The sequence below is a fragment of the Falco biarmicus genome, chromosome 3, assembly GCF_023638135.1.
Source record: "Falco biarmicus isolate bFalBia1 chromosome 3, bFalBia1.pri, whole genome shotgun sequence".
Lineage (NCBI taxonomy): Eukaryota > Metazoa > Chordata > Aves > Falconiformes > Falconidae > Falco > Falco biarmicus.
In genome coordinates, this window is record NC_079290.1 from 114,429,095 (window position 1) to 114,677,934 (window position 248,840).

The 248,840-nt window shown below is 51.8% G+C and overlaps 10 protein-coding genes, 1 long non-coding RNA gene and 5 other non-coding genes across 65 annotated transcripts; 12 read left to right on the top strand and 4 right to left on the bottom strand.

The window, feature by feature from the left end:
- Window positions 1–1,136: 1,136 nt before the first annotated feature.
- TMEM200B (transmembrane protein 200B) lies at window positions 1,137–10,292 on the top strand. 3 transcript variants are annotated; one of them, XM_056333473.1, is made up of 2 exons: window positions 1,137–1,317; window positions 8,636–10,292. In XM_056333473.1, the coding sequence occupies exon 2, from the start codon at window positions 8,659–8,661 to the stop codon at window positions 9,943–9,945; it is 1,287 nt and encodes a 428-aa protein (XP_056189448.1). In that variant the 5' UTR covers window positions 1,137–1,317; window positions 8,636–8,658; the 3' UTR covers window positions 9,946–10,292. The 3 variants fall into 3 exon arrangements, with proteins under 3 accessions (XP_056189448.1, XP_056189449.1, XP_056189447.1); XM_056333474.1 differs by lacking the exon at window positions 1,137–1,317 and adding an exon at window positions 1,341–1,865; XM_056333472.1 differs by lacking the exon at window positions 1,137–1,317 and adding an exon at window positions 2,091–4,171.
- A 9,029-nt stretch (window positions 10,293–19,321) lies between these two features.
- On the bottom strand, window positions 19,322–115,275 carry EPB41 (erythrocyte membrane protein band 4.1). 40 transcript variants are annotated; one of them, XM_056333427.1, is made up of 25 exons: window positions 115,149–115,275; window positions 70,138–70,589; window positions 67,560–67,790; window positions 65,011–65,115; window positions 62,173–62,215; window positions 60,161–60,236; window positions 59,439–59,657; window positions 57,168–57,255; window positions 56,474–56,626; window positions 55,424–55,521; window positions 54,903–55,075; window positions 52,792–52,908; window positions 51,337–51,465; window positions 50,126–50,230; window positions 48,371–48,582; window positions 46,511–46,567; window positions 46,352–46,396; window positions 45,431–45,493; window positions 42,292–42,471; window positions 28,403–28,849; window positions 27,075–27,203; window positions 25,328–25,429; window positions 24,770–24,850; window positions 23,797–23,904; window positions 19,322–22,895 (listed from the first exon to the last, which is right to left on the bottom strand). In XM_056333427.1, the coding sequence occupies exons 3-24, from the start codon at window positions 67,611–67,613 to the stop codon at window positions 23,806–23,808; spliced, it is 2,775 nt and encodes a 924-aa protein (XP_056189402.1). In that variant the 5' UTR covers window positions 67,614–67,790; window positions 70,138–70,589; window positions 115,149–115,275; the 3' UTR covers window positions 19,322–22,895; window positions 23,797–23,805. The 40 variants fall into 40 exon arrangements, with proteins under 40 accessions (XP_056189402.1, XP_056189376.1, XP_056189374.1 ...); XM_056333401.1 differs by lacking the exon at window positions 115,149–115,275 and adding an exon at window positions 105,837–105,980 and having other exon boundaries at window positions 70,138–70,606; XM_056333399.1 differs by lacking the exon at window positions 115,149–115,275 and adding an exon at window positions 96,100–96,234 and having other exon boundaries at window positions 70,138–70,606.
- Window positions 115,276–116,507: 1,232 nt separating this feature from the next.
- LOC130146047 (CCN family member 2-like) lies at window positions 116,508–160,336 on the bottom strand. Of its 2 annotated transcripts, XM_056331690.1 has the most exons (17): window positions 160,320–160,336; window positions 159,140–159,246; window positions 158,498–158,651; window positions 157,912–158,021; window positions 149,409–149,747; window positions 148,325–148,536; window positions 137,899–138,125; window positions 135,303–135,508; window positions 135,118–135,180; window positions 132,732–133,021; window positions 132,515–132,563; window positions 131,726–131,793; window positions 129,659–131,074; window positions 123,965–124,178; window positions 119,606–119,857; window positions 118,990–119,198; window positions 116,508–118,793 (listed from the first exon to the last, which is right to left on the bottom strand). In XM_056331690.1, exons 13-17 carry the CDS (start codon window positions 129,716–129,718, stop codon window positions 118,482–118,484), a joined length of 1,047 nt encoding a protein of 348 aa, XP_056187665.1. In that variant the 5' UTR covers window positions 129,719–131,074; window positions 131,726–131,793; window positions 132,515–132,563; window positions 132,732–133,021; window positions 135,118–135,180; window positions 135,303–135,508; window positions 137,899–138,125; window positions 148,325–148,536; window positions 149,409–149,747; window positions 157,912–158,021; window positions 158,498–158,651; window positions 159,140–159,246; window positions 160,320–160,336; the 3' UTR covers window positions 116,508–118,481. The 2 variants fall into 2 exon arrangements, with proteins under 2 accessions (XP_056187665.1, XP_056187666.1); XM_056331691.1 differs by lacking the exons at window positions 137,899–138,125; window positions 148,325–148,536; window positions 149,409–149,747; ... (2 more) ...; window positions 159,140–159,246; window positions 160,320–160,336 and adding an exon at window positions 136,001–136,019 and having other exon boundaries at window positions 132,756–133,021.
- Window positions 160,337–160,484: 148 nt separating this feature from the next.
- TRNAU1AP (tRNA selenocysteine 1 associated protein 1) lies at window positions 160,485–176,610 on the top strand. 3 transcript variants are annotated; one of them, XR_008820917.1, is made up of 10 exons: window positions 160,485–160,690; window positions 163,870–163,967; window positions 164,770–164,869; window positions 167,198–167,250; window positions 167,840–167,971; window positions 171,083–171,202; window positions 172,634–172,796; window positions 173,377–173,410; window positions 174,756–174,922; window positions 175,180–175,316. XR_008820917.1 is itself a non-coding variant. In XM_056332588.1 (10 exons), the coding sequence occupies exons 3-10, from the start codon at window positions 163,882–163,884 to the stop codon at window positions 175,314–175,316; spliced, it is 825 nt and encodes a 274-aa protein (XP_056188563.1). In that variant the 5' UTR covers window positions 160,487–160,690; window positions 163,680–163,756; window positions 163,870–163,881; the 3' UTR covers window positions 175,317–176,610. The 3 variants fall into 3 exon arrangements, 2 of the variants coding, with proteins under 2 accessions (XP_056188563.1, XP_056188562.1); XM_056332588.1 differs by lacking the exon at window positions 174,756–174,922 and adding an exon at window positions 163,680–163,756 and having other exon boundaries at window positions 160,487–160,690; window positions 175,180–176,610; XM_056332587.1 differs by lacking the exon at window positions 174,756–174,922 and having other exon boundaries at window positions 160,487–160,690; window positions 175,180–176,610.
- A 4,268-nt stretch (window positions 176,611–180,878) lies between these two features.
- LOC130146760 (uncharacterized) lies at window positions 180,879–183,476 on the top strand. Of its 2 annotated transcripts, none has more exons than XR_008821003.1 (5): window positions 180,879–181,087; window positions 181,444–181,514; window positions 182,181–182,239; window positions 182,603–182,864; window positions 183,168–183,476. It is a non-coding gene; the product is annotated as an uncharacterized LOC130146760 (long non-coding RNA). The 2 variants fall into 2 exon arrangements; XR_008821004.1 differs by having other exon boundaries at window positions 180,892–181,087; window positions 182,603–182,736.
- LOC130147100 (small nucleolar RNA SNORA16B/SNORA16A family) lies at window positions 181,132–181,276 on the top strand. The gene has a single exon (XR_008821118.1). It is a non-coding gene; the product is annotated as a small nucleolar RNA SNORA16B/SNORA16A family (small nucleolar RNA).
- On the top strand, window positions 181,946–182,076 carry LOC130147104 (small nucleolar RNA SNORA44). The gene has a single exon (XR_008821123.1). It is a non-coding gene; the product is annotated as a small nucleolar RNA SNORA44 (small nucleolar RNA).
- LOC130147105 (small nucleolar RNA SNORA61) lies at window positions 182,278–182,395 on the top strand. Its single transcript, XR_008821124.1, has one exon. It is a non-coding gene; the product is annotated as a small nucleolar RNA SNORA61 (small nucleolar RNA).
- Window positions 182,976–183,046, top strand: LOC130147113 (small nucleolar RNA SNORD99). The gene has a single exon (XR_008821134.1). It is a non-coding gene; the product is annotated as a small nucleolar RNA SNORD99 (small nucleolar RNA).
- Window positions 183,477–184,528: 1,052 nt separating the features above from the next.
- On the top strand, window positions 184,529–186,157 carry RAB42 (RAB42, member RAS oncogene family). Its single transcript, XM_056331539.1, has 2 exons — window positions 184,529–184,794; window positions 185,546–186,157. Exons 1-2 carry the CDS (start codon window positions 184,529–184,531, stop codon window positions 185,958–185,960), a joined length of 681 nt encoding a protein of 226 aa, XP_056187514.1. The 3' UTR covers window positions 185,961–186,157.
- A 138-nt stretch (window positions 186,158–186,295) lies between these two features.
- Window positions 186,296–188,227, top strand: LOC130146126 (ras-related protein Rab-39B-like). The gene is made up of 2 exons (XM_056331931.1): window positions 186,296–186,753; window positions 187,681–188,227. Exons 1-2 carry the CDS (start codon window positions 186,311–186,313, stop codon window positions 188,111–188,113), a joined length of 876 nt encoding a protein of 291 aa, XP_056187906.1. The 5' UTR covers window positions 186,296–186,310; the 3' UTR covers window positions 188,114–188,227.
- A 939-nt stretch (window positions 188,228–189,166) lies between these two features.
- TAF12 (TATA-box binding protein associated factor 12) lies at window positions 189,167–196,615 on the bottom strand. Of its 3 annotated transcripts, XM_056331472.1 has the most exons (7): window positions 196,494–196,603; window positions 195,037–195,183; window positions 192,941–193,192; window positions 191,740–191,817; window positions 191,320–191,434; window positions 190,786–190,874; window positions 189,167–189,640 (listed from the first exon to the last, which is right to left on the bottom strand). In XM_056331472.1, the coding sequence occupies exons 2-7, from the start codon at window positions 195,103–195,105 to the stop codon at window positions 189,605–189,607; spliced, it is 639 nt and encodes a 212-aa protein (XP_056187447.1). In that variant the 5' UTR covers window positions 195,106–195,183; window positions 196,494–196,603; the 3' UTR covers window positions 189,167–189,604. The 3 variants fall into 3 exon arrangements, with proteins under 3 accessions (XP_056187447.1, XP_056187449.1, XP_056187448.1); XM_056331474.1 differs by lacking the exon at window positions 195,037–195,183 and having other exon boundaries at window positions 196,494–196,615; XM_056331473.1 differs by lacking the exons at window positions 195,037–195,183; window positions 196,494–196,603 and adding an exon at window positions 193,455–195,021.
- Window positions 196,616–196,735: 120 nt separating this feature from the next.
- LOC130145915 (discoidin, CUB and LCCL domain-containing protein 1-like) lies at window positions 196,736–207,095 on the bottom strand. Its single transcript, XM_056331468.1, has 15 exons — window positions 206,871–207,095; window positions 204,150–204,371; window positions 201,491–201,628; window positions 201,038–201,089; window positions 200,760–200,832; window positions 200,458–200,591; window positions 200,291–200,328; window positions 199,978–200,172; window positions 199,154–199,275; window positions 198,894–199,062; window positions 198,706–198,798; window positions 198,412–198,502; window positions 198,173–198,210; window positions 197,899–198,021; window positions 196,736–197,372 (listed from the first exon to the last, which is right to left on the bottom strand). Exons 1-15 carry the CDS (start codon window positions 206,968–206,970, stop codon window positions 197,092–197,094), a joined length of 1,869 nt encoding a protein of 622 aa, XP_056187443.1. The 5' UTR covers window positions 206,971–207,095; the 3' UTR covers window positions 196,736–197,091.
- Window positions 196,926–197,055, top strand: LOC130147111 (U11 spliceosomal RNA). Its single transcript, XR_008821131.1, has one exon. It is a non-coding gene; the product is annotated as a U11 spliceosomal RNA (small nuclear RNA).
- A 290-nt stretch (window positions 207,096–207,385) lies between the features above and the next one.
- GMEB1 (glucocorticoid modulatory element binding protein 1) lies at window positions 207,386–219,395 on the top strand. Of its 2 annotated transcripts, none has more exons than XM_056331470.1 (10): window positions 207,386–207,565; window positions 209,202–209,367; window positions 210,433–210,515; window positions 211,484–211,608; window positions 212,530–212,633; window positions 213,071–213,225; window positions 214,462–214,590; window positions 215,316–215,453; window positions 216,584–216,706; window positions 217,789–219,395. In XM_056331470.1, the coding sequence occupies exons 2-10, from the start codon at window positions 209,240–209,242 to the stop codon at window positions 218,493–218,495; spliced, it is 1,692 nt and encodes a 563-aa protein (XP_056187445.1). In that variant the 5' UTR covers window positions 207,386–207,565; window positions 209,202–209,239; the 3' UTR covers window positions 218,496–219,395. The 2 variants fall into 2 exon arrangements, with proteins under 2 accessions (XP_056187445.1, XP_056187446.1); XM_056331471.1 differs by lacking the exon at window positions 207,386–207,565 and adding an exon at window positions 210,622–210,742 and having other exon boundaries at window positions 209,316–209,367.
- A 1,195-nt stretch (window positions 219,396–220,590) lies between these two features.
- YTHDF2 (YTH N6-methyladenosine RNA binding protein F2) lies at window positions 220,591–242,681 on the top strand. Of its 2 annotated transcripts, none has more exons than XM_056332232.1 (5): window positions 220,591–220,907; window positions 221,167–221,191; window positions 221,586–221,665; window positions 225,871–227,451; window positions 231,840–232,669. In XM_056332232.1, exons 1-5 carry the CDS (start codon window positions 220,881–220,883, stop codon window positions 232,050–232,052), a joined length of 1,926 nt encoding a protein of 641 aa, XP_056188207.1. In that variant the 5' UTR covers window positions 220,591–220,880; the 3' UTR covers window positions 232,053–232,669. The 2 variants fall into 2 exon arrangements, with proteins under 2 accessions (XP_056188207.1, XP_056188206.1); XM_056332231.1 differs by lacking the exon at window positions 231,840–232,669 and adding an exon at window positions 241,738–242,681 and having other exon boundaries at window positions 220,594–220,907.
- Window positions 242,682–248,840: the final 6,159 nt, after the last annotated feature.

A 248,840-nucleotide genomic window follows, 5' to 3' on the forward strand; every position in this document is an offset into this window, starting at 1 on the left:
CATCCTATGCCTCACTCTTGAGCTTCACCCCCAAATCCCTCTCCCAGGCAGTGCTCCCTGCCACAGAGCTGGGCTCTGCATCTGCTTACAGACCCCGGGGTGCTGGTGGCCAAGTCACGCAGGGAATCACAGAGCTGTGTTTTGTGGCTCCCTGGGGACAGCTGGGGTCTGGTTTGATGCTCTGAGATTTACCACAAGTATGGGGAAGGGAGGGAACGCAAGCTGGGTACATGTTTAATTAAAGGCTGATAAACAGCCTCTCTGCCTTGCAAAGCATCAGTGGCTGGGGGGTGTAAGGAGGCCAAACCTCCTCAGCACTTACCAGTGCATGGTGTGGTGGTGGTGGTGGTGTGTGAACACCTTGGCGAAGCTGAGGTCACTTGTGTCGGTGCATTCTGATGCGCTACCGGTGGGACACTGCCCGCTGCCCTGAGAGGAGGGGGATGCGGGGATAGAGATGTGGGGATGGAGATGAGGGGATACCATAAGTACCACGATCTTTGGGGCTGAACATGTGGGGATGGAGAAGAGGGGGTGCCATAGGTACCCCGATCCTTGGGGCCGCCGTGCTGGGGGCCAGCTCCTTGCAGAGGGTCTCCTCCCTGTGCCTGCCCGAGGAGAAGGTGCCTCTGGAACCTGCTTGGACCCCATGTGCCGGGGGGCTGCACCAAACGCCCCAGGCTGCCTGAGTTAACTCGGGTGACGCTGTCACCACAGCTGCCGAGCTCTCCCGTGCTCTCCCAGCTGAAGGGGGAAACTACGGCAGGCTGGCCTGGCTGGGAGGAATGGGATCTGCTGGTGCATCGCAGGGCGCGGGCCGGGGCCTGGGCGGTGGGGCCGGGGGAAGGGACTCCGGGGCTCCGAGCATCCCCTCGGGTACCGGCGGGTCCCATCCTGCGCGGGGGGCTGGGGACGCTGCTGGGCCTGGGGCCGGCGGCAGGGGGATCCCCAGCGATCCCCGCAAAGCGATCGCAACTTTCCCACGGCCGGGAAGCGGTTGCCGGCCCCGCAGCCCCGGCGGGACGGGGGATGGGGGGTCCCGTGCCTCGTCCCCCGCCCCTTCCCCGCCAGCGCCGCGCTCCGCCCCCCCGCGGGGCCGCGGCCGGGGCCGGGGCGGAGACCCGGGGCCGGGCGGAACCCGCCGCCCCCCCGCCCCGCACCCAGACGGCCCCGGCGGCGGCGAGGGCGAGCCGGGAGCCGGGAGCCGCCCCCCGCCCCCGCCGCCCCCCGCAGCTCCATGGCCCCGGCCGCGGCGGCGGAGCCCAGCGCCCGCCACCCCCGGGGGAGCGGCCCCGGCGGGAGGCGCACGGCTCGGCGGTGAGTGCGGGGGTCCCGGGCTTGGGGGGAGCACACGGGCACGGCCGTACACCCACAGCATCCCCGGGGGCAGCGACCCCGCGCGGGATGCGCAGCGGGCACCCACGGGCACCCAGCGGGGTCCCGCGCCCCCCGCCCCCGCAGGCACAGCGGGACCCGCACGCCCGGCCGGCCGCGGGCACACGCGTGGCGGCGTGCACGGGGCGCGCGCACACGCGTGTGCAAGCCCACCACGGGCACACGCACCCACGCGGGGCCGGCGGCCGGGACCCGGGCAGCAGCCGGCTGGACTACCCGATTCCCAGATCTGGGAGCCCACGATTTTGCGGTTCCCCCAGTCTCCTCGCTGAGGGTCGAGGCGAGGAGTGGGCACGCAGCAAGTCCCCACGCAGGATTTGATGTGGACGCTCGAGAGAAGTGGGTGGAAATTATCCCGGTAGCTCCTGGAGTGGGATCAAGAGGGTCTTTCGACACAGGGGACTCAGCTTTGCGGCTTGGAGGGAGGGGAGCGACCGAAGGCAGCCCCCCTGCTCCCGTCTCGCCTCCAGGTGGGTTCTGATTCCTCCTCACGAAGCAGGGGAGACAGGGCTCTGGCAGGGTGAAGAGCCCGGAGATGGGGGGGGTTAAAATGCTGGAGGCAAGAGGAATCCGGGCGGCGGGGAACACGCTGGGAACTTCATTGCTCCGGCAGAGCGGGATGGGGGTCCCGGGGGTGGGAGGGATGGGTGATACAGCTTTGTACCCGCTGGATAACTTGGGCCATGCCTGGGAGCAGGGAGGACTTGGCAGCCCCCCCGGAGTCCCCTCCCTCCCTCCACGCTGGCAGGGATTTTTCAAAGGAGCAGCAGGGAAGGTGCCAAATTCAGAAAGAGTTTGGTCCTAATTCCCTGGAAATCCCAGCCTACAGAATTCTTTCCCCTCTCCTTCCTTTTCTCTTGGCCATGAGGATTTGCAAGGTGCTTGGCCGCAGCCTGCATCTCCAGGTGCCCTGCCATCCTGCACCGCTTCCCACAAGCAGGAATTCTCCCAGGAAAACCCTCTGAGCTCCCCACACCTCTCCCTCCTCCAACCAAGCAAAAAGCTGCCATTAGAAATCCACTCTCTGTTTAAATTTAGATGCCTGCATTATCTTGAATTTGGATTTATTAATTATTTGCATCTGGTTCATATCAAAAAAAGTTGAGCAATGCAGATGTCCTGATTTCGGCATCAGCTTGGAGGAGAAACACAAAATTTGCCGGCTTTTCTATTGTCTCCTTAAACAATGGCCCATCAGAAGCAGCCAGGAATTACGATCCCCTTCGCAGGGGTCTGACATGAGTTAAGCTTCCATCCAACTTGCATGATCTCCTCGCTATGGGTGACTGCGGCTCATTTCCCAGCCATAGAGATTAGTCTAATTAGCAGAGCAAATCTGGGTAAGGCAAGCTCTTGTAATTAGTAATCAGTTGGATGTTTCCACGCACTTTCTTTGCCTGCGGGGTAGAGAGGAGTTTAGCAGATGGCCCCATTTTGGGTGCAGGGAGGACTTCGGAGAAGTCAAGGTGAATGGAGCTGGAGCTACTGGTGGCACTGGTGGCCTGGCCCTCCTCACTCCCGGGCGTTGCTGCATCCCATTTGCCCATCGGGACCTTCTTGCCTGTGGGAGTCCATCAAGCACAGGGTGGGAGGCAAGGGGACAGACCCCTCTGTGTCCCCAAACCACCCCGGCACCATCTTTCCCCGTAGCCTGCTGTCCTGGATCAGACTCCAAGTGACAGTGGTGGCCCTGGTGACTCCTGGCTGCTGCCTGGGATGTGTGACCTGAAGGTGGGAAGCCCCCAGCCTTTGGGGGGGCGGGCAGGGGGCTCTCACACCTGGGGTCTTCTGTGCCGCAACAAGGGGAAAATAGATGGCAAGCCCAGTTAAAACCAGGCGTGGGACCCCCAGCCCAGGACCAGAAGGTGGTTCCCACTGGGAAAGGGGATAAGGGGAAATGAAAAAAGCCCAACTCAGCCTGGAGAGAAGGCTCAGGGGGGACCTGATCGCTCCACGACTCCCTGAAAGGTGGCCGTAGCAAGGGGGGGTCGGTCTCTTCTCCCAGGTGACAAGTGACAGGACAAGAGGAAACGGCCTCAAGTTGTGCCAGGGGAGAGTTAGATTGGAACTGGGGAAAATTCTTCCCTGAAGGGTTGTCAAGCACTGGAACAGGCTGCCCAGGGACGTGGTGGGGTCACCATCCCTGGGGGTGTTTAGAAACCATGTCGGGGTGGTGCTTAGGGACATGGGTTAGTGGTGGGCTCGGCAGTGCTGGGGTAACGGACTCGATGGTCTCAAAGGTCTTTTCCATCCTACAGGATTCTGTGATTCTAATCCTTCCCACGCCGTGATAATTGGCGTTACTGGGTTTATGGGTAAGCTTCTGTGAGGGAACTTAATGATTATGATTGATTAACGGGTCTCCCCAGCGGAAGCTGAAGCTGGAGAGACAGATTTTGTCACTGCGTTGTGGACATGCTCGTTCTGGGGTCATGGCAGGGAGGTTTTATGCCTCAGGACCGAGCCCGGAGGAGGCTTTGCAGCTTCAGACTGGGAACCGGTGGGTTCTGGGATGGTGACAGGGTTTTCTGCTGGGAGAGACCCAGAAATATGTCTGGCAGCTGTTTATCTTGTTTCTTCTCTCTGGGCACCTTTAATGTGTAGCCGAGGGGGGAAATTTGATGTGGACTGAGAAAAATAGGAGAGGAGGAGGCACCACGTAGGCGAGGACGTGGGGCCTCAAACCAGCCTGAGCATCCAGGATGCTGGATGCACCACGCAGCAGGACCGATGCTGCTCCCCGCTGGCTTCGCCTCTCCTCCCGCCGGGATGGGAGGTAAGATGGGGAGCGGGGAGCCAGTGCCTGGGGGCTGCTCCGTGCCGGGGGCGGTGTTGGAGGTTAGGCTGAAAGGAGTTATTTTTAAGCGTTGCATCTCAGCGCAGACTGTCATTACCGTGCTCCGTTCCTTCCCTGGGGGTGGGGTAGCCAGGGAGGGCTCTCGCAGCGCGCCTCGGCACGTCCTCGTGCCCATAAGGTCTTGGCTGCCTGGGTCCCCCTTCCCTGTGGAGGGAGGATGTGGGGGAGCTCAGCTACCACAGACTGGCATCACGGGCTCCCTTGGGGGCTTGGATGAGGCAGAGGGGGCTGTGCTGTGCCTCGGCGCTTTGAGGGTCTTGCCCATCACCGCGGCCTTTAACCATGCTGCGGGCTTTGCTGGCTGATTTGGCCACAGATTTCAAAATCGGTTTATTCCCAAAATCAGGAGAGCGGCTTTAAAGTCGCAATATTTTAGGAAAAGAAAAGGAAAAAAGAGGTGCTCTCTGTCAGGTATTTCTGGAGCGTCTGTTACAGCCTGGGCTGCTCCCTGTACCAGCTCCCCAGGTGATGCTCTGTGGGTGTGACGTGCAGCAGACCCATGGGATGGGGTCCTGGGTGCAGGGTGGGATCGTGCCCCAAGGATGGGCAACGCAGCCTGGAGCGGGGCAGGACGGCAACAGGAATGCTTTCCCTGGGGAGTCGCTGGGTTTTAAATCTCGGCTGGCATGGTGGAATCTGTCCTGCACTGAAGCCCTTTCCAAGTGTGAGCCAAGTGCGCTCCTGGAAAGATAACTGGCAAGGGGGATAAAGCTGCAAGGGGAGGGCAACTGCCCTCGGGGCTGCCTGCGCTTGGCTCTTTTCCATGCGGCGTTTTTGCAGCTCTCCGACGCATCACTGAGCTGGCTGGCATCTCCTGCAGCGTGGCACAGGGGTGACACTGCCAGGCACCAGCACAGCCCCTCACCCCTTGGCCGGAGAGAGATTTTGAGGCCAAATCTGCTTTTTGATAGCCTGTGGCGTGTTGCAAATTCAAGCTGGCAATCTGTTCATGGCGGGGGCAGAGCATCCCCGGGGCACCCAAGGGATGCGGGGACCCGCATCCTTCCCAGGTTCCGCTTTACTCCCAGTCCCAGCTCTGCTGGTGTCGGATGCGTTGGGTTTTAGTGTCAAATTTTAGGAGCATCTGTCTGAGAAGGTGGCGGGAGAGGATTGGGGTGGGAGGGTGGAGCCAGCAATATGCCTTCATGATGGGGGGGATTAGAGAAATATTTGCGTTTATTTTAATGCCAGGCTTATTGTGGGGATTGGAAGCTTAACCTGGCAGCGGAGCAGCCCTCATCTCGCTCTGTAACGCTGACGGCGTTGACATTTCTATACCGTCATTCCTCCCCACCAGGAACCGAAACCTCAAAACTGGAGGCGTTGGGTCCGGGTGAACCACGGCTGCCTCCAGGCTGGAGGGGGGTGGCTGGGGGCCCCGAGCCACCGCCTGTCCCTGCCAAGGGACCCGGCTGTCCCCCTGCCCAGCAGCACCCATGGGACACCCAGCCCTGCCCTCCGGCTGAGCTGTGTCTAGCGCTGCTGCTCCAACATTGAATTAATCCATTCGCATGAGTGTCGATGCCTGCGAGTTGCAGAATTGGATGGCAGCGCTGGGGTTTTTTGTTGTTTTTTTATTATTTTATTTTATTATTTTTTATTTTAAAGAGCTTATATAACCTTGGGGATTCTATTAATAAAAATAATGGTTTTGAACTCCGGGAACAACCAGCCCCGGCGATGAGCAATTAAATGCTCCAACTTCAGAAAGCAGACAGCTATCGGGCAGGCGGCGAGGAGATAAGGGGGAGGCGCTCAGGGCAGGAATAGTGGCAGGATGCTGGGGAGGGGGCAGGGGGGATCCCCTGCCTGAGGGCAGACTGCAGCATCTGCCTGTCCCTCCTGCCCTGCATCTCCATCCCTGTGCCCAGGGAAAAGGAGAGGAGTGGGGAATGGGGCTGCTTCAGACCCAGCCGGGGGTGGTGCAGGGTGGATGGGCACCCTCTCCTCCTCTGCACCCATTTTTAAGCACCCCAGCTCCCACCGCGTAACACAGGGATGAATCCAGTACAAAAAGGTGGGAAGAGCAGCCTGGTGTGGCACAAGAGAGCATCACCTGGACCCAAGGCAAATGCTCCAGGTGGGACCGGGGGGATGCTCCTGCTCCCCACTGGCATTGGCTTTGGCTCCATGGGGGCTCGGGGGGGGTTAAAGGAGATAACCACAGAACTGGGTTTAAAGAGGCGCGGGGCCAAAAATAGGAGGTGGCTGGTGTGTGCGATCAGTGTGGCTTTTGGGGCCATGAGCCCTGCGGGGTCCACATTCAGGGGGATCAATATCAAACCACCTTTGCTCCGCTCTTGTGGTTTAGGAGGTCTTACTTTTTTTAATCCCTAAGTAGCCAGGAAGGCATTTGAAGCATTTGATATAAAATTATGAGAGGCTGAATCTAAGCTGGTAATTAGAGAAAGCTGGGACATAACCTAAGTCAGGGCATTTGGAGACGAAAAAGACCCCACAGTCTCAGGGACATGTGTGAGTGCCTTGGTTGTTTCCCTTTAATACCAAAATATTTAAAACCTCATTTTTCCATCCAGGGTGAACATTGCATTGGGTTTATTGTGTTTCCTCCTTTGCAGTGCAGGTTTATGGGCTTGTTTCACCTTTAACGCCCCAGTCAGCAGTGGGCTGTAGGTTTGGGTTGTTTTGTTTGGGACTTTTATTTCCTTTAAATCTCCCTTATTCAAATTGTCACAGCTTGGCAGCCTTGTGCCAGGAACACGCTGTCATCCTGAAACTCATATCTTTAATTCCTTCCCTCTGATGCTAATAACACCTTAAGATGATTAAGACCAGGCAAAAAACCTTGGTATCTGATGTTTCTGCCATTGGTGATGCTGGCTGTTGGCTCTTGGTGCTTCATTCACCTCACCCAGTAAAATCAGAGCGGTCACCCTCCTCCTACGGGGGTGTTTCTCCTTGCATTTAGTTTCTAGCTTTTAATTGCTGAATATCAATGCAACCGGGCTGCTGTGCTATCCGAATGCTTTCCTTTCGCAATTCAAGATGCCACGGCATGGTGACCCCCCTCCCGCAGCATCCCTTGGCCGGGGGCCACCCTGCCGCGCTCCCTGCTCAGGCCGGTGGCACATTGCCGGCCGGGGGCTGGGAACAGCGCGGGCAGCGCTCCCACCCTGGCCCCCAGCAGCGCCGGCAGTGCCAGGAGATGCGGGCAAGGGCACAGACACGCCGTCCTGCCCGGGTGCACAGCCACAGCCCACATGACCGGCCATCGCTGGGCGCACGGCAGCGAGCAGCCGGGCTGCGCTGACACAGATGCCTGTCAACATGATGTTATTTATTTTTTTTAAAGATGTTTTTGGTCTGGAACATGTTCAGAGTGTGTTGTAGCTTCCCCGTGTCACGGGGCACCTCTTACTCTGTGCGTGACAGTGCCAGCCCAGCTGATGCTTCCCCATCGGGCTGGTCACCAGCTGGTTTTGGAGGCAACTTTGACACCTTCTTGCTCATCTGAGAAGCAAGGAACTGGATAAAATGAGAAACCGTGCGCTCTGGAAGGCCCTGTAAATCCCTGGATGTGGAGCTTTATCTTGGTGTGTGTGAGGGCAGGACCCTGTGGATGCGCCGAGCAGGTCAGCTTCCCCCTGAAGCAGGCGACAGCAGCGGATCGGGAAAAACGCCTCTTTCAGCTTAAATCCTGTCTGGGTGCTGGGTTGGTGAGTCCCGCGGTCTGACAAGCAGCTTGAGGACGATGGGATGTTGGTTTCGGTTTTTAGTCGTGTTTGGGTAGCGAGCGGGGCAAATGGGGGAGCTGCATCGCTTGCAGGGCCCTGGCGGGTGTGGGTTTGTCAGACCTTTAGTCTGGGTTTTCACATGTAGCTGTGCCTCAGTTTCCCTGGCCAACAAATGCACGGCCCCTTCCCTTGCTGTGGTCCAGCCGAGCTGGCTGGTGGCACCTTTTGCAGTTGTAGGACTCGGTGACCCAGGACAGGTCATTTGGGCCGCCAATGGCAGCGGTGTCTGTGCCAGAGCAGCACGTGGCACAGTGGGGTTCTGGCTGTCCTCACTGCCTGGCGCAGCCCAGGCGTCTGGAGGCTTTGGCAGCGCGGTGGGAGCGAGCTCAGCCCTCCACCGCTCTGGGGTGGGGAGGAGTAACCAGAGGAAAGCAGGCAGGTGGGGGAGGAGGGCAAAGCTGCCGGTCCTTGACATGGTGCAGCCTGTGGGCTTGGGGTCCCCTGTGCTCCCAGCATCCCTGTGCCTGCCATGTTCCTGGCATCCCCATGCTCCCAGTGTCCCTGTGGTCCCCGTGCTCCTGGCATCGTCTTGCTCCCAGTGTCCCTGTGGTCCCCGTGCTCCTGGCACCCCGGGCACGCAGACCCTCCAGCGATGCTTCTTCACCTTTTTCTCCTCCCCACCCCACAGGAGGAGCGGTCAAGCCAGAGACAATGACTGCCGAGAGCACCAAAACCAATGGACCCATGCGGGAGCCAGAGGCCGGGGGGGACAAGCCGGCGGTGCCCCCAGCTCCGCCGCGGCGCCGGGGACGCAGGCTGAGGCGCAAGTCACCGCCAGAGGTCCCGGTGAAAGGGCAGCTCCGCATGCGCTCACCATCGGGAGCCTTCGTTATGGTGGGCATCTCAGTGGTCCTGGTGGGCATGACCATCGCTGTGGTGGGCTACTGGCCCCACCGGGGACCCGGGGGCATGGGGGCCAGCGCGGGAAATGCCAGTATGACAGGGGACATGAGGAGAGAGGTGGCCACTGGGCGCCACGTGCCCCACAGTGAGAAGCTCAAGCTGATTGGCCCCGTCATCATGGGCATCGGGCTCTTCATCTTCATCTGCGCCAACACCATGCTGTACGAGAACCGGGACATGGAGACCCGCAGGCTGATGCAGAAGGGGCTCTACTGCATGGCGGCGGGGCTGCCAGAGGCGGCCAGCCCCGAGGCCGGGCACTGCTCACCCGTCCCCAAGGCCAATGCCGAGTGTGTGGAGGGCTGCTACCAGGTGGACCTGTCCTGCCAGCCCTGCCCCGGCAGCAAGTGGTCCGACTGCTACGGCCCCAACAGGCTCCAGACCATGGCTGAGTTCCTCCAGCACCCGGCAGCATCCCCCGCCACCTCCCTCCTTAGCCTCCGCTCCGGTGCCTCTGCCGAGGCCAACCTCAGCCTCTCGTGCCGCGCCGGAGCTGAGTCCCTTCTCTCCTCGGCAGTTGGCACCTTGGCATTGCCCGTCATCAAGCTCAACAACCGCTTGCTGGACGCAGCGGCGCGGGGGGCTGGCAAGAGGGCAGAGGGGGGCCCTGCCGAGCCCCCCCTCGAAGCACCGTGGCTCTCCTGGGCTCCGCTCTCCAGCAGTAGCAGCGTTGTGCCCCGCAGACAGGACCGTGGTGGTGGTGGTGGTGGCCACGTTGTCATCAATGTGGATGGTGGCCGTGCCGGCACGGAGCCGGCAGCAGCGGAGCTCAGCCCCGATGTGCAGCTCCACGCTCCGGGACACTCCAAGTCGCTGGACCTCGGCCAGCCGAGGGTGCTGCTGGTGGCCCCCATCAAGGACCGTAAGAACCGGAGCTGGCCCCGGCTGGACCACATCAGCCTGGTGGGTTACGCCAAACTGGAAAGTACTGGCGAGTCCTCGGACCAGCTGCTGGAGCCCAGCGAGCCCCCGAGCCGGGGCAAGCCCCGACCCAGCTCCTGGGCGGTGGGGATGGAGCAGGGCGTGCGGGTCTGAACATCCCCAGCACCCTCGGGGACCGTGATGTCGCAGTCCCTCATCCTGGCCTTCAGCACTCACCAGCGACCCCAAATCCCCACGGCCAGGAGGGGTTCGGGGGCAGCGTTTCTAAGCAGATGCCAAGAGAGCGGTCCCAAGGCACTGCTCCCAGGGGAGGACTCGCCTGGGGTGGGATGTCCTCTCCCAGCTGCCTCTCGATGGCTTCCCGGTAGATGCCCTTGGCCTTACAAGCCCTTCTCCTGGTGGCTTTTCTGGAGGAGCCCTTGCTTTGAGACCCAACACAAACTGCAGGATGGGGACATGGTGGGGGGTGAGGTCCCACCAGCCCCCGCAGCACTTTATTTCAGCGGGGTTGGGGTGGGGGGGTGTTTTGGGGGGTGGGGTTCCCTTGCCCAGCCTCAACCCACCGGAAAATTTGCTTGACCAGAGCACGTAAGCCCAGCAGGGCTATTAAATGTTACCTTGATGCCATGTGGTCCTGCCTTGCCTCGTCATCTTGCCTGCGGGATGCTCGGAGGAGGCAGCACGCCTGCAGCAGCCTGTCCCAGAAGGTCTCCAAGACCTTGCTGCCCCCACCCAGGCTCATCTGGAGAGAGTAAGGATGCTCTATAACCAGCTGCTGAATATTTGCAGGATAAGGTGATAAACTCAAGGTTTGGGGGTTGGTTTTTGCAGAGTAGGGATGTACAAGGTGCCCGGGGGAGCTTCAGGCAGCAAGGCGGCGAAATTACGATGGAGTCACTGGGATGCGGCAGTTCCCGAAGCCCGCCTGTGGGTCAGGGTTCCTTTGAGCTGTTTTCTGGTGGTGTGAAGGATGCAGGTACCACAAAGAAGGCAGCGATGGGGCAGAGAGGCAGGCGTGAGTGTCGATGCTGGTTTTGCCAAGCCCTGTTGGGTGCTGTCGCATTGTTTGGTGCCCTTTGGATGCAGAACAGGAGCTGCACGGGATGAGGCCAGAGGGTCAGCCTCGGCACCGGGGTGGTGCGATCCCTGGCGAGAAGGTAGCACAGAACCAAAACTCTCCAAAACCCCCGGCATAGCAGAGAAATGCAGTAGGAAAATGTGGATAAACTGAAAGGTGAAGTAGAGAAAGAGGTTGGCTCTGCTGGGTGAGGCCGTGCTGTGGGGTGCAGCTCACATCCCATCTCGGAGACAGCTCCGGGCTCGGCAGCCTGGAGAAGGGAAGCATTGCCTGCCCCATTTTCTTGCAAATGAGGAATTTGCAATGCTCCAGCATTTCTTTCCCAATCCTTTCCCAGGGCCTTTGCTGTATTTACCCCTGGGAAGGTGTGGGCTGGTCACTCCTTTGGTGCCCAGCCCCAATTCCTGTTGATTCCCACTGGTGCGTGGCTGTGGTGTCCCTCCGATGTCCCCCAGGGGTGAAGCCCCCCAGGGAGGGCTCAGGGGGACAGGGAGGGCGAGGAGGTGTCAGGTCCTACCATCCACGGCACGGCCACAAGGCAGCAATGATGGGGCCTGGTTAAACTAAAAAATTGGAGGAATATCCTTCAGCTTTGTATTTTTAAGGCAGGGGCTGGCGAGTCCCAGCTGTGCCACCGGCTCATGCGGACACCGGGAAAATCTTCCACCAGGCTGTCCTCCCTCAACCCTGGCAGGAATGATGCTGGGGTTTGACCTGGTGCTTCTCTCCAGAAAAAAAACTTTTTTTTTTTTTTAACACCAAGTCCATCTCTGGCTCTGGTGGAGGCTCAGGCGCTGGGGGCGGGGTGGGTGTTGGGCACCCACTGCCGGCCTGCGCTGAGCCTCGGGTGGCTGCTGAGGGCACCGAGGTGGGAGCATCCCCACAGCCCCTCTGTGGTGGGGTACCACTTGGGCAGACAGCTACATCTTTCCAAACCATCTTTTTTCTTCTTTATGTGTTTCTTTCCCCCCATCTCTGGAGAGATGTCACCTACTAAAAAGCAGAGAAAGATTATTTTTTTTGCAGCAGCAGCAGTTTTCCCTTGCCAAAGCATCCAGCACCAGCATCTTGCCAGGCATCCAAGGACCACCCCTGATGCTGCTTTCCTCATCTCCGGGATGCCATAGGGTACCGACAGATGGATCGGAGCGAAGAGGCAAGGATGGCTCTGTTCTCTGGTGATGCAGGAGGCTTCAAAACGTGACGTTGCAGCTTAGATGGGATCTCTGCCTTTTGCCTTCCCAAAACCAGAGCCCACTGTGGTGCGTGTAAATGGCTGAAATGTGTTTTATTTCTTTAGGATTTTTTTATTCCTATGTCTGCTTCTCCTTCCCTCCAGTCTGAAGTGAGCACGGAGCCTTGGACCTTGCAAACCTTGGGGACAGGATCCTTCTCCAGACCAAAACATCCCTGCAGAATGGCTTGGAAACTGCCTTTTCTGGCAAAAATATATTGCCAGCACTATATATTTTATATATATAATATATATATTATATATATAAAAAATATATAAGCATTCCTAGCAGCTCAGAGACTGATGTCTGGGGCTGGCGGGGGGGGGGGCACCCCTGGCCAGGGCTTTTGTCACCCAGTTTTGTCCCTCCATGGGTCTGGTGCCAGGGACGGGGCTGCGGGAGCCGGGGAGGGTTGTGCTGGCGCCGCTGTTGGCTCTCACCTGGCTTTCATCGCCTTCCACGTTGCCACCAGCCTCAGCACCGGAGCTGGGAAAAGGCAGATTAAAGCCCGCAAGAAACAACCCCCCACACACACATTCAGTTTAGAGAAGTCAGGGTTCCCACAACATCCCATCCCCCCCACCTTTGAAAACTCACATGTTTTGTTTTAATTTTTATTATTTTTCATTTTAATGTCTATTTTGCCTTTCAAGCAGGAGCGATACCTGCTTCAAGTTCTGTTGCCTGGGGCACATCCAGCCCCATCTCCACCTTCCCCTGTGCCCCTCCGCCTAGCTCCCACCCTGTCCCATGCGAGACAACCCCCCCCAAGGGCTGCTGAACCCCTCTTTTCCCAAAAAGCAACCCCTACACCCTGCAGTGGTGGGTTTTTTTCCAGCTTTACAAGAAAAGGCTGTCTCTGTTTCCCGTGCAAACTCTCCCAAAGAAGTTGGGTACCAGCATCTCCCATTGCAGGGGAGCCGAGATGCAGCCAGCAGCTGCAGTCTGGGGGTCAGTAGCCCCCCCGAGGTTTCACCGGGAGCGATACCAGCCCATAGCTCAGCTATTTTTTTGGCTGCTTAATCTCAAAATTATTTTTGAGCACTGGTTCAATGCAATAAACAGCAACAACAAAGTTACCAGCAGGGTCTGCCCCCAAGCAGCATCCCAGGAGACCTGCCGGGAGGTTGTTTTTATCTGAAAATAACTTTTCATTTGGGCTTAACCAGCTGCAGCCAGAGCTAACGCCGGGCCCTGGGCCACGCTTTGGGAACTGGCAGCAAGGAACTGGAGCCTGAAATGCTGCGGAGAGCTGCACAGAAGCTATTTCAGGGCTGGGGGCTTTTGTTTTAATTTTCTCCCTTTGTTTTCTGGCTGGGGCTCAGCCTGACTATGGGAAGCGGCTGCAACCCAACATGGCAAACAGTGAGGGAGGAGAGGGGAACCTGCCTTCTGTGTCTCCTGCCTGGACCACACGCCTGCTCCAGCATCCTCCTCTTGCCCAACTCAGCAGCATCCTCCAGGGAGGCATTTCTGAGCCATGTAGGGATCATTTAAAAATGCAAAGCTGCTTGATTAATTAACCTGGCAAGTGAGAAGACCCATGCTCTCTCTGGGGGAAAGCATCATCTGTGCATCCCTCACCTTCAGCTCTGCCTATGGACATGGTTTCAAGAGTGCATGTGGGTTTTTTAACAGTGCCGGTTTCAACAAATGGGTGCTGTGGATTCTGTCACCCCTACGCTGTCCCTCCAGTGTGCTGGGAATAAAACTGGGCAGGAATAGATCTGGGTTCAAAGCAGAAATTTAAAAATAAAGCAGGAAAATCCACCCTGGATCTCTCCGTTGACCCCACTTGGCTGCAGAGCTGTGAAGTTAAAGCATCCTGGAAGGGCTCGAGCCCTCACACTGTGCAGTTTATGCAGGATGGTGCTGGATGGTGTCTTCTCATCCTGCCCAGGGACTGGCTCTATAAACTATGGATTAAAACCCAGCCATTACCACCCACTGCCGTATCCCCACCCCAGGAGGTGCCTCCTGCAGGAGATTCTTACTGAGAGAAGGGGCATTTCACCAAGAACACCAGCAAAAGAAGATAGTGGGGTTGTCCCCAGTGCTGACACATCCAAGGCTGACCGTGGGGTGGCCCTTGGGCCACTGTGGCAGAGGATGCAGGCAGAAGAGGCAAGGGACCCACTAATTGCAATTACCCCCCACCAAGGGACCTCTAGGCTGGCAGGTAGCTATGGGACAGCCATAGTTTGGGCCAAAAATAGACAAAAGGTGGGAAATGGGTTGGGGGAAACCACTGCCATAGGCCGTGTGTGGGAGAGGGGCTCTGGGGAGGGTGCGGACCCCACCAACGCTGTAAGAGGGTCTCCCGTGCCCAGGACCACCCCAGCCAGTACCGGTGGGGCTCCAGGTTTGCTGCTGGGACATCTCTGTGCCTAGGGTGGGGGTGGGGGGGTGTGTGTGGGGGGAGGGAGGCCGTTAACAACAGCCCTTTGGCCACTTCTTTAACAGGGCACCTGCATGGAGCCGGAGGCAGGGACTGTGCAGAATGGGGCAGGGTTGGAGCTGGCCCAAGAAACATCCCCCAAAGGGGAAAAAAGTGGGGGACAGGGAGAGAAGGGCTGGAGCAGCCACGTGGAGAAGCAGCAGATCCCCACTGTGAAGGATCCAGACCCCAAGCTCAGAGCACAACAGCTACCGCCACACTCAGCCAGATCAGCCACAGCTGGGGGACGGTCGCTCCCACCACACACCTGATGCTGCTCAGCCCTCCAGGTCCCACCAAGCTGCCAGCCCTCAGGCTCGGTTGCAGCCCTTCCTCCTCCTTCTCCTCCTCTCTCCGCAGCAAGGGAAGCCACAGCCATGAGTCTGCTTGGCCAGTAAGTCCGTCCTTAAGATTTAAAGTCTAGGCGAAGGGAAGCACTCTGCTAGCAGCCGTGCACTTGCAGTACAGCCAGGGAATGCAAATGCTGGTGCATTATTTCGGGTGAGTGTTCTCTGCTATAAATCTCTTTGCTGAGGCGCTGGGAAGATGAAGTGTCAGGGCTTTCCAGGCTGGGGCTGTTGCAATATGTGATGAGCAATAGTGCGGCGCTTCGCACCTGAAGTTTAAAGATGAGGACCCCTAAGTGGGGGAGATGGGGTGTGGATGCGCTCTCTGGGGCTGTAATGCCTTGTGGCCTTTTGGTGAGGTATATAGGGTGCTGCTTTTGGATGCTTTATTTAAAAAAAGGGAAATAAGTGAGATGCACAGTGCATTTCTGCATTAATGAGCTGGCACCAAACCAAGGGCATCCATCTTGGTGCTTCCTGGCACATAAGAGAGCCAGGCCAGGGCTGGAGCTGGTGTGGGTTTGGGGGTGGTTGCTTGATCTATTTTTTTTGCTTCATTTTTTGGCTCTTGTGGGTCTGGGGGTGTCCTGCATAGGCTCTCTGGCACCCCAGGCTCTGTACGTTTCTCCTGGCTTCAGAAACAGGCTGAGCAGTGTGGGGCTGATCCCTGGGGGCTGGTTCTGGGTGGGATGGGGCGAGCCGAGCTCCAAAGCCAGAGTCCTCCATCCACTGTTATCAGCATCCATACAATGTGTGCTGTCCCAACAGCCGAGTGCCGGAGTGTGGCCGGAGCTGGAGCTCAAATCTGGGGCTTTGGCTTGGAGCCCATCAGGGAGCGCTGGGGGCAAACCAGGGGAAGGAAAGAATCTGTGGATAAAGTGCTGTGTCTGGCATGCAAGGGGTTAACTGGGGCTTGGGGCATTTAAGGGCTGGGAATTTGGGCTTTGGGAGCCCATTCCTGCTCCTGCAAAACTGTCTCGTCTAGAGAAGCTCGGTAGGATGCGTGTGTTGGGGCAGTGGCGGAGAGCTTGTGCCGTGAAGGTTTCCTGCTGCGGAGGCAGAGCAGCGTGTGGGGCAGGAACATCCAAAAGTCACCGCGTGTGGCTCCGTGGGGACGTGCTGCTCTGGAGCCTGGGCCAGCCGTCGCCTCCCACGGTGGGCAGGATGGCAGGAGCCCTGCTGCTGCCTTTGGGGGACGAGAGGTAGCAGATCTGCTCCCGTGGCACTGAATGCCGCAGCCACCCGAGATGGCCCTGGGTGCCGGTGCTGCACCCACCGCGTGGGTTTGCACCCACCGGCACAACTGGTCCCTGCTGCTGCCCTGACCCCAGGGCTCTGCACGTTCCCCTGCTCACCAGGGTCAGTGGGACACATCCAGCCAGCGTGTCCTGCTCGACAGGATGGCCAGACTCTGGCCATGGAGCTGCTGCTGTCCCGCTCCGGGGGTTCGGAGGGGTAGGCAAGGTGGTGATGGAGCAGGGATGCCACTTCAGGTCTGTGGTGTTTTGAGAAGGCCAGTGTGGAGCAACTGGGGTGCACTGGGGTGTCATCCCGCCTGTTGATTCGGTGTTCCAGCCTCCCAGGGGCTGGCGAGGTCCCAGGGTGCTTGGCAGAGCAATAGGGATGCTCTGCTCGCCCCAGCCGATGTGGGGGGCTGCTCCTGGGGGAGCACTGAGCCCTTAGAGCCAGGGGGGAGTGAGGAGCTGCTGGCATCCCGCAGCGGGGCTTACCTGGGGGGTCAGGGACAAAACAGGTGAACCCAGTGCCACTGACCCGGCTGCTGCGGGACAGGAGGTTGCTCCCTGCCCCTGGCTTTGACTTTCCCCCCTGCGCCTCAGTTTTCCCAGTTATGGAGCTCAGGGTCGAGCTCAGTGTGTCCTACCTGGCTCACTGCGAATGCAGTTCCTCCCTTTCAACCCTGTTTTTCCCAGATCCTAAACCACCCTGGGCTCTCCCGTCTAGAAGGGATGGAGTCAACCCCGCTGCCTGCCTGGCTCCCGCAGCGGTTCCCCTCTGGGCCCTGAGAGCAGCCCTGACCCTGGGGCACCGCTGACCCGCCGGGAACACGACTGGCTGCCCGAGCCCCCGAAATGAGAGGAATGACCTAAAAATAGCCCGAGCTGGAACAAGCTGGTGTTTGAATGGGAACTTTCTCCTCCCAGTGTGATGGACTCCTTCGGGTCCTGGGTCAGGGTCTGGGATGGAGACATTGGGGAAGGACCAGGGATGGAGATGGGTGATGAAGGGAAAGGGCTTTTGTGGCTCCTTCCCAAAGGGTGAGATCTCTCAGACGGAGCCGTTGCCTTTGGTGTGGGATCTCGGGGCTGGAGCTGGCATGGGGCCACCCAGGAGCCCGGGCTCAGGCCCCCCAGGGAGCCTGTGTGCTGCTGCTGCTGCCTTCTGCTGCTGTTGGGACAAGGGGGTTGGGGTGGTTTGGTGTTTTTTTTTATTTTCATGTCTCTAGATTGCCATGGTGTTTGTTTACCTAATATTTTCCCTTGTTTGTAACCAGGCAAAATGCTGCAGGGCTCTAGGCTTGGCAGACTTTGCAGTTTGGGAGGGGGGGAAACTGAGGCACGGGGCTAAAGGGGAGCAATAGGGCTCAGACCCTGCGCCACTCTGGCTGGGGAGGGGGGTAAGGGCACCCTGTGCTTGGGACACCCAGCCCGGGGAGGCTGTAAGCAGTGGGGGCTTTAAGGAGAAGCCTTTCCAGTCGTGGTGGTCTCCTGGCTGATGGCCCCAGGGCTCGGCAGCAGAGCAAAGGGTCATGGCTGAGCATCGGTGGTTGGTGTTTGCTGTCCCAGCGCTTGTCCCCTGGGGAAATGAGCTGGGGACAAATTTCCCTTGGGCATTTTGGATGGGGCTTAAATGTCCCCTGTGCCATGGATGTCCTTGCACCTGCGATGGCGATGGTCCTGCCCAGCAAAGCACGGTGGTGGAGGGGCACGTAGGACCAAGTCCCTGGTGCCACCAATGTCCCTGCAGCATGTCTGGTCCAGTGCCGGGGGGGACGGGCTGGGAGCCCCTTGGGGAGGGCAGAGGCAGCAGGGACGGTCATCAGCCCAGCGTCCCCTCACCTGGGGTGGGAGTCCCAAGGCTGATGGTCTTTGAGCCAGGACATGCTGCTGGACTCCGGCACAGCCCGGTTGGGATGCTCCCCGGTGCCACTGGTGGAGCAGAGCTGGTGCTGAGCCGGGAGCCGTGGGGAGGGGCTGGGACCCAGCTCCGAGATGCTCCTGGGTGATATCAAACAGCATGGGTGATGCCTTGGCCAACTGGCCGCTGAGCCAGGGACCGGCACCCCGAAGTGCAGCCGAGCACAGTAATGGAACCGTGTTTGGGTGGTTTGCTCCCCAACGCGATGTCTTTGGAGCTGTGGCTCATCACGCCAACGCGTTATCTGAAGGAGCTGGGACCCCCGTGAGCCCCAGCCCCCCGGGACAGGGTTATTTAAGGTGCATTTTGGTGTGACCCTAATGGGGTCGGACAAGGCGCAGAGCCCAGGGTGCCCCGGCCGTGCGCAACAGCCCATGCTGGCCTGGGGAAATAACGTGATGGTCGGCTCTGCCTCCTTGCTGCAAGTAAATCAAGTTGCTGTGACATTTTACAGAAAGCAGCTCCGGCAGTGGCTGTTTCCCAGATATCCGGGGCTGACTGCTGAGGCCCCTTTGTAATTTTTGCTTTACGGTACGTTGAGATTTAATACTTGGAGCAGAATGAAAGCAAACTGGCCAAAGGCAGGGTGTCAGCAAGATGCAATGGCTCATCTCTGGAGCAATTTAAACTAAGGTTGCTTTTAGTATGCAAATATAGACGTGCATGAATATAGACATGGGCATGAGTGACAACAGGGTTGTATAACCCTTCTCTTCTGTTGGGGAAACTGAGGCACGGGGGGATGGTACAGCAGCCAGCCCGGGGGCTGCCCTTGCCTGCAGGGATGCTCTTCCCATCCCCTTCCCAGTCTCTGGCTGGACCAACTGGCTTTTGTTCTCTGTTGGGCTGGTGGCCAAGATGCCCTGTCAGCTTTCTGCTCAGTATTTCTGATCCTCCTAAGGCTGCTGCAGCCAGAAAAAATGTGACAGGACCAAAAAAAAAGCTAGGTTGGACATCTCCCCTGCTCCAGTTCCATCACATTCGCTCACCATTAGGCAGCAGCTGTGGAGCAGAAACCCTCACCTGAGCTCACCTCAAATCCAGTAGCTCCAAGGGTTTTATATCAAGTGATGATGCTTTAGGAAAAACTTGGGACTCTGGGGCTCCCTTCTGGCCCTTTCTGGGCGTTTTGGTCCCACAGGCAGCCCCGCCGGGAGCTGGCTGAAGCATCTGAAGCCACACAGAGTGCAGCTGGTGGCAGCAGAGCCCGGCGTGGGGCTGGGGAGAGAGATCTGGAGGAGGGTGAGTAGAAGAAAAAAGGCTTCAGGGCCAGGGAGACAGTTTTGTTTGAAAATTTATTGAAAAATGCAATACAAGAAGCAATACTAAACACTTATGTCTGTCTAAATGCTACGGCAACTTTCCCTTTGATTTACTATGAAAGTCCAAAATAACAGCTCCCATCACTAGTTGATCTATAAAGAACTGCCAATTTTAAAAGTTCCTATTTTTATAAAGAAGAGTGTAAACAGCTAGCCTAGACAATTCACAATTGCCTTAAAAAAATTTTACAAAGCTCCTTCATATTCTCAACTAAATTATTTATTTAAATTTTTTTTTTACTTTTTTTTTTTTTACAAGTTTCATCTCTAAGGCTGGGACACTACCACCTCTTAAAGTAATTGTACAATTAGGAAAATCAGCAAACCACAGTTTATTAAAACCAGAAATCAGTCAGTCCTTTGCTAACACAGCTGCATTGGTCAGAGATTGCTATTTGGCAACCAGAGCTGCCATTCCAGTTTAATGGAGGAGAACATGAGCTCCTTGCCTTCCTTTCTATAAAAACATTCATTCATATATAAATAGCTTCCATATAATGTATATTATACAATCAAGACAGTCTCTGGGTGAATTTGTAGAGTAGGAAGAGCTGGGAACATTCATATAAATAGACCTTCCTTTGCTGGTTTGTCCCTAGAAATGACACAGCACGCCAAGAGCCAAGGATGCTAAAAACCCGTCGGAGGTGGAAGGGGTGTGGGCAGCCCCCCCACGGCCCCGGCCGAGGATGGAAGAAGCTTCTTCTGCTCTTAATCTTCTTCCCAGGCTGCTGCTGCTGCTGCCATCCAGCTCCCGGGCTCGGGCTCTGCACGGAGGCGGCTGCGCAGGGGCAGCAGGGCTGGAAATCCCACGTGGGGTCAGATAGCAGCGTGATGGCAAAGGTCAGACGAGGCAATAATTTGTTTAAAATACTCAAGGAGAAGCAAGAACTTAGAAGGGGAAGCACGAGAATGAACAGCCTGGAAACAGTCCACCCAAAATCCAGGAAAAAAAAAATTAGGGTTATTCTAGTCTATGTGCCCTTAAAAAGGGACATGCGCAGCCACGGTCCTTTTGGAAAGGAACCACCTCTCGTGCCAGCAGGTTTCTCACCCCAGAAATCCCTGCTCAGGGTGTTTTGTCCTGCTCATCGTGCTCACCCCAACTGAACACCCAGGTTGTGACAGTCTTTAAGTGCTACGGACAAAACTCATCACGCTGGCTTTGTCTAGTAAAGCTCGGAAATACTCTAAATGACTACTCAGCGTGCCCGTTTACTCCTCAGGTAGCTGCTACAGGGTGAGAAGGAAGGAGCAGAGTGGCAAAAACCTAAGTTCCCAGCAAAGGGACATTGCTGGAGGGGTGCTCAGCATGACGGGCATTTAAGGCAAGCTAAGTTGAGGACAGCAGGGACACAGACCTGTTACAGGATCCGTGTTGCAGAGTAAGGAAGGGAAGGGCTGTTCAGACATAAATAGGAAGACTTAATCCCTGCGCTACAGCTGTGGAGCCCAGGACTCCCTAAATCCCAAGTCAGATGCCCGGTACCCAGTGGAGGGCAGAGCATCACCAGCAGGGACCGCGCGCACCCAGAGCAGCAGCTACTGGCGTGGGAATACTGGAGGCTGAGGAGGATTCAGGGCCAGCAAGGCTCAAAGAAAGCAAAAATCCAGCAGCTCCAGCGTTTTCAGCGTAAGTCTCCAATCAATACTGACAGCTTAATTAAAATTGCACCTGAATCTGAGAAGCTACACTAGCCCCAGTGTAGTTTGAAAGCTGTTTGCAGTTAAACAGCAAGTCGTTGCAGCCTGAGCTAAATCCAGTGACTTCTGAAACACATTATTCAAATTCATAATAGCAGAGAGCTTTTTTCTTTATTGCCATTTTCTTCCCATCCTCAACTGAGGAGCAGCGGCAGAGCACTCCATGCCCTCAGCTACCAATGTGCCACACTATATATATATTTTAAAAAAAAGAAATCACAACCTCAAAGTATACTAAAGTGTTCACAAGTGTCTGGGCAGAATCTTTACAATGCTTGTGGGTTGGTTTTTTGGTGGTTTTTTTTTTCCTTTTTAAATTTAAATGCTGGAAGGAGAAATCAGGGCATGATTAGAACATTTCCACAAAGCTCATAACGCAGCAGCGGGAACTCAGCCCGCGGTGCCACAGAGCGAAGCACATCCAGCTGCAAAGAAGTCGTTTTCTGGTCATCTCTACCACACTGGAGATGGGGCCGGTGGTCTGCAAGCTCAGCCTAAAGATGCAGACACTAACCCTGGTATCTCATTCCAGCAAGGTGGCCACGATGCCCAAGGAAGCCCAGACCCCGATGCCGGCGCGGAAGAAGGGGTGGCAGCACCTTCCCGTAGCTTGGCTCCAGCACCACCTGGCACCTCCTAAAATTTCTTGTTCGGCCTCTCCAAATACAGCTTCCAGGCCTAGGAAGGATTGTCTACAGGATTTTAAATTTAACGATAGTACGATAGATGCCCTGGTATATGGGTAATGCGTTTAGCTTTAAATAGCACTGTGAGAGGAGGAAAAAAACCCAACCCGTGACTTATAAAAAAACCCCCTAATTTATAAATCATGAACACAAACGAGTGAAAAACTATGACACTGAAAAAAAATCAGTTACTGTGAATGCTGCATAAGCCTACCTTAATAGCATTCAGAGTCCAAACACCTTAAATGCACGCTTCTAAGGGCTTTTTAATTTAACGGCATCTAGAAAACACAAACAGGTAGGCAGCACTCGGTAGAGACACACAGGAGGAAGGCGAGATGCTATCACAGTCCTCTTAAAGCTCTAAAATTCACAGTATAAGATACTTGAAGCAACTTCCAGTATTCCTTAAATCTAGTCAACTATCAAGATGTGTGCATAGGCTACACCACACAACCCTACTGTGTTCACACATCGGGGGCCTGAAACCCAACGGGGAGGAAAGTCGGAGCGAAGGCAGCAGCTCTGCCCTGCACGCCCAGGTATCGCGACTGGAGTCTCAAGCTCCCTAGAGCTAAAAAATAAAATAATAATAATAATAATAATAATAAAGAGGCAATCGGAAATGCTGCACAAAACTGAAGTCTGACTTGCTCTAAACTGACTCTCCCGGCAGAAGGACCCACGGCTTTTTGAAGGCGTGTAGGGATCCTGCACTTGGAATTATGTGTGGATGTGGCTTATCTCCGTTATCCCTGACAAGGCGGAGGAAATACGACTTAAAACAGCGACCCTTTGAGCCCTGTGAGGTGTGTCGGGTGTCTGTATCTGAAGAGGCTATGCGTGAGAGGGAATGCAAAATTGAAAACCTGTAAAAAATATTCAGTACAGTTAGAAATATGGCATACTTTTGTCACAATATATATATAAAAAAAAAACAAACAAAACCCTATATCTGACAGGATCCAGTGGAGTCTGGAAAATCCCAAGTAAAATGAAAAAGCGCAACTCCTAATAAATGATATGAATGTCTCTGAGTGTCAAGTCTTGTAAATCCGAGGTCTTTGTGCTCCAGGTAGTTTCTTGGTAGTTTTGCTGGGTTTCTTTTTCCTGGTGTTGTGTCTGGCAGGAACGCTTCCTAGAAAGAGACACGCACGGTAAGTTACAGCTCCCGGCAGCAGCTTTCTGGGAGAGAGAGGAGCCCCCTTCCCTGAAGGGGCTGGCGAGCAGAAACCAGAAGGTGAGTGACCATCAGTGGCCGGTGTGAATTCCGGCTCAGAGCCACCAGGCACCCTGCTCCCATCCCTGACGGGCCGTATTTGAAGAGCTGCAACCTCAGGAACCCTTGGGAAACCTGTGCCGTTTCGATTTAGGTTTGGAGAGTTAAAAAGCTCGACCACAGTGTCTGTTAAACCATTGCTGTCTCTCCTCTCGCCTAATTTGTTCTCGTTCTACCTCCTGAATCCCTGAAAGTACCAGCTTTGTCAGGATGAGGCAGGACACAGCAGGGCAGGGCAGCGCAGCACCGACCTGGGCAACACCAGTATCACCAGTGCGGGTGTTTACACCTTTACAGCATTGATGTGCGGGCAGAGCCCTGGGATTCCTCGAGCAGCTCTTTCCCCAAATCATCAAAACTGCAGAAAAGGGATCTTTCCAGGCAAGTCAGGAGCTTGGGATCCAGCTCAGGGGGTACCTGGCGCTGGTGCAGGCAGGGGTCTGCGTGACCCCTATAGCCCAGTGTGCTGCTGGTGCATCGAAGGTGCCTGCACAGGCAGCACAGCTGCATCGCAGGAGCCACGCCGCTTGTTTGAGACAATTTTGGCTCACTTCCACAGCAGGATTTGTCTGTATTTGTGACTGCTTCATGAGCCTTAAATGATTTAATAAGAACAGCCTGAGCAGGAGTCATCAACTAACAGTAATAATTTTGCTTAAACTTTGACCATATTTAGCCAAACCGTGCACGGAGATCGAGTCCCCCGCCCTGGGGCGGAGAGCAGCCCCCATCACGCATTGTACGTGGTCTTGCTACTTACACAGCCTCGCTACTCCTCTGCAATCTCTGTCTCCTGGTGCACAACCACTTTGGTCACCGACATGTCCGGGTGCTGCTCCTTGGCTGCTTTTATCGCCTGCGCTAGAACCTGAAAGAGGGCACGTTTCAGAGCATGCCACCGAGGGGCTGGGGCGGGGGGGATGAGAGACTATTCCTAACTGTGGGGAGGGAAAAACAAAAGTGAATCCGCTTCAGCTGCACAGTTTGGTGACTTTTGGTGCCATTAAAGATTATTTCTGGAAGAAAAAGCTGTTTTCTAAGAATATGTCACATCTCTCCACTGCCCCGTGGTAGAAGATGGATGAGAGCAATTAAGCAAATCCTGTTTATTCTTCCAGCGAGTGTGATGATCATATTTTGGACATCTTGTCAAGACATTTTCTGTTGGAATTACTAAACTAGTTCTTGTCATACGAATATTCTCCAGCCCCATGATACTTGCAACTAAAATTAAATTCAAAGTATAATTCTCTGATGACAAAATCATCACTTCCAACACATGCTGGAGGCCAATGAGGCTGACTCATCAGAAAGGTTTCACATAAAGCTGATGAGATTTAATGCAGGTGCTGAGCACTATAAAATTACTTTTGGCACTATGCAGCAGCAATAGTGTTTCAGAGTTATAAGAAAATAAATGCATATCATCCAGATGTCACGGAAAACTTATTTTATGGGGTTTGTGGATATATTTTTTTTTAACATTGTACTTGTACAAAATCAAAACTTTGCTGCCAACACCAGTTTCAGAACAGAATTAAGCTCTTCTTGCCCAGCTACACAGCTGCATACTGTCAAAAGGCTATTTGTTACAGAAATCACTTCTGAAGTTTTGTTTCTACCCCAGTAAAATTCCCCTAGGTTATTTTCTGGTGAAGCTGACTTTGGAAAAGCAGTCTGTCTAATTTGTGACAGCTCTAAGAAGCTCTTTTGGACCGCATCCAAGCTCCTACCTGGTCGTGGTCTACATCTGCATCTCCTGTGATGACAATCCTCTTCTCAATCCGCGTCTCTGAAATGCCACCTTTTACAGTCTAGTACAAAAGCAAAACACTGCCATTAGTCTAGAAGTGGAAAGGAATTTGAGTGCACTGGGGCTGCCTCTCTAAAGACGGTATCCAAAAATAGCGTTACCAAACGCTGCCGCCATACCACGGCATCAGAATCACAGGGGAAAACTGCTGCTGCTCAAAGGAAAACTGTCAAATATTCATTTTCTTAGAACGGGGGCAGGGAAGAGCTTTCACTCACAGTACAGCTCTTCCCTGTTATCCCACAGGACAGTCAGAGCCCGTGTCCACAGGCTGCACTGCAAATTAACATATAATCCACAGTCCCACCTGAGTGCAGGCAGACCTGGGACCCTCGTGCTTTGTTTCAGGTATTAATCGCATTTTATGAAAGGAATGTTCAAAAGCTTTTTTTTTTTTTTCCCCCTGCTATTCAACTCTGCCCATCTATTATGTTGCTGGTTTTGTTGTTGTTGATGTATCGTGTTCCCGTGCTGTTACCTTCGTGATCTGCGTGGTGGTGGTGCTGCTGGTGGTTTCTGAAGTGATGGTCTGAGCAGTCAGCAGGATGCCAGGGTCTAAATCTCCATTACCACCATCTGTCTGTGGGACAGAAGGACAGGCCGTCAGCCTCTGTGGGCCGTGTGGACAGAAGCAGGGTCACCACATCGACACAGCAGGATGCAATCCCAGGGCAGAAACTCCTCTCCACCGTGGACCGCGGGATGGAGCGAGCTGACCTGCAGCCAGCGGAGCTGCACCAGGACCGTGCAGGTCTCTGACGGCGCAGCACAAAGCCCCTGGGCTTTAAGGCTGGAGAAGCACAGATCCACAGCATCCCCCACAGAGGACCTCTGCCACCCCTCAGCCCGGGTGGGCTGGGGTACACTCAAATGTGGGCACGCGGCTGGTCATGCCCCTCCGTGCCAGGCAGCGTGCTTGGACCACAAAGGGAGCCCAAAGCAGACACCTCTCCCCAGCTGCCTGGGTCTGGGGACATCCACAAAGCCACAAAACCTGACTCAGAAGGGACTTTGTAACCCGTCCTTCCTCCTGCCAACACCTTCCACATCACTCGCTTTCAACTCTGCAGGAGCAACGGACGTCCAGGTACTTGCTGAACCAAGAACTTTTCTAGCTGGTTACTCGGTTCCCAGCCCACACGACTCGACCTTTCAAGTTCTGCTGAAAAACCTAAACCAAGTCACCCCCGGCCGTGTCTCCCTGGCCCTGCAGCACCAAGGAAGGCTGGGCAGCACGTGGGACCGTATCTGGAGTTACCACAAGGTGGGACTATTTCCCACAGACTGGAAGAAATCTCCATCATCACAAGCTGGTGCGGCACTTCCAGCCTTCTCCCAGCCCTGGGGACGCACTGGTCCTCATTTCCCAGTTAGACACGGTAACAGCAGCAACCGGAGCAAAACTCCTCTATTCAGCTAGTCACTCGCTGAGAATCGGGGTGATGTCTGGACACCCCTCCACTCATCCGGGAGGATGCTGAGCAGCCGCAGGATTCCTCAGGAATCCCAAATTACACAGGCAAGGTCCATGGGATACCCGCACCCAAAGCTGCATCCAACTTCACCGCACTCCAACAGCAGAGCATGGGCTGCTTCCAACAACCACAGTTATGACAGACCCAAGCTAACACAGGCTCCAAATTCTCAAATACATAAATAAAACCTACTTTAGATTGAGGATTAATTTTAACCTCAACAATGAAACCATCCCTGCATGTGTTGGTACCCCTCCACTAACATTTCTAGTTTCCAATCACCAGATACCCACTCTGCTTGCGTTTTATACCAAACTTTAAACCTGTTTCAGGCTCAAAACCTAAAGGACAATCAAATAATTTATAAACCAAGTTCTGAAGAGGCATAAACAGCAAGGAGAGCTGGGGAAAACGAAACAGGGCGTATCTTGCAGAGAAACAGCCAACTCAGGTTGACTCCGTACAACCAAATCTACAGCCTGAAGCCACCAGTGCTGAAGATAAATTCTGTTTGCACACACATCTTGAAAAAATAATTAACTCTTCTGGCATAGTGAAAACACTCTCTATGCTCCTCTAAAAATAGCAGATGCACCTGGAAATAGGGTCCATAGCATCAGTGAACATCTGCACTGTGACTCGGATGCTGAGAGAAAGGCGGGTGCTGCTGCCTCATCCAGAGGATCTGGAAACAAAATGTTTACTTGAGTTTAATTAAGCCCCTGGAAAATTAATCGGAACACACCTTACCTGTGCAGCTTCGTAGGTGATGGTCTTTGTCTCTGTGTGGACGATGGGGACTTCTTTTGTGGGAATTTCGCTTTTGACAGCGCTGGACACGTCGGAGATGGTGACCGTCTGTGTCTTCACTAGCGGTGGCTATGAGACAGGGTTAAAAACATCCCCGTAAAGACCCCGTTAGCATTTCTACATCTGACCAAGCCGCTGGCAAATGTTCTGACACTGATCTGATAAAAGCACTGTGGGAACCAAGGTTAGCCTGGAAATCTTTGTTTTTAAGCCTCTGGGACAACACACTGCTCAGAGGGCAGGGATCATGCGTGAGGATTAAACGGACAGAAGAATCCTCCGGACCAGCCCCAACACTGTGCCCTCGGGTCAGCCCAAGCGAGGCACTGAGGGCTTCACCAGTGTGCCACAACACCACTAAGATACTGTCTCCACTGATCACTAACTTTCTAATTACTAGAAGCTCATTGCCAGCTGCCAGTAAAAGATGACCCCCGTCTACTGATGACAATGTCAAGATTAACACAAACCCTGGGCAAATAGACGTGATCACAGCTAAGAAGCTTTATCCTGACTGCAAGTGAAACACAGTATTATTAAAAATCCTCCTCAGACCCTAGGTCTTTAACTTTTATTAAATCAATGTCAGACAACTCAGAAACACGACATCTCGAGTGAGAAATGGGGAGGGGGGAAGAGGAATCAGTCGTTCCACCACCTGATAATTACCCGGAAGAAGACAAGAGTTAGTTCAGACCCACAGGGTTTTCCCAGAGGGTTCGATTTCTGCTCACCGTCCCCAAACCTGACAGATGCCACCATGATTGTTAGCGGGGGAAGTGGGCACCTACTTAACCATAAGCAATTAATATCAACACTGAAGCAGGCAAAAATATCTCCCATGACGGGGAGCAGAAAGGGGATGTCAAAGCTTCACGTTCACAGTGTAAAAGCACGTTTGACAGCGCTTCGAATTTGCTCTGCTGCGCTAAGGCTCAGCCTCCGGTACAGCAGGAGATAGCAAAAACCTTAAGGAACTAAAATTACATGCCTTTGGAGCCTAAATATTTCCCTTTTGGGGGATGCAACAGGATGCTCTGATCAAAGAAAAGCAAAGGGCATTGTGCTTAAATTGTATTTAATGCAAAGATAAATTGAGAGGGACTTGTGTGCACCGACCGGGAGATTAACCAGCTAATTAGCTCCAAGCATGAGTCCGAGCCAAGCAAAGACAACTCCTCTCGGGGTCTGTGGCATCTGCTTGCTGCAGTGTTCGGTTCCCGCTCCAAAGCCAGCCGGGGTGGGGAGCAGGCGCGGGAGCTCACTACCTGGAAGCAGCGAATGACTGCCGGCAGCCCGTTATTAACGTCGGCGTCGTGACACTCGCCGTTTAGCTTTCTAAAGGCAAACCTGTCTTCGCCATCCTCTGCCACCTCCTCCTCTCCTCCCCAGGGCTGCCGGGGAGGTGCGGCAGGGCTGGGGGGGGGCTCCAGCTCAGAGAGCTCCGAGTCCTTCTCCACATCTGCACAAACCCCCTTTCCACATCTCAGGTCCTCCTCACTCGCGGGGAGGCTGGGAGCTGCCGCCTCCTCCTCCTGGCTGCTTAGGGAGGAAGCACCAAAGGCACGGCTGGGGGAAGGCTCTGAGGCGGGTGGCACGGGGGTCTCACTAAAAGCTACCGACTGCTTTGAGCCCCCCCCAGCAAAGCCAGTGTTAACACTGCTCCGCTCTGGCACTGCAGCCACATCCTCTCTGGAGAGAAAGTCACTCATTCTCTAAAAAGAAACGAATATACAAAAAAAGGCCAGAGAGAGAGAGAGAGAGAGAGAGAAAGAAAGAGAGCGTTAGGGAGAACAGGAGGTCATGAAGCATAAAGGCAAAAACATATTTCTTATAATATATCACATCTCCAGTAACACATGCAACAGCAGTGGGACCAGGCACTCGAAAGCTTGAAAACCTTTGTGCTCTGCGATGTGTCCAGTGCATGTACTGACACAGCCCTCCTGGTACGTCAATAACCCCCTCTCCTCAAGTTCAAGGAATTAATATTAAAACAACTCTCTGCCCCTAAAGGAAGAGCCACTGCTAAGCACTTTTTGCCCAGTTTGGAAACAGGAATAATTTCAGTGTAGCAAATGGGGACTTGTGCACATCCAAAATTCACACATGCTTTAACAAACCCCACCGCCTGCACCAAAATCGTACCCCAATTCTGCTTTTAACTCCTTTAAATATTTTACACGGTGTTTTAAGTTGCTTGTGGAGGTTAAAAGAATAAGGCCAGAATTACTGTGCACCGCAATCTCCGGAGCCAGTGCTTTGCTCTTTTCCTCACCCCTGGGAACACTCACGCTTCCGAGCACCCCGCTTGCTGTTGGTCTCTGGGATAACTAGCACAGATGATGGCTTTGGTAAAATTATTGTAAGAATATCTACCAGTTAGTATTGAAATCAAGCACTTTGATTACCAAGAGGCTCCGGAATTAGCACGGCAGTCTGGTCATCTGAAAGAATTTGTACCGTTTCTTCAAGACAAAAACCAGTTCAATTAACTCAGCACAAAACTTTTCAGCTGAGGAATAAAGAAACGCGCCTTTAAGCTGGAAAGCTGTTCGTGCTGGTGTGCGCCGACCCCGCCACCACCGAGCACGCCGCTCCGCTCGCTGCTCTGCAAGCTCCGTTCGACCATTGATTTGGGAGCACCGAAGTCTTTGTAACGTATTTTATCCCCAAAGCGGCTGGTGCACGGGACCTTGGCAGCAGCTAAACCTCCCGAAGGTGCAACATAACCGGCATTTGTGATGGTGCCTGGGAGAGGAGACCGGTACCGAAGCAGCGCAGCCCTCCCAGAAGCAAGTGAGCACGCCTGGAGCACCTGAGATATTTGGGAAGAGCGTGCCAAGCCAGCGGGTTTAACCAAGGCTGGTGCTATTCTGCTCTCCGTTCGGCTCGTTAGCAAAGGTCTCAACTAGGTCTTCTCACATCTCTGGGAGCTCTCTAGCCAGGAGGGAAGCCACAGTGACAGAAGAGAAGAGTTAAAGCATGAACAAGACAGCAAGCCTTAGCAAAAACCAGCTCTTTGCCTGGGTGCCCGAGCGATGAGCACCGCATATGCGCAGAGAAGCAGCGTTTCAGTCCCCAGCAGTGGCTACGGTCCTACCCTGTGCTAGAAACTGTGTTTCTCTCATCACCAACATGGAAAGTTGCCTTCGAGGAAGGGCAGAATAAGCTGTTACGGGCACCTCCAATTTGACACATATCAGAGTCATCACATCATCCAGCATCAGGGAACAAGGAGGGAAAAGACCCAGAGGGATGCTGCTTCATCAGTGCCATTACTCTTTCTTCTCAGTAATTAACCTCACAGTTGATTTTTGGTAACTTTGTATAAAAATAGCCACATACCTGTTCATCCAAAACCAGCGATTAAATTTTCATACAAGCACAGCAAGTCCATTTTGTCAACTGTTAATACCACCACCAGAGTTAGAGTAAGACAAAAACTGCTGCCTCACTCTCTATTAAGACGACTCTCTGGGCAACCAAAAAACTGTAATTTGTGCTTAAAATGCGAGGTCTGAAGCCTGTGGATTATCCGGTAGGATGCATTCTCTGTACATCAGAAGCTTTCACCCAGACTGACCCCATCTAATGGCACAGTTCAATAGTGCACTAAGAATAGGAGCTACTTTATGTAGGAACAAATAGATGCTAATTTTAGTATCATTTCAATAAATGACTCTTCCACTGTTCCTCCCGGGTATTTTTCAGTTCCCTGCTGCTTTATGCTGCAGATAGATTACCTGTAAGATTTTTATCCATTAAGACTACCAGCCTCGGGCTTCCCTTAAATTCTTGGGATGTTGCTTAGGAAAACGCATTTAATAGGAGTGAAGGGAGAGCGATCAGCACTGTGGCGATCGGGTCAGACCGCACACACGGGGAGCGTTATTTCTGATCAAAACCCACTTTCATACATGCTCTGCCAAAGGTATATCCAGATCTCACCCCCATTTTATTTTGCCTAACGCAAGATAACCACGCTGCGGTATTTCACAAACCAGAACAGAACAGAGGTCAGCAGCTTTCAGCACGCGTGTCTTCATCTTGCTTTAAAACCTGAATTTATGTGCTGCCAATATACTGATCTTCCCTTAATTATATATGCTACGTCTTGTAAATTAATCACGGGACCTTGAGAAGACACATCTGGGGTTTAATGGAAAATGCCTTAGGAGTGAGATTTCCTTGCAGAACAGCTGGGGCACGACTCGGCCGCGAGGGAGAACCACAGATAAACCAAGGCAGATTAAGCAGCTACACAAACGCAGATCTAGTTGAGAGACAAACATTTGTACACAGTCAAAACAGCTTCCCAGCTCCCCTTCGTACACAGAAAAAATAATTCACGGTTTGGAAGTATCTTGTACAGTAAAAGCATAAAGGAAGGGAAAAGCTTAAATGCAGCCTATGGCGACCATATACTGGCCGTCAGCAGAGCGAGTGCGGCAATAAACATGCAAGCTGTAAAGACAGATTGAAATCCTGATAAGATCAACTGATCAGTAGCACTTTTTTTCTTGCCTTCCTATTCCACCGGTAAGAAGATAAGACCACTGAAAGGTATCTGTTTCTATATAAAATTATCTATTTACATACACTTAAAAAAATACCCCAAAACTACGTTTGTTCCTGTAGTTAAAGAAGCAGTTTGCAGGTAGGCTAGAATATTATCATTCTATTAAAAAAAACCAACCAAACAAACACAAAAACAATCCCTAGGAATTTGAGCATCTGATCTTATCAAGATTTATTTTAATGCAAATGCAAGAGCATTCCTATTTTTAGGGCTCAGATTTGCAGAATTCCAAGCTCTCCTGGAGACCCACGAAACCTGAGAGTGCCTGGGCTGCAAACTGCTCATCTCCAGAGACACAAAACCAAACCAGCGACGCCTAAAATCAAGCGTGAAGCGGACTATTTGCACAAGCCATACACAGTGTAAAGAAAATACAGGACAGGATGCAACGCCCCAGAAGAAACAAATCGAACCAGACATGAATGCAACTAAAAGATCCGCCTGCTAAATACAAATCTTTGTGCACCTGATGCTGACAAATACCAAGGATACAGCTTAAGCGTTACGGTGTAGTGACACACAGTAATTCAGACTGGGGATAAATTAATAACAGGCTTAACTGCATGGCTGATACCAGCGACCAAAAAGATTTATTTGGCTTAAAAAGTGGGTTTGTATACATTTGTTTGCCTGTATTTTTTCCAGAACCTACCAGTTTGGATCAGGATATACCAGCATGACCCAGCAGCTCAGCTGCTTTCTGCAGGACTGCTGCTGCCTCTCTCCCCCCAGAAATATCCAATTATCCTCATCCCAAACCAGACTCCTACCCTGCAGGAAACTTACGGACTGTTAAAATGACGTCAACCTGCCCATCACCGAAGACACTGGATAAAAATTGATGCAAGCATGAAATTGCAGTGCACGCTAACTCCCTACACCACCACATGAACCGCTATAAATTCCAGCCGGTTTGGGCTTCCCGGTCCCCTTCTTTTTCACTATGGCCCTGCAGTCGTTAGCGCTGGCGCGTGTTATTAGGTTATCCCCGAACAAGTACCCGCACAAGCTCACAGGCTCAGTGTGACCGTCTACAGATGCACAAGTAGATGACATTGCTTTTGCAGCGAACCGCACTCACCGGTGAGAACTCCCAGATCAAATGATGCTCAATCTCACAGCTGTCAGAGCACTTGGGTAAAAAGTATTATAAAAGCAGAAAACAAGAAATCCTTATTTCACAATACCTGCTGTGCCTCACAGAACTGCTTTGCCTTAAGGACAGAAGTTAAAAAAACATTTAGAAGCTGTTCAACAAACCCTGGCATTTGAAAATTATGGCCATTACCTATGGATCTGCATTTTTGGATGGTTTTTTTTTTTAATTGCCATTGATCTGATCACAACATCCTGACCAGCCTAGTCAGACGACAGAAGAATAAAAGAGATTTTGAGCTAAAAGAGTTAAAAGTAAGGCTAGAAAATACACAACAAGCTTAAAAAGATGGAATTGCTGTCATGAATAGGAATCCCAGGATATCACAAGATACACAGCAGCCACCTCCGACCCAACGCATCAACTACTTGGCAACATGAAACAACCTCAAGATCAACACTCCAATTATTAAAATCAGGTTGATGAGCAGTATGATTCCTCTCCCCATCCACCCCGATCCCCTTCCCATCCTTTTTGTGGGGCAGGTACCCTTGGATAAGGGGCTTCTTATCCCAAATTCCCTCTGCAGAGAACAAAACTGCTTGTGGCGTTGCACAAACTGCCTCGGGTTTGCTGTAGCAGCAGCAGGTGAGAAGTGTGGGGTTTGTAATGATACCATCGGAGTTTCTGACGGACACTAATCCCACGCTGCTGCGTTTCACTTGCTTCGTTTTGTAAATAAAGTTGCAGCTCCGGCGCTGGGCTCATCCAAGAGAGCAGCAGCACGAGCCTCGCGCTGCTCCGGCGCAGCCACGTTTGCCTCCCTGTCATCGCCCGCGACAGCGCGGGACGAGCCGAACGGCTGACCCAGAGGTACGTAACCTCACAGAAGAAAAGTTGGGAGCTCAAATTAAAACCGACTCGATACAGCCTCTAGACACAACCTCAGGCAGCCCCAACCAGCTCAGACCAACCGGAGGCTTGCATCGTATGACAAGCAGAGGAATGGTGGTTAATTGGGAACTGGTTAATTAGAAACAGGGTTTCTTGACTTACAAAAATAGAAAGGCGCATTTTTGTCCTCGGATTAATTCAACGTGCGGGGCAGAGGCTCTCACCGTTGCATTGCGTGGCACTTCTGCTCGCGGAGCAGCGTTCTGCAAATGATTTTTCCTACCGCCCAGTCTCAGAAGCAAAGGAGAACGTGTCAGTGTCATGTCAGGTACGCAGCTGAGCGCTGAACCTTCTGACCGCTCTGTGAACAAGCCTTGCTTAAACCAAGCCGGATTTAATCCTCAATTGAATTATCCTGGCCAGCCTGAGAGCACGCGCTGGTCACCGCAGCCCTGTGTGTCCCCTCTCCCCAGGAGCACGAGACCCACACCAGAGCACCCAGCAGACCCTGAAGGCAACTGGGAAGGAACTGGGGTCCGATGCCTTGGAAAAGCAACACTGAGGGTGTGTTGTACACAGCTTTTTTGTTAATAAGCAGTGGAAAGAAGAATCTGATTTGCAATAACATTTATTAATGATAAATGTACATATTTACAAAGAAAAATCTGAGAAAAAATACAAAACCGAAAAAGTGTTCCAAAAGAGAGCATTTTAGGTAAAAAAGAAAGTGTTTTTAGTCCCCACAAACTGATCCAACACAACTACGTACCACCGCTAGGAGATCCCAAAGTGGCACAAAGCAAGGCTAGTCCTTCCTTCCAGCTTCACAAGCCAAGACAGATGCCAACAGGGACATGAGAGAAGCCACCGCTGCCGGGTTCTCCAGTGTCACCCACTAGTAAGTCCAGACCAAAGAGTTTCTAAACAAACCCCTAATAACCCTTCTTTGGGCTAAATTCTTCCAGAAAGCATCCGACCTCATTCTGTACATCAGAACAGGTGCCATCAACTCATGCCCAGGAAAAAAAACCCAAACCAATAAACCAGGGGAATAATTCTCAGAGCGACAAATTACTGGCCCTTCCGTGAAGCACAAGACGCTTTGCCCACAAGCTCCTCGAGCAGACCTGCGGTGCGGCCACAGCAAGGCCAGCCCAACCTCGCTCCTGCGAACACAAACGGCTCCCTTGGTGCCACGCCGAGGAAATCCACCCCTCCTCATCATTTCAGGACAAGAGGCAACCACGGAATCCCTGCTCTTTAGGGTCATCCCATCACTTACTGCACAAACCGCACGGGCGGAGAGCTGGTCTCACCTTAACTCCGTACCCTAACCCGACCCTCAGTTCATCTTCTACCGACCTGCAGGGCAAAGCCGCACACGGCAGGGGATGCAGACAACGCCGTCATTTATCTCTTCACTTTTAGTAACAGAAAAGAAAAAAGGGATGTTGCTTTACACTAATGACCGCCACATACCGAGCCCCAGGCCCGCGGCAGCCTCGGAGCAAAATCGGAGTTCCAAGCAATCGGCTCTGGCACGCTGGCTGCTTCAAAATACTAATGTCTGCTTTTTCCTAAAGCACAAGAAACTATTCTGCGTTTTATCTGGTGCTCGGAAGAGATGATATTGGTGTGAGAAGATTCAGAAAGTGAGCACAGAGCCAAGCACCAACTTTGGGATGGAAAATGCCGAAGCCTCGGCAGCCGTAACCGGATCCCACAGGTCAGCACCAAAGAGCTTCGCTGCAGCCGAGCGGCCACACCACAAACCACTGGGAAAGTCCAATTACCATCAACGCTGCCCGCAGTCTTACCGCAGCTACAGCACCGGCGGGCCAGATCAAGGAAACGTCATTTTCTGCAGCAGGTCACACTGAAAAATGAGGATTTCTCATGCCAACTGGGATGAGGTTAGGTCCTGCAGACCTTCCCGGCTTCCCTCTGGAAGGGATAACTGAGCTCTCCATCAGTCGCCGCCTGGCACTGCACCGGCCCCGGACGAAGGGGCTGCGTTAACCCCCATCGCGTGGGGCCAGTGACGGTGCTGGGGCAGCCGCCGGGGGGCTGCCGGCGCTTTGCAGCAAGTTTGTTCCTGAGGCAAAAAGGGAGCAAAGTATATGTGTTGGTTCCGTTACGAAGACCTCTGCCCTTCAACAAGCTGGAGCGAATCAACCCTCCCTGTGCATGGGTACAACTGCAGCATCCCGAAATCCCTTCTTTCAGCACCACATCCTGCACGGACATCAAGGGAAAAGGGTGAAACCAGGAATGAACCAGCACAGCACCGACGTGTACCAGACACATAATGTGCAGGAATGGGATATATAATGCGGAGCGAAACCTCACATGGATTGCCACAGGGCACGTCTGGAGCTCCCCGACAAGCAAACGGGATAGAAAGCAGGGGAGCGACCGGCAAAGGGGCTGGAGTGCAGCGGGCACGTCGCTGTGGCGTTGAAGGGATGAGGGTTCTGTTCCTGGCAAACTACGGGCTTCCCCTGTCAGGAAAGATCGTGTCGACCCAGATGAATATAGATAACTGGCCTCTAAACTGCCAGAGAAATATAAAGCATTTGTTCAGTTCCTTTATCTGCAGTGATAATTGTTATATAAATCCAAAAAATGTTCCTGAGCATTCTCAGAGCATAAAGTTTCAAAGTTATTTTTGCTGATAACAACCAGCCTTATCTCAAGATTAAAAAAAGAAAAAGCGAGAGAGACCGTTTCAATTAAGAAGTTGAAGAATTGAGTTTGAATGACGGAGCGCACCTCTCATCACTCTGGGTACGACACCCTGAGCACTATGTTCAAACATTGCTCCGGGCAAACATTTTTAGACTTCAGATCCTTTGGAAACGATAGATAGAGCTACAGAAACCATGGCTTTGCAAAAGCCACCGGTATGGCTTCGAAGTACTTGTCAGTGGTTCAGGAGAGCATACACAGTAACCCCGGCAGCGCCCAGAGCAGCATCACGGCCACTAACCCTGGCTACCGCTTCTGGAAGGAAGCGGGTGGGTGTTTGAGCTGCTCTTCTCCAGGAAACGTGGACACAAAATGGACAGAGAGATCCAAACAACTCCTGTCCCTTCCCTCTCCGTGCCAGGCTGGGGAGAATGAACAGTCCCTGTTTTTCACCGTGTCTGTTCCAGTTTTGGGAAGGAGATTCAGGCAGGGAATCCCAGCCAGAAGCATCCCCCGCCGGCTTCTTCCATCCTGCATCTTCTGCACAGCACGTGGTCCCTCAGCATCCTTCCCCACCTCTCGTCGCCAGGGCCCACCTGCTCAAGATAGCTTTCCTAAAACTTCACGCTGCGCTTGCGGGAGCTGAAGCGCATCCTCAGGCGTGCTCCTCGGAGGTGGGCACGCTGCCCCCCCAGCAGCACCCTCCGGCCGCTGCCCATGCTGACAGCTCTCCTCCGCACCACGGCACACCTCTACAGCCACCCAGCGACCCCCACACCCCCAGTCGCTGGAAAGAGGAAGACTGTGTATTAAAGGCAGTGTATCGAAAAGGGACAAGACCTTCCAGTGGAACATCAGCGGTCTCAGAAAACAAAGTCCTAAAGGCACAAACCGGTGAACTAATCGGAGCGGGTTACAAGAGTCATTGGAAAGATTCCTGCAAGAGTCAAATGAAGGGTTTTCACCAGCAACCTAAGTTTTGAGACGGCGTTTAGAGAGCCTCAACCTGTACACTGAGAGCAAGAGAGGTGGCTCAAGAGGTCCGTGATACGCCACGGTCCTTCGGATCAGACAGCACATGCCATAGTTGCCTTATGTCTTTTTCCTGCAAGCTTATCTGCTAGCTTCCTAAACAACACTGTTCACACAGATACAGATCTATAAAGGGTTATAAATACAAGTATTTATATATATTCACACATTTTAGTCCCTGTAATAAAGGTCTACTCCTTCCTCTCCTGTGCTGCTGGCACAGCTACCAACACTGATGGTGCTGGTGGCTGTTCTCAGAAGTAATTGTGTCTACACAATCCTCCAGAGAATGCAACAGAGAGCTGATTACTACTGAAAGGAGAAGCGGTTGGCTCAGCTCAGTCCCACAATGACTATATACAGAAAAGAAAGCCCTCAGACACAAAGTCCCATCTCCCCTCCAGCTCGCAAACCAGTTCCGCAGCTCATCTCTGAGCCTGCGCAGCTCAACCAGGGTAACTGGGATAAACGTCAGCATCATCCAGACAGTTACATTTGTAGGCAATAAACAACAAGATGCATGCAACGAGTTTGTTAAGAGAAGTCAAAACAATTGATGGCTTTAACATTAGAAGCGTATCCTGATGTGGTAAAGTCAACATGCTAACAGAGGAGACGTACCTAACAGCGGGTTACTCCATTCCTGTGACCTAAGCAAACATGCGTCAGTTAGTTCAACACAAATGAAATCAAACACATCTGAAGCGCACCAAGACCGCCAGATTCAGAAAAATGATTCATCTATGTTTACAATAAACATTTCCTTGCAGTGGGTTTTCTCCTACAAGACGACTTAACTTTCTTGGAAACAAGAACAGGGGTGCGAGAGGGAAGCTGCGATGCTCTGCGGAAGCCTTCCCCCACTGGGAAAATGAAGTCGCCTGTCCCTGTCTCTAAGTTAACACTAACAGCAGCATTGATAATCAGCACTTTTTATTTAAATACCAATCTGAGTTTCCTAGAAAAGGAGTGGTTATGGATTAGATTCGGCAGATTGCTGCAAAGCCTCTTTTGGACCAGTACCAAATGTTGTTCTTCAGCCTGTGAATGCCTGATATTTAAAGTGACAAGCTTAAGAGCAAGTCTCCAGCAATTCCTACGTGAAGTCTACGGGGGCTGAAGAAGCAAACGTCTCCTCCTGTGTATTTACACTCCCCGTCTGCCCTCTGACAGCAACCGGGAACACAGGTCAAAGAATTTGCTTTTGCGCAGTAGGAAACTTCTGGATGGACCTGGCAATCCATGACCACTCCTGCCAGGTCCCGGATCACAGCTACACAACAACAGACAGCGGGATTAACACGGCGGCCGCAGGCGTCCCTCCCTGGGACAGCGAGATACGGAGATCAAAGACCAGGACAAGGAAGATACAGCAGAGGCTATGGCCGGGGAATTCAGGAGCTTTGGTCTTGAGGTTTCAACATGACCCTGTTGCCACTCAGAGAAAGAGCAGCCACCAAACAGTCAGTGCTACGACCAGGAGAAAGGACATCATAAAGGGAATACGTGGAGAAGGAAAAATGCTAGAGTACAGCTGACACTTTCTGAGTGATTTCTGCTCTTCAGGAATTGGAATAGAAACCTTTGGAAGAGTTTCTTCACTTGCTGGCCGGGGAAAGGCTGTCTCAGTAGGTATCTCCTGCTTTTTTAGCTTGTCTTCGTCCTGTACTAACAGAGGACGTTGCTGTGTCTGCTTTCATGGTAGAAGATCAAGAAAGACAGAGAGAGATGAACAAAAATGACAGATGGAAAGTGCCCAAAATGATACTTGGAGGTGTGCAAAGCGTTAGGACAGCTTTCTTCTGAACGTAAAAATAAACTGCCCTGGAGAGCAGAGATGCTGGTGCCTTGGGTCACACCAGTCTCAGAGCTACAAAATCTAGTCCTCTCTGCAGAGCTTGTGAACACCTGCATCAGGATCACGTGTGTTTTGTCACAAACCTCTGGATCATGATCCCTGCCCTCCCAGAAAAGTGTATGCTCAAAGCCTGCTGAAGTGTTTTGGAATTGGAATGGTTGAGAAAAACGCTCGAGGCATTAGAAATAGAAATGGCGTAGTACAAAATGTGGTCTCTGGCAGCTTCCTATTCTACAGTGCCCTTAAAAAATAGCGTTTGTTAAATATCATTGAACATCCAGACTGCAGTGCAGATACAAAATGCTTTTTCAAAGTTCTGATGACAGTATCAAAATTTCAATTGTTTTGAAAATTCTACTGGAACGAGTGAAAAAATTGTTAATCTTAGAAATCCCGAGCGTGGTTCCACGTGGGATGGCAGTAGGAGCATTGCAAACTCCTTGAATTTTGCTCCGCACTTCAGCACTTGTGTTTCTGGAGTCTGAAGAATGCAAAAAACCAGAATGAGTAGATCATCACATGGGATCATGCAATGGCTCTAGTACTTTCGTGGAAGAAAGAAAAGATTGTGGGAAACGCTGCTGTTTAGTAACTCTCCATCCCTTTAGTTTGCCAGACCTGGTCAAACCCAAGTGCGCCTAGGAGAGGAAAAACTTGGCTCTAAGCTCTCTCAGTTGAGCTAGCCTTCTTTGATCAGTGCAGTATTTTGGGACTGGTTCTTTGCACACCCCTAAGTGATGAGTACTGGGGAGAAAATAGCTGGGAGACTGGGCAGCAAAAGAAAATATAAAATGCAAGAGTAACATGATCATTAAAACAAAAAACGGAAAGACAACATAAAAAGAACAGGGTACAGTTAAACTTTCATAATTGCTTTTCTCTCCGAATACACGGTTATATCTTTCATGCAGCTTTTTCGAACCAGCCATGCACCAAAATAAGCAAAATCGAAAGCTGCAAAAGCTGCAGCAGTGCAAAAGTCCTCTCGGTGTGAGTTATGAAACTACTTCATGTAGCCAAAAGAAAAAAAAAAATGTTATCCAGCAGCTGCTGTTGAGTTTTTGCTTGGTGCCATTGCAATAGCAGAAGTCTGGTTCAGAAGCACATATCAGAACAGCAGCTTTACCTCAAGCCCACCAACCTGTCTCTCAGAAGATAGGACAGTGACTTTCTTGACCTGGACACACAAAGCGTGTTAAGGTTCAGTTGTCTTGCAATAAAACATAGCGGAACAGCAGAAAAGCAGCCCCTGGCAGAATACCCTTTGGCCACTACAACAGGGTGAATATACCACCATGAGCAGAATTGGGAATGCTTTGCAGCGTTATTTACCATCCTTAAACATGCGCAGGTGAAGGGAAGCACCCTCCCCTGGTAAGAGCCTGGTGAAGATGCATTTCTGGAAGTTCACAGCAGAACGTGTCCACCTCAGAGCCAAGACCACTTCAGAGAGGATCAGATTAAGGGGGAACTTCTAGAAATGCAAAGCCAGGGCTGACCCCAATTCTTGCATCGCTGTGGATCACCGCAGCCTCAGACGGGGAAAGCCCACACCATCCAGCTACCCTGAACAGCAGCCCCCCAAGACCTCACAAGGCAGTCACCTCGCAAGAAATTCTTCATAATAACCAAGAATATCACTCCTGAACTGCAGCTGTGGGGCTGGAGCCCCGGCCCTCTCCCACCCGCACGCCCAGGAACCCCACGGCACCGCGGGCTGAGCTCCGCACCGCTCTGCTGCCCACATTCCCGCAGAATTCACCCTGCGACTCGGCAGCCGAAGGATGAACTTTCGTCCACCCATGTGTTAAACAGGGTAATGCCAAGGGTAACCATCAACCCTGACCAGTTCTGAAGCGTTTGTTTTTCTAGCAGGGTTTTCTAACCTCTAATTGTCATGGAATTCCTCTACGCTTTGTGGAGCCTGTAGTGAAGGTGGCCACTAAAACCCCTTGTACCTGTTACAACAACCCTCCGTCCACTGCAAGATTCTTGCTGTTTAAAAAGTATCTCCCTTGCAATGGGTTGAAGATTAAGCACAAGCTTATCTGCAGCGCTGCGGGCAGGAAGGGGAGGAGGGTGGCTTAAACCAGGAGAGAGCCTACAACTGCAGCCAGGATGCGATTTTTCACTTGTACTGAAAAACGGCATTTACTATTTAAAAGACTGATCACCACGGGTGCTAACTACAGTTTTAGTCAGAAGCTTCACGTCTGAGCTAGGTAACACCGATATTAAACAGAGAAGCTGTCTGTTATCCGAAAAGAAACCAGTTGGCAGACAGATCTCTGCCACTCCAACTTGGTTTCTTTGAAAAATTACCTTTTTAAGGAAATTAGCAGAGCAACTGTGAATGTATGTGGCTACCAACATACAGACAATGTTACTCTAAGTAGGAAGATTTCCATCCCGAATGAACAGCCCTGCTGTAGCCCCCTGAGAGTCTTCCTGAAGCCTCCACAGCAGATCAGCACCTGCAGATCCTAATGCAAGACTAAACCCAATGACACACTGGATTAACTGGAGGATAAAGCGACTTTTGGAAATTTATACCATCCCAGTGCTTCTCCGCTTGGTTATACGCAACTTTATCTCTAAAGTAACAACTCCTTTTAATTTAGGTGTTTGGGTTTTGGATTGGTTTTTTTGCCCACGTTTTGGAGAAATGCATTCCCTGGCACCAGGAATAAGCCAGTCCCCAAAACAGGCATGAGAAGTACATTCTCTAGCATCACAGATGACAGCAACACTAGGAAAAACAGCATCAAAACCAATGAGGAATTCCTACACTCTTTTCTGTCAAAAAAAAAATAATCGCATTTTTATGATGCTATGACTAAAGCATCAATTGCCTCAGAGACTATTCTACATCTTAAAAGTCAATATTACCTATGGAAAATTCAATATAACCAAAACCTAAGGGGAGCTGAGGCTGAACCCTACATTGCAACGCTGTCCCTTGGAACAGCGCAGTGCACGCCCCCCCCCACGCCACCAAGGTACTCACTCCATCTGCTCCCGTGGGAATCTGCCCGTTGACGTTGAGGGTTCGGAAAGGGGAGTGAGTGGACAAACGTTTGTCCCATTCACTCGGCCGAGGCTCCGGGACGGACTCCATAAAGTTCTTCTTCAACTCACTGATGCTGGCGTGATGCTTCTTTATTTCTTCCTGGGTCTTATCTAGATCCTATCAGCAAAAGGACAGGACAAATGAAGAGGCGCAGAGACGACCCCTGCGATCGCCCAGGCTGCCGCATAGCAAAGCTGCGCTCAGCAGAGTTGTTGCCGACTTCCATCAACTGTGCTCACACTGCAAACACACTGCGAAAGGGAACGTCCTCTCTCCTCTCCCCTCTTGTATTAACTGGGATAAACTGCCACCGGCACAGAGCGGGGGCTCCTCCAGGAGCGGGACATGCCATCGGTTCACCCCAAGCAGGTGACACTCTGGGGGTTTCCCCACGTGGGTTACTTTAAGTTGCAAGACTACGTTTGTTTGGGTGATTTAATTCAATGCCTTTCAACTGGGCGAATTCGCTTTCTTTTCCCCTCTGCTAGGCTGAACATGCATGGGTACAAATGCAATTAACGGTAAAGAAATGTTTTCCCAGATTTATTTATTCTCTTCATACCTATTTCTCTTTCATCCCACCAGGAATTATCTCTGGTCCCAGAATACCCCCACTGCCTTTTTCCTCCCCCTCTCATCTCACCCCTCCAGGAGCTACCACAGGAGGTTTTAAGACTTCTGAAATGAAGATGAGATGACAACCCTTTAAAAATCAAACCGAGAATTTACTTTATGCCCGATCAATCATAAAAAAGATTCCTGCTAAAACTCTTCATCTGGAAAAAGTGAGATTCCTACTCTGTGATGCCAGTTTACAGCACACCTGCACAGACTTCAAGGCAAGTCAGCTCTCTTCAACTTGTTTAAAAATAGCTTTTCCTTGCAAGCAAACCAGAGTTTGTTGATAACAAAGCTTTTGCATAAAATAGGCATAAGCCAAACAACAGCTTTTCTGGACAGTGCCAAAAAGCAGCAAGCCTCACTTGTTAGAAAGGGGGAAATTAAGGTCAGTAAAAGCATCATGGGGGAATTTTGCTATTTTTGTGCTTTTAGTTGTTACTCATCCCATCAATTTTAGAAGACGGGAGAGCAAATAGATCCCTAAAGGAGGGCGTCCACCCAAATACCTGCATCCCTGCAGCTTACTCAGGACACACCGCCCTCCCTCCGCAGGGCTAGGCACCCAAACGCCTCGTTAACATTTGCTCTTTTTGGCACGGTTCTGGGAGATAAAAAAACTAGGTTTGGCATCTGTCCTGGATGAAAGCACAAGGCAAGCATCTGCTAGTTTGTGGGGGGTGGGAAGGAAAAAAAAAAAAAAAAAAAAAAAAAAGGAAAAAAAAAAGCCCAAATAAGTCTGCTGAGGATGCCAAGGTAAAGCCCTGCCTGGATCCAGGAGCCCAACAGTTGCTCCTGGTTTGGAGAGGAGAAGACCACCTCGGCTGTCCACCACGGGCCAGAGCTGGTCCTGGGAGGGCTGGCAGAGAAGCTAAAGCCACGAGGAGCAACATGGAGCCACAACGGGTCTCAAAAGCATCTTGAGGCACAAGCTGGCCAAGCAGTACCGCTTCTCCTCCTGTTCTGCCCTTTTTGTAAGAACACGGAGCGTGGGTTATCGAGCACGGAGCGCTAAACAGCTTCCACTAAAATCAAGCGTCAGCTTCGGGAGGTGTGAGGTCTGCTGGAAAAACATCTGATCTGCCAAATGCACAGGTTAAAAAAAAAAAAAAAAAAAAGGAATAAAGGGGGTGAGAGCTGCTGGGGTCAGCCCTTTTCTAGGGGAGGGCTGGAGCACCTGCAACAGAACCGGTGGGAAGGGCAGGGGGAGGGAAGGGGCTGGAGAAGAGACTGGGCGTCAGAGCCAAGTATTGCACTGACAGGAAAAAAGGGGGTTAGAAGCAATGAAAAAGCTCTGTTTGGGGCTGGGGAGACGGAGCCGTTCGAGTTGGGTGAAAGCAAGCAACAGGCACAGTCATCACAGCGCTCCGGCAGCTGAGCCCTGCCCGTCGTGCTGCAGACCCTTCGCTGGTGGCCAAAAGCTCAACGTTGGAGCAGTCAGAAAAAAAAAACAACAACAAACCAAAACAAAACAAAAAAAAACCACCCCAAAACAAAACAAACCAGAAAAAGCCACCCAAAAGCTGCAAAACTTTTAAAATTTGGATTAGGAGAAGGCAGTGAGTCCGCTTGACTTTCAAGAGATACCACCAGGGAAACCCTACCAGCTGCTGGTGCTGTAAGTTTGAGTAGAAACACGTAACACAGGAACAGAGTATCAGAAGCCACAAAACGTCTTCCATAACACAGTGTATTAGAAAAATTAAAATATATGATTGGCATGGTCTGTTCTGAGACCGTGCTTGGGCCAAACCAAATGTAAAGCGCTCCCGCAGCCAAAGAGCTGTATGTGGAGGGACGCAACAGCTTCTTGCCCTCTCACAAGCCCCCCGTGACCACAAGCCCCCGTGTCAGCCCCAAGGGGACCTGGTGCTGGTGCAGGATGGGGCCCAGGGGAGCGTGAAGATGCAGTGAGGCAAGCAAGCGCTGGGAGGAGGACTGCAACGCTGCAAGCATCGCTGCACCAGCGTCCGAAAGGAGGGCTCGCTCCTGCCTGAAGCAACACGGGCGTCACGGAGGCCCCAACGCCACGGCGGTGACGATTTCATCCTGAATTTTGCGTTTTCATTGCCTGCCTTTTCCCCCAGGAAAGCAACTCATTTCAAGCCAGGAGAAACTTGTAAATGAGCCCCACCCCCTCCCCGCCACGACTGATGCGACTGATGCCACCGTGAGCACCCAGGGGGTCTCAGAGCAGACCTGAGCGGGCAGCTCTGCCAATCATGTATTTTGGGTAAGTATGAGAGAATGAAAGTCAGAAGAGGTAGAAGGAAGAATGCCTGCACATCGTCATGTTTACTGTCACCATGCAAAAGCGTATTTAAAAAAAATAAAAATAAGAAAAGGTCTCTCATGCAACAGCATGCAAAACAAAGGCAGCAGCAGAAGAGGAAGAAAAAGTTCAGCGCAGATGCAGAAGGTCTAGGCAAACTGAAAAAAGCTTCGAGTTCATACAAACCTCCAACATTAAATTGCTATGCCTGATATAAATGTTTTCACCATCTAGCCTCTTTGATCTTTTCTGTGAAAATGAAAGAAAAGGGGGAAACAAAAAAAAAAAAGAAAAAAGAAAAGCACAAAAAATTAAAATGTTGTTCTTGCGGGATTGACAAATTGGCAAATTAAAAAAGTTAACTCAACGTTGGGAGTGCAGCGCTGTGCCAGCGTGGGGTGGGGACCCAGCCACAGGGACGCCAGCGTGGGGCCACCACCGGGAAATGGGGGTCTTGCTCATGGAGAATGGGGAAATGCAATGAGTCCTTTAAAGAGACAGCTCCCAGGGGTTCCTTGGCTTTTGCCTTCATTTCTATCGCTCACCACAAAAGGACAGTTTACCGGTTTTCTGTGGAAGCCTTGCACAAAGTCACAACTTCACATTCCTGACAGCGATGCACGCCCACCCCAGCGTACGGGGCTGCACTGCCTGGTGTAACTTTTACAAGGTCTCAGTGTGCACAGGAATGATGTCCTAACCACCTTTCCCATCCTGGATATGTTCCCTATTACTTAATCAATACCAAAAAGAAGCATTATACTTTTTTTTTTTTCTTTACTTTTTTTTTTTGCATTTCCTGGAATGCAGACTATACAATTTTCTTTGGTTTCAAGCTAAATTTGTTATGCAGAAGATATATTTTATAAATCAAACCAACTGTGTTTCTCTTGAACATTCAACATGCATAATTTTAGCAATCAGACTATGGGACAAAAAGCTATTTAATTTTAAAATCAAATATTCTATAGTTGCAGTTTAAAAAAAAAAACCAACAAAAACCCAACCCAAAGCACATGAAGAAACTGGAGCACTGTCTTTTTAAACAGGTTACAGATGCATGAATGATATGGCAAATTTGTTTGGTGAAAGTGTAAAATGGCTAACCTTCCTCATTCTTATCAGCTCTTCCTCTTTTTCTGCAGGCTGCTGCTGTTGGGCAATGATAAAAAAAAAAAAGTTGTTGGTTCATTTAACTATGTTGAACCTCACTGTTTAACCTTAAAAAAAAAAAGTGAGCAACCTAACTGAATTATTAGCACAAACCTGGCGCTGGTCACCATTCGTGGTGGGTACTGTGACCTCAATGTGTGTTTTCCTCACCTACATTTAAGAAATAAATTGGTAAAAACATTTCTTGTTAGTAGACTTGTTTCAAGAGACCATTTAGTTTCAAAACACAGCTGCATAAAGTTGGTTTTGAAATGGTAGGGGGGGATGTGCAAAAACCAACATGCAGCCCTCCGGAAAGAGTTAATGACACCGCAGCTCTCCACAGCCTGTTAGTTAACAGCACATTTACAATAATTCCTTTAGCTTGAGAATTATTTGCATTTGAAACCAGTGCTCTCTAGTGCTTCTGAAGAAGGGCTTCCCACTTGCAGTTAGCTTTGCCAGGCAATGTTTTCAAATTTCATTTGCAGCTGGATCTCCCCGTGAAATCCGTACCAAAAGCAACATGCTCAAACGAACACAGCCCTTCTAAAAACAGAAAATTATTTGTTATGCACAGGTATGATGTTCACAGTCAGTAAGAAGAGACCTATCTACCAAACTCAAGCCTAACATCACAAAATTAAGTTCTTTACTGTCCGTAAGTAGAGAGCCAAGACTGTCTTAATGCTTTTAGGGAAGTATTTTGGGGAAACTGAATTGCCAGATACTCTGAGGGCGAAAGCATGGGTGGGTGTTGTAAGAAGTGATGCAGCTATGTTTGAGAAACAGGGTAAATTTGGCATGTTCAAATCCACAATTTCCTCCCACATCTACGTTTAAAGAAACAAACAAAAAAAAAATATCAAACCCCAGTGTTTAAGCATTTAGGAAAAATCCCTGTAATATGTGAGCTGGGAGGAACAAAGTTCACTTTTTCTTGGTTCAAGGCTAGGGAGGGTGCGCAGCCATGCGGGAACAGCATTACAGGGACTATGTGCCACGACGCACACTCCGAAGTGCCAGCCTGAAGATCCCTTCAGCGTTTTCATTTAACAACTACTGGTCACACAGGCCACCAAATTATTTGAAGCAACTGGCCTTTCTTCACCTCCATCTCCCAACCTTAATTAACAGCGATCTCCCCTGGAATGTGTTGAACAAGACCCGCTGTATGACATGTTATAGCAAAAATGTGTAATGCTGAGAATAGCTCAGTATTTGGGGTAACGTGAAAATTGTATCTCCAGGTACAACTCCACTGCAACGCTGGAAGGTTTCAGTCAATAAAATTTGCAGAATATTAAGGACACTATAATACGAACAATAATTTTGCACATCATTTTGACTTAGGAGAACAATAAACATACATCAACACCAACAAAGGTCTCAGACATTTGTAGAAAGAGCAAATAAAGCTTTTTTTTAAAAAAAAATTATTTCATTTTAACAATAAACCCCCCAAGGTCTCAGCGGTGCCATTCACAACTAAAGCTCCCGCCCGGTCTGCAGGAAGGCATCAGCAGCTCTCCCAGTGAATGCCTATCGATGTACAGAACATTTGCATTCCGACGCTGGGCTGCGGACCAGATCTGTATCCCCAGTTTCACTGGAATTGCCTCCCACTGTCATAGCGGGAACCAGCAGAGACAGCCCAGCACGGTGAGCCCTGGCTTCCAGCACCACCAGCTCGGGTGCAGACCTGGCTGGCTTTACCCACGCACCGGCAACCTGCGCTTATAGTTCGGCTGCAACCCCCAAAACCTCACCGCCCCGACCTCCTCCTTCCCAGCACCTGGAAGGGCAGGACTGGGATTTCTCTGGGACCCAAACCCCCCACCCGAAGCCTGGGAGAGGGATAAACCCCTCGGCAGCTGGGAGGGGAAGGTGCACAGAGCTGCTGCGGCTTCTAGAGCCAATGCTGCAGCCCGGCACAAGCGCTGCCTCTTCCAAAGAGGCTCCGGTCTGACATACCTTCACGGCGTCGGCTGGCTCCGGCTTGGCTTTGTCCGGTAGGATTTCTTCACGTCTCACATCGGGTTTTGCTGTTTCTTTTTCTACTTTGGATGCAGCGGCCTCATCCTTCGCATCAGGCTTAGCTGGGACTGGTTCTGCGGTGTGGCTCTGAGCGATGGCCGGGGCGGAGGTGGGACGGGGACTCCTCTCGGGGGTTATCACAGCCACTGCTGAGGATGGGGGAGAGACAGACAGGGATAAGGCTCAGAGCTGGCAACGCTTCTAAAGTGCTAGGCAAAGCCTTTCCCAATTACAGTGCTGTCATTTAAAAAGAAAGGGAGGAGGAAAAAAAGGGAAAAGAAATAAAGATGTTGAGCAAAGCAGCTCGTGCATTTAGTATGGGAAAGTTGAGATTATTTTCCTTATGGTTTAAGTAAAACAAAATAAAGCCCCTCAACAAATGGTTTACAAAAAGCAAGCTTGCACTCTGCAGAGAAGCCACACCAGAAAGGCAAATCTATTCTTGACATTGTGCCACCTATTGCTGGGTCCTTCACACACAACTGACACAGAAGGTCCATTCCAGTGCAACCATTAAAATAGAAACACAGCTGTGGTGAGTTCTTGACTCACTGGCATCCCCTCAACCAGAAACGGATGGTTTCTGGAAGGGTAACACAAGCTCTCCCCCATCTCCCCAGTGTTTCCAGCAATTCAAAACAAAACCAATAACCAACAGGCATGGCTCTACAGAACTTCACAGCAACTTCCAGGTGGGTTTCAAAGCAGGCTGGGGGTGCGTGCCCAGGATGGGTATCTCCTGCTGCAGCCCAAGCCACCACCGCGAGAAGATACCCAGCACCTTCAGATCAGTGACAGTGCAGAAATGAACAGCATGCTGCCAGAAAATCATCTTTCCAGAGGATGACAGTCTTAAAATACAAGCACTAGGTACACACAAAATCAACTGCCTACTCCTTTCCTTTAATTCCTGATTTCCCAGGCAGCTCCCGATCCCTGAAAAGCCCAACACCTCCGAAATATTCAGTACTGTGCAACAAAGCAAGCCCCAACTAATGCACTGTGCATACCTATAGATGCGACAAGCTATTTTGCTCTCCTGATGTTGGGTTTTATGGTCGTTCCACTAAAAATATACCTAGTCACCTAAAATAATTTCTTTGACGTGGTCCCATATACTTAAAAGTCACAGATTACGCAGCAAGGCTCACACTATGTAACCTACCCCAGCCAACAGCAGGTTAATAGTTCCATCCAGCTAGTCAAAGACACAAATAAAATTTGGCGTTAAAAAAGAAATTGTAGTTTTAAGCAACTCCTTAGTAAGAACTCCTGTTTCACTGAAAAAATAACTGCATCTCATCTGCGTGTGTAAAACGTGCACAGAATAAAGTATCCCTGCGGTCAAAAACATACAGGAAGAAGGGGCAAAAAAGAGCCTGATTTCTCAGAGACTGAAATGATACTTTTAAGACAAAATCCCAGACACCACGTCTTGAAGAAAATGCGCCCTACGACCCATACCACCACCGCCGCCTCCGTTATCTCCCCTGCTCCTCAGCACAAGCAGTTCATTTCTGTGAGCCAGACAGTGCATTATCCTTTCAGAAGGACGACCAGAGCCGTGTCCCGGTGTATTTATGCCACGGAAGCAGTGACAGCCGCCAGGGAGGTTGTACAGAGGGACGGTGAGATGGCAGGGACAGTCGGGGTTAGGAGGATGCTGGGTGCGCAAAGCTGTCGCAGCGGTACCTGACTCCTTCGGAACCGGCTCTAGTTCTCTCATCACCACCATTTTTTCTTCCTCCTCCTCCTCTTCAACTGGGCTTATCTCAACATTGCCAAGAGCACGTTTGGCTAAAAAAGTTATGGTTGTGTTAAAACGCCACCTCGAAGATGAAGTAGCAAAGGAAATACTGACACATCAGTAAATCTGCAGGGCCACCTCTCCTGCTTCTCCCTCAGTGCTTCAGAGCATCCAGACATGCAGGAAAAACAGCAGATACCAAGCTTTTCCTTTGCCATTCAACGATGAGTTCTGTGCTGTCCAGAACTGTGTTAAATTAAGTCTTCCTTAATTAACTACCTTTGGCTATTTTGACACATGATGATTAAGACAGTAAAAAGCACCTCTCCAAAACATGAGACATAAAAACATCAATCATCACCACCCTGGCCAAGAAAACAGTCCCTACTGGGAACAAAAGCATCAACAGGAGGAAGAAGTGCAGGAGGTGAACGAGAAGAAGGGGCAGTGGCAGCAGGAGCCCCCGGCTGTGCTCAGGTCTGGCACCAGCTGATGTCTGGCACCAGCTGATGTCTGGCACCTTGCCGCAACCCGTCCCGTGGGACAACGTCCATCCGAGTGCAGGGGCTGGTTTAGTGGTTTTCATAATAATCAAGAAAACAGGTGAAGCCCTCAGTTACCTCCCTCCACGGCTTCAATCTCCTCTTTCCTGCAATGACTAACCAAGTCTGCTTTTAATTACGATTAGGGTGGATCTGTCTGCAGCAGTGGAGTTGCTCTGAAACCCCTCCCCAAGGAGGGAAGCAGCAGGCTCACAAGCGAAGAAATAAAGCAGAGCACAGGTGACCTCCAGCAGTCCCGGGGCACACAACCTGATTTTCAGGCACCACACATTCCTACAGCTCAGGGGAATGAACCTTATGAGAAGGGACAGGAACAGAGGAGTGTTAAGAGGCCACTGCACACTCATTTCAACACGCAGGCGCACAGCCAAGGCACGGCACCTCCTCGTCTCACCCGGAGGCACACCCCGCTAAAGCAGCGCTCACGCATTACAGCACACTTGCAAAGCTGGGTGTGATTTTAATGGCAATGAGCACCACCACAAACGATGCAACCTCTGTCCTACAGCACTGCATCACTCCAACCCAGCAGCAGGTCACAGCACGGGCGGCCGCTGGCGCCACACCAATGCCAAACGCCGCTGTGGCTGTACCTGACCACGTCTGCAACGGCTCCAGGAACTTTGGCTTGGCAACAGGAACCTTAACCATCTCTACCTTCTCCTCCTCCTCTTCCTCCTCTGCAATGGGTTTCATTTCAAAAGTTTCAAGAGCTTGTTTGGCTAGAAAGAGGTTTGCAGGTGTTAACAGAGCAGCTGGAGAACCACAGGGACACACAACGGGCACCACAGCAGAGGAAAGAGCGAGAGGAGATGCCTCTGCAGGGCAGCAGCTGAGAATAGCAAGGAGGTTTTTAAACCAGGCAGCTTAACAGCAATTTTCCAACATACAATTGAGTATCAGCCTGTCTAGCACTGCCAGGCCCAACAGGGCACTGGATGAGCGGGGGAACAGGCTGCCACGAGCCGGCTGTGCCCCTAGTCCGGGCAGGGATATGTGGGGACACATGAATGGCTCTCCAGTGCGGTACTGGGACGGGCTCTGCCTGCCAGCTCTGGAGAGATGCAGGTGCTGGCTGGTAAAATGCAGGGAAAACACTCCCAGGCTCCTCTAGACAAAGAACTATATAAAAACTAGCAGCTTTAATTAAATGTACTTGAGTGATCAACTTCAAATCTAAAAATTAAGACAGAGAGCCGTCTACCCTGGCGTCTTAAACTCTCCACCTTCTGTTTTTATTTCCCCTACCAGGTGATGCTGACTAGCGAGAATTCAAGGCAAGGCAGTGGTGAGGAGACAGTCTGCCACGCTACTTTGTGAAAGCTTGATCTACATTCATACCAGAAAAACAGTAGCGTCAGAAATGTGCTGTGAAAAATTCAGGGTGGAAGAAGGGAAGCGGAGCAGTACACAAGGCATTTGCATATGAATTATCTCCAGCCCTAATGCACCACAGGCATTCGCTATTTAAGTGATGAAGACTGCAAATATTTGACAACACTGCTGCTGTGATACGCTTATTACTATTCAAATATGCTGTTGTACCTACACACCTCTTAAAGGCATCAATATCTATTAAAATTTATTAACAGTACTTATCTTAAGAGAAATATAAGCTCCATGTAGCAAAATAGGTGGCATTTCTCAAACCCCCAAAAAACCCCAGAACGGCCTTTAAAAATGGCAAGCTGGTCCCGGGGTGAAGAATTTCAGATATATAAGAAGTCTCAAGATCAAACTTTAAAGTTTCCTAATCCACATTTACAAAAACACCCAAATTTAATAAGGAGACAGTTCACAAGTGCCAGCACATCCTTACTTTTCCCCACCTCCCTGCAAGAATTGCAGTCTAACGAGGTGCAAGGTGGAAACTTAATGAGTCTCCCAGAGCTGGAGCTCTGCTGGGCTGTCTGTCCTCTGACTGTGAAACTCTTCTTGCAGAGAAAAGAAAAAAGCCGCCCGATTTGGTGAAACTTTGAATTGTCAGGAACAAGCATATGAAGGACAGGAAAGGTGCTGCAGAGTTGTAGCCACCACCACAGCTATACCTGGCTTCTCTCGGATCTGATCCGCGGGTTTTGGTTCAGGAACCTCAACCACCACCACCTCCTCCTGCTTCTCTTCCTCTACGGCTCTGAACTGAACTTTTTGAGTCGCACGTTTAGCTGAAGAAATGGGGCACATGTTAACAACTGCCCACACAGCAGATGGAAAAAGGCTGCAGACTTCAATGGGGACAGAAGCGTTACATTCACAGGCTGCTCTTTTCCAAGCTCTGGCATCTGGGTGTGGGATTGCAGCGGGGATTTCTCTAATCATCTGGGGTCGTAAGAGTCTACAGGGCACGGCCAAGGGGCAACCAACAGTGCCAGTCCCCTCGCCTCGGTGTACGGCGCCTAGGTAACATCGCACGCCCAGACTGCAGGCGAGCTGGCTTCTTGCTTTGCTGCAGTACCGAGCTCAAACCAAGCAGCCCTTCCCCTCCCGGCCCCGAGGCATAAAGCCCAGGCTTGGGGTGTTGCTCAGCCCTGTAAACCCACAGCAGGAGCAGGGGTAGCCTGGCTGCTGCTGGCCACCGGGTGCTGTTCCCTCCCAGGTGGCTGCACAACCTCAGGGCTCAAAGCAACGCTGCTACTGCTCCCTCTGGTACCCTTGGTGCAAAGGGATGCCCCCCTCTCCCTGGATCCTCTCAGTGCAAAGGGATGCCCCCCTCTCCCTGGATCCTCTCAGTGCAAAGGGATGCCCCCCTCTCCCTGGATCCTCTCGGTGCAAAGGGATGCCCCCCTCTCCCTGGATCCTCTCGGTGCAAAGGGATGCCCCCCTCTCCCTGGATCCTCTCGGTGCAAAGGGATGCCCCCCTCTCCCTGGATCCTCTCGGTGCAAAGGGATGCCCCCCTCTCCCTGGATCCTCTCGGTGCAAAGGGATGCCCCCTTCTCCCTGGATCCTCTCGGTGCAAAGGGATGCCCCCCTCTCCCTGGATCCTCTCGGTGCAAAGGGATGCCCCCCTCTCCCTGGATCCTCTCGGTGCAAAGGGATGCCCCCCTCTCCCTGGATCCTCTCGGTGCAAAGGGATGCCCCCTTCTCCCTGGATCCTCTCGGTGCAAAGGGATGCCCCCTTCTCCCTGGATCCTCTCGGTGCAAAGGGATGCCCCCCTCTCCCTGGATCCTCTCGGTGCAAAGGGATGCCCCCCTCTCCCTGGATCCTCTCGGTGCAAAGGGATGCCCCCCTCTCCCTGGATCCTCTCGGTGCAAAGGGATGCCCCCCTCTCCCTGGATCCTCTCGGTGCAAAGGGATGCCCCCCTCTCCCTGGATCCTCTCGGTGCAAAGGGATGCCCCCCTCTCCCTGGATCCTCTCGGTGCAAAGGGATGCCCCCCTCTCCCTGGATCCTCTCAGTGCAAAGGGATGCCCCCCTCTCCCTGGATCCTCTCGGTGCAAAGGGATGCCCCCCTCTCCCTGGATCCTCTCGGTGCAAAGGGATGCCCCCCTCTCCCTGGATCCTCTCGGTGCAAAGGGATGCCCCCTTCTCCCTGGATCCTCTCGGTGCAAAGGGATGCTGCCCTTTCCCCAGATCCTAATTTTACAAGCACCTCATGATCCTGATCAAAAGGAGCAAACTTAGGCACTCCCCCTTCCATGCCTCACCACTTCTAGCCTGCTCCTAGCCAGCTCTTTTAAAAATGCCAGGGACAAACCCACCTGACTGATATGCCACCAAGTTGCAACATTAGCATCACTTTATCAGCTGTTGAAGAAGTTTTGAAAAGTTGTAGCAAAAAATCTCCCCCTCAAGGAAAACGATGTAATTTAAGAAGCTACATTAAACAAAAAAAATCCTAGAATAGCTTAACTCCCGATGTGCTAAAAGCAAAAGGCACTGAGATTGAATAAGGAAGTATCTTTACAACCAGAACTTTGCCATAAGCCTTTGGCACCCACCTACATCCTTTTCGTCAGTCAGTTCTTGTTGGGACTACTGTTGGTTTGTGGTTTATGTCTGGGTCTTGTATTAAAGTGAGAAGTTATGCGCTTTTTTTTTTTTTTTTTTTTTTTAAGAAAAAAAAAAAAAAAAGAGCGGGGAATTTAAGTGATATTTAAGGAATATCTCAGCATCCTCCTGAATCCAGCCACGGAGAGGGAAGAGGCACCAGACACTCACCTCCATCGAGGCTCCTGGAGGCTCGCTTACTTGCCGTCCGCTCGAACTGGGGAGCAGGTCGGTCGATTAAGGCACTCGCCTGCCTCGTCTGTGCCTGCGTCCGGCCGCTGTAGCGGAACTTGGAGCCCAGTGCCAGGAACCTGCTCTTCGGGATGGCCTCAGTGGAAGTCAGCCTGAAAACCACATGCACAATTTAAAAATCATACCTCCAGATCTAGGAAGTGGCAGGTAAAGAGAAATTAAAATACAAATTAAAGAAGTCTCTTGCATACACTTGATTAACAAAACAACAGGCACTAACAACAAGCCCCACATCTACATAAGCTGGAAGACCCCTGTCTTACATATATTCTGAAGCAAAAGCTACCTAAAATTTATCACAATATAAACACTTGATGTCTCTGCAACCATTTCACTCCAATTTTTGTGAAACCCTAAGGAACACCGAAGGAGTGCTCATTTTCAGCAGCTAATCTAAAGCATTAGTTATTCAAGGTGAGCCTACCGTTTAGAAAACCAACCTGAAAAACGTGTGATGTTCAACACATACTTTCCACAGCTTCTTCGCTGCCCGGTAACTTGGTAGCTTGAACCCAATTGTACTTTCATACTGTTCTTGCTGCAGAAAATACAGAGACTTAAGTATAGCACGAAATAAACATGGCAGGAGTGCAGCGCCCAGTCCATCGACCTGTTCTGCTGCAGTACAAACTGCTGGCCTAGCCCAAGAGCAGCGCAACTCACTCCACAATGTGCAGGAGGAGCTCGGGTCTGAGAACACACGGTGCTTGGCCACAAGCCATCCCTTGGGATGCGCCGGCCTCTGCAGAGGAGCGTGCTGTGGGTTTTGCAACCGTTCAGAACCATTTGCCCCATCATACTGCCCAGCTGCTGGATGGGATGGCAAAGGGACCTTCCTGCAAGGCTGGGTGACGGCAGCTGAAGCAGGGGGAGGAAGAGGAGAAGGAAAGAGGCAGAGCCCCAGTACAGCCTCTCTCCCCACCGTCTCTCCAGTGCCCAGTCTGCTCTGGGGATCTCCCCGTTCACAAGAGGCAGTGTCGGGGCAGCCACCCCCTGCCTGCTGCAGTCTTACTGAAAAGGTATGTGTCTGGGGTTTTTAATATTTTTTTTTTTAAATAAAAATAAAAGCAAGATGAAGAGCCTTTGTCTTGTGTCCTGCTTCTAAAAAAGGAGTTAGTCCTCTCCCACTTTCAACGGGTGTGCTTCCCACAGGTTTCCCCTGGATGCTGGGAATCCCAAGCAGTGCCAGGAGGTGGTGCTGGGTGACACGCGTTCAGACCGATCGTCACCCGCTGGTGGTGCTGGGCGACACGCGTTCAGATCGTCACCGCTGGTGGTGCTGGGCGACACGCGTTCAGACCCTCATCTGCTGCTTTACAGCTCCGGCGAGGTCGGAACACCCGGGCAGAGCAGGAACCTGACGGAGCGCAGGATGCTCACTAGGAGAAAAGCCTGCTCCCTCCCCTCACCGTGTTTTAGTGAAGCACACACGCTGGTGATAATCAGAAGGCAATTAAAGACGACACAAGCACAAAGAAGCCAGGACATACCTCTCCTGGCCGAATCTTAATAAAGAAGCTGCTGCGCTTGTAAGAAATCTTCAGGACTTTGGGCCAAGGGAAGCGGTTGATTCTCAGTTTATCTTTGTAAACAAGAAGGCCACTGGAACAGACTCCCAGAGTGATATCCACTCCTTCCAAGTCCTGGGAAAGCAGGTGAGGATTTAAGCAGTGTCAGGGTTACGAGTTCCAGGTGAACATCTGCCTTCCAAGTGACCGCTCCGCTCTCCCCCGCAGCCCATCTCCAACCACCCAGACTTCAGCTCCCTGCGCAGCCAAGAGCGGGCTCGCTTCTCCCCCGCATTTCTCTTACAACCTCCTCCCTCCTGCCCATCTCTCCTGCGATGCTGCTTGCCCAAAGGGCTCATCTAGCATCTATCCTGCGTCTCCCCAAGTGCAGTGGCTCACGCTGCCGGGTCAGAGCCTTATGTTCCACCTTCCTCAGAGCAAGGACCCGTCTACACCAGCAGCTTTGTAAAGCTTCCTGATATATATAAATAATAAGCAATCAGGGAGAGTCGCTTCTCTTGCAAGAATGCTCGAGGCATTTCTGTTGTGTGTCTGTGTTCCCATACTTCCCACATCTTTCAAAGGGAGCCTCCTGCAATAGGTAAATTTGCTCCTGCAAGGGAAGGATAATCAAATTACAAAATCCACAGGCGGGTGCACACACGCTGATTCTCACCTTGGCTTGGTGAAGGTCAACTCCATACATAGACAGCTTTTTTGCATTCTCAAGAAATTCCAGGTCTGCTTGGGCTGGAGTCATGGATCTGGGGAAAGAGAGAAAGGGTTTGGTATTCCCCTAATAACTGTGGCTTTTAGTATTCCCCTAACGTGGCTTTTAGGAGGAGACAGACCAGACTTCACAAAACCATTTACTCGCTAAGATCTTCTTTTGCTTTCAGTACAAATTTGTGCCCAGACGATGAATTATTCAATTACTCTGAACGCATGAATTTGTGCTTTGAGACATCCTCATAAAACAGACGTGCTTTACACCTGTGGAGCTGTACAGACACGAGGGAAGAAAGCGAGGAAGTGCAAGAAGGGGCACAAGACTCGATCCAGAGGAAGAAACACTGATCCAGGCGAAGGCAAAGGATGACATGCACCATCCTCCCAGACCTCCTGCCTCCAGACCTCCCCAAACCCAGCTGTTCTCCCAACCAAACGCCCGGAGAGCTGAGCCCACGCAGCAGCGATTCCTGCTGGAGCAGGCCAGATGAATGAGACATTTTCTGGGAGCAGATGGTACCCTGTCTGCGGGAGGGGCAATGCAACACAACCTCACTGAACAGCAGCATCCTCATAATGGAGGCTATTTATCAACGTTACTGAAGTGCCCTTGTTAATAAGTTTCTGGTGGATGAGGTGCATCTAACAGCCCTGTTGGGAGAGGATTCAGCTGGATACATTTCATTTTGTTCCCTGATTTGACGTCTTCCTTTTACTGAGCACTTGCATGCACCTCGTGTGCAAGGTAAATAGAGCTGTCAGTGGTGGGAGACAGGGCAGACAAAGACAACTGTGAGGACAATCCTCTAGGAAAGACCCCCGGAGCAGTTGCCACCTCCGACACGTGCCTGGTCCTTTGCAAATGAAGTAGTGAGAGGCAGAGTGTGGTTTAGCAGAGCTTTCCCACTGAAAACTCCCTGACAGTTTAATGTTCACAGAATACAGACCAGAAATTAAACGAGTACATGCTGCTTCCTCTCGCACATGCTAGCAGATTAAATATAACTACATCCTATACCTTGAAGTATCCTTCTAATGAAGCCATGAATAATTCAGCAACATGCTCTGCCACTTCTAGGGCAGCTAATGGCCTTTGACTTCAAGTCATGAAGCTTGTCAGCAGCCCAGTACTTATTTTCCCTCATTTCCTCTCCTCTCGGCGCAAATGGAGGGGAATCAATTCCAAGTATTGATTTGCGGGGCTGAGCGAGGTGTTAATTGCGGCTCTGGTCACACGGCCACCCTTCCCTGCCTGCCTGCCACGCTCCTCCTCGCTCCCTTCTCGCCAGCGCATCAGCCTGCAGCTTTTCACAGGTCAAGGGGCTGCTGGCTGAAGGCCTCCATATTGCTAAGCGGGTTTATGGGTGCTTTTTTTTTTATTATTATTTTCACCCCCACTAAAACCCAAATGTAATTCCAGGAGGGCGCAGCAGCTGCCAGCGGGCTGCTCTCCGGCGCACGGCTCCACACAGCTGCTGCAACCCAAGCACTCCAGAGCATCAATGAAATAAGCTCAAAATATGATGAGGAAGAGGTTGGGTTACTGTCACCCTTCAACCTGGTGCCAGGGGGACTCTCCCAGGAGTCCTTCAACCCAAGACACATCTGCCCAGGTCACCCGAGGAGGACAGCCTAACTGCAGGTGTATAGCTCTTGCAACACCTGGAACATTTCCATGTTAGAAAGCGTTACTCATGAAACGTGGCAGCAGAAAACCCCAAACACGCTGGAGGCTACAGCGCGTACAAAGAGATGAGATCTGCTCCAACCAGACTCCAATCCAAAAGTTACATAAATCCCCAAGCAAATATATTTTAAAAAAGGCAAAGGACAAGGTTACAACAAGCAAACACTGTTTTTTCACATGAAATAAAACCCACTTTCACAGCCCTACTATTGAAAAAGAGCACCTGTTAATAAATAATCGCAAGACTTTGCATCTGCTCTCTAAAAACAGCTCTTCATGCAGGAAAAAAAGAATTCCAGCTTCTAGAAAGATTTTGTTATAAAGTATCAGATCTTTTTAAAAAAGCTGATACTCTCTGTAGCTGAAAATTCACACCTTACTGCTAAAGCTTTGGTTGCCAACATAAAAAAAAATTGGTGCAGCAGGAAACTAAAGTGTACAACAGACATGGGGAAAATACCAGAAAGCCCCGTTATTCCCATTATTTCAGGCTGCTGTGCAGGAACAAGTCCTCCAGCCGCTGTACCTCACCTGTATGTCTTATGAAGCTCCACAACCTTCTCTTCGAGCTCTTTTGTCTGGTTTGGGGCCAATTTAAATTCACTGATGTAATCCGGGCTGTGCAGATCAGGATCGTAGTCTCCCAACTCAGACTGGACCGTGTACGAACCCAGCAGAGCCAAAGTCGCAAAGGAACAGGGCAGCCGCCCCGTAATGATGTCTTGTCTAAGCTGAAGACACAAGTAATACCTGGGGGAGGGGGGAGCAAAATACTATTTACCGAGAACACAGAGAAACTTAAGAAACTTGAGGATCAAACTGTGTCTCTTTTTTCATGCCACTGATGAATGCAGAATGATGCTCATTTCTAATTCCTACTTGTATTTTTACTGATGGGGTAATATTCCCACAGTAAACAGTGTGGAGGACAGGAGGATTTTAAAGTCACCTGCACTCCGCAAAGGGAGCAGAGGACACTTCTCATCAGAAAATCCCGTTTTTAAGTAAAAATTTACTTTTCCACACAAACACACACATGCCAGGATTATAAATGACACTGCTCTACACACGTGGACTTCAGTGGAGAGCGGGAACATCCCGCACATCCACTAAAACCAACCAAACAAAAAACCTTGCAAACCGCTAAGACATCTGATCTCCTTGCTGAAGGATGGAAAACTACCCAAACATTACAGATCCAACATCCACTGCTTTGCTGAGTGAGCTCCCTGGCTGGCAGCAGGTTAATTCACCTGGTTATGTCCTCCGTCAGCTGCGCAGGGTCCGGTGGATAAAACTTGACATTGAAGGTAAAATCCCAGGGGCCGCCTGCAATGGCAAAGAAGAGGCTGAGAAAATGAAACACACCCGAGCAGCTTTGCAAGAGTCACTTCTTACAAAAACAGCGGGGAATGTCCCATCCGACCTTCAAAATACAGCCGGCAGATCACGATACTGATTTTAATGCTACTCGCTCAGACAGCGAGCTGCTGCTTAACAGACGGTGTAAGGTACAATTTCATTTGCAGGAGCTAAGGTACGAGCAGGAGAAAACAGAACAGGGCAGGCAAACACACAGGAATAAACCACAACTTGTGGAAAAAATTAAATTCATTGCTAAGAGGCTAAATTACACATTTTTTCATTGATTAAAAAATAGGATTCACGAAGAGAGGCCAGGCTACAAGTTAATAAATCAGTATTGTTTTATCACTTGACCCAATTTTCCAGTTTCTCATACAGAGCAGATGGGCCAAGCCGCCTGGCAGCCCAACGCATCAGTCGGGTGGTCAGACTGCTGCTCAAACTCGGCACCACACCAGCACCAACCCCTGGGTGAAACCAGCAAGCGCCGAGACGGGAAGAGCTTTACAAGTCCAGACCTAAATGCTTTAACACAGCTCGCTGCAAACCTCGTACCAGCACCGTTACAGGCATCAACTGGAGCGAGAATCCACCTAATCGCACCCAGAACTGGTGTTATACGTGGTATGGACAGTCTAGGTGACACAGCTGAAGGAGTGACTTTTTTTTTTTTTAAAATAATCCCATCTACCCACAGAAAATAGTCCTGACTGACCCATTAAGCACTCAAAAGTAATTTTCATAGTTATAACTCCCCCTTGCTGTGTCCTTTAACACTAGTTCAGAATAATATTTATCTCAGAAAGAGGAGATACCCCTGCGCTTAACTTGCTCAGAGGTTTATCGCAATCTCAAACAGGGAAGAGGAAGGACGCAGCATTCATGGATTTACTTCTTATGCAACGCCATAACTGGGATTAAACACAAGGCATGTTGTTTTCATTGCACGCGGTTCAAAACAAGTTACTCCCAAGACAACATGTGAGGTAGCAGAGGTTACCTAAACCGACACACATTGCATGCGTACATTATATTCAAGTAAAATCAAACAATTTGCCATTTAACCCATCTCAGGGGCCCAGATTCCATAGCAGGTTGCTCATTACACTTATTAGCTGAATTTTACCGGCACGGCTGGAGCAGCTCATGCCTTTTACACACATCCTGCTATCGATTCAAAGAGAAGTTGGTGAGAGCAGGAGCTTCTCCTGCTCCCTGGCCCTGCAGCATTTCCCCCCAGTCTGTACTCAGTGACACACTTTGTTCTCTGCACCTCCACAAAAGCATATGTAAAACAGTATTTTACTTTCAAAGCAGTCAGCTTGCTCCTGAGAGAAGACAAAAGCTTCTAAAATTTATTTAACTTGCTTACTGCCCTCATCTTGCACTAATTCAGCGCTAGCAAACTGTAAAACAGAACTTTGGAGAGCATCTGGTATTTGCCCTGACACTACTCGAGCCATTTATCGTTCCAGTACCCCTATTTGGACCCCAAAACAGCTTCAATGTCCATAAAACCTTGCTACAGCATAAAAATCTGCTCTCCCAATCTCATCTGAGATTTAAATGGTTCCTAGTGACACCTATCTCCCCATCCTCCAACTGGGAGCAGATCTCGTGTTTCAGCATCACATGGTAGCAAGGACAGCGTGGGTTTGCAGAGGGCAAACACACCCCAAGCTATGTTTTCCCAAGGAAATGACATTTTTTCCCTAAATCTAGAGCATCAGTAAGTACTTAAGAAGAAGAGAAAGGATGCACAGACTGCTCGAACTTGTGCTGATCCCTGCCAGACACCCTCACTTGAACCCTCACCCACCCTCGGGTCCCCCAGAGACACGTTTATTTAGAGAAGGGGGAGAAACCACCCTCACCCACCAGATACATTCGATCTACTTACCGTGAACCTGTTTTTTTATTTCTTTGGCAGGATCCAGCCACGTCTGTAAGAGGATAAAAACATTCACAGTTTAACAGACGTTCCGGAAACATCACAGAAAACCGCAAATTGCTAAAAATACAGCAAAAAGACAATATTTGACATGAACACAGCCATGGAAACTGGAGAGACAGTGCATTTTTTCGCAACTTTTACTCCAGTCTGTGGTCTCGGTGGGTGCACTGCCAAACCTTCACCTACCAGGTACCACAGGGGAGGCACAAGGAACAGGAGGAGAAAATAAAAAATAAAATAAAAAGGCCTATTAGGGCTCACATAGCAGCAGGTATGGTTGCAACCACTTCCAGCTACAAGGGGCTGGACTTTCGTGCAATACCTTTTTTTTTTTCCTCCAGAACCTTTAAAAATAGGCAAATGGGATGTCTGCATTCATTTTAAGCACCCTGTCTCCATACCTTCCCTATTCAGAGCAAAGATTGCCAAGACTTGCTATTATTAGTTATGGTTTTTAACAACCTAATGACTGAAATACGAGTGAAAGCATCCAATTGCTGGGGAAGGCTGGATTCTTTTACAGGAGTGTGACATAAACTCCATCTCTTTTAAGTATGACTCAAGTTTCTAGTAATTATCTCAGCTACAAATTTAGAAATACATCCTTTTTTTCCCCTCCTCTGTAATTTGGGGTTTGTGGGATGGTGGTGCAACATAAGCCTCGAATAACAACTCCTGCTTTTGCCAGCACGGTCTGAGCAACTCCCAGCACATCAAGTCTGAGCCTTTCCCTTTGCACAGGTCAGGGTCTGCCCCACTGAAAGCAACAGCGTGGTGCTAACAGCCCTCCTGGAGGGGCTGCATTAAATCACCTTCTTCATTTTCACAAGCCCTGAGCAGGATTTGGATGACCAGTTCTCCCAAGGTGAAGGAATTAACTCATTGAATCCCCCAAGCTAATCTGTCTTGACCAGGACACGTAACTTCATGTCAGAGAGACAGCGATACTTACATTTAATCTTATCTTTTTATACGCTTGCCCCCTCTAACTACAAAACTGGGGATACAAAAGCCATTTGAAAGGTAGATGTGCCTCTTGCTGTCTTTTTAGGGCCACTGTTTTAAGCAGTCCACGCCGGTGCCACGACCACTCGTTACTGCAGCGGTAACGGCTGGATTGCAGGCAGCCAAGCCCAGGGTGCAGTCATGCATCCTCGGCACTCACCCTGCCTGATCCTGCAGACAATGACGGGCACAGCAATTAACAGCACTTTTATCCACGCTCCATCACGAATCGGTGGGGAACAATCCTCCCTTTCAGAGCAGCTCACGCCGACCAGCTGCTCCGTCCACTGTCACCACCTCCTGCTCCCACTGTCACCCTCTGCTATTCCCACGTGGGAAACCGCCCGTCCCCAGGAAGGTGCATTTCCTAAATATCAAGGTGGGAAATGCCGCAGGCAACTCTTCCCTGTCCAGGAAAACACACGTGCGTCTCCGCCTGCTCCGCACAGCTGCAAGTGAGGTGCAGAAGCTCACCGGCTGCTCTCCTGTTAAGATCATTTCTACCTGTGAATCAGGAACTCGATGTCGGGTCTTGCTCAAAATTACAGCAGGAGAGAGATGGGGCTTCAGATTTCAAAGTTCAATGAAACACAACCAGAAAGATTCCCCCGTCAAAAAAAAACAAACCAAAATGGTGTTTTCTCCCATCAGAGCCTCCACTCTGCACTGGAGCTAAACGCAAGCACAGTGGCTTTACCTTCCTCAGCTCTCAGCTCTGGGACACAAACCTGACAAAACTGTCTGGTTTCAGTCCTTAGTTAAAAAGCTGCAAAACCTCTTCGCCCTTGTCGGCTGGAAGGGAAGGAGGTGCATGCTTTTGCTTTCAGAAGAATCGACACCAGCACGCCTGGACATGAGCAGAGCAAGTCCCGGGGGTCTGCGAGATGCAGCGGTGAGCTACACACAGCACGAGTGTGAGAAGCTGAGCTGCTCCAGCTAAACTTTTTGCTGTTAATTGGATCTAAAAGCACACCTATCCCTCCCTCTGCAAGCGCAACAAACTCCTAAAATAAAAAAAGCCAACACTCATGGAAGCAAATTTCACATCCAAGAGAACAGCAAGATACCAGAGACAGCAAAACACAGCCAAGACACAGCTCCACCTGCCCCACACAGCGATGGGCTGTTATTTTGCCTGTGTGTTAAAAATTCACACTTGCAGTTATTAAGTACTTAGTGACACACACCCGTCAGCCACAGTAACTGCAGGTGAAGCACTGGACCAGTCAGTGTGGACTAACGTAACTGGTCTAAAGGACATAAAAGCGGCCCCTGATTTCAGTTTAGCACACTTTTGGGTAGCTTCAGGAGACAGCTCGAATAATTGTTTGAGTTAAAGCGTAACCAAGGGTTTAAAAGATAAGACACTGCTTGAGTCTAAGCAAACAAAAACCTTAAACTGAAACCGTATGAGTAAGAGTTTTGGTATGAAGAGCTCAAAGGTGTCAAAGCCTCGACTCAAAACTGCTCTGGACAGCCCCGACCAAACCTTGCCGACGCTGACACCAGCACCAGGGCAGCCTGACTTCGGGAGCTACAGCTTTACAAAACAGCATCGTTTTGCAGTAAACTAATACAATGAATTTTCTCCAGGTGAAGATCCACACTCACGTAGCGCTCCAACTAAAATCCACCCTCTGTAACCGTGCATTTACAACTTCTGCCTCTGTGATGACCCTCTTACTCCTTTTTTCGGGGAGGAGACTGAAAGGAGTTTTAAGAAGATATCTTTTGAAAGAGCTGAACACACCAAGGTGCAGAACATCACTCAACACTTACCCTGGAGGTTGGTGTGTCCCATATGGCCAAACCAAAGTAGTCTTCTTCCAGGAGATTGAGGTGGTCACAGACTTTTTTAAGTAGATCCTGCCCCTTGGCGTGTTTCTGCAAATAGACAGAAAGAAATTCTGTAGGACGGGCTGGTTTTTGTTCATGGGAGAGGGGACAAGGGCATGGCATCAAACCACACTGTTCACTGTCTAGAAGGGGGAAAAGTCCTGATCAGCTCCAAAGCAGATCTCCTGGACGCTTCTGAGCAAGTACCCCTTACAGGAAAGAGCATCGGGCATAAAACGTGAGACCAGAGAAGCACTGGGAACTGCAGCGGGTCTCTCTGCTACCACCAGCCCCGTGTCTACCACCCCCACCCCCCCACCCACCCCCCCTCCAAAGCCGAGCTTCTCAACACGGTCAACACACACCAAGGATTTGTACGGTTTTCCCTCCCCAAGGTACATCCACCGCACTGACACCTCCCAGGGCCAGGCGCTCCGACGAGCAGGCATTCGTCAAAAGATGATCAATGCAGGGTATGAGACTGCTGCTCCAACCCACAGCTGAAGTCTCCCATTTGGGGGCAACCTGACTTTACCGGGTTCACGACAGGAACAGCAGCTCAGAACCCAAGACCATCGTCTCCGCAGCCTTTTCACCTGCCCGACCTGCTGATGAAACCCAGAATCTCCAGTTTTGCCTTACGCACCAAAAGCTGCTTAGCACACAGCTCCCTGCCTCCAGAAATAACACTTTTGAGCACTCCTATCTCCTCTTTTCCCCCTCCTCCCCGCCTCCAAATCCTGAAGAAGTGAACTGGCCCGAGGAACAGACACCCTTTTAGTCCAAAAGCATGAAGGAAAACACCCCTGAGGCACAGAACTATGGTAACCAGAAGCAGCTACATCTATCGGAGGCTTTGCTAAAAAGAAAGTGCAGTTCCAGTGACGCAAGATAAGCTTTACTAATGCATCACTTGTGCCCACATCTCTCCTTTTAGTCGTCTCTGCATGGCAACCGATCCAAGCCTTGTTTTATTCCCGTCCTTCAGCTGTAAGGTCCTCAGTGCGCACGCTGTGAGTCCATAGGTAACACGGCGCATGGCCAGCCTGGGTATTTCTCAAGGAATTGGCACTTACAGACACATGGAAATTCAAAACTTTCCATGGCTGTCGACTGGAAAGGATGCCTGAAAGCACTTCTTCCTGGATAAAGGCATTTGTGCTGGTCTTTGCCCTACACCTTTGCAATTCCATCCCAACTAAGCCTTAATAAATCCTCAAAATGCTAGAGGAGGAGTATGTTGCCGTTAAACCCAAGGGTACCTGTCAACTCGAGAGGGTCTCGCTGACACAGCAGTCCCCCTAACCCTCTCCGTGACCCTCTGGACTTACAGAAAGAGACCTCTAACGTCCTGCTCAGGCCAGGACCCACCGCACCACCACCAGCAGCAGCCTGCCGGTGTCTGGAGGCACCGCTGCAGCAGGCTGGCGCAGAGCCACGGGGCAACCTGCCCACCCCCGTTTCGGGGAACAGCCGCCTCTCGGGGGCTGCACACACCAGCAGCCCCAGCAAGGGGGGAGGCAGGCAGGGCGGTGATGCTCCCGGCTGATCCCAGGCAGCGGCAGCAGCGATGCCGTTACACAAACGGCCGGCGCTGACCTACTTGCCCAGGATCACCCAAGGTAACCGCTTTCACAAGGCACCCTGTGCCCAGATACCCTCGCCTGGCCCATTTAGCCAGCGGGACTGGGGAAAAACAAGCTGATGGAACTACGCTCAAATGGCAAGTACCAGATGATTAATATTCCGCACAAGTACTTCGATACTGAAATGGGGATTTCTGCTAGCTTTTTATTGCCCTGACAGCAAAACAGCCCTGTGAGAGAACGCACAAAATAAAGCGGAAGAAAAGCTCTCAGATGAAGGGGGTTGCAGTGCTGTAAGTCAACATAATAATTTTAAATTGTTTACTGCAAATATATTCAACTGCAGGCTAAACACAGCATGTTTTTCTTTACATCCAAGCTCCAGGAGTTATGTTAGCCAGCAGCCTGATAGGCAGAGGTACCCTGGGTGAATAGAAAAGCACAAATCAATCTGACAACCCTATTTATTTAAAGGAAAGGGGCAAAGAGATATTAGGCAATCCCAACCTAACACAACCTAAATTCTAGTCTGGGATACCAATGAGAGAAGATGAACAGCAAGTAAGGTACCTTTCGCTCTTTTTTCTCCTTCTTTTTTTTTTTTTAAACTTTCCCCCACCTTTGCAAAGCAAGTCACCCTGGAAATCGTAAAACAATTTTAGAAAAAAAAAACAAAAAAAAAAAAACCGAAGAGAGAGAGAGAGAGATTCCTAGGCACCCAGAGGTTTTTACAACATGTTAAATAAGTTGTTATAGCTTACAGCAAGATTGTTCTGCAGTAAAGCCTGTCATGTAATTCACTGGCAGCAAATTAGGCCCCTATCAAATTGTTTGTGGTGATTTTTTCAAGGGGAGGAGAAGGGAGAGGGAAAAGAGAAGCAGAAAACAAACCGCAGAAGTACTTACATCCACGGCGCACTCAAAAATGGTGTCATCCAGCAAGACGACTTTGCAGTACATGTTTCTGTGTCTTTTTACTGCTTTCTGGGCAGCTTTCAAATCCTTGTCCGCCTTGGTCTCCGGAGTCTCTTGTTTCGGCTCCGGCTTGGCACACTCTTCCTTCGCTTCCCCTCCGTCCTTGCCCCCGAGGTCTCCGCTGTCCGGCTCCTGGTTCTCCCTCCTCTCCTCCTGCGCAGGCTGAAAGCCCCACATCACCCAAGTTGCAATTGAGACATCTCAAGCAAAAAAAAAACCCAGCAGACGAAACAAGTATCGCATGGGCGCACTACAGGGCTGGGATCTCGCTCCGGAATGAGTTACCAGACTTAAAGGCATGACCTGGGACCCAGAGCAGCAGCTTGGGTGAGCAAGGTAATAGTATTAATTTTTAAAGCCCTTCAAGTCATTCTCGAGACTTCATTTAATAAAGGATGTAATAAAAAAGAAAGAAGGGTCGATTACAGGAATCAGGGCAAGTCACATCATGCAAATCTTCACAGTCTTAACGACAGCACCTTCGGGACTAGTAAGTTTTTCCCCTCCTAGGCAAGACCCCCCCGGCTCCCGCTGCCTCCCTGGGCGATGGGCTTTGCTCCAGCGCACCGAGCCTCGGCACGGCAGCAGGGGCATGAGAAGGGGTGGGGGGTCAGCGCTGAGGTTTCACAGCCATCCGAGCTGACCCAGCAGCTCTCTGCCACCGAGAAGGGAAGGCAGCCTCCCCACCGTTCTCCCTTTAGGCCTACTGAAGCACTTTGCAAGCCAGTTTAATTCACTGCAAGAGCAGACAGAGATGCAGTTTGGGGACAGGAGGAAGGAAGCCGTTTTTTTTTTCCCCGCTGCCATCGCAGCAGGTTAAACGAGTTCACTGCAGGCTCTGACAAGTGCTGGAAGTGGCTGGATGCAGCAGGAGCACGCAGCCACGGCAGAGGAAGAGCAAAACCCTGTCCTTTCAGCCCATCGCATCCCATGAAATCACAGCCAGGCACAACGGCACAGAGGTATTTAAAATCTAAATAATGTCCACAAGCTGCTGACTTCTGTTCCAGCAGGGCCAGGACAATCGGGTGCAGGGAATCAGTCAAAGCTCCTAATGCCCTCCGGTCAGCACTTATCAAACAGGCAGCACCTCGCAAATGCTTTCACAGCAGAAATATCTGCCGAGTGTCACAGTTCAAAAAGCCACTGACGTTGACCTAAAATAAGAACTGAGGGGAAAAAAAAAAAAAAAAAAAAAAAATAAAAAAAATGCACAAACGCTTCATCTGAAACGAACAGCCCATGGTGAAGGAAGGCTGTGTGTGCACACTCACGTGCTCCCAGAAGCAGCAAATCAGTTAACCAGAGGAAGAAATCACGCATTTCCTCTTGAAGACAGTTTCTGAGCTGAAATTGCATGAAGATTTCCAACTCTTCCCCATCCCACTAATCCCAACACTCAGAGGTACAAAATACGAGCATCGCCCCACAGTTTTCACAGGCTCAGAAATTTGGGAAAAGAAAGAACGTGGTGTTACCTACTACCTTGTAATTTTAAGGAGGTGGATTTACAATGACTGCCTACAGTTGGCAATGCTCCAACGCCTCAAGCATTGCTCCAAACGTCAGACTTTGCAGGTATGTAACACCTCTCCGGAGTCCATTCAAAACCTAAGGCAGCGGGGGTAAGTAATCCAGATTTTACCACAAACGTGCTTTGACTCCGGCAATACACACAGGCTGGCTGGGTTGTAAGAGATCCCCATGCCAGGAGAAGGGGAACCCTGCTAACTCCGAGCACTCACACTAGCAACGGCAGAGATGCAACTAGTAGTAAAAGAGGGCATCCAGTACCCCCAAATCCATAACCAGCTGCGGCTTTGTGAATGTCTCCCTGTGGGGGTGTCTGCCTCAGCTTCTACCATGCTTTAAAAACTTTTACCTTTTGCATGAAAAACAACCCTGGCTGTGAAGAGCAGACATCAGACAGCTACTAGGAGCTGCGCTCAGCCCACGTGCTGTGCAGAAATCCCTGTCCACGTGATGCATAAGCAGAAAATTCTTGTGTTTGGAAGGCTCAGCCTGGACTGAACAGACAACCAAGTTCTGAAATGCCACGCTTGCGCTCCTTCAAGTTTCAGAAACCCTTTCCCAAATCCACACCTCCTTGTAACCTCCACCTCACACCACTGACCTGCCTTTATTCTGCACACACCAAGGACATCCCGATGAGCAACCACTCTGTGGTGAATTACCAATTTGAACTCTAGTTCTGATGCAACTGCCCATACCTCAGCAGGATAAAGAGTCAGCATGAGGCATTTTAAATTATGCTGTGAAGTGTGAGCCCAATTCAGGAGCAGGTACTTCGCAGGACAGTCTGACACAGGAACGCAAGAGCAAGAAGCATGCGATGCACTGCAGGGAGCTGACAAAAACTTTTTTAGCACCTCCTGAGATTCTTTGATCAAGCTTAACTTCCTAGGGTATGAAGTTTTTATAGTTTGGGCTAAGAAGACACGTTTTCCAGAACAGAAGAGAGCATGCCACACAGAGCAGGGTGTTTTACCTGTGTTTCCGCACTGCTTAAGGAATGGAGATCGAGTGATGGATCGGTTTTGAGCTCGGGCTCAGGAGCTGCAATCGGGGCTTTCACCAGGATGTCTTCATCAGGGCTGGCTCCTAATCCCGGGTCTTTCTGGCCACCACCTGCCTCTTTAGGAGCATCACTGTCTTTGTCCTCTTCGGACACCTGAGACTTGGGCCTCCTGAGAAAGGATGAGAAGAGGCGGGAGAGACCCCGGCCCTCGGGGGTGCGGCGCTCCTTCTTGCTCTGCTCCTCGTGCGTGGGTGTATCGCCGTTGGAGGCCTTCTGCTTTTGCCCCGCTGCAGGCTGCCCCTCCGACGCCTGCTGAGCCCCCTCCTCTAGGGATGCCTCTTGCTTTTGTGTTTCAGCAGCTCCTTCCTCCTCCTTGGCTTGCTGCTGCTCTGAGTTGTCGGCGTCCACCGCTAGACTCTTCTCTGTTGTCATGATGATGCTGTAAGAGAGGTGCCAAAGGTCTCAGTCAAGAGCTTTGCAATATTCAAGTCTGCGTTAAGCTACTCGAACCCAGCCACAAGCACAGACACACCACATTTGCCACTCACACCCCCCTGTCTGGCCAACTCCAGCCTACAAAGTCATGAAGAGCAAAATCACTCATTTTGCTGAGGTATGCTCAGACATAAACACCTCCAGCGACGTCTGCCCGTGCATCTTCCACCATCTGGATGGCACTGACTCCAAACCGCTAAATGCCCTGGCACCCGGTCTGCAGCCCAAGAAGAACAAATGATTAAAAAATGGAAACAAAATTAGGGAAAGGGGAGGAGACAGCAGCAAGTCTTGCTCCACAGGGCTGTCTTGACGTCCTCTCTTCCTCCAAGTCCCTGTTCCCCTCTAGCAGCACTGGCTGTGGGAGCAGAGCAGATGAGGACACACGCATGACCAGGCAACCTTCTGCCTACCACGCCACGCCAAAGCTCCCGAGGGCCATAAATGGCACGGCGCGGCGTTCCAGCATCCTCCTCGCCACTGCACTGGAAGGAGCAACCTGCTGCTTGGGAGACAGCTCATAGAGCCAACGAGAGTCAAAAATTTGTGCACAGCCACAAATTTTAACGGCCGCTTACTTCTAAACGTCCCTGAAAGAGGCCACAGATCCTTGCCAGGAGCTACAAAGGGGAATATCTGAACACGAGGAACCACAGTGCCACCCTGCCGGGGACAGCACCCATCGGTGCTGAGCGGCAACAAGGCAGGACCAGTGGAGCAGGCATCAGGATTCGAGAGACCTTTGCATTGCACATGGGGAAATGTAAAACGAAAAGGTTTCCAAACAATCTCCATAACAGAGAGCAGATTTCTTCAGAGCCTGCGCTGTTAAGCTGATGCAATGTTTATTTCAACTTTAGCCCGGGCTGTTGACACAAAAAAAGATGGCAATCGCATGAGAAGAATATCTATTTAAGGTATAAAGAGGACCCAAAATAATCATGCTTTAGAGAGGATAGAACTAATCTTTGTGCGTTGCATCACATGCATCTGCAGCAATAAATTGCCACTGCTTACACAGAGCAAATAGCATATAATCCAATATGCCTTTCAATCCCCCCAGCCCAAGCTGCAGCATACAAACATTTGCTCAAAATACATACTTGAAATTAAGAAACATCTCAAGATGTCACCCTCCTACATATTACTGCATTCAACAATTTTAATTTAACTCATCCTGATTGCCAAAATAACCAGAGTACTTGAAAGAGAAAAGACCTCCTAGCCTTCCAGCGTTCTCTTCCCTCACATTTAATGCAAAAGCTTAATATTATTCCTAATGCTGTGGTTGAAACCAAGCAGCATTAGAGACCCTCACTCCATTTGTTCCTCCAGCAACGCAAATTTCCTGAGTTTACAGGGTTTGGGTTGGGTTTTGCTTTTGGGGAGGGCTTTTGGAAAAGCAGGGCTGGTAACCCACAGGGTCTGTGCTCCCATCAGGGTAGCCCGGAGCTGGGTCACACCGGGGACAGGCTCTCTGAGCTCTCTGAAACCTCCTCACTAGGACTCAGCCCCACCAGCCAGCTCTGGGGACAAGCTGCAGGGCTCTTTTCAGCCAGGGCTCTGGCTACAGCACCATACCCGACTCACGATCTTCCCCTCGGTGAGCTGCTCTGGGTTTCTCCAAACCCACCGCAGAGGCGGAGGCCACGGCATCAGCAGCTTTCCAGCTGCACTGAGGAAACGGGCATCCCAGCAGCCAGCCAGCACGGGCACCCACCGGTGCAGCAGGCACGCTGCAAGGCAAAGATGCTGCCAAAACCCAGACGTGACAAGGCTCCGAGCTAAACAGAGATGCAGATGCACAGAAAACCACACCGCGTGGGTTTTCCTCCTCCGGCACGTTGCGGGAGAAGACAGGACAGCTTGGCATAGCCCAACCAAAGCAGCCAGAGCATGCAAGGGTGATTCTCCAAAATGCTCCAGGGCTGGGCGTTATTGTCGCTGTTTCCCCAGAAACAGCAGGAGTTTATTTTTGCAAGATCATCACAGAACAGGCTCCGTGAGAAAACCCAAGTTAAATGAAAGGCTACAGCAGACTGAGGCAGCACCCAGCTGGGTCCCCCAGTACCCCTGAGGAGGGGGCAGCTGTGTGCCTGCTGCTCGCCCCCCGGGGCAGAATCCATGATGCCAGACCTACTTCTCCCCTAAACATCAGCAAGGAGGGGAAGCAAGTTAGACCCCACCGCATGCAGCAAGCAGACCGAAGTTCGGCAGCCCACAGGGCACACACCCCACGGTGAATACAGTGGATGGTGAATACCTGGAAGCTGCAGCTAGCAGCACACGAGCAGGGGGAGGGACAGCTACGCACTCACCAGGGGGGTTAAGGGGCTGCAACCGGCTTGTGAGGATGGCCGAGTGCAGGTGACTTGCCCCTGCAGCTCTTACTGCTGTTTCCCTTTCTCCTGTGATCCCTTGCTAGGGATGCTGCTGGCTCCGTCAGCAACACACAGCTCTGTCTGCAGAGTCACCCCAGCCACCACACAGCCAATTCGTGCTCTCAACAGCTCTCCAAAATCTCCTAGCTGCTACAAGGCAGAGCAGGGAGCAACAACCTGTGTTCAGCCAAACACACGTCACCCCAAGCCCACGATGCAGGACGGACTCACCATGGCCAGCTCCCAGGGCAAAGCTCCCGACGCCCCGGCACGCACTGAGTGGGATGGACGCGTTGCAAGACTGTCCCACCGCAAACCCAGGACACCAGCGAGCTCCCTTCTGCACCAGCTGCCGAGGCAGCCTGCTTTGTAGTTGCTTCCCACTGTGTTTGTTTTGAATAAACACATTTGTAGGAATCATTATCAAAACACACAACGTTGGAAGCATGTTACTCTTAAAAAGGCAGAATCAAGGCTCTTGAGAGGATGATTGCAGGGAGGGCACAGCTGAAGATCAGCTCTTATCAGCTGCAGTAAACAAGACAGACAGTCCACAAACAAACGTTTCCTCTGGACGTAGTTTTCTCTCTTTAAATACTAAATACCAACAATTTTGGAACAAGGAATGTTTACTTGTTTACATTTCAAAGCCACAGCGAAGACCCTTCCTGGCGTGGGAAGGTGGGTCTTGTTGATGATGAGCAACATCTCCACGTCTTTCCTCATCCCCGGGGAGCCATGTCGCAGCTCAGCCACATCCCCTCGGCAGGGCTGGGGATGCGGGGATGGGCACGTACGAGCCCTGCCCTTCCCAGTAAACATTTCATAGCACCAGTTAGCCGCCAGCACCAATAACTCGCTGGGTGCAGGCAAACATCCTGCTGCAGACCTCAGCGTGCTTCTCCGATGCGTGGGCTCACAGCTGGTTCCCTCCCTTTGAAGTCTTACATTCAGAAATGGTTTCCCCTAAGCTCTCAACCAAAAGCAAGAAGAACTGTAAGCAAGCAAGATAACCAAGAGGCCATATTACTTTAAAAAAAAAAAAAAAGGCAAAAAGAAAGCACCTTTATTGCATGGAGATGTTTGCCAAGTAGTGTTTTGTTTCCAACAGCCCACAGCAGAGCCAACACAAAGAATGAGGCTCCCACTGCTCTTCAACTCTTTATTTGGAGAAAACAATGCCCACAGCCAAACCACAAGCAGATTTTAAATTTTCCTCCAGCGCTATTCCACAAGGCAATTCTGCAGAGCATGCAGGTGCCTTGGGAGCTCCCTGGATGCAGGAGGATATTCTCTTGTAGGAGCACCCAAGCTGCTCACCTCCTGCTCTGCACTGCCACGCTTGTAAATGCTGGATTTGGGGTTGTTTTTTGGGGGTTGGTTTGGGTTTTTTAGAGGATGCCAGACAGTCTGTAAAAGGCAGGCTCTTCACAAGTCTAGAGCGGAGAAGGCGTGGAACGCTACGGAAATAAGCAAATCACAGCAAAACTTAAGATATGATCCCACATAGAGATTTCAGAGTAAAAATCTCATCAGAAAAGTGTTCAAGTACGTATTTATATTTAAGCACTTTTAAGTTTAAGAACATCCTGCTCTGGGCAAGAACATTTTAGCAACAGGAAGCAATCAGAAGAAAAGGTAATTAAACACACCCAGAGCAGCCTGTGGGGAGAAGACAAACAGGCTTCTCCCCACTGAGGAGAGCTGCACCACAGCTCGACCTCCCCAGCGGGAGCATCCCCCTTCACCTGCACCAGATCGGACCCCAGAGGAGGACCTGGACCTCCCGGCATCCCTCAGCATCACTAGGATCATCAGTGCTTCAGTGATAAAGAGGGAGCCCCGCACATCTCTTCTTAAAAGGTGTGTCAGCAACTCTGAACACCAAACGTCAAAGCAAACCACTAAACAGGTGCCTCATGAACCTGCTGTCCCCCGTGGCAGACCCTCCAGCTGCCCAGATATCCTGAGACCCCCAGGCTCAGTGCTCACTCGTTTCTGTCCAAGGGCACAGCTGCAGGGAGGGCACAACATCCCTGTGGGCTCCCTGTCACCTGCACACTCACCCTGCCCCTCTGCATCAAAATCCATTAAAGAAAACAGACTTAAAAGTGCTTAAAAGGAGCGCAAGGCCTCATTGCTTATCCTGTTCCCATGATCCATGGTGCAATCCAACACTAATTAATATCTGGTGAGCAGAGGACAGCAGAACTCAGCTCCGACCCCACACCACCCCACAGGCTCTGCTCTTGCAGACCACCCTCCAAGTCAAACCATTCCCCTCTTGAGCCTGCACAGGGGATTCATCTAAAATACAGATTTTAGAGTAGCTCAACAGATCCCAACGGCTCCCTGTCGAGAAAGCCTTCAAGCCTGGAGGGTGCCAAATTACTCACTCACTGTGCCTGTGCTCCTGGAAGGCTGTCATTAAGTGACGGTGCGTTAGTTCTCTGGAATTAACGATGCTGCTCGTTTGGGTTTTTTCATGACGAGCTACAGAGGCTCAAAGAAACGCTAATATCTAGATATGCGTCTGTCACTGTCTCCTACCTGTCAGCATGCTCCAGCCTCTCTTATTTAGGCACACAGATAAGCATAGTAATAGTAAGATCTAACTTATCCCTGCTTCCAAGCCTGGAAAAACAATTCATGGCTCATGCCATAACTTACTTAATTCCCAGTGTCTTAGCCTTTCAGAGAAAGACGAAAAAGGACTGTCCACCAGGAAAGTTCATTTCTCAGAAACACAGTTTTGCAGCAATGCCCAACACCAGATAATGGTAATGGCACTGCTGGAACAAACTATCTTGATCGTCCTACCCAAAAATGTGTGGCTTCACGGAATGCTCCTGCTCCACTGAGAGCTGGAGGCAAAGATAAAAGAGAGAAATTTCTGCTAAAAATAGGCAAAAATCAAACAGTTTCAGCAACAGTGTCTTTTTTTTTTTTTTAAATGTGTTCCTTCCCATTTCATAATATGTGTGAAAAGCACACGATTCACCAGGGAAACTACACAGCACATCGGTCTGAAATAGATAGCGCAGGCTGAAAATCCAGCTTTTTCAAGACGTGGTGCATGTGCAACAAACCTGCGTCTGTGGGTGGGAGAGGAGGAAACTGCAACCACCACCAGCAGGACTCGCCCCACGCGTGCGTTCGAGCCAGTATCCTACATGTGATTTTTACTACAGTTAGAAAAAAAACATAGTAGAGAGCTGTTTCTTCAGGTTTTTTTAAACAAATTAAGAAATTAAAATGCAATAAAAATAAGCCTCTCAACAAGAAATTCAAACAACTGTGAAACAGTGTAAAGCACCAGAACCTTTCAAAATTTAATATATTTTAATAGAGGAGTAATTAGCGCTGGCATTTTATAACCCCTGTTAGAATTAACGTGCACCATCTTTTTCTGCTGGTACTTTGGGTCCTGAACAAAAGGGATGCTGTTGCTCAGCCGGCAACACTGCCTTACCCAGAGGGTAAAGGGAGACTTCAGAAGCCCCACTGAACGGGGGAAAAATAAACCACCCAATACAACACAGATGGCACATTACAACTGCCCGGATTTAATTCTCACCAGACCAGCCCTCGTAATCTACTGTATGTCGGCAGCACCATGCCCCTCTTTCATCTTCTGGTATCGTACAGCTTTCCTATTTAAATGAGGGCAAAAAATAGTAGCTCACCATCTGCTGAAAGCAAATCATTTATGTCAAATTGAAGACTGGGCTTATAAAATGACCTGACTAAATGGAGCAGTAAGTGCATTACAACCAAAGGGAGCTGGGAGCTCCTCCCCTGTATGCTCAGAAATCCTCCTGGATGCTACAGAATTCCTTACGCAGGAATTCACAGGCTTTGCCCATTGGGTAAGGGCTGAAATTTAAATGAAAACAGGTACTTGTTGCTGGAGCCTTGTCTACAGCAAAGGGTTTGGAAAGGGTGCCCATGGGGGACCCATTAAGAAAACTCACTTGAACTTGGAGCAGCTGGACCCAGAATAGAGCCATGGGGAAGGTGCACGCACCAGGCTGCCAGCAAAATAAAGCTGCTGAGACTATCCCTCCTCATGCTGCAACGCAGGAGCAAACCAGTAGTTTGCTAAAAAGACTGAGAAAACCGTCTGTTTCATACAAGCGTTGGTTCCTACTCCACCGTGAGCAGCAGAAGCTGCTGGTGGGGCTCCCTTCCCCCACTCCCACGGAGCTCAGAGCAGAAACACCACGGGTTTGCCTTGAACGCAGGTCCCTTCCCTCTGCAGCCTCCAACCACTCAACCGCACCAAAGACCCACGGAGGTGATGGCGAGCGCAGGCGGCAGCCCCACCGAAACCCTCCGGTATCTGCCACGGAGGAAGGGAAGGACCCCGGGCACCCGTGCCCACCCCGCAGCCAGCAGCAGATAGCATCCCCGGAGCTGCTCCAGCCGCCGGCCCGGCCGCCCACGGAGGCAGGAGCGCGGGCAGCTCGACTCGCAAGCAACCAGACAGGCGCCCAAAATCTGTGCAAATAAAAGCAATGGGAACGGCGCAGCCCGTGCACTCGTGAGGGCACCATGAGTGAGTGGCACTTTGTCAGGAGCAAGCAAAGCCAAGGACACGTGAGCTTCGTCCCAGCAGGTCACCCCATCGCAGCCTCTCCTGGCTTCGCACCGAAGGAACACCGAGGGTGGCGATGACAGCGCAACAGAGATGACAACACCAGTGCCGCACGTGACAACAGCCTTCTTCCTCCAGCAGGACACCACTTTCTAAAGCAACAGTTAAACAGAAATAAGTAATAGATCTCCATCAACCGAACAGGAGGATTTTTGCCATGCATAATTCATAAGGGTGGGGTTTTTTTTTTCCCCTGCCTGAACACAGATGTGTTTACTCACACTGTGCCTCATTTACACTCAAGGTTTAACATAACAGGGCTCATTTTCCTTCCTTACAGTTTTTCAAGCACAGGGGTAAAGCACTTTTTGCTTTTATCATTTTCCCTTTGGTTGTTTCCAAACCAAAGCTATAATTAGAACCCAAGAGGGACCTGCATGCTCCTTTGATAAAGAGCTGCCTGCCAGATAAATACCACCCGCGCGCACACACACGGGCACCTGCCAAGTACGTACTGCTGCAGCACCGGCAGCCAGGAGGATGTTCGATGCTAAAAGCTCTTAACAGGCTTCATCGCCTGCTGCTGCTGCTGTGCAGCGGGTGCCCACGGCTCCGGCTCACACACCGCGCTGCTCTGCTGCTGCGTGCCCCAGACACCGCGCTTCACCACTCGATCCGCAGCGATCCAGCTGCAGCACAAGGTGCATTCATCCGAGTGCCTCGGACACACCTGCCACACCCCGGTACGACGCCCCAAATTCATTGAAAAATAACCTAACGTGCCAGTTATTTTTACATGATTAGCAGCACGATAAATGCGTCACATTTAAAGTATCTAAGGGAGCCGCTCGGAAGGAGGGCTGGCACGGCCTGGGTCATGCCAGGCTCAGCCTCTGCCAAGCCCAGGTAAAAGCCAGCTGAAAGCATCCTCCATCCTGGCTTTAAGCTGGGCTTTGCTTGAGGATTGCCACTGAATATGAAGGCTAGTTACACCACTTAGCCCCTATGCCACCCTAAACTGATCGCAAGGCTTTCTCTCCTGTAAATTGGCCATCCCTTCTCCCCTTGGCACCAACACTCCAAAAATATTCCATATGAAGGAGACTTGTTCTCCCCTCCAGAGACAGCAGCAGGGATCGCCCCCCCGGACACTGCCACAAGGGTCTGCCCCTGGGCAGCCACAACATGGTTTTGTTGCTGTTTCAATCCCTCAGCACCAGACGCCAGGCTGAGTTCATCCACACGCTTTGCTCTAGCACGCTCGCAACAAGCAGTGAAGATGGGGGCTGCCAGGGGATAACGACCTTTACACTAATTATCAGCAAGCCCGGAACATTGCACTTCTCAAGTTTAACGACCCTCTCCCAGCAGCGCGGGAAGGCACGGGCCAGCTGCAGTTAATCCTACTGAATTCCCCAGTTCTTGTTTTTCTCAACAGGATGGCCAAGGCCCAGCGGCTTACACCTGCAGAGCAGGACAGGGGATGGAGAAGCTGGAGACCTCCCCAGCATCCACCAGCCTGGATCGATCCAGCCCCCCCACGGCTGCTGGCTCTGGAGACACGAGTGGGGCAGCTGCAGGAGCTGCTGCAAGGCTGGGAGGAGTGAGTCAGCCAGCAGGGAGGTTCCTTATGCTGAGTTTCGCTAGGTGGGTACATACCACCGCAAGTAGCGCATCACAGCGGCATTGATCCTGAGCAAGGGGAAGGCTTTGTTTCAGGAAGCTGCCACCCTTCGGCATTTTCCCTTTTCTGAAGTCTCCTCTTCTCCTTCCAGGGCTTCGCATCACACACAGCAACGTCAGGGCAGGGAAGGGGGAGAAACTTCCTCCCACCACAAACCTTGAGCTGTATACTCCCAGTATCACAGGAGGAACCCAACATTTAACCATTTGAAAACTTGCATGACCATGCATCTTAGCTTTAGAAACCACTCAGAGCTAATTAAAGTCCTCCAACAAAACCAGAAGAGCCTGCAGAAGCACAAGCCCTCTCCAAGCTAGCTGCAGCTCTCCAAGGCACACAGCAATGAGGGATGCAAACTAGGATGCAGACCCCCAGCCAGCTGCTGACCTTGCCTCAAGACTGGGAACAGAAAAGCATCTTCTGTCGGCACCGTGCACAAAAGGGAGGCAGGGAGACACCTGCTCCAGAAAGCTCTCCTCTTTTTTTCTTTCCCCTCCCTTTTTTCCCTCCCCTCCCCCCCTCCTTTTTTTTCATCCTTTTTTGTTTGTTTGTTTAAATGGTGAAAGTGATGAGTTAATTCAAACTCTGCATCATTCCCGGAGAAGCACCCCATGGGGATGGTCCCACTGGTCCAGGCAGACACCCAGCACCATTCAGAGCCTGGGGGCATGTTCTCAGCCAGCCCTGCAAACCACTCATTCAGGCATTTTCCCAAATACTCATACCCAAGAGTCAGGTGCTGTTTGTGAAGCCTCAAGATACTGACTCAGTTCAACTGGGACAAACTGAAGTGCCACCAGGGCCCCCCAAGGATGCTGCCCCGACAAATGCAGCATCACATGTTACAGAAGAGCACTGCAGGTCCCAGGCACACTCGGACACTTAGCACCACCTCCACAAGGATGGTTTTCTTCCCATCTTTCCTGCTCATGCTGTTCAGTGACCCCAAAGTCACCCTTGCCCCTGGGGTGTCTTCCCAAGCTGGAAAGCAAAGAAGATGGTTTCTGGAAAATTCCATCAGGTGTTGCAACACCTCCCACGTGGAGGGTGCTCCGCCAGCAGCCCTCCAGGGATCCTGCACCCGCACCGCACGCAGCACCTGCCCGCAGTCAAACCGGCAATGGGAGATCAGCGTCAGGATCAGCGAGACACCCTCGCTGGCAGCCCCCATCCCACCACAAAGCAGCTCTCCTCTTAGCAAGGCTAGGGAGAAGCCCACGTTGAGCACAGCTTCCTAATATCTCCGTTACACCACATTACTGTGCCAGATTTGGCACAATACTACCTGCTCCATGCATGCAAAAGCACCTTGTGGATGCCTGGAGGTCCTGCCCTGTGTCCAGCACCGCATATGCACACCTTGCTTCTGTGCTACAAGATCCCACACTGACGTCCCGAACAGCCAACTAGTGACAGGGACCAAAACGGTGGGTAAGACACCGGGACACCAACCCACCATAGAATCACAAAACATCTCAAGGTGGAAGGGACTCATAAGGATCACCAAGTCCAACTCCCTGCTCCTCAGAGGACTGCCTAAAATTAAACCATATGTCTTAAGAGTGTGACACAACTGCAACCTCCCCAAGGCTGCATCCCCACAGGGCTGGCAGCCGATGCAAATCCTCCCATCCCCACCAGAAACACAAACCAAACAGGAGGGAGCGTGAAGCCGCGATTAAATATCATCTTCTGCGCCCAGCAGTCAATTACGCACAAATTACAGAGTGGCTCAATCCTGCCACCCTCCCTAAAGCCGCTCCTTTCGGTATCCAACGTAGCTGCAGCAGAACCACCCTGCACAACATTTGGCCTCCCAGCCATTTCCACCAGTCAGTCTGTTTGTTTTTTCCACCCAGCAGTGAAATCAGGCGGCTTTAGTTTTTAATCCCCTTAATTAGGGGTGTGCAGCCGTCTTCATTCCTTAATTACATCCATTGACACATCTGATGCAACACATTTACAAACAACCATTTTCACCGGAGATGGCTTTGAATCAAAATTGCCGTCTTTCCCACACCGGCTGCACGGCGTCGCCAGTGGGGAGAAGACACAACACGGCTCTCTGGATGCTTTAACATGACACGGTCACGGACAGCTCGGAAACGCGATTTTCATTAAATAATCACCTGTTTCTTTGGCAGGAGTTAAGCACGAGGTGACTACAGAACTGAGAAACAACCAGCAGTTTGCTTGAAGCAGCAGAGTGGGAGCGCAGCTACAAAAAGTTTGCAACAAAGAAGTGCCCGTTTCAGGCAATGCTCCCAGCATCGACCCACGGGACAGAGGGACGGTATTTCAGTGCCCAACTCGGTTATTTTGGTGTAACGCCTTTCGGTAGCTCAGTTGAAGGCGGACAACAACGGCGTGCTTCATTTCAGTTGCTCACTGTCAGGAATCCCTTTGATCCTCTGGGAGAGCAAATACCCAGCGAGCACTTTATTACCAGCACTTCTGCTGCCGAACCAAAATAATTACGCTGACACCTCCTGCCTGCCCACGGAGCCATTATAGCGTTATCCCACGGGGTGCCTGCACTCACTCCTGCTTTGAATTACTGCACCGGACTCCCATCCCAGTGCACTAATAGCTCACTGGGACGCGGCAGCTGAGCTCCCGCCTGCAGCCCGTCCTATCCGCCATAGGGAATCCTCAGCAGGATATTAAATATCGTCTTGGGGGGAAGGGACAGCGCTGATTTTAAAAATAAGAAGGAAGACAACATGGGGTTGCAAGGGGTTTTTTCCCACTGCTGGAGACCCAAAGTAAGTGTCCTCGCTGGTCCCCGCAGCACCTGGCGCTCAGCTCCTGCATCAGCCCTCCTGCTCACAGTCGCTGCAACCATTTGCACGGAGGAAACGTGCACAAGCGTCGCCTTCTTCAAACTACAGAAAGGAAAAGGAAGCTGCGTTCGCCCTCAGTACCTGCAGGGAGCGGTCAGAAACGCATGTTGCACCCACATTACTTGGGGCTGTGTTAGTTTCGGTTGCTGCCTTTCCTTTCTGCACTCGATGGGTCGGTAAGGGAAGGGTTTTGTAGGTTCTGATTTCACGGAACACACACAAGTGCTGCCATATTTGAGCAGTTTGTGAGAGTTATTTTTTACTTCTTCAGCTCCCACCTCTGCCATCCAGCAAGCCAGGACAGCATTAGCACCCAGTCTCATACTGGTGCTGCTGGATGGCCCTTGTATTTCTGAGTAACACGCCTTCCTCTCCAGCCACCCTTCATCGCGCCGACCCAAACATCGCTCCGCCCAGGGGTCCGTATGCTGCTCGATGGACAAGATGCACGGGAAGGATCTCTCCCACCCTCCCATCCAGCTGCACTAGACCTGCTGCCCCCTCCACCCCCCGATCCCCCCGACCTCCTCCCCACATCCCCCCCTCCCCAGCCTGCTCACACCTTTCCCCCCACCCCCCTGCCACCTTCTCTCTTTCATTCCGCACTGGGAGAAGCCTAACAATCCCGAAGGCATTCCAGAGAGGCTGGGCACAAAGACAGGCGAGCACGAGGCTGGGGACACAGGCGCATCACTCTGAAGTTGTAACCCAGCTTTCTCCGCTCCCACCGGTGCCGATACACACCACTGGCGCTGACACACACCGCCATGGCACAGCCAGCACACCGCCAGCCACTGACCAGCTGAGAAGACAACAGCAAACACCTTTTTAAACACTGCAATATTTTAAAATAAATGAAGAGTCGTGCAAGACAAAATATTCCCTTTAGTAGAGATAAGGCATATGCGGAAAACAGAAAGCAGCTGGTTTAAGTATCTCCCTGCTAAAATAAATGGTAGCTGAGGTTAGCGCTGCTCTCTGGATAAGCTACTGGCCTTGTGTACACAATTTACATCCCATTGATACTTATTTTACGAGTTAGGTCTCAGAATAATCCTTACGCTATTCAAAATGTGCGCACATTTGTGCGCGCACACCCCCCCAACAATACAAAGGCGGTATGAATAACTACGTGTTTTTTTGGAGAAGCTTTGCTTATTTTTCCCTTTTTTATATTTAAATCCCAGTTGTGCAATTGCCTCATGCACAACTGAAGCCTCATTGAGCCTAACACTGCTTCATCCAGCTGAAAGCTCCACAGACTCATGGGGACTGAGCATGGCTCAGGTATTTAGCAAGTACCAAAACCTTGCAAAAATTTACAATAAACTTTACAAGCCTCCGTATTTCGGACTCTAAACCTACTGGTCTTGTCCGGCACCCAGTACTGAAGACTGAATGGAGAGCCCCAGCTAAAATTATGCTGCAAAAGTGCTGCAAGTCCCACAGCCGCAATACCAGACAAGTGAGCTACTCTTTTCACTGTGCTGCTGACAGCAGGAGCCACACAACAATATTGCTGAAATCCACATTCATGCAGCACAAGGGAATAAAATGCCACACAAATCCTCTTTTCTGCAAGCTCTGGTGATATCATTGTTCGAGCTAAAACTGCCATGAGGAGACCCTTCAAACGAGGCCAGGCGAAAGAGTGGAGAGAGCAAAAAGCATCAGTGAGCTCACCCAGGCTCCCCCAGCCAGGAGGCTCATGCCAAACCGGCTCTTTACTCCTCCAACAAATACACCCTTAAACCACCTCCTTTGCACTTCCTTCAGGATCTCTTTATATATACACAAGCTGAAGGTAAACGTCCGCCTGCTCCTTCATAAGACGAAAATACTGAATGTGCAAACGAGGTCTGACCGGGGTTCAGCTCACTCCGAGACACGTCCTCCCTGGTGTAAGCTGTCAGCAGGGCAGTGTGGAAAATGAAAGCAGAGAAAAGCCACACCAGCTCCAGAAAGCAGGTTGGTTTTTGCAGCCCTTACAGTGGCAAGAAGCGTGGTTTAAGAGTTAAAAGCAAAGCAAAGACAGAAGCAGATGTAATGAGCTGCTCTCCCATCTAGGACGTTGGTGCACGCACACGCAGCAGCCCCAGCACAGCCCAGCTCCCCAAGCTAAACAAGTTGCAAAACTGTTTAGGAGTGAATTACAACTCCACATCAAGAACGTTTCATCATCTTATTCCTAAGCGAGCAAAATGCTTTAAAAATATCTGCCTTACCAGGTGGCATCCCCTCTTCAGCACCTGGGGAAGGAGGCGCCCGTCCCTGCACCTTTCGTTTTCGCTGGGCTTGCTGCACAGCACGCCTGCGATCAGCGCAGACCTCGCTCGTGGTGCACGTCACTGCCATGTGGACTTGCTGTTTCCCAGGCATTTTACCTGCTGACGTTACGATTGCAAGCCTGTTTGTTTTATTTAACCACGCTCCTACTCTTAAGCTACCATCCAATTACTGCTCCCAATTACTCAGTGCTCAAGAGCCGACATTAATTACAGAGTTCCCTGCGCACGAGGTTGCTGCCAGCTGCGCCACACGGAGTTGGTGGCACTGCTTCAAACCTGCCTGCATCCAGGACCAGCCTGCATCTTTTCTGGGAAAAGAAACACAGATTCCCAGTCTCAGTGGTGGACTAACAGCCCTGAGCAAGAAGAACAGGTCTGGTGTGAAATGGCAGATGAGGAGAAGGTCATTGTAGCCTCAATGGCCAGATCTCAGCAGCCTCCGCCAGCCCCTTGGATCCCCCACGCATCCACAGCATTAAAGGTCTGTTTTCTTCTTTAGGATTCAACAAAACACCGCACCAGTTCAGCACTGGTGACCTGAACCCGGCAGCCTCTGAGATGCAGGGCACACATAGCATCGGCAGCCAGTGCCGCGTAAATTCATGTAAGTTGCAAGTGCCTTTGGCAAACCATTCACAAAAAGGAGGATGGAGACCCCAAACTCCCCAGACATTTCAGGAGAAATGCCTGAAAACCACCTCCCTCCAAGCACAGGTCACTTTAAACTGAGCCCATTCTGGCATTAGCAGCAGATCTGGGAGGTAGGACCCAAAACAACTCTCCGCCGCAGGGTCCGGGTACAGGGGGGCACATCACCAGCCTTGGGGAGCAGCCCACAGCAACCCTCTGCAGCTTGCAAAGCCTTCACAAATGCATTGGCATCTGCAGACAGCGGCGCAAGAAGTTATTTTGCAACTCACATTGCTCAGATTTAATAATCACCCCGCTGCAAGACATCCTTCTGTCAGATTTTGAGAAAGATCCCGTAAACTTTGGTCTCTTTTTTTCCTTTCTAAAAATAGATATCTGTTGTGCAAAGGACTGATGCAGTGCCACTTATGTGAAACAGCTATACGCCAGAAGGAAATACCGCTTTAGCACAATTATCTACTAATTTTTTAATTATTAAATGTTTTATTTCTTTTTAACATGCGTTTCTCTTTGCATGGTGCAGCAGGCTTTCAAAGTGCTTCACGAACGGCACTGCAAAACTCGCTCTTGACGGCAGCAGGAAGGTCAGTGCTAGGCTTCTTCTACATACAAGAGGAAAATAAAGAGGTAAATCGTTCTTCTCCGTGCTTCGTTTCTGCTCCCAGCCCTTGCCAAACACAAGCTTTTTTGATAGAAACCCATCTCACCACAGGTTTGCTCAGCAGGGCTTGAGGACCCCACTGGAGCAGGGGCAGGGAGCACCGCGGTGGCACAGACTGCTCACATCAGGGATGTGCCCGCATGGGGACACAGGGAACGTGGCCGACTCACGTGCATCTGGGACCGCTTTGGTCGAGCACTTTGGGGCAGCAGAATGCGCCTTTTTAATCCACAGTATATTTAATATTAAGAAGAGCAATTAAGTCAATTAGTGGTCACCCCGTAAGCTGTTAGTTTCCAAAAGGAGTTCATTTTAAGCAGCGAAACTGACTTCCAGCATGGTTTAAAATACGCTACACAAACATAAACGTGCTCTTGCGACCAGGAATGAGGCAACGGCGGCACAGGCTTTTACTGCTGGTGGCATATACCAAACGTTCTTGTTTAATGAAAGAGATGGGTGGATCTCAGGTGAAACACAAACATCCTCATCTAGAGTGATTCAAGCAAAAAGACAGTCTGCCTACTAAAACGCAAGCGCCACAATCCACTTTTCCTCGTAATAAATGCAAATCACATATATGATCACTACAATCCTACAAAGCCATAAGGGGCCGCACAAGGCACCACAGTGGCTCATTACTTGTGTGACGAACGATCGACTTAAAAATCAAATATCTGCACTGCTCCAAGCTGAATTTTTTCTGATTTGCATTGGTAAAAAATGATAATTCACTGCTTGAGGCAAAGACAGATCTTTCTTTAAAAGAGAGCAACAAATTTCAAGCATTATTTCCCAAAACACCATGAAAAGAGCTCATAGCTGCCAATACCAAGTCTGGATCCTTTTGTGTCTTGGAGTCAACCCTTAATTTTACACTTGTGCTCCCAGGTTGTTTTCAAGAAACTTGGCCCATCCTGAGCTCTGGTGACTCATTCCCAAACCTCTCTGACTCGCAGCACCCAAACTGGTTGCACCCATGAAACACCTTGTGACTAGGCAAAAACACTGTAAAAAGGGGGGGGGGGGGGGGGGGGAGGGAAGCGCAAGGGAAGGAGGTTAACTCAGAAAGGCAGATGAAAACTGCATGTTTCCCAGTCACTGTTTCCTCCAGAGAGGAGGAACCGAGTGACTGCTGGGCTTGGCTTACGTAGGGATGTTGAGACGATGCTCAACCTCGCGGGGTGCAGCTGGCTGCATTTCTGCACTGTTTTCATAAATCCCAAATGCTGTTGCTCCATTAGAAAAGCTCTGATGATGTTTTCCAACTGAAGGAATACGGAGAGGCTTGTTCTTTTCTCCCCTTGCTTTTATTTTCGTTTTAAAGAAATGTCTCAAAAATATTTCCTCAGGGAGTGTGTCTGCTGAAGCGGAGCAGGGTACTCAACGCAGGGGGAAAAATAAGCAGATCCTTGAAGTACACAGGAACAACTCGCCCACAAATCTCCTACTTCAGAGATGCGTGGCTGCGACTTCAGCCTATGTCCTCTCCACCCTCAGCAGATTGTGATAAGGTTTATTACCACGGGTGTTTTCAGTAAAACAACAAATGTTCTTCACCTATCCGGAGGCATTTTTCTAGTGGTAAAGCTGAAGTGCTACAAAAGTTACAACTGATCAAACTTTAGTTTCAGTATAACTAATCACTACTTGTTTTTTTGCCAGTGTGACAAGTTTCAGAAGGTTAAAATGTTTCTGAGATGAGCAAGACGTACCGACAGTTTTTCAGTTGATTTTCTAGTTCGTGCATCAAAAGGGCACAGTCCTTTATTTCCTTACAATTCTGTTTTCAACTTAGGAGCGCCAGGCAGGAGGTGGTGTGCTGCACAGCAAAACCCAGGCTGAAGGCTTTTTGCGCCTGTTCCTACTATGCAAGTGATTTACAACCGCTGGCGATGAGAAATCATGAGAAATAGTTAATGTGCAACCACTTCCAACGGCAGCACTAGCCCAGCAAACAAAGCTAACCCTGCAGCCAGGCTTGCACCTCGCCAAGCCACCGCCGAGCTCTGTGCAAACCTCACAACCCCCTCCACCCGTGCGTGATTGATGCCCGGGCACCGGGTGCTGCCAGGCCTCCCTACACCGACCAGCCCTGCCGCTTGCTTCACCTGGGTGTGCAACGAACCTAACCGCTGGCAGAGGTGCAGCTGTGCATCTACCTCAAAAAAACAAAAGGAGAAAAAAGTTTAAGCTTTTGCATCAAGTATTTGCATTACTAGATCGCCAGCCTTTTCTGCGATGAGCACTGCATGGATCATGCAGCCTGAACCACCCCGCCAGGGCAATAATCAAGCAATACTCATGCTGCAGAGTCCAGTTCAATTATAGAAAGAAATAAAGCTGTAAGAAAAGTGTCACAGCGAAATACCAAATCTCAGTGTACTTGCAAGGCTCCTTGCTTTGCTTAAGTCATCTCTCACGTTCATTATCTAGTCCCGTTCCTGCCTCTGGAGGCGTGCAGGCACATAACACTAATAGATTCAGTTTCCCCGAGCTCTCCCTCTCTATTCATCATACGGTGGGAACTTTTTTTTAATAAACTACATCTTTACAAAAGGAATATCACCGTTTGTCACCATCAGGTCAGAGGAAGAGAGCCAATCATCATCTTTAAATAAACCAAGAGCAGTAGCTGCAAAATACGATGCCAGTAACGCCGCCCAGCCACTGCTGGCTGCCCGGCCAGCACCCAAGACACTGTTCAGGTGCATCTGCAGGTGGGGGTCGGGTGCACCTGAACGCAACTGAGGAACATTTTCTGCATCAGTGCCCCAAAACTGAGAGGATGGGTGACACCGGCTACTCAACGCATCTCACTTCAGAAGCAAAATAAAATTGACAAAATACTGGCTCCGGTATGCAAGCAGAGGGGAAAAAGGTCATTCTTTCCTGCTGGCCCCTTGGGTTCTCATTACCGATTCTAACGAGGGGGCGAAGCATCCCAAACCACGCTGCAGAGAGGGGCAGGGACGCACGATGGGATGGGATCCCTGCCCTGGGACGGGCGCGACGGCTGCTCTAACCTCATCAGCCACCTCCAGCTTTTCTCCACCGTTTCCTGGGGGAGGGAAAGGAAGCAAAGAGACAGGCGGGAGCAAACAAACCAGACACTGCCGCCTATAAACAAAGGAAGTGTTTTCTGAAGACAGCATCTAGGTAGACAGGAGGGAAATAACAGAAGCAGCAGTTACAGCAACAACAGCAACAAAAAAAAAAAAAAAAAAAAACTCAACAAGAAGTCTAAAGAAATTATTTCCTCTAACGAAACACACTGGAAACGGTATCGGAGGCTGCTGAAGTCAGATGAATTCAGCACATGGCCATTTCCCCACGCTATCGGCAGCACACCCTTCCCACGTTGATGCAATCACACCCAATGCTCCCCCTGGCTTCACCGCAGATAAACCCCCTTCTCCAGGGTCCATCCTGCACCCATCCTCTGCACTACTGAATTATTTTTCAGAAACTCCTGAAGAATGGAGTCAGCTGATCCGTGTAATTAACTCAACTAACCTGGGCATCTGCAAGAGCTCTTTTCCATCACCTTTAAACACCCCAGGGGGCCCAGGTGCACATGAAAACCGACAGAAAAGCAACATCTTTTTAGCCTGTGTTATCCCCTCCCAAATCAGTTTCTCTCCCTAGTTTTTCCCCCTCTCCAAGAAAGCTTGGGGGTCCTTAAACCCTTTTGACTAGAACTATGGACAAACAGCTGAAAACTGTCATTTTTCTCTGCAGCCAGACCCTTCCCCAAGCCCCAAACATTCCCAACGTGTACCTAGATGGCAGTTATTCCAGCAGCTGAACCAGGCAGCCCACACTCAGGTTTTACAGTACTGCTACGCGATGTGCTTATTCACCGAGACTTTCACTAGCTTCTCACCACACATACTCACTTTCAAGTTGGCAGCTGGAGATAAAAAAGCAACGATATCAGCATCGGCCGATATCAGCATCGGCCGCCGGCACCAACCCCAGGAGGGATGGAGGGACATGGGGGCAGCACTGGCACTGCCTGGGAGGGATGGAGGGACATCCTTGGGAGGGTACACCCCCAGGAGGGATGGAGGGACACAAGGCAGTGCCCAGGACTCACCTCACCTGGTTTCTCACTGCTCAAATTTTAATACTTGCTACTGAGGATCCTAAAAATGCTGTTTTCTTGCATGGGACATGACCCCTTCCTCCTACAAGAAGCCTGGGAACACATCCTCTGCCATCTGCCTGTGTAAGGGCATGTTTATCTTATAGACAGCTTCTTTTACTGCCTCTATACGCTTACACGCAACTCATGCGGGAGAAACAGACACACGGGTTAGCTGGCATTTCTTCTGACCTCACACCAACAGTCCCCCACACAATTTAAACATACAATTTCCATCTTACATGTCAATCGCTGCCAATGGTTGTAAAACAGGTACCTAAGACAGAAAACTTCAGCCTAACACTGCATTTTAAGACTTTTTGGCCAAAACGAACAGCTGTGTTTCCACCTGCACAAAGACCAGGAGGCTCCCTGGCCCGCCACTGCTCTTCTCCCTGTCCACCCAAGGGGCTGCGTCCCCGCAGGGTCCCACCGGCTCCTGTCTCTAACCAGTGATGTGCACATCAAATGATGCTGATGGGATCAGCGTGTTTGCAAGCAGGACTAAGAAACTACCCGCATGCAGAAGCCAGTGTTTAAAAGACAGACCAGCAGTTTCTGTTTGGGGGGGTCTGTCAGGCTGCAGAACACCAGACGGAGCTGCCTCTGCACCTGCTAAAATGTGCATCTTCCCGTAAAGCCCCAGGGCACCCTGCTCTCCTCCGACCCTCTCCTCAAGAGGGGAGATCAGGAATATTTGGTGGTAGGGCCCTCTTACCCTTTGTTTCAGGAACTGGAAGGCAGCAAGGAAGGCAGGGTTGCAGGAGGAGAAACATTTCCGAGCTATGGCAGCTGAATCTGGACCTGACAGATTTTTACCCTTCCATGAACGAGCCGCTGCTCCAGTGACGAACGACTCTTAAAACTCCCCAGGAATGGAGCCACCAGCTGCGTGTTTCTCATTTTCCGAGTGCCTGGCTGGAGGCACTGCGGGCAGCTCACAAAGGCAGAACCCTTGAATATAAAACGTTCCACCACGCTCCACATCTAAGGGATAAAACCAAACTGCCCATCAATGCTTACACCATTACCTGTCCCGAAGCATCCACACGCAAATTGCAAAGACCATCTTTTGATTCATTTGCACACAGGCATGGCAGATGAACCCGGGCAGGAATTATTAATCCTCCCGAGCAGAGTTTGAATAACAGGGAATAAATACAGCCCGGGGCCCCGTCCACAATGGGACGGGACTGTCCCCACTTAGCGGGCAGCTTTCGTTTATACTTAGCAGTACGCAAGCCCTGTGGGGGCAAAGCCCGAGTGCGATCACACACGGAGACCGTGCTGGTCTGCACTCGCTCGGAAGAGCAGAGGGGATGCACACGCCATCTTCTACCTCCGAGCGTTTGACTCTGCAATTCTACTATAAAGCCGCGTGAGCGGCTTAGTTATTTATTTAACTAAAAGCTTTTAATTATCTCTCTCACACACACGCATTACATGGGGTGGGGAAGGGGAGGAAATAATCAGCCTACAACCGGTGACCCGCGGGTTCAAAGGAATTGTGTTTTTCATAGAAACAGCTAACTAGCCCAGATCTTCTCCTGCTGCTTCCAAACCACGCTTCCAGCTGCAGGGCTCCATCCACGGTGCATTCTGCTGCCGTTACAACTCGGGCTGACCTGATCACCGCAAGAAGGACCTTGGTTCGGGCAGAACAAAGGCTCCTCTCCAAGCGCAGGGTTTTCCTCGGGTGGCCACCGAGGATGTTACTTCGTGGTGTGAACCTGCTGGAAAGCCCGGCTGACATCCCATGGCACTCACCCTCGCCAAGAGATGGAAAGGACCACTATCCGCAACACCCGCGTTGCCAGAAACACGCCGTGAGCAGAAACGCTCCCCAGAGCTGCTGCTCTTCCTACGCCTTCCAGGCTCTGCACTGAGACCAGGGAGATACAAAACACTCAGTCCCCTCCAAAAGCACCGGAGTTCAAGTGCTGTAATAAATTATAAATCATAAAGCACTGCTGCAGACGTTTGCTCTGAGCACAGCAGCTAAAGCAAGCTGGCATGCGAATTTGTTTAAAAAGCCCATACCAGAAACACAGCGGGGTCTGGAGGAGCGTGCCCTGGAAGAGTATGATTTCTTGAAACACCCCCCCGCAAGCCCATGCAATTTTCCTCTCTGTGGAACTGCTTCATTAAAAAAAAAAAAAAAAAAAAAAAAAAAAAAAGGGAGGGGGAAGGATTTAGTCCATCTACAGAGACAAATTAAAAGTATTTGCTTTTAATACATAATGTTAGCAGCATTACACAAGCAAAAATTCACATAAACAGAAAACAAGCGTAAACAACCGACTGAACGTAAAGAAACTAATAATATTAATCTGGATTAAGTACAAGCCATGAACATTCCCACCTAATCCATCCAACGGACAAAGATAAATCCCTGCTATGCCGCATCCTACAGTTCTTTGCAACTTAAGGAACCACAGTACTGATCAAAACAACGTAGCAGATGAGAAGTATGGGGTGAAATCTTTACGTATAGCCACCTGCTTAATCTACACAAGATTACAGCAAAAGCCAAGCACCAAGAAAGCAGAACAAACATTGTAAAAGATCACCAAGCCCAGAGTGCAATTTCCACTTGAGGTGCAAAGCTTCACATCAAGCTTCCCCAGAGAGATGCACACGACAGCAACAAAACACAGCCCCGAGTCTGAACAATCCGAGGATCTGCCATTCCTTCTGCTCCAGAAAAGTTGCATGGGGGTGAACTGCAGTCAGGAAGAAACCAGCAGATCCGCAGCAGAGTTTAAAAGCACAAAGTAAGTTTTTTATAAAAGGAAATAAGGGCTGCCACAGGCCCCTCAAAGACTTACTTTATTAAAGCAACATCTCTGATTCATCACAGCTTATTACCATGAATGTAAAAGCAGCTGCAGCAAGCAGAGCAAGTCCAGGCACTCACCCAGGGCAGCAGGACACACAGCCCAGCTCGGGCTCCCCACTTGCAGACCCACGCACATCTCCAGCAGCAGCACAGTGGGAAGCACCCACTCCGCCACCCACTCCCCTGGGTTTTCCCTCTGTTGCAGATCCCCTGGCCCAGACACCTGGAGAAAGCCCAGAGCTCCCACCACGCACCACAGACACAGCACCAACTTCTCGGGCTTTTTCCAAGAAATAAATGCAATGTGGCATTAAGAGGATGAAGAAAAACCCGCTCTGCAGCAGAATGGGTACTGTCACGGTTTCCCCAAATGAAGAGGCTCTCACCAAACACCCCTCATTAGGGAACACAAGGAAAGATGTTTAATGAGAAACTCCTGGCCAGATGCTGTGGACGCACAGCCAACACCTCCACCGAACCGCCCAGAGGATGAGGAGCCAGGGTTTTACCTGCTGACCCCAAAAATCCAAGACTCCTCCAAGATGCTGAATAACTCCTGGTGAAAACCTAGTAGAGAGCCACTGCCTTCCGTCAGCAGCACGTTACCAGCCACATCCCCAGCATCATCATCCACCCATCAACATATCAAAGCACACGGAGCATCCCAACATCCCATGGCTGGAAGCCCGCAAGCTACCCCGGCACAGCAACACTTTGATCACTAATGAATGAATTTGTAAACATGGCTGCATGCTAGAGAAGCCACGTACCTACCAGCCGACCTCCCATCAATTCCAATATTTGCTCAACAAGCAGTAAATGGGGTGTCAGAAGAGAGATGTTTTACCGCTTTCTGAAAATCAAATGCTGTCAAGTGAAAATACCACGTCCATTCATGCGGAGCACGCGGGCGCTTGGCAGCCGCAGACAGAAGCCGTAGATTTGGGGGATCAATGTCTAAAGCATTTTTAGGATCTGGGAACACACGGTGTTTTGGAACAGGCTGAGAGCAGTCCTTCCTCCCCTCGCCCTGGCCAGGAGCGACCAAGAGACTGCTGCCCATCAACCCCTGCTTCTGCTAACAGCTCCTTTTAAATTGCAATTATGAGATCGGATGAAAACACAGATAATTCCTCTGCTTCTAACCTAGACCAATACAGGAAATAATCTATTGGGGGGGGGGGGGGGGGGGGGGGCAGGAATATCATCCTTCTCTCTGTCTCATAAGGCTCTAATTGAGTTTTAAAGGTAAGGAGTGCTGTTTATCCTGATATTTACCTTCTGCAGCAGATTATGTTTGTCCATGGGAATCCCAGAAAATCCTCACCTTCTTTATTGAGGCCATGTCAGCAGAGATATGCAAAAGACCCCGCTGGCTTTTAAATCACACCCAACACTCAAAATCGTCACAGCAACATAACTGAAGTTGCTAGAGGTTGGCACTGTGATGTAAAAAAATAAACATCAAGTGCAGCAGCAGCACTGGCACCTGACATACACTGCAAGCAGGACAGCCCTGCTCACCACCACCACGACACCGCAGGAAAACCTTCAATAAATTAAAAATACGGTTGTGCCAGCCATTACAAAAAAAAAAAAAACAAAAAACAAAAACCCACACCACACAAACAAACAACACAACCAACCCTTTCAAGGGAAGGGAGCAGCTCCTGGGGCAGCAACATGCCAGTCAGCTAATTGTGAAAGGAACTGCACTCCATGGCATCATCACCTCAACGAACAGCGATAGCAGCCAGGTCGGAGCCCCTCCGCGTCTCCCATCGATACATGGCTCTATTCTCCTCCCCTGAGACCTTCCCAGGATTGCTTGTACATTCGCTAACACAATTGTAAAATAAGAATCAATTAATTAAAAGGACCAACCCTCCAGATCTGCCTAACTCACGCAAACAAAACCTAGCGTACGTGGAAAGCCTCAAAATCCTAAATACAAACAGCAAGGTAAAGCAAAAATTAGTTTTGTGCTGTTGCTCAAAAATAAGATTTTGCTTTGCTTCTCTGTATTGTCACCAGTACCTTAATCAAATTCTAACCCAGAGTACTGAATTATAACTGAACTATGATTTCCAGCACAACACTTGCCCCAGAATTTGGAGTGTCTCTTAAAAAATGTTCTCTTTGCAGCTGGACGTACAATTCCTAAACAAGCATTTACACACCCACAGCCAGGGGGGCCACTGGCCTCTGCCCAGGACCAGCCCCCCCAAAATGCACGCAGCCCCCCCGGGGCACAAAGGGGTTGCAAGTTCATTTTCCCCAAGAAATGCTCCAGCACTGGGGCTCAAGATGCTCCAGGCTCCAGGCACAGCACTGGCAGACGCGGTCAGGGCACAATTTTAACTCGTTCTGGACCCGGTGGAGTCATTCCCATTGTACACGCTGCCTTCCCAGAGAGAAAAAATAAACATACGCCTTGGCGGAAAATCCTTTTAGCTGAAGAGCGTTGCTTCCCAGTGGGCCGAGGTGTTTTCCTGAGCTGGAATTCTGAGGGAATTGGGATGCACAATGAGCCTTCGCCCAGCCGGTGCCAGACCACAGCACCCACATCCATCCCACGGTGGGCGAGCGGGGCCCCGCCAGTTTGCAGAGCCCAGTGCCCTTCCCCGCCATGTCTCATTCCTCCTCCTCCTCCAGGACAATGGACTCCGGGCAGAACTGGGATCCCAGCTGGGCTACCAGCAGCCCTGGGCACCCACCGCCCCTGCAATGGGGGGCGCTGGGTGCCAGATCCCCCACGCTGTGTTCCCCCGTCCTGCCGCGTCCCCCCTATTTCTCACCTCCTGCAGAATGTGTCTCCGGCTGAGCCTCAGCCTTTTGGCTTCCAGTTCTCCATGACACATCACGCACCCCCGCAGAGAGCTTGCACACCGCGCCGCGCACACACGGATACACGCTGCAAACACGGATGCGCCACGCACACTCCGCTACACCGTGCAAACACGGACACGCCACGCAAACACGGATGCACCGTGCACACACGCAGGCTGCACACGCACATGCACCAGAGACCGCAGCGAGCACACGCCGCACACCCCCGCTGCCCGCGCAATGCGCCCTGCGTGTGCAAGCACCCCGCGCACACGCATCCTTTCCGCGCAGGGAGGTGCGCGCAGCCCCTGCACACGCACACCCCGCGCAGAGGCGCGGGTCGCACGCACGTGAACACACGCACCGCGTGCATGCACCGCTACACGCCGCGCAAGCGCGGGCGCGCACACCCGGTGCACGCGAAGCGCACGGCACGGGGACCGCGGGCACGCGCCGACACGCCGCTTGCACGCGCAACAACCGCGCGCGCGCACCCGCGCTCCCGGCCCGCACTTACCCGCGAGGCCGCCCCCGCTCCCTGCCGCCCTGCCGCCGGGCCGCGCAGAGCCCCCGGTGCCGCACGGCGGGGCCGCTCCGCTCCGCGCTCAGCTCCGCGCCCGGCCCGCCCCGCTGCGCGCTGCGCTGCGCCCGGCCCCGGCCCCGCCCACAACACTGTAGTAAGTTCCCATTGGCCCAGAGCAGGGGGCGGGCCGCCAGCGCCGCGCCGCTATTGGCGCGGGAGAAACGGCGGCTGGCGGGGAGGGTGGGGGCAGCGGGAGCGCGCGCCCCCTCATCGCCCCCCCCCACCCCGTTTCCCTCCCTCACGGCCGGGGCTCCGCGCCCGCGGGCGGCCCTCAGGCGCCGCGGCCCGGCCGCCTCCCTCAGCTCGGCGGCAGAACGCCCCGGGAGGGGGGGCTGGAGTGACGGGATTACCGGCAGCCCTCCCTGCCGGCCCGGCGCTAAGCCGGTGTGGGGGAGGGGGTTGGGGCGGGGGAAGGGGGCCGCGATCAGTCACCGCCGCCCGTAACCGGTAGGGAAGGGGCCGGAGGGGCCCGGCCTGCCGGTAACGCCGAGCGGCAGCGGGCTGCGCTCCCCTCCCTCCGTGACCTAGATTTTAAATACAGAAAGTTGTGGCCCAGCTCACACAGGAGGACCCGGGGCAGGGGGGGCGTACGTTCCTGGGGCTTTCTTATATTTAAAAAAATAAAGGCCTTTGGGAGCCAGGTACTGGCCCAGCCGAGATGGCGAGTTGACCGAGGTCAACAAGATGTGCAAAACCCCGCCGGGGAGACTGACCTGCTCGCCACTCCACAACCCTGCGCCCAACTGTACCGAGTGGCTCTGCCTCACCTACAGCCAAATTATAAGGCTTTTTTTTGTCAAACAGAGCCATCCGGCTCCCCTCGCCACATACGCTGGAACAAAATGCTCCCCAGCCTCTTGTCAGCATTTCCACGGAGCTCCAGTGAGGCAGCGCCAGCCCAGTCGGCTTCAGGGGGACCAAATCCCTCTCAAATATTTACACAACCCCAAAAGATGTGTGGCATCTCCGTTGTGTCTCCCAAAGAGAATTAAGTGATCAGGCACTTCGTTCTCCTTGCATTAAGAGCAAATGTCCTAGCCCTTTGTCAGCAGGTAACACCCTGGGCTGACGCATGCCCTGGTTGGGATGGCTGCATCCTCACACCGAAGCCTTCACTAGTACCGACGCAGTGATAAGCACACTTGTGCTAAATAGGAGCCAAACAAACCCCATTTTCTAGAAAAACTTAACGTGCTTCTCACAGCTATTGACCCCTTCCCCTCTATGGGTCTATGACATGGCTCTGCCAAGACATACACGATGGTGCAGCTTCCCTTGCCTCAGTGCTGAGACCGCTTGCAACAAGCCCCTTAATGGGACGGAAGAGAGGTATTTTTGCCTTAAATCTGGACTATCTGGTGGTTTCCTCGGATTCAGATGAGCACATCTGATTCAAAGACACAGGCTAGGAAAGGTCTGGCAGCTGTTAAGTCGCTGCTCCTACACCAGAGACAGGCAGCTCCCCTGAAACAAGCCCTGAAGCTCCAACTTCACTCCCCAACGGCATTAAATTAATGCATGTTAATTGCCCAGGCTGTGAATGAAGGGCTCAGATGTCTGGTGCTGATCCACCACAACAAATGCCACCTTCGCTACTGCTCACCCAGGGATGGGCTGAAAACAGGCTGTGTCACAAGGGAAATGTGAATCCAAGGGGCTTTAAGGAGAAAACCACAGAGCAAAGGAGCCACAATTTCTGGATGCAAGGGCTTGGCAACAGCTTCTTGCAATTGAGAAAAACAAGCAAACAAACCCACACTGCTTCATTGTAACATGCACGCATGCTGACCAAAGGCAGATTGCAGATTACATGGAAAGGAGACAAGGGCAACGAAAACTTCACATCAGAACAGTGATTTAACACCACACAGCACGTCATCCACCATGCTCAGATCACCAGATGATCCCCAACTCCATCTGCCAGCATCTGAGTATAGAGAGCAGCAGCTCCCATATTTTGAGCCATTATTTCCCAAGTGAACCATTTATCCACAGGGAACACTAGTGCAAGCTGCCATACATGCTCTGCACAAGGGCAAAGGACGCTTTTAGCTCTTCAGACCCCAAACAAATGGCCAAGAGTGGCCAGAGAAACGGCAGGAGAAACTTAAGAGCAATACAGTCATCAGATCTGAAAAGAGGCGCGTGGTCTGTACCACGGGCATGCCTTGAAAATGTTCTTCTGGGGCAAGGGGATTTGAACCTAGGCCAAAGCAATCCTTTTGTGGGGAGCAGAAAAAGGGAAAAAAGAAAACAAAAGCAACACTCCTCTGCATATGGAAATACCACCACCAACACCACACTTCTGCTGTAAATCGCTGGCTTAGCTTCTAACCTTTTCCTTCCTACACAGCCCCAGACTGACCTCTGAAATCCCATAGGAAGTAATGGAAATTTCTTAAATTCTTCACTATAAGAAAAGTTTGCCCCATGCCAAGCCCGGATTGCAAATATTTAAAGAACTCTCCCAGCTATAGCTGGTTTAAGTCACTTTATAGGAGTCAATTAGAGACTAAGAAATATTCTAATAAGTCAGGATTCCTTGGTATTCAGCTGCTGGATACAGGAATAAGGAGAGGAATTATATTCATTTTAGGCATGCATTCGTGGTCTCTCAGGCAGAAGCTGTTCCCTGCGAGCTGAAAAGCCACTCGCAACCGCTCAGATCCCAATGGACTCAGTCAGCGCAAATCAGCTGGGTCACAACAGAGAACGATGCCAAACCCTACCCTCTGCCTGTTTCATGGGTGTGCAGCTAGCAAGCGGCTCAGATGTATGTGCCCCAGCATCTTAAGAGCATCTAGACAGTAGATTAAATCCAGCTCAAGTAAGTTCTTAAGAAAATACAATCATTTGTAAGGTGATCCAGCACTCTGCAGGCCCCCACAGGATGCACTTCTGGTAGAATCTGCTGTAAAACTGGGCTCCTGGCTCACACCAGTGCCAACGAACACCCTGCCTAGAGCATTACTGGTACAACAATAGGCTGCACAGAGCTCTCCTCACCCCAAGGAGCTTCTCTACTCGAGGAATTCCCAATCTAAACAAAGGAATTGTGCATCACACTGGTATCAGTGCTCCCTCCCGCAAAGCAAACAGGATTTAAGGTGAAGACAAATACTCAGGATTATGCCAAGTTCCAGGAAAACAAAGAAACAAGCTGGTCAACTGAATCCTTTATCCACTATGGCTCTAAATGGGCCAGCTGCATCGATATTACACATAGGTATGTGCACATACAATAGGCATATTTGGTTTATGTGCCTCGCTCACACACTTTGCTAGCAAGTGACAGTCTCCAAAGCAGCAGCCATTTCACAAGAGCAAACAAGGTGGGAGGAGAGCAGGTGGCTCAGTTTTGCCAGCTACTGGCCCTCTGCCCTTGGCTCCTCTTCCGAGATGTACTGTCACCATCAGCAGTGCTGATCTGGCTAAGACCAAAAGCACAGGATGTAAAGGAAATCTTTCGACTTCACAAGGTTTGTTTCACTGTAAAACAGTGATCTAGAACAAAGATATTTCAGGTAAATGATTTACCTAGAAGGAAGGGGTGCTTCAACTAACGCTGCATCTCTCCCGCGCTCACCCCTTGATTTAGCACACAAAGTGGCAGGCACAGCAGAATTCACCGCCAGAAAAAGGCTCTGACAGGCTGAATTGCAAAGTCAAGAAATTTTCATGAAGAACTAGAACACGCTGCACTGCTTTGCTACAACACGTGTGCACAGTGAAGGCAACCTGGAACATCTACACTCACCTGGCTCCGTATCAAGAATTTAACCAAAGATTAAATCTAGTCCAGCCCGTCACAGCACTCTCCAAAACCAACAATCGATTCATTGTTGAGCGAGCTATTAAAGGGCCAAGCAGCACCCTCCATAGTTAAAGAGACTAAGTGATTTTGCTACTGTAATTCCCCTTGGCATCATGGCAGCTAGCCTCCAGTTTTGCTAAATTCAAGCTGCTTCTCCTATCCTTCTCTGTGTGGTTTCCTACTGGAGAGTTTTCCTTTGTTGGTTGTTTTAACAGCAGGAGTTGTGCCCTTTGAAGGCCATTGTTGCCAAACTAAAACTGCATGTTCTTTCCTGTGGGCAGAAGAATCCATTTTTTGAGCCACTACATCTTTTTGGTACTGGGCTGGCTTATGCATGTGCCTTTTGGGGAGATGGGGAAGGCAGAGGGGGTGGCTGGGCAACTCACCCTGGACACCCAGGAACTCCCATCCCACCCAGAATCTGGTTAATTCATGGAAAAAGCTCCCATCACGGGTTTATTCAGTCTGTGTGAAGTTGATGTTCACTTGAGTCGGAGCTAGTCTGCTGTGTGGCAAGACACCAAGAAGGAGGAGGAATAAAATAGATGATGAAGAGGAGCACCAGCTCTCTCCAGGCTGCATGCCAGTGCAGGGAAGAACAGCTCCCTGAAAAGTCCGCTTTGTTCCAGGGGTTAGAGACAGTGCATAAAGCGCATTTCTGCCAAGATGCACCATTTAAAGGTTAGAGGAGGCCAGCTTCAGATTGCAGGATCGAGTTTTCATATAGTGAATGTTTCTACATTGAGAGAGAAATACTTTTCCCCTTAAGTATGGGTAGGAAGTATTAAACGTACCAGTGGCTGCACTTAAAGGATCTGGAAAGTGCTTAAAAAGCCTGGAGAAAAGATTACAGGCAATGTTGTGAGTGTAAGCAGTGCAGGCTCAGGAAACGGCAGAACCAGCGTGGCACGAGCCTGAGCTCCAGAAACAGCCCGAGAAACAGGCTGAACCACGCGAACAGCCACCCAAAGAGACACAGCTGGCCCACAGCCACGCTGACCTCCGTCACATCGCGAGCTCTCCCTCATTTCAAGCATTTACCAGATTTCCATCCCCTAGCAGTCTTGGGGAAAATGAGACACAACTGAAAACAGAGGAGCGTGCTCACAAAGAGCGCTCGGCTCCCTGCCCCTCGTTAATAAATTCCAGGAGACACTGTTGGAAACCTCTATGGTTGGGCAGCAGGAGGAAGTTCAAGCCCTTGCGCCAGCCTCCTCAACCAAACAGAACAGCCAGCTTGGTCAGGGACGCAGCTGTCACTTCAGCGGGGGACAAGCTCAGCTATGCAGCCTGTGTTGAAATAAACCCAAAAATAACAGTTAGTGCCACCTAGGGACCAGGACTAAGGCAGGGAGGCAGAAGAGCCATACCGCAAACAAAGGACGTCAGCGGCTGATTTACTCCTTGCATGGATGAGAAGTCAAACTGCAGCGAGAGGCGGCTCTGGTCTGTTTAAGTAACACCAGGTAGGTGGTTTTGAACTGTAGCTTCTCCCCACAAAGGAACCAGTTAGGTGAAGCTTTCACTAGGGGCTACTCAAGCGTGGATTTGACTCCGTACCAATTACGCTCTCCCTTTGGGCAAAGACCATCCCTTGGCTTCAAAATACTGAGAGCAATTTGGTTCAGAGAAGGAAAGTTTCAAGGCCAGGGTTTATTTAGGACCGATGTGTACCTAGGAGTACGTTAGAGTGAAGTACTTGGGGGAGTGCCCCTCTAGTCTGTACTAACACACTGCTTGTATCCCAGCGGCTGGGCAGCAAATTCACCCAAGCCGTCAACCCAGCACCAGACAACAGGCAGCAGTTTGTTATTGCAGGCCAGACCTGCACATCAGCAAGGGACACCTGCCAAGACCAAACATTTATTTAATTAAGACTTCAGCTACGGAGAGCAAATACAACTTCTAAACAGAGCACGGGCTACCTTATTTCTTCCACAAATAAGAGCTGAAGCTCTGCACCACTTCGTTCAAGGCTCCTTCCCCTGCCTGCTATCGCCTTGGACCTTGCAGGGTTTGCCTTAAGCTGCTAACTGGATCAGACCGAGTCCTTTCTACAGATGATCCCACAACCTAATACGGCACACTAACGTCTGCTGAGAGGCATTTCTGCAGGTGCACAGTGATTAATTGGTGCGCATTTCCATATCACAAATTAAAAAAAAAAAAAAAAAGACTTTTCAGCTTGGTTGAAATGCGGTATATTAACCTCTGAAACTGGCAGTCATGGATACGAGCTTCCAAAAGAGAAATATCAATAGGACAAAATCCCAGAGGATAGCATCACATTGCTGCCAGTTTTTCCTGGAGCTTTACGAAGTAAGGCATTTTGAGGCTTTATTTAAGGTCCTATCTTTCCATGCTCATTTTATAAAGAAAACCCAAAGCAGTTCAGCTTTATGGCAGAATCCAAGTACTGGGGAGGGCAGAGGGGGGAATCAGATGTTGCAGAGGAAAGCTGTGGGTACGGATGGAGAGGGCTGGAAGCATACTTCATCTGAACTGTTGCCACTGTCACAGCTAATTGCCCAAAGTCATCCTCTCTGAGAAAGGTTTGTTACTGAAATAAATAACATAACCCTGTTAGCTCAGCACATTCTGCAGGTCCACAGAGGCTGCAAGTTAACATGGTGTACGCGGTAAATCTTCCAAGCAAGAGATGCAGCAACAGCTTTGAGATGCACACTAGCCAGATCTTACCCCTGCATTTACCGCAGGCTGCATCAGAAAGCAGCTAATAATCATTAAGCTGCCATCTTTTATTTCTAATTATTTGTCTCCACAGCAGGGTTCCTCCAACCATCAAGCAAAAGGGAAGCAAGTCTCAAAGGAGTAACTGTTTTGAAGAGGGCTTGCAGCTGCCACTGCATGAATGGCTCTCCAAGAACAGTAGCAACTGCTACAAACTGCCCACAGAGCTAGGAGGAAAGCATCTCTGTTGAGGCTGTTTTTCAATGTCGGTTTTTAGGTCAACTAAAACAGCTTTTCTTATGCAACAAGAGATGCAGAAAGCTCACTTGCTTTTGAGTTTTTGCTTTCATTTAATTAGATGGTAATTCAGAAGGCAGCACTGCTATTTAAAACACCACAATGAGAACTATTTCACGGCCTTACAAAGCACTGAAGTGAAACCACTGAGCTAAGCCAGCCCTAGAACTTGACACCACATCGGATTCTGATGGTCTCTTCTGAACGGGTGGCACAAGCGAAACAGATACCCTGCTACTACATTTCCAGGAGAGATTCAAAGCAGAAAAACTCACTGAAAGGTGGAAAAGCAGGAAACCTTATTTGTTTCTCCTCTTTGAGCTATATGTAAATGAGAATTAAGGGGAGACCCAAGTTCACAACACAACAGCTGTTCAATGGCTCCACAATGCCATGCCCTTCTCTAGGTGACCCATGAATTAAGTGACAGCAAGAAACAATTTCATGTGCAGGTAAACTTTTAAGATCACAACACGTGGCTTTCAGCACCGCCAATGCCAATGTATGGAAAGACAGAGCCCAGCAGCAGCCTGCTAATGGGCACACTGTACTTACCAACTCCTTTGCCACAAACACAGCTCTCAACATTTTTTCAGCCAGTGCACATACCCTCACCTCAGATTTCTCTACAGGCTTCAAATAATGGCAACATACGTGAATCTCAGCTTGAAGGTCAAGAGCACAATCTCAAAGGTTACAGGCTCCTCTTGCGCCACTTGTGTCTTCAGCATTTTTCCTCACGGTTTCTGCCCTCCAGCTTCTTGCAGCCTCCCTCCATGGAAGCTGCTGGCATGCTGCTTTTAGGACTGATGCCCAACACCCTTTATCAGGCCAGGAGATGAGATTCACTTACTACAGTTCCTATGCATTTTATGTTTAGCCAGGAGATAAGCCAGGCTTAAAGATGGAAAGGCAACCTGAGCCTGCTGTTTCCTCTGCTGGGTGAAGGTCAGGGCTGTCCCTGATCCAGTGAAACTGTGCCACACAACCTTTATCTTTGCCATCACTAACAAGGTACCACTTAACTTTCTTGCGTGCTGACCAAGATTTATACCAAGTATTTAGCAAACAGCAAATTTCATCTCACAGCGGGATCAGAACCCCAAAAGCCTATAATAAGCAAGACCATTGAAATGCAGTTGTCTCCCCTCTGTGCAGTACACGAGAGACAACAGACAACCCATGCAGGCAGAAGCCACAGTCAGACTGCTCAGAGGAAAGCAAACCAGGGATTGTTCAGGTTACCTGCTTTCCCCAAGGAAGAAATTCACCCTTGACCAACTCGACTTGTCACGCAGTGATAACCAGATGGGTGACTGTGTCCTGAGGTCTGCTCAAGCACGAAGGAGGAAGACCCTCTGGCCGATGACTGGCTTCAGCACACCCTGGCAGAGTTAGAGCCGCTGCGCTGGTAGAGGCATGCCTCGCACTAACCTGCTCCAGGAGTGACACCAGCGAGTATTCCATTTTACGTCAAATATGAGCTCCTGGCCAGCACACTGCCAACCTGCGTCTCTTGAAGCTACACCTTCTGTGCAGGGGAGTTTTATTCTGCATTGAAATGACTGCTGGGTGTTTGGTGGGGCTGGAGCTCAGCAACTCAAATCAAGGCAGGTCCTCTAGTTAATTAACGATCTTTCTTTTAGAGATTTGGTAGCAAAGAACAGCTCATTCATAACAGAAGACAGCTGCTCAGCTTCCAAATACAGCGCTTCGCTTACTTCTGTGTAAGAACAACAGGTTTATGCTTGGGTTTGATTAAACCCTCCTGCCCTCCGCTGTGAGGCATCATACAATAACGCTGAGCTTAAGAATAAAGCAGTCTGTTCCCAGCACCTTCCTCTGCTTTCCCTGCAAGTCTTCCATCAGTGACTGGCAGTACATTGAGTGCTTGGGCAGAGCTCTAAATAGGCTCAATCCTTTCCGCTACTGGGAGAGGAGAGGACATTACTTGGGAAGGGAGGGCAATGGACAGGAAAGGGGAAAGCTTAGCAGCAGGATACCTTAATTTTTTTAAAAAAAGTAAATCAAATCAAAAACTTCTGAAGTTTCCAGAGATAGGAACCTCAATTCAGGGGCACCACTGCACCCAAAGAACCAGCTCTACCAAGCAAAGACTCCTTCCCTTCCTCTACCCTGAGCGCACACACCTTATTTTGAGAGGATTTAATACACGAACAGCACCTCCATGCCAGGCCTGGGGCGGCAGGCACCAAACCTGGTGATAAAAGCACACTAAGTGCCAGCAACTGAGAAAATGGAAGTAAAAATGTTTTTGGCAGTGGAAAGCAATACCCACTGTTTCTCCCCAGCCGCCTCCTGACAGGTGTTGATGGTAAACCAGTGCTGTGGTTGTGTAAGGGACTCTCTGAAGGCCAGAGCGCGGCGCTGGGCTGGCTTCCCCTCTGGCAGGTTTGCAGAGGGGAAGCCAGCCCAGCGCCGCGCTCTGGCCTTCAGAGAGTCCCTTACACAACCACAGCACTGGTTTACCATCAACACCTGTCAGGAGGCGGCTGGGGGAGAAACAGTGGGTATTGCTTTCCACTGCCAAAAACATTTTTACTTCCATTTTCTCAGTTGCTGGCACTTAGTGTGCTTTTATCACCAGGTCAGTGATCTGCAGCCCAGGCTGGCATGAAAAACTGCTGCTGGGGGCTTTTTCATGTTATAAACTTGGCCTGGAAATTGCTATGTTAAGTGCTTTTCAGTATCAAAAATCTTCACACACACACACACACATGACAAATCCTGCTGTTCGATAACAATCAATGCTCCAGAGTTTAAGACAAAATAAACAGGTTATTATTTAAGTCCAAGTGATTCGTTTCAGCTATTTCCTCTCACCAGGCTAATGAAGCCATGTACTTACCCAGAGATGAGACAGCCGGGCAAACCACGCAGGCAAGGCACCAAAATCCATCACGGGGGCAGTGTATAGAAAAGAAAGGAGAAGAGACACTGGTTAATAAGCAGTTCCAGCTAAATACGAAAACCCCCATGCACCTGCCAGCAAAATCCCTCAAGCCTCAAGCCAAGTGCTCACACTTGTATCCTACACAAGTGCTGCGACAGAGTCCACGTAAGCAAAATTTGGTGCCTGACTCTTCCCAGAGCTGAAGCTGGAACTGGACGTTCACGTTGAGCCACTTCTCTAGAAATGTAAACACCAAGTGGTGAAGGAAAAAAAAAAAAAAAAAAAAAAAAGGAAAAAAACCCAACCATCAGCCCAACGTTACTTAACGCTGATAACAGCGAGCTGTGACGCAGGCGTCCCGTGCCTGCCAGCCCCCAGCGAGTTCGGTGCCCACGGCACGGCCGAGCCCGGGCAGCGCCAGGCTGGGGAAGCAGAGCCGGGTGTGGGGGCTGCGGGCTGGCTCCGCGCGTTCTGCATCCCTCCGGCCCCACCTGGCTTTCATGGAAACTTCAACTGGGATGGACATCAACTGGGACGGACACGGCCCAGCACCTCCGGCCCCAGCTCCACAGGCTCCAACTGAGCCCTCTAGTGGGCTTTAAAAATTCAACAAAACACCCATAGATTTAATTTAATTAACACTCTGCCAGAGGCCTCTAAACCCTAATCCTCTCAACAAAAGGATCATTAACTAAATGAAGAGATTCAAGAGAGCAACGGTGCTCTCAGCCGCAGCCGGGCCGGCTGCCTGCTCCCGCGGGGCACACGCCGGGGCCGAGCAGGGTGCCGAAACCCAGCCGGATCCAAACCCTTCGAGGCTCCGGGACCGGCTCCACACCAGTGCACACCAGTGCACAGCCGAGCGCTCGTGGTGCACAGGGGAGGTCCAGCGCGGTGCCAGGTTCCTCCACAGCCACCCTGCTGCACCGAGGAGGCAGGCACAAGCCCACGCCCATCCTCTGGGATGCACCACGATGCTGATGGTCCTGGTGCTGTCATCTCCATTGAGACTAAAACCCCCGAACTGCTGAACCAGGAGAGGATTCAGCTGGAGCGCTGGTTATTTTTTAAGTGTTATTATCCACTGATGTCAAGAGCCTGACAAGCAGGTGAAGAAGAGCCATCCTTTCAAGAGGCAGCCTCAGTCCTTCAACCGAAGGCTGGGAAAACCTCTCCATCTCACCCAGCCCTGCCAGCACAAGCAGCAGGAAGGGTTTTCCTCATGTAAGAGAGTTGGGGGGGGTGTTGGCAGACAAATTTACAGCATGCAGGGTGCAGTTCAGGAAGGTGCAGGCCGGGAAAAGCCTTTACAGTCAAAGGTCCTCCACCCACGAGCTTCACCCCAGTGAGACGGGGGAGATCTGGGGTTGCCCTTTGCAGGTGGCTCTCTTGGAAAGCCACCTCCAGCTTCTGAGCCACACAGAGGATCCACAACAGCTGCAAGGAGCACATCCACAAGACTACTCATTAGTAGAGTGAACAGGAGCAGAAAGAGAGCTTAATTACAGGGCAGGGATCATTCCCTCTGGGTTCAGATGTCAGCAGCAGCCTCGGCAGGGCCGTGCTGCCCCACAGGACAGGCATTCCTCCACAGAGCCCGCAGCAAATGCCACCTTTGCCCGAGCCACGTGCAGAGCCTGTAGTCAGTGGGATCCTGGCTGGGGCTCTGTGATGAGCTGCAGAGCCTCAGGCTTGCAAAAGTGAAAACCCAAAACAAGGAAGACTTCAGCTGTTGCTCGCAAGAAAACTTCTCTCTGTCAGCAGCAGCCTGCATGCATCTGTGGAGATGCTACTGCAGCCCATCTATAGGTACTGGTCCCCCAGATTTGGTGCTGCATGTGAACGCTCCAGTCTCCTCAGCAGTTTCTGAAGCTCAAACCAAAGCTCCAGCTGTGGCATTCATCAGGACAGAGACTGTAGCAGCTGCTGGCAGGGCAGGCTCATACCCCAGAGGCTGCCACAGCCTGGGGCAGGGCTTTTAGGGTGGCCAGGAGATGCTTTAGCACACAACACCTTCCCCAGACCAACACAGCCTTCCTTGAAGGGACCTCAGCCCTCCAAGGTGCCAGCCAAGCCCACCGCAGACCCTCTGTGTTTGGGTTTGTGTACTGGAAAGCACTCACAGAGGTCTCCGCTTTCAGTAAGTGCCTTTTGCGCCTGCCCCCTCCCTGCAGCTTTTCGGGACATCCCTCCAGCATAGAGCTGACATGCCATCAAGGCCTCCTGGCCTGAAGATGCAGGAACAACCGTTCCCAGAGCTAATGAGGCTGTCCTGCTTTGACCCGGGGCAGTTTTCAGCAGACACAGAATAAGCAGTCCTCTCCATGTCCACCTCCTGGAACAAATCCCAAGAGCTCGCATCTCCCCAGCCCGGGCATGAACACAGATGGTCACAGAGATTAAAACAGACAGAGAATTAACCGCCCTGTACAAATGAGCTTCTTCATCCAGCCCAGTGCTGCCAGGTGGTTTGAGGTACAGCGCTTGGATGTGATCATCGCAGTTTGCCAGGCTCTGATAACAGCCTCGTATTGACCAGAACAGGGGGCCAGAAAGCTGAGAAGTTTGAAGGCAGTTTGTAGGGGAGGCAAGATGCAAACTGCCAAAGCCAGGCAGCTGCCGTAACCACGCTTGCCTCCTGCTACAGCAGTAGAAGGAAAATCAGCACCAGGAAAAAGCCTAGCCAGCAGCACAGATCAGCTCTGCGCTCGGCTGTCTTGTGTATTCCCACCAAAAGGCAGCTCAGATGGAGCAAGCAGCCCCAACGGAGCCATATGCAACTCCAGACGCTGCCCTGACGCCTCCAACCGCTGCTCACAAGGCACCAGGCACTGAGAGAAACCCACAGCGGCCCCACTGCCTTTCCTAGAAGGCTGAAGTCTTGGCACCTGGCTGAGGCACAGGATCTGTCAGCACAGCACACTGGGAAGGATCTAGCCATTGCACGGGGCCAAACAACCTTCCCAAGAAGGGCAGGGCTTTCTCCAGGCTGCCTCCCAGGCGAGAGCTGCATCCCAAACCCCCAAGCACATTAGCATCACCAGCAAGAGGTTTAAACCTTATTTTATTTTCACTCAAAACCAGGGAAAAAATTCTGAAAGGAGTGGCCTTCTTGCTCAGCTGCATCACAGTTGCCAGTCGGTATTTTTGAGGGACAGGTTTCAAGCGATGCGATGACACAGATGACCGTGTTTGCTATTAAAAGCCTCCACACTCTGCACCCAAGGAAATCCCCGAGCAGCACTGACCCCATCTGCCAGCCTGCAGCGAGGCTCCTCGCAGCCACAGCCTGGCTGAGGCCGATCCCGACCACACGGGAGAGGTTCAGCTCCACGGCAGACACAGGCACCTCCAGCACATCAACACAGACGGAGAAAATCACATTACAGCCCAACGTGGCTCAGGACTGGGCCAGCATCTGCCCTCCGTTGCTCCCACCCTCAGCGTTCGAGTTCACGCAGATGCAGGGAGGTGACACTGTGCTGTTCTGTCTGACACAGACCCCCAACGCACAGAAAGAGTTTTGAAGCGCCCACGAACTGCTTACCCCATCTCCAAGGGTTTTTGGAGAGTGGATATAGAAAAACAAGCCATTAAAGGCTGGTGCCGTCTGGCAGGTGGCTAAACCGCTGCTGCAATCAGGGGACAGCAACCAAGCAGAGATCAGCTCAGAGGTCACGTACAGCACGATAAAAGCTGTAATGCATCCGCTGCGTTAACGCCCTGGCTACGATGACGCTTCGAGGCATCGGTCCCCACCACGGCTCCCACCCCTGCCAAGCAGAGCTCAGCACCAGCACCGGGTTCTCCAGGTTGTAAGCATGCTCAGGGCTTCCCCACGTCTCCCACCCCATCGCTGCGATGCAATGGCTTGTTTGCAACACCTACAAGATTGCTTTAACGCCACCGCAGTCGGATCTCAGCCACTCCGAAGGCTCCCAGCACAAGCCAAGCCTCACACCCACTTGCTCAAATCCAGCTCAGGTCAACCATGGCCAGATGTAATTACCTACGTGAAAGGAGCTAGAAGCCACCTCTAATAAGAGGATGTAGTTGTGCCGTCAGGCCAGGGTTCCTCCTCCTCCTCTTTTGCTGCTTACCAGGGTGCCAAACCTTGCCTCACCTTACATGGACCAGCAAGAACTTAACCTCATTCCTTGCTACCAAACCTGGCTTTCCCAGGAATGGCAGGAAAAGGCAGGTTTCTTAGTCACCTGTTTATGAACCTACGTACAGAGAACATTTTAACAGGATTCACTCGTTTAATTGAACAGCGCACAGGACGTCAGTGGCTTTATTTGTGTTGGCAGAAGGCTTTGGGCTGAGCAAACAGAGGAGCAAAGGCAGGCCCAGCACCCTAAAACACCTCCCAGGGGCCAGGCAACACGCCGCCGTGGAACCCGTGGGCCAGCGTGGGGCTGGGGGGGCTCCTGACGGCCTCAGCACTCTCCCGGGGCCACTTCCCAGCACCTCCACATCGCCAGGCTGCAGCGGTCACCTCCAGCCTACGAGACACACAGAAATAGGACAACCCAAGCTCCCTTCCAGCCTCCTCTCCTAAAATCTCCGAGCAAGAGGTGGTTTTAGAGCCTCCCCAGAGCACACGGAGCCATTGTGACCCAGCGCTCCCTGTCCCCAGGCAGACACTCGGGCCGGGCGCCCAGATGGTGCCTGCGTCGCACTGCCCGCGGCACCCGCACGGCTGATAGTCCAGGATTTTCTCAGGGGGCATCAGGAGGGGACGAGAGACAAACCATGCTAATTGGATAGACCAAGAGTCCTACTGCAAGCAGCTGCTCCAAACCTCTTGCGAACCACAAAAATAGTTTCATGTAAGGAGCAGGCATGGATTAAACGCCACAAACGTCCTTTTCTTTTCTCTGCGCAAAGTGCATTTTCCCCCATTGCGGTCCCAAAACAAAAACCAGACCCACAGATCAAACCAGGAAATTTAGCAAACTTTGAACACGAACAATAGCAAGAGGATTTTCCAGACCTTCAAGCTTGTTTTGCAAGTCCCAGATTATGTAAAGCACGGCTCTGCCATTGTCGGGGAAGCCGTGCTGGCTGCTCGGTTGCTGGAGCCAGCTGGCACCACACTGCCTGCCCGGCAGCGCCTGCACCTCCAAAGGCAGAGGGGTCTTGTGCAACACCACAAATTCCTTCCCAGGCACCTTCTACTGCAGCTATTACCATGCGGCAGCAGCTGCCTTTCATTTTACACCTAATTGTTATGTGATTAATCATCTTCCCAGAGTCTGGGTTTGTTTTCCACACTCCAGTCCTGCCCAGGTGTTCGGTACTAAACCAGCTGCCCTGGAAGAAGAGCGTCCTTTGTGTCTACAGGGTGGCTTTACCGTGCCGTCGTGGCTGTGCCCAGCAATGAAGTATCCCATCGCTTCACTAATCCTTGGGTTTTCTGCCAGTTAGGATAGGCTGGAGGGCTGAAGCACTTATCACTGCTCACACATCCTCCAGGAAGACAATACAAGAGGCTGAACTCATTCCACATTCAGCACCCAGCTGGAAAAACCCTGGCGGCACCCCTGCCCCCCCTCCCCAAGGCAGGCAGGATGGGAGCCAGCATCCCTGGTACCCAGCTCACCACACGATCCATGTCCCCCAGCAATGGTCTTGCACATGGTCCTGGTGCGTTTGCCTAATTAAGACTTAATGAAGCGGGGAGATCTATTGTGGGCACGGCAAGGGAGCAGATGTGCCCCCTGAACCTGGCCGCTGCCTGGGGAAGCCTGCTCCTGTCTCCAGGGTGAATCAGCAGGAAAAGCTCAGGCCAGGATGCTCAGCCCTGCAAATTCAAGACCCCGCTGCTTGGTCAGAGCCAGGGAAAGGAAAATGCTCAGTTCGTCAGCAGCCTCTAGTGGGGAGAGCCGCGCAGACGGGGTGGCCGCATCCACAGACCCCACCAGCCCCAGCGAGCCCACCCTGGCGGTCCCCACCAGCTCAGCCGGGGCTGACCGGGTATAGCCCAGCACGGCCCCGATGCTCATGGCATCAGGGACCCTGGGAGCCACAAGCCAAACAGCCACGGCCTCAGCCGAGCATCCCGCGTGTGAGAGCGCTCGGAGGGGCTGTCCCCACCGGCTGGGGACCCACAGCCAGCACTGGTCCTGGGCTAAGCACAGAGCACCAGCTGCAGCACCTCCCCCGAGGCCTGACTCGGAGCCTCGCACAGACGCATGAAATGCAGAAAAAGGGACAACAAACACGTTCCCATCCCCAGGTAGCTCACTGAGAGAGAGACCTCCGGGCTGATGGTGGTGAGCCCCTACCCCCACCCGAATCACACCCCAGACAGCTCCCACACCTCCAGCCTGCAGAATCTAGCATGGCCAAGAGCCAATTTTGACCCCAAACTTGCAGCCACCACAGCCTTAAGCCTCTTCCCGCAGCTGGGGACAAAGGTAAAACCCTGCCCGGCACAGAAGGACAATTATCTGCTCACAGGGGTAGGGTCTGCCTACAGCCTGCTCTCCTCCCTGAGGAACAGCTGCGCGTGGAGCTCAGAAAAACCTTTGTCAGATATTAAATTAGTGACGTATCTTCAGAGCACCCCGCTCGAAGAACGGCTGATGTTTTGCTTACCCTCCGAGCAACCTTCACCCACTGGCAGCTCCAAAAAAGACTGTGTCAGCCCAGGGGGGACACGCGGTGCGGAGATGCAGCTGCAGGCAATTCCAGCAGCTGCCAGGCTGCGCGCCGGGAGGAGAGCCTCGTCAGAGCAGCACCGCCGCGGATGAGAAGGCACTTTCTCTCCTCGGCAGGGTTTCAAACCCTCCCAAGAAGGCCTGAAGTTTCTCTTCAGTACGAGGCAAAGCCAAGCGAAGGGACAGGGGAGGCGCCCACAGCCCGCAAAACAGCTTGAGCACGGCCATGGGGAAGCAGTTTGATGCACGGATGAACTTTGCGCTGCCGCTGACTTGCTGTTACCATCACGACACACAGAAGCAGCACATGCCCCACTTCGGGCAGAAAAACAGGAGGAGCTGCCAGCACCACAACAAGCCAGGGGAGCGAGTATCTACCCATGCCCCAGCACTCAGAGAGGAGCTGCGCACCTGGGGGGGCCGCAAATGGCTTCACAAGTTGCAGCTGCCTCCTCTCGGGGACAGGCACAGTGTAGCCGCATCACCTGTGGGCACATTTAGCAGGAGTAGGGCAACGGCTGTGCAGGGAGGATTAAGCCAAACCTCAGCCCCGTGTCACCTGAAGCGCTGGTGTGGGTCACCCCCATGGACTAACCGGGGCACTCCGGCAGAACGAGGACACGGAGGGGAGCGTGCGCGCTGCTGCCAGCAGCCCTGACCCCGGCTCTCCTGGAGCTGCGTCTGTACCTTCGTTAAAGCCTTATGGCGGGATGGAGGGGGTTTTGGGGGGCACCTTGCAAGAACCTAACTTGCTCCCGTGCCCCAAGGCGGCTCTTCTCCTGTGGGGCAGCAGATTTCCTCACACCATCAGCCATCTCCATCCCCAGCCGTCCGCTGCGGCTCAGCTGGTCCCAGTGCTGGGCAGTGGCACAGGACCGGTGCCGGGGAGCCACTGGTGCAACCCACACCAAGCCACGGCCCTGTGCCCGTCTGCGCAGCCTGACCCCGTGCAGGGCACGCGTCGCCTGACGTCAGCCCCTGCCCATCAAGCTGGTGGGGCCGGCCAGCAGCCTTGGCAGCGACCACACTGCGGGCAGCTGCCAGCACCGCCTGACCCCAGGCTTCAGCCCCACACCGGGGCCAGCCCCACCACGGACCCACCAGCCCCCGCAAACCGCACAGCAAATGTTGGTTTTTCCCATGCGGGAGCCTTGGCGTAAGTAAATCCTTGGGCGAGGAGGCGGCTGCCGGCAGTGCTGAGCCAAGGCACACCCCTCCATTGCAACACAGCCCTAAAGATAGCCACTGTCCCCTGCCACTCCGGCCAGCGGCTCGGACCCTGTGGCACCTGCCCAGCCCACCGGGAAGCGGGAAAGGCAGAAGCCCTCTGGTGCAGCTCACGGCACGTGCTAGCAAGCAGCTTCATCAACCCCTCACCCCACCCCAGCTGCAGGAGGGTGAAATTCAGGAAGGGACAAGATTGCAGGAACCACCGGGGTCACCGAGTTCGGCTGCACGCGCCTCTGGTTGCAACATCAGCGCGAAGCGCCCCGTCGGAAAGGGGATGTGGCAAGAGAAACCCCCCGTCCCCGCAGCCCCGTGGGGGAGCGGCGCGGGGAAGTCGGTGGCGAGGTTTTAGCACTGCCTGGTTGTGCTGGGACAGGTATCAGTGGGAGGCCGCCATCGCTCCACAGCTCAGCCACTGCGACCGGCTTTGGGGACCCTCTGGGTGGGCGCAGACGGCGTCGTGGCAAGAGGGGAAGGAGCGCAGCCGCCCCGAAGCCCTGGGCCCAGCAGTGCACCCGCCACCTCCAGCAAAACAGAGCAGGATCCAGGTGCCACCGCGGGAGCTGCCGCCTCCCCGGGGGACAACTGACCACTGCGGGGGGGGGGGGGGACGACTGGCACCCCACCACAGGGCAAGGTCCCTGCACCCCAGTCACCTCCTGAGCCTGAGCCCACTGTGGCCCCCCAACTGTCCCCCACCCCATATCTTCCCCATCAGCCCCACTCAGGGTCCCTGCTACAGCCCCAGTGCACCCCAATCCCCCCACACCCAGCCTGACCCCACGAGGCGCCCCCCACCCCACAGCCCCCTTCTGCCCCACAGGCTTCCTGACGCTGCGGCGGGGGCCTCCCCGGTCTCCCCCAGTTACAGGACACCCCCCGTGTCCCCACTACCCCCCCTGCCCCACACCTTGCTCGCTGTGGGCCCCCCACACCCAGCCTGCCCCCCCCCGACCCCAGAGCACCCTAAAGCACCCCACACCCAGCATGACCTCTGCGGGTCCCCCCGGCGCCCCCAGACCAGGGCGCCCCACAGCCAGGCCGGCCCCGCTGCGGACCACCCCCATGCCACAGCTCTCCATGTCCCCTCATAACCCCCCACTCCATAACCTGCCTGACCCTCCGCGTGCCCCCAGATCCTCCCGTAACCCCCCACTCCATAACCGGGCTGACCCACAGAGTCCCCCCTAGGGACCCCCATAGTCCCCCCCAGCCCCATAACCAGCCTGACCCCACTACACCTCCTCCGGAGTGCCCCAGACCCCGCACTGCCCTCCCAAGCCCATAACCCCCCCGACACCCTACGGGCTCCCCAAGTCCCCCTTGGATTCCCCCCTCCCCGAGCCCGCTGTGCCCCCGGACCCCCACCGCTCACCCGGGCCGGGGCCGCCGCTCCGCTCCGCACCGCGCTGCCTCCACCTGCACCGCCGGCCCCGCCCCCGTGACGTCAGCGCGCGCCCCGCCCCCCCGCGCCGCCGGCCGCGCCCACTGGCTACCACCCCCGCCCGTCAGCGCCGCGGGGGGGCGGGGCCAGCGCCGCGCTGCAGTGGGCGGGGCGGGCAGGTGACGGGTGGCGTCACGGTGAGCGAGGAGGCGTGGTCAAGAGATATGCCCCACCTCCGCGCCGGGGGCGCGTCACCTCAAGCGTCGCCTGACGTCACCACCCCATATAAGGAAAAAGGCGCCGGCAGCGGGATCCCCCCGCACCCCGCGGACCCCCGGGCGGGTCTCGGGGCGCGGCCGCCGTGGGCGCAGCCCCGCACCCGCGGAACCGGGTCCCTTGCGGAGTTCTGATGCCTGTGTTCACCCGCCCCCTTACCCTCTTCACCCTTCCGTAGGGAAAAGCGTCGCCGCCGCCCGGGCCGCCGCGGCCGGGGAGCCCCGGGCCGGGCCGGGCCGGGCCGATAAGGGCTGCGCGGGGCCGCGCCGGCACTATCGGGGCCGCGCAGGCGGCGGCTGGGGGCGATAACGGGGGCGCGGGCAGCCGCGGGGCTGGAACCGGCCCCTTGGCCAGCACCCACGGTCGCGCTGTCCCGTGTCCCCCCGCCGCGGTGGGGCCTGAGGCAGGGCTGGAGGAGGGGGTGCTGCCCCGGGCCAGCCTGCCCCCCCGGGACACCGGCACGGACCGCCACCGCGTCCCCTCGGTGCTCCCCCTCCCCGTGGGAGCGCCGAGCCACGAACCCCCGCAGCTCCCGTTGGAGCCGGGGGGGGTCTTGTCCCCCCAACACCTGCCTCTCCCCAGGGACCCCCAAGCCTTCCCCGAGGAGGAGGATGGTTGGGCGGGGGGGAAGAGCCTCTGGGCCCCGCGGCGGGGCCGGGGGTGGGGAGGGGGGAGCCCCGGCTAATGTGATGAGGGGGGGATGACGCCGTAAGCTGTTAAGCCACCGCAAAGCCCCTCGCGGTCTGGCCCCGTTATCCCGACTCCCGCTCACATCTGCTCCCACCGCTATTTTTAACGGCGCATTAAGGATTTCTGGGTCCTTAAGCAGGCGAGGGGGGGGCCTCTGCTTGTGCTTCCCCCCCCCCCGTGCAGGAGCTGCGATGTGCGGGCTGCAGAGGTGCCCGTGAGACACCAACACTGCCCCCCCCACACTATCTGGGGGGACCCCCACCCCACAGCCAGCCGTCAGCTTGGCAGAGGGTCCCAGCACTGGTCCCAGTGGGCTGGTGGCACTGGGGAAAGGCTGGAGGGGAAACCAGGCAGGAGCCTCGCACAGAGGGATGCTGCCAGGGATGTAAAAAATAGATATTTATTAGCGTTGAGTAAAGTGCGACCTTAGCGTAGTTTTACACTCAGAAACCTTGTAAATGGCAGGAGAAAAGTTCAGAGCAGACCTGGAGGGCAAGGGGAGAGAAGGCCCCGAGCAGGGTTGTGCTAAAAAGGTACGAGAACTGTACAAAGACCTTTAAAAAAAAAACAAAACAAAAAACAAAAAACCAAAACCAATATCGGATAAATTATTTACAGTTCAAACCGATTACAGGAGGCTGAAGGCTGACAAGCTTCTGCAGGCTGAGAGAGCGAGAAAAGAGACTGAGCCGAGACACAGGCACTGAGCCAGCGTCGGAGCGGAGCCGCGGGCTGCAGGGATCGTCCGCCGGCCCCGGGTCCCGCTTTGGGGTGGGAGACGGGGTGGGACAGAGCCTCGGTGCGGCAGCACGGCCCCTGCTCCTGCCCAGCTGGGACAGGAATCATCATTCCCAGCGGTGAAAGGCAGGGAAGATGTAAGGAACAGGATCAGGCCCTTTACTTGGATGTTTCTGCTAAAAACCAGCAGAGGCCGATTGCAACTGATGAGGCTTCAGAGACAGCACAGAGCTGCTGAGGTGCCGTGCCGGGGGTCACGGGAGTGTCCCGGTGCTGGTGGCCATTCCCGCAGCCACAGGCTGGCAATCAGCACGGCGTTAACGGCACAGAGACTGCGCAGATCTGTGGCAAGAAGGGAATCCCACCGCCGGAGACCCCGCACCAGCTTTCCGTGCTGCTGCCTGGGTAACTCCAGAAGGGATCAGCTCTGTTGACAAACACGGGCACTTTCCTCGCTGGTGCCTTACGCTCCCCGGGCGGACCCGACTGACCCGCGTTCCTCCAGCTTAGGACCCACCAGCAGAGACTCTGGAGCTGCAGCGCAGCCCCAGCCCCACTGTGGGTGTGCGAGCCGCGGAGCCCAGCCCCTCTCCCACCCCGGAGCCATTTCTGAGGAGATTACCAGGAGGGATGACAGGAGATGCTCATCACTAAAAGCTGCCGCAGGAGCACATGCCAGGGACACATTTCAGCCTGGCAGCCTGGCTCAGCCCCATTCCGGGCTGGAAGAGCTCCTCGGGTCCGAGACAGGCCCCAGGAGCACGGCCCCGCCAGCAGCGCCTGGCTCCATCCTTTCTTCTACCAAGAAACCCCTTCCCGGGCTCAGGTCCCTGCAGGAGGCGCCGAGCCATGCTCTGTCTCCAGCAGTGATGCTACACAGCTCGCTGTTCCCTTGTCTTCGCTGTCACCCTCCCTGGCACACGAGGTTAAAAGGAATTTAACAGGGAAAAAAGAGCCCAGCCTTGAGCTGCCCAGCCGACGGGTCACCCAGCCGACGATCCGGCCTCTCTAGGTGCGAACTGATCCGGAACAAAGCTGCTGACGGGAGGGTGCAAGGCGGGCACAAGGATGGGGAAGAGCTTTTGCCAACTTGCTGGATCCAATTAGCCAAAAATAATCACAAAGCTCAGCAGGAGCCCAGCATGGGGCCAGGACCACTTTCCTCGCTGAGCAGCTTTGCACCGACGTGCAGCGGAGCCCACGGTGCCGGAGAGCAGGCTGCAGAGCTCAGCCCTAGCTCAGGCCTCCTGCGCTGCTCCTGCCTGATGCTCTGGGCTCGCCGCCTGGTTGGGGCAGGCGGGCGGCCATGGGGAACGGCACCCGCTGTCCGCTCAGCTGGAGCCAGGCTGGAGCCCCGCGGCTTGATCCACTCTCCCACCTGCTCAGTGGGAACGTGGGTCAAGTTTGCAGCTCCAGCCTGTTTCTGGTTCCTTCACTGACCTCCGCACCACCACGGGGGAAGGTCAGGAGCCTGGAGCCGATGGGGCTGTTCCCCCGCGTGCCTCGGCTCGTTAGGAAGGCCACGGGGACCACTGGTGCTGAACGGTGCTGTTCTGAAGAGCACAGCCCCTCACAGAGGGGCCCTAGACACCTCGGCCCATGGATCTGGCACAGAGAGGGCTACTGCCTCTCTGTCTTGACGTGGTCTCCAATCATCCTCCTGTGATATGTGGCCAGGAAGATGTCGTTGTCTCGGGGACAGTCGTAGTGGCAGGAGCACATCTTGATGAACATCATTTTCCGCTGGAAGAAGTCCCCCTCGGGGCAGCGGAATTCCACCTCCACGGTGCTGGTGACGTACGGGGTGCAGCAGCGGCCGTCCGTGCAGCTGCCGCAGAACTTGGGCCGGTAGGAACGGGTGCTGGTGCAGCCCGAAAACTCAAAATGGAGGCTCTGGCGTGGCTTTGGGGTCCGCACACACTTCTTCCCCTTCTAGGGAGAGAGCAGAGGGGTTAACAAGGACACGGGCCACCTAGGACCGTGCTCTGTCTCCGGCACTGGGCAATCGGAGATGGAAAAAGTGGAAGCACAGAGCAAACCCTGCGAGATGGGCTCGTGCCTGACAGGTACCTAACGAGGCCGTCCCTCACACTGACGGTGTGGTGTCCCCCCTCCCCGAGGCCAGTACCTTGGTTTTCTCCATGGGGAAGTCGCAGGGTCGGACCATGCAGAGCCGGGTCTCCTTCTCCAGGTGGCACTGGGGGTTGTCGTTGGTTACTCGGGCAGAGATGCCCATGCCGCAGCTCTTGGAGCAGGCACTCCACTCGGTGGTCTGCACCAAGCAGTTCTCCTGCAGGTTGTTCAGCTCCGGCTTGCGTGCCGGATCCTCCCTGAAAACTGAGCCACGCGAAGGGACACAAGGGTCAGGGCTTGGGATGAAGCGTGGCAGCTCCATGACTACTCCCAACTTGGTGCAGCTCTTCAGGAACAGCAGAAAGGTCTGATCCGTCCCGTGAGCTACTCAGCCTCTCAGCAGGAGGACACAGGCCAGCACGGGGCCGCTTCCTACCCCAGCCCAGCTCCGGGCAGCCCTGCTGCAGCACCAGAGGGTGCACGCGCTCCCCCGCAGCACCGCCGAGGTCTCACCTCAGTGGGTCTGGAGTTCAACACTGGGTGCCCACATGACGGTGCACAAAGCCAGCAGTCACCACCAGTGCCAAACCAGGCGTGACTTAGGGCCCCTACCCAAAGGCGGTGTGGGTCCACCCCTAGGCCCCCCAAACAGCCCTCTGCCCACCACTCACCCGCCATGGCTGTTTCGAAGCGGTTTTCCTCACTGCCCTCCTCGCAGATCCACTCTTCGCAGCACTTATTGCGAAACTTCACCCGCCGGGGGTTGGGGCACTCGGGGGACGGCAGCCGCAGGTCGTCGGAGCAGAGCGGGATGCAGCCGATGGCCCCGTCCATGCAGATGCACTGCAGCTTGCAGGTGGGCTGGAAGCTCTCCCCGTTGTGGTAGATCTTGCCCAGCAGGTCACAAGTTGCACCCTCGTGAGCTGTGGGAAGGGGGGAGAGGAGGAGGAGAAAGACTTTTTTACCTGGAGGGTGGCAGAGCGCTGGCACAGGCTGCCCAGAGGGGCTGGGGGTCTTCTTCTCTGGAGACATTCAAACCCGCCTGGACGTGACTGTGCAGCCTGCCCGAGGAGAGCCTGCTCTAGCAGGGGTGGGACTGGGTGATCCCCAGGGGTCCCTTCCAGCCCCGACCGTTCCCGTTATTCCATGAGGAGCTGAGCAGATGGCAGGGGGCTGGCAGCACGGTCTCCGCTCAGGGGGTCACAGGGCTCCTGATGGGGGCCGAGTGCCCACGCACAGTCTCCCCTGCTCTGCCATCCCAGCAGATGTTGGCACATTTCGTATCTGGCTCCCTGGACCCACAGCTATTCCTGATAGCTGGAAGTTGGCTCCAGCTGGGCCAGACCTCCCAACGTTCTCTCTAAAAACGTCTTCTCCACTCGGATGAGCTACTAAGTGGGACTTTGTCTCTACAGCTTGTAAACAGCCTGCTCCCCAGTCCGAGGTCTTCCTGGCCGGCTCAGAGTGCCCCAGTCAGCGATGTTGTGCAAGATGCATTCCTGACACAGCACACGAGCCAGCAGCTTTGCTCCTCCTTACTCCTAGGAGGCTAAAAGGCAACGTTCTCCTAAGAGCTGTAGGTTCCCCACATGTCTAAAGGTACCTAAAAAAGGAAAATAACACTTTGGGTTTATGACCTTTGTGGCTTCTCTGTGATGCGTGAATCTCTGCTTCCTTCCAGCCACAACTTTTTCTGTTTCTCTCTGTTCTGGTCTCTAGCTCTTTCATCTGCAGCCCTCCTACGAGTCTTTCACTCCTTCCCGATAAAACTTAAATGAGCAAAAAAGGAGGCGCAACAGTATCTGACACATAGGAGCAATCTTCCATCTGTGGGTGCGAGCGATGCTCACAAGTTCTTATGCCTGCATTAGCCAAATTTTTTCCAGTGGAAGTTTTCCAGCAGAAAAGTCTTCATTTGATTGAGAGTTCTGCAGGCTCAGATCGACGGCAGGAATGTTTTCAATGAGAAACAACTGAAGCATTTCAATTTGATATCAAAGATTTCCTTTATGGTCTCACAATAGCTCAACCAAAATACTTGTTGGACAGTATCCATAGGGGGAAGTATTTTGTTCAGATAATTATTTTAGATACTATAAAGATCAAGATGAAACATTTTGATATAATGGAAATGGAAAGTTTTGATACAGCCAAACGAGTATTCTAAATTGCTCATGGAAACTTTTGAGAGGTTTTTTTATATTATTCTTTTTCTTTCAGCCTGAAATTAGATGTTGAAATCCCAGAGTTGTTCACAGGACAGAAATCCTGGTTTTGGACAGTTCTCATCAGCTGCTGCTTTCTGCAATCCTGACCCTTAAAAAACAAACAAAAAAATCCATGCAAACCTCTACGGGGAAGTTACCAAAATTAAGGATACTTGGCTGCTTGCGGAGGCTTACCAGGAAACCTGATCTATTTTCCCCTTAGTCCTGGTCGCCCATGGAACATTGTCTCAGAAAGTGTTTGGACCAAACAAGGAGCAAGAGCCTCTTTCCATCCCACCTACTCCTTGAGGGGACACAAATCCTTCCGGGCTGCTGATGCCTTGTTTCTAACCGGAGCTGGAGCCCAACCTGCAACGCCTTTCAATGCCATTGGTATAAAAATACTCCTGTGCTCCTACTTAGAAGTTTTGAAATCCTCACTTTTTCCATCAAAGTGGAAGTCATCCACTTTCCCTCCACACAACCATTCATACTTATTTTTAAATCCTCTTTCACTGTTTTTTAGCCCAAGCCCACTCCCTTCCCCACGAACGGATCGTGCTGTTCCCGCAGCAGCGCTCCTCCCCCCCCCAGGAACGGCAGCCTGCTCGGGGGCTTTATGACAAAACTCGATCCTTCTGTCATGCCCTTCACTACCCTACACGGACCTCGCTTTCCTGTTGACCTGATCCAACTAAAGCACCCAAACGAATTGCGCCACAGCGGGGCAAGGCAGCTCTTTATTTACCAGCCCCACCTGGCGCCGCTGCCGCTCCGGTCCCCAAACACCGAGCCCAGCCAGGAGACTTTTGTCCTTCGCTGCAGGGAACATGGCAGAGCTCAAGTGAGCCCTCAGGTCGCCGCAGTTCTGCCAGCTCCCTGCGCCCACCCAGGCCACCCTACCGCCCTCAGGCTCTCCTACTCTAGAGCTCCTCCAGGGTGGTCTCTACCTTTCTGATATGCCAGGGTCTCTGCAGGAAGGGGAAAATTCCTCTGCAACATATGAAATGCTACGTACTGTGATAACATTAAACAAATACGCAGGAATTTTCACTCTGATGGCTCCCTTCCCATCTCTTCTGATGTGGCCTCCGTGCTGGTACCCAGCCTAGAAGCTCTTCCCGTGACGCTTGAACACCTCTCTGCTCCCATCACATCTGTCTTATCTGGATACCTGTAAGCCCTCTCTTGTCGCAGACGTTGCTCTTTCCCTTCATTTGATTCATTCCTCCACCTTCAGCTTCCTTCACTGCCTCCAAAATCCCCCACCTTCCAAGAGATCAGTGTGGCGATCGCAAAAATATCACCCAGGGACATTTCAGCCCAAATCCTCAGTCCGATTTAGGGAGGTATCCTGGTCTATGTTAATCTGGGAATTTTGCCATGGAAATCTTAATTTCTTATTTAAAGGCAGGAAGGACAGTTGTGGTCTTCAAGTCTGATCATCTAAACAGCGGGGATATGGGACCCTCACTCCAAAATCTTTGTATCAAACCCATACGGAGCATCTCCATTGGAAAGGTGTCCAGCCTTCATGTGAAGTCTTCGAGACGGAGACTCCTCCACACTCCTGAGTAAATTGTTCCAGTGATTTAACTACCTTTACTCTACAACCACACACCTCATTCCCAGCCTTATTTAGGCAGTCTACAGCTTGTGCCCGCTGGGCACATTATGCCTACGTTCACCTTCCTAAGCTTCAGTCATCAGCTCTCAGGTGTAGCAATGCCTACAGGAAGCACCAGGAAGCTCATGTGATTTCTAAAGATCACAGTAACCGGGGGAGAAGATTAAATGACTTACAAAACTTCTCATAAGAAAGGAGAAAACACCTTCTGCAAACTAAACTCATTCTTTAGAGTGAAAAAAAAACAACCTGTAAGTGACGCTGGTGCTGCAAAAAGTGCAGTTCCAGTCTGGACCCCCAACACCCCCGTCTCGGGTTGGTGCAAGTGGTACAGAGCATTTCCCGAGGTGCCCCGTGCACTGGTTGAATGCCTCCCACAGTGCTCACACCAGCCTTCCAGCCCACACATCTTCTTGACTGTTTTGAAAAGCCTGAATTAAAAAAATGGTCAGCTCCTGGCAGAGACAGGGGCAGAGGAGTCTTGTTTTTAAACAAAGGAGACTGAGGAAATACTTTTTTTTTCCCTCTCTACACTAAAATAATTTTTGGATGCTTTAAAAATAGCTACTAAACAAAAAAAAAAACCAAAACACAAACCAAAAAAATCAAAAAGATTTTTCTTTTCTGGATGAAAAGAGGTACCAGGAGAGAAAACAGCTCTGCATTTGTATTTACCTGGCTCAGTAACGTTGTGCACAGACACTATTTTGCAAATGAGTTGTTCAGCTATTTCCACCCACATGCTGCAGCCAGCAACGCAGCATGCCTCTTGCATGTGAGCAGTCGAGTGCAAACTGCCCATCTCCAGTGCAAAGCAGCGAGATTTTGGGTGCGATTTTTCAAGCAACAGTACCTTTCCAGTAAAAATCCAGATTGCTGATATTTACCCACAGGCACTACAGGGCTAGAGGATATCTCCTAACAATGTCACAGGAACAAAGGAGCGTCCCAAACCCACACTCGTGCCTCTGGAAACATCCTTCAGGGCAGGAGGAAGCAGGTTGCGTGTGTATCGGTATCAGGGAATCTGTTGGCTCACAGGGCTGGCACAGATCTCCCAACGTGATGCTGGATGAAGCTCCAAGCGCTTCGGGAAATTCTGACGATGCCTTGGGTTTTCTGGGAGGTCTGCAGGCAGAGGGCTGAAGGGGCCATAAGAAAAGCGCACAACAACAGAACAAACATACAGCTCTCACCTAAGCAGATCCCGCTGCCTCTGTGGATTTTGGAGAAGTCGCAGTAGAGTCCCTTGTGATGATCACAGGGTTTCTGCAGGGAGCAGAGCTCGCCAAGCTGCCTGGCACACACCTTGCAGCAGCCACAGGCATCCAACACGTGGCTGGTGCCAGCGGGGCACTGCAGAGGCTGGGAGGGACACTGGCATGGGTACGTGCAGGCCTGCAGCTCTACCTGGAGGGCAAACAAGCCATGGAGAGAATGAGTCTCCCACAAGCCAGCCAGGCAGAGAAACAAAAAACACGCTTCTGCTACAAGCACAGACACCCTGTCAAGAGGGGGGAAGACCAACTTCACCCTCCACCGGGCAGCCCTGCTGCAGAGGGCGTGTGTGCAGCACCCAGGGACCCGCAGGACGAAGCTTTTTCTCACCCTTAACTCATGCGGAGCTCAAGGGAAAAAAAAAAAGATGCCTCTGGGAAGCAGCGCCAAAATAAACGGGACAAGCAGTAGCTTGGAGTCCTATGCACAGCTCAGCCCCCTGCTTCCCTGGAAGCAATAAAATAGTAATTATTAACAGCAAGCAATTCCCAGCTCAGGAGGGAACATCAAAGCACTCTGCAGCAGCAGCGTTAGACCCAGTGCAAAGACGGAAAAAGTGAGGTGCATCGCGAAGGGGCCTGCCCAAAGTCAGCCAGCAGGACTGCAGCAGCACTGAAAACAGACCCAGAAACTCCCCAGTCCCATTTTGTCCCCTGAACCTCATACTTTCTTCGTTATTCCCAGAGATGTGCCCTCTCCTCTCCCCTTTCCAGGGAACACAGAGTAACCAGCCTTCCTTGGGACCCGATGAAGCCACAGCTGCCTCACTTGGCAGCATTTTGGAAGTGTTGGCCGCCCCTTGAAACCCACCCTTGGCTTTTACACCACTTCCCACGCTGAAGAGAGATCAGGCTCTGCCTGAAGGAGGGGTACCCTCTCCCAAAAACCCGGGATGCTTTGAACGCTCCAGTAACTCAGTCTGTGGCATCCTTGTCCTGAATCAACTGGGAGCAGGTACATCAGCCTCAGCTCTGGATGTGCCCAGATTTGGGCCAGGTGTAAAACCACAACTGTGAAAGGTGCAGAGTGTGTGGTCACTGAAGATCCGCTTACACCCCCTGAGAGACATCAGCGTGCCAGCTCCAGCCTGATTTTCTGCTCAGCTTCTGCCCACTCAATTCTCCAGGTAGCTGAGAGAGATGCAAGAGCACTGCTCCAGTTTGCAGCGCTCAGATGCTCCGTGCTGCTGGACAGGGTCAGCTGCCACCCTGGGGGCTGCTGGACATGGGGCAGCTCCCACCCTGTTGGCAGCTGCTGCCGCAGGGTGGATAGAACCCTTGCACGTAGACGATGCCAGCAAAACATTCTGGGATCCTGTACGGCTGTGAGCTGGGTGAAGAGGAAAGCACCAGCCAGGGCAGACCCCTCACAGCTCCGCTGCCACCCGGAGAGAGGTGCTGTGGCAGCTGGGAAGAGCCTGAGGGCAGGTGGGGAGGGGGGACACCTGGATCAGAGGCGAAAAATATATCTTGCTACAGCTCGATTTGCACTTGTTAGACCCCATCCAGCCCTCGCTTGTGAAACAGCTTCCTTGGATATTGTGTTTGTCACCAATAACAGTAGTAAAACTTTTCCAGCTGTTTTGACTGTTGCTCAAAACAGCTGCTCTGACTTTAGCTCGCATGGGGTCAGGAGATGCCAGCTGCTTTGTACTGCTGTAACAATCAGCACAGTATGGTGTGGGACAGAGATCAGTCTAAACTTTAACTCATGAATCCTCCCAGAGTCTCACCCTGCTCAGCAGGAATCAGTGTAATTCTTCTTGAAAACTCCTAGTGCAAAGTATTTTGGAAACAAGCCTCTTCCGCCCGTAGCACAGCTGTTCCCAGACGGCAGGCTCAGAGCCACTCGCTGGGAGCTGGCATGTCACAGGGATCTCTTCCCGACTGCTGAAGTGCATTAAAAGACGCTAAAAATACAGAAATGCTTTCCTACTGTTTTTCATGTATGTAACCGCTGTAGCTGCCAAAAGGACGTGTTATTCAACCTTGGATGAGTGGGTGGGGGCTACATGAGATCATAAAAGAGGCAAAGCATTCCCAACGCAGGTCCTATATTAAGATGCAATACATGCACTTAACAAAAATAATGACAACAAGCATTTTCCAATGCAGTGTCAGCCACAGGCCATATAAAGAAACACTCCCAAAATAGCTCTCCTACTGAAAAACAAACCCAAACAACCTCTTTCAGGGTAACAGAGAATGCAACGGAATTAAACCCAACCGAGTTTTCTTTCTTGCCTTCATTAATCATTGTTGGCGCCGTTTCTTCCCTTTAATAACTCACCCAAAGAAACTAGACCACCTGGTTTTACCTCCTGTTCACAAGCAGCTTCGCTTCCTCATTATACTACAGCTGCTTTCCAGCAAGAACATCTGGATTCAGATCTCTGACGTAGCCGAGACCTGCCGGGTGACTCTGCCCCCCACCTCTGCCGTGCTTCACTTCCCCCACCTGCGAGCAGAAGCACAGCTTAAAAGGCCCAAATCACCCGCATTTTCGGGGCTCTCTTCAGTATTTTGAGATTTCCCAACCAGTCAGCTTAGACATGCCCCTCTTCGCCAGCCAGCCCACCTGGCCCCAGGGGGTGTCGGGGCTCTCCCGCCCCTCTCACGGGCCCAGGAGAGGAGGGAACGAGCCGAAATCTTTTCTGGCTCACGCACACTCAGCAGTGAGCACTGAATAACTGGCTGGCGAGGGGAACTTTGAGTTGGGAACGGCTGGTAGAAAGTCAACATTGAACCAACTCCCTAGAGTTCTCCATTACTTAATTTGCTTTCACAGCGATTTCAAATAGGTGAAATAAGGGATTATATGGCATTTGCAGGGAGCACCCTCCACCCTGCCTTATTTTCAAGGATGGCTTCTAGGCATTGTTTCAATACAGTGTGGAAACTGCCCAAACTGTCCCAAAGAACTGCAAGAACCCGCAGTCCGGGCTTTGCTGCAGACCTGTACGTAACCCAAAGACCAACATTTCCACATAACGTGCCACCAACCTGGGTGCAGCTGGATTCAACTTAGAGAACATTTCCTTCCCTCTGCAGAAGGGTCTGTCCCCAAAACTACACTTTTACCTTCACCGAGCAGGATCCTAACTTCAAGTTCATTATACATTTGGCCTTATCACAGAATCACAGAATCATTTAGGTTGGAAAAGACCTTTAAGATCATCAAGTCCAACCGTTACCCCAGCACTGCTGAGCCCACCACTAACCCATGTCCCTAAGCACCACCTCTTCCTGGTTTTTAAACACCCCCAGGGATGGTGACCCCACCACGTCCCTGGGCAGCCTGTTCCAATGCTCAACAACCCCTTCAGTGAGGAAATTTTTCCTAATATCCCATCTAACCCTCCTCTGGTGCAGGTTAAGGCTTTTTTCTCTTGTCCTGTCGCTTGTCATCTGGGAAAAGACACTGACCCCCCCCTGCCTACACCCTCCTGTCAGGCAGCTGCAGAGAGCGATCAGGTCCCCCCTGAGCTCCCTCCTCTCCAAGCTGAACCCCTCCGTCTCACCCAGCCACCCCCCACCAGCCTGTGCCCCAGCCCCTTCCCCAGTCCCCTGCCCGGCTCTGGACACACTCCTCGCTTCTGTCAAGGTTGGCACTGCATCTCTGTGAACTGTGAGAGCAGCAGAACAAAACCAGCATTAGAGATCAAGGCTATAGATTTAAGAAAGCACTAAAGCCTGGAATACCATCTTTCCTCGCTCCCGGCTTTGCTGGCAGTTCTCATACTGATCACAACCACCACGTGTGGATCTGCTGCTCCCAGGACCCCTGAGCGATGGCCAAGCCACAGCAGCCCAACCAGAGGATTCCCTTGCCTGTGCTCCATGCATGTTCTCCACCACTGACTCCCAGGTCCCATCTGCTCAGCTGACAAGCCAGAACAAGCTTCCTCCCAAGTGCCAGCACAAAACCCAGTTACCTGAGGGGAAAGAAAAAGTGAGAATATTCTTCCTGCTTCATATCCACATGAAACTTCTACCCCCTGCACTCTCAGTAAGGCATGAGTAGAGGGGCAGGAGCTCACGCCACTGCAGCAGTTCTGTGGCATCATCAGGACTTCTCATTCCTGATCACTGTCCACACAAGCCCAGGAACCAGCTGAGAGGGCCACACCAAAGAGGATTTTAAAAATGCGTTTGGGCTCGTGCCTGTATTCAAAGGGCTGGGAAAGGGGCGTTCTGAAGCTGAGCGAGCTGTTTGCAAAGTGCTTTGGGAGCCAGGGGTTAATGCTGCAAGGTAGAAGTAATATAATAAACACATAACTGGTTCTCTTTCACGCTCCAAGACTGGCAGCAGATAAAGCAGCCAAAACACAGCTACTCACATACTGCAGACACTGAATCATGACGGATAATCCCTGCTCTCCCTCCACCTCAGGCTCTCAAGGCACCTTCCTGACGTTGCTGCGGCAAACTGTACAACAGCCTAATAGCAGAGACAGGAACCACCAACCCCATTTCACAGAGAGGGGAGACACGGAGACCTGCTCAGGCTGAGCCTGGCAGAGCTAAACATAACTCCCAGCAATCCTGCTCTCACCTCTGAACACAGGAGGCAGATGCAGGAGTAACAGCTCTCGTTTCCTTGCTCCATCCACTAAACGTCACTCTCAGAGCTCAAAGAAAGTCAAAAGTCCCATTCCCGAGACAGTCAGCAGGTTTAGGAAAAACAACATCTCAGAGTAATAATAAAGGGTCACAGTGGTGGGACTCAATGCAATAATTTACATGGCCAATACGATGATCTTAAATCCTTTTCCCACCTAAATGATCCTATGCTGCCAAAGCTGGGTCAGTGCAAGAAACACATCGACCATCCCAAACGGCAGAGGTTAGCTCTAGAGCAAGCAGTGCTGGGCGCACAGGACACCTTTCCTGGCAGAAGAGAGGCTGGCACATGCCGAGTGTGCCAGGAGCGGTCAGGGACACCTCACCGACCAGCAGTTTATTGCCTCTGTCAGCACAACAAGCTGTGCGAGGCACAGTGGTTCTGCAAACCTTATTTCCTCACCGATCCAAAAGGCACTTAACTGCAATTTAGATACATTAATGACTGCAGCAATGTTCCTAAGCAGGATCAGCTGCTCTGTCAAGCACTTGTATTAACACAAAAACAGGCACAAATTCTGCTCTGGAGAGGCTGCAGACTAACTTCCCCCTCGGGATCACGGTTTTTGGGAACACATGGATTCAGTGGCAGCTGGGGAAGGATGGTGATGGTAAGGAACTGGGATATGAGACTTTTAATCCTTGCAATGACACAAACTCAGTGACTTCACCTCTCTCTGTTCTCTTCTCCCCCCTGGTAAACCCGGGCTGGCTTCTAGCTCACACGAGTGGAGTGAAACAAAATCCATTCATGTTCGCCAAGAGCTTTGAGATCCATGGGTGACAGGCGTCACGCGCGGCGCAGCTCCGGGCGTGATTGAGTTACACGGCGCATTCACATTGCTCTGCTAACAGCCAGACTTTGCTCAGAAACCTTCGGAGGCAGGTGGCAGGCGGGAAGAGTTATTCAGCCTAAAGCGTTCGCATGCATCAAAGCAAGAAGCTGCAATGCCCAGCCAGCAAATGGAGCTGCTGCGGTGCAATACATACCCAGCCAGGTGCAAGGAGGAGGAACAGGGTCCAGGTCACTGCCCCCAAGTTGCCAGCCATCCCGAGTAAAGGGAAGGGAGGGGATTCAGGCTGCTGACTGACTCACTCCTCCTTCGGAGTTTCTCCTCTCTCTTTGGAGAAAGTTGCATACCAGCTCCTCTTTAAATAGCCTCCTGGAGGGGGCGTGCCCCGCGCTTGAGTGACACCCTGGAAAGCACTGCCGAAGTGGGTGCAAGGAAAAATGTCCACATTCCAGGGAACATGAGCAGATTCCTGTGGCCCCGGTGGTTACGGGGCTGCCAGTGCAGCCTGCAGCTTGGTTCCTTTCCACGTGGGTAAATCAAATCCCGGTAAAAGCAGGATTAGTATTTTTTAATTTTTCCCCTTTTAAACTCCAGAAGTATGAAGCCTGGGACAGCTTTCTTGACACAACCCCCCTTTCCCTACCTACATCCATTCCTTTTTGGCTGCGAGAGCCGAGGACTTGAATAAGCAGAGCTTTGTGGTGCTCAATGTTTTTCCTTTGAAGGGGAGGGAGAGATGGAAAGTTCAGTGCTGTTAGGCGCAATTAGGTACCATCACTGACCGTGCATCACCAGCGCTTGCTGCTGCCAGCTCCGAGAAATGAAAGTTTTATGACTACAAAGACTGCCGTCTGAACTCCTGCAAGGAGGAGCCGCTGGTTTTATCAGGCAATGAAAAGTTACGGGGTGAAGGTTATGGATAAAGGACAGCAGTTCCTCACAGTGCTTTATTTGCACCTCAGGACTGATGCAGGGTATCATACCTTTTTATCTCAGGGCATGATCCTTTCCGTTCACTAATGAAATACAGAACCAGGCTTCTGCAAAGCCTGCACAAAGACCTTTAGAATATGAATAGTTGTCTTGTGTATTAAAGAGTTGTTTTGTTTATTCCCAAACAGCAAGCGGAATGCTGCCATGGAAAGATGAGGAGAAGGAGTGCAGCAGAGGGCACTCTTAGTCCTCGCTGGCCTGGGGTGTGACAGAGCACGTTGGGTACCGGACAGGAATCCTCTGTGCTGTACAAGAGGTGGCCTTTAAAAAGATGGAGCCGTGCCTCTGAGTCAGGGACCTTTCCAGGGTAGAGGTGGTGCAAGACCTGTGCACTGACTTCAGGCCGGCATAAAAGAAGGGGCAGGAGCGTATACAGAATGCACTGTGCCATACAGTCCCTACCACATCCCAGCAGTGCGTGCCTCGAAGTAGGACAAAAGATGAAGACAAATGTAGGGAGCGTGTAGTGGGTCATTTCCATTCAGCCTCCTTCCTACCCACCTCCAAGTGTAGGGCATCTTAGCCGGGAATCAAGCCCTGCGTTTTACCCAGGTCCTTTCGGGTCCCTGTGCAACACCAGATCAGCTTCCACACTCCCTACACCACTGTTTGTCCACTGCTGAAAACAAACAACTCCAACTCTTAATGAATTAGCACTTGGAAAGCCCCTGGGGATTTGGGGCTGGAGAGCATTAGCACAGTGCAAACCAGCAGATGCAAAATGCTGGTGCGCCTCCTTCTCCTCTTCCGTAAGACAAGGGATTTCACAATCATTTCCGTACCAGCTACCTCTGCTAATGTCACAAGAAAGGATTACACCTCCACACAGAAGATTTAACATACTGGAGGTGGCATAGACTTCCAGTGCCCTAGAGCAGCTCGGAGCTAAAGGCAGTCTCACTGGATATACATTCCTTCCCCTTTTGGAAGGCTTGGCACCTTAAACTATGTTGTTGCCTAAAATTAGCTGCTCACATTTCACCACGGCGTGTAAATAAGACAAGGATAAAGTGCTACACACCTCTGTCCTCATTTTCTCACACAGCAAGAATATAAACTGCAGCTGAATTCCAAGCCATACGGGGCATCTGAAGTTGTTACATTTGTGCCTTTTTAAAAGGACAGCATGTAATATATGGCTCGAGTCATGCATCGCCCCTTGTCCAAGAAGCAGCAGTTGCACCTTGAACGATCATCTTCCAAATGCCACTTTTAGCATAAACCTGCTGCATGACCTCGAGTGAACTGTTCAACCAAAACACTCACTCACCTGTCAGGAGTGCTGGGGGCAATATTCAGCGCTAAACCAGCATGACAATGGCTGCTTGAGTTTTTAACCTACAACAAAAATAAAGAATAATTCCATGATAAAACATCCTTACCAAACTGCCCATCATCACCCACATGAGTGCTTTCATCTTCCCAGAACAGAAGCGTAAGCAAAACGTACTGAGTTGCAATCCTGCTCATCCTACAAGCCCCCTTAGCTCTGCCGTGGCCAGCCATCTCCCCTGCTTTGCCAAGACACGAGTGTTTGGATCCACTCTAGGTCCTTTACTGGAAAGCAGGACCAGCATCTTGCACCGGCCCCTTCACTGGGAAGTGCCAGGAGCGGTGCCAAACCCTCCCGAGGAGGGTTGCTGGGGCCAGAGGAGCCCACTTTGTCTCTCATAGCCCAGACTAAGTCTGTCACTTCTTCACCATACACTGAAAAAAAGAAGAGGAGCAGCAGGACACGAAGGACAAGTGTCAGCTGGAGAACCCTGATTTTGGGAGCTTCCTACACCCATGGTCCAAGATATTCTCAGGACACTCGACAACCAAAACTACCCCTTGTGCTAGCAGCTGAACTGTTCACCCCACTGGACACGCCACTTGCCAAGAAGCAAGAGAAGAACATGCAGGTTGAGTGACTCAGAATGATCAAAGGGAGGAAACACCCAAGCTAACACCCATTTGTATATCTTCTTTTTGCCTGAGCTGCCTCAAGTGAAGGGATAAAGATGTCAACCCTGCTTAAAATCTCCCCCAAGCAAAGAATAGTGGGTGTTTAATTCACCTTGCTATGTTCTTCTGGGTTCACTCACCATGCCCAGCTAGCAGCTTTCCTGAATATATAGTAATTACAAAAAGAAGACATTTAGTTAATTGCTAAAAAACACGTAAGGCTAAAGAATAAAATTAAGGCAAGCACACACACATTTTTTTGACTCAGTGTGATCGCTCGCAGTGGCGCCCTGCCTGCAGGAGCCAAAATAAAAAGCCAGTACAAGCACCTTGGTAAAGGGAATCGGGCTCACCCAGTCCTCAGTGGCTTCAAATCTGTCCCCTGCCTCAAAGTTAAGCTGCTCAGTCATCCAGAGGACATGCTGGTGGCTCGCAGGACTGCTCCATACAGAACAATTTTCATTCTCACAGCTGGCCAGTCTTGGCAAAAGTCACTGCTGGAGTGGATCACAGGCACTCACTCTAATTTGGCACTCTTTTAACTTTATGAGCCTTGCTGAAATTATCTCAAACATAAATTTGGCCAGCCGAGATGGTGAGGTTCATCCAGCTAGTTGGTCTGAAACATAGGAATTTCATTTCATTGTTCATTACCCAACTACTGATGCCTGCTTGATGCATCCTGCTCACATGCTCAGGCAAAACTGAATGCCAGATTCAGAGCTACAAAGGAGTCCTGTCCCTTGCTTTTTGCCACCTTCTGTACTTTTGAGGATAAGATGCAATTCCTGAGATCGGCTGGGCACTTTCACCCAGCTTCTCTCCTGATGCTACAGGGCTGCAAGACATAAGTGACACTTGATTTCTCCATCTGTGGTATATTACTGATAAAAGAACAATCTCATCAATGTCTATCAAGGCCGTAAGTTTGCAGCAAGGCTGGGAAGGAGTTCTGCTGGTCCGTGTGACTTGGGGTGGGACAGTGAGTGAATGCTTTTGGGCTAAACAGGGCTAAACCAGAGACTTAACAGCTGAGAAGGTCTCTTCCAGACCCATGTTCCTGTTCAAGTTCAGCATTAATTCAGCATCTGCCTAGAGGGACATTTAGGGTCAGATTCATGCCATCTAATCCTTAGGTACTTAATTAAGGCATCTACATTAGAAGCCTGATCTCTCTAGGCTCTCTTTATAATCAGTGGAGAAGGGCCGAAGCTCCTGAGCTGCCTTCTGACAGTCCCACCTCTGCTGCTCCACATGCATCAGCTGTATCGTGAAGTTAGTTGCTGTGAATTGTCAAGAGAAAGCATCATATAAAAGCAGCACCAGAGCTCAGCAAAGGCTAAATGCTACCCCGTATCTGACTCCAATCTGGGTGGGAAAGGCTACCCTGCCCTAAGGACGGACGGAAAGGGCAGGACAAAACACCCCTCCCCACTTCAGCACAACCTTGGGATGAAATCCTGACTCCGCGGTAACACCCGCTGGCTCCAGCAGAGCTAGGATTCCCTTCTCCGCCTGGCTTGCCAGATGCTACAGCCCTGAGGGCACACTGCTGTGCCCATAGTGTAAGGGATGTCAAGCAGGGAATAAATTTCATCCCTGGCTGCAGAGTTTGCTAATAAAATCTACAGTTATTTTAGTTCTGGGAGGAACACTCCATTGTATTTCAGGATTTATTGTGAAATCGAAGCCTATCAAGGGATGCAGAACTTGGGATGGGTGGGGTGCCTGTTGATGTCCTCATAAAGGAAGTAAATATATAAAAACAGTCTTGGCATTGTGAGTTTGGAAACAGCCAGTGCTTAGATACAGAGTTTGCCAGCAAAAGCACACATTCTCTTCTGGTAAAAAAAAAAAAAATGCCCCCCTAGAGCCTGACCTTGTCAGGATGCAAAAAGCCAGTTGTGCAGCTTACCAAAGAGCGTGCGACCAAGGGCACCCAGAGGGGCTACCAGGCACAACACTAAAACCCATGTATCAATGCACAGGATTCTCGTTTCAGAGCAGGTACACAGTAAGAAAGTCAACACTTCTAAGGTCATACATGCAACAAGAAGCCTTCCCAAAGCAGAGAATGCAGGTGTTGAGCTCTTTGTGAAATAGGCCTTGGTTTTGGAAGCAGAGCACTAGTCTTCTCTCTTTCTTTTGCTCTGTTTCTGCCTTAAGAAATGTGGCCTTTTGCCCCAGCCCAGTGCCCAGCCAGCTGGGAGGCTTTCCAGTTAGGACCACTGTCATTATCCAACCCGACTCCTGGCCTAACACACACACAAGATCCTACAGCAAGGGCTTCTGTGACCAGCATCTGTGTTCTGCCTCCTGGCAGCCTGCAACCAGCTCTGAATGTGGCAAAGAGGCAGGACCAAGCCCTAGACTTGAGCTCTGGGGAGCCTGGTGCAACAGCTAGACCTACTGCAGACCCCCTGCCTGACCCCAGACACGCTGTAGGTACAACCCCTCCAAAGCAGTCGAGAAAGAGCTGTGAGCACAGCTTGTTCCCTGATCTGACCCTGCCTGGCAGCAGCGTGGGCTGCACAGACCTGTCCGAGGGCTCACTCTGCACCAGGCTTGTGCAGGCAGGTGCCCCAGGATCCCCGGGGCTCAGCATCCTGGTTACTGGTCCATGCAGAAAATCAGACCTCAAGGGCAATGCGGACAAAGCTGCAATCACCCTGTGCCTCAAGGTTTGTCAAGGTGCAGTAAAAAAGTACCTGTTACCTGCAGACCACAGGTCTCCACGTGGCAGTGTAATAGCAGGTGATCTTCTGAGACCCTTAACAACTGCAAAATTTAGATAGAAATGTGAGTCATCATTACAGCCAGGAGCATTTGTGCCCAGGCATTGGCTTGCACAGAACTGCAAGAGGAACAGGCCCTGGGAGGAAACAGTCAGCTGCACCCACCTGTGAAAGGGATGCTTCCTCGGGTTTTTCCACTTCTTAACTTACTGCATGCTTAATTATCCCGAAGGAAAACTGCAGGAAGGGAGGGTATGATTAAGGTGGACTCGGGCAGGCTCATTTAAGGTGGCCTCCTGATCTACAGGATTCCTTTGGTGCGCAGCTCTGATGTGTCTGAACTCTTGTATGGGGCTGGGTCCTCACAGCACCTGCAGAGATGAGGCACAGAAGGATGTGTTCAAGGTAACATGGCTTATGAAAGAGAAGGGACTAACGTGAGACCTCTAGTTAATGGGCTACCGTGTTAATCACGGGGCTCTGCCACCGCCAGGCACTGCTGCGTCTACACAGCCGTATCTGAAAAGGTGCAAGGTTGAATTCCCCACTAGATCCCATCTCCCCAAAGACTCCTGGCATCACCTAAGCTCAAAGATTCTCTGCCCTAAAATCCTAGGACCCAGCCCCTCGGTCAAAATAGCTTTGCTGAAGTCAATAGGTCTTCCCTAATTTATACCAGCGGCACATCTCACACAGACTCAACAGGCAGCAACAGGCCCCTGAGCTCTGCCAGGCTGGTAGGACCTGGAGGGGTGGGTGGCCTACCAGGACTTGTGTGTATCTCTCATTAGGGATTTGGGAATCCAACAGGAGCCTGCCCACACCTTTCCCATTCAAGTTTTGGAAAGACTCCAGCTCATTACATGGAATCAGTGAATAATTTAGGTTGGAAGGACCTTTAGGTCATCTGGTCCTCCTGCAGCCAATTGCAATGCAGAGGATAGAGAAGACAGGTAGACTTCAGGGACCAAGAGAGAAGTGCAGGTCAACGGCATCTGCAAGTCCACCAAGGCACCGCTCTTGCCAGGCTGTTCCTGTATAGCACAAACAAATCTCAGCACATGAATCCTTGATTAGCTTTCTAGCCCCTAGGGCTGTAACTGTGAGCCAGCCTTAACGAAGGGCTTGCACCTTCAGAGAGGCAGGGACTTTGCTCAGCTGAAGGGATTGTTAACCTTGGAATGTAATGCAGACACCTTTAAAATTATCTGTAAACCAGCTACTTCACTGCTGATTAAATAACATGATCTTTTTTCAAAGGTCTGCACAAGCTGCTGTAAGTTACAAACCCATGAAAAATAATCTGGGAAATCTTAAGTGTGAGACTTTCACTTACATGTTCTTAATTCTTTATTTTTGTTACAAACACACATTTATGAAGCTGACCTTTCATATTTTTTTATTTGTTTCCTTATTAATAGTTTTTTTCGAAGTTTCACATCACAAATGTTTTAAGAATACACAAGTCCCAAGCTCCGTGAATAGCCTTGTTAGAAGAATGGCATACTTTTACACAACTTTAATAAGGAAACAGTCTGTATTTGCAGCCATCATTGACTTCAGACAGACCAAATTCACACCAGCTGAGGCAGGCGGAATGTTTCAGCAGGCTGCAACCTGTGTGAGGTCTCTAGTGGGGCTTTCACGTGAGCCGAGTCAGCGCTGTGCTCCTGGGCCCAGCAGCGGTCACCCACTTGGCGTATGCTGGACACTGTGTGCTGCTTCTCAGCACCTGGTGCTTCTCTCCTCCCCCAGCCCCTTGTCCTGAACAACTGCCCTAGCTGTCTTCCCCAGAAACTTGTGTGATGTTAGAAACACTCTTGATATATTTAGAGGTGACAGTTTTATTAGCTAGTGGTGGAACGTTATTAGTTCTGCCTACAAACGCCGCATTTTTTCATACCACTTTAGGTACAGGTACAACAGCATTACTGTTACAAACCTGCTTAAACCACTTTAAATTCAGAGCCTTTACTTTCAGTATGGCTTTTGCCATACCGTCTTTTAAATACCCTGCTGCTGGTAAAGCAATCACTATGACAGACTGCTAAAGCTTTTATAGTTTAGGCTATTTTACCCCAGAGATGCAGCAACAGATGTTTTTCAAGCAGGTTTTACAAAGACTAAGTCTGCTGTTGTTGTTGTTGCTGTTTTAAGGAAGTTATCTGAACCACTAATTTTCATTTCTATAGTTTAAACTGTTTCATCCTCAGAAGCATGATGTCATCTGGCAACAGGGGCACACGGAGATGGGTTTGAAAGCAGACTTTACGTGAATAATATTCACTTGATTTTTTCCAATCTGATCCCTGCAATACAGCCATGAGTCAGGTAAAAGAAAAGCTGTGGCTGGTTCAATTTCTTTGCCAGGCAAATAGCCCCAAATCATCTTTACTCTAATGCCTCTTTATGCAGTCATTTCACAATGTTCTCCCTTGTGCATTAGACTGGAAATGAATGACCTGCCTGGCAGAGATAGGCCAATCTCTGGTCAAAAGGCTTTGTTAAAAAACATTATTGGGGATTCTCAAATTATTACAATTTTGAGCCCAAGGTGACCTGACCTCAAAAAAAGGGGATAGATGAAATGAAAACGATGGGGCCTGGCTATGTTTCAAGGAGGTAAGGAAAAAAGGCTTTTCCTGCCAGGGCAGCTCTTGGTCACTTGGCACCCAAGACCTTCAAAAACCACAGAAATGTTCCCAACTCCGACATTAACTGTTAGAGCTCTGTGTGTCCCCGATGTGGGGAAATAACTAACCAGCTGCAGAGACTGACCAGCATCATTGCCTTTCCACGAAAACAGTGAGACTTGCATTCTCCATGTGCACAGTCCTCTGGACCGGTGAAGTTCCCCCTCTGCTATGCTCATCTTCCTTCAGAGGAAACAGTGAGGGCCAGGACACAGCTCAGATGCCTGCAAGCCCTGCAAGCCTGTTCATTCTGCCCCAGACAAGGAGGGCTGGCAGGACCGTGTGGATCCCTTTCCTAGAACAAAGGAAACAAAGAAAATTACTTCCAGCTTCTCAAAATTCTTCTCAAAATAATGTCAGCTTAGTCTGTACTGCTATCCTGTAAAAAGAATTTGGAGAAACAAAAAGAATGAGACAAATTCCCATGCTCACAGTGGGGCTATTCTCTTCACCAGAACGTACATGGGAAAGAGCTTGCGATGCTATTTTAAGCTCTAGGTGTATTTCGAGGGGATCTCAGCTGAAAAGGCCAGGGAAGAGGCCAGGCTGTGCTGAGTCAGAGGGGAATCCCAGGAACCAGCCTCACGACAAGAATGTAAGACCCTTTTTCATTCTTCATGTGAACTAAAATTAGGGTTGAAAGAAAGAATTTTGTGGCAGAAAAATCACCCGCAACAAAGGGACCTCAGGAACAGAAGCATGAGGTTAATTTGACACTGCACGGATCATGAAAGCCAGAACTTTACCTCTAGCATTCCTGTGGCAACTGCACAGTGATTATGCTAGACCATAGTTTCATCAGAGAATGATTTCAGCTGGCGCTGGGGCTCGGGTGATATGCGTGCTGCAGGATGAACTTCTGAGGTTATACAGACAGTGCTGGCAGTCACTCCTCCTCTGGTTATTTTGAGACTATCTTTATGGATCCTCATCCCACAGCCCAAAGTGTTACGAGATGCAGAAGACCATCTACACCAGCACTGATGTGATCGACAAGGCTTTCATGTTCCAAAAAGATTGCTGACACATTCTGCCTGGTCAGTGCAGCTACTGGCCATCTGCCTTTTCATCAGCACCAGCTTCAAAAGGAGACATATGGATCCCTGCTAAGAGTGAAGCCACACAAACAGCAGGCAGAGAGCCCAATCCTGTCTGGACAGGGGTTCCCACAACCCCGGTCCATGAAGCCATGTTAGAACCAGGTTTCAGTGACCTGGTGTTGGACCCAGATCTGTGAGCTCAAGACCAAACCCATTCTCCCTCTCAGTCTTAAGGCTCAAAATGCTGTTTACTGCACGGCCGCCCACCGGGCTTGGCTGGCTGCTGGTGCAGCTTGTGCCAGTGTCTGCTCAGCTCTTTCCCACACTCGGAATCTCACTTCTGCTGTTCCACAGGCTACAGCATAACCAGCCTTTAGGGGAGACATGTCAGTGCCTGCAAGCTCAATCTCATCTGCTGCCATGAGCTCGGTACAGCCTCTCCTCCCAAGCCAGCACTGGGAGGTCATCGCTTGCCTTGGGTTCGAATGCCAGAAATACCCAGCTCAGCAGAGATTTCTGGCTCAAAAGCTGCCACTTCCATAGGAACCTCCAGGGATGGGAAGGGATAGGCTTCGCTTAATTGTTTTGTTTTTAAAGTAGCACTCTCTCATCCTATTTTTGTCCTAGGGTTGTTTTAATTGGACAGATCTAAAGCTCTCTGCAGCTCACTCCAAAGGAGGGAGAGAGAGCAGACCCTTCAGCTCTGCCCCCTCCCTACAGAACGACTGTTGCTGTTCCAAGTCTCCCCACCTAATGACTTATCAGACAAAAGGGAGAGCCCTTGATCTGCGCCAGTGACTCCAAAGTGATGTGGGGCACAGCAGGGTTAGGAAGGTGACAGTGTGAAACAGTTTTCTGTCTTCTCCCCTTGAGGTGCCCCCTGAAGTCATTGTGCCCTGTGAATACCGTTGAGGAAGGTGACTGGCATGGCAGGGAGGCAGCGGTGCAGGATGTGCACACAGCATGCTTGGCAAGAGGTGGCTGACTTGTCAGAGGAAGACAGATCAGCGTAGCTCAGGAAAAGGCACTTTAAAATAATCTTGTCACTCAGATCTCTCAGGTGAGGCCATGCAATGAGCCTGGGGAATGGTGCTTCCCATCTTCTTACAAGGTTTGTTGTTTTATTTGGTTGTGGTCGAGTTCTTTCCCGAGTGCAGGTGTTCCTGTTTGCACATTCAGCAACACTTCCCATCAGTTCATGGCAGAGTGAAGCTATGAGGCAACAGCAGGTCTGCTCCCAATCTCTTCAGAGCCGCCGCACTCGTCGAGTGTCCCCTACGCACAAGGTCAGAACCAGGTCCTTTCTATCTCCCAAGAGAGACACACATCTGCACTGAGGCTCCTGGGCAGATAATTCAGACAATTCCATGTAGAGCTTTTAAAGACAGAAGCTCCTAATTCTGGAGTATCTGGGGTTGTTCTGACCCAGGTGAGAGCTCAACGGGCAGTGTGACCCTCCGGATTTTGGAGAGTATCAGCAGAGCCATAGCAGGAACAGTCAGCAATCATCAGTCCTCACATTTCTTCTCTATCAGACTCTCTCCTCAGGTGACAGGAGGGCCCAGGCACAAGGGAAGGTCTATTTTCATGTTGTGGATGCTGTAAAATTAAACTGGAGGGAGCACCTGTGTGTCATGCAGGCTGATGAGCTCCTCTATAGTACCAGCTCTTCCCAGGTGTCACGTGCTTGCCCTTTTCTTAGGGAAAATGGATGTAGAAGGCATTGAACAACCACAGACCTCACACCACAGCAGTCTGTTTCGTAGCTGCTGGAAAACAAAGAGCATCTTCAGTGCTGGGGACAGGAGCTGGTCCTGCTGCAAATCTTATCCCTGCTTTGTGGATACACAGCATACCTGTGTCAGAACACCTCCCAAGGCCAGCAGCAGCATGGCTACAGCCCATAATGGCTCTGGTGAGCCAGGCTTTAGCGGGAAAGCTGAAATTCTCCTAGCAGGATTAGGGCTTTCCCCATGGCATGGGAGGGAGGGCAAAAGTATTCCTCCTGTCCTTTCCTTTCCTACGCAGAACGGAGAAGCAGCCAAGATCTGAGCCTGCTATTCCAGTTCCAGATAAGTGGAATAGTCATAAAAGCATATGCATGAGATATGAGCGAATGTGAGGGAGGGTAGGGGCTCAACGGTGGCTGTACAACCCTTCCACATCCTTCACAGGAAGATATTCACTCCATAAATATCACGGGTTATGGCTGGGCCTGGAGTTCATGCTGAGTTTAATGGACTGTGCTAAGCAAGCAGTGTGCGTGTGAATGTGCGTGTGTGTTCCTTCTCTCTTGCTGGAGGGAAGCTGTTCTGGGTTCTCCCTGCTGGCCTGCCAGCTCCTGAGCCAGGGAGCTCTGCGGGCTAAACTGGCATTTCAATATATAGTGCTGGCGTGTTTAAGGAGGGGAAGGCAGGCAAAGCCATCCATTGTCAGTGAGTATGGAGCTTCTGCATGAGAGCTACAGGAACCTGAGATCTGCAGAGAGCGAGAAAACATTGGTTAGAGGTAGGACCTGGGAGGACCCACATCAGTTTACACCAGTTGAGCATCTGACCTCAACTCCCTTTGGGCTTTTGGCACTCAGACTGCTAGGGTGCTTTTGGAAATAATTCTAAGCATTTGCCTGCATCTGTAGACCCCTAACTACCTTCAGTTCAGCAATGGATCTCAATTTCTTCTGGCAGTTGGGGTTGTTTTGATCAAGGTTCTGGCCTGCCTGAGGGCTCAGAGCCAGCAGAGAAGCTGCTGTCAGCATTCCCAAAGCTCAATCCCCTCTTCTGTTAGAGCATCCTGCTCCTCCACGTTCCTGTTTCATATACCTGGAACTGCTGTGAGCACAGCAGGATGAATCCCCAGTTATACTGCCGCAGGAACTGTCCCTCTGCAGTCCTCCACAGCATTAATCAACACGCTCCCTCCAAGGGTTCCTTCTTTGTTTACAAACTAAAGAAACGCAAATTCTTGCGTTACTGAGAATTTCCGCTCAGCTGTGGGTCACATTTTAAGATTCTTCTGTTTTTCTTTCCAAGTAACAAATGTTTGTTTTGCTGAAGAAAAAGGGAGTGATCCTGTTCCACTCGAAGGGGTGTAAATCAGGAGCAATACCACTGAATCCAAGGGGCCAGGAGCAGGGAAAATCTAGCACGAATAGTGTATCCTGCCCATTTCTATGAGCATATGAAGGCCAGATTTCTTAATTCGTTTACCCCCCACTGCTTTTGTTCTCTTCCCACCCTTGTCCTGTCTCCCTGTTAGAAAGAATGTCATGACTGGGATGTCAAAGAGCAGTTATCACTAGATGTTTGGTTGGTGGTTTTTTAATAAATATATGATGTTCTCCAGATGCTACAGAACTGAGTAGGCTTCAGACGATCACCTCTGGTCTCATTTACACAGCTATAAATCCTGAGTCACTCCCCTTACTGCAGCAGACCAATGCCAGATGCAACTAGAGGAACGAAGATCAGCATCCAGCCCCGAGCTACTAAAAGCAAACTGACCAATTGCATTTCTTAGAGAAAGACTTTTACAATAATTAATGACAGACAAACAAAAGAGGGGCCCTGGGACACGTTTCTCCAAGTCACAGCAACTTTCACTTAAGCAACTGGGACATTTTTTAAAGCCCAAAAGAAGAGAGACATAACCATTTACTGTGCTCAACTGACCTAGTTTATTTTTTTTTTCTTTCTTTTTAAGAAGATACATGCTTACTGGGAACATGAATGAAAAGGTCCTGTTCACAACTTTGCCTTGACATTGCCTGAACTAAAAGTCATTCGGGTTTAAGTCAACATGAGTCAGGCGTCAGGAAAAACAAATGGTTCCCACAGCCCCAGACCAGGAATCAGTGCCCTTAAATACAACTGCTTCTGCTCTTGGTGGTGCCTCAAGTCCAGGCAGAGTCAAAGGAGCTTTTCTAGATTTATGCAACTTCTGCAAAAACCAGAATCAGCCATAGTTTCGAGATCCACCTGATAACACTGCTTTTGCTCTTGTGGTTGTGAACAATTAGTCAGAACTGCATTTTAGTTCAGTTTCAGTGGGCTAGTTGTAATTCCAGTTAAGAGTCTGGGGTCTGAGGAGCACTAGATGGGAAAAAGTCTTGCAAGAAAGGCCTTGTGATCTTCCCAAAGGATGGTTGAGAAGCAGAGGAGAAGAGCGAAGCCAGATCACTTGTACACTTTTTCTGATGAATTTAGAGTTTAGAACATACAGTTGTTTCCTCTTTCTGTCTCTTCTGAAGCAAATCGTGGACATTTGTGTTGTGTGGATACAAATTTACAGACAAAGTTAGTTGATTCTTCAAATGGTTCCCAGATCCTGTTTACAAATTCTTTTATACTTTAGATCAGATGCGTCAGCATGAGCCAGGACACCTTTCATTGTTCTGGTAGCAAGAAGCAGCCATAAGCCCAGTTTAGTCAGCCAGTTAAAGTGGATTTACTGGTGCTTTGGACTTGAAGCTGCTCAGACAGCCAGAGGATATCAGTGAATACTGTCTGCGGCACATTTCAGATGGATCCTTACAAAATACACATACTTCCCTAAGAGAGATACTTGTGACACTTTATTCTCTCTTCCTTTCATAAACAACGTGCGTTCTATTGAAAACAGCTGGATTTGCACCAGTATCAGAGAGATTGTGGTCTGTGCTGGTCTTGTTCTGACAGTCACAGGTGTCAAAGATGGTCAGTAAAGGACTTTTTCCTTTGAAGGTACAAAATGGATGCAGCAAGAAAACTGTATTTTAGACACACGTACAACTCTTACATCGGACTGTCTGGGCATGTTAAAATCTTTTTCACATGGCTTAGTGTTTACTGGTGTCAGAGGTGGATAGCCTCAGTGCAGCTGTTTGGCTCATTAGCTTTCAGAAATAGAGAATGTTTGTCCTGGGAACAGTATTTATAACCTTCCTAAGGCAAATAAGAGCCAAGACATTTCAAAACACGGTTTGTACTGGAGTGATATCTCTCCTCCCCAATACCCCACCACAGAAGTTTCTAACTAGTCACCGGGATTACCAAGACAGCAGGGAACCTAGCGGGAAAAGGGTATTCTAGATCTTGTAGGCCAATCCTGCTTTCAGTTAGGGTAAAGAAAGAATCTTCTTGAATTGATAAATCTGCGGTGTTACCTGGCCAAAGCAAGTTAGGAAAGAACCATTTCTCATTCCTTTTTTATGAGAAAAGTTTGTGCAGTGGGAGAGTTAGAACGGACTGTTTGCTAATGCTCTCTTTTATGAAAAAAGTTTACAAGGTGGCACAGGTGAGGCTTTCTGAAGTGTTTAAGTGCTGCAGGAGCCTATTTAATGGTTAACCCTAGCCTGGGATAACAGCTGGACTTGATGATCTCAAAGGTCTTTTCCAACCTAAATGATTCTATGATTCTATGATTTGCACCACTAAAGTCATTCAGATATCGTCAATAAAAACTTATGTGACAAGACACGAGAAGAAAAGGATTTTCTGCAGAATCAGTCACTTTCTTATATTTCCCTTGCCTTCTTTAAGATTTAGGTATTAAAGCCTTATGGCCCAAAGGAGAACTAATTTCAAATAAAATGATAAGTATCTATTTGGAGATCTTCTGGCAAGTTTTACAGTATCACAGGGTTTCTTAAGCAGCTTTTCCAGTGCCTGAGAGCACATATTTTCTTTCCCTGTAGAAAAGCGGCAACTATTTGACATTCCACTCCTCAAGGTGCCTAGTTCCTCCTGCACTAACACCACATCTCTGAATGATGGATTTGTGTGACCAGCACTATCCAAATAAAGGGAACCGCCAGGCTTTCCCAGAAACATGAAATGGCCACATCCAAGAACCTCAAAGGCAAGTAAATATCCTCCTTTTTAGAGATGAGAGAGAAACAGCTATTCAGCAGAAGCTGTGAAGACAAGATTTGACACACATCCTTACATTTTTCACTAGCAGCTGGTGATCTAGGGCATTTTCCAATCTTGTGATATATGATTTTTTTTTTAATGCTAGCTAACTATCTTGTGAAGAATCAACCTCAGTTTGAAGCCATTCCTTTCAAAACTGAATCTCAAGTCTTTTATATCCTACTGCTTTCTTTATTCCAGGCTATTAGGGACACACTGCCACTCTGAGCAGACAGAGACTCCATAGGTCCTTTCCCATATGCTGATGCAATTGAGAAGACTCAGAAGGCAACATAGCTATGCTACAGTAAAACAGGTACGGTCATTTTCACAATTCCCACTGAATATTCCCAGCTTGATTTCCAATCACACAAAACAGGCCAGTCACTTCACACACTCTCGGTGCTTCTTGGCGTGTTACTACCTATGTGACTTTTATTTAAGTCAGATGTAACTTCTCAGGGTTAGCAAGAATGGGATCAGATGGGAACAATCCGCTGCTACTTCGTTAGGAGGGATGTGAGCTGCGGTGAGTCTAAGACTAGAAGGCATGATAAAGGATAAGGTAGATGGATTATAAATTTCAATGAGGGATGCTGGAAAAGCCTCAAGAAGGAATAAAAAATTAAGCAGAAGAGAAAAGTCTGTTTTGAGAAAGCGCTGGTGCCAGCTTGTTGTGTTTCTGGAGCCCATATGTGGATCTGTATATTTTTACATCAGCACCTGTCCAAAAGACATCCCTCCCTGTAGATGCCCCTTCCATAGGAAATTTCCATGGACACACTAATTCACAGCTGCATGCAAAACGCTTTGCTGTGTCCCCTGGATGTTCCTAACCCTTAAAACACAATTTCAGAGCATGGCTAGAAAATCTTGTCACTTCCCAGGCTGGTATGTAGTGTTCAGGTGTAACAGGAACTATATGGTTACTTTGCAAAGTCCCGCTGAGAACCACATCCCAGGTTTTTATAGATTTAGGCTTTGCTTAGCATTTTCATTTTTCCCATAGGACAATCAATTGGCTGCTTTGGATATGAGGAAATCTGAAAGTGGTTTCCATACTTACAGTGGGAGAAAACAACAGCATGCCCTTATGTGCAAGTCTCAGTTATTCCCACCTCCTGCCTCAATTTAACTTCTGCAAAGGCAAAGTCATCCATCAATCCAAGGACACATGTATTTCTTTCCTATCTGCATGCCATGAGACTCAACAGCAGTGTGCAGAATGGAGCACAAAGGGGGCACCTACACAGCATGGCCAAAGCACTGTGGCCTGACCTGACTCTTCCTTCTACTTCAGTCCCGAGTCCCCTGCCTCCTGTCACACTCACATCAGAACCACTCTCAGTTCTTCTGTCCGCCACCCCTGTGGCCCCAGCCACCTCATGCAGCCATCACTGTGCCTGAAATACAAACCCCTGAGTAACAGAGCCAAAAAGCTGAACTCACAAAGCAAAAAGAGAGAAAAGCATTTCATGTGAGAGAGGCCAAGCCTGCTCCAGCCTCATCTCTGATCATACCCAGCCAGCCTCTTTCTCTTTTTGCTTCATTTCTCATTTTCACTGGTGGCACAAAAAATTCTGTCTTGTAACAAGCTGACCTTTCAGCTGAACTTCTCAGCCCCTCCTCATTTTTGAATCATATGTCAACAATTACACTAATATTGAACATTCACCTATTCTGAACGTAGGACTTTCCAGTCACAAAGCACCTTGCAAAGTTTAAAAGTTTGCCTACAAATCCCCTGGGAAGCAGCTTTCCATCCTTGATCCCAATGCACAACAGAAAGAACTATAGTACAGGGGGGAAAGACAACTTGCTTGAGGCCACACAGCAAGTCCACAGCCGAGCCAAGAGCAAAAGGCAGCTCCACTCACTCCCCACTCCGAGCTTGAACCAGCCAGTGCTTTTTCATCGGCACTGACAAGACAGATATTCTAGTGATTTCAGTGAACAAAGAGGGCCCTCTCTGAGCTGTCGTATGCTGCCATGTGTTTCCCTGCTGTCAATGATTATCCATGGGATTCCCAACAAGGACCTACAGTCACTGGCAACATCTGCTGCAGGGTTTCTCAAGGGGCTGAGGACAGGCTGTTTTTAGCCCTTCGTTTATTTGGACAAGTTCACTGCTTGCCAGAAGCACTGCCCCCCCCTGCCGCGCGCACACATACGCCCCCCCCACACGCTCTTTCGAGCCAGGGAGCAGGGGACCTTCCATCCCACACAGGCTGCTTTGTAAGGCCCAACTCTGCAGGAGGTCATTCCTCCCTTCTCTCTGGAGCCAGCTGCTAAAAGCAATGCTGAGATCAGACAAAAGATTTCACCCGTCAGTCGGGCTGGGGAACACAGGGATTGCTGTCCCGAGTCAGACCACTGGCCTGATAAACCCAGCATCCTGCTTCTGGCAGTAACCACCCACCCTCGACGCGTTGGAGGAACACGATTTCCCTTTCCACTGATGCATCTCGCCAGCCATACAAAGCCTGCTGTGGTACACAGATAAAGGTTTCCTTTCCACACAGCCAACAGAACAGGAAAGACCAAGCTCCTGCTGCCCAGCTGTGTCCCAAAAGTCACAAATACTGGTTTCAAATAGAGCCAAGGTGATGCGCTCAGAGTTGAATCAGCTCTTGCGCTTCCACATGGACCAAAGAGGGTCAAGACCCAAATTCAAAGATGTTGCAGGGTGTTGGAAAAGCCCCAGATCTAGGAGCTGCTTAAGAGGTGGATGTTCAATACAGGCATGGCACAGGATCTGTTCTGTACTGGACGGTGTGGACACTATTACCACTTAAAGGCACTTATAGGCAGGATGCTACAAATGTGCTGGACTGCCAGCCCTGTTGATCAGTCCATTACAGGATCCAGTTCTCCTTTCACATGCAGTAGTGTAGGACAAGGCTTGGACAGAAATCAATGAGAGCACACAAGACTAAGTTTGGCTAAAGGAGATGATCCACCCACGAGAAGTGACCATCGCCCTGTCTGTCTTCCTTCTGAATGTTTTTACTCTGCTCCAAAGCTCTCTTACCTCTTCACTTCACTGCTACAGTTACCAGCAAAGGATTTAGTTAAATGGCAGAGGAGAAAACATAGCTCTGTGAGATTTTGTTTCCTCTGACAAATAAAGAAAACTCAAAGGGTCAGTTCATGGGTCTTCAGGGAACTCAACAGACCTGTTTCCTTCTCATCTGCTTGCACCTTAAAGTGGATCCATTCACATTCACAACTAAACCCTTCTAATTCAGAGGTTCAGTTCATTTGCTCCTAGAACAGCCTATTTTGGAGATCTAGGGATGTCCTGAGGTGCTGAAGATGAATTACAAACATCTCCAAGTCACTGAACAAACATGTGCAGTATTTATGCAGTAATGCATAATTAGGAAGTGATGCTTTGTCCAGCACTCAATACAAGAAGGCTGGCTGCGTTTACATATATTCCAGGAGTATTTTGCAGCCCTAAGTCTTATCACATTGGGTGGGACCTTAGCTGATATTAACAATTAACCGGGTCTAAGCAACCAACAGATGGATACAAAATCTGACCTCTAAGGAACACTCACATGCCGCAGGCTTTGGTGCTGCCAGTTCATTACCAACACAGTCCCTCTTGGCGATTTCTGCAATGATGCTGCAAGGTCAGGGTTGTCAAGTTGACACAGCAGTTAAGAGTGAAACGAAGGTCAGCAGAGATGTCAGGAGAAAGGAAGCCTTGTTACGGGTTGAGTTTAGTCCCAGGAGGAAGATGCAGTTGCTCTCCAAGGCATTATGAAATCTACAAAAAGAGAGATTCATCCTGATCATAAGAAAAGAATGTCTCTGATCTCCTCCTCCTCTGCAGCGACGCGCCACCCCATACAACAGAGAGGAAGGATGAGTAACGCAAGCTCACAGCCCAGGCACCCAATAAAGGGAATTGGTGGGTCCAGACCAAAAAAGCAACCCCAGGTTTGTTCACATTGTTCAGGGTTATGGGTTCTCACTCTGCACTGGAAACAACGCTAGCTTATATTCAGGGTGGCCGTTCAAAGCTCATGTTCTGCTGCAGCTATTGTTCTGTGTGACAAACACAAAGCCTATGATAAGTGAAATTACATGTTGGGCTTGTTTTTAAAAGCATTAACATTTAGGGGAAACTATGAACTTGTACCACTTTGGGCTAAATCTGAACAACAGAGAAAATAAATCAGAACAGGCCTCATGCCCATACTTTTCTATGAAGAAAGTTGTTTACAATGCATATTACACTCCAGAATAAATCTGGGATAAACAAAGTTGAACTCTTCTCTGTCCCTCTTCCTGTGAAAAAATCTTTTCAACGGAGAACCAGCCCACCATCTGCTCACCCCATAAGACTTGTTTAACTCCTTGTGAATATCGGCACAGACATTGTGAAGGACAGTCTTCTCCTCATCCCATGCGCTATTCAGCTGTGCTAGTGTTTCCAAATACTCCTTCCCTTGCTTTGTTAATCAAAATACACCTTTCCCCAAAGACAGCAGAACAGCTTGCCTACATGCCAGCTACAGATCTGTTCTGGCAGGCGCCAAACACCAGTAACTTCAGCAGAAAGCAGGAGAAGATGAAATTGTTAGTTTGCAGGAAGTGCTTAGCACATTTAAAAACTAGGACCTCTCTTCCCTGTACCTGAATGGTTGACCATGGCAGAGCTTTTACACCCAATGAAGAGCAGAACTAGGTAGCAGTGACCAAACACTGAAGACACAAACTGTTTCCTTGGACACAAACGCTCAACCACACACATATGTCTTGCTCATTCCTGCAGCCAAGACTCATTTTGAGGTCCTCATGACTCAAAGCAGGGCAAAAGAGAGCTTCTCTCGGACTAGGCTTAGCCTCCAGTTGCACAAGCATTCACTTCAGTAGAAGCACTGGCTTAAGCAGCTCCCATATTTCCACCTCTTGTCACCCTCTCAGTCTACTACAACTTGTTTCTGCGGATGAAATATGGATTCAGGAATTGACCTGAAATAAAAATAAAAATAACAGAAAGAAAAATAAGGGGGGGATTTGTTCTTTTTTCTTTTTGAATTGAGATCATTCTCTAGCTGGGCTATCACACAGCCATGCAAAAGGTACAGCAGGATGAGAGAGGGGAACAGAGCAGGCGCAGAAACAATCAGCCATAGCTAAGGGAAAGTCACTGCATGCTGGGAGTGTGCTGCTGCTGAAAAGAAATACTTGTGAAACAAAATCCTCACTGTGCTAAGCCTGCCCCAGTTTGGAGCTATTTGTTTTGCACGGGAGCCTTGAAAGCCTGTCCACTTCTGACTGAGAGGCTTCCATAAAGTGAAATCCCCACTTGGCTGCCCATTAGCTCGAACGGATCATTGTACTGCGCTGCCACCACATTTTTGGGTCCATTTCCGACTACTTTGAATAAAAACAACCTGAAAGTCTCAACCGAAGAAATAACTTTGTTGACAGAAGAAGAAAAACATAGAACTGTTAATGTAACTATTGCTATTAATAATCTTTAAACACCCAGGCTGAAACTTGGGTAAGGCCCACAGGAAGGCAAGAGGCAAGCTCCAGGTCCTTGTGGTTCACGAGAATTTCCTGCCTTGTCAGCGCACGTTTCCTCTGCTTCAGGGAGGGATGGTGTCCAAGGCAAATGGCATTCCTTTCACGCACCCACCAGGGCATCGTCCGAAGGAAGGTGCGGCCAAGTAGCTCTAACGCTGACAGATGGTGATTTAGAAATTGAACCACTGGGACACCCAAGCCAAATCAGATATGGGGCCTCAGGGATACTGGTGGTAACTCCAGTAAGGATGTGCAGCTATTACTCAAATTAATTCTGACTGCTGCTTTCCTAAGGAAGCTGTATCCAGCAGGGCGAGGAGCATTTCTGCACCCCCCAGAGACCACCAATTGCACGTACTAAGCTGATTGTTCCCCACCTGCCTCTTCGCAGCTGCCTCTCGGAGTGCTGCAAGGGAGCCGCAGCATTCCGAGCACGGAAGCCTGCGGGGATTACACGTTGCTGCTGGGGAGCAGGGGGGAGCCTGTGAAATTGGCCAAGCTAAATGGCAAGATCCCAGCAGGAGGGAGTCCCATGATCCCTCTGTTTTCATAGTCCAGTGAGAAAATACTTCCCATCATGTTCTTTTTCATCAGCAGACAATCTTCTGGAAATCAGACCCTTTTCAATTAGGTGCCCACACATGGATTTAGGAATCTGGGCAATCAGGTTTGTAAATGTTTAGGGCAGGATTTTTCAAAAGCATTTGAAGCACATGCTTGTAAAAATCCGTCCTCTAGCAGAAAAGACCTCAAGGTGCTGTAGAAATGTTCTTTAATTAGTGCATGCAATTTGTGAGGTTGAATTATTTCCTTAGCCCCATTTTATAGATAGGAAAGCCAAGGTACAAATGAGGCAGCATGTTTCCCAAGGCTACATAGCGTGCTAGTGCCCGAGCCAGAAACAGACCCTACTGCTTCTGACTCCCAGTTTCTTGCTCTAATTACCAGAAAATTCCTCTCCTCTATGGCACAGCCAACTGGTTCCAATAATAAATCCAAGCTGTTGCAAAGATCAAGTCCATTTTTTCACTGCTTAACCCAAAAAAACATTTAATTTTCAAAACACAGGTTTGGCTTTTCACCAGAGAAAGGATTTGTTTTTCATTATTCATCTGGTTTTTGTTTTTTTCTCTCTCTTTTAAAAAGCCAAACATTCAATCACTCTGTTCAATATAGAGTTCCTAGGCTAGGAGCACTGCAACTATCGTTACCCTATAAATCTTCATTATTCTTACTATAAATACACTTCTGTATTTTTCATTTTGTTATTTTTATGACTAAATATGGCACCTTTAGCAAACCTCAAAATGCTTTCCAAAATTAAGAACTTTGAATCAAATCCTGTAGTCCTTATTTCTGAGAAGAAACACTTTTTTAAAAATTGTAACATTCCTTGGTTTATGTCCAAGGCAATAACATTAACCTATGGCTTTTCAACACTACTTTAATTATGCCAGTCTACGGTGGTAAAGATAATACTGCCTTACTTAGACACGGTCAGATTGTTACAATGGTACCTTATGTTACCTATTCCTGTAGGGGAATAAGCCAAATCAGGATAATTTATTATTTTTTTAAAACTGTGCCCACTCTAGGTATGTCAAAACAAAAGATTTATGAAGAAGCTTTAATATTAACAGGTACTTCTCCTAGTATGAACAGTATTCACTGCTGGGCTAAAAAGAAGATACATGCACAAAAAAATGACATTTGTCCTTTTCTAAAAGTAGCAGGATATTATTTCTAGCTTTTCTTTTTTATTTGTTTGTTTTCCTAACCCAGACATACAGATTCTGTGGAAGCTGGAAGATTCTTAGATGAGTAGAAAGTTAGTGAAAATAGTTTTATCACAGAGTTTATGAGTGTAAAGACTGATCTGTTGAAATGAGAAGCAAATGTTAATTAGATCCTTAAACTCCATTTCTCATTCCCCGTTTGGCACAAATGAGTAATTAACGTTGCGGAGAAAGGATGCTTTTGTTAAAGAACTAAATCCCACGGACTCTTCCCACCTTGTCCAAGAACCAGTAACTCTGTGAATAGAACAATAGGGTGGTTAAAATGACTGAATCCATCCGCCTTTTATCTCTGCTCCCTCTGTGGAACTGTATCTGCTGATAAATCAAAGATCGACTCACTGGTCAAATTTCTCAGATGCATCTTTCAATAATACCTGTGATCCTCCAAGTGGTAGAAATGATCAATCAAGATTCGCAGTTCTTTATAAAAAGGACCGTGATTCCTCTGTCAGCAGCACCCTACAGAGTAACATGACCTGCACATTCTCCTTCACCCCGTAAGAGGGGTTGTCCACAGTTAATTTTCTAGTACAACAGGAGGCAACAGAGCTTCACCATGGGTAGTGATAACTTTAGGATACCTTTATGGGCCTTTTGGTTGTATTTCCTTAGGTCTAGAGCCTTGTGCTGAGCTAACAGGCAGAAGCTCCAAAAGCAATACCATTCAATGGAGAACCAAAGAGCTTTAGGGCTTGCAAGCGGTTCAAAGGCAAGCAAGGAGATCAAAGTTGTTCACCACGTGCCAGCTGCTGCAGTGGTGGCACCACTAGCCTCTCTGCCACACAAAAGAAGGAAATTAATCATTTTTTCCTGGATGCTTTTGATACGGACACTAGCTCTTTTTCATCAAAACCAAAGAATACCTGGAAAACCACTTCAGAGGATTTTAAATTATGTCAATTTATCTGCAATATGAGGAACACTACAAGAGGAGAAACTGGCTGGGTTGAAATTTAACAATCAAAAATCCACACAAAACCTTTGTTGCAAAACTCAAGCCTATGAAAACCCTCACCTACTGAACTTACAGGCTGAACAAGAGGGAACGTCTATCTTCCTTCAAGTTTGTCAGCGTTCAAGAAAACAAGAGCAAGCTCAATAAAAAAAATCCCATCGCATTTCTAGCTCAGTACAAAGACTTGCTGAAAACCTTGCAAACAGGAATCAGTTAACTACAGTTTACTTCTGGAACCATGCTAGCCTAAGGCAAAGAGTTCAGATAGCAAGGCTTTATCCTCTTTAAATTTAGGAGAAAACTCTTTAAGATTCCCAGCCTAATTCCCTGATCTATGTTTGCTGGAATCAGAGAAGCAATCTAAATGTTTGACTGATTTTTTCTGAAATTTTCAGCAATCGACCATCTCTAAAAAGGAAGGTCTCGGTAAACCAGGTTGTTGGCAACCAAGAAAAGATACAAGTGGCTACAGGCTCTCTGCTGACTGAAATAATCAGTTCAGTTGGCCTCTTTGAAGCAGAACATTCCCCCCTTACCCCCCAAAATGGGTACTGCTCCATCAAATCGAGAGAATTTCAGGCATTTATAGCATTTACTACACCCAGATACCCTCAGCTCAGCCTTACAGATATAATATACCCTGCAAAAGTATGCAAAAGCACAGGTATCCCATCCTGGAAGAGGTATGAATATCATCTTATTTCTCCCCTGCTTCCTCATTCATTAGGACTGGTTTATTTATTTTAAATATAAGGTTTAGATCCTTAGAAAATTCCCTTGAAATCATCTACCCAGTAATTGTAACTGTGATGGTCTCGTTCCCAGAAATGGTCAGGGTTTCGTTTATTCCAGTTTATTTTGCATAGTCCATTCCAGTGCTACATTGTAAACCCGAAAATTTACTGGAGTCAATGGAAGATTTGCACATGGCATCGACTTTAATGCAAGCCAGCTCCCTGGATGCAAATATACCTCTCGCACCCGTTCAGATTTGCTGCTCCTGAATGTCACTGAATCTTGTTCCAAGCACAGAGGAACAGCAATCTTTCTCACCCCCAAATGCCTCCACATGCATTATCAGGCATATATATACCATACTCAGGGGGTTCTCTGATGCACTTAGGAAAAAACACACAAAAAATGACATATGAAGCCTACTGCCTAATAAGAAAACTTCTGCCAAAACCTCATTGAAATAAACGTGTTTTGCAGCCTTCCCAGGCTGCATACAGCAGAGTTACAGGAGAAGAGATTCAGCCCTCTTACCTTTCACTCATTGGAAGACTGTCCTTAGCAAACCCTACCCTTCATCTTTGATTTCTGGATTAAATAAATCCAGTTCTTTCAGCTTCCTCCCGAGGTCCAGAGTTTTAGACCTCTGGTTGTTCTTCTTGCTCTCCTTTGGTCTCCAGCGTGTCCTTCTATTCCTTAATGCCCATAGCTGGGAGCACCAATGCCTACCAGAGTGGCATGATTAATTAACCCCTGTGTCTCACGTGACTTTCCTGCTAATACATGCCAGAATAAAATGAGTCTTTTTTTACAAAGCACCAACTGTTGAATCATATTCAGCTTGTGGTCTACTAAAACCTCTGCACCCTTCTCTGCTATGCCACTACTAAGCTATTTCCCACCTTTTATTCATAAACCCATCCTGGCTTTCCTTGCTGCTGGAACAGCTGTGTGGGAGACCCTGATACACCTTTTCTGGACTTCTAGGAAGAAATGTACTGACAGTAAATGCTAATTCAACTGCACAAGCTCCTGGAGAGACAAAGAAAGATGAGTGAGCCCTGACAGTTCCCTGAGAAGCCTCCTTGTTGGTTCTCCAGCAGCATCTGAGTAAGGATACGATCTGTAACTGCTCCAGAAATTAATCCGTGCATCCCTCGCGTCACAACTACAGGCATGTTATCTTTCTGATCAATGACCATTTGTGGGGCTGCGCAAAAGACATTACCAGCAATCTCCAACCGCTGCTACGTTCAGTTTAGGTTGCAGGCAGCAGACAGCACCAAGTAGAGCCAGCTGCCACTTAACTGGGACCAAATCACCACATGCTTCTGCTCTGCCACCCAATGCCCAGCTCTGCCGCTGTTTTGTGAGGCTGGTGGACGCTCCACCCGATTCCAGATTTTAACTTACAGCAACAGAGTGCAAAAGACACATGCTCAATGAAGATTAAACCAAACACTTCACACACTGCTTGGAGCTTGGTAAAACTGAAACCCATAGAAAGTGCTGTTATCTGCATTTTACAGAAGGGATTAAGAGAAACAAACCCTGATTTAGTCCCTTAACTCCAGGCACTTGCTGGAAGTGCTTCAATTAGAAACCTAAAGTGAAGAGCGGATCTCCCACGCGTGCTGCACCGCTCCACACACACAGAGATGTACCCAGCTGCATGCTGGGGAGAGCGGCAGACTCCTGCAAGCTGCTGCAATGATGACTGGTCAACTGGCACTGCCACCTTCCAGCCGTTTAAGACAGACACCCTGACAAGTCCCTTGTCTCTCCCGTTAGTGCGTGATGCCCATGCCTCATGCTGCACAGCTCCACCCTCTTCGCCCCGCCAGGCACCACGCCTGCCTTCCCCTGTGCTGGATCCATTTAACACTGCATTTGCAGGACCTATAGGGCTTTCTGTTGCCTTGACATTGGACAGTAACAATTTAAATGGACTAGGGCTTCTGATCCCAGCAACATCAGAAGCATCTGTATTGAGCCATTAGCTGAACCGCTTTTGGAGTTACACAGCAAGCTCACAGATGTGGTGAAAAAACCTGTTTATTTATTTTACCTTGAAACATCATTGGCATAAGATCCCACAACTGACTATGTATGGACTACAAACATCCTGGCAGATACCCCAAGAGCCACTCTCAATCCAATATCCAAAACCGGGATTAAGTCTGTCCCATAGGATCCTTATGGAGGATGTAAACAAACAAGCCCTGCCAGCTAGTAAATTATTACTGTGAACATCCGGAACATTCTTATTTGACCTATTGACATTTTCATAAATTCTCTGAGGGTGAATTCCCTGTAGTACCAAGGAAAAAAATAAGAAAAAGACTTCTGTTTTTGACCCTATTCCTGGTAAATGACATCCACAGTCTACAATGGGCCCTGCTGAATCCTGGCTTGGTGAGACACAGTGGTCTATTATTTGATCCCTGTGGGGATAGTTGAGGCCTCCAAAGAAATTCCCTCCGAGGAGTGAGTAAGTACATCCCTCACTGAAGATATGAAGTGGATAAAAACTACAGAGGAACAGAGATTGACTGAGTGTGTGGGAATAGGAATGCAAAATCAGGAAGGGGAGCACGTATGCTCATATAGGGGAAAACTGACAGACCTGGGAATAAATTCCTCTAGCCCTGCTTGCTCGTTGATGTGCCTAGCTAGGCATTCTCCATGCTGAACTCTAGATGTTGCTGCTCACAGTCATTCAGCTCAGCAGCCACTTGAGCTTGGAAGATATTCCTTTAAAGGAGCAGGAACAGAGCGTCCTTGTCCAAACTTGGATTTGTTGGGGAATCTTACAAAACCCACAGTACCAAAGAAATATGAACATGGGACTATCATGTGTCTTCACCTTTTGTTAAATACAAGGCAAGAGAGAACATCGGGTCTCTACCACTGCACTGTGCCAATATACAACAAACTGGGTCTGGATAAGAAAACCAGCAAGCACATGCGTATCAATAATGAGCTTTACTACCACTACCTTTAAAAATACCACTGGTAGCTAGAACTCAGTCAGAAATTATTTTTACTTGCTGTGAGATCAAGATAGGCACAGCAAGTCTTATCAATAAATAAATAAGAATGTCAAGTCTACAATATTACATTGGAAAAAAAAAGATCCCAGATCTCTGTACCACTTTAAGCTGCGTTATCTTCACCATATAAAAAAATGGTTTTGATCAAATTTTAAGACATACCATCTCATGCAATACTGGAAAACAGATTTCATTGCATATTTTCTCCTGGATTACTTAAATTACTTTCAGAATCTCAGAAGCCATTCCAAGCTCAAAGTTTTGCTTTATGTATCTTTTTTTAAAAAAATTTATTTATTATTTCAATTATCCCTGGCCAAATTCATCCCTGATCTCAGTCCATTGGCTACAGTTGTCTTAAGGCAGAGGACGGACTTGGCACTTGCAAGACCAACAGTGGGGAAGGCTCTAACACATTCACATACAATAGTGAAGGCAGAAAAACTATTTGAGTCAGTTTCAAGCTCAAGCTAAAAATAGCAAATTCAAATTAAAATCACCCAGGCCAGATTCTCATGCTCAAAACCATTAATTTCAAAAGCTAAAACCACTCAGGGCGTCCCCCAGGGAGGTACTGCGTGACCCTTAACTCCAGTGAAAGTTACTGAGAGCTGAAAGAGCTCTGAAGCTCACAGGATTTGGCCCTTTGACAGGCTGAGCTCCTAGTGATCAGCTAAGAAACAGACCGACCAGCATTACCCAGCCCTGCGGGGCACTCAAGGATCACTCCTCCAGTGGATTCCAGTAAATGCCAACTGGAATTTACTCAGCAGTTTTCAGGACCAAGTTCCTAGACCAAGAAATCACTACTGTCCCAGCAAAGGTGACAAGATATACAGATGTTTTGGCAGCTGACTACTGGACTACTGACATCTGCGCACAGGACAGAGGAATCCCATGTCTTCCTATTATAGGCTGCTGCCTCTTTGCCAGTTCACAATTTTTTAAGGGGGCATAAACAGTTTTTCAGGTAATATTCTTCTGGCAGTGTTTTTGCTCTGTCACGAGGTTAGGTGCATAAACAGCAGTCACTTCAGATATAACACTGAATATAAAATTCTTACCTTCTCCTGGTCCAACACAACGACATGATCCTGGCTTCCTTTTGCATTTTCATTGCCCAACATCCATCTCTATGGATTATCCCAGGAAAAGCAAGTTCTGTATTACTCAGCTGGAAGGAAGAATGGAAAGGAGTTATTAAAGATACTGGACTCACTTCATCAAATGACAAAGAACAAACTACTTACAACTGAGTTGTAAGGAAATAACACAGAACGAGCAACAGCTTTGTGGGCTCTGCAAAGCAGAGCTCAGTGCTAACCAGTGGACAAATCGCCATTTCACACAAAAAAACCCCACCAAACATCCTGAAAGCTGACACCCGAAAGGCAGTCTCAGCAGGGACTTCAAAGAGGGTGAATTTGCAGGAGGCCAGGCACAAGAAGTTCTACTTGACAACCAAAGAACATCTTTATGCAACAGTTATCAGCCGTGGGTCTTGCTAGCTGTCTCAATTTTATGCCAGATTTTGCAACGTTGTAGGGAAGAGCTTGGAAAAATGACCTGAGGGTGCCCTAGGGACTCAAAAATCAGAAAACAAATAAATCAAACTGTAAATATGTTTTTAATCTTATAATTCTTGCTCACCCATGACTGCTGAAGAGTTGATACTCTAGAGCAATCAGTACAGGCCATGGTGCAGAATGATGATAGACATACAGATCCTGCCCAGTATGAAGATGAAGAATTTTCAGTCTCTTGCAGAAATGTAGTAAGGGTCAACGTTCATTACACTTTTCATCTGCAGGGAAAAACTGAGCAAATAACTTTTCGTCCTACTCCTGGTCGGTTTCACACATTAGTCACTGGAATGAGGATGCTTTGGTGCACGATTTAAGCGAATATTCACACATGGCTTCAGAATTACTTTTAGAGGATTGGCTTCATCGCCCTATGCTGCTCTCATCGCACTACAACGATGCCCAACTTCACCACCCGAAAACCCCCAGCCACCAACCAGCGGCGTTGTGCTGCCCTCTCACGGGCTGCAAACAGCAGAGCAGCAACACCTCTGCTCGCCGAGACCCAGAGGCAAAAATAGCACGGAGTGTTTGCAGCGTTCCTGTTGCCATCGGCTGGATTTATGGCACACTGCAGTGCCTGCACAACCACAGCCAGCGCTTTAGCAGCTCTGCCCCATGCCTGGCTTTCCGTAAAGAGGGTACAGGGCTCACAAAGCACAGCTCCCGTGACCAGAACTGCAGTGCTGGGCGACGCCAAAATACCAACCTGCTCACAAGCATGCAGCCCGCAGCGCTCCAGGTCCGCTTGTCCCTGCTCCATCACAACTAGTGCTCTCACGTGCTCCGGGAACTGCCACCCTTGCTGTCAAAGGCCTAGGGGAGTAAACAGGAGACGAGGGGGGATTACACGGTACCAAATCCAACCCTGCATGCTGGGCAGACAACCCCAAAGACTGAATCTCCTGCTTGCTAACCCCAGAGCAGGGGGAGCCCCGGTTCGGCTACGATTCGGAGCACGGCTTCTGCCCCGTTGGGTGGAGGGGAGCAGGGGTTACAGCCTTCCACACACCTCCTCACCCCAGTAAACCACAGCAAGCTTTTGACCCATGCTGGTATTGCCAACAAGTGTCTGACGCTGCAAACCCGGTGCCAGCAGCGACGGCACTGCTCCGCGGCCTGCGCTTAGAGCAGAAATTTGAAAAACTTCCACACGGCTCATTCCAGCACCTCCCGCCTTGAGGAGATGACCAAAGTGTTTGTAAAACGCTACACCAGCAGGAACGTTATCCCTTTACTACACCAAATCATCTGTGATACACCAGTTTCCACAGCACTTATGCAGAGCAAGGCACAGCCCTCTGTGCTACTACGCGAAGTAATTAGTTCTTTTCTTCATTTAAAAGCCTCATGATTTTTTTAAGGCAATCCCATGATGTGTGGGGGCCTGGGTTGTCAGCTTGGAGTGCTAAAACAAATTCAACCCCCGCCTCAGAAAACCCAAGAATCTTTTAATTAGGGAACGTGGGGTTTGTTGTATTTGTCTTCTCGCACATGTAACTTTGGAGAACGCAAGAGCCCCATTTTCTTGCCCCATTAGAGGGGCTGGAAACTCGCTGTCCGTTTTCTGGAAGAGCCGAGACCCTCGGGCACGCTGCGGCTCCAGGAGCAGAGGCGCTAACGGGGACCCCAGCGCCGGGCCCGATGGAGCCCGTGGGGCGCCATGCCGGCCCTGCCCCGCCACCCCAGCCCCCGGCCCCGGCCCCAGGGCCGCTCTCCGGCCCCCCAGCCCCCGCCGACGCCTCCCCCGGGCCTGACCTGCCCTGCTGGCGCGGCCGGCCTCACCCAGCCACAGGCCCGCCCCGCCATAGTCCCTCGGCCCCCTCCTCCTCCTCCTCCCGGCCCCAGGACCCCCCAGCCCGCCCCCTTCACCCAGGCCTTCCCCTCACCTCAGGCCTCCTCACGGCCCCGCCAAGCACCTCCCCGCGCCCCAAAGCCCCCTCCCTCCCCTCCTCACGCCCGCCTCCATCTTGCGCACCCCCCACCCCGGCGCCGGGCCGCTGCCGCTCCTCCTGCCGGCAGGGGGCGCTGCCGCGGGCCGGGGCGCCCGTGGCGGCGGGGGCGCCGCTCTCTCCGCCCGCCGGGCGCCGCGGAGGAGGCGGCGGGGCAGCGCGGCGACGGAGCGGGCCGCGGGCTCGGCGTGAGGCGGCGCCGGCGGCGGCAGCGGCGGGGCCGAGCCGGGAGGCGAAAGTCGCGGCCCCGCTGAACCCGCCCCGGGGCCTGCGGGAGCAGCATGGCCGCCAGCCTGTGGATGGGGGACGTGAGTGTCCGGCCGGGACCCGCGCGGGGCTTTGTGAGGCGGGCAGCGGGGCGGCCTGGCAGGCGGGAGGCGGGAGGGCAGCGGCCGGGCCCGGGGGCACCGCGGGCAGGGGCGCACTGACCGTCCTGACCGACTGTCACCCTCGCACCGACTGACACCCTCACCCAGGCACCCTCGCACCGTCCGACTGACACCCTCACCCTGACTGACACCCTCACCCTGTCCGACTGACTGACACCCTCACACCTACCGACTGACTCCCTCACACTGACTGACACCCTCACACCTACTAACTGACACCCTCACCCTGACACCCACTGACTGACTGACTGTCTCACCCTGACTGACACCCTCACACCCACCGACTGACACCCTCACACCAGCTGACTGCCTCATACCCTCACACTGACTGACACCCTCACTCAGAAACCCTCAAGTTGACTGACACCCTCACACCGACCTGACTGACTGACACCCTCACTGACTGACACCCTCTCACCAACCGACTGCCTGCCTGCCTGACACCCTCGCACCGACCAACTAACTGGCTGACTGACACCCTCACACTGACTGACACCCGCGCACCAACACCCCCGTGCACTGACACAGCCTCACAGACCCTGACACACACATAAACTCCCGAACTAACTGACACTCGCACACACGCTCTCCTGTGCACGCTGGCAGGCTCACGCAGGCTGACACACAAGCACACAGAGACACTAACCCCAGCCTGGCGGACACATTTGTGAGCAGTTGCACACTCACAGGTACAGACACACACACACCAGAGTGACCCTGGTGGCCTGCCCGCAGCCATGGTCACAGACACACTCATGGCACTCCCACCAGTGCCCCATGCCACCTGCGCTCGCTCTGGTGGGCAGCCACGCTCGTGGGCACTGACATGTTCTCAGGCTTTTGCGCTCAGGCTCTATTAGGCACTTACACGCTCCTTCATGTACTCACAAGCCTGTACGCTTGCATGCTTCTCGCGTTTATATGCTGAATGTAGCATGCTGCTTGTAGGTACTTACATGCTTATGGTCACACACTTTAAGGCACTTACACACTCACATGCTCGCACTCATGCTTGTGCTGCTAGGCTCACACGCTTGTGCTCACACTTGTAGGCACTCGCATGCTTATGTGCACCTGTCCAAGAGTATCCCTCACTGCCTGCCCCACACACACGCACACCTGTGGGTACGCTGACATGCTGACACAGATTTGCACTCTCCTGCATGGACACACACTCATAAGCACTGACGCACTCTAGTATTTCCCTCATTCCTGCCTACATGTGCACCTGGCAGCACACTCAGATGCTTCTTCACCCTAGGTTGTCTCTCGCTGCTTGCTCACGTGCATGCTGTAGGCACATTCACATGGCAGTACGCACCCCACTTGTCCCTTGTTGTCTTCCCTTCACACACACTGCAGACACCCTCATACTCATGCACCTGTGTCCCTCACCGCTTGCTGTTGTACACACACATTCATGCACGCTGTATTGTAGTGTTTGCTGCCTGCCCCATGCTTGTGTACACCTGCGTATACGTACAGATATGCACATACAGTTACCTCTGTGTATCAGAGTTTTCACTTTGCCTGTTACTTGCACATGCATCTTTCTCCAGACCCGTTCTTACAGACTCACACCAGCATATTGTAGAGTACTGCTCGCCCTGTAGTCTTCCACAGTCTCTCACATTTGCGTGTGTACACACAACCCAGCATATCGCTGAGGATCCTGCTGGGTGCTTCCCTCTCACACACACACTCGTGCACTCCAGGTTTGCCATTGTACTGTGCATGAACACTGACACATTAGGGAGTCTTCCACTGCCTGCCACTCACACAAGCGGACTCCCTGGAGTTTCTTTTACCCACACAAAGGGTTATCTACCACCTCTCCATCACAAGGCCATCTTTTTTCAGTCACCTCTCTCACATGCAGGTTGCGGCTCATTGAGACACACACATACAGACCCAAACAGTCACCTGTTGCCTTTATGGGTCTGGCTTTCCTGTACACACACCCCACAGGATCACCCTCTGCATGGCATGTCTGTACGGCGTAGTGCTGCCTCCTGCTTTTGGCACATGTAACGGAGTCATTTCTGCTTTACACTCACACATGCAAGTGCAATATGGTCACCCACTATCAGATACTGCACGTTCTGTCATGCACACAAGTGATGGAGCCACCTGGTACCTGACAGACACACAAACATGCCTGGGGGCTGTCAGTTACCATGAGGTCATCTGTCTTACACAGGTATATATACTTACATATATGGAGCTATATATGTTTCCCCCACACCCTGGCCCCATGTTACCTGTCGTATGTGGTGCTCCCCATCAGTATGGTTTTTTGCACAAAACCTTAATTACAATCAGTTCCCTCCACTTTCTCTTACGCAGAGAGGCATCCTTTTCCCTCGGTCCCTTCATCATATATTTGATCCGAATTGCAGTGCCATTTCATACTTTCCAGTCCCTTACACCATACAGACACCTGCTCTCCAGCGTGTTCACTCTCACAGTACCACTGCCCTGCACTTCACACACACTCTGACATGACCCTCTCACCTGTGACATAGACACGGTCAGTGCACCCACCTGCAGTACAAAACGCAGAGCTATGGCGGGATGTGATTAGAAGTCTCCCCTCCCAGTGCTGCCCAGCATACCTGCGTGGTTATGCGAGGTAGGCACAGCTCTGCAAACCCCTACCCCAGCTCGGTGGGGGCTGCGTTACCTGCCACATACTGCCCATTAGTCATAGCACCCTGGGCTATGCCATGCCGATAGCGCTGGCCCAGCCTCCATTTGCAAATAGAGAAGGAGCCTGCCATCTCCTTATCCCCTGCTCCATGTAGTGAACGCTCAGTTTGTTGCTGTATGTTTCTGAGTGGCTTTTGTCCTTCTGTGAAAGCTCCCTGTTCTCTGAAATTCATGCTGTCTCTTGGGTTCCACTTTGCAGACTGTTGAGCCTGGTTCATGCATGCCTGCTGGTTTTGAGTGGCATCGACCCTCTTAAATGAGTCTTCTTTTTGAAGTGTAAGGGTAAAATACTTCTCAATAATGTTTTAACTGCTTAGGGTGACATTGACACATATATTCTCCTTTTTGTAGATGCCCTGGTCTAACTTTTTTTTTTTTTGCTTTTATAGCTGGAGCCATATATGGATGAAAACTTTGTTTCAAGAGCCTTTGCCACCATGGGAGAGCTTGTACTGAGCGTAAAAATCATTCGAAACAGGTTGACAGGGTAACTGTTTATGCTTGTTCTCAGTTTGTTCTACCAGTGCATTTGGATTGAGCCGTTTGCCCTCTGCATGGCATCGCTGTGATCCTGTCCATACTGGAGTGGTTTTTCCCTTTGAGCTTTTCACCATTGCTGCCAACAATATGGGTATATTGATGCTAGCAATGGAGAGCAGAATTGCTGGCTCTTCAACCTCCCCATCAACAAACCAAGGTTTGGCCCTCATCCTGCAGTGCTTCAGCACTTACTCGGAGTGGCATATGTATGCCATATAGTCCCTCTGGGAATTACACCTCCTGGGCTAAAGGCTTCAGTGACTAGTCCGTGTTGTTCATTGCACTAGTGCAGCTATGTGATGATGGCAGAGGTGGGAAGTCTGACTTAGGAAGAGCAATATGAGAACCTTTTGAGTTCATTTGGAATAAAATGAGCGACTGTATACAGAATAAAGTCATTTTATATTCTTGTATATGTTATAATTTGAGATTTCAATTGTTTAAACTTGGGTGGGGAAATTTATAGTCAACGAAAGTAGGAAGTAAACTTAACTGTGAGCAAAACTATTTTCCATGTGCTTATGTTGACATGACTTAATGGTAAGTAGGGGCTATCACTTCACTTGAGATCCAGGATTACTTTGCTATCTTCTTTTTGGTAGCTAATGTTTATACTTTGAAAAAGAAATTGTTCAAAGTATTGCAACTATAGCAAATTTCCTACCAGTCATCTAAAAATAGAATATTCCTCCTCAAATGTGTTTTAAATCTGAAATCTTTCTGTCTCCTCTCCTGTGTTCTGTGTTCAGAATTCCAGCAGGCTATTGCTTTGTAGAATTTGCAGATCTAGCTACTGCAGAGAAATGTTTACACAAAATCAATGGAAAACCGCTTCCTGGTGCTACACCGGTAAGTAAATGAAATCAGCCAGTTGAGAACCTAAACTGGGAAGGAATAGATAGTATTAAACCTGTATTTTGAATGATTACAGACAAATTCAATGGTTAGCAAACTGGGATTCTTCTTGTCTTCAAAGTAATGAACATAAAACTATTAATGTTCTTGCTCAGATAATTGTTGAAAAAACCCACTAATTTCCATGTGAATGTCTGGATAAAATCAAGGCATAAAAATGTTTTGGTGTGTTTTTTTATTTCTAAGCATTTCTACTATTACCAAATTTGGGTTAATAGGAAACCAGAGAAGAACAAGCAAAACATAGATTGAGTGTACCTACCACAGTCTTCCTGTCTCTCTCCGTTTGTAGTTCCATATTAATTTGTTACAGTGTGTATGTTGTTACATATGTACAAGCTGAACTTGCAAATTCACACTGAGTTTTGAGTAACTTTGATTTGCAAGACAAACATGACTTCTAAGCCTTGCATTATTCCTGGCCTTTAGCAAACAAAAGTTATTTAAACGTATTTACAGTGCAGAAGGAGCTAGACCATTGTATAATTGCCATACATAACAAATGTCTCAGATACATAAAAGCTAGGTGGTTAGGAAGAAGAGGAGGAATAGTCATAGAGGCTAATTTTAGGATGTTGACTCGAATGTGTAGTGGATTAAAATGGGATGGCTGACACAGCTGTCCGTTGTACCCGCAGAAGTTGGCTGCAGTAGCTAGGATGACTGGTTCATAAAGCAGCTCTAGAATCACCTCAGTTACGGTGTGATATAGTAAGGTAAACTGATGCCTGTTTCAGTGTAGTTAATACCCTGAGGAGGAAACGGGGAATTTCAGAATTGAGGATGGTGTTCCCCATTGAAGGGGGTAGATGAGAGGCCTAGAGGTGTCTGTTTCACCTGTCCTGTTTAACATGTAAATTGGAGCCTGTGATTAAGGGAAGCTCATCTTCCTAGGTGCCTTCTACAGTCACTAGAGAAACAAATAGAGGAGCTTTTGCAAGGACTAATATAATAATTTAAGTTTAGTTTCGGGAATACCTGTCTTTATCCATGGTTTAATTCAAAATGCAGTGTTGTATGGAGGGATAATTTATATGAACTCATAGAGAGAATTGCAGATGTCAGACAGAGATCCAGTGTAGGCAGCCTAAATCAGTGCAGTCAGCAGGCAACTGTCCAGCTCATCTCTTGCATTTAGATACTTTATCTCTTGTTTACAGAAAACTGAGTGTGGCTCGCTCTTTGATTTATTTTTGTATACCAAATCAGCCAAAGGAATAACAGAGAGCCATGGTGCTGTTGCTGTCGCTGTTTTACAGAATTAAGTGTCCCCAGTTCCCATTTGAGTGGAAGTACTTTCAAGTGTCTCATTGATTTTAAATCTAAAATATTGCAGTGAAGATTGAGATCCAAAAAAAGTTGAAAGTGCTTCAGAGTAGAATCTAAATTTTGTGTTAGCTTGTAAATGGTTCGCAGAGAGTTGTGTACCACTGTGCACCAGTGAATGCAAGCATGCAAGGAGCATGTTTATAGCCTAGAGTTAAGTCTTTGCTTTATTTTCCAATAATTATTTACGCTATCTTTGAGGGAAGAAAATACATCATAGGTACAGGAGCACAGTAGGCTCTCCACTATACTAAACAAATGTCCTGATCTCTAGATCGTGGACTCACAGTAGGCTTGCTTTCCTGGGAAAAGCCTATTCTATTTTCCTTTCCTGTTTGTTTAAAAAATAAAATGAGGTGCAAAGTTTAGGGAGGCCTCCAGTGTCCAATGACAGGTAGTTCTTTCAAAAACACCTTAATTTTGGATCTTAGTAAATGAGCAAATCATCCAGAGCAAAGTGTTTAGCCATACTTCCAGACTCGGGGATTGATTCTATTTTCCCGTGCGGCAGATTCTGGTCTGCCAGTATTTGTGTAAATCACAAATGTCCAATGGTCTGTGTGGTCATTTCCTTTTAAGACCTTAAAATTAGAATTCCTTTAATATTTGTTGTTAGTATCTCTGTTTTGTTTTCCTTAAAGACAAAAAAATTGGATGCTATATAAGGTTCACTTGTCTCTAGCTAGCTTTATAAACTGTTGAAGTAAAGATAGGCAAAACCACTTGGTGCAGGTTCTTTGCTGATTTTCATTGTTACAACTGTACTGACATCAAGTAAAATGTTGTCCTTGATATCTTAGCTGGCTGGCTTGACAGCATTGAACATCTGTCAACGTTAAGAAAGTTGTGTAAAATCAGCTTATTGTATTTTTTCCTAATTGTTTGGATTCATATGAGAATATTTGAATGTATGGATTCATTTTTGCCTTGTTTCAGGCAAAGCGATTTAAATTGAATTATGCAACATATGGAAAACAGCCCGATAACAGGTAAATGCTCAATATTTAATATTAGTTTTGCCTGCTTAATGTCTCTTTATCAGTTGCCTTTCAAAGAGTATTCAAAATCTGTAAACCCACAAGCACATCACTGCCAGTCTTTAGCAGAAGCAGGATAACGTAAACTGCCTGTCAGTTGTATGCTTTGCCTTTGGTGTAGCACAGCAGATTTGTCAGGAGTCTCTTTTCAGGTATTTAAATTTTGTAGCATCAAAGTTATCTAATTTCTTTATTATAATTTAAGATCAATATATTGGAAATAGAAAATCTATAAATGAGACATTAATGTTTTCTTGCCATGTTAGAAATCCAGAGATACCCTGTGAGAACTAAGCAATTAAATTATCTATATTTGATAAAAAGCAGTATTGAGTAGGTTGGTTGTGCTGGTTGAATTAACTTGAAAAAGCTGTGCCAATAAAAATTTTAGTCACCTAAGCAACTTAAGTGGCAACATGTTAAAGTGTCCATTAAATGGTCTTTTAATGTCACTTTTCTCTGAAGTCAAATGTTAGCTGTCACTCAGTATGCCTTTTTTTTGTATGATTGTGCTTAAGATATTTTACTTTGATTTCTTTAGTCCAGAATATTCACTTTTTGTGGGAGACCTGACTCCTGATGTGGATGATGGCATGTTATATGAATTTTTTGTTAAAGTCTATCCATCGTGTAGAGGTGGAAAAGTTGTTTTGGACCAGGCAGGGGTATCCAAGTAAGTAATCTTCTTTATTTGTTCGTTTCTTTCACTTTACATGCAGCAACAGGAAAGATACAATGCGGCAAGGGGAAAAATTAATAGTTCCATCAGCTTAGATTTTAGTAATCTTAAAATACAATGTTTTGGACATTCAGTCTACAGTAGGCTTTGATAGTCTCCACAGTGTATTGTCACTCCTCTGTCAGTTTGATGCCCTTCGTGTGTTGGCAGTACATTATTGCATTTCTGAAAATGCTGAAAAATGCCCAAGTAATCTTGAAACACTGTCTTCTGGACTTTCAAATGGAATTGCACTCTTTCAGTCTTTAGGTTATTGAGTGTGTATTCCTGTGAAACCTTTACAGGTTTTTGTTTCAAATAGGGTAGGGCAAACAACGCTATGATTCATTGTCAGGTACTTAGTAGCCACCTTGTTTATCTTTACTGGAAACGTCTTGCCAAAAACAGGTGTCAAAAAGTCAGATTTCTTAACGTTATTAAAACATTTTCTAAATAGCAGAAAATGAAACTATTTTCCTAGAAGAGGGACCAGTTGGTGAGCATCCTGGTTTTCAGAACAGAACACGACTTCAATGAAACACAATATTCTGATGTAATACCTATGAGAATGTTTTGACAAGACTTAGAACATGGCCATAGCTCTCCCTTCTTTCTCACATAAGGTTTCTCAGTCTTAGACAAGTTGGTCTGAAGGAACTTCTGGAGGTCTCTGGTCCAACTTCCAACTCTGAGCAGGACTGTTGCCAATCCTAGATCAGGTCAGCCATGAATTGTGTAGCCTGGAAAACCTCACAGGATGGAGATAGTACAGCCTGTCTGGGCAGCCTGTCCTGAAGCTGCACTACGCCCCTAGTAATGAAGTTCTTCGTGTGCAACCTGAACCTCTTGTAGAGCTGCTCACTCTCTGACTTAAGTGCTCGTGCTGTTACTGCCACCTCACCTGAGACTCACACTGCCAGGGTGGGCTCCTGATGCCATCTCCTCCTCAGAGGTGTAAACTCAGCAGTTCTTGTTTTGCTGCACCTGCTTCCATCTCTGCCTGTAAGATAGGTGTCGAGTGACACCTGTTGGGCCATTAGTTGGGCTTTGGGAACTGCTTGTAAGTGCAGACCTCGGGGAAAAAGAATCTGTGGTAGCTTTGGAAGTGGGGAAGGAGCAGGGACTTCAAAGTCCTATTGCTGGGTAGAGCACAGCTGTCTCCCCTAGCAGTGCCAGTGTGTTGCTGCCATGGGCTTTGTTGTGACTTGTGCTGTTACTCAAGGCTGAGGCAACTGCAGGTGTTGGTGTGATGTGAGAGAGGAACCCAGGGCCTGTGGACGTGCCTAGTGAAGCCCTGGCCCTTCCAGCCAGAGCTGCTAGATCAAGAAGGCCACCTCCCAGCACCTCTTGTCTAGGCAAGACAGGAACTTGGAGCCTGATGCTGTAGTGCTGTGCCTGCTTCTTTGCTTTCTGCTGAGGGTGCAGGCTGGGGGGCATCTCCTGACTGCAAGGACAGGACAGAATGTCTGCCAGGGAGGTCCTGGCCACAAAGAAATGATTTCTTGGTGGGTTTTATTCTGTAATAAAATCTGGTTTAGCCGTTGGTGTGGAAAAAATTTAAGTGGAAAATTTGGAAGAATCACTGTCTCCCTTGTGCACCCAGCATCTATTCCTGTCCACACCATCCAACTCTTTATCAGTCCGTTTCTGTTTTGGAACTGCCAATCTTCCCGGTTTCATTTGCACACTTCTGGTCCCATCTGAAAGGCTGCAGGAGTCTTTAGCAGCTTAGAAACTTACACGCTTTTGTGTGTGAACACCTAAAACTGACTTAAACTAACTTAAAAGTTGACTTGCACCGGTTTAATTTGCCACAGTCCTTTTGCAGAGGGCAAGTTAAATAGAATGTGTACCCATGCAGAGTTTGGCTCTTGCTTAATTGTCCAGTTGGTCTGTGTGTGAGGAGTACATGTACATACATGCATACATGTATAAAAATAGGTATTTGGACTTGTGTGTATAGTTTGCTATGCAAGATACAGCATTTTATGGGGCACAGACTGCTCTGCAATAACTTCCAGTGTGGACCCACTGTGAGTACTAGGTGATGCCGCTTTCAAAATAGTGTGTTACATGGTGTTTAAGAGTTCCCACAGAACAGAAAATATGCTGTAAATTTACACCCTTGCTTACAGCTCGTTCTTTTCCCCAGGTAGACAAGCCCTTTCCCTCCCAAACTCCTTCCTTCACCTAGATGGATTCCTCTTTCCCTCCCACACCTAAGTCTTTGATCTTTCTGCTGTGTGAGGTGGCCCATCCCATCTTGGGATCCTGGCACTGCCCTCTTGGATGCTGTTGCATTGCTTCTGACTCACTACAGCATCAGAATCCCACGCCAAGGACCTTTGGGTTTGGAGGGGAATTAATGTTTTTGGTCTGGCTGCCGTACAATACTGCTAGCACCACAGTGCAGGATTGCTGCAGTCGAGGGGTTGCTGGCTGTGTGCTGTCAGAGCAAGCTTTAACTTGATGTTAAGAGCTCCTTTTCAGGTCCACTTTTGGGAATGCTGATGGGGCCGTGCCATTGTTAGGAGTAACAGAAAGCCTCTTTGAATATTCTCCTGTTGAAAAAGGGACTTGATTGGAAAGTGTATCTCAATCAATCCTACAGAAAAGCAATGGCTTTTTTTCCTTCACAGTGGGGCAGTTTTAAATATAAACAACGCCTATGTCTTGTCAATCCTGTGCTGACTTGCAACTGTTTAGATTATCTGTATCCTCCCGGTATAGATTTGAGGCTTTACTACTGTTTGTTCATGCATTTTGACATGTCTTGTGTTAGTTCACTTCCAGTTCCTCAGAATCCACCGGCACAAAGAATTACTTTAATTTCATCAAGCCCTTGAAAGTACTACCAAAGCTTAGACATACAGTTTCAAGCATTTTGCAAAAGCAACGGGAAGGCAGAATCATTTAATCTCTACTAAAAGCAGGGACAGCCCTAGCAAAAGTGTTTCATCTGCTGTGTTTTTCAAAAACAATTCTGACTTAACTGTAAACGTTTTTTTGAAAAGTGGCATGGCTCTTTTGGTTATGTTTGATATGAGTTATTCTGTATCTCTGCAGAGGTTACGGGTTCGTGAAATTCACGGATGAACTGGAACAGAAAAGAGCGCTGACAGAGTGTCAAGGAGCTGTGGGGTTGGGCTCTAAACCTGTACGCTTGAGTGTGGCTATACCAAAAGCGTGAGTATAAGAGCAGCCGAACATTTATGTAACAGCACTGTGATGTAAATCCCATGTATTTTTAAATGTCTTTTAGTGGTTTGGGTACATTTCTTGGATGTTTCCATCACAAAGTGAATACCCACAAATATACTAAAGTAGCTAGAGTATCAGAATGTACAGAAATTCAAAAAAATTACAACATTAGATCAAGACTAAGAATTTTACATTGTTTTTAACTGTATATACATTATTAAATACACACACATGTACACACACTGTATTTAAATATGATTATTTTTAAAGTATATATTCCTTTGCATTAAATTGAAATAGTCTAAATCTGCTTATTGATTTCTGGATAGCAAAGCTCAATTACCTTGCTAATTCTATTATAATGTCTACTAAATATAAGTCTTTTGGGGCAGGGATTAACTTTTTTTTCTGTGTTTGTTCAGAACCTGATACAATGAGATCCTGGTCTGACTTGGGGCTCGTAGCACTAGGGTAATACGAATAATAGTAATTGCTCCCTATTTGAATAATATTTAGATTTTCAGTGACCTCAGAAGTCTTGGGGGGATAAGGAAGAGAAAAGCAGAAAAAGGGGTGTATTGTGGTGAGAAGATTGTTTCCCTCTTCCTACTTCTCACTGATTTCATCATTAGACATAGCTTTATGTGTGACATTTTCATTTTCAAACAATATTTGTCATCTCATTATTTCAGATCTTGATAATCAGGTGGGACTCCTAGTTCCTTGGGAATGCTGCCACTTGGGAATTTTAGTCGGCTCACAGGCTATTTAAGTTTATGGTTTTTTAATTACTTGTAGTCCTTTTTACTTCTTGAGCTTTTCCAACTATGTGCATTGAAGACCACCCAATTCAATGAAAATGAGAACAATGAGTCATTGCTTAGGCTTCTCTGTGATAGTGGCAGAAGGGAGAGGTTTTTGTTCATTCTTACTAAAGAAAACACCAGTTATTTTGCAAGGCTCTAAGTCTTTAACTCTTCATGTAAAGCAAGACTCAGTACCTTGTCTCAGGAGGCTAAAGAGTACTTACCTTCATCCAGAAGGAAAAAGGGACCCAAGAATCTGGATCATGGTTCAGGATTGTTCTAAACTGAGGCTCATAGTCCTGAACTCTTCTCTTCCCAAAGCCAGAAAGTGATACTAAATTAACTCCTAGAGAATGAAAGCAGTGTTTGTTAATGAAGATGAGTATGAATACAGGAAAGGGCATTAAATTTAAACCACTTCTTTCTTTCTGCAAATGTATGCAAATGATAAATACTGCTGCAGTAAATAGCAAATACATTTGAAAGACTGAAATTTGCATGTTAGACTAAGCCTTGTCTATCTACCATGTTGTATCTTAAGCTATTTCAGTGCTTTTTTTCATAATTGTTCTGCATTATTTGCAACTTATTCCTGCTTTATTTTTTTAAGTAATCGTGTGAAACCAATGGAGTACAATCAGATGTACAACTATAATTATAACCAATATTACCAACAATATCACAACTACTATGCCCAGTGGGGCTATGACCAGAACACAGGCAGTTACAGCTACAGCTACCCCCAGTATGGATACACGCAGAGCACAATGCAGGTAGGACAGCACGATGTACTCACTCTTCAGTGATCTGTTAGCACAGAAACACGATATAGCTTACAGAACAGTGATGGGCACATTTTATCTTCAAGCTCTGGGGTCTTAATACAGCTACTTGATGAGGAAGCAAAACTGTTCAGCGGACCCTGGCACATACTGTTGCCTTATGTGGGGATATTGCCGGGACTGGAGGGGTGAAAAGGTCTGGAGGACACAAGGGGTCTCTTAAGATAGTTGTCATAGTAGAAGGGTTCTCCTGATAAGGGCAGTTGGACAGGCAGTAGAAAGACTGCCTGCTGGGATCCTTCGTAAGCCTTGTTTTGGAGAATAGAAGAGATCAAGACAGCCACCCAGCTTCACCACAGGAATTTCAAGAAATGCTGCCTCTGTTAGAAGTTTAGTGTGGGATCTCCCCCATGGAGTCTGTTGGGAGTGGAACACAGGGCTTGTGTGTGAAGAATTCTGTTGTAATCAGTCAGATACAAAAGTCAGTATATGACAGCAGTAATCAACAAGTGATGTTCGTAAAAGGAAAGATAAATATCTGCTCACCTAAGGGTTTTGTTTTCCCTTGCAGACATATGAAGAAGTTGGTGAGGATGCATTGGAAGGTACGTTTCTTGAATTCTAATCTAAGTTGTCTGTCTGTTCTGATTAGAGATATTCTTTCTCAAATTGACCCTTAATTTCCATGTATAGTATACCTTTATCTTTGAGTAAATCTGAGGTCTGAGAAAATTTGTGGGTCACTATCATATCACCTAGCACAATTGCATCCTTATTGTGCAGTTGGTGTCCCTAGTCTGAACCTTGTGAGGACTGAAACTAATTGACTTCACTAGCATTGAGATTTTAATCTTCTATAGTGTGCAAAACTTTTATCCTTTTTTTTAGTACTTTTTTGGTGTACCACAAAACCAATGTGGATATTCCGTTTTTCTGTAAAATCTTGGAATTTGGAGCCCAGGATATTTCACTGTGCTTTTAGTTTAAAAAAATAAATAATATGTTAGCACACTGATACAATATTTGCTTTAGCAGCCATTGCTTGAAATGAACTGCTAAACCATATTGAGGTTTTAGATATACATAGAAGCAGTTTTCATTTATTACTGCAAGAAAAATTAATTTTGTCCTAGCAGTTCCAAATTTCTGTCTGGAGTGGAATATGCACTATGCAGTATATCTTGTCCTTCTCTTTAAAAAAAAAAAACTCATATCATCAAAAATTTTAAAATTAAAATGGTAACAGCAGAAAGCAGCTGGATTCTTTACAGGATCTGTAGGTATCAGTAATGATGTCAGTGAGAAAACCCTTAATGGCTTTTAAAAGCATTACAGGAGAGCTTTTCTTCGTCTGAAACTAACAGACCCGTACTATACTTAGAGTATCTCTGGGGTGTCTTTTTCTCATTGATTAAATTAATATGTTGGAATTTATAGGAAACTGAAATAACTTATTGCCAGTGTGTCATTCCTTTTTCTTAATTCTGTTCTCCTGTGATGTATTACAGCATGATAAAGCTAAAACCGGACACGTTTACAAGCATTTTATTCCTGATGTGTTTTGTAGTTTTTCCATTCAGTCAGCTAATTGCTTTGCACTCCAATAGCTGCTTACTAACTAACCTATGTGATTGTGCTACTCTGATAACCTGCGCTATTAGATTGTGGGCGGTGTTAGTTGAGCCAAACCACATCCTACAAGTGGTTTGGGGAATACGATGAGTCAATTATTGTGAAATGTTAAGCGTGCGTTGGTAGCAGCAGAATTGTACCCGCTGGGTTGCTATCCAGCTCCAAACTGCTTTACAAACATTTCTTTCAACTGTAAAGTAGGGGACATGTTCATACGTAATTCACTGGGTGTTGCTGGCACTTCTTTGGTTACTAACTGTGAAATGCTTTGAGATGTTCGAGGCTTTGGCAGACGAGCTCTGGTGACTCTTGTTGCAGCAGCGTAAGACGCTACCGTCCTCAGCCATCCACTCTGACCCTGTAGTGGAGGGAGCAGAACGGAACGTGTGCCTGCGCCTCCGCTCCTCCACTTTGCAGTCCGGTGCCTTAGTGCCAACCCACCTTCTTTGGCAGTTTAAGTGGCTACACTGGGCTGCGAGGTGCAGGTATGCGTTCTCTCTGTTGACTCTACTATGGGGGCAATCACCACTGGAAAGAGGGACGTATTTGGATGTAGTTATTTCTTATCCCATTGCAGAAAGATTTAGCAGGGCTGATCTAGTCAGGTTCATGATTGGGCAAGTGCTGGGAATGTTTTGTGACCTCCCCCATTTGTTTTAATAGAACTAACATGTTTACAGGGTGTGGGTTTTTTCCCAAAACATTTGGTATGTGACCTGTTTCTCTGTCTTTCCTCCTTTAGATCCAACGCCTCAGTTAGACGTCCATGAAGCAAATAAACAGTTTATGGAACAGAGTGAAGAGCTCTATGATGCCTTGATGGACTGTCATTGGCAGCCTTTGGACACTGTCTCGTCAGAGATTCCAGCCGTGTTATAGCCTCGTTGCTGAGGTGCTGTGTCTGTGTGACAAGCCCGCCAGTGCGCTCCGGACTGTTATGCTGCACCTGGATCCTGCAGTAGTGAGGGGTGGCCCTTTCTGCACCCTGGTCTGTTACTCGAAGTACAGGAGGACTGTGGCCTTCCCTGTACAGAATGAGTATCGTAGGAGCATCATGGTAACTTTTATTCATGGTGAAAGTTAGAACTGCAGCAGTTTTATTCCTTTTGTCTTGAAATGAACTCTTAATACTTATTGGGAATTGTAATTTATAAACTTTCAACGAGATGGCACAGGGGAAAGACTCTACTCCAACGTACAATAAAACAGTTGGTCTTTTAAGTAAAATTACCCTTTGCATTTTGGTTCCTGCCCATCTTTCTGTTTTGCTGCCCATTTAACTGTCTTCAGTCATTTGATCCAACTCTCATGAATGTGTTTTTTTTTTAAAAAATCATTGTTGAATACACAAAAATGTCTCAAAAGCTTTCTAGTGACTGCTTAAGGTTGCTGTAACTTGAGTACAGGGAAGAACCGTGTAGATGAAAGCTTAAGTTCAGTTTAACCTGAGCTGTGATCTTGAGCTAGCAATTTTATAGCTCGGTGTTCTTAAGCAATCTACCTGAACAGCATTTTGGACAGTAAAGACAGAAAGGAGCGTTACAAAACTGCTACAGACTGATGCCTTCTACCTGATCTCTCGCACATTTGGCTTGCTTTTCCACCTGTGTACGAGGAAATAATTCCCCATCAGTCAAGCAGTTTAAAATACTTTTACCAGCAACCTTGTTTAAATGTTATTTTGTGTATCATGCCTTTTTTCGTTGCGGACACACCTTGATGGTCTCATTAAGATGTTGATATTTCATAGTGTCTTCCACTGTCCTGTCAGAGTGAATACGGTGAAACTGAAGATCTTGCAGCAAAAACGGGTCAGAGCAATCTAATTGATATATTGTGCAACAAATTGTTGCTAACGTGGAAAGCAGTTTTCTACTGGATGTTGTATAAGCTGGATGGACAAGCAATATATTTAAGCTAATATTATGTTGCATTAGAGGTGAAAGCGAAAATAATAGCACTTATGTACATGTTATAAGCCCTTTTCAGGCTTTTGTGCCTTAAACTCTTTGAGAAATAGAAACAGATAAACTACCTGTAATAAATGTCTATCCAAGAAATAGTTTGGTAACTGAAATTGCTACTGCAAAGCATTTAGTTGCCTCCCTGCCCATGTTGATGCAGAGATTTGCCACAAAATTTAAATACTTTCATAAAACCTACTTCTACTACACCTTTGTTTGTGTCCATAATTATGATATACTTGTCAGTCTGTGGTCTTTTTTTCAACTGCAATGGTAAACGCACTGCGAATGTGTGGGGAATGGTGACATATACTGGAGTTAGCATGTTTCTGAACAAGTGCAACTAGAGGACTACTGGACCCCTGCATTCTCATTTGCTGTGAATTTTTTCCTCCTGCTGCGCATCTGACTGGGCTGTGGGCTGTTAACAGTTCCCTAACCTTCAGTTACTCTGAATTTAAGGCAGTGAGTGTTCCCTGTGTGTGCTGGTCATGTTTCAGAGGCAGCAGAGAAGTGGAAGAGAGCAGAGCGCTTTTTTTCTACTGATGTAGCCAGCCAGCGCAGATGATGCCCCTCTCCTTGAAAAGTGCCTGTTCAATAGACTGGTGTTTCAGAGGTGACATAAAGAATAGGGGAAGGGGGTATGTTCTGCTGTTAAACACTTTCTAGATCATTCTGTTACTGTGCTGCAACAGTGGTGCCCTGTGTGCCCTTCGTTCCCCTTTTGGACCTGCCTTCCCTATCCCCCCAAATTTTTTTATAGTGCTAATTTACTACGAGAGGTGACCTGAAGCCACACTTAACTTTATCGCTATAATTTACGCTGCTATGCTAAGGCTGGCCAGCATCACTGTCCTGTGTAATATTTCCTACCGCATGGATCAGCCGTATCCAAGTCTTGTCTCTAAAGGACAGTGGAGCAGGTATCACGGAGCAGCACCCCACACCGACAGCAGCCGTGTGGCAAAAGCATTTTGCTCTCTGGTTTTGTTTTTGTGGTGGAAAGAAAATTGGTAATGATCAGCCCGATCCATCGTAACCCCCTAGTTTCTAGGAGAGTGGTGTGTACACAGACCCATGGGCCCTTATGTGAGAACAATTTGGGAGCGCAGAGGCCAGCAAAGACTGCTTGCTGAAGCCTGTTTACTGGTGCTGTGGAGCTTAAAATAGCTCACGCGTTTCCTTTTAGGAGAGAGGTTGACATGACGCTTTGGGCCATGTTCCCGTGATGTGTGAGCCAGCCTTTTGGGGTTGTTGTGAGAATCCCAGCCAGTGTTCTGTTGAGCTATTAATCTCTCCGCACTTTTTTCTGTGTATCACTTATTTATTCATCTTAATGTTCATTTTCAGCTCCCGGCCTTTATTGCAGCATCTGAAGCACAGAGAGACTTTCGTATGGAGCTACAAAACAGCCAGTCACCTGGATCTTGTAGGGTTTGTGTTTTGGAATCCAAGTTAAACAGAGTGTGGGATTTTGTTTGTCATGGATGGCTACAGGAAAAGCCCTGATTAATTACCACTTAGTGTAACACAAGATGAAAGACAAGGACTCCGTGTAGTAAGGTAAATTCTGCTTTTATCTTTATGTGCTAAAGGCAAGAAATCCAAGGCAGATGATATCACCGCTCACTGGGATTATGTAATTCTTGAAAATTGCATCAAAATCTGCAACTGAGGTTATGAAGTATTCCGCCTTTCAGCACGCAACGTTTACTAGTAATTACAAAAATGACTCAAACATTCTTACTGCGTTGCTTGATGAAGATGCGATGATCCAACTTAGATTACTCTAAGTTGCAGGGACTCCGGGATTACCATTTGAGTTACACAGACTGAAAAATGTTTAGCCAACTGCAGAGCTGGAAAGACGTGGGCGTTACTCCTGTTGGGCATGAAGTGGTGATTTCCAAAGCATAAGCTGCAAAGCTGGGGGGTGGCCTGTTGCCATTAACATCTGTTTAATTAAAAGCTTGACAGTAAGCATTGGGGGTGGCCTGTGAGAGATTCTGACTGGCTTCCAATGGGATGAGGAGCCTGAAACCATTTATTTAGCAAATGTGGGTCAGTACCAGCGCAGCCCCATGTGTGGGTGGAGGAATCTGACGGGGGCCGGCAATGATGTTTTCTCTGTGTGTCTGACTAGGGAAAATTCCTGTTACTTGGACCAGTTTCAGGAGGCAGGTTCACATCCCGCACACCAAGGAGTACCAAACACCCTTAGGTATTTCTCTGAATCCCTTTTAAGGAACGGAGATGTTTGCCTCTGATCTTTGTGTACTCAGTTTCTTATTACTGGTTTGCTAATCCCCAGCTTCTGCTAAACAAGATCTGAGAGGAATTTTTACCTTCCAACCTCGCTATCTCCCAGTGTATCTTGTAAAGCATACCGGATACACCAGTTTCTGGATTTAACTTGGGATTTGCTTAGACATGAAATTAACTCAGTGGCAGGATAGGGTATGAATTTTAAATGCAGTATACTGCTGCTTTTGGAAAAAGAAAATGGTTTTACCAAGTGCAGTCAGTTTTGTGAGAAGATTTTGGGGTGCTGCTTGGCACACGCTCCATTTTTCTCAGATGATATCATGCTGCTTCTGCTGTAAAATTTCCAGGGCCAAAGCAATAAGGCGGTTGAGGCAATACAGATTGAGCTGTATGTGGATCCCATGCATGGGATCCTGAGGAACCGCAGGCACAGCAACCCACCTGGATCACTAATTCATACTTGCTTTTCCTCTGAGTTTTCCACAGAGCACATCCCTGTTGGGTTGTCTGCTCCCACCTCTCTGGTGGTCGGAATTGCAGCCTCTTCCAGCGTTTGCTCAGCATCCCGCGCTGCGGAAGGGGCTGATGGGAAGCTCCCAGCCATAGCGGCAGGTTTGATCAGGGCTTCGCTGACCACAGACGTACAGTGGGATTTTCTCTGCTCTTCCGTGGATCTCCGTTCATCTTCTGGTGGGCTGAGGTCTGCTGACCATCCGTTGCTTTTCAGTGGAGCATTTTGGCTATTCTTCCGGTTTAGCATTTGGAAGATTCTCTTCCCAAACGCTTGATTTTTACCAAGGTTTGAATTTTGGGGGAGGGTTTGTTTGGGTGGGGTTTTTTTTGCTGCAGAGAGCTCCCAGTTTCTGGCCTGCCCTAAGATTTGACAGGGAGATTTCTAGGTTCACTTTGCACAAGTTGCTGTGCCAAGGAGAATCTGGGCTGCCCAGGGAATGCCTCGTGACTTGGCTGAGCAGCTGCGAGATCCATGCAGGAGGTGGAGGACGGAACCAGCTGCTTATAACCTGTCCCCACCCGCTTGCAGAGAGCTGTCTTCAGAAGAGCTTGGCCATGCAGGGTTTGGGGCTCATTTCCAGAGCTCTGCTTTAAATGGGTGCTGGGCTCATTTTATTGGTAATCCGGCATGTTTGTGGTGGGGTGACCAGCTTGAAAGGCTGATTGCCGAGCTCTGTAAATTTTTTCATCTGTGCATTTTGCTCAGAAGAGATTAAAAACTAACTATTGTTCTCCCTCGTCCTTTTTGCACTTTCTTCAGGGCTCAGGGGTAGGACGCAGTCTTGGGCTTTTCAGCCTGGTTTCTCAGGGTGGCTGTGGCTTCAGCATCAGTTGCCTGCAGGCATGTCAGCAGCCCCTTCCACCCAGCCGGCAGGTGCTCTCCTTTCAAATCCTTTCCACCGATTATGGATCACAAGCCAGGAGCCAGGCAGAGGTGCTGTTTTGGCAGGTAAGACTTCTGTTTCCAAGAAACTTTCCTTCCATTCCCCGAGGGTGGGGTGTTCCCCCTGCCTTCCAAAACAGAGGAAGGAGTGGGGAAAAGGTGGCCGCTGCCTTCACCTGTTGTAAGAGCAACCCCTGACACACACCTGGCGAGGAGGAGGAGAGGGAAATTCTTTGTGCTGCACAGACCAGAGATTCTTTTTTTTTCTTTTTTTTTTTTTTTTTTTTGGGGGGGGGCGGTGCGCAGCCCAGCTCCAGAGCAAATCATGGTCTTGTGGCTTGGGGGTGGGATTTCCCCACCCTCCCTGCTGCTGTCGGATGAGGTGGGAGCGATTATCCTTTGGGGAGGGGGATGGCATGGCATGGCATGGCATGGCACGGGATGGCATGGGACAGGATGGGATGGGACGGGATGGCACGGGATGGGATGGCACGGGATCGGATGGGGTGAGATGGGATGGCACGGGATGGGATGGGGTGAGATGGGATGGGATGGCATGGGGTGGGATGGCATGGCAAGGCACGAGCTGTGATGGCACAGGGCGGGATGGCATGGCGCATTATGGCACGGCGTGTTTGTTAGGGCACCGCGTGTTAGGGCACGGCGCGGCGCGGCGCGGGGGGCGCGGTGGCGGCAGGCGGCGCGAACCACAGCTCCCAGAAGGCTCTGCGGGAGGGCCCGGCCCCAGCAGCCAATCGGCGCCCGCGCTGCCGCCCTATAAAGCGCCGCCGCGGGGGCCCGCCCGCCTCTCACTGCGATGGCGGCCGCGGGGCCTCAGGGTCGGGGAGTGTGGGACCCATCCGCCGCCATCCGCCGCCATCCGCCCTCCCCGGGGCTCTCTCGCCGCAGTGCCCCCGCCCCCCGCATCGGCATCCTGCGTTGCCCCCCGCGGGCCGCCCCGCCGGGCGGCGCTCCGATGTGCCGGGAAGGGCCTTGCTCCCTCCGCCGGGCCGGGCCCGCCGCGGGTGAGCCTCGGAGGGGGCCTGCTGGGCGGGGGGGGCGCGGGCCTGGCCGGCCCTGTCGAAGCTGCGTCTGTCTCGGTGCTGTGGCAGATGCAGTCAAAAAGGAGCCGAGAGCGAGGAGTTTTTCCTTGACGGTCGCCGCTCAGTTTGATTCTCCGTAACTGTCCGGCAACATTGCAGGAAACTACACGGCCCTGGGCGGGGGGCTGGGGCCGGGGGAGGGCGGCTGCCCCAGTAGCTGCTGCTGGGGTCCGAGCCGGTGCTTGCGGAGGTGGGAGGGGGCGGGTGTCGTGGCGGTTGGGTTGGTGTGAGATGCTTTTTTTTGTCACCCAGAGCTCAAGGCTGTGTTCTCCCCGCAGCACCTTGGCACGGCGGTGAGCCCGGTGCGGGGGACGGCTGATGGCGGCCTCGGCTTGGGAGCACCGGGAAGGTGAGATGCGTGAGCCGGGCTCTGGTGTCTCCCGCACGCTGGGAGCTGGGTTGGCTGCACAGCCTCCCTCGGCCGGAGCCCGAGCAGCAGCTCTTGGCCCTTGGCTAGCAGGCACTGCCAGCACGGAGCCCAGCCCAGGCGCCCTGGGCCCTCTGCAGGCTGGTGCTGGGCATTGGGCCCCGCAGCCAAGGCTCACCCTCTGGCAGGGCCTGTTACAGGTACCGCTGCAGTCATTAAAAACTGCCAACTCCCCTTAATTCTTGCTGTCGAGATCATGTGCGGGTGGGTTATGGGGTCTCTCCACTGTCGCTGGGCCTGGCTAGTGGCAGAACTGGGAATCCAGGCTGATCCAAAGCCAGCAGACAGTTGGCTGCTCGCTCCGTCTGCTGCCCGCAGCTGTAACAGGCATTGCCAGGTGAGCTCGGCGGTGACCGCGTGTTGATCCAAGAGCTGTGGCTCCCTGCAGTAGCTACAGGTCTCCAACAACATGCAAGAGCGACGGGAAGGTCTTTGACTGCTGGGCCTCTTTTGCCTGCTGCTGTCACTCGCCCTTCCTATAAATTTTCAGGAATTTTAGGGTGGTTTTAGGGCGGGTGTGTCAGTGATGGGTACTTCTGGGTCTGCAGCCTGCTGCTGATGTTGGGGGGGTCTTGCAGTGTCTTCCAGGGTTGCTTGGTGTTTCAGAGCTTGCTCAGCTGATGCCCTGCCTGCCGAATAGACCCGAGGTAAGAATGTAGCATTTTTGGCAGAGCTCTGTAGCCTGGCCCTCCAGATCCCTTTCCCATCAGATCTGAATACCGATCTTGTGGTCAAAAAAGGAGGAAAATTAACATTCAGACTGGTCTCAGCCTCTTTGCTGGTACAGCCCTGCTCTGAGAGGGGCCAGTTGGAAGACAGTCTGTGCTGGCCTTGTTCTTTCGGGAGGGCTGGGGTGGGAGTGGAACCTCCCCTCCCAGCAAGAGAACAGGTAAATGTTGGGCACGGAGAGCAGAGGTGCCATGAAGATTTGCAGGCTGGGGTTTACTTTAGCTGAATCTGACACACCGATTCCTGGCGTGCAGACACTTACCTGTGGCTCTTTTTTTCAGGAATTATTCCCTTACTGGAAAAAGCAAAGAACTTAAAAGAGTCCCAGTTGCCCGTGGAAGGATTTGGTTTGCTCTCCTTAGGGCCCAAGTCGTGGGGGAGGCCGTGACACGGAGCCCATGAGCACCCTTTGTGGGTAATTGCCAAGCATTCAGTCTTTCGAGTTGGGGTCTCCAGTCCTGGAGGACAAAGGACAGTTTGGGCTTACTGCGCCTGTGCTAGAAGTGGCCGGACCTATCATCTAGCCTGTGCAGGGCTTTGCAGGTGGGAACGATTGACTTCATTAGCAAATTTTTTTAATTGGGCAGCGTATTTGCAGGGCAGAGTGGTGGTGAGATCAGGTGCACCACACCAGCCCTCTTGAAGTGAGTGCAGCCTGGTCCGTGATGACTCCTTTCTTTGGAGACTGTTGGATGAATCCTGCGGATATGGGGCTGAGGCCAGGCCTGAACTAGCCAAAATCTCACTGTGGCAGGGAATTCCTTAACACGGGTGAAAGCTGGAGCAATGCAGAGTCAAAGTGCTCTTCATTCAGGCTGGATTATTTTTTTTTTATCTCTTCTTCAGGTCTAAAGAGAACGTGGAGCTGATGTGAGCCAATCCCTGAGGATTTTGGTGCTGCAGTGCAAGACTTTGTGCATTTCCAGCCCTTTCCTCCCGAAGCAGGAGCTCTTTGTAGCTGGATCCTGGCTCCTTCCCGAGGCGTGAGCTCCCCCGGGTGGGAGCAGCCGCTCCTGTGCTCTGCTCACCCGCGCCACAGGGAGCAGGAGCTTGTCTGGCTCCAGGTGCTGCTCAAGCTCCTGTTTGAACACTGTGTGGAAGAACAGCCCCTTCTGTGGAGCGTTCTCAGGGAAAAAGTTTTTTTTGGGGGGGGGGGGGGTGCGTGGGGGGGTGTCGGTATAAAGCATTTTGAGGGTAAATAAACATGATCACTTGAAATTCTTGCTGTGTCTCCTGTGCTGGTGTTGGGGGATCCTCGCAGGTGTCCTGGGGTGACACTTCGCTCACAAAATCTGAGCAATGTCTTCCACCCGGGGTTCCCCGTCCTTCCAGGCGAGTTTATCAGTGCTTCTCCCATGGCTGCACTGGTGGCTGGATCTCCAGGCAGCTGTTGGGTGTCTCCAACGTGATTTTTCTCAAAACCTGTCTCTTGTCTTTTCCTGTGCAGGTCCGTGCCCATAACCCCGGGTTCTGGGATGTGGAGGCCTCACACACAGCGCTGCGTTGACTGGGAGCAGGCACTGGGGCCGGCACAGCAGCTGCCGCTGGGGCTTCCCCGTCCCCGCGGTGCTGGGCGGTGGGTCCAGGGGTGCGAAGGCAGCGTCGTGCCTGCCAGCATCCTTTGCCGGAGCCCTGGTGACTCGAGGGGGAACAAACGGGGGGAACCTGTTGTGCCGACCCTGCAGAGCCATCGGGAGGGGAAGGGCTGGGTGATGCAAAGTCCCCGTGCCGCTGCCGGTGGCCCCGGCGGGCTGGGGAGCGCTCCCTGGTCCGGCGGGCGCGGAGTCGGTGCCTCCAGCCCCTCTTCCCTCCTCGTGGGGACCCGAGAGCCCCTTCCTCGGTGAGCTCATCCCTTCCAGCTCCCAGCATTTTGTCTTCCCTGGGGGAACCAGCCCCTCTGTGGCAGCGTGCTTGTCTGGCCGCAGCCTGGCTGTCCCCATCTTTGTCACCAAAACCAGGCAGTGGGACAGAGCTGGCGTGTGACAACACAAGCACAATGTCCCGGGGACGAGAGGACGATTGAGCCCAGTGGCTTCTCCTGCCTCCACAGGACAGTTTGTTTGCTCGAGTGACTGGGAGGCCAGAGCTGTCCCTGTCCCCAGGGAAGGAGCTGCGGGGTGGGGACGAGGGCGGAGACCTGTCCCCGCACCCGCCAACACAGCAGAGCCCAGCTGGGCAGGATCCGGCCAGCCTGGGCCTGGTGAGTCATGGGGACGGTGGCGGGTCCCCCCCAGGACCCCAGCCCCGAGGGACATTACCAGTTCCGCATCATCGTGCTGGGGGACGCGGCCGTGGGGAAGTCATCGCTGCTGCGCTGCTTCGCGGAGGGCCCGGCCGGGGGGCCAGCAACCCCCTGCCCCGCAGCCCCCTGCCCCACCGTCGGCGTGGAGTTTTACAGCCGCACCGTCCCGCTGCTGCCCACCGGCAAGGCCAAGCTGCAGCTCTGGGACACGGCCGGCCAGGAGAGGTTCAGGTGAGGCGGGGACAGGGACACAGCCCCCCCCCAGGACCCCAGCACCCAGCTGGCTTGTCCCCCCACCCTGGGGTGGGTGTGAAGACCCCAGCCGGGCATGTGGGGACGGGCAGCAATAGCTTGCTGGGGCGCTGATGTTTTAGGGGCTGGTGAAACCTTGTGCCGAGCTTCCAGCAAAGCTGGAGCTGGTTCTGGGGGGGCCAAGGGGGCAGGGCTGGCTGCGGGTCCTGGGCTGCGGGTGGGTGGGGGCCGGGTGGTTTTTTCCTGATTGAATCAGGCTGGAGCCAGGAGCTCCTGGAAGCCTGAAAGAGGCTCAAATGGGGCGTGAAGGGCTGAAGAGCTGGGTGCTGTGGCTGGGGGGAGGGGGTCCCAACTGTCCCCATCCCTGGGAGCCGTTCTGGGAGCTCCAGGGTTGGGCGGGCGGGGGGGGGGGGAGCCTGTTTCTGTCCAGTGCTCAGCCCTATTGGCACCCACCCGTGTGTGCTGCCCCATCCCCACAGCACCCTGGGCTGTGGGGGGGGTGGAGGGACCCCAGAGCCTCTGCAAAACCCGACAGGTCTCCCCCGGAGCCCCCCAGGCCTTGGTGGGGGTGTGTGTGCTGAACCTGAAAGGGGGTGTAAATGGTCCAGGCGGGTCTCCCCTTCCTGCTCCCGAGGTCCCAGCTGGGACCCAAAATTCCCTGTCCCAGGGAAGTAGGTGAGGGGACTGGGGGGGTCCCAGGCTGCCCCCCAAACCCCCCCCGTGTGGCCAGATCCATCACCAGGTCCTTCTACCGGAGCGCAGCGGGGGTGCTGCTGGTGTTCGATCTCACCAACCGAGCATCCTTTGAGCACGTCCTGGAGTGGTACCACGAAGCCGCCGGGGAGCGGCCCCCCGCCTTCCTCCTGGTGGGACACAAGTGTGACCTGGTGGCTGAGCGAGCTGTGTCGGCGGAGGAAGCCGGGCACCTCGCCACCACCCTGGGCATGGCCTTCGTGGAGACCTCAGCCCGCACCAACTGCAACGTGGAGATGGCCTTCCAGATGCTGGCGGGGAGCATCCAGCAGGCGCTGGGCCAGGGGCCCCTTGCCCCTCACCGCGGCTGCGGTGGCATCAGGCTCATCACCAGCCAGCGCTGCCACCCGCCCCCGGCATGGGGAGAGCCCCAGGAGCGCTGCCAGTGCTGATGAGGACAGGGGGGACAGGGGACCCTCCACCAGTGGGGATGTTCCTCTCCCTGCTCGGCACCCTGCAGCCCCCTGCCATTGGGCAGCCTTGGGGCTGCGTCTCCACTCTGGCTCAGCTTCACTTCAAGCCTGAATTTGGGGGCTCTGAAAAAATATTGATCCCCTGTAGGAGTGTTTTTAATAAACCTGAGTCTTTTCCGCACTGAATAAAGGGTGGGCTGAGAGCCGGACCCCTGGCAGGGACACGCTGCCCTGCTCAGCTCATGACATGGGGGATGCTCTGTTCTGGGGGGGGTCACTGGGAGGTAACACACACACACCCCCATGTATGCAAATGGCTTTGTCACTTGATGGGTTCCTGTCCCAGGGCCACCTTTCTGGGAAAATGGGACGAGGCATGCCCTGAGTGCATCCAGCTGGATGGAGCCAAGACGAAGGGAACTGGGGGGGGCTTCAAAGGGGCACCCCGGGCAGGCAGGAACGCCTCCTGGGTGGAGGAGCGGAGGCAGCCGGCGCTGCCTGCCCGGACACGCACCTGGTGCGGGGGTGGCGGGTGCCGGCAGACGGTGGAGGTGCCGATGGAGCCGCGGTGGCAGTACCAGTTCCGGGTGATCATGCTGGGCGACTCGACGGTGGGGAAGTCCTCGCTGCTGCGGCGTTACACTGAGGGCATCTTCCTGGATGCCGTCAACCAGACGGTGGGGGTGGATTTCTACGTCCAGTTTGTGGAGCTGGAGCCGGGGCTGCGGGTAAAGCTGCAGTTCTGGGACACAGCCGGGCAGGAGAGGTTCAGGTGGGTCCAGCTCTGGCCATGAGTGGGGTGATGGAGCTGGGTGGGTGTGTGTGTGTGTGTCCCAGATCTGGGGTGCTGGTGGGATGTTGTAATCCCAGCCCGGGGGCTGTGTTCCCACCAGTGCCTTTGCTGGGGGGAGCCCCGTGGGTGAGGAGCCATGATGCCCAGCACCACGGAGGCTGCAGGAGCCTGGATGAGCCAAAGTGAGGGGCAAAGGAGCCCTTGGGGGTGCCTTGTAAGTCCTTGCTCCAGCTCCAAAGGGCATACGGGCCCCCTCAAAGCACCCCTCTGCCCCACCAGCTGTAGAGGGCTGGGGGAAGAGGCTGGGAGCTCACTGCCAGGGCTGCCTGCCATCCACTGGGCTGGCTGTGGGGGACAGGGCAGCTCAGGAGACGTGGCTGCATGGGATAGGAGAGCTCCAGGACCGGGGCTGCATGGGATGGGGAGCACCGGGGATGTGGCTGAAGGGGATGGGGAGCACCGGGGACGTGGTTGAAGGGGATGGGGAGCACCGGGGATGTGGCTGCAGGGGTTGGGGAGCACCGGGATGTGGCTGCAGGGGTTGGGGAGCACCGGGATGTGGCTGAAGGGGATGGGGAGCACCAGGGACATGGCTGCAGGGGTTGGGGAGCACCAGGGACGTGGCTGAAGGGGACGGGGAGCACCGGGGACGTGGCTGCAGGGCATGGGAGAGCTCCGGGGATGTGGCTGCAGGGAACAGACGAGCTTTGGTGGCCGAGCAGGGACAGAGCTGCCTGGATCACCTGCTGATACAGCAAAAGGACCAGTTCTCCTCCTTACAGTGATTTGAGGGCAGCTGCAGGGGAGAGGACATGGCTGGGGCTGCTCTGCAGGCACAGGAGATGCTGCTGAGGTGGCACAGGGGGGCCCTGGGGGCTGCTCACCCCCTTTCTCTTGGCACCCCAGGTCCGTGACTCGCTCCTACTACCGCAACTCGGCTGGGGGGATGCTGCTCTTCGACCTCACCAACCGCGCGTCCTTCGAGAGCGTCCGGCAGTGGCACCGGGAGGTGGTGGACACAGTCCAGCCGTTCCGCATTGTCTTCTTGCTGGTGGGGCACAAGAGTGACCTGGCCGGGCAGCGGCGGGTGGGCAGGAGGGAGGCAGAGAAGCTGGCGGCCTCGCTGGGCGTGCAGTACATCGAGACCTCAGCCAAGGATGCCAGCAACGTGGCCCAGGCTTTCCAGATGCTGACACTGGCCATCTACCAGGCGCTGCAGACGGGGCGGCTGGCTCCCACCGAGGCGTGGGATGGGGTGAAGAGCAGCGTCCCACTGCCGGCGCCACCCAAGGCTCAGGCACTGGAAAAGGACGAGAAACAGAAGAGATGCTCGTGCTAGAGCTGGGGACACTGGCAGCCTGTCCTGGCGGGGCTGGGACACCCGGCTGTGCCTGTGGGGCGCAGGAGGCAGAGAGCGAGCGGCTGCCAGGGCGCATTAAACACCCGCTGTTCACCTCTACCTGCCTCTGTTTTCCTGGGGAAGGGTGAAATCCCCAGGCAGGCTGGGGCAGGGGGCTGCAGAGGCGGGTGTCACCCTGTTCCCCTGTTCTCTCCCCAATCCCCTGTGTCCCAGGCTGTCCCTCATCTCCCAGAGAGGCACCGCTGGCCCTCCTGACACTCAGGTTCCACATCCAAGCAGTGTTGAGCTGAAACCCCTTTTGCTACCCACCCCTCGCTCAGAGCTGGTCTCCCCCCGGGCACCCCGAGCCGGAGCAGCCGCTGAGCAGCTCCGTGTTCCCCCAGCAGCAGCCGAGCACGGCGGCGGTGCAGGAGCAGCCTCCCCCCGCCCCGAGCACCCATCAGACTGGCCTCGTGAGAGCCGGCGTGCCTTTATCACGCTCCTCAGGTGGTTACAGGAGAGCAGACAGCCCATACTGGCTTCTGAATTGCTTCAGCCAAGGTGGTTTCCCCAGGAGGCACTGGGAGGATGGGCCCCACTCCTGCCCACCAGCTCCCCGTTGTGTGGGGCAGCTCGCGGAGGCACCGGCTTCACCACCACAAATGGCAGCCGTGGCTTCTCTGACAGAGGCTGAGCAGAGCAGGCAGGAACGGGCAGGGGGACGTGGCCTTTCTCTATGCCCCAGGCAAGGAGAGAACCAGGATCACCTCCATTTCTTGTCCTCAGTTCCCACATCCCACTCCTAACGGTCCGAACATCCAAGCGATGGACAAACTACCCACCACAGGCTGGACGTGAGGCAGGGGAGTGCCGGCGCAGCCCCACCAGCACGGCAGAGGCCGGCCAAATCCTGCCACTCACTCTATAAAGGCCGGGGCAGGAGATCTCTCACCAGAACAGCACCACACACAGACACCAGGCCATGCGCTGGCCGCCCGTTCCGCTCACCACCCCTCCTGCACACTGCCTGAAGAGCACAAGACTGTGCCGTGGTTTTAGATTAATAATTTCTTTATTCATGTAAAACAAATGCAAGTATTTATATAAACACTGACATTACAAAGTACTGGAGCAGGTAGGGGCAGGAAGGAGGAAACAAAAACCTCTACAGATGCTTCTAATACTGTCCCACACAAGATCAAATGCTCTGTCCCTTGGATAATCACTTATACGATAAACCACTTTCAAGTCACAAATAAAAGTCTTTGTTTTGAGATATGTTGCGCTCTTAGGAGGAATGAGGAAGGGGGCGTAGAATGTTTTTGGCAGATCTCCTCATAAAGTCAAGATATTGCTGCACCATTAATAAAAAATATATGCTTCTCTGTAAAGCATTAAAAAAAATATCCCATGGATGGCATCGTGGAGGCTTCAATGGAGAGGCAGATATCCCAAAATGCACTGGCGTCTTCTCCCGGCTCTTCCCAGGGGCTATTTCTTGGTAGTTTTGCGAATCAGTGCCATTCTCTGCAACAAGAAAGAGAAAAACGTGGGAAGCTGAGCCCCTCAGACAAGGTTATTGCCAAACAACCCACAGCCATGCAGGAACAAGGTATCTCGGGTTCTCTCAGGACACCGTCTGACTCGTTTCCACACAAGTCTTTCAAGTCTGTTTGAATCTTAATGGGGTCCCAAGCTGGAGCCGGAGGAAAAGAAAGGAAAAGTCTGCGCTCCCCTCCCGGACACCTGGGGCTGGCAAGTAAAACACCGACAGCGAGGGGCAACGGGGTTAAACAGCGCACAGGGTGAAACTCTCCTCGAGGCCTCCTCTCTCCAGCCAGCAGCTGTGGCAAGGAGCTTCAGGAGGGGAGATGCAATATCATCTGTGAGTTCCAAGGGCTCCTGCAGGGCAGCCCCTCCCCTGGCGCTGACCATGCTTAAAAAGCGACGGCCCAATTCAGTTACAGCAACATTAGAGGGGAAAAAAAACCCCAGAGCTGCTCAACTCCAATCTGCACCTGAAACCCCAGGACAACGGTGTGCTCTCTGCTACACCTTCCCAGGCCTCCAGGTTTTTTGCAGCTATTTAAATTCTTATGGTGGCGAGTGGCCAAGGCTCCTGACCCTTACACGCAGACGCAGCAGGTGCCGTACACTGCTCGCAGAATACCCGAGCGCGGCGTTGGGCTGCAGACATCAAACAGCCCCAGGAACTTGAGCCGCAGCCTGTCAGAGCCCTGCGGTTCACCAGGAACATCCAGACTCCTGGAGTGGTTCGAGGGGCTACGCCATCACTGAACCCCCCGTGCCTGGGTATGGATTTCCTACTGAACCAGGGGAGCTGGCAGCGTGTTTTCAGTCCCTACTGCGCAAGATCTGCAAGGGCGCAGCTGACACGTTAGTTGGCTCCTCTCAGCTGTTTTTTAACCCTTCCAAGCTGCGCTGCCCTTTGGACAGCAAGTACTGCTGCTTCTCTTAGGGTGTAGCCAGCACCACACCGCTGCAGGGGAGCCAGAGCAACTCCAATCCTCCCTGCACAAACAGGCGAGGAGGCTCTGGAAGTTATTTCAAGTCCAAACCACTTGGAAGAGGCTAAAAATTCACATCGTGGACCACCCTCCCCATATCAGGCTTCTACTACAGGATTCTCAGTGTTACTGAGGGCTCCTCACCTGTTTGTGAGCTTCTGTAGTGCAGGCTTTTTTGTAGGGCCTGATTTCTTCCGAACCAAAGCCTGGGATCCACATGTTCCACTGACGCTCTGGAAGAGACAGCGCAGGTCAGCACGCTCTACCCCAGCCGCCCGCTGCAAGAGCGGCCACATCACCCTGAACACATGGGCAGCGCGCCTGCCCGGAGCCAGCGTGGGAGATGTGCTGCCAATCCGCACGCCAGCTATAAAAGCTTCACAAAAGCAGAGCAGCGGAGGGGTGCACAGCACTGGACGTGCTAAAGACGCAGCCCCCGGTGCTAGGGACCTTCCACCAGGCTGATGGGACAGCTACAAACCGCACAACTGCAAAAGCTGGAGAGGGGACAGTCAGGGGCAGACACCCCATTCATTTCCTCGTTATTAAGGCATTATTAAGTAGCAACAATCTGTAACTACTCACAGGTTTCCACCCCAACACTGCAGCCATGCTCTCACTTCAGGGCACGTGCCCAGCCCTCAACTGAGGGGTTGAGGGGGAAACAAAATCACTCACCAAGATGCAATTGCACATCTTTCACTTCCAGGGTGTTCGACTTGCGATGCCGTGCAAGCTGGCAGGCAGCTGTCACCACGCTCTCTATGAAATCATCGGCGATCTGCAACAGCATCTGTGGCAGAACAAGGGTAACAACCAGCCTTGTTAGTACTGAGCAGCTGAAATTATGCGGAAAGTATGAAAATGAACCCTCAGAAGCTAGTATTTCAAAGGCGTTGGCTACAATTGCCATTTTAAATCCCTTTTTGACAGTGGGATGCAGAAACAGACATGGATGGCTGAAGCCTGCAGCGAACATGAGAATACAGAAGCGTAAAATGAACCAGCGCTCTCTGCCTTGAACAAAGGGCCACCAATCCATTAAAAAAAATCCCAGATTAGCTCTTTTTGCAGCCCCTCCCGTGGGTTGGTACCTACTTCCTCCACATCTTCATCCAGCTGCTCGTTTGGATCCACCTCACGCACCAGATCTTGCAGTTTCTTCTTGGTTAAAACCTGCGCATGTGGGAGAAGAGGAACAATTCACTGCCCTGCTTTAGCAAAGGAGCTGCCCATGCAGCACAGCCAGAAAAGACCTCCTCCCTCACTACCCCCAAGTCATGTGTGTTGACACAGCGTTATCAGCTCAGGAATGGCAGAGATAAGAAATATCAGGCATTAAGGAGTCATTTTCAAGCATCAGTGTTGCTCTGAACAGAGAGCGGAATGCAGCAGGCCAGGATAAGTGTCTTGTGCTAAGCTGGCACTAAAATGCCACTGGCTGAAGCAAGGCTGCTGGCAAGAGGAGACAAAGGCAAAACTAGAAGCCTGAAGAGGCAGGCAGCAAGTGCAAGTGACATATCAGTGACTACATTTGTGCTCAGGGCACAAAGGAAGTACTTCCGTGGCTCTAGCATTTATCAGCTTTAGCGTTTCAAATGGAAACAGAGAGATATGCAAGTGCTTGGTTATTCCAGGGCAGAAGGCAGCACCCTCTCAGCCCAAACACTGCAGGGACACTTAAGTCTTTTACAAGACAGATGGACGTTATCACCACTGATCTGTCAGCCTGGGCAGATGAACCAGGCACTCGTGAAGAATCCTGCCCTTCCTGCTTCCCCAACACCAAAGGTGCAACTGCTGGACGTATGTTTGTGTCAGGGGACTGGTACACTTCCCAGAGGGCTCCCCGGCACCAGTGAAGCCCGCAGAGATCCAGGGCCATTCCTGGAGCACTTGCTGGGCAGCAGCATACTTCACACACGTCGAAGACTCCACACCACAAGCAAACACACGAGTCACAGCTCCGGGCAGCGATGCTGCCACTCGCACCACCCCATTAAGATGGAGGCTACAAATCTGCACTTTTATTTCTCCCATCTAAACCACATTTTAAAAGATTTTCCCAATCACACCCTCAATTTTCCTGAGACTGAGAAAACCTCTACACTTAGAGTGTTCATACCTCATCCAGCCTGAAAGTGCCTGGGCAGGAAGGAATACATGGAGATGTTTGCTCACTCAGTAACTGATACTTTAATAGACGTGAAGTTTTTGCCAGTAATTTAAGGAAAGGAATTAAGTCACAGGCAGGTCTGAGCATCTCCCCCAGTGTCCCTGAAGTCAAGGATGAAATTACCTGGTTGCTTTCAGGACTCAGCCGTCCTCCTCCGCTGGGCGTCCCCGGCATCTTTGCCACGGTGGTGCTGTTGGCCATGGAGCTCTGGGGGGGAGTGCTGGCTGGCTCTGGCTTTATCGAGGAGAAGTTGGAGAGGTTGATCAAGGTAGAAGGGCCAAACTGGTTCATAATCTGTTGGGCTTTAGCTTTTAGATCATAAAGCTTATCTAGGTCCTGCTTCTTCTTGGGGTTGTGGGGACCCAAACCAATCAACTGGAAAAGGAAACAAAAGCCACAGTTAGCAAACAGAGAAGGAATTCAATGGGGCGAGCGCATCTTTGCCCAGAGCAAACCGCAGCGTCCCGGCAGGGCCCAGGGTTTATAGAGGATCCGGGTCCCTCTGGACACAGCAAGAGCGGAGGAACAATGTTTAGAAAAGAAAACCTTTCTTGGCATGAAAGGCGAAGTTTGCCAAGAGAAGTGCTGTGGCTGCACGCAGTGGGGCAAGAGGCAGCAGCTCTGCAGCGGCACTGACCCGGCTGCTCGCTCCCCGGGCTGAGTCCCACATGCGCGTCCACCCCTCACCCGCCGGTCAGGGCCTTTCTGAACACATTCCACTTGGACCACAGGCAGCTTCAAGGAAGAGACCACACAGAGATTTAACTAAAGGACACAGCTCGCTCCTGCGGCAGCAACGCAGGGGAACGGCAGGAGCACCGGCTCGGTCTTCATCTCTGCACTCCACGGGCCTGAGAAGGTGGCAGGGTTCAAGCTCCCTCGGGCGCCTGCCGCGGGGTGGAGGTCTCCTTTTCGGCAACACCGCGCTTCAAGGCTGGCCTGCAGTGATCTGTTGACGCGGGCTTGACAACACAGGGTTCATTTTTGGTTCCAAGAGCGCAAGTCTGGGTTCTCAGAGGTGACGTGACAGAGAAACAGGCGGGTGCCCACACCTTCGATTTGTTCTTCCCACACTGGGAAACTGCCAGCCACAGTAAACGAAGTCAGATTTACTGAGCTGTTAACAGTGAACCAGAAGTGGGTTGTGGCAGTTTCACTGGTTACTCAGATCTTCCAGGTTCACCCTTTGGTGCCTGAAGTTACTCAGGCCACTGAGCTAACATGCAAACTAACTGACAACTACCGTATTTCATGGCTGGAAGGCTGTAGACACCAGGCTTGACGAAGCTTTGCTCTGTCCTTGCTGCTCTGTAAAAGGAAACTCGTCCAAACCCTGGACCCGCCACCCCCACAAGCACTTGGGGCAGCAGCGACAGGTCTGTCCTGTAAAAGGAGCATTGAAAGAACAGTTTGATGTAACAGCCCGTCATGCAGCTGGGGCCGCAGCAGCTGCTGTTGGGCCCAGAGATGGGTGAGAAGCAGCCACTGAGAGCAGCTGCGTCTTCCGAAAAGCGGCATCGCAGGGTGAACTTACAAGAGAAGAGACTTTGTTTAAATAGTTTTACAGCACATTCACACACAAAGTGATGAACAAAGCATCTGCTACCCGAGCTACAGACATTTTCCTCCTCATCAAAGCAAGCTTTGTTAGTTTGGATTAATTCATACCGAAACACAAACCAGAAATCACACAGGAGTACTTAGAAGGGGCTGCTTTAGTGCTTCTTTTCACAGCACACTCATGCACTGCGCACCTACGGACACGGAGCCCTTTTAGGAGAATTTATATCCAAGACACACTTCTGTAGCACCCTCAGCAAGTTTCTAGCTCAATTTTAGCTGAATTAACAATGGAAAACCATCACACTCGCACCCTAAAACCCCTCAGCTGGCACTTCTGGACAAGGAGCTCAGCACAAGATCAGTGTGCTACTCTTGGTTTATAGCTTAGGCTGATCTCTGGCTCTTCACCCCCCGCCTCACTTCACAAATCCATAAAGCAGGAATCCTTACCCACCATGCAGGGGAGAAAGCTCTGAAATCCTTGGGCAGAAAGCGCTTTATAAGCATAAAGTCGGTTTGTTCGTTTATTTCCAGATCTTATCGCACCCTTTTCATGGTGCCATTAAGATCACCAAACACAAAACTAACGGGCTGCGCAGATTCCCAGGACAAATCCCACATGCCGGCCCCGCGGCAAGCCCCGGCAGTTTACTTACAGCTATCTGAGTGTCTAGATCTTTAATTACATCAGCAACCGCTGTGGGACCAGCAAATGGAGAGGCCATTTTCCAAAGCCTTCCCAGTACGTCAGCAGTCAGCGTTAACCTACTCTCGCCTCCTCCTCTTCCGTATAACTCCCATTCCTACAGGAATACCAGATATTTTTCGTATCACCCATTCTATGGTAAGATCGCAAGAGGACAGTTTCACGCAAGGCAGCACGCGTCACCCTTACTACAGCGCAAGAAGGTTTATCTGTCAGAAGGTATCACACAATCCCGAGCAGCACGTGAGCATACGCTGCTGCAGGGGACAAGGCCTCTCCCAGAATCCTGAAGCAGGAATAGAAATTTGGCCAAAATTCACTTTTCTGTCAGAAGACAGAGTGTCTTGGTAATCTGCCGTCAGCAGCGATGTGAGGTGTGCCCAGACCTCTGCAACAGCAGCTTCCCTCCGCGGCAGGAATAGGGCTGGCGGCCGCGGTCACAGCCGCTGACTCTCAGTGATCCATGTAACTCGTTAAGCACTGGTGCTACAGCGCAGGGTTACACCTGTAATTAAAGTCTATGTTAAAGCCAAACCAACCTTCAGCACGTTCCCTGGAGCACTCGGGGGGCTCCCGCTTCCATTGAGACATAATAATTTTCACCAAGTATTTAGATAGGCTTGCAAAGGACTGTACAGTCCAAGGGTCTCTTTATTGTTAACAAACCGGGAAAGTTCTTGGGTTTTGCTTTAGTTACTATAAATGTGAGACAAAGTCCTCCCTTACGCTGCTAGAGGAAGCATCTGTTACAAGCACTTATGCATTAGGTGCGGTAGCTAAAAGGGAAGGAATAAAAAAGTCCTGTTCTTCCCCCTGGATGTGTTTGTCAGATGTTGAAGGGGAACTCAAACCTCCTTCCTCCTCGACGCAGAGCTTCCAGCCTGGCGTTTCCCCCCGAAGCACGGACACTCGGCGTCCGGGGAGGCAGCAGCTCCACACGCGCCGCTCACCAAGGTTTTCTTCCAGCATCTCCCCAGCCAGCAGCTTAAAGAGGCCACCAGCCCTACGGCTGCCCACGGGAACGCCGCTACGGGGCCGCACCGAACCTCCCTGCCGGGCACGGCCGAAGCCGCCGGGAAGGGCCAAGGTCACCAGCAGCTACCAGGGGCCCACACCGCCCCGGGCCGGGCCCCGCCGGTCAGCGCTGCAGAGGGCACCCCGCAGGCCCCGCCACCCCCCCGCAGCGGCTGACCGCCGCACGGGCCGGGAGGGTGAACACCGGCTCCGCACCCGGCCCTTCCGAGAGCCGCCCCGGGAGCGGCGGGGCACGGCCTGCTGCGCCCGCCCCCCGGTCCCTCCCGGGCCGCGCCGCATCTTAGGCTGTAAACGCCGGTGTAGAACAGCCGGAGCCTCCCGCTGCTGGCGGCCAGGCCCCCTCCGCGCCCCCCGTGCCGTGCCGTCCCGTACCTCCCCATGACCCGCGGGCAGACCGAGGCACCGCCGCCGGCTGCGCTCCCTCCGCCGCGCACCCCGAGCCCTTCCGGGGGCACCGCCCGCCGCCACCCGGAAACGCTTCTCCGCGCCGCCAATCAGAGGGAAGGCGGTTGCGCATGCGCGACGCAGCGCCCGCCAAAGGCGCCCCCCCCTCCTGGGTGAAGCCGCCCCAGCATGCCCCGCGCGATTTGCATCTCGCTTCGAGGCGGGCAGCGCGGCGTGGAAACGGCGTTTTTTTGTGACAAAAACCTGCGGGAGCGCGGAAAGAAACGACGCGGCGTGGAGGGAAAGAGCGGGGGGAAGCCAAGATCCGAGCGCGTTCCTCCGTGCGCAGCGCGCGCAATCGCCGTGACCTCAGCAGCACCCTGGCGCTTTCCGGTGGCGGCGGGCGGCAGGCGCAGCTTCAAAAAGGGCTTCTGCCGTGCGTGGCACGGGGGGGGGCTCACGGCCGCCCTCGCGGAATCGACATCAAGAGATTTCGGAAGCACAATTTTTGCAGGGGGGGTCGCCGGTAACCGCCCGTTCCGGCGCCCCGGGTACCGTCAATGGTAGATAGAGCGGGGCCGCGGCCTCACAAAGCTTCGTGATAGACGTGCGGGAGCGCGCCCGGTGAGGTGGGGCGCGGTGGGGGGGCGTGGTAGCGGGCGGGGCCCGCCGGGTCGGGCTCGCCGAAGGGGGTGGCGTACTCGGGCTCCGGCGGCAGCGGCTCGGCGTATTCGTGCCGCTGCCCCGGCACGGCGTAGTGGCTGAGCACCAGCGGCAGCGCGTAGCCCTCGTCCGGCGGCGGCTTGAAGGTGGAGGGGCCCGGCGGGCTGCCGGGGCTCTGCTGCAGCAGGTCCGGCTCGGCGTACTCTGCAACCGGGGGTGCTGGGCTGGGTGCTGGGGCGGCAGGGGGGCTGGCCCCGCGGCCGGGAAGGGGTCACGGTGCTGGTGCTGGGGACGCTCGGGGAGGTTTGGCCCCGCGGCCCGGGGGAGGGTTACGGTGGTGGTGCTGGGCTGGGGACACTCCGGGGCGGGGGGTGGGGGGGAATGGGCACATCTGGACACGCAGGGCTGGGGAAAGCTGGGCAGATGTGTGCCAAAACGCACCCGAGACAGGGCGCCCACCCTGCGGGGACAGGCATAGAGCGGGGCTCTGGGTGCCCTCCAGCCACCTTCCAACGCCCTCCCCCGACATGCGGTAATAATAATGAAAATAAATAATAATCCCTGCCAGGGTCTCCCTCTTGCATGGGACCATGATGCAGGGCAGGGGTCAGACCAGAGTGGTGCTGGGGAGGGGCAACTGGCACCCCAGGGTGTCCCCAGAGTGCAAGGGGGGAGACACGACTCCAGCTCTGGGCCAAGGGACCCGTTCGCACCCTGCTGCCCCCGTTACCTGGTGAGTGGGTCCGGCTCAGGTCCCCCGGCGCAGCTGCCGTGGGGAAGGAGGCCAGCGCGGAGCTGGGGGGCGGCAGGCTCTGCAGCGAGCACACCTGGCTCGACTCCAGTTTGGGGTGCCCTGAGCAGAAACCCCTGGTTGTCACCTGCTGTCCCTCGGGGACAGGACGGCTCGGGGCTCAGCTGCAGCACCGGTTAAAACACCTGCACCCCTCCTGAACTTGGCCCCGCAGCACAGCGGGACCCCCGGGCAGGGGTTGGGGACCCTTTACCTTTCGTGATCCCGCAGTTCAGCTCTGCTGCCGGCTTTCTGCCAAGGGGAGAGCAAGATGGGGGTGAGGGGTCCCAGCCACCCTGCGCCCACCGTCCCCCTACCTCCTTGCACCCCCTTCCGGGGGGGGCTGCGCCCTTTGATACCCAGCAAGCAGCCAAACAGCCACCCAGAGCACCCGCGCTTTGGGGAGGCACCGCCGGGTCCCCCGGGGCGCAGCAGGGGCAGGATGGGACCCACCTCTTCCTGCGGCAGAGGAAGGCCAGCAGCAGGAGGCTGGAGCAGAGGAGCACGAAGCCACCGACGAGCAGCATCACCAGCAGCATGGAGCCTGGGGAGGGAGGGCAGCTCAGACCGCAGGTGCCCCATCCCACCTGTCTGCACCCATGGGTGCCAGGAGCCCACCCAGTGCAACCAGGGAAGGAAAATGGATGTGTTGTCACGGGGGGAGCTTAAAGCCCACGTGGGTCTGTTGGTGCCTGGAGCACCCATGTGACAACACTGTACCCCAAGGACAGCCCCCAAGGCACCCACCTGCCTTCTCCGGGTCCAGGGCAATGCCGGGGATGGGTGTGTGGCTGCCCGGGTGGCTGGTGGGGACAGGGACCTCCTTGGGGATGCTGGGCACTGCGGGGCAGAGTGGGGACCATGAGCATGGTGGGACCACCACGGTGTGCCCAGGGGAGGTCCCGGGGGGGGGTGGCTGTGGTGGAAGGGCTCACCGTAGGGCCGGGGCGCACGGACCCGCGCCAGCTGGCAGCCCACCAGGGCCACCTTCAAGGCCACGCGCTGGTGCCAGCTCTGTGGCATGACACGGACATAGCGGGCGACGATGGGGGGTATGAAGGCATTGGAGACCTCCCCATGGCTGTCGATGTTGCCCTCAAAGACCTGCCAGAGAGGGTGAAGCAGGTACCTATGGCTGAATAGCTGCAGGCAGGGGGTCTTGTGTGTCCCCCCCCGTTGTTCCCCCTGTGCCCACCTTGTCATCCTGGCCACTGCTGCCTCTGTAGGGTCTCCAGTTCTTGCCGTCACGGCTGGAGGAGACACGGTAGGACGTGACGTAGTAGTTGTGCTGCTTGGAGGAGCCCGTTGTGATGATGCCTGTCGGTGCAGGGGTGAGCCCGGGGTGGGGGTGGGGGGGGCTCTGGGGGGCCACCCTGTGCCCCAGCATGCCCCACGGCACAGGGCAGGCAGAGCTTTCCCAGCCCCATCTCTGGAATACCCAGGTCCCTGCTGGGACAGGACTGGGGGGCAGGACATCACCCCCCAGGGTTCCCTCCAGCCTTCGAGGGGGTTTAGGTGGCAGATTCGAGTGCGGACCCCCCACTCTGCCCCTGGGAGCTGATAACCTCCGGCCCCGGCTGCCAGCCCCACATTCCTCCCTCCTCCAGCCTCCGGCCGGACAATGTCCCCATTTTCCTCCCGCGGTCGCCAGCCACCACCACACAAAGCCCCCGCTCCCGGCAGGCTCCGGCCGAACAAAGGGCGCTCGCTGGCACCAGATGCAAGAGCATAATATTAACTTGTTCATCCCAGAAACGGCTGCGGATGAGGGGGGGGTGCGGGGACATAAAGGGGACGGGGGGATAGCCCGGGGCGGGAGGGTGGTGGTGCTGTTGCATGCCAGTTTGCACCAGTAAACACAGCACAAGGAGTTGCAGTGACTCCTGAGGGTTATGGGGGGCACAACTGCTCTGGGTAGTTGGGGGGTGCAGTGAGGCTGGCACCTGTGTCACCCCAGGGAGGACAGCATGCACAGGGACAAGGGCGGCTGTTGTCCCCCCTGCGATGGCCAACACTCACCTGTGACTTTCCTGCGGGTGCCCAGGTCCAGCTCCAGCCAGGCAGCCTCGGTGCTGGGTTCGGCTGCCCAGGAGTGGCCGGTGGTGCCCAGTGCTGCCCGGGTGGCCACCCAGGCTCGGTCCTGGCCCAGCGCATCCACCTCGTGCCACCAGGACGAGGCGTTGAAGGCGGCCACCTCCAGCGCATCACTGCAGGCTGGCAACGGGAGACAGCAGGTTGGGTGCCCAGTGCTCCCAGCCGGGCATGTGGGGTGGCACTGGGCTTGGCAGCCAAAATTGGGGTTTAATTTCAGGGGAAACGGGGAAATATATACCTTTGTGGAATATGAGCCGTTTCTCGGAGAGGGAGCCCCTGCGGGGAGAACATCAGACGGGGCGGGGGGTCCCCGGGGGGTGGCAGGTCCCCAGTGTCAGCATGGATGGGTCCCACGGGTGTGGGGTGCAACCGGAGTCCCCAGCCCCGCCCCCCCCCCTTGCCCACCTTTTGGAGTGGAGCCCGTTGGCGAAGGCCGACTCGTAGAGCGTGATCCCCTTCTCCCGGGACAGGGTGACCTGCCCGCCCAGCTCGTCCGCAATCACCCCGGCGTGCACGGCCGCCTTGCACAGCACCGAGGTCTGCGAGGGGGCGAGAGCGGGCACCCATGGGGCACCCCGCGGCCCAGCCCACCCCCCCAGCCTGCTGGGGGTGGCAAGCAGTAGCCACGCGTGCTGAGGACTGTCCCTGGGGGGTGCACCCATGGGTGCTGCCCGTGCCCCACGGGGCGAGCCAGGCTCTGCACTTACATCCCGGTAGCCCTGGCTGGGGTTGCCCCAGATGTCCCCATCGATGTCCTTGCAGCCCGCAGGGCAGTACACGCTGAAACACGCGGCGAGGGGGGGTCAGGGCTGGCCCCCGTCCGAATCCCCTCTGCTGCCCGCTTTGCTCCCCACCCTGCCGCAGCTGCACCCCGAGAGCCCGGGGGTGAGCACGGCCCGAGCTCCCGGGGGAGGCACGGGGCCAGGCAGTGATCCGGGGCCGGGGGCACCAAAGCAGGGACCCCTCGCAGTCCCCGGCCACTCACCTGACGTGCTCCTGGGTGTAGTGGGTGCCTCGGACCAGGCAGGACACTAAGTCTGCAAGGCAGGGACACCCCAGGGTGAGGGACCCCCACAGCACCCCACGCACTCCCCACTGAGCCCTGCTCTGTTCGGGTGTCACTCCCCAGGTCCCCATGTCAGGGGTGGGGGGGTGGATGACCCCTCAATTCCTGCAGCCGTCAGCCCCCTGCCACCATCTGCAGTGACCAGGCTCTGTCTGATATTGGGGTGCTGGGGGGGAGGTCCCAGGTGGCTGGGTGGCCTGGGGGTCTCCCACGTTGTGTCCCCACCAGCAAAACCACGAGGTTCAGGGCAATGGGTGCCCACCCTGGGGTCAGCAAGGAGCTCCCTCCATCCCGGGCCGTGCCCCTGCCGCTGTGGGCCAAGGCACAGCCTGGGGTGGTCTTTGCACCCCTGGGGATGTGTCCCCCCCCTACCTGGGTGCTGCGAGGTGGCGTAGGACAGGAGGAGGCCCCGTCCCGAGCGGTGGCTGGTGCTGTTGAAGAGGACGGTCACGGTGCTGGAGTTGGTCAGCAGGAGCGGGGTGGTGGGGCCGGCGTTCCTGCAGTAGGGCCCTGCCGACAGCGATGGGGCCGTGGAGAGGGATGGGGCCCCCTGGGGAGCGGGCACCCAAGCCCAGGGCTTCACTTGCCCCGGCTCAGCCCCTGCCAGGGTCAGGGGTCCTCAGGCATTTGGCTGTGCCCAGGGTGGTCCCAGCCCCAGGGTGGTCCTGGCCCCAGGATAGTCCCATGCAGGGTAGTCCTAGCCCCAGGGTGGTCCCAGGCCAAGGTGACCCCAGCCCCAGGGTGGTCGCACGGTAGGGTGGTCTGGGCCCCATGCCCAGGGTGGTCCCACAGCAGGGTGGTTACACCCACGCTATGGGGGGGGCTGGGGCACAGCCCACCACAGCTCTCCCTGTCCCCCACCTCCTCCTCTTGCACTGTGCCCCCACAGCCACAAGCAGCACAGGGTGGTCGCAGCCCCCAGGCACAGGGGGTCAGAGCTAGACCAGGTTCCTGGGGGGCACCCCAAGATGTCCCCACCTCCCCCAGCAGGGACAGACAGGCTCCTGGCTGGGCAGGGACCCACACACACTTCCCACAAATGCTTCCCTGTGGACACCTGCTGCTGGGGCTGGCACACATGGCACAGCCCCATGGGACCCCAAAACAGGGGCTGTGTCCTCACGCTCCCCCCCCGTCTCCCCTTTCACAGGCGCCACCAAAGCTGCCTCCTAAATCCACCCCTCATTTAATCTAAATTAATTTGCCGTCTCCATCTGCCTGATTAAAACTTCGGCTTAGCAAGCAGGCAGGTTCCTCAGGGACATCTCTGGTCCCAGCTGGGGACGAGAGGTGGCCCCAATCCCCGGACCGCCATTGCTCCTGGTCTGTGTCACATCCCTCACCAGGGCCTTGGTGCACCCAGAGATGCTCTGAGCAAATGCCACCGTTGCCCTGGGGACAGGGAGCCGTGTCCCTGTGTCCCCATGGTGCTAGTGGTGAAACCCTGCCCCGTGGGGTTGTGCTGTGCCTCAGTTTCCCCACCTTTGCCCTGCTTGGGTCATATCTAAGAGGGCGAGCGCAGGGGACATGGGACACACATGTGCAGGATGATCGCAGGGTCACAGCCGTGCTAGAATGGGGCTCCGCATGGTATGCAAGTGAGATGCCGATGAGATGCTGATGACACACAGGCACAGATTTCCTGCCAGATGCCAGGTCCCATGCCCAGGGTGGCCCCCTGCCACCCTGCCCTGGGCAGATGCTGCCACATCTGGCCTGGTACCCCCCCTGGCTGGGGGCTCCAGAGGCACCCTGAGTGCTGGGAAGCCCCCAGCCCACCCACAGGCTGGAGGCTGCCGCCCCCATGGGGACCCCAGCACGTCCCCGGGCAGGATCAGGCCGGGTGCCAGACACCGGGTCTGAGTCAGCAGGAGGGAACCCACAGCCTCCGGCTGCTCCCACTGCTTCCCGAAAAACATCTGGGACTTCTCAAGGGCCGGCGTCAGCCGCGGGCGAGGGAGTGGGACCCCGGCCTGGCCTTGCGTCACCCCCTGCCCACCCGCACACAGGCCCCTGGCGAAGGCACCCAGAGGGGCTGTGGGTACCCAGCCACCTCCCCTCGCCCCCCACCGCCTCTGCCAGCCCCCCGTGAGCATCCTCTGGGGGTCCCCCCCTTTGTTGCATTGCTCTGGGCCAGGTGGTCTCTGGGCTTTGGGGACCCAGATGGGGACAAATGTGTCCCCAAGGCCGCAGCAGAGGGGATGGGGATTGGTGACCTCACATGCTCTCACCCCTCTGGGTACCAGCCCAGAAAGGGTGAGAGCCCTGGAGAACGGGGAAACATCCCGGCCCCAAGAGCCGTGGCGGATCCAGGCTGGCTGGCTCCTTTCCACCCAGCGTTTCCCGCAGAGTCCCCTGCCCCTCACCGGGCCTCGGGGCTGCTCCTCCATCCCCCCCCGCCCCCAGCAGTGATGCCTCCCCCTCCCCGTTCCCCCGAGACATCTCCCCCAGCACCCATCACGCTCCTGGTGCTGTCAAATCCCTCCAAGACCATTAAATCTCTCCAGGAAAATCCTGGAAGCGTTTGGGCAGTGTCTGGGTGGACAGAATTAATTAATCGGTGGCTGCATCTGGTCCTGGCTGGATGCTCCGCCCCACCCCCCCACCCCCCCCAGCTTGGCAACAGCCCCCTCCTCGGGCACCCCCATCCTCAGATATCACCCTCCTTGGATACCCCCTGTATTCGGGTAGACCCCTCCTCAGATATCCCCATCCTCCAATATCCCTCTCCTGGGATAGCCCCCTCCTCAGATACCCCCTGTACTCAGGTACCCCCATCCTCAGATACTCACCTCCTTGGATATCCCCTTCCTCAAATACCTCTATCCTCAGGTACCCCCCCTCCCAGATATCCCCCACCTTGGGCACCCCCATCTTGGTGTACCCCCCGTCCCCATGATGAAACTACCTAAAATCCCGCGTCTTCCTGATATTCTCCTTATCCAGGACTTTACCTCATGTGACACCACCCACCCCATCCACAGCCCCTCAGCGGGCACTGCCTCAGCTCCCCCCAGGACCCCCCCCTTACCATAGGCAGTGCCAGCCTGGGGGTCGGCGAGCAGCAAGGAGCTGCGAGTGCAGCGCTCGGAGGGCTCCAGGTCCACGTCCCCGAAGGCCAGGAGGAGGGAGGTGCCCGGGGGGGCACGCAGGCGCCAGCGGCAGGCGGTATGGTTGGGGTAGGTGCCCGGGTAGTTCTTGGAGCTGAGGGTACCACTGTGGGGTGTCAGCAGCGTGTGGCCACAGCCGTCCCCTGCAGAGAGACCGAAGGCGGGGGGGCTCAGCTGGGCTGCTCCCTGCCTCAGTTTCCCCACTTGGCATGGCCCTGGGGACACCCCACGGGCACCTGCAGCCCCTTCAAATGTTTTCCTCATCTGAAACTTTTTCGGTGTGTGTGGCTTTTCTGGCTGCTCCCTGCACCAGGGACAGTCCCCAGGGTGAACTGGAAATGAGGCTGCCTCAGTTTCCCCCACACCCACCCAGTGCAGACCTGCACCTCCCACTCCTCTCCATCCCCAAGGCCAGGAGGACCCCAATTTTGGGGGACACAAAACGATGCAAGCAGGAAATACCCCCCCTACATGGGGCTGAACAGCACTGAGCAGCCCCCAGGAACTCCTGGCTGCAGCCTCGACCTTGAGGATGACCTTGGGCAGCTGCATCCCCACGGCCTCCTCCCCGGGGGGATGCCAGCACCACCACAAAAGGGGCTTTTCTCCGTGCTTGCTGCCTGCAGGCAAGAGGGAATATCCTGGAAACTTGAGTTGAAAGCCGGGATTTCTGGGCAGGATTGGGGCAGGGAGAAGGGCAGGGAGGGGGAAAGCACCACTCAGCCCGTCTGCATGGGCTGGGGGGTGTGGGGGTCCAGGGTTCAACACCCTCCACCTCCTGCATCCCCAAAAAGCTGCTGCTCCTGCCAAGCATCATCCCGGCACAGCCAGAAAGAAAAGCAGTGACGGGCATGGCTTCGCCCCTGCCTTGGCTTCCCTCGCCGTCGCTGGGAGACGGCACAAAGCACCGGAGGGGAAAATCCTCCAGGGATAAAAAAAAAAGGGGGGGCCGGAGATGGAAGATGCCAGCCCCCCCACAGATCCCACTCCTCTCCAGCCTGCAGGAAGGGCTGGCAGCCAAACTGGGGAGGGGGGTTATGCTGAGACCTGGGCTGGGGTGCGGGACTGGGTGAAATCCGCAGTTTGCCCCTGGCTGGGCAGCAGCCCCTGTTACAGCCCAGCCGGGCAGGATGAGGCCCTCCGGGGCTGGGGAGGGGCACTGAGGCTGCCAGAAAAGCGGCTCCCAGAAGGGCTGCTGTGCCGACGGGGGAGAAGTTCGGGGTATTTTAGGGGAGTTCCCAGCACGGAAGGTCGGCGCCACCAGGATCTGCATGGAAGTCCCTCTGTGGTCAGGAGTATGCCCAAGCTGGGGGTCTTGGATGGACCACCTGGCTGCAGCCCCATGTTGGTGAGTGTGGAGGAGCTGGGAGACCCATCCTGGGAAAAACGCATCCTGGGAAAGGAAATCCTGGGTAAAAGCATCCCAAGCGTGGCCAGCGCATGCCGGGCCAGCATGCCAGAGATAAACCGGGAGCTGCAGGCGCACTCGGGGATTTGACTCCTAAGATGCGTCCAAGGCGCCGGGAATGGCAAAGGCAGAGCCACAGGGCTGGGGAAGTTGTCCCCAGCCACCAGAACATCCTCCCCGAAAAAAAAATCAATTGCAAAAAAATGGGAAAACTAGATTTCTGCTGGATGAGGGCGAAGCTGCGGCCGGGCCGGGCCCCCGCTGGGGCCATCGCTGCCAGGGATTTGTTTGTTTTCTCACAGGATGCAGGAAAGACACAACCGGGTGATGCTCCGGGAAAAGCCCAGCACGCTCCCACCTCCGGCAGGCTGCCGGCCCCGGGAGAGCTGCCCCGCGTCCACCGACGGGGTTGGGATCCGGTGGAAACGCGCTGCGGGATGTCTCCCAAACCCCACCTGGGAACGCAGCGGGGTTCTGCCCCCCTCATCCCGCCCTGACCCGTGCCTCAGTTTCCCCTCGCTGAGGACGGTGCTTTGGAAGCCCCATCCTCGTCAACTCGCTCTTCCATGAGTCGGGGATGAGCAGTGCCGGGGAAAATTGTGTGTTTGGGATGAAGTTCGGCTGAACATCCCCTCGGGGCCTTCCCAGACCCTGGCCGATGCAAATCCCTCCCAAGCGACGCTGTCGGGGTCCACAGCATCCCCGGGACGGAGCCCCCTGCCCCCCTCTCCCAGCTCTCCACCGTAAGCTCCAGCGATCCTCTTAGCCCGGGGCAGAGCTGGGCCCCTGGGGATCAGGGATTCCCAGGGAAAGCCCTGCGGGCGGGACGGAACCGACGCCGAGACCCCCGGGACCCCCGGGCAGGCGGCACCTTGGCACCGGGGTCATGCAGGGGGTGGTGGAGGCAGGGGGGACCCCGTCCCGTCCGGTACCGGGGCAGAAGGACCGCGGGGACCCCGTCCCGTCCGGTACCGGGGAGCCCATCCTGGCCCGTTCTCTGTCCGCACGCAGCGAGGCGCCCGTCCCGTCCGGTACCGGAGCAGAGGAGAGCCCGTCCGCTCCCCGTGTCGGTCCCGGTCCCCACCCCGGGCGCAGCACGCAGTCCCGGGCGCGTGGCGGCGCGCCCCCCATCCCGCCGAGTGCCGGGGAGCCCCCGGGGGTGCCGGTAAGAGCGGGACTCCCCGCTACCGCGTCCCGGGTGCTGTGTCCCGTGCCCCCCCTTCCCCGCACTCACCGTCCTGTCCGGCGCTCGGGCGCAGCGCCAGCGGGCCCAGCAGGAGGCAGCGGCGGAGAAGCGCCAGCGCCAGCACCCCCCGCCCGCTGCCCGCCCGCATCCTCCAGCCGCCGCCGCCGCCGCCGCCGCCGCGGCCCCGCCGCGCCCGCGGCCCCGCGCCCGCCCCCGCACGCCGCCATTGGCTGCCGCCGCCCGCCTCCGCGATGCCATTGGGCTCCTGGCTGTCAGTCAACCAGCACCACCCCGTGCGGGGAGAGGCCGCGGCGGGGCTCGGCGGGGCGGGCGCTGGGGGGACCCCGGCACCCCGGGGGCGAAGGGAGACGCGGGGCTGCCCACGGCCACGGCCGCGGCGGGGGACGGGCGCGCCTTAGAAGCGCGGGACCCCCCGGTGGGGCTGGAGGTGCCCGGTGCCGCTTTGCGCCCCCCCGCCCCACGAACACCCCGCGGGCCGTGCCCCCCACTCCGCGCCGTCACGCGTGTCCCGGTCCCTGGGGGAGGCACGGCGCGGTGCGGCCGGCAGCCACCAGGGGGCAGCAGGGCGCCAGCCGCGCTGCCCTCGGCCCCTTTAAGGCAGGCGGCGGCCGGAAGTGCTGGCGGCCGAGGCCGCGGCGGCTACTGCGCATGCGCCCTCCTGCCCGGCCCGTTCCCCCCCCTTCCCCCTTCTCTCAGCCCCCGGACTCGGCCGCTCGGCGACGGTAAGGGCGGCCGGCGCCGCGCTACGGGAGCCGGGAGGGGCCAGACGGCGGCGCGGCGGGGCGGGGCGGGGCGGGGCGGAGCGGGAGGGGGCCCGGCCCGTCGGGGAGGGGAGGGGGCGCCCCAGCGCGCGGCGCCGTACGTGCCGCCGCCGCGAGGGCGGACGTCGCGGGGGGGGGGGGGGCGGGGGGGGGCAGCGCCGCTGCGTCCGCCCGCGGGGGGGGGAGGCCACACCCCTCCCCCGGGCAGCCCCGCCCCGCCGCCGCCGCGCGCGCCGCGGGGGGGGCCCCGCGCTGCCCCCCCGCCCTTGACCCCTGACCTCAAGGGGTGGCTCCGGGCTGGGTGGGGGGCGCTGACCCCTGACCTCCCTCCCCCATCTCAGGGTTGCGCTGTGCCCCCCGCGGGGGGAGGCGTCCCCTGGACCTTGGCGTTACCGGAGCGGGGGGAGCCGCCCCGCTGCTGCCCTGCCCGGGGCCTCGCCTGCAGCCCCCCCCGCCGGCCGGGCACCCCCCGCTGCGGGCCCGAGCCGGTCACCGACGGGCTTTGGCCGTGCCCCGGCAGCCCCCATGGCGGAAATCCTGAGGAAGCTGCGGCCCCACGGGGGGGGGGGGTCCCACGGCCCCGCCGGCCGACGCTCCGCCCGGCTCACAGGGGTTCCCCACTGCTGCTGGCCCACACGGGGGTCCCATTGCCCCAGTGACCCACGGGGGTCCCACAGCGCTGCTGGCCCATGGGGGGCCACATGGCCCTGCTGGCCCCTAGGGGTCCCACGACCCCACTGGCCCACGGGGGTCCCACAGCTCTGCCAGCCTGGGGGGGTCCCGGGCAGGGGTCCGGCCTGCCCAGGGTGCCATGAGCCCTGAGCGGGTGAAGACGTGGCCAAGGAGGGAGCCACGGTGACCCACGGGGGCCCGTCCCCCGCGCCGGCAGCTCTCCCCCGCCTGTGCCGCTGTGTCCCAGCCGTGGGCACGGAGCCCACCGCCGCCTGCCGTGAGGTCCTGCCCCGCCGCCAGCGCTTCCCCAGAGCTGCCGGACCCCGGGGGGCTGATCCTGCCCGGCCCCCGGCTGAGCCCCGGCCCCACAGCCATAACGAAACCACCTCGGTGGCCCCCTGCGAGCATCTCCTGTGGCACTGCGCCTCCGCCGCCGCCGGGAATTACCGGCGCCTCTGGGAATTACCGGCTCCTCTGCGGGAAGGCTCAGCCCCAGGCACGCTGCTGGTACCGAGGGACCAGAGCATCCCCGGGGCGGCTGGAAGTGCTGCCAGCCGGGGAGAGAAGCTCCGTTTTGGAAAACTCTCGCCAAAACCCACCGTGGGGGTTTGCTCGGCCGGTGCCAGCCCGCGGGGCTGGGGAAGTTCGGGGTGGGATGGCACCGGGGGGCTCTGTGTCCTTGGGTGAGACGTGAGTGCCAGGGGAGGGGGACCCTCGCGTGGTCTGCCAGGCACTTGCTTTCACTCGGGTGGTGAATTTAAAACGCCTGGTCCCCTCTGCGGAGCCGGTGCTTTGCTCTGCTGGCCCTGCGGTCCCCGCTAGCCCATTCTGCTGCGGTGGGATGGGATGATGCTTCCAGACGGCTGCCTGCCCTTCTCCCTGCGCCGGCAGCACTACAGCCCTGCCTCTGCTTTGCCCTCCGCAGCACCTCGGCACCTGCCACCTCCGGGCTTCATGTGAGAGATGGCGAATGCCGAAGTGAGCGTCCCTGTGGGTGATGTGGTGGTTGTACCAAGTGACGGAAACGAAGGGGAGAACCCGGAGGATACCAAAACCCAAGTGATCCTGCAGCTCCAGCCGGTGCAGCAGGGGTGAGTTGGGTGCTACTGGTGTGTTGGGGAGGTGTGGGGTGGGATTGTGGAGGCGGGGGTGACCCTGGAGATTTCCCTGGTGTGGGGACTGCATGTCGCTGCGTTTCCCAGGGCTGCATCGGTTTTGTGCCGCACACGGCAGAGAGAAAAATACAATGCAAAAAGGCTTTTGTGTGCATTGCTGTCACGGCGCCTCTGAGGACTGAAACTGTCCTGCGGGGACGTGTCGCCACGCTGTCTCTGGATCATGGCAGCCCAGCAGCGGCTGTGGCAGCAAGGGAGCGGCGAGGTGGTCGGGAGCGGCGAGGTGGTCGTGGTGCTGCCCCGGCCACATGTCCTCCCAGCCTCCCTCATCCCTCTGCGGCCCCAGGGTGGGTTTTTGACACCCCACAGCTGCTGTACGTGCTGGTCCGTGCCCATGAGTCTGGATCCGCCTGTGCCTTTGTGCCAGCTTTCCCCTAAAATAATCCTCCTCTCAAATACAATGAAGCTGGGATGATGGAGGGAATTTTGCGGTACCACTGGCAGCTGCTGCGGATAAGCGGCTGCCACCAGACACTTCATCTTAACTCTCCATCCATCGGGACTTAAATGTGCTGGCTCCAGTTGGATAATATTCGCAGAGCAGGGTGGCCGTTGGCCTGACAGCGACTGTCCCCCGGCATGATCAGCTGTGCTGCAGTGTCACACAGGGCTGGGAGAGAAATCCTGGGGCACTGAGCTCTCCTTCCTGTTGTCCTGGGTAACTGCCGGTATCAGAATCCAGAGGAAAAGGCACAGGGAAGCGCCACAGGGAAGCGCGCTGCAGAGCTGCTTCGGTGGCACTGGCAACGTGGAGAGTGCGATGACAGGGCTGGGAACGCCTCTGCGCGTTTCAGTCCTTGGGATTATTATCCTATTTTGTATGTGCCAAAAACATGCCCGTGATTGAAACTGTATCAAACAAAATCCACCTCCCTCAAGGACAGGCAGGGAAGAAACCAAAAGAATTTTTAACCCCGTGCTGTGAATCTTAATTTTGCGTGATTTGTATAGTTTGTTTATGGATGGCTGCTTTCACAACAGGATTTACCAAGAGGGCTCCGAGGCCAGCACCGCCGTAGTGGCCGTCGAAACCCACACCATCCACAAGCTAGAAGAAGGGATCGGTGAGTTCCTGCTTGGCGCGGGCAGAATCCCCTCCTCCGCAGGGCTGGTCGCCGCTGAGCTGGTGTCTCCAGTTCGCTGGGCTTCCTTCTGGCTCTGCCCCTGCAGATGCTGTTTCCCAGGCATGGATGTGGGTGCAGGGTCTGGGCATACTCTGGAATAAGAGTCTGCTGTTACTGCTTGGTCTCAAAGTCCTGGAACTGAGATCCTGGCTCTCCTGCAATGAATGGTAAGGGCTCCCAGGGGGTCCAGGGGAGCCAAGATTTCGCCCTAGTCTTGGTGTGCAGACACTGGCAGGCAGGCACGATGGCTGCGAGGATGGTGGCTGCATCTCAGCGCCAGCTGGAGCATCGGACTCCGATTGCTGGGTCTTTGCTGAGCGAACAGCCTGACGGTTTGGGTTGGGTGTTCAGAACCACTGAGGCGGCTGGCTCTGAGCGCTCCCTGCCATCCTGAGGAATTATGTGGGAAAAGGCTCCTGTCGTTAGGTGCTGTCACTAGATCTCAACTAGTGTTCTGCTTCCTGTGTGGGTGTGGGTCTTTTGGCAGTATTAGCAGAAACTGCATGTGAAGAGCATATATTATCGGTAAATATCTGGTATCACTACTAAAGAGATACCAGAGCACCAAGAAATCTGGGAGAGATCTGTGCTTCAAATTTCAGAGTTTCCACAAAGATTGTTCCCATTGACATAGACCCCCCTACCCTTACAGATGTGTTGGATTTCTGATCTCACATTCTCCTGGTAGATGAGCTTCATTTTGAGTGTTGCTGTATAAATAGCACATGCCAGTTGCTATTAGAGCTCATAATTGGAAAAGACTAAGAAAGGGCTGACCCTGAACTGGGATCAGCCCTTCTTTCGGTTTCCTGAGCGTAGGTCTCAAAACCTGTGAGCCTTCAACACCCGTGTGGGGGGGTTTGAGCCTATTGGGTGGAAAGATCCATTTTTCCCCCTTTCTCCCTCAGACCCCAGCACCATTGAAACCAACGAGGAAATTGAAATCGCCTATCCCATCACCTGTGGGGAGAGCAAAGCCATCCTGCTCTGGAAGAAGTTTGTCTGTCCAGGAATTAATGTCAAGTGTGTAAAGGTAAGGGAGTTTTCGTAGCAGATTCCTGCTCTCAAGGGCTGTTGGTTGACTTCCGCGGGGCTTTCTTACTTTTTGTGTTTCATCTGAGCCTTGTCCTGGAGCTGAGTGACGCTGCCTTTGTGGCATGCGGGGTTGTTAGTGCTAAAGCTGTTTTTTAGCACAGGGAGAAGCAGAGGAAGAGTGGGTTAAGGAGCGAAGGTCTGTTACCCCCCTTACGTTTCAGAGTAGTATCTGGTGCTTGACAAGGGACTTGGAGCTGAAGGCAGGCAGGGGATGTGTACTGAGCTCTGCCAGCACCTTGCTTCCATGTCTCTTTCCCTTGGTGTCCTGATACTCCACTCCTGTCACTGCCTCAGTGAGCAGGTTGCATCAGGAAGAGAAATCCTGCCGCTGCCTTTTCTGTCTGGGAGCGTGCTAACGTAACAGCTGACACGCTGAGGCTGAGCCCCACGCTGCTGCAGCGAGAGTGCTCCGTCACTGACCCTCTGCAAGCAACTGTCTTAGTCACTGGAGCAGGACAGAACAGATGCCCGAGGGAGTACCTGTGTCAGCTCGATGTTGCTCAGCTATTTGATGTTAGAGGAGTCTCCCATGACGATCTCCGCGATGACTCTGTGTGTTCGCAGGAGCAGCTGATTTGGTTCATGCTTCACACAAAAGCCTTCAGGGCTGTCCTTGGCTAGAGCTGTGTGGTTCGAATGCCGAGGGCTGGCAGATTGTCCCTGCAAACGTATCCATTCTGGGGTTACAAGCGTTGCTGTGCCGAGGGGATGTAAAGTGGGAGGGATTTGACAAGCAGCTCCTCTTTCTGGGTGGAGGCTGGGGCTTAGGTGAGCTGAGGACTGGCTGTGTGGGATATCCCAATAGTCTCCCAAAGTGATGCTACCCTGTTTGCTGAGCCTTTGTTTATCTTGTTGGCAGTTCAATGACCAACTGATCAGCCCGAAGCATTTTGTTCACCTGGCTGGGAAATCTACCCTAAAGGACTGGAAGAGAGCCATCCGCCTCGGAGGAATCATGCTGAGGTATTTCACTTGCCTACTGCTGTGTCCAGCTTCAGGGCGTCATCGCTGCAGCTGCAGGATCCCACGCAGGCGTTTCGTCTGCTCTGCAGCCCTTGGGAGCTCTTCTGGAGCCTCACGTTACCTGGCCAGCAGCCTGCAGAGAACCTGGCCCCATGGTCTGAGGGGCAGGATTCTTCATCCTGTACAGAAGTGGCCTTGCCTGAGGGGCCTGGTACTTGGTGGGGGCGGAACAGGACTGGAGCCCTGTACTCGAAGCTGGGGGATGGCTTGTATTTGCTGTTTGAAAGCCCTGCAGGAGATGCTTTGTGTGCAGAGTGGCCCTGGGTCTCCCTTCCTCCGTGCTTCCCATGGCTGTAGCATTCCTACGTGGAATACTCCCTTTTGTCTCCAGGCTGAGATCTGAGCTGAGCCTGGTTCTCTCCCCACTCCCTGCACAGGAAGATGATGGACTCGGGACAAATTGACTTCTACCAGCATGACAAAGTTTGCACCAACACCTGTCGAAGCACCAAGTTCGATCTCCTGATCAGCAGTGCCAGAGCACCGGTGCCGGGGCAGCAGAGCGTGGTGCAGACTCCTACATCAGCCGACGGTAGGAAACCAGTTAGGAAACACCGCGGGAGTTTCCCTCTGACACGGCTCTCCTTCCCTGGGCTAATCAGATCAGGTGGACCCCAGGCACACACACTTTACACCTTCTCCCCAGGCACAGCAGGGCAGTCCCACCGTTCAGCAGACTGCTCTGGTTTCTGGGAAGGAAAATGCTTTTCCGTGTCTGCTCAGAGAGGTCTCGGCAGCACCTGGCTGGGAGCTCTGCTCTGCAGCGGTGGGAGGGCTGGAAAGCCGCCGGTGTGGAGCAGTGACTTGAGGCAGCCTTGGGAGCCAGCGGAGGCTCGCTGTGAAGGGGTCCCTGTTCTCGGATCACCGTGTGAGCAAACGCCTGAGAGAGCTCGCGCAGTGTTTTGTGATGTCTTTCCTATTCGAGGGTCTATTACAAAGGCACAGGATGGGCTAAATCTCAGGAATTAATTTAGGGATGCTGACCTCGATGCTGACCTTCTCCAGAGCAGCCTGCTCCACATCACCTGAACATCCCTGAGCGGGGTGTGATGGCTGGACAGGATTTGATTGTCATTCCAACTGCAAATTCTCAGCAAATCCCGTGCTTCAGAGCAGAAAGCGATCTCTTTGCCGAGGTTAAGGAAGAAGATTACTCCCAGCCGTATCGCGTCGTTCAGCTGGGCAGGTTACATTTCTCTGAAGCCTTGGGTGGATGAGATGGCAGTTGTTGTCGGCTAAGGAGAATCTCCTGGAAAGCGCCATGGCCACACGGTAAAACCTCACTGTGGCAGCACATTGGCACACTTCCAAATTTGATCCAGAAGCTTAGGATCGAGTCAGATCTGTTTCCCTGCTATAAATCAGCTTGGACCCTGACCCTGTCCTTTCCTGAGAGATTAGGGCATCTCTAGGGCGCAGAGCGCCCTGTTGATGATGCAAGGGGAGAAAGGTGGCTGGGCTGAGGCTTGTTTGTTCCCTTCTTTATTCCGATCCCTTTCTGCTCCTCTGAAACTAGGACTCCAGTTTGCTTTTTGGAGGGCACGTGGTTTCCCCTCCAGAAGCCCCAGAGCCTTTCACAATCACGGTTCCAATGAGAAGGAGCAATATTTGCTTTTAGCTAATTTGGTTGAAAGAAGCCAGGCGCAAACAACCTGACCACGAGAGTGAAAAAGAGCCTGGGAGGGGTGACGGGGGTGGAAAGCAAAGCAGGGATTCAGGGCTGGCACTCCAGGTGCCGCAGAGGGAGCTGACGTTGCCTCTCTGGCAGGGAGCATCACCCAGATCGCGCTGTCGGAGGAGAGCATGGAGGAGGGGATCGAGTGGAACTCGGCTCTAACGGCTGCCGTCACCATGGCCACTGAGGAAGGCATGAAAAAGGACACGGATGAGATCTCGGGTAAGCTCAGGCTGCTCGTTAGATGTCTTCTTCCCCTCTCCTCGCCTGTTACATTTTGGAGACTGAAATCCTGAGGATAAGGAGAGTTGAGGAGAGTTTAGGGAATGATGGAGCTGTCCCCCAGCCCCTTGGCTATCCCAGCATTTCCCAGGCAAATAGAGCTCCTCACCGCTGCAGGCAGAGCAGGACTTGTGGCTGATGGACGATCCCCCACATCAGTTGCTACTAGTTACAGTGAGGGGCTTTTTTTGCTTTTTCTTTTATTATTATTTTTTTTCATTCATTCTCGGGATGTAAATGTCTGCCAGCCTGGAGCTAAACTGAAACCATCAAGGAGCAATGTTTTGTTCGTACCGGCAGCTCTCTTGGCTGTGTCTCTCTGGCTGCGGTGTCTTGCATTCCCTCTTGGGCTTAATATGGAAGCTTAGGCAGAATTTCCTCAAACAAAGATTTTTCTGCGTCATGTGAAGATGTGAAATGTTGCCTTGGAAGACATGGTGCTGCTTGGAAACATGTTACTGATTTGCTGCCTGGGTCCGTTTTGCTTCTTTTGGGGTTTGGGGGTTTTTGCATATCGTATCCACCCCAATGGCCAAATTAGAAGTCGTCTTGCAAAGTTCCACTTGCCTGAAAGGTTTAAAGTAGCCTTGTGGGGAAAAATGCCAAATGCTTGTGCATGTTGACCTCTTTATTTTTATTTTTTTTCCCCCCTCTCCTTGTGCCAGAGGACACGCTGATGTTCTGGAAAGGCATAGCTGATGTGGGGCTGATGGAAGAGGTTGTGTGCAACATCCAGAAGGAGATAGAAGAAGTCCTAAGAGGCGTCCAGCAGAGATTGGGTCAGTCTCCATTCCAGATGACAGGTAGGTTGTGAGCCACAGGCTCTGGCTCTGCAGTGGGGAAGGATGCTCCAAAGGGCAGCTGTGGGCAAAAAAAAGTGACGAGGGTCCATCCCCACCATTTACAGCTGTTGAGTCAGGATGCTGAGCAGGTTCCCACGCGTTAGCTGGGCTGCGGGAGCTGAGCCTGGGTGCGGTCTCAGCCTGCCCAGCTGTGAAAGTTCATTCGCTTCAAGGCTCGAGGACACAACATGCCACCTTGTTCCCTGAGCGGAATGGCCCTGGTGGCTTGCTGTGGCCATTGGGTCGCTGTCCGCAGCTCCCAGCCCTCGGGAAAGCCTGCCCAGATTCGCTTCTTGGACTGGAGTTAGTGAAACACTTTTCTCTGGGACAATGCAGGCTTGAACAGGTCCTGCCCTCTCACTTCTCATTCTGTCTTCACTGGTGCCAGAAAAGCTGGTTTTGGGGCTGAACCAGATCAGGGAACTGATCTGGGTTAAAAATAACTCCACTCCCCTTATTAGGGTTATTTTTAACGTGGATCAGTTCCCTAATCCAGCTCAGCACATGCCCCTGTGAGCAGAGGGTTTGAGAGCACCTCTTGTTGATGCTTTTGCTGGAAGAACATCCATGTAGCCACAAACTTCCTCCTACCCAGGATATTTTATTTTATTTTTTTTCTAGTTTCTAATTTAGCTTTGGGCTGGCGGATCTTTGTGTCTGGTAGGTGGCAGCTTTTGGAAGCTGTAAGTGATTGAAGTCAGTGGATTATAATAGAAATTTTGCACAGCTTTCAGTGGAGCTGGCATGTTAATGACACTGTCAGCAGCATGGGGTGATGATTTGTAGGTGGAGAGCTCGTTTGTATCTCTGTGATTGCAAATTATGCTTTCATTTGCAGCAATTTTGAGATGCTTGGGTGACACATCTCCGTTTCATTTTCTCTATCATGTGAATGGGTTTGTTTAGTCCTTGGATGTCAGAAGGATGAGGGAGCTGGGTCTGCCCTTGTTCAGCTAGCCCTTGTGAAAGAGCAGAGGTAGTGTTACAAAAAACAGCAGAAAATTTTTTGGTGTAATACAAGCATCTTTTGAGTACCTGGCTGAGTCCTGCCTGTGGGACTAGGCACTCGTCCCCATGCACTTTCCTTGCAGATGCTGCGGTCTTGAACAACGTTGCTCACACATTTGGCCTAATGGACACGGTCAAGAAGGTTCTGGACAACAGGAAAAACCAGACAGAGCAAGGAGAGGAACAGTTTCTTTACACACTGGCAGGTACAGTCAGTGCCCAGTAAGGCTTCTCATCCTGCTGCTGCTCTGGGGAACCGATGTGACTTTCCTTTGACATAGCCCCAATGAACCGCATTTGGGTTATTGTTCAATACGTGCTGCCCCAAAAATGCATCCCAATCGCCTTTCCGTCCTAGGGCTTGAGTGGAATTTCCCCTCTCCCTTGCCTCGCAGTGAGCAGTCGCCTGGGGCATCTGACAGCCCAAAGTCCGTGCCCTTTGCCACAGCCAGGGTGCTGGTGGTGCGAGTCCGATTCCATCGGCATTAGGGAATAGGTGCTGCCAGCTAAGAGCTGCGCTGCCGTCATCCCCGCTGCAGGCAGTGCTGTGCTGTGCCCGAGCTGATAGGCTGCTCTGTGTACGAGGTGCTGAGCTGTCTGCTTGTCTTGGCGTGGAGCTATCGGGTGTCTTGCATGGCTTCCCCTGAGCTGAAGCCAATAAGCTGCCCTGGATCCCCCAGAGCCACTTGCTGGATGTGTATCTCCCTCCTCGGCCATGTCCTGTAGGACCTGTTCTTATCTGGGATGTCCTAGTCCCCTACTGCCCTGGATAAATGAGATTACTGTGCTACTTCTGACTTCGCATGTTCGCACAGACAAGGATTGAGGGAGGTTTGTTGGCCGGCAGTCCTGCTCCCTGCCCCCGGGACAGGTGCTTGGTGAGCCAGCCAAGACCCAGAAGCTGTTCCAGCTGCCTGGGGGGGGGTTGTACATGCTCCCTTGTAGGTGGGTCCAGCTTGAGGAGCAGAAATGCCCATCATCTCCTCAGCAGGACTAGCCAGCTGGTACAGAGCACCGCCTGCTCCTTACCCAGGTGCTGGCAGCCGGCCGAAGCGGCTGAGGGGCGCGGAGCATTGACCAGGTCTCTGTGGGTGGCAGGAGAATCTGGTCTTTCCCTTCAGTGCAGCTTGATCCTGAGGGAAACACTGAGGTCGTGCTCGTCTGGGTGTTCAGGAGGCCTGGCGTGGCCGGCGCGGGGGGTGCCGGCTGGTGGAGGAGCCCTGAGCCCCAGCAGCTCCCACAGCACGCTGGCCCCAGCCCAGCCCCTGCTGAGCCCTTCTCTTTGCAGACCTGGAGCGGCAGCTGGAAGAGCAGAAGAAACTTGCCAAGGACCAGAAGGCGAAGTCCCAAACCATCCAGAACGTGGTGCTGATGCCCGTCAGCGCTCCCAAGCCCCCCAAGAGACCCCGCCTGCAGCGCCCAGCCTCCGCCACCGTCCTCAGCCCCTCCACCCCCATCCAGCAGCCGCAGTTCACGGTCATCTCGCCCATCACTATCGCGCCTGTTGGACAACAGTTCTCCGTGGGCAACATCCCGGTGGCGACCATTAGCCAAGGCTCCAGCCCGGTGACTGTTCATACCTTGCCGTCTGGCTCCCAGCTCTTCCGATACGCCACCGTGGTGTCCTCCTCCAAGACCAGCTCCTCCGACACGGTCACCCTCCACCCATCCTCCAGCCTGGCACTGCTGAGCTCGGCGGCTATGCAGGACAGCGGCGCCCTGGCCAACGTGGCGGCCGTCGTCAACCCTGTGGAACTGGTGGCCATGGAGTCCGGCCTCACTTCCACCATCCAAGCCGTGGAGGGCACCTCAGACGACGGGCAGACCATCATAGAGATCGACCCGGCGCCAGATCCTGAAGCGGACACAGACGAGTCGGAGGGGAAAGCTGTGATCCTGGAGACAGAGCTGAGGACTGAGGAGAAAGTGGTGGGAGATGTGGAGGACCATCAGCACCAGGTCCATAACGTGGAGATTGTGGTCTTGGAGGACTAGTGGGGAAGGCAAGCGTCAGTTTGGGGAAGAGTTGGGAATTCATTTTATTTTGGGCTTTTTTGTTAAGCATCTTTTCCAGCCACCCCATTTGTTTCCATGGATATTTCCTTTGTACTGTATATTTTATATATATATATATATGTGTGTGTGTGTGTGTGTGTGTACATATATATATATAAAACCTTTTTTTTCTTTTAAAACAAAAATGCTGGAGAAACACGTGAGACCTGGAAAAGGTTCCGTCTCTGTGAAGCACTGAACAGTACCGCCTGTTCGCAGGGTCGAGGAGAGACTGGATCTCTGCTGAACAACCCAAACTGGGAGGAACTGGATGAGGGCTCCTGGCACTGGGAGCATGCTGTGGTGTGGCCACGTGCATGGGGCTTCTGCTCCGGGCCTGCCCTGGCCCCAAATATTTTATTTCAGAGAGACAATAACCAGTGGCTGGAGCGTTGATGTGACTGTGGGAAGGGGTGACGGCTTTGGGGTGGAACAGGTACCTCATTTGTATTTTTATTTTCCTCCAGGGAAGGGAATTCTGTTGGACTCTTCACTGTCACCTCAACTGGGATTTTTTTAATTATTATTCTTGCTTTGGGGAAGACAGCAGTAACCCTGACTTTACTGTCTATATTCTCCTCCTCCTCCACACAAATTGTTTTTATATTTATATTTTTTGGTATTTCTTTGCGCTCTCTCCCTTCCCTTGTCCAGATTTCCCAGCTGCAAAGCCCTGGGACCTCCTCTCGCCAGTCTCGGGGGGCTGCTGTATCCCAATCCCACCTCTTCCCGTGGCACTTTTCCCCCATCCCTTTTCCCGCCTGGCCAGGCTCAGTGCTGCAAACGCCGCTTGGAGACTCCGAGATCACTTCAGCCTTTTGCAGAAAGGCAAAAAAAGAATCAACTCAAGCTTAAAACCACAACCTCCCCCTCGGCTGCTCCCTGTTGGGGTGTACAAAGCATGTTGTGCTGTTGCTTTCCAGGAGAGCTGGACTCCGGATTGGGGCAGCTTCTGTTTACACTGTGTGCTGGGGCTGCTCCGTGCTTGTCGCTACTTGTTCGGTGGGTTTATTTTTGTATTTTTTTTTCTTTCTTCCTATAACCTCTTAGCAGGATTAGAACCGGCACGTTGCTGAAATAACGTGTGCCCCGCCGTTTTCCCCCTCTTTCCCTCTTTTTGGTTTTCTGGGGGGGCTTTTTGGTTTTTTTGCTGGCCGGGGTCCCTTTGGGCCCTGCGGTGGGAAGACAGAAGGGGAGAAGCGTCGGGGACCTTTAGAGCTGCGGAGGTTTGGGGGGGCTGGGGGGGCTGCTTGGCTGGAAATATTAAGCAAAACAACAGCAAAGGAAACACACCTGGGGCGGGTGGGTGGGCAGGGGAAGGAAGATGTGTTTGGCTATTTTTTGCATTAAAAGGAAAACTCGAAGGTCGCTTCAGTGGTTTATTTGCGGGTAGGTGCGCGGCCGCGGCTCTGGCACTGCGAGTTGGGCAGGGGTCTCTCTGCCCGTGGCCCGGAGGGGGGGGTCGCGGCTGCTGGGACCCCCAGCCTCGGCAGGGAAGCATTTTGCCGGCTTTGGGATGGAGGTGGGGGCCCGTGGCAAGTCGCCCCCCCCTCGTGCAGCCGTGGGAGCCAAATCCCATGGAGCTGGGGTCAGGGATCCCCCTCCTGCCATGCTGGTGAGCCCCCCGCAGGCACCCCCTTGGCTGGGGGAGGTGGGGGTCCTCCGGGGCCCCCCTCCCCAGTCCGTGCTTACAGCAGGTCCCTCGGGGACAGGCTCAGCGTGGGCTGTGCACCCCCCTTGCCCCCACTCCCATCCTCCCGAGTGGGGGGCGGGGCCTTGCCCTGGGGGTCCCCAGCGCGGCCGTGGCCCCTGGCCCCCCGCCCTGTGGCGCTGAGCAGGGGGACGGGGGGTGCGCAGACACGAGGGGGCGGGAGCAGCAGCCGGGCCTCGATTTGCCGGTTTTTGCCGGAGAAGCGCGGCGGGGCGGCGGGCGCGCCTGGCCCTTTAAGAGCGGCCCCGCACACACACGCCCGGCCGAGCGGCGGCGCCGATCCCGCCGGTCCTCCACCGGCCCGGCATGCACTGCGCTCCGCCCCCCCCCCTCCCCCCCCTCCCGCCATTGTGCCTAGGAGCGCGGGGCGCGCGCGCGGTGCCGCGTGACGCCCGGGGAGCGCGTGTGGGCGCGAGGCGGCGGGCCTGGGCCATAGACGCGGGCCGGAAGGAGAGGCGAGGGGGTGGCTAGAGCGTCGCCCCAGCCAGGCAGCCGCCGCGGGCGAGTCGGAGTCCGCCAGGCAGCCGCGCCGCGCCCGCGCCCGGACAAAGCCGCCGCCGCCCGCCGCCCCGCCCCGCCCCACCCCGCCCCGCCAGCAGCCCCGCCGCGGAGCCATGTCGGCCAGCAGCCTCCTGGAGCAGGTAGGAACCCCGCCGCCACCGCCCGGCCTTCCCCCTCGCCGCGCCGGGCCTGGTCCGCTAGGTGAGGCCGCGGCTCAGGGCCTAGTGGCGGGGGCGCGGGCCGGGCCGGGCGGCGGCGGCCTCCCCCCCGCCTCCCCGCCCGCAGGGCCGCGCCTCCATTGTGCTGCGGCGCGGCCGGGCCCCCAGCCCGCCGGGGGCCGCCTCGCCCCCCTGACTCACCGCTCTCCCTCTCTCTTTCCACGCCGCGCCGCCGCGCCAGAGACCCAAGGGCCAAGGCAACAAAGGTGAGAGCCCGGGGGCGGCGGGGGGGCCCGGGGGCGGCGGGGGGGGCCCGCGGGAAGCTGCGCCTTTGGGGAGCGTGCCCGCGGGGGAGGCACGGGGAGGATCCCCCCGCAGTCGGCGGGGCATGGCCTCGCCTCCCCGCGCCTTCCCGCAGCGGCGTGGCTGCCAGGAAAACAAACCCTGGGCTGGGACGCCCGTCGCCGTGTCCGGGGCTGCGGAAAGTTTGTGTTCAGGGTGTTTGTGCAGCGGTGGAGTGGCTTTCCGCTACCCGCTGGGCTACGTGTGGTGTATTAGAACGAGGGGGAGCTAGTTATGAGGTTTGTCTCGTAAATAAGCTGGCAAAATGTTCGAGTTTATCGGCAGGGTTCTTTCTAACGTGCCGCATCTCTTCCTCAGTGCAAAACGGATCTGTGCATCAAAAGGATGGGTTAAACGATGATGACTTTGAGCCCTACTTGAGTCCCCAGGCTCGGCCGGTGAGTAGGCGTACCTGCTAACGGGTAGGAAGCACCAGGAGCCCGGTGGCTTCACGCTGCTCTCTAGTGAAGGCAGCTGTGGCATCCTTGTGTTTCCCCATCTCCACTGCTTGCGTTTTGGTGTTTGCCAGCTTCCTTGCCATTTTATACATGCTTTTTTCCAGGCAGAAAACACTGAATGCTATTAGGTTGAGGTGGGGGGAGGTATAAAGGTTTTTAAAACTTCTCAGGGGTGTAAGGACTTCTGACAGTTGATGTTCAGCTCTTTTTGTCAATGTAACTGTCTCGAAGTTGCAGTTTCTGCTGTTTCATTTTTAGTGTTATGACCTTGTTTCCTTGCTGGTTTCTGGTTCTTTACACTGTCCGAGGAGATGCACTACGTTGAGTGGTGAAATTGCCTCGCACAATGCAGTTACGTGCCGAGGGCTTTTGGAGGATACCATCAGTGTTCTTCTCTCTCTACCGCGTGAACTGAAAATGTGTCTCATGGGGTTTTCTGTATTTTTCGTCAAAAAGACCTACAGAACACACATGTGCTAAAGGCTGTTAAGACTTCTTGAGAGCTTCAGTTAGAAGTTGAGCTGGAGAGCTTGCGATCAGCTGCTGAAAGCCAGTCTTCCAGCTACTTTTCCTCTTAACTCTATTTACGATTAGCTCCACTGGTAGCTGGTTTTTTTCTTTGTTTTTTCTTAATGAGCAGTAGGAGAGTGACACTATAACAGATGGAGTTCAGCTGATTAGGTGGTACAAGTTAGCATTCTAGATAAACATCTGTAGTGGCACTGGAGCAGTTAGTTCATTCTCAGCATCTCTTTCCTCTCCAGTTGTGATTAGTAAAAATAAGCTGTTCTGGTTTTCCCTATCTGTATTTTTTGATCATTTTTACTAGTCAACGTATTATTTTTTTTCATAGAACGGTGATGCATGTTTTATTGGAACACAGGAACAGGTTTCTGTCTCAGTTTCTTGTTGAAAATCTTTGGGTGTTTTCCTAGTTTGTGCTGAAGATTTGAGATTAGATATTCTTTAAGGTCCTGTCAGATGTTCATAATCTTCAGAATTCAGTCTGTCCATTAAGATAACTTGCTGCATTCAGCTCCCTAAAAAGTTTCAAGCCTAAATGCCACCTGCATAGGGCAAGAGAGTGTGATTACTTTCTCAAGTCTTGAATAAAACTGGGTACTTTCCTCGTAGCTATCAACTAATGGTGAGTTTTTTCTATCCCAGAAATTAACATCGCCAAATTCCAGCTTCCTTGTGAATGTAGATGTATTTCCTGCAAAGCGTAGCTTTATTTAAATCTAAAGAGAACGAAGGTTGCTGTAATGTTAGAAGCAACATGATATTTTACCCTATTTTGTGTGTTTGATGAAGAACTTCTGAATATTTAGTTTCTTTTTGCTTGTCATACTGGTAAAAATAGGTTTTAAAAATAAGGAAGTGATTGGAGCATGCCCCAGGAGGCAGAGCAGAGCTGTTGCTCTAGAAATTCAGCAGGAGTGAGGTGAAACAGCCATGTTAACTTTGAATGGAACTTTAGGGCAACTTGTATCCCACTTTCTCACCATGTTGTGTCGCATGTCATCTCTCATCCGTGTTTTGACACTTGATAGAATAGAAAACAAAACCCTGGGGTTCAGTCTGGAGAGGGCTGTGGTTCTGCTGAGCCAACCAGCCAGGCTCAAAACCACAAAGGTGTCGAAGCGTGCACCTTTTTTCTGAAGGTGGGAAAGGGAGTTACAGATATGGCTCTGAAAAGTAAATTAGATGAGTAACGCCAGTGCTTTCTGAAATTGCTTTTTGAACTCTCCACACAAGCATGAGGTAACCATGTTGTAGAGTTTCATGGCTCTTCATTCAGGAGCTTGCTGTTTCAGGTGCAACTTTTAGTAGCTTGTCAGCCTAGTAAATTAGGTTACTGTGTATTTTAAAGCTCAGATACACAGTAAGTCATTCTTCAGCAGTTTAAAAACCAAGCTTAACAGCAACAGTAAGCTTAAACCCTGGTTCTAGTCTGAGGTGAAGAGGAATTGTGAATTTGAGGAAATAACTGTACAAAAATTCTTGGCCATTGCAGAGAATTAAAAGCTGGTGACATTTTATTTGCATGCTAATCAGTAACTGTGTCGGTTGTGCGAGTGCAGGGTAGCAGTGCGAGGTGGGGTGCTTGGTAGCAAAGTGTAGTTCTAGACATTCAGGTAGGGAACAGGAGCAAGCCTGTTTTGAATCTGCTTTGAGCTGGCAGTGCTCAACTGTTGTTCAGCTCCTGTGCTCTCTTACTACGTGAGTGTGGGTGGTGAATACTTCACAGGTAAGAGTTTAATACAGGCTGCGTTAAAATGTCTCATGAAGTTAAACATGTAATGGCATGTAATAAAATATTTTGAGGGGACAAGGGGACAGGTTTTAATCTGAGAGTGATGTGTTCCATGTGCTTTGAGGGAGAAGCCTGCGGAGAGAAAACGTCTGCTCTGCCTGCTGGGCTCAGGTTTTAGGGGTGGGTCAGCATGTTTATGTTCAGTTAAAGGCAATTTCCAGGAGTCTACGTTGTCACTCCTATAAATGAAGGTGTTATCTTTTGAAGAGACTTTGCTGGTTCAAAATAATTTATTTTTTAAGTTCCTTCATTTGCCTTACAAATTAGTGTCAGTATTTGTGCTCTTGGAAGATTGAGCCCTGAAGACTGTTCGTTGGTGTGGGTTTAGCAGGTCTCAGTTCCTCAGTTAGCAAAACTGTATCCTGGGTAAGAGTTGTGTTACTAATTTGCTCTTGAGATCCCTTTGGGAAAACAGAGAGTGTCTCTGCGTTTTTGTGCATTCACACCATGAAATACCACAGAAAGCTTTTTGGTGTTTTATACAACAAAACAAACCTTGTCTCTGAAGACATTATGTTAAATAATTCCTATTAATTTTTGTAAAGTTGGGGCTGGATTAGCCCCAGACTGTTGCTCTCAGTGGAAGGTGGAGTGGCAAACCCAACTATTTCTGGAGGGTGCAAGAGCCATCTTTAGAGCCTCCGTAGATTTCAGTATGGCATGAAGTCCTTTGGGAGCTGCAGGTGGCACGTGAAAACATGATTCAACAAAACATTGTAGTAGAGCCTGCTGCAAGCCAAGCTTTTAAATGGGAACTGAACCTGACTTTCATCTCATCTGCATCGGGCTGACATGTAAGCGGCTGTGTAGCGTGAGGCTGTCTGCACACAGGTTCAAATTACTGGATGATAATGTCCATTAGTGTGGCTTTAACTGCTCCCCGGAGGGGACATTGGTTTGAATGAAAAATGACAGACTTTTTCATGTAAGCAAATCTTGGTGATGTCTGAGAGTTCCCCAATTGTAAAATGAGGCATTTGGTTTTGTAACCTAAAGGCTGCTTGGATGTTAAAAGGGAGACGAAGGCATGGAGTGGCTTTTTGTTTTTCTCCTCTCTGAATCTGAAGCCTGGTTCCTTGTGCAGCTGCTGTCACCATGCTATGAAAGGTTCCTATTGAAACCTAATTGATTACTCCCCGTTTTCAGGTATTTTTTTTTTTAGTATGTGCCCGCAGCACTGGAGCAGTTTGTGTTTTGAGGAGTAGGCTTTAAATCCCTGTTTAATTGCAAGTTCTTGGAATATTATGAGCTCTGAAACTTTAAATTGTGGGGATAAAGCTGTTCTCATGGGTAATAAGTTTAAGGAAGGCAATTAGGAACACTCATGATTTTGGCAGTGTACTTCCACTGGGTCTTTTTTTCTCCATATTCCACTTCCCTCTGCATCCTTCACGCAAACTCTCCCTCAAGCAGCAGGATAAGGGTTGACGAGTACATTATACAGACAAGAAAAGCCCTCGTTGGTAGTAGCTACAAAAAGATGATGATAATATTTGGATGCTAGATAAGATACTGTTTTTATAGCCTGAGCAGGAGCTCTAGGGCAATCTGCTGTCCAGTCCCGCATCACGATCACAATGCGTTCCCATCTCAGCATGGGAAGCTTGCTAAGTAAGCCTTTGTGTTTCACCGTTCTGGCAACGGAACAGTTTTTAGAGCACTCCTAACAAAGGCAGTATTTCAAGGCCAGGCCTGTTTATCTGCCCAGCCCTAAGGTAGGGAGGGGTGGGGCACGGGAAGTCTTAAGATGGCTTTTTATTCCTGGTCCCTTGAAATTTGTTCAGCTCATTCTAACTATTCAGTGCTTATTTCTTGTTTTTTTTTTCAGAATAATGCATACACTGCAATGTCCGATTCCTACTTACCAAACTACTACAGTCCCTCCATTGGATTCTCCTACTCCTTAGGCGAAGCTGCCTGGTCTACGGGGGGTGACCCACCCATGCCCTACCTAACCTCTTACGGACAGCTGAGCAACGGGGAGCCTCACTTTCTCCCAGACGCGATGTTTGGGCAGCCGGGGGCCCTTGGCAGCACTCCATTTCTTGGGCAGCACGGCTTTAACTTCTTTCCAAGTGGGATTGACTTTTCGGCTTGGGGGAATAACAGTTCTCAGGGACAATCCACTCAAAGCTCTGGCTATAGTAGCAATTACGCCTATGCCCCTAGCTCGCTGGGTGGAGCCATGATCGATGGGCAGTCTGCCTTTGCTAACGAGACGCTGAACAAAGCTCCTGGCATGAACACCATCGACCAAGGGATGGCAGCTCTGAAGCTGGGCAGCACAGATGTTGCGAGCAGCGTCCCAAAAGTCGTCGGTTCCGCTGTCGGTAGCGGATCCATTACCAGTAATATCGTGGCATCTAACAGTTTGCCTCCAGCTACTATCGCTCCTCCCAAGCCGACCTCCTGGGCTGACATTGCTAGCAAACCGGCTAAGCAGCAGCCCAAGCTGAAGACCAAGAATGGCATTGCAGGGTCGAGTCTTCCACCGCCTCCAATAAAACATAACATGGATATTGGAACTTGGGATAACAAAGGGCCGGTGGCAAAAGCCCCGTCACAAGCCTTAGTTCAGAATATTGGTCAGCAGCCAGCCCAGGGGTCCCCCCAGCCTGTGGGTCAGCAGATCAATAACAGCCCACCGGTGGCACAGCCTTCAAGCGGGCAGCAGCCCCAGCCGCTGCCGCCGCCGCAGCCAGCCCAGCTGCCTGTGCCGCAGCAGACGGCCCAGCCCACTCGCTGGGTTGCCCCCCGTAATCGTGGCAACGGGTTTGGTCAAAACGGAGTGGACGGTAATGGAGTGGGACAGTCTCAGGCCAGTTCTGGTTCTGTTCCTTCCGAGCCGCACCCAGTCTTGGAGAAGTTGAGATCCATCAACAACTACAACCCCAAGGATTTTGACTGGAACCCAAAACATGGCCGGGTTTTCATCATTAAGAGTTACTCTGAGGACGATATCCACCGTTCCATTAAATATAACATCTGGTGCAGTACAGAGCACGGCAACAAGAGACTGGATGCCGCCTATCGCTCCATGAATGGGAAGGGCCCTGTTTACTTACTGTTCAGTGTCAACGGTAGCGGTCACTTCTGCGGAGTAGCAGAAATGAAATCTGCTGTGGACTATAACACGTGTGCGGGTGTGTGGTCCCAGGACAAGTGGAAGGGACGTTTTGATGTCAGGTGGATTTTTGTGAAGGACGTTCCCAACAGCCAGCTGCGGCACATCCGCCTAGAGAACAACGAGAATAAACCAGTGACCAACTCCAGGGACACTCAGGAGGTGCCTCTGGAAAAGGCTAAGCAGGTGTTGAAAATCATTGCCACCTACAAGCACACCACCTCCATCTTTGATGACTTCTCACACTATGAGAAACGCCAAGAGGAGGAAGAAAATGTTAAAAAGGTAACTTGTTTGTCTGTCTTGGTGAAGTCCTGCGGGGCAGGAGATGGAAGAGGGCTGCCTTACGCTGTACTAAATCCAGGGTGTGAAGACATGGGCTTCTGAGCAAGCTTGGTGGGCATCAGTTGGCCTTTTGGCTAGCTGCGTGCTCACACATGGAACCCGCTACCCAAGTGGCAGCTCCTGTTTGGGGTGGAAATGCGTGCCAGCACCCTGGCGGAGCAGTGTGAGCAGGCTTGTCCAGGCCCTGCCTGCAGTCGACCGCCCTTCGGTTGCTCTAAATCTCAGCCTTCCCTGAGCATGTGTTCTAAACAAAATTTATTTCTGTGCTATTGTCAGCTCCTAGATCAGAATAGTTTAGAGGAGGAGAACAGTGGGGGGTTTGAAGGGCTGTTAGGAAACAGAGCTGGGTCTTTGAACGGCCGCCTAATCCACCCCCTACCCAAAGTGGGGTCAGCGTGACAGATGTTTCCCACCACTTGTAAAACCTCCAGGAACAGCAGTTCCTGTCCCTCCCCAGGCAATCTATTCCTACACTTAATTATCCTTCCTGTTAGAAGGCTTTGTCTAATGCCCAACCTAAATCTCCCTCACTGCAATTTAAGTCCGTGAGTGCTTGTCCCCTCTCCGGTGGGCACGGGGCAGATCGTTCCGTTCCTCCTCACAGTGAGCTTGGTTGTACGTGAATCTGGTGGGCTGCTTGCATGGGCGCTGCCCGGGAGCATGGCACGTGAGCCATGCTTGCCACCTGCCCGCAGCTGCGCTGGGTTGCTGCATGGCTCTGGCTGCTCGAAGCCTGCTGTCATCATTGATTCGTTATGGGAGGATTGCTAATTGACAATTCTGCCCGAAATTCAGTGACCAGTGGGCCTCGAATCATACTTGGGTACAGCTGTGTTAGTCACCTGTGGCTGACCTTCCCCACAATAGGGGTCTTGCTGGGATTTTACCAAAACAGTAGTTACAAATTAGCATCAGCACAGCTTTCTGGTAGTTTGCCAATTTTCTGATGATCCCTTTAGCTTCGGCAATGGGGAATTTTCCACCCAAGGGTTGAAGAACAGAATTGGGAGCTGCAAGTGCTCACAATGACAGTGAATTTTTTTAATATCTTTTACTTGGAGCATTATCTGTATAAATAGCATCACCCATACGCAAAGGTGGTCGCGTTTTGCATCTGATACTGTAGCACTTAGAGCGCTTGAAGAAAATCTGTAAGGGAGGAATACATTGCAAGGTGTGGAGGTGTAAACTTGATTTTTGTGAAAGCCTGAATATTTTGCGTGACTTCACATCCTAAAATTGTTCCATTTGGTATCCAGCTGTACTGAAGTGGTGATTTCTCTTTTACTAACTGAGGTTTTGAATGTAATCAGAAACCTGGTCTGTGCAGGACATCTTCGGAAGTGTGCAGGACTTCGCGTATGCCTCAGATCTGACTTGAAGGAGGAACAGTTTGCACTGTGAGAGGGGCAGACCTTGGCACAGTGGGAGGAGGCAAGGGAGCGGGGGAATGTTGCTGCTGGGCGAGGGATGGATGGAGGATGTGGAGAGGTAATACTGGCTAAATACAAGCAGGCAGCAAGCAGAAGGAAGAGCAACAGAGCGGGGAAATGCTGAGGGAAAAGTGGACGAACTGATAGTCTCTTCTGCAGGAAAGCTGCTGTGTTTGTGAGTTGTTTGTAATGTCAGAAGATCAGTACAATACTAAAAATGGCTTAGCAGTTTTCTTAAAACTGTAAACTGTCTCTATTCATCTTTCCAATTGCATTTTGAGGTCTCCTCTCCTTTCTTCAGTTTCTCTTGAGAGACATGCTAGTGCTTGAGGGTCAGAAGCAGAAATGGTAGCTGATAGATGCCAAGTGTGCCAGCATCTCCTTTCTAAATGATGTTTGAGTTGATTTGGTGTGGCAATCCAGCGCAGAAGTGGTTGATTAGGAAAACTTGTTCTTTGAAAGGGAACTTAGTCATATCTCTCTGGAATTCATAGTCAAGGAGGGAGTCTTGTAGATACAAAACAGTTGGTGTTTGCTTTTTACCATTTACTCACTCTGTTGCATGCTCAGGGCCCCTGCCCTGTAACATCCGGCACGGAGGAAGTGACTTGGTCTTACAGCAACAGTTTGACCTCCTCAATTGCTCCCTGACGCAGCCTTGAAGATGGTTGAGGTTTCTCTTAACTGCTTTTTCATGGTTTCATTGAGAAGCAGTTGGTTTTGCTCAAGGAGGGTTTTGTGTTTGGGTTGGTTTTTTTCCTGGAGTGAATGCTGATGGTTACCCTGGCACTGTGGGTGGGGAAAAAAAGCCCAAGCCATGCTATGTCTGCCTTGAAGCGTCAGGTAATCACCTGGATTAAAAAATATATCAGAAAACAGAGCTGAGGCGCTGGAAAGTTAAAATGCTGCTGTGGCGCAGCACCCTGCCTGCGGTCTGTCAAGCTGCTTTTGTGTTGGGGAAATCCCATTGCTACCAGCTCTTTGTCTCTGCTACCAGTCTTTGGATGGCAGCAATATGTTAATGTTCTGCATTCCTGTTCCTTCAAGCTTAAATGTCTCAAGGTTTGGCTTGTTTTGAACTTTTAGCAAGCTGCAATTGTTTCACTTGGCTTCAACTTGCCTAAACCTTTGTCTGATTTGCAGTTTGATTCCTGCTCGCTACCCGAGCAGATGGACAAGCTCTTGTGAAAGTCTGGAAACTCTTGAATAATCTTTTATACTTCTCACTGTTAGAGTCACTTCTTCAGAATTCCCTAAAATAGTTCCAGGAAATCATATGAAAAATGCTGTGCTTGGTATTTGTGCTGTTCTCCTTGGCCGGCGTAGGAAGGTAGACAAGTCAGTGTTGAAAACACTTGAAATCATGCTCTTATTTGTCCTTTTCTGTTGCCTGTGCCCATCTTGTCCTCAGAGGCTAATCTCCATTTCTCTCAAGTGGCTTGCTTTGCTCTACTAATCCAGCTTTTTAAAAGGTTTGGATGTTCTCCTGACCCAAAATGATGAAGCTGACTCCGGTGTGATCCTACCTGGAGTAGCTGAGGACTTCCTGAAACCTGTAACAGCTGCTTTTATGGTAGAGCATGTCACCAACTTCTGTAAGAGCTGTTTTATCTTTGGGAAAAAAAAAAAAAACCAACCCCAAACAAGAACAACCACCACCTCTAGCCCATAGCAGTACACTTGTATTTCTAGGAACCTTGCAGACCTCAGTGTAAAGATCTTAGATTGTGATCTGCTTGCATGCAGAAGGTTAACAGCATGTGTTTTGTGGGAAAGCAATGAATGTATAAACTCTTCAGAGAAGTTTATCATTGTTCTTTCTCCCGTTGCCTTGCCCAGGGTTGGGTACTTGGCTACTTGCAGGTTGCAGGGATTTTAGGAAGGCTATCCCATGAAAACCAGTCCTGTCCCTTCCAGGACCAGAGTGCTCAGTTGTCAAGTTTGCAGTTGGTAGGAGACACTTCGAGTAGGGACCTCAGTGCCAGTTGAGTCAGGATGAGCTGTGCAGGATGGGGTGGTTTTTTGTGGGGTTTTTTTTTCATGCTGAGGTATATACCAGCCTTGAAACAGAAAGGTGTGATTTGTCATACTGGAGCCATTATTTCCAGAAATGTGCTGCTTTGTCTCAGGTGACGCCATCTGGTGGTTAAAGGAGTATTAATAGTGACAAGTGTCCCTGCCCCCCTTAGAAGATATGATTTAAGGGGCAAAACTAAGTGGCGTTACATGAGCCTGTTTGAAACTGGCAGACTGTTTCACAGTTGCTGTAAAAAAAGGAATGCTTGCTGATGCAATTTGTAAAGCTCTTTATTTCTTCCTAATTTGTAACTTCCGAGGGGAGGAGAGAACTTATTTCCTGTAGGGTGAGCTAGCACTTTTCTCCCACTGTTACAGTCATCCTGGCTAGTGCTGCATTTGCTTTGGCTTTACCGTATGCAGCAGGCCAGTGTTGCTGACTACAAGATTCGATTCCTGGATACTGCACATCCAGGCGAAGCCAGCTTACCTGTGGCAGCAAGGGAGCACTGCTTGACCTCGTACAGTTCCTCTCAGCCCGTGGTCCCGAGGCTGTTTGCTCTTTTCTGCTCCACATCCTGGCCCTAGCAAAGTGAATCGACTGACTCACCAGGACAGAACTTCCTTGCTGCAGATACCCTCTGCTGTTCAGCAGTGCACATGGTTTCTCTCAGTTTGTTTCCAGGACTTTTAAATCCTGTACATCTGTATCCATGCTCATATATTTGCTCAGTAATAGAGGAAATGGAAACCATACTGCTTATTCTAGTAGTTTGGGACTGGCTGTTTGACGTAAGGAGTGCTTTGTGCTTAGATATTTTTAAGCCAGCACTACAAAGCCCTTAACAGCATTCTCGTGTATTTTTGGTTGCATTCTAGCTTTGTTTAAAGGCAGGAGAAAACTGGAGGGGAAGGCTTTTAGATCTGGCTGGTGCTCTAATCTGTGTTTTCCTCTGTAAGGCAGGGGACTTTGTTTCCTCATCCCTAAAACAGGAGCAGCTGGGAGCCATTTCACTGCAACTGAAGTGGAAGTTGAGTGGTGGAAGGGCAAGCCTGTTGCACTTGCCTCAGAGCCCTGCCTCTCGCTGTTAACACCTTGTTAGCAGTCTTTAAAATAATATTTTAATATGACATTTTGTTAATATTATAAAACAGTAAAATACAATGTTTAAAGTTGACTTGCTGAAGTTGGTTCGAGGATGTGTTGAGATGCACTGTTTAAAATCATTTTTTTGAGGACTGGTGATGGGATTTGAAGCTGTTCTTCTCTAGTCACTGAGCCAGACATGGTGAGGAGGTTTTGCACCTCGTACAGGTATGGCCTTAGGCAGAAGGAGCTTATTTCATGGCCTGTTCTAGGGAGCTGGTTCCCAACTCACTTGTTGGCATTTAGTGTGAGCAAAGCTCTGTGCTCCCTTCCATCCAGGTTATCTTCACATTGGCTGGGTGATTTCTGCTCTAAGTTGCAGAATACTCCAAACTGATTGTTCTTATAAATATGTTAATTGCATTCATTATGAACATACTAATGACTTCAAATGAATGTCTTAAATTTTAAAAAAAAAAAAAAAAAAAAACACAACTGTACTTCCTTCAGCAGCCAAGTTGAAATTGCATGTGTGTGGCAGATTCCCTAGAAACGAGGTGGAGGGTTTGGTGCGTGAGAATGGAGTGTGTAAGATGTCAGCAGCAATGGCTGCTTCCCCCCATCCCCCCCCACCAAGCGTTCCGGCTAAATCGCCAGCGCTGAGGTTAATAGCTATGACCCAGGCGTTGTGGTTAGAGTTATTTTATTAACAGCTACTTCTCCAGGAAAAAGTAGTTTTCCTTAGAAGATAAGTATTTGCCAGCAGTTTTGTTCAGTGAAAGCACCAGGACTGGTCCTGCGCAGTTCCCTGGGTTTTCTGTCTGGTGCAGAAGTTCAGTGGGTCACAGGACGTTGCTGAAAGCTGATTAGGATCCCAAGAAGACTGTTGAAGTGCATTGGTATGTGAGCTTGTATATACGCAATACGTCAAGAATAGCTTCATGCACAGTGTTCCTCACTTGTTCTTAATGAAAATGTAATTCTGCAAGGGTTTGTTGTCTGAAAGAAGTGGCTTTCTTTTCTGTCTCCTTTGAAGTGTTGTGTGACAGGTATTTGTTGGGAAGCTTCTTGTTCTATTCTGTGCAATTCTTTTTGCCACAATTACTAGAGTCCTCTCGTTTTCTTGGATGCTCTTGTTTGTACCTGGTAGTGATTGTACTATCTTATGCTTTTGCGTTAATAAACCAGTTCCTTAGTGGTGCAAAATGCTGGATGCTTGCCAAGCTAGAACAGTGCCACCCTGCTTTTACTGTAGCAAAGTTACCCAGGGAAGTCTCCGTTAACAAGGATTGTCATTATCCAGGCTGATTACTGGGATAGAGAGTTGATTGGAGCTCCTTCCAGTGACTAGCGCCCAGTGTGAGGCTTTTTAATTGGTGTATCAGTCATGTCATATTGCGTTTGGGCAGTTAATAATAAAGTGCTTCGATTTTTGTAAACTGTTCTTCAGCAAGGACTCGGAAATGAAGACTGTGTTTCTGGTTCCATATCATTAGAACTTTTTTATTAAAAGGATGATGCTGAGCTTTTTTTTTTTTTGTGGTTAACTGCAGAGCTATTTCTTGTAATGTAATACCAGTTTAGAAGACTTAGATAAAATCTACCTAAAAACCCTTGTATTTTGTTTCTAATCTTTAGGGGAAAAGAAACCACACTACTTTAGTTTCCTTCCCTGTGTGTATCTGTACACACAGGGAAGGCTCTGCTTTCTCAGCCCTGTTGTTTGTAGTGTGATGCCATCTCCTCTAAAATGACTTCAGAGAATTTCTCATCATCACTTGCAAACTCTTAAGAAATCGTAAAGTCCTGCTCATCAACCTTCTGGCTGGTGCAAGCCAGCCTGATTTGGGGTTCAGCTGATTAGAGTGCCATGTTCTTGATATATTAAAGGAAGAAACAAAAAAAAAAAAGTTGAAATATGAAGCTGTGTTCCAGTGAATACTGCTTTGTGTTCCCTTTCAAGTGGCAATAAAATGAGGGTATACACAAATGGCTATAGGGAGTTCATGAATTCAGCTCTTCATGGTTGACAGAAGTAGGCAAATGGATCTCCTCTTATCCTTTTATAATAAGGAATACTGTGATGTGTTTTTCTTGTAGCATGAAGTATTTCTTCTGCGTTATTTGGGATGGAGGTAGTATTTTAGCCTCAAACACAAGAACAACTGCAGCGGGTCAGACCTTAAGTCTGTGTAGTGTCATGTTGCGTCTCTTGTGGCTGCAAGGTCTGCAGGACTCAATAGAGACCCTGCTTAAGCATCTTTGCTCTTTTTCCAGGTAGAAAGCTCCATGTGCGGCTAACAATAACATGGTCAAGCACAAATGTCTGAAAGGGCAGTACAAGCACATATTTATCCATCTCTGAAGGTTTTCCTTACACTTCACAATTTGTGGCTCAAGAATATCTTTGACCCAGAGGATGTATCTTTAGTAGCTTATGATTTCCCTTGTTGTCCACAGGAATTTGATGCATTTCTTGAGCATGCTCAGGATCCTGTGGCAGCAGGATCTTCAGCTTAATTACATCATGTAGGGAAACACGTCTTTTTGGTTTGCTTTGTCTGCCTCGTGATACTCCCTAGTTTTTGCACTGGAAGGGGTGGTGAGCAGTTGATTTCAGTGTCCTCTCTGTGTCTGCTCTGCTTTTACAGTTGTCTCTCTTCCAGGCTTGAGAGCTAGAGCACCGTGGCTGTGCAGATGGAAGCCCTTCTGCCCTTTGCTCATCCCTGTTGTTCTCTTCTAACCCTTGTCGGGTGTTCTGCGTGCCCGTAGGGATGGAGAGGAGCGGAGCTGCATGCTGCTGGGGGTAGAGGTGCTGCTTGGGTTTGTATAAAGGCATAGTGACGTGTTTGGCTCCAAGTGATGTTTAGTTTTCTTGATGGTGGATGTTTTCCATGTTTCACATGGATGCGGGGGAAAAAAGCAGGGATTTGGTATGTGACTTTGAGGGTGGTTGGAGGGATGTTTTCCTGGAGTTAAAGACCGTAACCCTGGCCTCATGTTCCCGATGGTTAATGGTCATTTCAGAGCCTGTCATCTTGGGGTCGGATGGTGATTTTTCCCACATGTCATTTGATTTATCTAAACCAGGTAGACCAAATTCCCTGTAATGTTCAGCTGCTTTTTGTCACAAAGTCCTCCACTTCTTCAGTTGGCCGCTGTTTTTATAACTCTGCATAGCTTAGTATCATCGGTAAACTTCGTCACTTTATTATTCACTCCTCTATCTAGATCTCATATGAATATATGGAACCATGAATTCTAGTGAAGCTCCACAGGTTTTCTCCACACAAGATCATGCAGCTCTTGCGTGGCGTGACAGAGGGTGGTGCAGAGGCTTTACTAACTCTACAGCAGTGACGATTTTGAAACATCAGAGTGGAAGTCCTTCCTTTTTCTAGAGTCACGTGGCAGTCATTTTCTGGTGCTAATACTTATTGTGTGAGCTGTGATTTAAGGTAACCAAAGTAATGAAATGCATTTCATGTGAGCCTAAATGAGAAAAAACAGACCACCGTTCTTCTTTTTTAAAAAAAAAAAAAAAGCACTTTACTGTATCTGGTTTAGGTAAAGACTCTGATGTGAAGCTCAGAGTGAGCCCCTGGTAAATGCTGTCGGTATTTCAGTGCTATTTGATTAAACTTTCACATTAACTATTCCTGTTACTTTTGTCCATGCTATTAATGTTCTTTCCCACTTTGTGAGGATTTTGGTGCAGGCAGATAGGTCAGTGCCCTGCCCTGCGGTGGGAGATTGAGGTGCCCCAATGGGCAAGCGTTGGCAGACTGCAAAAAGAAAGATGGCAAGCTTCTCATCCCTTGTAGTGACAGGGAAGAATAAAGACTCCCTGGTTTAAGACAAGGAGAATTTTCTGCCTTTGTAATGACTTGAAAAGGCTTGTGGTGATGTTATTTTGCTTCTGCTCCAAAGCCAGCAAGTTGTCCTCGCATGGAGTGCCACTGGGAGTCCTCCCCAGCTGCTCTGTGTTGCTCTTTGCTCTAAATATTCATCTATGTTCTCAGCTTTTACGCCACTCTTGTTTCCTGCACAAGTTTTGCCCTGTGGGACGAGGCTCCCTATGGGAGGGTAATTATAAATGTTTATGGAAATTGGGCTGCTTTACTCCTGCAATCAAATGTGATGTTTAAGCAAGAAGAGGTACGTTCTTTGCAATTGGTTGCATCAGTTTTAAAGGTGCCTTGCAAGGTGCTAGGGAACAGTGGCATGCCTGGTGGTATCTGACAGCTGGGACCACCTTGCTTGTATAAAACCCACTGCAGGGGGAAAGTCCTGGCACTCTTCGGGTCCTCCTCAGCCCTAGCCCCAAGCTAGGTGCTCTGACAGGGTAATTCAGTGTCTGACATAAAGTACGTGGCTGCTGTGGCATTTACGTTCCCTGGTGTTAAGGTATATTGTGGCTTACACCTGCACCTGAGGAATTGCCTCTTGCTGTTCCATATTTATTTTCCATGAGTTCATATCCTGACTGAACAGTGAGGTGACGAGCATGTAGCAGCCCCGTGGTGTACTTGGGTTTGGAGAGGGAGCCAGAACTTCCTACCTGCCCAGCCATGCACACTCAGTGTGGTGGTAGGGGACACTCTGGTGCTTCCCACTGCCTTCTGCATTTTTGGGGACAAAGCCTGAATTGCAGGGGCTGACCAGGCACAGTTGCATCCCTGCTTGGCTCACACTTTTGCAGTGATGTGAGTTTACCCCTTTTGGGATTCCATGGGTGTTTGAGTTTGCTCCGTTAGATTTTGATCTGTAAAACAAGAGTTACTTTTATTGGCCTATCTCCTGTCTTCGTTCTTGGTGGTGAGCTCTGTTATGTGAGTGGGGAGTAGGTGAAGATGTCTGACTATAACCAGATCATTATTTGATTTTTATCCCCTTTCCGAGATGAAACAGACTAGGATGTAGCTTTTATCTGTAACTCTGATGGCTTTCTGATGCTGACAACAGGAAAACCTCATATTTGGTTTGTAAATCATTTAGGACTTGAGGCTGTTTGTGGAGCAGAAGAGCGTTATAAAGTGATGCATGGTCCATCGTTTGTGCATGCCTTGAGCTGATCCTGCTGGGAGGGCAGCGCTGGGCACATTTGAGGCAGCCGGCTGCTGTAACTCCTGGGTTCTAAGGCACGTCAGAAGTTTGCCTCGGAGACAGAAACGCATGGAAATCCAGCAGTGTGCTTTGCTAGGATCACATCCAGTGTGCGACAGGTGGTGGTGTGAGCAGCAAAACGCCATGTTGTCGCAGCAAACGTCGTGGGCTGTCAAACGAGGTGTCTGGTGAGAGTTGCGTGTGCGTGTCTCAAGGCTGGTATTTGATTGCGGGGTATCTCAGCCCTTTGGGGAATGATGCTGATAGCATAGACCACGCTCCAAGGAAGTGATCTCCTGCAGTTCCTTTGTGGGCAGGTACTGGGCAAGTGATACTTCTTGCTTGTAAGACTTTCTCAGTTTGAGGCTGAGACAGCTTCCTGGCCTGCCTGATGTCTGCAGGCAGCTACGCCGTGCTCCAGGTCAGCTGGGTCCAAATAAACCACAGTTGGTACGCTGCCCAGCTGGGAGCCATGCTCTCGGTTGTTCTCAAGGCCCTCCCTTTCGTTTTAGTCTTCTATTTCCCTATCTGTAGTGTGGCAATAATATCCTTACCTTTGCCAGAGCAGTATTGAGGTTGAATGTTGGTTGTTAATCAGGGTAAGAGCTCTGAAGAAATGTGCAGTGTTACCGCCTATTGCCGTCATTTCACGGCATAAACTCTTGAGCCTTTTGTTGTTGGCTCCCCACAGTGTGACTAGATAACATAATCTTTCATCAGCCTTCTCCACCAGCTTGTTCAGTCGCTATTATCAGGACCTGGCTTGTGATATTGCTGCATCCCCCCTCCGGGGACAGCGGTGATGTGACTGAAGTGGTTTAAAGCGGGATGATTGCAGAGGGCTCCTACTTGGAAATGTTTGCCTCGTGTGAGCTTGGTGCCTCTGAACACCACCAGCCCAGAAGCACGCTGGCCGTGATGTGTGGGTGTCAGCGCTCGATTGAGCCCTGGCCTGCATCTTCCCAGCCACTGGTGTATCACTCTGCACTTCAGTCATTTCAGTGCTGTGGTGCTCCTGCCCCTCTGGTTGCTGAGGGGTTTGGTAGGTGGGAGATGAGTCTGAGCTGGTGTCTTTTCCTGCTGCTCCCACGTGGCTCAATAAGACATGGCCCAGGTCTAATGAAAGTGCAGCTGAAGAGAATAAAACACGTTCTGGTGGAATATCTCTGCCCCGACATGTAGTCCCCGGGGTGAGGGCGTGCAGATACTGCTCTGCCTTCCCCTGGGCTGTCCCTTAGCTGGGTGGGCTGTCTGTTACACCATCCCATGGCCTGTGATTTCAGAAGAGGATGAGCCAGGAAGGACAAACGTTTGTAACACTGCAGACCTTTGCTATGTGTTCTGGTACATCTGTTTGCTGCTTTGCTACGATTTGGGTGCTCACTTGTTACTCCATAACACCCCAAGGACCAAGATGTGTTCATGTGCTGCAGTTGGGCTGGTGGATGGGACAGTGTAAAAATCCTGGCTACCCCCTTTTCCAGGAGGAGACTGCAAGCGAGTGGATGTGAATCTCCCAGAGAAAAGCAATGTTGAAATTAGCAGAGAGCCGTTCCTTCCCTGGCAGCAGTGCCCTTGGCAGCACCTGCTTGACCAGGCAGAGCTCTTGGCTGGCTGGCTCGGCACCTCCCGGAGCGGAGGCTTGGGCTCCTCATGGAGAGCAGGGCAGGACAGCTCGAGGTAGGTATGAAGTCAGCCCCTCGAGCCCGTGGCAGGTGTGGTTAGATGTCAGGCTGCTGTTTTCTGTGGCGTGCTCCTTAGGGTACTGTTGGCAGTGCTGCTGGAGGGTAGCAGTACTTCTGCACCAGTATTTCCAGGTTGAATAGCAGGAGGTTTTAAACAGTAGGCTGGGTTGAGAAAAACCAGGCTATAATCTATTCTGAAGATGTTCGCTTTGGTCCCCTCTCTAGCTTGGGGACATGGGGATATCTGCTCTAGCCTCTTCTGAAGGTGTGGCGCCTTCTGTTCTGGCACACTGGGATTTTGGGGTGGGGGTGGGGGTGTCACTTTTGCACCAAGGCTCGGTCCTGTTTCCTGCTCCTTGTTAACCATACACTGATGTCAGGAGCAGCTTCGCCTTCACAGCAGGGAGGAGTGACTAATCGTTGGCCCATCTGGTCAGCTAATGGGGTGACACTCTCAGCAGGACCCTCAGCCTCTGTCTGCAGCCAGCCCAGGACACTGGCCCTGGCCGCTGATGGAGAGGGGAGCGATTGAACCTGGCAGCCGGCTTATCCCGTGTCTGCATTGGGGAAGACGGAGGCATTAGCTCAGGCACTTGTGGCTTCTTCCTGAAGGAATGCGTCACGTTGCCATCTGTCCTTGTTGAACGTAACGTGCTGGCTGCTGAGCCAGGCAGCAGAGAAGGAATAGGGCTTGGCACCTTCCTTCTGATTTGTGCCTTTCCCTGCAGCGCTTGTTTTACTTGGTGTTCAAGACTGGCTTTGCTTTCTACCATGGTAGTTTTATTTCACTGTTGTGCAGTGGTGGCTTTTTAGCAACGGGCTCGGGCCGACTTAGTGGAGAAGAGGAGAATTTCGTTGACTTACGTGAGGCAAATATTCTTGAGGAGAACGTGTGCCTTGATCTAATCCCTCTGCCCAGAAGGCGGTCTGTGCGGTGTCGCGTGGGGCTTGCTTTGCCATCCGGCTCGTGCAGAGGAGTTGGAGCTGGAGTCTCCGTGGGCCATGGTCTGCATGTGGCTGAGGGGCTGCCACAGCCTGGGGTGTTGTTTTGGGCTGGATGCAAGGCCTTCTTTTTTGGGAAGGTTCCTAAGAATGGGTGGCTATAAGTGCTGTTAGCCTGGGATTGAAGCTTCTCGGAGACGTCCTGGATTTAGCGGTGGTGGCAGAAGACTTATTTCTTGGAGCAACCCGCATGCTTCTGGCAGAGGCTGCCTGCTCCCCCCACCGGGAAGGTGCCCCTGATCACCAGGTTAAGGAGGGGCAGAGGGAAGCAGGCAGGCAGCGCTGCAGCTGCCCTAAATTTGGGGGACACAACCCTGGGCAGAGCAGCAGACTCACAGGGAAGCATCCAGAACTGAAACAGCCGGGTGTCAGTTTCGGAGCCCTAACAGTGTCCCTTCTCTCTGAGTGACGTATGTTAACACAAGGGAAAAGCCACCTTGTCCTGCTCTGCCAGCAGGCATCTGCTGCAGGTGTTGCCCTGCTCTGGAGGCAGGATGGACCTCCTGAGACTGGCTTAGGTGGGGATTAACTCATTCCACCTCTGAGCATGGGAGCTGGAGCCAAAATGCCTTGGGTGCTCTTCGTGAAGAGACTTCAGACACCTGTGCTCGGAGAAGATGCAGTTAAGAGACAAGGAGGAGCATCAGCCCAGAGCCCTTTAGCTGTTGACAGGTTTTATTTTTGAGCTGGTATATGATCTGGAAATGGTGTTTTGAATGTGGGCTGGACAGCATCTCTTAACCCTTTGGGGTAGCGTAGACCCTCCTCCTTGCAAAGTTTCTCTGTTAAACCCAATCAAAGCCCAGAAGAGGCTGGCCTGTGGTACGTGGCACAGGAGAGGGTAAGTCCTTGATGCCTGGGTATATTTTGCGCTGTGCTGCCTGTTCAGCTTGGTGTAAATGTTTGCCTGGATGGTGCGTTCCGTCGGTGCTGGAAGAGAGATGTGGCTGAATGCCAAGGGGGTGGTAGCAGCAGTCAGCGGGAGATCCCTGTGAACCTGTTGGTTTTCAGGTGAGACGCCATTGGTAGGTTTCAGAGTTACTGGTGAGGTGTTCTGCTGGGAGCTGTGGGCTATGTCAGTCCCTGCAGACAGGCAGATGTCCCTGGGTTTGAGCTCCAGTCTGCTTTGATGCGCACATGGGAGTTCAGGTGAGGCCACGAGGTCTGTGCAACACCCGCAGCGCCTGGGGAGCTGGGCTGCCCTGCTCCGGCAGCAGCTGGGTGCAGGCAGAGCTGTGCCACACGCCCTGGCATTCATTCCTTGCTTCCTCTTTCTTCTCCCTAAAGCAGCGCTGCCTGATCCCGCAGCGCTGCCAAGCCCTGCTCCCAAAGCTGCCCAAGCCTTCCCCAGCCCAGAGCTCTGCTTTGCGACGGCCGAGGTACCTTGTGGGTGCAGAGGGTCTGTGCCATGGGGTGGGGAGCTTTGCCTCCCCCACTCCCAGCACCCACTGACTGCAGCTGCAAACTCCAGTAGTGACAGACTCACTTTTTTTTTTTTTTTTCACCAATTCTTCCTTGGTTGGTGTGGGTTGGTTTCTTTTGTTCTCCCATTCCTCTTTATGCTGTTAAACCTCCTGCCTGGAGCAGCCTGGTGATGTCTGTCCTGGGGAGAGTCCAGAACTGTGCTGAAGGATGCTGCTGTGAGGAAGAAGAGCAGAGCTGTGGTACGAACAGCCCTTAGAAAGCAGAAGCACAATGAGCTGGTAGACCTTGGCAGTGTAAATACATCACATTAGCCCATGCGGTTGGAATAGCTCCTTTGCAAAGGAAAATACTCTTCTCAGACTCTGCTCACGTGGGACAGGCCCCCGTCGCAGATCCGCCTGTTGAAATGCTGATGTGTGACAGCGATGAATAAGATTGCTCTCTGCTAACAACATCTTTTTTTCTTTTGCAGGAACGCCAAGGCCGTGTCAAGTAAAAGGCTATTCCTCCCACAGAGACTGCAGCAGAGATTGCATCCCAATTATCTTTCAGAGAGAGAAAGAGCAAGCAAAAATATTCCGGAGAGAATTAGGACTTTTTTTTTCTTAATTTCATTGACTTCAAAAAGACTCTTACAAACTTGCAGTTTAAAAAAAAAAAAGTATTGGAATTTCACAAGACATAGGACATAAAAAAACAAAAACAACAAAAAAAATCCCTTCTAGGTAGAGTATAGGTAAAAACTGTCCCCTTTCTTTTGGCTTTGGTTGTGATTTCAGAGCATACGCTTTGTTTTTTGTCTTTTTACTATGTTTTTTTCGGATTTTAAAGTCCGTATGCCTTTTTTTTTCTCCTCTAATTTTTAAACCCCGCTGCTTCCCTTCCTTCCACCCCCTCGCGCCTCCTTCCCCTGGTTTTGACATTTGCACTTGGAACACCGAGTTGTAACATCCACCATGGAAAGTGGAGTAACTTTTTTTTTTTTTTTTAATTTCCCCCTCCTGGCCTAGAAGAGGAGGAATTCTACAAGGAAATTGGGGTTTTGGCCTAAGAAGAATTGAACAGAAATTGTCCACGAGGTTGTGTCTTAAAAGGTGGTTCATTTTTCTCTGACCCTTTGTTACTCAAAAGTCAAGTACTAGGAGTCCTAAGAAATGTTCTGTTCTTGTGCATTATACGGATTTACAGATTAAGTCTGGGTTAATTTGATTTCTGAAAGCTGAGAACAGCAGTAAAAAACCTGTTTTGTTTACAGCAAAATGAATTTTGGACAAAAAAAAAAAAGAAGAAATATTGTAAAATGTGTAGTGACTATGTTTCTTCAGTTTCTTGTTAAGCCAATGAGGAATGGGCGTTGCCTTTCTTTTCACCATTAATCACTTCTCAATAATAAACGTGAGATCCTGTTGAGCATCACTGTTGTCTGCTGCTCCCTTTTCAGCACTGCCCCTTCCTCGGCCCAGCGAGGGCACGTACCTCCCGCTTCCCCTCTGCATGGCAGCTCGGGGGGGTGCTGCTCTATCATACCTTAAAATAATGAGCTGTGGGTTCTCCCTGGGTTTGACGCAGGGTGCTGTGACCCGTCTCCAGGCATCCCAAGCTCGGTCCCAGCCCATTGGGATCGGTTGCGGTGGGAAGATATGCGGTGGTGTGGGCTGGCACCGAGCGGAGCCCCTGCCTGTCCCGAGCCAGCCCCCCCCCCCCTCCCCCAGGGCAAGCGCCTCGCCAGCCAAGATTTGTTCCCGTTTCATGTTGGGGGTTACCTGGTTCTTTCCAGGTGTGTGAAGTGCAGGCACCCGCTTGCCTCCCCAATCACCTCCCCTGGGAAAAAACTGCTCGTGGTCAAGAAAGTAAAAAATCCAGGTTTTCTTGTTTTGGCGGTTCGCAGGGAATAAGAGAGTCGCAAACGGATCTGAGCCAGTAACAGGGCTCTAATTGTCAGTGGGTTGTCCTCAAGGAAAATTGTGCTATATTGAAAATATCTCAATTATTAAATCACAGTTTAGAAACATCTGGAACCAGCCAGCTGCCAGCTCTGCTCTTCTCACCTTGGGTGGAAAATCAGCCTGCTGCTCCTTGCTTCCCCAGCGCCCTGTTCCCACCCCGCGCAGGACAGCAAATACCTGCACACCCTGCATGCACTCACTGAAAACTGTGCTTAATTTTTTTAAATTTTTTTTTTTTTTTTGCTAGTTCTTGCCTCTGAGAAGCAAACAAACAAAACCTAATTACAAGTAGCCTGGTCCCCATCGGGTAAGGCCTCGGGCTGCTTCCTGGGGGTGTTTGGGCTGGTGTTTCTGCAGGTGTTGAGAGCAGTTGTGTGGCCATTTGCATTTTACTGGGATATTTTACTTGTTTTCTCCAGAAGAATTTCTGTCCTTAATTCTTTGATAGCTTTGGCCTCTCCATTTGCGAGCTGGATGAAAACCCAAATTCCTTGCTGGTGTCCTCATGCATTTTCAGAGGGAGCGTAAAACCTGCGTTGTTTGCAGAGCTGGAGGAAGGAAGGGCAGAAAGCTTGGCTTGATTAAAGGCCCAAATTAAACAATTTGTCTTTTGAAAGAATCCGAGTTGTGAGTAACAGAAAAAGCCGGAGAGGGTTTTTCTGCTGTGCCTGGCAGGTGTTTGCGTCCTCGGTTTCATTGCTGGTCAGAGGTTGGTTCCCCTTTCTGGTCTTCAAGGAACGACCCACGAGAGACACGACGGGAGCAGGGAGATGTGATTTAAACCCCCCAGTACCTCGGATGCAGGTGTAGTACCTGCGATTATTTTCACATAAGAAAAAAATCACTTCATTCACAGGTCATACCTGTGTCCTTTAACCTGGGATGGTCCCACGCTGGTGTCATCTGCTGCTGCTGAAATGTCCCTCTGTGTTTAGCTGCGTGAGAGCCAAAATGTTATTTTCCCCTCTGCTTTTAAGGCAAAGCGGGTGAATCGCTGGGACGTGCTCCTGATACCTGTCTTCCCTGCAGGATTTATTCCGCAGTGCCTTCAACCTTGCCATCACTTCCATGGAAACCAGCCCCCTCTGGGGCTGTGCTGTGGGGGCAGGAGTCTGGTGTGCTCAGGGACCTGAAATGGCCCCGTTTCACCCCAAACTAGAGAGGGGAGAGAAAAACAGGTAGTTTTTACATCACTGGCTGGCTGCGCTCCTCCTTGGCTGTTTAGGAGACATGCGGAGCTTCTGGAGGGGAACAGAAGGGATAATGCCGAAACTGGGCCTGATGTTAAGTATTAGGAGGGATTTTTTTAAAAAAGGAAGAGGCTAAGTGAATGTTTTGTTTTGGAGGGTTGAAATGCTCCTGGGGAAAAGGGGTGGCTTGGATGTGGGGGAAAAAAGCAGGGATTTGGTACGTGACTTTGAGGGTGCTTGGAGGGCAGGACTCATGGGCAGCCAGTTCAGCCTGGACCTGGTCTTGGTCTAGTCTAAACTGGGATAAAAATGGGGCTTTTCTAGTACCACTGAGGAGGCTTTGCTTCCAGCCAGCCGCAGCTTGTCTGTGCATGGCGGATTTAAGGATATGGGCAAAAAAATCCACCCCTGATGGTAACCGAAGACCCCAAGAGTGTGCAACGCCGTCTCTTGCGAGCGTGGCACAGGTAAGAGCATGAAGGTATTTATTATTGCTATTTCCCTGGGGGGGGGGGGGGGGGGGGGAAGGCAAAATATTTGCATGTTCCCTAGGTGGGGAAGGGGATTCCTGCAGGTTTTTTCCTGCTGATCCTCTCCCCTGCTTAGGGGGAGGCGGCTCCCCCTGCCCCAGGGGCCAGGGGCACAGAAGCCCCTGTGCTGGCTGTTGTGGAGCGAATGAACTGGGCTGGGCGCTGGCAGCCGCGGGGTCCTGCAGGGGCTGAGTGGGGGGCTCCAGCACCCCGACCCCTGGAAGGAAACAGCTCGGCAGGGTGCTGGGGGGGCGGAACCTGGGTGGGGGGTGAGGGCCCACTGCCCCCTGCCTGCTCCCGTGCACTGCTGCCCCCTGCCCTGCCTGCTCATGTGCCTCGCTGCCCGCTGCCCTGCCTGCCCACTGGCCTGCCCGCTGCCCTGCCCGCCTGCCCTGCCTGCCCACTGCCCTGCCCGCTGCCCTGCATGCCCCTGCATGCCCCTGCCCACTCCCCTGCCCGCCCCCTGCCCTGCCTGCCCACTGCCCTGCCTGCTCGCTACACCTCGCTGCCCACTGCCCTGCCTGCCCTTGCCCGCTCCCCTGCCTGCCCGCTCCCCTGCCTGCCCAGCTGCCCTGCCCGCCCCTGCCCGCTTGCCCTGCCCACCCCCTGCCCCCGCTGCCCTGCCCGCCCCCTGCCCGCTGCCCTGCCCACCCCCTGCCCGCTGCCCTGCCCCCCGCCCCCCTGCCCACCACCCTGCCCGCTGCCCTGCCCGCCCCTGCCCCGCTGCCCTGCCCACCCCCTGCCCGCTGCCCTGCCCGCCCCTGCCCACCCCCTGCCCGCTGCCCTGCCCGCCCCTGCCCGCTGCCCCTGCCCACCCCCTGCCCACCCCCCCTGCCCGCTGCCCTGCCCGCCCCCGCCCGCTGCCCCTGCCCGCCCCTGCCCGCTGCCCTGCCCGCACCCTGCCCCGCTGCGCAGGGCTCAGCGCCGTTGCCCCCCGCCGGGCAATGGTTGTGCCCCGCTCCCCGCCCCCCGTGCGCTGCCCCGCGCCCCCGGCTGCGCCCCCCCCGGCCTCCCCGAGCCGTCTGGGGCTGCGGAGCATCGCAAGGCCGGGGGGGGGGGGGGGGGGAGGAGCGGTGCTTGCGGGGGGCGAGCGGCTGTTAAATGAGCATCTGTGCCGGCTCCGGGCTGGAGCCACATGGAGCAGCCCGGTGCCACCGCTGCAGCCCTCCCCCCCCCGTGGCCTGGAGTCACTGAACCCCCGTAGGGACCCCCGGACCCCCTGCCCTGCCCCGCGCCTCGGAGGGACGGGGACAGGTAGGGGTCTGAGCGCCCCCACTCCCGCTCGGGCGATGCCGAACGCGGGGCTGCAGCCCGGTGCCTTTCCCGGGGGGAGGGTGGGTGCTGACCCCCTGCCAGAGCAGGGGCCCTGCTGCGGGGGGGCTGTGCCCCTGCCTCTGCCCCAGGGCGAGGGCTGAAGGAGTTGGGGGGGGGGGGGCAATGAGGGGGCTGGTCTGAGAGGGGCTGGGGGGGCCGTGGGGTTGCTGGAGCAAGAGGAGCTGACGGTCGCATGGGGGGGCCGTGTCCTGGGGCTGTGCGGGGCGGGGGATGCCGGGGTCGGTGGGCCCCCGCTCTCCCGCCAGGGGGCAGTGTTAGCCCGCGCGCGCTCCCGTCCGCCAGGGGGCAGCAGCGGCGCAGGCGGCTGCGCGCCTATTCGGTACATACGGTATGTGCAGTACATACGGTACATGCGTACGCACCGGGAAACACGGCACATGCGGCCCTGCGCAGGTACGGGGGGCACATGCGATGAGCATGTACAAGAGGTGTGCAGCACACACATACATACACCTACACGCGTGCACAGCCATACAGTTCACATACATACACATACATGCATGCATAAGGACGTGCAGCTCACATGCAGACACATCCATACAGTTCACCTACATACGTATATATGCATGCACAGGGTCACACGGCACACACATACCTACACCTACATGCGTGCAGAGGGGTGTGCAGCACACACAGGTAATCATGGCACACGTAGGTACACACATCATGCAGCGGGGACACTCTATAGGGGTCCCTGCCTTTGGGGGTGTCCTGGACCCCCCCATACCACATTCCTCCTGCCCCCCAAGGCCCTGGACCTGTGCCCCTGGCCTGGGCAGAAGGGATTTGGGCACGTGTGCCCCCATGTCCCCCTGCCCTGGCGCTGCAGTGATGATAGGCAGCCCCCATGCTGGCACCCCAAGTGTTAGTGGCCCCCGGGAGCCCAGTCAGAGCTGAACTGGCCCTAGGCGTGTACTGGGGGGGGGGGGGGGGAGGGGTAAGAGGGGGAGCAGGTGGAGGGGGGCCACTGGTGGTAATGGAGGTAACTGCAGTGGGCAGGCTGAGTGAGCAGGTTGTGTCACCCCTGCAATGGATGCAAGGTCCTTATCCTTGGAGGGGGGGGCACCCGCCCCCCCAGCAGTGGTGCAGTCTCCATCCCCCCAGTTCTCACGGGTGGGGGGGGGCCCGAGTGGGGGGGGTCCCAGTGGCCATGTCCCACCCTGTCCTGGGCAGACTGGGTTTTGCAGGTCTAGAGGGACAGGGATGCGGGTTCCGGAAGCCCCACTCCGCCTCCCCCCATTTTTCCCAGCAAAAGCCCCCCCCAGGCTCACACCAGCCCCTGCCCACTCCTAAACTCTCTGCACCACTTTGGGGGAGTGACTGCCTGCTCAGGCGCCCAGACTCCCCACGTGACGAGGACACCTGCGAGACTCATCTGTCCCCCCTCCTCCTCCCCTGCTTGCTAGGTGGGTCCCGGTCCCTTTGGCTCAGGGTGCCCCCCAGGTGGGTGGTCCCAAGGTCACTCCCACCCAGGACCCAGGCATCCAGGGGGTCTCCTGCACCCACCCAGCACCCAGGACCCTGGGCTGGGTCCAGCTGGGGACACATCTGTGTCCCCTGGGCGAGGTCTGTGGCTGGAAACCATCCTGCAGGGGATGTCTTGGGGGTGTCCTGATGTGTGTCCCCGCCCATGGCAGGGGGGTCCCATCTCGGTGTCCCCAGCGCCTCTCTCACGCAGGCAGATCTGGGGGCTGGCTTTGGTGGGTTTACCATGAAAAGGTTGACAAAAAATGAAAATAAAGCTGACCCCCCCCGAAAGGTTGTCAAGGGTGAGTGAATGCAGAGAAGCGAGATGCTGCTTTTGGGGGGGGGGAGGAGGGTGACAGGGCCCGGGGGAGCCCCTGGGTGCCACAGGTGCCACATGTCAGGGACCTCCTGACCCCCCCTCGGCCAGCCCCCCCATGCTGGTGGGGTGTCCCCTCCAGCTCCAGGGATGGATGCGTGGCTGGGTACCATTGCATCCCCATGGCACCGGGCGTGGGGTGAGCCTGGTGTGGGGCATGTCCCCAACCCCGCAGCGGGGGGGACACACACGCAGGGACAACTTTCTTTAGAAAGTGAAGTTCCCTGGGTCAATGGAGAGTGAAAAAAATAAATAAAAGCGGAGCGAAAGTGAGCGCAGGTCGGCTTCCGGCACCTGGCCCCGCAGCTGCCACCCCGCCGGGCTGCGGAGAAGGAGTTTAAAGAACGAAGGATGGGGACAGGGGACCCCGGCCTTCAGCCTCACACCCCAGCATCCTCCTCATCCCGCGGGATGTTCCCGGAGAGGCTGGGCACCAGCGGTGGGGTTTCATGGGGGAAGATGGCTGGGATGGGGGGTGCCCAAATCTGAGGATTTGTGAGTTAGGCAGAGGATGGGGAAACAGAGGGAGATGTCCCTTGGGGTAATGTGTCTCCCCCTCGCTGCCTGGGCACACTGCCCAGGGGACAGGAGGTGACAGCCACATCTCCCCAGGGTTTATCACTGTGGCTGTGACGGGGTTGTGGTGTCACAGGGGACAGATCCTGGCCCTGTGTCCCATCCCTGCTCCCCGAGGATGCGTGTATAGCTGCTTCACCTCCCCTCCAACTCTA

Bases quoted from the DNA above. Each gene is read 5' to 3' on its own strand.
- TAF12 (XM_056331472.1), bottom strand. From the start codon at position 195,105: ATGGCCTCTCCATTTGCTGGTCCCACAGCGGTTGCTGATGTAATTAAA. The intron at 191,435-191,739 runs GTAGGTACCAAC...GTTCTGCCACAG, and splicing joins TGGATGAAGATGTGGAGGAA to ATGCTGTTGCAGATCGCCGA. The intron at 190,875-191,319 runs GTGAGTGATTTT...TGTCTCTTCCAG, and splicing joins AGATGTGCAATTGCATCTTG to AGCGTCAGTGGAACATGTGG.
- YTHDF2 (XM_056332232.1), top strand. From the start codon at position 220,881: ATGTCGGCCAGCAGCCTCCTGGAGCAG. The intron at 221,192-221,585 runs GTGAGAGCCCGG...TCTCTTCCTCAG, and splicing joins CAAGGGCCAAGGCAACAAAG to TGCAAAACGGATCTGTGCAT. The intron at 227,452-231,839 runs GTAACTTGTTTG...GTTGCATTCTAG, and splicing joins AGGAAGAAAATGTTAAAAAG to CTTTGTTTAAAGGCAGGAGA.
- GMEB1 (XM_056331470.1), top strand. From the start codon at position 209,240: ATGGCGAATGCCGAAGTGAGCGTCCCTGTGGGTGATGTGGTGGTTGTA. The intron at 212,634-213,070 runs GTATTTCACTTG...CTCCCTGCACAG, and splicing joins CTCGGAGGAATCATGCTGAG to GAAGATGATGGACTCGGGAC. The intron at 215,454-216,583 runs GTAGGTTGTGAG...CTTTCCTTGCAG, and splicing joins GTCTCCATTCCAGATGACAG to ATGCTGCGGTCTTGAACAAC.
- EPB41 (XM_056333401.1), bottom strand. From the start codon at position 70,599: ATGACAACAGAGAAGAGTCTAGCGGTGGACGCCGACAACTCAGAGCAG. The intron at 65,116-67,559 runs GTAAGTACTTCT...GTCTATTTGCAG, and splicing joins TTTTTGAGTGCGCCGTGGAT to AAACACGCCAAGGGGCAGGA. The intron at 50,231-51,336 runs GTACAGCCACAG...TAACTTTTTTAG, and splicing joins GCCGTTGCAGACGTGGTCAG to CCAAACGTGCTCTTGGCAAT.
- RAB42 (XM_056331539.1), top strand. From the start codon at position 184,529: ATGGGGACGGTGGCGGGTCCCCCCCAGGACCCCAGCCCCGAGGGACAT. The intron at 184,795-185,545 runs GTGAGGCGGGGA...CCGTGTGGCCAG, and splicing joins GCCGGCCAGGAGAGGTTCAG to ATCCATCACCAGGTCCTTCT.
- TMEM200B (XM_056333472.1), top strand. From the start codon at position 4,105: ATGCACCACGCAGCAGGACCGATGCTGCTCCCCGCTGGCTTCGCCTCT. The intron at 4,172-8,635 runs GTAAGATGGGGA...CCCACCCCACAG, and splicing joins TCCTCCCGCCGGGATGGGAG to GAGGAGCGGTCAAGCCAGAG.
- LOC130146047 (XM_056331690.1), bottom strand. From the start codon at position 129,718: ATGGCTGGCAACTTGGGGGCAGTGACCTGGACCCTGTTCCTCCTCCTT. The intron at 124,179-129,658 runs GTATGTATTGCA...TTTGCCCTCCAG, and splicing joins TCCTCCTTGCACCTGGCTGG to GTAGAGCTGCAGGCCTGCAC. The intron at 119,199-119,605 runs GTGAGTGGTGGG...CGCGTGGCTCAG, and splicing joins CTTCGAAACAGCCATGGCGG to TTTTCAGGGAGGATCCGGCA.
- LOC130146126 (XM_056331931.1), top strand. From the start codon at position 186,311: ATGGGTTCCTGTCCCAGGGCCACCTTTCTGGGAAAATGGGACGAGGCA. The intron at 186,754-187,680 runs GTGGGTCCAGCT...TTGGCACCCCAG, and splicing joins GCCGGGCAGGAGAGGTTCAG to GTCCGTGACTCGCTCCTACT.
- TRNAU1AP (XM_056332587.1), top strand. From the start codon at position 160,664: ATGGCCGCCAGCCTGTGGATGGGGGAC. The intron at 164,870-167,197 runs GTAAGTAAATGA...GCCTTGTTTCAG, and splicing joins CGCTTCCTGGTGCTACACCG to GCAAAGCGATTTAAATTGAA. The intron at 167,251-167,839 runs GTAAATGCTCAA...TGATTTCTTTAG, and splicing joins GGAAAACAGCCCGATAACAG to TCCAGAATATTCACTTTTTG.
- LOC130145915 (XM_056331468.1), bottom strand. From the start codon at position 206,970: ATGCGGGCGGGCAGCGGGCGGGGGGTGCTGGCGCTGGCGCTTCTCCGC. The intron at 200,173-200,290 runs GTATATATTTCC...TCCCGTTGCCAG, and splicing joins ACGGCTCATATTCCACAAAG to CCTGCAGTGATGCGCTGGAG. The intron at 199,276-199,977 runs GTGAGTGTTGGC...CTGCACCGACAG, and splicing joins CACCCGCAGGAAAGTCACAG to GCATCATCACAACGGGCTCC.